This window comes from Taudactylus pleione, unplaced genomic scaffold (assembly GCF_031769625.1).
Source record: "Taudactylus pleione unplaced genomic scaffold, aTauple2 ptg000027l, whole genome shotgun sequence".
Classification (NCBI taxonomy): Eukaryota; Metazoa; Chordata; class Amphibia; order Anura; family Myobatrachidae; genus Taudactylus; species Taudactylus pleione.
The window spans coordinates 3,913,518-4,201,875 of record NW_028284429.1 but is presented as its reverse complement, the minus strand read 5'-3'; the positions used below and the strand labels follow the sequence as shown (position 1 = coordinate 4,201,875).

General features: G+C 48.2%; 4 protein-coding genes across 4 annotated transcripts; 3 read left to right on the top strand and 1 right to left on the bottom strand.

The window, feature by feature from the left end:
• Positions 1–64,415: 64,415 nt before the first annotated feature.
• LOC148539162 (1-aminocyclopropane-1-carboxylate synthase-like protein 1) lies at positions 64,416–124,108 on the top strand. The gene is made up of 15 exons (XM_088451810.1): positions 64,416–65,751; positions 68,928–69,454; positions 70,609–70,668; positions 73,082–73,152; positions 73,399–73,468; positions 74,419–74,485; positions 103,033–103,130; positions 108,258–108,335; positions 109,281–109,381; positions 111,195–111,284; positions 111,648–111,693; positions 115,749–115,890; positions 116,718–116,860; positions 121,180–121,333; positions 121,755–124,108. Exons 1-15 carry the CDS (start codon positions 65,112–65,114, stop codon positions 122,030–122,032), a joined length of 2,565 nt encoding a protein of 854 aa, XP_088307936.1. The 5' UTR covers positions 64,416–65,111; the 3' UTR covers positions 122,033–124,108.
• LOC148539161 (uncharacterized) lies at positions 123,752–126,617 on the top strand. The gene is made up of 2 exons (XM_088451811.1): positions 123,752–123,847; positions 123,989–126,617. Exons 1-2 carry the CDS (start codon positions 123,752–123,754, stop codon positions 124,835–124,837), a joined length of 945 nt encoding a protein of 314 aa, XP_088307937.1. The 3' UTR covers positions 124,838–126,617.
• Positions 126,618–135,561: 8,944 nt separating this feature from the next.
• Positions 135,562–218,747, top strand: SLC67A1 (solute carrier family 67 member 1). The gene is made up of 10 exons (XM_088451809.1): positions 135,562–135,848; positions 139,834–139,931; positions 160,862–161,007; positions 175,304–175,436; positions 192,711–192,826; positions 192,946–193,056; positions 196,700–196,800; positions 204,028–204,129; positions 206,611–206,731; positions 216,210–218,747. The coding sequence occupies exons 1-10, from the start codon at positions 135,738–135,740 to the stop codon at positions 216,395–216,397; spliced, it is 1,227 nt and encodes a 408-aa protein (XP_088307935.1). The 5' UTR covers positions 135,562–135,737; the 3' UTR covers positions 216,398–218,747.
• Positions 218,748–229,692: 10,945 nt separating this feature from the next.
• On the bottom strand, positions 229,693–232,128 carry PHLDA2 (pleckstrin homology like domain family A member 2). Its single transcript, XM_088451765.1, has 2 exons — positions 231,410–232,128; positions 229,693–230,096 (listed from the first exon to the last, which is right to left on the bottom strand). Exon 1 carries the CDS (start codon positions 231,812–231,814, stop codon positions 231,434–231,436), a length of 381 nt encoding a protein of 126 aa, XP_088307891.1. The 5' UTR covers positions 231,815–232,128; the 3' UTR covers positions 229,693–230,096; positions 231,410–231,433.
• Positions 232,129–288,358: the final 56,230 nt, after the last annotated feature.

Genomic DNA, 288,358 nt, shown 5'->3' with positions numbered 1-288,358 from the left:
CACTCACAGCGACTATTTACCCTCAGTGTGACTGACAGTCAAGGAGCGTTTGGGGCAGATAACGGTGGAGTGGTGGGAAAAATGCAGGCGCGTCGCAATCATTTTGGGGGCGTGTCGAAGCCTGCATCTGTGATTCCATATGCCATAAAAATGACACCGATGTCTCTGTATACCAGGATATTCTGCGCGACCACAGCGTTATTCAAAAGACTGATTATCGGATGATGCTGCATCTTTGTACGTATTGATCACTAGTGTTACTTACTTGCATTTGGGAGGCGATTGGCGGACACTTTATTGGCTTTAATATGTTTTGCATTGATCATATTTGGGCATATTTATTAATTAATGGGTCCTAAACACAATAATTATAAATTTTTATTGCTGCTATTTGCAACAAGAATAAATTAATCATCGCCGGGATGTGTTAAGATCTCCTGCTCCAGGTACTTTTTGTGGAAAGTAGCCAATAGGCTTCAATGGCTAATGCCATCATAGGGCCATATTTAATATGGGGCGAAAAGTCCGTTATCGGCGATAATTTATCACCGATGACGTCATTTTCGCCTGTTTCACTTATCCCCATATGCAATTACAAAGACTTTTCGCAGGTGCAAAGTCTTTGTAAAAAAACTGTGATAAGTTTTCACCACTGAATAGCTGGTGAAAAAAAGTGCAGAATTGGGGTTTTGGGGTGCAGACTTTAAAAAAGTAGCCTGCACTCCTTGGAATGTCCCCCAAAGGTATTCTGTCTCAAGAAAATGCCCTCTGAACACCCCCAAAAAAAGGTACTTTCTTTTTGGGGGCGATAAAGAAAAAATGGGGTACAAACTTCTACACTAGCGAAATTGATTCTGGAGGGGTTCCCAAGTATGCGGAAGGTGTTTTCTAGAATGCGGATGGTTGCGGCAGGTGGATTTTTGAAGAATTTATAAAAAATTATTTTAGGGACTTAAAAATATGCTTGCACCCATTTTCATGTACCCAAAATTTGATGGGACTAGATATCCACCCCCCCCCCCCAAAAAAAAAGAAGATAAATGCCATTCTTCACCACTTCTTCATAGGCGCATTTATGCACCTGCCATGGCTATTTAAAAACCCTGATTGCCTTCAGCAGACCAAATCGGGGGTACCCATAGTGATCCCCCATGTCAGACCATAATCTAGGGGCTGACAGGCTGATTTCCCCAAAAGTGACAGGACTTTTTGATACTTACCTTTCCGCTGGGTCCTGTTTTCGCTGATTCCTAATTGAATACGGGGATAAGCGGGCACGCGCCCGATACTTTATCCCTGCAAAAAACGGCGATGATGGCGAAAGGTCCGTCCTCTGACTTTTCGCCTCAAATTGAATATGCCACTAAGTGTTAGTTTCAAGGCAAATTCGGCTAAAAATCAACCCCCATAGAAACCTATAGGGTTTGCTTTTACGAGCAAAAAATTGGGGACTGCAGCAGATATCTCCGATAACTGATGTGGTCCCTGTACATACATTCATGGGATAATTAATAATTGTGGATACCTCCGGGAAAAGGAATGTCTTCAGAGGATATCCCACAAATATTAATAAATAGGCCCAGTGCCGGACTGGGACTAAATATAGGCCCTGGCATTTAAAGCACACAGGCCCACCGAGCATCAGCATCTGAGCTCAACAAATCAGAGCCATAACTACACAGTTTGGTGCCCTATGTACATGAAGAGCATTGGTGCCACCATCAACAAATGCAGTGAGGATAGTATGCACCGAAGGTGTGGTCTCATTGGGAAGGGGCCACACAACAGTACCTTCAATTTAAATGATGCCACCCAGTAATGCCCCTTCCTCACATCACATCACACAGTAGTGTCCATTATTCACATTACATCACACAGTAGTGTCCCTTATTCACATTACACCAAACAGTAATGCCCCTTCCTCACATTATACCGCACAGTAGTGTCCCTTATTCACATTACACCACACAGTAGTGTCCCTTATTCACATTACACCACACATGTCATGCCACAGTTGTACTCCTTATAAACATTATGCCACACAGTTGTTGTGCCCCTTATAACACATTATGCCACACAGTATTAGTACCCTTATATATTATGCCCCACAGAAATAGTGCCCCTTATACATTAAGCACCACAGTAATGCCCCTTATAACACATTATGCCCCACAATAATGCCACACACAGTATTGCCACTTACATAGGCTATTATGCCCCCCCCCCTCCCTGTGTCCCTCTTGTAACCTCTCACCTCCCCTGTGTCCATCCACCAGCCTCCATTCTTCAGCTGTGTGCCCTGGTGAATTTGGTGCCGGGCCGCCAGCACCTGCATGCCGGCGCAGTCATGGGGAAACAGCGCCAATGTCATTTCTAATCAGGCGCTGGTTGCGAGCCAATCAGAATTTGCAGACTAGCAGCCAATCAGCAGCGGCTGCCGGTCCACGAGTTCCTATTGGCCTGTGACCGGCGACTGATTAAAAATGACATCGGTGCTAGTCCTCAAGAGCTGCCATGGCTGCATGCAGGTGCTGGCAGCCCGGCACCAAATCAGTGCCGCCGAGGGGGGCATCAGGCCGGACCAGCCCATCTGGCCATCGACCCTGCTATCATTTACCAGAACTGCCAGATGGGCAGTCCAGCCCTGAATAAGCCCCACTGAAAGGAGCACGAAGCGTTCAGAAATTCATGGCGCTAGAGTTGGAAATAATGCATTAGACTGGCATTCCCACTTACAGGTACTATGCTAGCATTGAAAATGCCAATGACATGTACTGTCAGCGGATACAAGGGCTTAGATCAGTAGTGGGTAACTGGGCAGAGGCTGAGAGGGATTTGTGCTAAGCCTCAGCTTTTCGAAGCTGACGCTTGTTGGCGGTTCTGGCCGCAGGATTTTATAATGCAACAATATTAAACGCAAGACTCTCCTGGTGTTGTATTTTATATTATTGCCCTTTTCAATCCCATGGGGAAAACTGCTGGCAAGTGGCAGCTTTGAAAACAATGAGTAAATATACCCCAAATAGCCCAAAATATACACGTGTGTATACTTTATATACATATACAGGGGATAAAACACACATACATACTACACACACATACATCATAAATATACCAGTTACAATATTTTGACAAAACAATGAAACTTGTGTGTTACAGATTTTGACTCAGAGGGACTTTTGGAAATCCAGATTTCCCAACATTCCCCTTCCAAGCCCATCACACCTCCTCGTATCCCCCTTACATATATCCCTGGGCCTGAGGGCCTGATTCAGAGCCGGAAGCAATCAGCTGTTCGCCCGCAGTAGGTACGACCTACTGCGGGCAAACCCCTCTCCCCAACTCCCACCATCTCCCCAACCCCTCTCCCCAACTCCCACTCCTCTCCCCAACTCCCACCATCTCCTCCCCTGCCCACTCCTCCCATCCAAATGTCAAACCAAGCGCTCACACGTGTGTTTGCTCGTAGCGAGTCTTCTGCCCCATATTTCCACAACCCCTCCTCTAGCTAACGAGCGTCCGAAATAACGAGCGCACTACTCGTTTTTTGATGAAGTGTTCACTCGCACAAGTACGACCGGAAGTAGGCCTGTCATTTGTCGATTGCCTTGTTTCTCCTTCGTCAAACATCCGTGAATCGATTGGTGCCAATCATTACCTTAATTTACTTAATTGTTGGTCGAATGTTTTCAATCTTGTTTCTTTTTTGAATGTCAATAAACTTTATTGTTTGTTTTGTGTTCATTTTGGTCCGTAGAATCCGTATGCTTTTGACGGCAAACTTGTTTTTTTTCAATCCAAAGGCTGTTTGTTTGGTTTTTTAATAGTTTTTATTTTGGTTTATAATTTAGAAATTGTTTTATTTCCGGCTTGTTGCTAACGCATCCAAATGCAGCAAGCCAATCCTAAGTCACAATATATTTTTAGGAGTTGTTCACATGACTCACACATTAACCAATAGAATTCTTTATGTTATTTCTGAAAGTACATTAGCCAATCAAAATTTAGGGGTCCCTGTAATAAAACTGATTTGTGTAAAAAAAAACCATTGCCATCATGAGAGCCAGTGCTTTTAAACGGCGTGAGCTGCTGGTGCTCACTGAAGTGCTGGATCGGCGAATAACTGACATGCCCCCGCCCGTCACCAACCAACGCAAGCAACGGGCATACGCGGAGGTGTGGTGCAGGCTGCGGGCATTGGGCTTTCGGAGGACCATCGGCCAATTAGAGCGCTGGTGGTCGGATTTACGCCGTCGGACCCCACACCTGCTTGCGCATCTTCGGATGAGGATCCGTCGGCGTAAGTGCATATATCTATGACAATCTGTTGTTGCTTTTTGTCTTTGCTAATGTAAATTTGCATTAATGCGTGTGCATGTGTGCAGTATGCGATTGTTTCGGCCTAAATGAGACCTTGTTAATGTTGTTGATTTTTAATTTTTATTTTCTTTTGGGTTAATGTTTTACATTTTAAATGTTTTTTGATATACATATTTGCTAATATTACAAACTATACATCATTTAGGTCAGGAGCCTGTCCATAAATGGAGTCGGAGGCCTGCCCAACCCCTCTCCCCAACTCCCACCATCTCCTCCCCTGCCCACTCCTCCCAAATTTCTCCACCCTCCCCTGACCTGGACATCCCTATTTCCCCTCCCTCTCCTGCTCCCCAAATCCAAATAACCCCTCCCTCCGCTGTCCTACCCATCCACATTCCCACACCCTCCCCTGATGCACCCACTCCTGATTCCACTCCCTCCCCTTTATCCCCACCGGACATTTCCCCACCTTCTTTGGCCATCCACTGGCCCACTTCTTCCAAGGAAGAGGATCTGGGCCAACCTGGCCCTGAACCTGCAGGTATTTTGTATTTTCATGTTTGCAATTATTTTGTTAAAATGTGCCCCATATGCATACACTGTGGTATCCCTGCTTACAATCTAAGGGCAGTCCAATGTTTTTGTTTTGTTTTTATTTTGGGTTAAAGCATCTTTTTTTTTCTTTTGGGTGTTAATTTTTGAAAAATTTGGTCCAAAATTTAAAGTTTAAATATTTTTTTTTTTGTTGGGTTTTTTTTTTGAGGCGATGAGGGGCCATTTGGTCCAGCTACTGGTCTCAATGGACCATTTAATAGTTTTTTTGCGCAATTAATTTATTTTTTTATTTGATTTTGTTAATAAAAGGTGTTTATTTAAACAAATCTCATTTATTGACTCAAACATTAGCTCACAAGGTCAATCGATGTTTTTTTTATTTTTTTTTAACATTTAGGTTTTTGGAATTTGCATATGAAAATGCAAACAATGTGCCAGACTAAATTTTTTGAGTAATTATTCTTTAAAAATTTTAATTTAAAAAACAGAGTGGTTTCCAAGAATTTACAGACATATTTTGTCATTCATCTAATTGGGACAATTGACATTAACTCCATAATGTTTTGCTAAAATACCCTTATGTAATTATTTAATTTATTATAAATTATCCATGCAACTCCCAAAATAGGAAAAAAAAGAGGAAAATAGGTAGGGCAAACTATGCAAACATGTTGTTAATTGTTATTTTGTTTAAAAAATGAAATAAAAAAAACAAAAAAAAAAACCACTTGGAAATTAAGTTAAAAGGTACTGTCCATTTGCTGGTTTTTCATGTAAAAAAAATGATTAAATATAAAATTTGTTTATTACACATTATCTCACAATACAAACAAAATACACACAAATATTTGAAAAAAAAAATCAAGAACTGGTATATTAATAAAATGATGGAGGTGCTTAAAGAGTGCATCCATTACCGCCCTCAGGATCCTTGAAAAGGAGGATTGGGAAATGCCAGCAATGATCCCAACTGTGGTCTGGAAGGATCCTGAGGTGCAAAAATGTAACACCGACATTAACTGCGTAAGTGGTGGTATTGCTGTTGGATTGTTAATTTGCCTTTCCAGATCACTCTCTATTAATGAAAGAGTGTCTAGGATGATTTGGGGTGGTAGGCGATAACGCCGTAAAACCACATCATCAGGCATTCCAAAAAGGGTGACACGTGTTCTAAATATCTGGGGCCTTGCACGCCTACGATGCCTATGCCTAGGAGGATGTTCAGGTTGGTCGGGGTCGTGGACCATAGCCACTATAATTTGCCCAACATCAATCTGAAATGTTAGACAATGTAGTTATTTTTACAACATTTAAAAATGAGAAAATATACTTATCTTTTTTACACATTAAGAAGAATCTTACAGGGTTAGGCAGTGACATCTTGAAGTAAACCTATGAATTAGATTTACCATAAAAATAATGTAAAAATTAACACAAAATAAAGACAGGCTAAGGCCAAAATATAAAGAATGCATGCACTACACAGATGATGTTGTTATTCTAGGATTTTCATCGAAAATTAAAATGTACGCTAAAGCCACAGACAGGAGATGTGCAAAATATACGCAATAGAGGTTACAAAATAACGCTAAATGGTACGCTAAAGCCACAGACAGGAGATGTGCAAAATATACGCAATAGAGGTTACAAAATAATGCTAAATGGTACGCTAAAGCCACAGACAGGAGATGTGCAAAATATACGAAGTAGAGGTTACAAAATAACGCTAAATGGTACGCTAAAGCCACAGACAGGAGATGTGCAAAATATACGCAATACATTTCGCATTTTTGATGGCCAAAAAATCATTTTGCAAAAAATTTAAAAAAAAATAAAAAATTCTACATAGTGTGACCCCTTAAAAAAACGTGATAAATTATTAAAAATAACAGGGTCTAATGTAGGTCAAGAAACACTTACCGCACAAAGACTATCACAAAAAATAAAGCCAATCCACAACACGAAAGTAAAAAAAAAATACTAAAATAAAAAAAGGAAACACGTATTAACATTTAACATTAAAAAAATTGAAAAAAAATTGCAAGTTTAATTTGACCCAAAAATCCACCCACAAAACTTACCTCAACACAAAAAAAAGTCCTAGAAAAAAAACAGAAAAATGTGAAAGAAAATTAAAAAAAATAGAAAACTCGCACCAAATCCAAACAACTACTTAATCAACCACTATTCTGCAACAATCACAAGCTCCAACCACTTCAATCAACCCACCCCAAAACAAGGCCACAAAATAGACCGAACTTTCCCGCTCAAATCAATGACGCACAGAAGATGCGCCCGTATAATGCACACGCATCTATAAAAACGTCACGAGAGCCCACAATGGGTCTGCTGAATTCAAGGGTTTAATCATGTCCACTGAACAGCAGCAAAGCCAAAATCCAGGACCTCACAGTAAGTAGCTCCAAAATTAAAGTTACCACACAAAAAAAAAAAAAAAAAAAAAATTTATATTTATTTTTGTGTAAGTTGTTGAGACTGACAATGAGAAGGCTGCGGGGCCTAGTACCCAGGCCAGGGCCAAACGAAAAAGGCAGCCGCAATTCACAAGAAAGGAGATGGAGGCTTTGGTGCAAAAGTGCATAGATAACCTGGCACAGGCACCCCGAAATATGGGTGCAACCCAGAGATGGAAACTGTGGGAGGAAATAGCCAGTGCTGTCAATGGGGTTGGTGATTTTGTCCGTTCAACCAAAGAGGTCAAACACCGGTACGTAAATGCTGTAACCTATTTCCAAATTTCGAATAACTTAGTAAAAAAACTAACAATACATTTTTAAACAACAGATGGAGCGACTTCAAATATCGGCTCAAACAAAAACTGGCTGATAGGGCTAGGCATGCAGGGGGGACAGGTGGTGGGCCAACCCCTGTGTCATTGGAGCTCACAGATTTGGTGGAGCTGGCACAGGGGTGTGTGCAGGAAGAGGAGGTGTTTGGTGTGTCCAACATGGACACAGACATGCCAGACTTTGCGGCTCCACATGTTGCAGCAGGTAATTTAGTTATAACTGATTGAAAACCTTGTTTTTAAAAATATACAAATGTACTAATATTTGTATGATCTCTCTTTTTCACACAGGCACAGAAGAGGACGAGTCTGCTCCAGAACTGAGGTTTGGCCGCAGTAGATCTGCTGGCTCCGAAGGGGAGGAAGCAGTATTTCCAGCTGGGGACCCTGTGGCGGACAGTCCAGGGCCTTCCCCCTCACCCTGGAGGCAAACGCTGCAGCCAATGTCAGAATAGCTAATGCCCTGGAGCAGCTCGTCCGCCTGCGCATGTTGGAGCTGGCCTCCCTTCCTGCTGGAACATCTGGGCCCTCCACCTCTGGCACAACATCGGCCATCCCTTTGAATGTGCCTAGCCCTATGCCTAGCCCAGAGGAAACACCAGCTACCTCTGCCCAGGCACGCCGTACAACCAGACAGACAAAGTCATGCTCCCTCCAACATCAAGCCAAGTGGGGGAGAAGGCGTTGACAGCACTGGCTAATTTCCCCAAATTCCATCTCTGTGTTTGCCCCATATTTTTGCTACACCAAACCTCCCTCTCCTTTCTTGTGAATTGTTTTTTTTTAACATTACTTTATTTTTGGGATGTAAAAGAAAACAATATTTGGCTGAAAAAAAGCCACATTTGTAACAAAATGTGAACATTTAATTTTTGCAAAATAAAAATCCCTTAAAAAAAAATGTGTGTCAAATTCACTAGCAAATGGCTAAAAGGGGCTGGAACAAACATACTTAAATACATAACAAAGGTCATATACTTTAAAAAATGTTTAAATCCAAAACACATAAGGTAACAGGTAGGTAAACAATAACATAAGCAAAGCAATTAGTAGCTGATTGTCTTTCTGTATTGTAACCCAAATGATAAAAAAAATTAGACATTAAAAAAAAATGTGCTGGGCTTTTTAAAAACCAAATAAATCTGACAACAACATGCGTACGGAATATATAAAAAAAATCAAGCATTTTTACCTTTATTTAAACATTTATTTTGTGATTGCTGTGATTACAAAACACAAACAATAGGAACACAACAAGCATTCCAAATTTAGCTAATAAATCATGGCCATTGAAAATCAGCTTCTCGCAAGTGATCCAATTATTAGGCGATTGGTCTTGTGCCTTGTAAAGGAGAATAGCAAAACATCGATTCGCTAAGGGAGCTACGAAGAGACCATCGTCTTTGCGAGATCCAATACCCTACCACAAACAATAGGAACACAACAAGCGTTCCAAATTTAGCTAATAAATCATGGCCATTGAAAATCACCTTCTCGCAAGTGATCCAATTATTAGGCGATTGGTCTTGTGCCTTGTAAAGGAGAATAGCAAAACATCGATTCGCTAAGGGAGCTACGAAGAGACCATCGTCTTTGCGAGATCCAATACCCTACCACAAGCTTAACGAGCAGTCATAATGGAAAGTGGATCACACAGTGACGTATCCAATAGACCTTCCAAATTGGACGTTCGCACAAGATAATACATGTACGCCCAAAAAACGGCTTGCCACGCCTGCGTTTTCTCATCTCCACCCCCGTTACCACCCATAAACGGAACATTCTGTCAATCAAATTACATAGGTCACTTCCTGTTCGCTGTGTATACGAGCGAACGAAAAATGACCGCAATGATCCGGCCGCACATGCGCAATGAGAACCGGACGCATGCGTGGTTTAAAACAATCGAATGCGTACGAGCGAACGGCTGATTGTGTCCGGCTCTGAATCAGGCCCTGAGTCAGCAGGAAACGCAGGGCCTGATTCAGACCCGGTCGCTCTGACCATCGCGACCATCGGGCTTGCGACGAGACCCTTGTGGTAGGGTCTCGTTCATCGCAAGCCCCAGAGAGACTTCGTCTCTAACAGGCCGCCCCCAAATGGCAGGCATTCTCATGGGAACGCCTCCGTTTGGGCAGCCACCCCCCTGGCCCGCCCACCAAAGGGGGCGAGCTGTCACTCAACATCGACAGCTCGCACCCTTTGGTGCGAGACCCGGAGCGACGGCTTGCCCGTCGCTAGCCGGGTCTTGCGCATGCGCACGACGGAGCCGGCTCTGTCGTGTGCATGCGCTGTGGGCCACCATCGACCAGGTTGTGAGCGCTCGGCGCTCGCAACCGGGTCTGAATCAGGCCCACAGTTGCTAATACGCACTCAATTCGCACTGTGCATGCATCGCAGTGCGCGTGCGAAAGCTAGACACTGCGATCGGGAAAGCGATGGCAGAGGATATGCAGACCAACGGCAAAGTGATTGACACGATGTGATGTTTGTGGGTGGTGACAGGTGGGGGTCGAGCGAACGCAGGCGTGCTAGTGCGTTACAACGGCGTTGCAGGGGCGTGCATAAATTATCCACTGCGATATCAGATGCAGCCTGAGGCCTCATAGCGTGCGCTGAAATGAGCAATTCCTGAGTGAGGTCTGACCTTCCTTAACTGTGTGTATGGGTCCGATGTTACTCGATGTTACTGATTGTTTCACTATGTTGCCAAAGTATACGGATGTGAGGAAGGGAAGTGGGCGTCAGGCTGCGATCACAATGCGAATTGAAGCATTTACATGTCACCGCTGATATTAGCAATTGCGTTGCATACATATAAGCAGAATAGCAATCCATGCTGAATCAGGCCCTCTGACTGCCCCACTTGACCATCAGGCCTCCTCACATGCTCCTCTGACCTAACAACATTCCCCTCAGACCTCCAACATGCCATCAGACCTCCCCCAAGCCCCAAAGACTACCCCGAAAGCCCATTTGTGTGCTCCTCACTCCTCCTTATATGCCTCTTACATGTCTCTTTTGATCACCCCACATGATCATCAGGCCTCCCCACGTGCCTCTTAATCCTACCCACATGCCCTACTGACCTCCCCAAATGCCCTTTGCATCCTTCTCAGATCTCCCAACATGCACCTATCATGCCATTCCCCACATACCCCTTAGACTTCTCCAAATGAGCCATACATATTCCTCAGACCTCCCAAAAGCCATAAACCATCCCCACATGCCCCAAAGACGTCCACCATATACACCTTACCTGCCCCTCACACCTCCTCATATGCCCCTTATATACCTCTCTAACCTTCCCCCATGCCATTAGCCCTCCACACATGCCTCTAAGACCTCCCTGCATGCCCCTTACATGCTCCTTAGACCTCCCTTCAATACTATCAGACTTTCACATGCTCATCAGACCCCACCCATTGTCTCTTTCACCTCCCCCACTTACACCTATACCTGGAGCATGCAGAGGAAGGAAGGGGTCAGGGAGCACTCCCTCCTACATCTGTATGGTGAGTGACTGTGATGTGGAAGCCGGGTGCTCCTGGTCAGTCTTTGGGGCCTATTCATCATCACTTAATTTACAAAAAAGCAGGTGAAAATGTTCATTTTCACCTGCTTTTTTGTAAATTAAGTGATGATGAAGTTATAAAGTCATTCATCAAGAAGGTAAAGCAGGAGATATCACAGATATACACCCCATACACTAGTATCACAGATATCTCCACTTACCTTCCTCTCCCGGAATGGCCCGCTGTCCCCATACACTAGTATCACCTTCCTCTCCCGGAATGGCCCGCTGTCCCCTTACACTAGTATCACAGATATCTCCTGCTTACCTTTCTCTCCCGGAATGGCCGCTGTCCCCTTACACTAGTATCACAGATATCTCCTGCTTACCTTTCTCTCCTGGAATGGCCGCTGTCCACATACACTAGTATCACAGATATCTCCTGCTTACCTTTCTCTCCCGGAATGGGCCGCTGTCTCCATACACTAGTATCACAGATATCTCCTGCTTACCTTTCTCTCCCGGAATGGCCGCTGTCCACATACACTAGTATCACAGATATCCCCTGCTTACCTTTCTCTCCCGGAATGGCCGCTGTCCTCATACACTAGTATCACAGATATCTCCTGCTTACCTACCTCTCCCGGAATGGCCCGCTGTCCCCATACACTAGTATCACAGTTATCTCCTGCTTACCTTCCTCTCCCGGAATGGCCCGCTGTCCCCATACACTAGTATCACAGATATCTCCTACTTACCTTTCTGTCCCGGAATGGCCGCTGTCCCCATACACTAGTATCACAGATATCTCCTGCTTACCTTCCTCTGCCGGAATGGCCGCTGTCCCCATACACTAGTATCACAGATATCTCCTGCCTACCTTCCTCTCCCGGAATGGCCGTTGTCCCCATACACTAGTATCACAGATATCTCCTACTTACCTTTCTCTCCCGGAATGGCCCGCTGTCCCCATACACTAGTATCACAGATATCTCCTGCTTACCTTTCTCTCCCGGAATGGCCGCTGTCCCCATACACTAGTATCACAGATATCTCCTGCTTACCTTCCTCTGCCGGAATGGCCGCTGTCCCCATACACTAGTATCACAGATATCTCCTACTTACCTTTCTGTCCCGGAATGGCCGCTGTCCCCATACACTAGTATCACAGATATCTCCTGCTTACCTTCCTCTGCCGGAATGGCCGCTGTCCCCATACACTAGTATCACAGATATCTCCTGCCTACCTTCCTCTCCCGGAATGGCCGCTGTCCCCATACACTAGTATCACAGATATCTCCTGCATACCTTTCTCTCCCGGAATGGCCGCTGTCCACATACACTAGTATCACAGATATCTCCTGCTTACCTTTCTCTCCCGGAATGGGCCGCTGTCTCCATACACTAGTATCACAGATATCTCCTGCTTACCTTTCTCTCCCGGAATGGCCGCTGTCCACATACACTAGTATCACAGATATCCCCTGCTTACCTTTCTCTCCCGGAATGGCCGCTGTCCTCATACACTAGTATCACAGATATCTCCTGCTTACCTACCTCTCCCGGAATGGCCCGCTGTCCCCATACACTAGTATCACAGATATCTCCTGCTTACCTTCCTCTCCCGGAATGGCCGCTGTCCCCATACACTAGTATCACAGATATCCCCTGCTTACCTTTCTCTCCTGGAATGGCCTGCTGTCCCCATACACTAGTATCACAGATATCTCCTGCTTACCTTCCTCTCCCGGAATGGCCGCTGTCCCCATACACTAGTATCACAGATATCCCCTGCTTACCTTTCTCTCCCGGAATGGCCGCTGTCCTCATACACTAGTATCACAGATATCTCCTGCTTACCTTTCTCTCCCGGAATGGCCTCTGTCCTCATACACTAGTATCACAGATATCCCCTGCTTACCTTTCTCTCCTGGAATGGCCTGCTGTCCCCATACACTAGTATCACAGATATCTCCTGCTTACCTTCCTCTGCCGGAATGGCCGCTGTCCCCATACACTAGTATCACAGATATCTCCTACTTACCTTTCTGTCCCGGAATGGCCGCTGTCCCCATACACTAGTATCACAGATATCTCCTGCTTACCTTCCTCTGCCGGAATGGCCGCTGTCCCCATACACTAGTATCACAGATATCTCCTGCCTACCTTCCTCTCCCGGAATGGCCGCTGTCCCCATACACTAGTATCACAGATATCTCCTGCTTACCTTTCTCTCCCGGAATGGCCGCTGTCCACATACACTAGTATCACAGATATCTCCTGCTTACCTTTCTCTCCCGGAATGGGCCGCTGTCTCCATACACTAGTATCACAGATATCTCCTGCTTACCTTTCTCTCCCGGAATGGCCGCTGTCCACATACACTAGTATCACAGATATCCCCTGCTTACCTTTCTCTCCCGGAATGGCCGCTGTCCTCATACACTAGTATCACAGATATCTCCTGCTTACCTACCTCTCCCGGAATGGCCCGCTGTCCCCATACACTAGTATCACAGATATCTCCTGCTTACCTTCCTCTCCCGGAATGGCCGCTGTCCCCATACACTAGTATCACAGATATCCCCTGCTTACCTTTCTCTCCTGGAATGGCCTGCTGTCCCCATACACTAGTATCACAGATATCTCCTGCTTACCTTCCTCTCCCAGAATGGCCGCTGTCCCCATACACTAGTATCACAGATATCCCCTGCTTACCTTTCTCTCCCGGAATGGCCGCTGTCCTCATACACTAGTATCACAGATATCTCCTGCTTACCTTTCTCTCCCGGAATGGCCTCTGTCCTCATACACTAGTATCACAGATATCCCCTGCTTACCTTTCTCTCCTGGAATGGCCTGCTGTCCCCATACACTAGTATCACAGATATCTCCTGCTTACCTTCCTCTCCCGGAATGGCCGCTGTCCCCATACACTAGTATCACAGATATCCCCTGCTTACCTTTCTCTCCCGGAATGGCCGCTGTCCCCATACACTAGTATCACAGATATCTCCTGCTTACACTAGTATGGGGACAGAATTCATCAAGCTCCGAAAAAATATTTTTTTCGGAGCTTGACTGCGGGAGCATTCACCATCTTCAGATGGCTAATGCTCCTGCTCCAGGATCGCAACCCGCTCTTAACAATTTCTAGTGTGTTGGTAAGATGTTTACCAGATCTTACTGCATGTACGTAAGATCTGAGGACACGACAAATGACCTGCGGGACCGCGCATCGGGATCTGTATCATGCGTGGACACTACATGTTTTGCGCGATTTGTCGTTCTGATGCGTCAGAATCGTCTATATCGTACAAAGAATCATCTAGTGTGTAGGGGCCGTCACTATGGGCCTGATTCAGAGCCGCTTGTAAGCGGCTGCTCGTTCGTTCCGAGCGATGTTAGCCCAACTGCGCATGCGTACGGATTTAATACGCATGCGCGAACCAGTCAGCGCGGCCGAAAATTGTTTGTTCACTAAATAGCGAATGCCTGCTATTTTGAGTGACAGGAGGAGGCGTATGTGGGTGGTAACAGGGGAAGGTGCTTGAAAACGGGGAGTGGAGATCTGAACGCAGGCGTGCTTAAAGGTCAAAACGGGCGTTTTATGGGTGTGCATAATTAATACAGCAGCGTCATTGACCACGTCACTGGGTTATTTTATAGCCAGAACTGCTCGCAAGATTGTGGTAGCAAAAACCAACCACAAGAATAGCGAGCAGTTCATACGCTGGTCGATGTACTCGATTAATCTAATAAATAGCGGACATGACTTAGGATGCGAGCGGCCAGGGGGCGTATTTAACCAAAAAACGACCGCAAGTTTTGTTCGCTCGTTCAGACCTAGAGGCGTGAACAGACCGCAAAGAGCGAATGGTTCATTTGAATAGCCACCCCTATTTTCTGGACGAGCGAGCGCTAATTGCGTCCGGCTCTGAATCAGGCCCATGATGTAGGATGCGAGCGGCCAGGGGGCGTAGCTATCCAAAATACGACCGCAAGTTTTGTTCGCTCGTTCAGACATGGAGGCGTCAACAGACCGCAAAGAGCAAACGGTTCATTTGAATAGCCACCCCCTTTCCTGAACGACCGTCCGCAAATAGCGTCCGGCTCTGAATCAGGCCCAATGTGTATAATCATCTAGTGCACTGGAGAAAAGAGAGATCAGACAGGAAAGTGCTCATCAACTGGCAACTGGAATTACAACAAAATAAAGGTACCCAATATGAGACTATAAACATTACTACATAACGTGCATTGCGCTTATTATAGCAGTTTATATGTATAGATATATTAGTCTGTGCAAGCATATATTGTGCAGACCTCATTGCAGCAATAGATTGTACACAACACATTGTCTCCTTACACAGATAAATGTGTAACTACATTGCACATATGCTATTGGCCATATGCCATCGACTACCACATTGCACACGGGAAGCCGATGGACGGAATTCCCGACTGTCTAATCCCAGCAAGGGGTTAAATGACAGGTGTCGATATCCCGACGCCTGTCATTTTACCTACGCCGGGAGCCCGACACCCGGCTTACCGATGGAAGGTAAGCCGGGCGCGGACAGACGCGCTTTTAGGTTTAGGTTCCCGGGTGGGACTTAGGGTTAGGCACCCCTGGGAGGTTAGGGTTAGGCTAGGTGAAGGGGGGGTTAGGGTTAAGCACCCCCGGGGGAGGTTAGGGTTAGGCACCCCCCGGGAGACTTAGGTTTAGGTGGCGGGGAAGGGGTGGTTATGTTTAGGCACTTAGAGGGGGGATTAGGGTTAGGCACTTGGGGGGAGGTTAGGGTTAGGCACCCCTAAGGGAGGGTTAGGGGGTAGAATTAGGTTAGTAAATACTTACCTTTGACGATCGGGATTTCCTCCTCTGCTGGGATGCCGCTGTCGGAATTACAACCGCCGGCCATGCGGTCGGCGGTAAATCGTATGTATTCCTTGCACACATGGCGTTGCCAATCACATATTACTGATCCGATCTTATCTAGCTGTGTAGGTTGTCACTGACACGGCTAGAGGAAAAGCTGCCATGTAGCTGGGCAGCGTTACAGGAAAGCTATCGGTAATGAGTGGAATCAGCATTCTGAATGGAATTGGAAGGAGGCTCTTGGACAGAACGAAGGACAGTCTGGATTTTGTCATTAAAATCTATTCTGACGGTTTTCACTGAGATGCCAGACAGTGGCTGCATTGTGTACAGAGTAACGATGAGCAAACCTCCGCTGTTGTGTCATGGTTACTCGTGTTTTACTGCACCTCTGCCGCAAGCACCAGGTTGTTCATGTTCAATGAGACTGTTTTAGAGTCTTACGCTAATGCCACCGCAGCTGCTAGGCGGAAATATGCAAATGACGCTGATGCCGGGAAATGCATTGAGCCGCCCTCTTGCACCATTGCAAACCAACGCTTCAGCATAAAATGTCGCAGTATCTGCGTACAAAGGTGCAGCGTCGGATGCAGATCATTCAATTATCGCAATCCTGGGTGAGCGTATGGTCCCACTCAATGGCCATGTGATTTGAGATGCCGGAGCCATATTTCTTGCGCACGGGATAGCAGACGCAGACATGCCCCCAAAACGGTTACGACATGAATGCGTTTTATGCTGTCGCTCCCCATTACCTCCCCCAAATGATCCCTGACTGTCAATCACACGGCGAGTAAAAAGTCGCTGCGAACGACTACGGTAATGGACCTTGACACATGCACAATAGACAAATGCGTGGTTTACTGATTACTGCTCAATTCTGTAAACATCGGAATAGCGTGCAACTCTGGATCAGGGCTGATGTCTGTGAGCTGTCTGGTGATGCCTAAGACTGAAAACTCAGAGGTGCAGCAGTGTCGCCTCTGCACAGTGAGTCACCAAATTTACAATAGCTATATTAAAATCTAGAAGGTTCTTAATAACTACCAATGACTTTTAAACACCTGATAATTGTTACCTTATCATCAGGCATTTATTAGCTGCTTCCTGTGAGCAACTCACAGCCAGCTTATTGAGTTTGACACTTGGAACCAGAGGCCCTGATTCAGAGCCGGACGCTCTGACAGATCGCTCGCTCTGAATCAGGGCTGTCCCTCCTCCTTTTTGGAGCGGCCTCCTGGCCGCACGCATAGCTGTGGGTGACCATCGGGCTTGCGACGAGACCCTTGCGGTAGGGTCTCGCTGCCGCAAGCCCTGGAGTGCTTTTGGCTCTATCAGAGCCAAAAGCACTCCCATTGACATCACTAGTGGTGTCAGTGGGGCCGGCCCCAGACGGTAGGCCTCCGTCTGGGCAGCCACGCCCCCGGCACACGCCCTCCAAAGGGGGCGTGCTGTCAATCACCATCGACAGCACGCCCCCTTTGGTGCGAGACCCATAACGACGGCTTGGCCGTCGTTATATGGGTCTCACGCATGCGCACGACGGAGCCTCCTCCATCGTGCGCATGCGCACTTCGGCAACATCGACCCGCTTGCGAGCGCTCGCGAGTGGGTCTGAATTAGGCCCAGAGTTCCTAATCCTGTACTGGCTTCAGACAGCAACCCTACAGGCCCCTAACCACAGTCTACCGGGTGGTCCACACTCTTGTACCACCTTTTAAACTACGCAATTGTCTGTGGCTTCACACTTCCAATCATTGTTAAAAGTTCAGTGCCTACCGAAATTATCTGAGACTTTTGTTACCCTCTAATGCCCTTATGCCAATAGCTGCCACAAAGATATCCAGGATCCAGCACCGATGTTCTGGCAAAACATAGCGTTCTGAGTTACTGTAGCTTTGCCAATGCTCTTCCCCACTGTATTTCTCAGTGTGCATTTCAGGGGTTGTAGGTCCTATGAATAGAGCTGGATGACGAGGGTCACTTAATTCTGCTGCTGCAGGAAGATACGGGACAGGTAGAATCACTAGGAACACTTCAGGGAGAATCCCACCAGCGAAATGTGCAGAATCCTGACACCATCCAATGCGCAGAATCCCACCAGCCAAATGTGCAGAATCCCCCCACCCAAATGCGCAGAATCCCACCAGCCAAATGTGCAGAATCCCACCAGCCAAATGTGCAGAATCCCACCACCCAAATGTGCAGAATCCCACCACCCAAATGTGCAGAATTCCACCAGCCAAATGTGCAGAATCCCACCAGCCAAATGCGCAGAATCCCACCACCCAAATGTGCAGAATCCCACCACCCAAATGCGCAGAATCCCACCACCCAAATGTGCAGAATCCCACCAGCCAAATGTGCAGAATCCTGCCACCCAAATGTGCAGAATCCCGCCACCCAAATGTGCAGAATCCCGCCACCCAAATGTGCAGAATCCCACCAGCCAAATGTGCAGAATCCCACCAGCCAAATGTGCAGAATCCCACCACCCAAATGTGCAGAATCCCACCACCCAAATGCGCAGAATCCCACCACCCAAATGTGCAGAATCCCGCTGGAGGATAAAGTGATTATTTTTCAGTTTTGACAATTGGGCTCATCTGCAGCTCAGGGAATAAAGTATCTGATTATAAGAAATTTGAAGTAGACTTTTTCGGCTGACCTTGTGTGCTGCCAGATCCCTGCGTTATGCAACCAGCTGTCCTGTTCTTTTATCTCGCTGGAAATGTTTTTCCACTCCGCTGGCTGATACATCTGGACGTCTGAACTAACAATGAAATTACATTTCTGCTACTGAGCTTTCTGTGCTACATCAGGGGTCTCACACTCCAGTAACCTCAAAGGGCCACAGAAGGAAACTGCATTTGTCCGAGGGCTGCATCATTTTTAAGCCAACCCACCCACCCATATATACTGTGTGTGTGTGTGTGTGTATGTATATATATATAATATATATATATATATATATATATATATATATATATATCTGATCTCGGCCCGATTTCCAATCTACACAGGCAATACGATGTACTGGCAGGATTGACAATTGCCCTGTTTGTGGTTGAAGAAGGAATCTGATGTGCACTGTGAATGAAGCCTCCTGTGAGCACATGAGAATTAAGGATGGTCATTGACCATCGATGGTGTATGGTTGTTGGGGCCTGATTCAGACCCACTCGCGAGCGGCTGTCCGCTCGCAAGAGGGTCGATGTTCTGGACTGAGCATGCGCACGACGGAGGGAGCTCCGTCGTGCGCATGCGCCTGACGCGACGAGCGAAGGAAAGTCCTTCGCTCGTTGTGTCCGATCAAAGGGGGCGTGCTGTCAATGTTGATTGACAGCACGCCCCCTTTGGTAGGCGTGCCGGGGGCGTGCCTCCCTGACGGGGGCGTTCCCACGGGAACGCCTCCCGTCAAAAGCCGGCCCACTGACATCACAGTGATGTCAGTGGGAGTGATTTTGGCTCTGATAGAGCCAAAATCACTCCGGAGCTTGCGGTTGAAAACCTCAACCGCAGGCTCCGGCTCGCAATTTCGATGGTCGCGATGGTCTCGACCATCGCGGCCATCAAAATGCACGCTCGTATAGCCTGTGGGTGGTGACCCACAGCTATACGAGCGTCCAGGAGGACGCTCCATTTTCATGGAGGCCGGCCCTCATTCAGAGCGTGCGCTCTGCTCAGAGCGTACGGCTCTGAATGAGGGCCTTGGTACAGTAGGTGGATTTTCCCATCGATGTTGTGGCACCGAAGCTACACAATCGATGCTGGCACCCGATGTATGGAAAATACAAACATTAAAACATTGGCGGTGCCGGTCCAATGGTGGAGGGCTGCGTATGTGCAGCACTCTGCCACCAATATGTATTTACCAATGGTTTTAAAACCATTGACCATCGACAGAACAGCCTTTGATGCAAGTCCTGCAGCAATTTTTAATCTTGCGTTAGTGGCCACTCACAAATACACAGAATGGCCGCCTACTGTAATTACTGTGGACAATAAGTGTTCACCTCATTCCACCTCAGTACAAAGGTTCAATGAGGTGTTCAAATTACTGACAATACAAATAAACCTGTGGTACTAAATAACGCACGCTATCAGTACCAGAGCTTATAATCACCAGAGTTAATATTACATTATACAGCGATTGTATCACTTCAACTTTCACACTGTAACTCTACTGCATCATTAATAATTATTATATAGTTCAGAATGGATTAAATCACACTAATTGTTTACTATTGAAACATTGTACTGTTTCAGGGGCTGATTCACTACTGTACGCAACTGCGTATACAATAGTGATAACACACACAGGCCCTGATTCAGAGCCAGACGCTCTGATAGAGCGTTCGCTCTGAATCAGGGCTGTACTTATTGATTTTTAGAGCGGCCTCCTGGCTGCTCGTATAGCTGTGGGTGACCACACACAGCTATAGCGAGCGGCCAGGAAGATGGTCACGATGGTCAAGACCATCGCGACCATCGGGCTTGCGATGAGACCCTTGTGGTAGGGTCTCGTTGCCGCATGACCTGGAGTGCTTTCGGATCAAACAGAGCCGAAAGCACTTCCACTGACATCACTTGTGATGTCAGTGGGGCGGGCCCCAGACTGTAGGCGTTCCCATGGGAACTCCTCCGTCTGGGCAGTCATGCCCCCAGCACACCCACCAAAGGGGGCGTGCTGTCACTCAACATCAACAGCACGCCCCCTTTGGTACGAGACCCGGAGCAACAGTTTGCCTGTTGCTATCCGGGTCTCGCGCATGCGCACGACAGAGTCGACTCCATCGTGCGCATGCGCACTGGGCCAACATCGACCCGCTTGCGAGTGCTCAGCACTCCCGAGCGGATCTAAATCAGGCCCACAGTTCAACTGCGATAGTATGCTAATACATTGCTAATACATTACGTATGCAATGTCCTCGCAGCACTGCAGAAGGACACCCACTTTACTCAGCACGCATTCATAATGTTTAGCAAGACTGCGAAACCATCGGTAAAATCGAGTACCATCGCAGCCTCATGCACACTTGCACAAGCTCTGACCTTACTCAGTAATTGCTCACTTCAGTGCACGCTGTGAGGCCTCGGGCTGTGAATGCTATTGCAGTGGATAATTGATGCACGACCCTGCAATGGTGTTCAAACGCACTGGCACGCCTTCGTTCGCCAAACCACGCCCCCATCCACAACCCACAAATGGCACTTCCTGTCAATCACTCTGAAAAGGGTCTGCGTAGCCTCTGCGTTCACAGTCCCGATCGCAATGGCTAGTTCGGGCATGCACACTGCGATACACATACCTCCCAACATGACCCGCTCCAGGAGGGACACAATGCTCTGGTCCTGGACTTCCCTGGTAAGAGGTGGGGCTGCAGCGCAGTTCAAAATTCAAATAGGGGAGTCACCAACTGTCATCTCACACACTGCCAACATCACTGGCTGGGACTCACTGGCAGTTGGTGTGACTCCACTATTTGAATGTTGGACTGTACAGCAGCCCCACCCCTGGAGCCACCACCAATCATAACTTACCAGGGAAGTCCAGGACCAGAGCACTGTGTCCCTCCTGGAGAGGGTCATGTTGGGAGGTATGGATTCATATGCATGTGCAGAATACAACAATCAGCTGTTTGCGTGCGTAATTGCAGTTGCATACAGTAGTGAATCAGGCCCTCAGTCCCTATGTTAAACCCATCCGCAGTGCTTATAATCTGTTGGAGAGGAGGAGATGAGTAACAGCAGTACTTATCATATCTCAAAGAGACAAGTTCTGAAGCTGAAATGTTCAGGCCTGGTAGAGAGCTGGGCCACGCCCTGGTACATATCGGGGGGGTGGCCTAATCACAGGCAGTGTGGGGCCTAATCACAGGCAGTGTGGGGACACACCCCTAGAAAAACACAGCTTTGCAGCACAGCGCCATGAACAGGGGGCGCTATGAATCCCTCAGCCAGGAGAAAATCCAGGGAGGACAGCGCGAAAAGTGGGATCGTTCCCCCCCCCCTCCCAGCCCAGGCAGAGGAGATTAGGGATGGCCATTGGTAGGTTAACAATCGATGGTCACCATCAATTGTACCATTTGGTAGCTAATCTAAGAAATGTTTGCTGGGGAACAATCAATGGTTTTGGCCACCGATGGTCATCCCTGCTCTCTGACTCAAGGGGCAGAGGACCAATCACAGTCGGGGACGGGGCTTTGCCAGTCACATCGGTTGGTGGAGCTACGCTCCATGTCCCGGCACCGGAGAGAAAAAAAACTCATCACCAGGCTCTGTGCAATCGATGGGGGAAAACAATTGGTTCTTCCCCATAGATGGCAAAACCATCAACTGTCGGTGGTTAACCAGAGATAGTTGTTAACTATCGATGGTCAATGGGCATCCCTAGAATAGATAGCTGCTGTTGAATCCCACTGAAGCCCAGCACACAGCAGCTATCGGCCCTACAGCCCATGATCCCTGCTTCTGGCTAGCAGGGTGCCTGAAATGGCCCACTGTAGCCTGAATCACTGCGGCAGTACCGCCTGTAGTGTCCTTTGGCACCTTGGCGTGTGTACAACTGTCCGGAGCATCTTGAAGACACTCTGGGCACTCCTGCACTTATGGGAGCTGGCGTCCCTGGCCCCTTTGATGGGGGCGCTGTGAAGTCCTGTAGTACATACAAGGGCAGACACAGATGCGGACCCATCTTTTGCCGCAGTCATGTCTCCATCTTTATGCTGGTACATAGGGAATCGGTATGATTTACCGCCGGATTCTTGTCCGGTGGTTGGAATCCCGACAGCGGCTGCCCGACATGGGTGAAAATCTTGATCTTCCCCAGGTAAGTATTCACTAACCTAACCACCCCCCCCTAACCCTCCTTAGGGGTGCCTAACCCTAACCTTCCCCCCAGTGCCTAAACCTAACCCCCCCTTCCCCGCCGCCTAGACCTGTCCCCCGGGGGGGTGCCTAATCCTAAGCCCCCCCCCGGGGGTGCCTAACCCTCCCTCCCCCTAGCCTAAACCTAACCTCCCGGGGGGGAGCCCTAAACCTATCCCTCCCCCCCCCGCGGCTGTCCACGCTCGGCGCCTGGCATCACTTCAATCGGGATGCCGGGCACCGGTCTCCTGGCATTGGTAAAATGACAGGCGTCTAGATTTAGACGCCTGTCATTTAACCCTCGCCGGGATAAAGCAGTCAGGAAGCCAGCTGTCGAGATTAAGTCCACCGGTTTCCCGACTGCATACCGGTACAAAGTCCTTACCTGGTGTATAGCCTGTGCGTCTGTATGTGCGAGGACTGAAACGCCCCCTGTCAGCATCCGTAAGCACTGAAATACCGCTGGGTGCGTCTTCACCTCCCAGTCACGTCCAGGAATGACCCGTACCTTTCTGCTAATGTGCGCCTAAATTATATCTGCAGCTCTGTACGAGCAGAATCAGAGTGCCTGTGCGGGGCGACTCAGACGCATGAGCAGAAGCAAAGATATTGGCCGTTTGTGAGAATATCGACATAGCGGGTGACTATAAATCAGGCCCACAGTGGTCTGTACAAATATTTATATGTCCAACCCAACAATTCGCCATAAACAAGTGACTTCACTGAGGTATGCAGTGCCTCATGCCTCACCGATATCCCTAGTGCAGTGTTATGCTGCTGTCCCAGGGAATTTACAAGATCCACTCCTGAAAGTATAAGGTCGTAGATTTAACAAATGGCAAGCCTTGTGGTCAGGTGACCCTGTGCAGCCAATAAGGAGCAGGAATAAGCAGCGGATATGAGATGGAGGCATTTGGGGGGGGATTCCCATTGCAGAGAAAGGGATTGTGGGACAGGAACCACATAGTTACCAATATTTGAAATGTAAAGGTTAAATGTTTTTGCAGTAATGAGAGCTGAGCCTGGCGTCATTGGTCCTACAGATCAGGCAGCAGCAGGACTTGCTCTGTGTTTGGCTTGGTAGGAAGAATAATCCCCTCAACCCAAGGATTAGTAGCGTATTGCATCTACGTATACTGATGGCAAGCTCTTTGGTTTACCCTGAGCTTCCTCACTGACTTGTCCCCCGCCTGGCTTGCAGCCTTGTTCGGATCACATGGAAAGAAGCCTCCTGGAAATATTTGGATCGAGGTTGCCATGGAAACACATCTTTTATCACTTTGTGTTTCCTAACTTATTTTCCTGGCTGGGAAACTGCTGTGAGGATTGTTCGTAACCCCCTCTGAGAGTCTGGGAATAAACAAATATGTGACTCAGACTGGAGCCTTCGGGGCCCAGAGTAACATGCAACCCCCCCCCACCCCCACCCGCGTCACCTGTATTACCGTTACTAGGGATAGTATGTGTAGCCAATGGCGTCTTCCTTGTACCTGGGACACAGTGATTACAGCCATGTACGTGTAACTCTCAATATGCCAGGTCAGCAGCCCAAAGCCATAATAGTTAGAATCTCCTTGTATATCATGGCATATTATCAGTGGCGTATCTATAATGGGTGCAGTGTGTGCGGGGCACATGGGCCACCGGGTCTAGGGGGCCCCCGCACCGCACACCCTGCACCCATATTATTTGAAACTCACGTGTCCGTGGTTCCGCGTCAGGTGTCAGCGCTGCTCAGAACACCAGAAAATGGCCGCCGCCGCCATTTTTCCGGTGTTCTGCGCATGCACAGTAGACTCCGGCCACACTCTAGTGCCTGGAGTCTACTAATGCTCCGGTGGCTGGTCAGTCGCGTCAGTCGGCTGCCGGCCACCGAGGAGAGAGGAGGGGGCCCCGCACGGGGAGTGCACACGGACCCCCTCCTCTCTTAAGACACCCCTGCATATTATTATCATGCTCTTCTACCCTGCATGTTGGCAACAGACAACCCAGGGCCGTAGGAGATGTATAAAGCCGTCTAAATAGTGGCGAAGTGAATGCGTGTCTGCATTGGTGTATCTACAGTATAATGAGTGCAGGGGGTATGCCTACCAGGAAGCCGACGGTCAACATGCCGACTGCCGGCTTCCTGACTGTGCAATCCCGACAGTGGACTAATGATAGGCGTAAAAATCCCAACGCATATCATTATCCCTACGCCGGGAGCCCGATGCCCGGCATACCGAACGAAGGTAAGCCGGGTGGCGGCCGCAGACAGCCGCATGGGGGGAGGGTTAGGTTAGGGGCTCCTGGGGGGGACTTAGGCTTAGGCACCCCCCAGGAGGGTTAGGGGAAGGGGGGGTTAGGGTTAGGAACCCCCGGGGGGGTAGGGTTAGGCACCCCCGGGGGGAGGTTAGGGTTAGGCACACCTAAGGGACGGTTAGGGGAGGGGAAGGGTTAGCAATAGTGTATTTACTTACCTGTGGGGATTTTCACTGCTGCCGGTCTTCTGGCGTCGGGATTTGAACCGACCCTGTGCAGGGGTGTGCGGTGCACATGGGGAATTGGGTCCAGGGGGCCCACACTGCACATTCTGGCTGCACCCATATAATACTTAGCACTCGGTGCCTGATTCAGACCCGCTCGCAAGCGCTATGCGCTCGCAAGCAGGTCGATGGTGGCCCAGTGCGCATGCGCACGACGGAACCGGCTCCGTCATGCGCATGCGCGAGACCCGGATAGCAACGGGCACTCCGTCGCTCCGGGTCTCGTACCAAAGGGGGTGTGCTGTCGATGAGTGACAGCACGCCCTCTTTGGTGGGCGGGACGGGGGCGTGGCTGCCCAGCTCTCTGGGGCTTGCGGCAACGAGACCCTACCACAAGGGTCTCGTCGCAAGCCCGATGGTCGCGATGGTCTTGACCATCGCGACCATCTTCCTGGCCGCTCGCTATAGCTGTGGGTGGTCACCCACAGCTATGCGAGCGGCCAGGAGGCCGCTCTAAAACAACAGAAGGCCGGCCCTGATTCAGAGCGAGCGCTCTGTCAGAGCGTCCGGCTCTGAATCAGGCCCTCGGTCAGCAGTGCAAAACAGCAGAAATCACTGGGAAATCGTTGCAGTGGCCATTTCCCAGGTGTATTGCACATCGCAATAGAGAAGTCCGGGAATGTGGCACGGGCGCAATGTTCCCAGAGAATGGTCATGCTCAGTAGTAAGCCAGTGAGTAGGGGGTCTGCAGGAAGCATGCAAACGATCCTCTCTTACACGGCCTCTGCGTGTCTGTATAACAGCATGTACTGTATGTTTGCTTCCTGAACATGTGTAAAGTAAATTGATGCGAGATAGTTTACACAGACAGACTCATTACTCAGACGCAATGTAACAACTTTATCCAAATAGCACCAAACGTTCTACTTTGCTGCTCAATGCCCCATTCCTGCAGCTCCCAATGGGTAACCAAGGAATCCCCGATAGCCCTGGCTGGCTTATTAGCTCTTTATCTTGGCTTCCTACAAGAGCCTTTACCTTGAATGTGAAAATCGCTGTCAATATCCTGAAGAGCATTTAAAATGTACCTGCTTCACGCTGCCATATGCCTGTGAGAGACTGGCACATATCCCTAGCCAGTTCATTTCATTAATAAAGTCAAACTCCAGAGCAAGTCATAGAAATCACTTTTACGTCAGTTAGTCAGTTAGTCCAGCGCTGCATCATGTGTACAGTTCCTCTGTTCAGATTGACATTTAGGTTTGCAGTCACTACATACAGCTAATGACCTGAGAAGCTTGTGTACATATAGGGCCTGCTCCAGCATTGCACGCAAAGGTTCCGTTCTGCGTATGTACATGATCGCACGTAGACCCTTCTAGCCTCTGCCCGATTGACAGGCATTTAAGGGGCAGTGCGGGGTCGGGAACGGCCGGCGTTCATGTAAACGGGGGCAGTTTCCGGGAGTGGCAAGCCCCGGGGACCGTGTCTACGGACGCAGTTTCCTGGCCTCGCAAGCCGGCCAGCCTGAGTAAGCTTCAGCTGGCCAGCGGCCCAGCACCATCCACAGTTGCGATGGTGATCCTAGCCTGCGACCTCGGTGGCAATGCTGGGATCACACATGCAGCAGAGGGTGTCATACAGGGGGTGTTATACAGGGGGTGTCATACAGGGGGTGACATACACCTCCTGCTGCATTTGCCTATTAACAAGGACAGAATTGCAAAGCTGCCTGTGAGCAGCTTTGCATTTTCTGTCCGAAGCTGGGTCACCCCCACAAGCTGCATCTAACCTCAGGGCCGCCAAGAGCCAAGGCGGGCCCTGGTAATAGGGGGCGTGGCCTAATCTCGGGAGACGTGGCCACGCCCCCTTGCCAGAAAAAAAATAAGTAAAAAAGATTTGCAGCGACGCGAAGCGGTGCTGTATGCCGGGGGAGAGGGGCGCTCTGAGCCCCCTCAGCCCGTCGCAAAGCCAGGGGGGGCGCGATCAGTGTGATCGCTCCCCCGCACAGGCATAGGAGACTGCTGTGGCTGCCGCTCAGCAACCACGAGCAGACTCCAACTGCATCTCAGCACACGCTGTGTGCTGGGCTGCTGTGAGGGAGAAGGGGTTGGCGTCGGCCCGGGCCCCCGCCGGGCCCCTCAGGAAGCCCGGGCCCGGGTAATCTGTACCCGCTCCCCCCCCTCTCGGCGCCCCTGTCTAACCTAACCATCCTGAGGATAGGTCATACGTCTTTCGCCCACTGTAAATGGGGACTAATAAATGATGGACATGGTCGTTGATTAGTACGTTAGCGGCTTGGTAGAGTGGGTGCTTAGACTATAGTCAGGCGGCTCTACTTCAGGGCATGGTCTACGTCAACTTTACTCCAATATTTCCTTTAAATGGCTGCATGTAAGCTGCAAGACTGATGACCCACGGCCATTGGTGCTGTCCTGGACATTATTGTGCCTTAAATTGTGTCTTTTGTGTTCATTCCTCTGACCTAAAATGGTTTGAAAAACTAGATTATAAGTCCCAAGTAAGGGAAATGGATCTAATGATTGGTCAGCTACCCCAAAAACATTACTACACCTGCATGTGCCAATTATTTCCCTCTGTGACACCCACATGGCATAAAGCTGGCAGGGCAGCCCATTAGAGCCAGTGCATGGTTTCACTGTGGCCAAATGCACTAAAACTGTAATAAGAACTGAGTATCTCTGGCCATTTTATTCCACATGTCTGAAGTTTGTAACAAAGTTAAACAGTGTAAGATTAAGTCACAAGTTTCCACAGCAAAAACCGTGACTGCCCTGGAACAACTGGAAACACAGAAACTGAGATATTGCACATAAATTACTTATTCAACGAGATTATGAGTTTCATTGAGATTAATATTCTAATTTACATCTAACTATCAAACTTTCTTCTTTTTACTGCAACCAGATTACAGCAAACTTATAACAAATGAAGAACGTCTAATTACATTACCCTAAAATATTTATATTCTCAGAGTTATCAACATTTAAATACAATGGGGCTTATTCAGAGTCGCGCGCAAGCCTTCTCTGTGGACAGATCTACAGTAGCTATTCCTCTCGCTGTGCATGGCCTGTAACTGAGCATAAGTAATTTAGTGCAACGATCATGTGCCTCTCTACCTGCGGCTGAGTGTATGTAACGAGAGGCGCAGAGAGGGGGGTGCGAGTACTAATTATCCGGGCTCCTTGCTGGAGGGGCCCAGCGAGGGCCTGCGTCTGCCTCCACCACCCCCCTTCCTGCTACCTGTGAGCGGCCCAGCACATGCTGCCTTGTGCTGGGCTGCAAGCAGCAGTCTCCTCTGCCTGTGGGGGGAGCGATCACACTGGATTTGCGTCGGGCTGAGGTGCTCACAGATCCCCCCCCCCTCCGCGGCACACAGTTTTTTTGTTCTAAGGGGGCGTGTCATGCTTAGTGCAATTAGGCCACGCCCACGCTTTCTACAGCCCTGGATGTAACTGTGCTGTGTCAAGGCCGTGTGGAGGAAATTGCGTGCGATTCAGAAGTGATCTCTTGCATCAAGAGTAGAGCTGGTACACGTGCGCACTGCTAGCGAATGTTACAACCTTGACAAACTAATGTATTAGGGCCGTGTGTCCGCATAGATGAACACAGGTGGAGAGGCGCGTTTTTTTTCCGAGCACGCAATGCGGTCACATCTGGCAGACTTGCTTGCAGCTCTGAATCAGCCTGAATTTATTATCCTTATGGCAAAGCTCTATTACCGTTGTATCGATGTGAAGGATGGCCTCCATAGGCTATTCTTCCAGCTGCTTTTTGCGCAGTCTTCTCATTCTCTAAGTGTCTCGGGCTAAACGTTTTTAAGAACATTTTTCCTTTAAAAAGCTGTGCATGATCTCACAGGGGTATACTCTTATAACTGGTCCCATTTAAAGATGATCCCGTGCTTTCCCATAATACGCCTCATATTTTGTTATGAAGAATTATACCAAGTAAATATTTATTTAGACTGAAGTTGAGGAATTCTGTTATCCCTATAGAGCAACAAATTATAGATGTCAAAAAGCCATTTTAAAACTTATTTAAACTGTTTTACAAAAGCTATTTTGGGTACCCACGTTCCTCTAAACTAATTTTATAAACCATTCATTTTCCTTGAAATAACTACAGTTCCATTTAATTTGGGTAAACTTAGAATAGGGAATTTAACTTTTCCGCTGCTTAACTGACAGCTGATAACTGTTGAAATGCTCATTGGGGTTTTTTTTCTATAAAGTATTAACCAACTGCAATTAATTAAATTTACTTTTATCCAAAATTATATCTGACTCATTTTTGTGCTCATCAAAGTTATGGTTCTAGTAATTTCTATTAAGTAAGGACACAAAAGCCTTGAATTCTTGTTCCTAGACTATAAGTGTTTTATCTGTAATACACTTATTTAGCATTATATACATTCTATAAGAGTTATTATACTAGAGCTGGGTTTGTTCTCAGTTTATCCATAAAAAGATTAGCATAGATGGGGCAAAGTTTGTACCCATTGCAGCACCACATAATTGCAGATAATATAGATTTGGAAAAATAAAAGCTTTGTGCTCCAACACAAAATGTCCACGATCTAAGCCAAGTGCCCATCTGGGACCTTCATACATCAACATCCTTTCATGATACTCCTGTTAGTACATCTAGCTCTCCCATGTTGGATAAAGGTACAGAAGGATTGAACATCCATGGGTAACACACCGCAAGCAACTCAGAGCTGTCAGCAGAAGCAATGAGAGGTAATTATTCACAATTAGCTGGCATCTGACAAAGAAGAAGAAAGTCTGTAATTGGTGCACTAACAAAACAAAGTCACTTTTAATAAATACTTTAAAATATTAAGATAATTGGATCCTGTAATTTAAAAACAAGCAGCGAAATATTGGTTAAAAGTAGAGTAATAAGTGTAAGGAAACAAAATAGTGAAAGAAATTGTTATTAAATGTTTTGCACTGATGCGGCTTCAATTGAAACAATTGAAGTACTGGTGTAATAGTAGTGTTGTATCAGTTATTTAGATACTTATATTATGTACAGTACATATATTTCTAGTAGTAAGATATTGAGGGGCCTAATCATGATGTTAATTATCAGGGTCCCCGATAATTAACATTCTAACTCGCCGCAGATACTGGAGCAAAATGTTACTTTTCAGCTGCTTTTGTAAAAATTAAGTGATGATGAATAGGCCCCAATTTAAAATATTTTGCATTCATTTAAAATAAAGACGGCGCACAGAGACCCAGGGGCTTTATGCAGAGATGTATGCTCACCCGATGGTTAACGTGCATCTCCGATGTTTAGGGGTTGTGCGCATGTGCAGAACGGATCCCGTGATCTTGCTCACAGTCCCCTCTTCACCCCAGCACGATTGACATGCTGGGGCGTTTGGGGGGGCGTAGAAGGGGCGTTCCTGGGCAGCATTCCCGGAAATGGGAGCGTGTTGCCCCTGTTTTCCGAGCGGGACGAAGCCAGGGTCTGCGTCGGTGGACACAGGTTTCCTGGCCTCGTATGTGACCAGGCACCAGCCAGGCTGAGGTAAGCTTCAGCATACGCAGTCTGGCCAAAGGGGCAACCATCGCGACATTCAGTCGTCATGGTTGTCATGATGATCCGAGACATGGGTCTATGGACGCTGCCCTCGGATCGCAAATGCAGCAAAGAGGTGTCTATTACATGCAGACACCACCTGCTGCATTTACATTTTGTTGGACGGTATTACACAGCTGCTTTTGTATGCCTCTGCAATACTGTCCATCTCCGGATCAGGACCACAATCCGTATGAATTGTTTTCACTATGGGCTTTGTCTTACACTTATTACTCTACTTTTAAACAATATTATTTCTTCTTTGTTCTGAATTGAGGGGTATGAACACCAGTATTATATGCGGTAGGTAGTAGGGGTATGTAGTATTATACACAGTAGGTAGCAGGGGCATGTAGTATTATACACAGTAGGTAGCAGGGGTATGTGGTATTATTCACAGTAGTTAGCAGGGGTATGTAGGATTATACACTGTAGGTTGCAGGGGTATGTAGTATTATTCACAGTAGTTAGCAGGGGTATGTAGTATTATTCACAGTAGTTAGCAGGGGTATGTAGTATTATACACAGTAGTTAGCAGGGGTATGTAGTATTATTCACAGTAGTTAGCAGGGGTATGTAGTATTATACACAGTAGTTAGCAGGGGTATGTAGTATTATTCACAGTAGTTAGCAGGGGTATGTAGTATTATTCACAGTAGTTAGCAGGGGTATGTAGTATTATACACAGTAGTTAGCAGGGGTATGTAGTATTATTCACAGTAGTTAGCAGGGGTATGTAGTATTATACACAGTAGGTAGCAGGAGTATGTAGTATTTTATATGCAGTAGTTAGCAGGGGTATGTAGAATTATACAAAGTAGGTAGCAGGGGTATGTAGTATCTTATATGCAGTAGTTAGCAGGGGTATGTAGAATTATACAAAGTAGGTAGCAGGGGTATGTAGTATTATACACAGTAGGTAGCAGGGGTATGTAGTATTATACACAGTACTGTAGGTAGCAGGGGTATGTACAGTAGTATTATATGCGGTAGTCAGCAGGGGTATAGAGGGGTTAGTAAATCATGCAGGTAATAGGGTAACGTATTCATACAGTGTTTGGGAGAGGAGTGATGTAAGTTTCCAAGGACAGCAAGTTTTGCATTCCCAGTACACACGGCTTCTCTGTGGGAGCGTCAGGGCAGTGAGAGCTGGATTTATACTGAAGGACGGAGCACTAGATTGTACTGATAATTAGGTGTGAATAGCTGTCTTACTGGAAAGGGAATTTGTTACCACAACTCCATGGGCGTTAAGTTATTATTAAATATGTTCAGCACTTAGCTTTAATCTAACCTTATACTAGTCTATCTTAAATGTACATTTATTTATGTAGTGAAACACACTTTAGTGGTAACTTCAAAATATTACACAAACCCATAGCTCTGGCTGTATTGTGCAATATTAAACAGATTTGTCTATGATGTTAACACTAACCTGTACTAACATCGTGTGCTCGGACACTGGACTACTAACATTGTGTACTCAGACACTGGACTACTAACATCGTGTACTCGGACACTGGACTACTAACATTGTGTACTCAGACACTGGACTACTAACATTGTGTGCTCGGACACTGGACTACTAACATTGTGTACTCAGACACTGGACTACTAACATCGTGTACTCGGACACTGGACTACTAACATTGTGTACTCGGACACTGGACTACTAACCTCGTGTACTCAGACACTGGACTACTAACATCGTGTACTCGGACACTGGACTACTAACATCGTATACTCAGACACTGGACTACTAACATCGTGTACTCGGACACTGGACTACTAACATCGTATACTCAGACACTGGACTACTAACCTCGTGTACTCAGACACTGGACTACTAACATCGTGTACTCGGACACTGGACTACTAACCTCGTATACTCAGACACTGGACTACTAACATCGTGTACTCGGACACTGGACTACTAACATCGTATACTCAGACACTGGACTACTAACATCGTGTACTCGGACACTGGACTACTAACATCGTGTACTCAGACACTGGACTACTAACATCGTGTACTCAGACACTGGACTACCAACATAATGTACTCGGTGACTGGACTACTAACATCGTGTACTCAGACACTGGACTACTAACATCGTGTACTCAGACACTGGACTACTAACATCGTGTACTCGGACACTGGACTACTAACATTGTGTACTCGGACACTGGACTACTAACCTCGTGTACTCAGACACTGGACTACTAACATCGTGTACTCGGACACTGGACTACTAACATCGTATACTCAGACACTGGACTACTAACATCGTGTACTCGGACACTGGACTACTAACATCGTGTACTCGGACACTGGACTACTAACCTCGTGTACTCAGACACTGGACTACTAACATCGTGTACTCGGACACTGGACTACTAACCTCGTATACTCAGACACTGGACTACTAACATCGTGTACTCGGACACTGGACTACTAACATCGTATACTCAGACACTGGACTACTAACATCGTGTACTCGGACACTGGACTACTAACATCGTGTACTCAGACACTGGACTACTAACATCGTGTACTCAGACACTGGACTACCAACATAATGTACTCGGTGACTGGACTACTAACATCGTGTACTCAGACACTGGACTACTAACATCGTGACTCAGACACTGGACTACCAACATAATGTACTCGGTGACTGGACTACTAACATCGTGTACTCAGACACTGGACTACCAACATCGTGTACTCAGTGACTGGACTACCAACATTGTGTACTCTGTGACTGGACTACTAACATCGTGTACCCAGTCACTGGACTACTAACATCATGTACTCGGTCGCTGGACTACTAACATCGTGTACTCGGTGACTGGACTACTAACATCGTGTACTCAGACACTGGACTACTAACATCGTGTACCCGGACACTGGACTACCAACATCGTGTACTCGGTGACTGGACTACCAACATTGTGTACTCTGTGACTGGACTACTAACATCGTGTACTCGGTCACTGGACTACTAACATCATGTACTCGGTCGCTGGACTACTAACATCATGTACTCGGTCGCTGGACTACTAACATCGTGTACTCAGTCACTGGACTACTAACATCATGTACTCGGTCGCTGGACTACTAACATCGTGTACTCGGTGACTGGACTACTAACATTGTGTACTCAGACACTGAACTACTAACATCGTGTACCCGGACACTGGACTACCAACATCGTGTACTCGGTGACTGGACTACCAACATTGTGTACTCTGTGACTGGACTACTAACATCGTGTACTCGGTCACTGGACTACTAACATCATGTACTCGGTCGCTGGACTACTAACTTAGTGTACTCGGTCACTGGACTACTAACATTGTGTACTCGGTCACTGGACCACTAACATCGTGTAGGGCCGGCGGGCGATGTCGCTAACAATCGGCGAGAGTATGCAAGTCATGGTTACACACTAGACGATGTACCCTCTAGATTGGCTGTTGATGTAGATGTGGACCTAGAAACTGAAGCAGGTGTAAGAAAACACATTGTTGGATTTTATTGAAGGATATTAGGAACAGCATAATGGGGAAAGTGGGGACTTTCATCCGTAAAGGGGTAGGAGTCCTTAGGGAGGGATTCAATTCTCCACAATGGCTGCACACATTACTGCTTATTACGCTAAGCAAATGAGCAAAAATACATCGCCGCGGGGCGCCTTCATGAGCATTGTGGGGAGACTCTGCGGCACATTGCGGGGAAATGAATCGCCCCTTTACACTGCATTGTAGTTATAAGCAGCCTGTTCAGGACATATTGCTGTAGGAATATTCCTGACTTAGCAGGGTACAGTAACGGCACATTCCAGCTGTTTGTCCTCTTCTACCTAATTAGCTTGTATGCATTTTATCAACATTTTGGCTGCAGCTGCCACACTAAGCTGAGTATTGATGGCTGCGTTACGTGCGCGCTGGCAGAACAAATGGCTCATTGTAGGCCTCCCTGCATTTTGTGAATATGCTTTTGCAACAAGAACTACTTTGTATTTCTCACTATCTCACTAGGTCCAGCAGCAGACATACCGGCACCTGTCTACTAGCCTAGAAAAACAGCGTATAGTGTGGTTTCCACGCATTCAGCCAGTGCTGTCCCATGGTACTACATATAGCTAATGGCAGCTTCTGCTGAGGGCGAGTAGCTGAACCGCCAGCCAGGAGCGATGTCAGATCATCCAGGACTCGTACAACAAAAAAACCCCAGTAAATTACATTTTTACAACTGACTTCCAAAGGAATATTAACTCATTTAGGAGGAAAGGGTTCCGTATATTTTGTCGACATGTTGGCGTGCAGCATTTCGACATTGAGTGTTCATCATGTCGACACTGATGAAATATCAACATGATTAGGATGTCGGCAAAATATTCCTGGTGGTTCAGAGTTGACTAACCTTGTTTGGTGGGTACAGCAGCTCCAGGAGTCGTCCAGGACTGGTGGTCAGCTGGTGATGACTTCTGCCATGTCTGGTTAGCTGGAAGAACTGATGATGGGCCCATGGAGAAGGAGAAGGAGGTACTGAAGAGAGAGACAGACTAGCAAATTGAGGGGTAAATTTACTAAAGTGAGAGTTTTTAGAAGTGAGTTTTAGAAGAGATGTTACCCATAGCAACCAATCAGATTCTACTTAACATTTAACTAGCACCTTTTAGAAGATAATAGCTAGAATCTGATTGGTTGTTATGGGCGGTATACTTTCAGGCAGCCGGCAGACGGAATGCCGACCGGCGGCTTCCAGACATTGTTATCCCGACTAGGGACGAATGACAGGCGTCTAAATCTAGACGCCTGTCATTTGACCGACGTCGGGAGACCGGCGCCCAGCATCCCAATCGAGCGGATCCCGGGCGCCTCAGCGGACAGCCGCGGGGGGGAGGGGGAGGATTAGGGGTCCCGGGGGGGACTTAGGGTTAGGCACCCCCTGGGAGGTTAGGGTTAGGCTAGAGGGAGGGAGGGTTAGGCACCCCCGTGGGGAGGTTAGGGTTAGGCACCCCCCCCGGGGGACTTAGGTTTAGGCGGCGGGGAAGGGAGGGTTAGGTTTAGGCACTTAGAGGGGGGATTAGGGTTTGGCACAGGGGGGGAAGGTTAGGGTTAGGGGGTAGATTAGGTTAGTGAATACTTACCTAGGGACGATCGGGATTTCTTCCTCTGTCGGCCAGGCGCTGTCGGGGTTTGAACCGCCGGCCAAGGGTCCAGCGGTAATTCATACCGATTCCGCTATGGGCAATGGTCCTCATTCAGACCCGCTCGTGAGCGCTGAGCACTCGCAAGCGGGTTCGATGTTGGGCCAGTGCGCATGTGCGCGATGGACATCGGATAGCGATGGGCAAGCCGTCGCTATGGGTCTCGCTACAAAGGGGGCGTGCTGTCGATGGTGAGTGACAGCACGCCCCCTTTGGTGGGCGTGCCGGGGGTGTGGCTGGCCAGACGGAGGTGTTCCCATGGGAACGCCTACCGTCTGGGGCCAGCCCCACTGACATCACAAGTGATGTCAGTGGGAGTGCTTTCGGCTCTGATAGAGCCAAAAGCACTCCAGGGCTTGCGGCAGACGAGACCCTACCACAAGGGTCTCGTCGCAAGCCCGATGGTCGCGATGGTCTTGACCATCGCAACCATCTTTTCGGCCGCTGTCTATAGCCAGGAGGCGGCTCTAAAAAAAAGAGAGGGAGGGCACTGATTCAGAGCGAGCACTCTGAAAGAGCGTCCGGCTCTGAATCAGGCCCAATAACTCTTCTAAAACTCACTTCTATAAATTCTCATTTTAGTAAATTTACTCCTGAGAGAGGGGAAAAGAAACAGACAATCGGTTGCTTTGTAAAAACAATGTTTAGTTAATATACCCCCTAGAACTCATAGGGCCTGATTCTGAGGTGGGACTAAAGCAAACTAGAATAGGGACGTACATCAGAAGCTGATGGTTAGCAACCATCGATGTTTGTGATTCAATAGAAGTACTTTTTCCATTGAACAGCGGGAATTTGATGGTTGCCAGCCATCTGATGCAGCTTTCCGATGCCCAGGGCCGGCTCCAGGAGGAGCTATGCCTTGTGCAGCCAGGGACAGAAATGCCCCAAACCTTGTGCGCGGCAAAGACCAAAAAGGGTGTGTGACCTAATTGCCATATACCACGCCCCCTAAATTACGCTATTTGGGGGCATGCCCGTATGGAACTCCTCCCATTTAATGTCAGGCTGGGGGTGAGCCCAGCACTACATCAGTAGCTGGGCTGCCCCCAACTCTCTCCTAGCACTCAATGGATGCAGCGCGCATTCTTCTTCTCCGGGACCGGCACCGCCACACAGCTACGGCGGTGGAGGTGCCCAGTCTCCTACACATCCAAAGGGACGCTTCGTCGCACGGGTGGAACAGCGGGGCAGTGCCCGAAAAACAGGACTGTCCCGCTGAAATCGGGAATGGCTAAGAGGGGTGCATCCTCTTGGCGTGGCGCCCCTGTTCAACCGCACTGGTCGAACATACCTCGAGCCGGCCCTTTTGATGCCCATCCGGAAAGGCTGAGGCCATCCACGGCTGGCTGAGGGTGGGAGCACACACCCCTGCTCTGCATAGAGCCCACATTTTCGGGGTTCGACCGCATTTCACTTTTTGCTGCATCCCGCCCAGGGGGAGATGTACTAAGCCTTGGATAGAAATACAGTACCAACCAATCAGCTCCTAACTGTCATGTTACAGGCTGTGTTTAAAAAATCACAGGAGCTGATTGGTTGGTACTTTATCTCCATACATTTTATCTCTCCCCAAGGTTTAGTACATTGGGCCTGATTCAGAGCTGAACGCTCTGACCAGAGCGCTCGCTCTGAATCAGGGCCCTCCTACCTTTTTTTGGAGTGTCCTCATGGACGCTCGCATAGCTGTGGGTTACCACCCACAACTATAGTGAGCGTCCATGATGATGGTCGCGATGGTCTTGACCATCGCGACCATCGGGCTTGCGACAGAGACCCTGCGGTAGGGTCTCGCTGCCGCAAGCCCTGGAGTGATTTTGGCTCTATCAGAGCCAAAATCACTCCCACTGACATCACTAGTGATGTCAGTGGGGCCGGCTTGAGACGGTAGGCGTTCCCAGGGGAACGCCTCCGTCTGGCAGGCACGCCAACCAAAGGGGGCGTGCTGTCAATCAACATTGACAGCACGCCCCATTTGGTGCGAGACCCGGAGCGACAGCTTGGCTGTCGCAGTCCGGGTCTCGCGCATGCGCACGACGGAGCTCCCTTCGTCGTGCGCATGCGCAGTGGGGCAACATCGACACGTTTGCGAGCGTCCTTTGCTCGCGAACGGGTCTGAATAACCCCCATAGACCCCACAATGATCTAGCGGAAGTTCGTGCACCAAACTTGATTTTGAATTTCCAAAAATGTTTATTTTTAAAAACAATGAATGTTTCCCCCCCACCACCACCACCACCTAGTGTTATTAGTAACCATCTGACATTCTGACACCTGTGGACTCAGTGTTGGTGTGTAACGATCCATGATGTCCCCGCTATAAAAAGACGGACACCTGTTGCGTAATCTGACATGTTAAGGTTAGAAGTTGCCCTCATTATCCGACTTAATCTGGAAATTCTCTTCTGGGGCCTGGCAGATCCCCAGGATGCTGTCCTGTGAAGGGTTAAGCGGAGCCTCTGGAAGATGAGGTACAGTGAGTGCTGGCCGGGATATGTAAACATGTTCTTGGCAGGATAAGAGTCGGTTTTGAAATTGGCAGCCCGGCCGTGCTTCAGACGCACACATACACATCCATCTTCTGCTGTCTGCAAATCCAATTACCAAATACAGCTAGCCGGCACGCACTACTCTGCCGCTACTGATGAGACGGGGCTCAGCCTTCCGTGCGCAACGCCGACTCTGCTTTCATCTCACAGTGGGGTTTGTGTACACCTCTGATGGCATGAGATCTGTGCATGTGCTGATATCGTTCTGCGAGATCGCTTGCAGTGCCCCCTAAGCCGCAGCAAGACTAACAAGTCGCGGCTATTTGGAGGCGGGGACTGGGCGTTCTTAAATACAGGGGCGTCTTGGACCTGTTTTCAAGGAGTGCCGAGGCCAGTGTCTGTGTCTTCCGACGTAGCGTGAAAACACCGGCCATCCTCAGTAACCTGAGGGATATTCAGATGACCGATGTTGACTCTGAATCAAGCCAATTACACCCATCCATCCTCACACCCACTACACACAATTCTATTCTCCCTACAATCCTAATAACTTAGAACTCTGGGGCCTATTTATCAAAGTGCAAATCGCCCTACTGCCAGCGAATACCAGCGTTAACACGGCTATTGCCGGAGCCATGATTTGCCCTTGCATGGTGAAGCCTTTTTAACAATTATCACCGCACTTGAAAACAACGCAAGCATCTTCTGTTATTTAAATAAAAATATGTGAAATAACCATATAAAAAATAAATAAATACAATATTAAGGAATCTAAATGTATATATTTTTTATTTAATCAATATTTTTACACATTTTTTTCCTCATTAGTGGAAGAGAGGTTCATGTGTGCTTCTAGGTTGGTGGAATACAGGAGTCATGACAATCTATTGTCTATTGGTTTAATTCCCTTTCCACAAATGATTCCAAATTAAATAGTTGTTTTAAACATTATGCAACTAGCTCTGGGCAAAATCTAATATGGCAGCAGTAGCTCCAAAGTGACCGTGCCCTATAATACTCGGGAGGGAACCCTATCTGATATCTTCCCTTTCGAACACTTGGCTCTGCATTGTATAACGTACAGCGTCACATGTGACTGATGAGGCAATAGCCGGGGAACTCCTCTTTTACACAGTTCTCTCGCTAACGGAAATAAAGATGTAAATAAATTAGCAGTACCAGGTCCAAGTGAGGTTAATGTCCCTGCATTACAAGTAGCAGTGGAACAGGATGAAACCGAGACATCCCTGAGGGTAATTTGGGAGAAAAACAGGTTAGTGACTTCTCCCTACAAAGTGTCTACAGGACAATCGTAGCGGTAAGGAGGACGGAGTGCATTTCTTATGCATGGAGGTAATTAAACACCCGAGCCTGTGAGTGTCGGCCTCTGGATAAGAAGGGGCTAGTTGTTTAGTGAGGTAGTCGTGTGGGGTGGGGTTAGATTTGGTTAGCCTATAGGATTGGCAGGGGGTGAGGTTAGGTTTGGTTAGCCTATAGGAATGGGCAGGGGGGCGGGGTTAGGTTTGGTTAGCCTATAGGATTGGGCAGGGGGTGGGGTTAGGTTTGGATAGCCTATAGGATTGGGCAAGGGGTGGGTTTTTCAGTGCTATTTCAGAGTTGCTGCTTGTCAGCCATTTAATAGAAATTTCTCTGGTCGACTGTTTCCCGCCCTCCCTCCCTTATTCATTGAGTTGTTTGGTGTCGGCTTTTCTTGTGTCGGGAAAGAACGGTTGCAGTCGCCATCTGTCTTTGGAGCTTGAGGTGCTCTCCCTTCCAATACATGACTTAGGCTGATTCTACCCTACTGGGGTCAGCGGCTACCACCTAACCAGGTGGGCCTCACGTCGTGTCATTGGGGTGGGAGGTGGATACCTTGGGCGTGGTAATGGGCTGGCTGCTCGCCTCCCATTTAGAAGATGGGTGTGAGTATGCAGTTGGTGATCTTGCATTGTGGGGCAGTTCTTTCTGCGCCACAATACTTTGTCTGTCTTTCTTTCTTATTCTATTAGTTAGTTCAGTTATAAATTAAATAGTTTAATTAGTTAGGAGGGAACACTCATCAGGCGATGGGGAGTTTAATGTCTTCCATAGTGATGGGGAGATCTAAGGTTATGTATTCTCACTTCATTTCCGGGAACGACGGTCTGCATATGGCGTAAGGACAAGCACTAGAGCACAATGCTGGGAGGATGGTATGGAAGCTAACGCAGGCTCACTTGCTTGGTTGAAATTTAGGAGCAGGGAACACTCAGAATAATTTACTGGGCAGGATTATCCAGAGAGGTAAAGAGGTTTTGATCTTCTCTAACAGCCTCGCTAATTCCCATAGGAGATATGCTAGATACATCTAACAAGGAATAGGAGAAGTGCCAGCGGAAAGTGTGGACCATTATTACCTTCTTTGCAGAAGGTCGGGACTGAGTTGTACAGGTAACACCCTGACAGACATTGGGGCAGATGTACTAATCTCTGGGAAGTGATGAAGTGGAGAGTGATAAACGACCAACCAATCCGCTCCCAACTGGCATGTTACAGGCTGTGTTTGAAAAATGACAGTTGGGAGCTGATCGGTTGGTTGTTTATCACTCTGCACTTTATCGCTTCCCAGAGCTTCATACATCTGCCCCAATACCTCTAAAGGGCAGATAGAAGCTAGAGGGTTATAGCCAGTTGGCAGTGTTGGTATCAGTTTATACAGCTGAGAGCAAGCTCCATTCTCAGAGACAAGAAACACTGGGTCCTATTTATCAAAGCATATTTACGGTACACCTGTTTCCAGGGCTGAACATTAATGAACCCCTGACTGTATGTGCGCTGGGCGTCAGCGGCTATTGGAGATATCTGCTGCGATCCACCCATTTGCGTTCACAAACGCAGCCCACATAGGTTTCTAGCGCTGCTTAATTGCCAAGCTTGATCTCGGTAGCTAATGAGATCTTCAGGGGTCATTAGCCATTGTGGCCCATATTAATTATTTGACAGTCAGCATGGGGCCTTACTAAATCGGCCCCATACTGTACATTGGCTGAGCCAACAAAGACGGAAGCTGTCATTATATAATGAAGTCTTCATTCGGCAAAGCCCAGCATCTTCTATGGTGGAGCGGTCATTTTCTTTCTGAAAATTAAATGAACGAGCACGAGCCATTTCTCATGGTGACAGCTTAAACCATTTGTTGATTGTATAATCTCCAGGCTGACATCACATGTCCCACTGGTTAAACTTTTACATATACACATGCGTCATTGGGACTCTGGGAGCAAACAGATAATTCATTGATAGGAGGGAGATTCTAGGCAGGATTGCGCCCTCTACTGGAAAAACTTTGGAATAGTAAAGAGTTCCTGTTATGTTTGCTCATAGAGCCTGATTGCTATTGCGATCGCTGCTGCATAAATATGCTAATGTTTGCAATCGCAAAGCCATCGCACGGCCAGCATAGAGACGCCCACTTCCTCTATCTCACATCCGTTACACCTTGCAGTCCTGCATAATGCGTATACACCGGGAACATTGAGTAACATCGGCCCTCACGCACAATTACAGCAGGTCAGTGCTTACTTAGAAATTTCTAACCTCGTTGCACGCAGTAAGTACACAAGCTGCGTATGCCATCACAGTGGCTAATTTATGCACGCCCATGCAACCGCTTTCAAACGGGCAGGCACGCCTGGTTTCTCCTACCACTCCCATGTAACCACCCCCAAATGCTGACCTCCCGTCACTCACTCTGCGATGGCTTTCTACGAGCTGCGTGATCGCCGCGCGATCGCAAATCTGTGGCTGTGCGCGCGCACTGCGATGCCTACGTATCCACTGTATGCAATGATCATCCCTCTGCGTACGAAGTGAATCGGGCCCATAGGTCACCATAAAATTTGTCATAAGTTTATCTAATGCTTTAGAGAATTAGTGGTTAAAGCTCGGCCAGCGAGGCCTTTTTCTGTGGGACACAGGACACTGGCTGTGGCGGTGGAGGCTCTTACCAGCCCCTCCCCACTTTCTCCGCAGCTGCAGTGTGACCCGGTCATTCAGTGAGGTCAGACAGACCAACAGCTCATCAGAATTTATCTGCTGTAGTGCGCTCTGATTCATTGATACACTGTCACTGTACTGTGCAGCTTAGTGGTAGATGTACTAAGCCTTGGAGCGAGATAAAGTACCAACCAATCAGCTCCTATCAGTTTACAGATAAATGTCTAAAAAATAATAGGAGCTGATTGGTTGGTACTTTATTTCTCTCCACTTTATCGCTCTCCAAGGCTAAGTGCATCCACCCATTAGTCTCGCAAGTGAGAGACAATTAAAGTCTGATTTAATTGGCATAAGAGGATGCACCTTATTTTCCCCCCAGACAGGTAAGTAAAGTGCAGGAGATAAAGGACCTCATTCAGACCCGCTTGCGAGCGCTGTGCGCTCGCAAGCGGCCCGATGGTTTGCGAACGCGCATGCGCACGCTTCGTTTTGCGCATGTGCAAACTACTCTGTGCGATCGCAGCCAGCTCGCTCACCCAACAAAGACAGCCCAGTGAAATGAGTGACAGGAGAGGCCGTTTGTGGGTGGTAACAGGGGCAGGACTCTAATAACGGGGGTGTGGAGGTGTGAACGCAGGCGTGCCTCGGTGTTTCAATGACGTTTTTAAGGCATGCATAATTAACAGGCAGCGTCATAGTACATGTCACATGGCTGTTTTTTACACTGAATTCCTCGCAGTGCTTGCGGTAGGGTAAGGCAACCACAAGCGCTGCGTTAGCTTCCAATGGTCATCGATGTACCAATGTTTTAAATTAATACACTTCCTGGAGATGACGTGCGCTAGTGGGCGTCTCAACATACGCTTATGGGTGTCTGCATACACAGAGTGGTGGCTCGCACAGCCAAAGTGGGTGTGCTTATGCCTTGGCGAGCGATCGATTCCCATGCCGTCACTTTAACAAATTTGCATACGCTGGATGTGAGCGATCGCATCTAGCGAGTGGGTCTGAATGAGGTCCATATTCCACAGATGAGTGGTGCAGTCTATTTGACAGAGCTAGATAGTCTACTTGCAGAATTCTACATTAGGTAGAGTTGCCATTGTTGGTCTACTCTTTCCCAAAATCCACCCAAGTGCGATAATCTTCTTTCACCTAAACATGTTTTGGCTTCAGACTTTTCTTTCACCACGTCCCAGCTATATAAATTAAATGTATTCCGCTAGTAATTGGAAATTATCATGACACCTCTATCTTGGCAGAAATGCACGCCCCAACATGGCCGCTCTCTCTCGCCCCGAGCGGAAGTGCCGATAAATTATTAAAGAATATAAAAGAAATGTTATATTGATGATGCTACTATTCTGCCAGTGTCCTGTGAAATCAAAAGTTGTGGTGCAAAACGGACACAATAGTAATATTGGTTGTGTGATGTTACTGTTTTTACCAGAAAACTTCTCTCTCCGGGCTGTATTGGAGGGTACAGATTGCCAGAGGTATGATAATGATGTCCCTGAGTGGTCATAAAGGAATGTAAATCATTTTGAAGCAGAAGAATACGTTAGAGACAGCTGATCTGTCCATCGAGCCCCGAGGTATTCCTGACATGAGGCACCGTGCGCATGTTACCTCAGGTTACAGTCTAAGGGGACGTCATCAAGAGGGTTCTATGTTTATTAAACAATAAAATGTCCCCAGCCGCTCTCCTGGGATCACCTGATATGTTCATGTCCGCAAGGACGGGACACAACCAGGATATTTGTTTTGGGTGTTTAAATACGTACAGACAGACGCGAAGGAGCCTAACGCATAATTTAACTTTAAAAATTATCTGTAATAAAACTTGACTAAGAAATGTGTTTCTATTTTATTTATTATTATAACTTTCAGATGCACCTTTTTTCGGGCCTCATGTGAATACTGCCACTGGTAGTAGTTTTCTAGCTTTATCGTATCAGAATTCAGTTGTGATGGTTGAAGGGAATCTTGCATTGGTATCACGTCCTGTGTTCTACAATTGTGGTGATAAGCTACAGCCAGGGGCGGCTTGGGAACTTACAGTGGCTCTGAAAAAAATTCTGAAAGCTGCCATCACGTAGGCGAGACCAAACAAAGTGTAGGTGGGTCCCTTCACAAACGTAGGCAGGGGTTGGCAAACCATTAACTCTTGCCACAATACGGTGAGCATCCACATGATATATATATATATATATATATATATATATCTCTACTTTTGAAAGAGCTTTTCAGGGAGATTGTGAAAGCAACACTTATGAGCACGGCGGTAAAGTGGGCGTGTACTGCTACATCTGAGAAGCGTGTCATACATGTGATAGGCGTGTACTGCTACATCTGAGAAGCATGTCATACATGTGATAGGCGTGTACTGCTTAATTTGAGAGGCGTGTCATACATGTGATGGGCGTGTACTGCTACATCTGAGAGGCGTGTCATACATGTGATAGGCGTGTACTGCTACATCTGAGAGATGTGTCATACATGTGATGAACGTGTACTGCTACATCTGAGAGGCGTGTCATACATGTGATAGGCATGTACTGCTACATATGAGAGGCGTGTCATACATGTGATAGGCGTGTACTGCTACATATGAGAGGCGTGTCATACATGTGATGAGTGTGTACTGCTACATCTGAGAGGCGTGTCATCAAATTGATTTACATCCAAATGTAAATGAGCCCCAAAGCAGTCAGTAAGATCTATTTGTTGATAAAAAACACACAATGCATGTAGCCATAGGGATCATTGTGCCTTATACCTAATGCAGGGAAATTATACTAATGATCCCATATGTATATATCTCTGTTTTTTTTTATATATATATAACAGCTACATAATGGGGGTAAGGTGCAATCAGGGAGATTACTAGACTCTCTCAGGGAGTCAGGGAGATTGGTACTATTTCAGGGATCCTCCTTGACAATGAGGGAGAGTTGGAAAGTATGGTATATATATAAATAAATAAATAAATAAATATATATATATATATATATATATATATATATATATATATGCTCCAATATAGCCTGGCACTGCGGACAACTTATACATCAGCTAGGTGCCTTCCTAAAAGCAAATACACTCTCCAGAGTTCCCCAACAGAAAGAACGAGGCGGCACTCCAATCGACAATATAACAAAAAGGAGTATTCATATCATCAGCGTGGTATTTGAATTCACCTTTTTGTTATATTATCGATTGGAGTGCCACCTCGTTCTTTCTTTTGGGGAACTCTGGAGAGTATATATATACAGTGCTCGAAGTTTGTCGGTATGTAACGGTATGGCATACCGGCACTTCCAGCAATAAACTTTTTTTTTTTCTTAGTTGGAAGGACAGAGGGCTAAGCGGCCCAAGCTACATGCTCAGCCCGTTACAGTCAGTGACTGACACTGCCCACAGGCTGTCAGTCACTAGAGCAGAGTCCCTAAAGCCAGTCGTATTGTGTGTTTATGCTGCCTGCCCAATCCTGAGTGTGCACTGGGAGTCGTCCCCGTCCCCACCGGTGGTCCAGACTCCAGCATGATTGTGCCTTCTAACACCCACCCGTCCGCGTGTTCCTGTCCTGAACATCTCTGCAGCAGATCCATTACATGCTGCAGAGACATTGTGCCCCCGCTGCTCCCCTGTCCCTCGCTGGATTCAGTGACAGCGCATGGCTGGCTCAGTGTGCCACTGACGGCCAAATCGCGAGTGTGTACCAGCACTCAGGAGCTGTACCCCGCCAATGCCGGAAGGTCTCTGCAGCGTCAAAGCTGCAGAGTCCAGCATTGTGCCTCCGAACCCCCGCCCGTGTGTGCCAGATGTCCATCTGCCACCCACCCCCTCCCCGTGCCGGGCAGATATGCCATGAGGGGGTCTGCAGCACATCACTGATCCCACCTCCGAACTGCTAGTAGCACTGGATTAGCGTTCACCGGACCCCCACTCATAACAGGGTGGCAGTGGCTTCATTCAGGATTAAGGCCTGGCAGTCTCAGCTGTTAGCTCCTCCTATTCCCCGCCCCCAACTCTGCTCCCCCAGATTTTCCTCCTCATACCTGCTTAGTTCTCCTCCATTGCTCCCTGCCATACTGCTGCCAGGAGTGCCTCTGCCCAGCCCATAGGAGTGCCTCTACCAAGGTCCCTTCCCACTGCCCCCACCTCCAAAAGTCTACCTCTGAACCCCTTCCAAAATGGTGCCTCCAATGGTGTGCCTCTGCCCCCCTCTACCCAAAAGTGCCTCTGCCCCCTCCCTAAGTGTGCCTCTGACCAGGGCCAGACTGGGACTAAACATAGGCCCTGGCAATTAAAGAGTACACATCTCCACCTTGCGTCAGCATCTGGCTCCTCCCCTTACTATTCCTGACCCCTCCCACTTCTTAGTCAATGCTCTTACATATATAATTAATATTAGAACAACAGACAAGTATATTAAAATGCATACAACAGAGCACATCCTGATGGGAGTCAAACATTTGGTATTGTGTTGGTTCTGTTAAGCTGTGTACACACCTATAGATATATTTGTCCAATTCGTATGGTGGGACAGAAAATCTGGGCATGTATGGGAGCAAATAACCAGGGCCGTAGCTAGGGGGCGCTGTTTGGGCCTGTCAAATTTCTGATTATTATCATTCTTGCTTGTAGCTTCCTCTTATTTCATCCCCAGCATCTCTTGGCCTCTCCTATCTCTTCCCTGGCCCTTCCCCATGAGGCCATGGCCCTCTCTCAGGTGCACTATATTATGTCCCTATTTATCCCCAGCATCTCCTGGCCTCTCCTATCTCTTCCCTGGCCCTTCCCCATGAGGCCATGGCCCTCTCTCAGGTGCACTATATTATGTCCCTATTTATCCCCAGCATCTCCTGGCCTCCCCTATCTCTTCCCTGGCCCTTCCCCATGAAGCCATGGCCCTTTTTTGGGTGCATTATGTCCCTTTGAAAAATGAGGGGGGCGCCAATGCTCTTTCTGGCACAGGGCACCAATAAGTCTAGCTACGGTTCTGCAAATAACAATAGAAATTTGCTCCCAGATGCTGGAAAATGGACCAGATTTTCTTTCCCACCAGACAGATTGGACAGATATCTATAGATAAAGCTGGCACTTCACTGGTGTAGGTCATACACAAAGAAAGGGTAAGGCATTTTCTCCAGCCCTAGTTTAGCAGTTGTAGAAGATTAGGGGTCTAGTTACTAAGCAGTGTTATGAGATAGGGTGAAAAGTGTTAAGAATGTGATAAGGTGCCAGCCAATTAGCTCCCAACTGTCAATTTTCAAACACAGCCTGTGAGATGACAGTTGGGAGCTGATTGGCTGGCACCTTATCACTTTTCACTCTGTCTCCTAACACTGCTTAGTAAATAGACCCCTATGTAGTGTCACTGTAGGACTTTTTTAGGGCAGGGGTGCTGAACGCAGAGGACACATCTGTGCACACCAAAGCAGAACCGGAACTACACATTTTGACAAAAGAGCGTTTCTGACAACATCTATAGGCTAAGCAAAAAGAGCGCGTGCCGAAGGCACACCCAAAAAAATTCAGGTGTGGTCTTGCTGAGAGGAGGTGTAGCCACCTGATTTTTCACGTTACGTCACACAGTAGTCTCTTTTTCACGTTATGTCACACAGTAGTGACTCTTTTTCACGTTACGTCAGACAGTAGTGTCTTTTTTTCACATTACGTCACACAGTAGTTTCTCTTTTTCATATTACTTCACACAGTAGTGTCTCTTTTTCATGTTACGTCACACAGTAGTATCTCTTTTTCATATTACGTCACACAGTAGTGCCTCTTTTTCACGTTACGTCACACAGTAGTTTCTCTTTTTCATATTACGTCACACAGTAGTGTCTCTTTTTCACGTTACGTCACACAGTAGTGTCTCTTTTTCACGTTACGTCACACAGTAGTGTCTATTTTTCACATTACGTCACACAATAGTATCTCTTTTTCACGTTACGTCACACAGTAGTATCTCTTTTTCACATTACGTCACACAATAGTGTCTCTTTTTCACATTACGTCACACAGTAGTCTCTTTTTCACGTTACGTCACACAGTAGTGTCTCTTTTTCACGTTACGTCACACAGTAGTGTCTCTTTTTCACGTTACGTCACACAGTAGTGTCTCTTTTTCACATTACGTCACACAGTAGTGTATCTTTTTCACGTTACGTCATACAGTAGTCTCTTTTTCACATTACATCACACAGTAGTGTCTCTTTTTCACGTTACGTCACACAGTAGTGTCTCTTTTTCACGTTACGTCACACAGTAGTGTCTCTTTTTCACGTTACGTCACACAGTAGTGTCTCTTTTTCACGTTACGTCACACAGTAGTGTCTCTTTTTCACGTTACGTCATACAGTAGTCTCTTTTTCACGTTACGTCACACAGTAGTGTCTCTTTTTCACGTTACGTCACACAGTAGTGTCTCTTTTTCACGTTACGTCACACAGTAGTGTCTCTTTTTCACGTTACGTCACACAGTAGTGTATCTTTTTCACGTTACGTCATACAGTAGTCTCTTTTTCACGTTACGTCACACAGTAGTGTCTCTTTTTCACATTACGTCACACAGTAGTGTCTCTTTTTCACATTACGTCACACAGTAGTGTCTCTTTTTCACGTTACGTCACACAGTAGTGTATCTTTTTCACGTTACGTCATACAGTAGTCTCTTTTTCACATTACATCACACAGTAGTGTCTCTTTTTCACGTTACGTCACACAGAAGAGTGTCTTTTTCACATTACGTCACACAGCAGTGTCTCTTTTTCACGTTACGTCACACAGCAGTGTCTCTTTTTCACGTTACGTCACACAGTAGTGTCTCTTTTTCACATTACGTCACACAGTAGTGTCTCTTTTTCACATTACGTCACACAGTAGTGTCTCTTTTTCACATTACGTCACACAGTAGTGTCTTTTTCACATTACGTCACGCAGTAGAGTCTCTTTTTCACATTACGTCACACAGTAGTGTCTCTTTTTCACATTTCATCACACGTCAGTGTCCCTTTTTCACGTTACGTCACACAGTAGTGTCTTTTTCACATTACGTCACACAGCAGTTTCTCTTTTTCACATTACGTCACACAGTAGTGTCTTTTTCACATTACGACACACAGCAGTTTCTCTTTTTCACATTACTTCACACAGTAGTTTCTCTTTTTCACATTTCATCACACGTCAGTGTCCCTTTTTCACGTTCTCGAACAATAGTGTCCCTTATTCACATACACAAACATGAATATTTGCACATAATTATTATACAATAGAAATATTATAAACAATATATTGTATACAATTAATATTAATACTACATGGATCTACAGGTTTGAAAAAGCAACAAACTAAAAGGAATATAGGGAGACAGGAAAAGAGGAGGAAAGGGGGGAGCCAGGAGAAAAAGAGAGGAGGAATTTGGGCAGCTGGGGAGAGAGAAGGTTTGAGGGGACCCAAGATAGGAGAATTAGAGAGAGCCAGGAGAGAGAGAGGAGGAATAGGAGGAACTGGGGTAGAGAGATAGAGAGAATATAGGGAGCCAGGAGAGACATAGGAGAAATATGGGGAGTGGGAAGAGAAAGAGAGAAGAAATAGGGAGAGCCAGGAGAGAAAGAGAAGGTATAGATTAGCCCGAGAGAGAGCAGAAATAGGGAGAGCCACGAGAAACAGTGAAGGAACAGGTTGAGCCGAGAGAAAGAGAGGATGAATTGGGGAAGCTAGAGAGACATAGGATGAGCTGGGAGAGAAAGAAGGAATAGGGGAAGTCGGGAGAGAGAGAAGGAATTGGGGAGGCCGGGAAAGACATAGAAGGGAGCTGGGAGAGATTAGGAAGGAATAGGGAAAGACGAGAGAGAGAGGAGGAATAGGGGAAGCCAGGATAGACATAGAAGAAATAGGGGGAGCTGGGAGAGAGAGAGAAGGAATAGGGGAATCCGGGAGAGACATAGGAGATAAAGGGAAACCTGGGAGAGAGAAGAGGATTACAGGGAGATGGGAGAGACATAGGAGAAAGAGGGGAACCTGGGAGAGAGAAGGAATAGGGGAAGCCGGGAGAGACATAGAAGAAATAGGGGGAGCTGGAGAGAGAGAGAGAGAGAGAGAGAGAGAGAGAGAGAGAGAGAGAGAGAGAGAAAGAGAAGGAATAGGGGAATCCGGGAGAGACATAGGAGATAAAGGGAAACCTGGGAGAGAGAAGAGGAATACAGGGAGATGGGAGAGACATAGGAGAAAGAGGGGAACCTGGGAGAGAGAAGGAATAGGGGAAGCCGGGAGAGACATAGAAGAAATAGGGGGATCTGGGAGAGAGAGAGAGAGAGAGAAAGAGAAGGAATAGGGGAATCCGGGAGAGACATAGGAGATAAAGGGGAACCTGGGAGAGAGAAGAGGAATACGGGGAGATGGGAGAGACAGGAGAAAGAGGGGAAGCTGGGAGATAGAGGGTAGGAATAGGGGGAGATGGGAGAGACATTGGAGAAATAGGGGGAGCTGGGAGAGAGAGAGAAGGAATAGGGGAAGCCAGGAAATACATAGGAGATAAAAGGGGAACCTGGGAGAGAGAAGAGGAATATGGGGAGATGAGAGAGACATAGGAGAGAGGGGAAGCTGGGAGAGAGAGGGTAGGAATAGGGGGACAGGAGAGACATAGGAGAAATAGGGGGAGCTCGGAGAGAGAGAGAAGGAATAGGGGAAGCCAGGAAATACATAGGAGATAAAAGGGGAACCTGGGAGAGAGAAGATCAATAGGGGGAGATGGGAGAGACATAGGAGAAAGAGGGGAAGCTGGGAGAGAGAGGGTAGGAATAGGGGGAGACAGGAGAGACATAGGAGATAAAGGGGAACCTGGGAGAGAGAAGAGGAATACAGGGAGATGGGAGAGACATAGGAGAAAGAGGGGAACCTGGGAGAGAGAAGGAATAGGGGAAGTCGAGAGAGACATAGAAGAAATAGGGGGAGCTGGGAGAGAGAGAGAGAAGGAAAATGGGGAATCTGGGAGAGACATAGGAGATAAAGGGGAACCTGGGAGAGAGAAGAGGAATACGGGGAGATGGGAGAGACATAGGAGAAAGAGGGGAACCTGGGAGAGAGAAGGAATAGTGGAAGCCGAGAGAGACATAGAAGAAATAGGGGGAGCTGGGAGAGAGAGAGAGAAGGAATAGGGGAATCCGGGAGAGACATAGGAGATAAAAGGGAACCTGGGAGAGAGAAGAGGAATACGGGGAGATGGGAGAGACATAGGAGAAAGAGGGGAACCTGGGAGAGAGAAGGAATAGGGGAAGCCGGGAGAGACATAGAAGAAATAGGGGGAGCTGGGAGAGAGAGAGAAAGAGAAGGAATAGGGGAATCCGGGAGAGACATAGGAGATAAAGGGGAACCTGGGAGAGAGAAGAGGAATACGGGGAGATGGGAGAGACATAGGAGAAAGAGGGGAAGCTGGGAGATAGAGGGTAGGAATAGGGGGAGATGGGAGAGACATAGGAGAAATAGGGGGAGCTGGGAGAGAGAGAGAAGGAATAGGGGAAGCCAGGAAATACATAGGAGATAAAAGGGGAACCTGGGAGAGAGAAGAGGAATATGGGGAGACGGGAGAGACATAGGAGAGAGGGGAAGCTGGGAGAGAGAGGGTAGGAATAGGGGGAGATGGGAGAGACATAGGAGAAATAGGGGGAGCTGGGAGAGAGAGGAGGAATAGGGGGAGACAGGAGAAACATAGGAGATAAAGGGGAACCTGGGAGAGAGAAGAGGAATATGGGGAGACAGGAGAGACATAGGAGAAATAGGGGGAGCTCGGAGAGAGAGAGAAGGAATAGGGGAAGCCAGGAAATACATAGAAGATAAAAGGGGAGCCTGGGAGAGAGAAGATCAATATGGGGATATGGGAGAGACATAGGAGAAAGAGGGGAAGCTGGGAGAGAGAGGGTAGGAATAGGGGGAGACAGGAGAGACATAGGAGATAAAGGGGAACCTGGGAGAGAGAAGATGAATACGGGGAGACAGGAGAGACATAGGAGAAAGAGGGGAACCTGGGAGAGAGAGGAGGAATAGGGGGAGATGGGAGAGACATAGGAGAAAGAGGGGAAGCTGGGAGAGAGAGGAGGAATAGGGGGAGACGGTAGAAACAGGAGAAAGAGGAGAAGCTATGAGAGAGAGGGTAGGAATAGGGGGAGACAGGAGAGACAGAGAAGAAATTGGGGAAGCCGGGAAACACATAGGAGAAAGAGGGGAAGCTGGGAGAGAGAGGAGGAATAGGGGGAGACGGGAGAGACATAGAAGATAAAGGGGAACCTGGGAGAGAGAAGATGAATAGGGGGAGATGGGAAACACATAGGAGAAAGAGTGGAAGCTAGGAGAGAGAGGAGGAATAGGGGGAGACGGGAGAGACATAGGAGATAAAGGGGAACCTGGGAGAGAGAAGATGAATAGGGGGAGACAGGAGAGACATAGGAGAAAGAGGGGAAGCGGGTTTGAATATAAAACTAGGTTTTTTAATACGTGCTTGAGTAAACATAAAATATGGCAGTAAATAAAAGTCCAGGTATATATAAACGTGCACTAGAATTCTGTGGTGAGAGTAATGGGTTAATGTCCAAGTAGAAACAATTAGAACAGTCCAGGGGTGCAGGTAGTGAGACTGGAATAATCAACCTGGTATGCAGGTAGTGATGCAGGAAAATAACAGCCAGGTATGCAGGTAGTGAACTAAGGCAAATGAGCAGGATGTCTGCAGGCTCAGGCACTCAGGTATGGGCAAGGGTGGTGGAGGAAGCGGGGTAGTCCAGCGGAAGCTAGGAGCTGACAGGCAGACTGGCAGACAGCGAAGTTCACAGGAACAGGATAAGCACAGAGAACTCCCTCTCAGGTAGGCTGAGATACACGTTGCACTGGCCAAGAAGGAAGGCACTGAGCCTTCCTAAATACCCCATGCCATGCTGTTATTGGCCAGAGGGAACATGTGACTCACCAGGATTGGCCAGCTGCATCACATGGCCAGAAGGCAAAATGATGGCGCCCATGCCAAATGGAATGGAGACGCCGCCAGGCCTTACCAGCGCAGAGTGACAACAGGCCTGCACAACAACGCGCGCAGCCAAAGCCCTCCGCCAGACACCAGCTCTGCCACCAGACAGCCCGCGCCACGACATCACAGGTAACACCCGCCCAGCGCCATGCTGAAATACCCTGGCCGTGACAGTACTCCCCCCCTTTTGGGGTGGCCTCAGGACACTTACCAGGCTTCTCTGGATGGGAAGAATGAAATCTCCTGATGAGCGTGGGAGCGTGGACATCACGAGCATCAGTCCAGCAACGTTCCTCTGGACCGTAACCTTTCCAGTCTAGCAAATACTGTAGATGACCTCTGCGTAAACGAGAGTCCAAGACCTAGGCGACCTCAAACTCAATTCCTCTCTCCGTCTAGACTCGAGGAGAAGCAGGTAGAGCACTGTGGAACCTATTCAGAACTAGGGGCTTTAATAAGGAAACATGGAAGGAATTAGGGATTTTTAGGTATGGGGGTAACTGTAGACGATAGGCCACTGGATTAATGACTTCTGTTATGGTGAAGGGCCCAAAAAGCGTGGTGCAAATTTCATTGAAGGAACTCTCAGATGAAGATTCCGGGTGGACAACCAGACCTGGCTTCCAACTTGCATGCGTGGAACTATTCTACGCTTCCTATCGGCCTGGGTCCTATAACGAGAGGATGCCTTCAGCAAATCAGACCGTACTTGAGTCCAGATAGCAGCAAAATTCTGCACCCTGTCCTCCACGGCCGGAACATCAAAAACAGGCAAGCTTCGGAATTCGGGAACACGAGGATGAAGGCCATAAACAACCTGAAATGGCGTTTGGTTAGTTGACGAGTGGTAGGAAGCATTATGTGCAAACTCGGCCCATGGCAGCAAGGCAGCCCAATTGTCCTGGGAAGATGTCATAAAAATTTTTAAGAAAGTCTTTAGATCTTGATTAACTCTCTCGGTGGAGCCGTTGCTTTGCGGATGGTAGGTCGTGGAAAAGTTTAACTTCACTTGAAGAACAGAACACAAAGCCCTCCAGAATTTTGCAGTAAACTGCACACCACGGTCAGAGACAATTTCAGCAGGAAGGCCATGAAGACGAAATATGTGTTGGACAAACAACTGTGCGAGGAGCAGAAGGTAACTTCTATATGTCCTACCCTCCAATATGACCCTTTCCATCTGATACAAAATGCTCTGCTCCTGGACTTCCTTCATAATTTAAGATTGCAGACACCTGTGTTGAACTAGTTAATAGATGAAACAGGCGTTTCACCACAGGTTTCTGCAATCATCAATTAAGAAGGATGTCCAGCAGAGCATTTTGTACCGGATGGAAGGGGTCACGTTGGAGGGTCTGTATTACATATTTATGCAATTACACATGTGATATAATAAAGTTTGGTGACATGCTTCCCCATATATTACAGCACGGGCTGTCAGTACCATATATATAATATATAATAAAGTTTGGTGTCACGATTCCCTGTGTATTACAGTGCGGGCTGTCAGTACCATATATAATATATAATAAAGTTTGGTGTCACATGCTTCCCCATGTATTACAGTGCGGGCTGTCAGTAACATATATAATAAAGTTTGGTGTCACGCCTCCCCATGTATTACAGCGCGGGCAATCAGTAACATATATATACTATATTATAAAGTTTGGTGTCACACTTCCCCATGTATTACAGCGCGGGCTGTCAGTACCATATATATAATAAAGTTTGGTGTCACGCTTCCCCATGTATTACAGCGCGGGCTGTCAGTACCATATATATAATAAAGTTTGGTGTCACGCTTCCCCATGTATTACAGCGCAGGCTGTCAGTACCATATATATAATAAAGTTTGGTGTCACACTTCCCCATGTATTACAGCGCGGGCTGTCAGTACCATATATATAATATATAATAAAGTTTGGTGTCATGCTTCCCCATGTATTACAGCGCGGGCTGTCAGTACCATATATATGATATATGATAAAGTTTGGTGTCACGCTTCCCCATGTATTACAGCGCGGGCTGTCAGTGCCATATATATAATATATAATAAAGTCTGGTGCCACGCTTCCCCATGTATTACAGCGAGGGCTGTCAGTACCATATATATGATATATAATAAAGTTTGGTGTCACGCTTCCCCATGTATTACAGCGCAGGCTGTCAGTACCATATATAATATATAATAAAGTTTGGTGTCCTGCTTCCCCATATATTACAGCGCGGGCTGTCAGTACCATATATATAATATATAATAAAGTTTGGTGTCATGCTTCCCCATGTATTACAGCGCGGGCTGTCAGTACCATATATATGATATATAATAAAGTTTGGTGTCACGCTTCCCCATGTATTACAGCGCGGGCTGTCAGTACCATATATAATATATAATAAAGTATGGTGTCATGCTTCCCCATGTATTACAGCGCGGGCTGTCAGTACCATATATATAATATATAATAAAGTTTGGTGTGATGCTTCCCCATGTATTACAGCGCGGGCTGTCAGTACCATATATATGATTTATAATAAAGTTTGGTGTCATGCTTCCCCATGTATTACAGCGCGGGCTGTCAGTACCATATATATAATATATAATAAAGTTTGGTGTCACGCTTCCCCATGTATTACAGCGTGGGCTATCAGTACCATATATATAATATATAATATAGTTTGGTGTCACGCTTCCCCATGTATTACAGCGTAGGCTCTCAGTACCATATATATAATATATAATATAGTTTGGTGTCACGCTTCCCCATGTATTACAGCGCCGGCTGTCAGTACCATCTATATGATATATAATAAAGTTTGGTGTCACGCTTCCCCATGTATTACAGAGCGGGCTGTCAGTACCATATATATAATAAAGTGAGGTGTCATGCTTCCCCATGTATTACAGCGCAGGCTGTCAGTACCATATATAATATATAATAAAGTATGGTGTCATGCTTCCCCATGTATTACAGCGCGGGCTGTCAGTACCATATATAATATATAATAAAGTATGGTGTCATGCTTCCCCATGTATTACAGCGCGGGCTGTCAGTACCATATATATAATATATAATAAAATTTGGTGTCACACTTTCCCATGTATTACAGCACGGGCTGTAAGTACCATATATATAATATATAATAAAGTTTGGTGTCACGCTTCCCCATGTATTACAGCGCGAGCTGTCAGTACCATATATATGATATATAATAAAGTTTGGTGTCACGCTTCCCCATGTATTACAGCGCAGGCTGTCAGTACCATATATATAATATATTATAAAGTTTGGTGACACGCTTCCCCATATACTACAGCGCGGGCTGTCAGTACCATATATATAATATATTACAAAGTTTGGTGTGATGCTTCCCCATGTATTACAGTGCGGACTGTCAGTACCATATATATAATATATAATAAAGTTTGGTGTCACGATTCCCCATGTATTACAGCGCGGGCTGTCAGTACCATATATATAATATATAATAAACTTTGGTGTCATGCTTCCCCATGTATTACAGCGCAGGCTGTCAGTATCATATATATAATAAAGTTTGGTGTTATGCTTCCCCATGTATTATAGCACGGGCTGTCAGTACCATATATATGACATATAATAAAGTTTGGTGTCACGCTTCCCCATGTATTACAGCGCAGGCTGTCAGTACCATATATATAATATATAATAAAGTTTGGTGTCACGCTTCCCCATGTATTACAGCGCGGGCTGTCAGTACCATCTATATGATATATAATAAAGTTTGGTGTCACGCTTCCCCATGTATTACAGCGCAGGCTGTCAGTACCATATATAATATATAATAAAGTTTGGTGTCATGCTTCCCCATGTATTACAGCGCGGGCTGTCAGTACCATATATATAATATATAATAAAATTTGGTGTCACACTTCGCCATGTATTACAGCGCGGGCTGTCAGTACCATATATATAATATATAATAAAGTTTGGTGTCACGCTTCCCCATGTATTACAGCGCGGGCTGTAAGTACCATATATATAATATATAATAAAGTTTGGTGTCACGCTTCCCCATGTATTACAGCGCGAGCTGTCAGTACCATATATATGATATATAATAAAGTTTGGTGTCACGCTTCCCCATGTATTACAGCGCAGGCTGTCAGTACCATATATAATATATAATAAAGTTTAGTGTCATGCTTCCCCAAGTATTACAGCGCGAGCTGTCAGTACCATATATATAATATATAATAAAATTTGGTGTCACACTTCGCCATGTATTACAGCGCGGGCTGTCAGTACCATATATATAATATATAATAAAGTTTGGTGTCACGCTTCCCCATGTATTACAGCGCGGGCTGTAAGTACCATATATATAATATATAATAAAGTTTGGTGTCACGCTTCCCCATGTATTACAGCGCGAGCTGTCAGTACCATATATATGATATATAATAAAGTTTGGTGTCACGCTTCCCCATGTATTACAGCGCAGGCTGTCAGTACCATATATAATATATAATAAAGTTTGGTGTTATGCTTCCCCAAGTATTACAGCGCGAGCTGTCAGTACCATATATATGATATATAATAAAGTTTGGTGTCATGCTTCCCCATATATTACAGCGCAGGCTGTCAGTACCATATATATAATAAAGTTTGGTGTGATGCTTCCCCATGTATTATAGCGCGGGCTGTCAGTACCATTATATATGACATATAATAAAGTTTGGTGTCATGCTTCCCCATGTATTACAGTGCGGGCTGTCAGTACCATATATATAATATATAATAAAGTTTGGTGTCACGCTTCCCCATGTATTACAGCGCAGGCTGTCAGTACCATATATATAATATATAATAAAGTTTGGTGTCACGCTTCCCCATATACTACAGCGCGGGCTGTCAGTACCATATATATAATATATTATAAAGTTTTGTGTCACGCTTCCCCATATACTACAGCGCGGGCTGTCAGTACCATATATATAATATATAATATAGTTTGGTGTCACGCTTCCCCATGTATTACAGCGCGGGCTGTCAGTACCATATACATAATATATTAAAAAGTTTGGTGTCACGCTTCCCCATGTATTACAGCGCGGGCTGTCAGTACCATATATATAGTATATAATAAAGTTTGGTGTCATGCTTCCCCATGTATTACAGCGCGGGCTGTCAGTACCATATATATAATATATAATAAAGTTTGGTGTCATGCTTCCCCATGTATTACAGCGCGGGCTGTCAGTACCATATATATAATATATAATAAAGTTTGGTGTCATGCTTCCCCATGTATTACAGCGCCGGCTGTCAGTACCATATATATAATATATAATAAAGTTTGGTGTCATGCTTCCCCATGTATTACAGCGCGGGCTGTCAGTACCATATACTGTATATAATATATAATAAAGTTTGGTGTCATGCTTCCCCATGTATTACAGCGCGGGCTGTCAGTACCATATACTGTATATAATATATAATAAAGTTTGGTGTCATGCTTCCCCATGTATTACAGCGCGGGCTGTCAGTACCATATACTGTATATAATATATAATAAAGTTTGGTGTCACGCTTCCCCATGTATTACAGTGCGGGCTGTCAGTACCATATATATGATTTATAATAAAGTTTGGTGTCACGCTTCCCCATGTATTACAGCGCGGGCTGTCAGTACCATATATATAATATATAATAAAGTTTGGTGTCATGCTTCCCCATGTATTACAGCGCGGGCTGTCAGTACCATATATATAATATATAATAAAGTTTGGTGTCACGCTTCCCCATGTATTACAGCGCAGGCTGTCAGTACCATATATATGATATATAATAAAGTTTGGTGACATGTTTCCCCATGTATTACAGCACGGGCTGTCAGTACCATTATATATGATATATAATAAAGTTTGGTGACATGTTTCCCCATGTATTACAGCGCGGGCTGTCAGTACCATATATATAATATATAATAAAGTTTGGTGTCATGCTTCCCCATGTATTACAGCGCGGGCTGTCAGTACCATTATATATGATATATAATAAAGTTTGGTGACACGCTTCCCCATGTATTACAGCGCGGGCTGTCAGTACCATTATATATGATATATAATAAAGTTTGGTGACATGTTTCCCCATGTATTACAGCACGGGCTGTCAGTACCATTATATATGATATATAATAAAGTTTGGTGACATGTTTCCCCATGTATTACAGCGCGGGCTGTCAGTACCATATATATAATAAAGTTTGGTGTCATGCTTCCCCATGTATTACAGCGCGGGCTGTCAGTACCATATATATGACATATAATAAAGTTTGGTGTCATGCTTCCCCATGTATTACAGCGCGGGCTGTCAGTACCATTATATATGATATATAATAAAGTTTGGTGACACGCTTCCCCATGTATTACAGCACGGGCTGTCAGTACCATCTATATGATATATAATAAAGTTTGGTGTCATGCTTCCCCATGTATTACAGCGCGGGCTGTCAGTACCATATATATAATATATAATAAAGTTTGGTGTCACGCTTCCCCATGTATTACAGTGCGGGCTGTCAGTACCATATATATGATTTATAATAAAGTTTGGTGTCACGCTTCCCCATGTATTACAGCGCGGGCTGTCAGTACCATATATATAATATATAATAAAGTTTGGTGTCATGCTTCCCCATGTATTACAGCGCGGGCTGTCAGTACCATATATATAATATATAATAAAGTTTGGTGTCACGCTTCCCCATGTATTACAGCGCAGGCTGTCAGTACCATATATATGATATATAATAAAGTTTGGTGACATGTTTCCCCATGTATTACAGCACGGGCTGTCAGTACCATTATATATGATATATAATAAAGTTTGGTGACATGTTTCCCCATGTATTACAGCGCGGGCTGTCAGTACCATATATATAATATATAATAAAGTTTGGTGTCATGCTTCCCCATGTATTACAGCGCGGGCTGTCAGTACCATTATATATGATATATAATAAAGTTTGGTGACACGCTTCCCCATGTATTACAGCGCGGGCTGTCAGTACCATTATATATGATATATAATAAAGTTTGGTGACATGTTTCCCCATGTATTACAGCACGGGCTGTCAGTACCATTATATATGATATATAATAAAGTTTGGTGACATGTTTCCCCATGTATTACAGCGCGGGCTGTCAGTACCATATATATAATAAAGTTTGGTGTCATGCTTCCCCATGTATTACAGCGCGGGCTGTCAGTACCATATATATGACATATAATAAAGTTTGGTGTCATGCTTCCCCATGTATTACAGCGCGGGCTGTCAGTACCATTATATATGATATATAATAAAGTTTGGTGACACGCTTCCCCATGTATTACAGCACGGGCTGTCAGTACCATCTATATGATATATAATAAAGTTTGGTGTCATGCTTCCCCATGTATTACAGCGCGGGCTGTCAGTACCATATATATGATATATAATAAAGTTTGGTGTCATGCTTCCCCATGTATTACAGCGCAGGCTGTCAGTACCATATATATAATATATAATAAAGTTTGGTGTCACGCTTCCCCATATACTACAGCGCGGGCTGTAAGTACCATATATATAATATATAATAAAGTTTGGTGTCACGCTTCCCCATATATTACAGCGCGGGCTGTCAGTACCATATATATAATATATAATAAAGTTTGGTGTCATGCTTCCCCATGTATTACAGCGCAGGCTGTAAGTACCATATATATAATATATAATAAAGTTTGGTGTCCTGCTTCCCCATGTATTACAGCGCGGGCTGTCAGTACCATATATATGATTTATAATAAAGTTTGGTGTCATGCTTCCCCATGTATTACAGCGCAGGCTGTCAGTACCATATATATAATATATAATAAAGTTTGGTGTCATGCTTCCCCATGTATTACAGCGCAGGCTGCCAGTACCATATATATAATATATAATAAAGTTTGGTGTCATGCTTCCCCATGTATTACAGCACGGGCTGTAAGTACCATATATATAATATATAATAAAGTTTGGTGTCATGCTTCCCCATATATTACAGCGCGGGCTGTCAGTACCATATATATAATATATAATAAAGTTTGGTGTCATGCTTCCCCATATATTACAGCGCGGGCTGTCAGTACCATATATATGATTTATAATAAAGTTTGGTGTCACGCTTCCCCATGTATTACAGCACGGGCTGTCAGTACCATTATATATGATATATAATAAAGTTTGGTGACATGTTTCCCCATGTATTACAGCGCGGGCTGTCAGTACCATATATATAATATATAATAAAGTTTGGTGTCATGCTTCCCCATGTATTACAGCGCGGGCTGTCAGTACCATTATATATGATATATAATAAAGTTTGGTGACACGCTTCCCCATGTATTACAGCGCGGGCTGTAAGTACCATATATATAATATATAATAAAGTTTGGTGTCATGCTTCCCCATGTATTACAGCACGGGCTGTAAGTACCATATATATAATATATAATAAAGTTTGGTGTCATGCTTCCCCATATATTACAGCGCAGGCTGCCAGTACCATATATATAATATATAATAAAGTTTGGTGTCATGCTTCCCCATATATTACAGCGCGGGCTGTCAGTACCATATATATGATTTATAATAAAGTTTGGTGTCATGCTTCCCCATGTATTACAGCGCCGGCTGTCAGTACCATATACTGTATATAATATATAATAAAGTTTAGTGTTATGCTTCCCCATGTATTACAGTGCGGGCTGTCAGTACCATATATATAATATATAATAAAGTTTGGTGTCATGCTTCCCCATATATTACAGCGCGGGCTGTCAGTACCATATATATGATTTATAATAAAGTTTGGTGTCACGCTTCCCCATGTATTACAGCACGGGCTGTCAGTACCATTATATATGATATATAATAAAGTTTGGTGACATGTTTCCCCATGTATTACAGCGCGGGCTGTCAGTACCATATATATAATATATAATAAAGTTTGGTGTCATGCTTCCCCATGTATTACAGCGCGGGCTGTCAGTACCATTATATATGATATATAATAAAGTTTGGTGACACGCTTCCCCATGTATTACAGCGCGGGCTGTAAGTACCATATATATAATATATAATAAAGTTTGGTGTCATGCTTCCCCATGTATTACAGCGCAGGCTGTCAGTACCATATATATAATATATAATAAAGTTTGGTGACATGTTTCCCCATATATTACAGCGCAGGCTGTCAGTACCATATATATAATATATAATAAAGTTTGGTGTCATGTTTCCCCATATATTACAGCGCGGGCTGTCAGTACCATATATATAATATATAATAAAGTTTGGTGTCATGTTTCCCCATATATTACAGCGCAGGCTGTCAGTACCATATATATAATATATAATAAAGTTTGGTGTCATGTTTCCCCATATATTACAGCGCGGGCTGTCAGTACCATATATATAATATATAATAAAGTTTGGTGTCACGCTTCCCCATATATTACAGCGCGGGCTGTCAGTACCATATATATAATATATAATAAAGTTTGGTGTCATGTTTCCCCATATATTACAGCGCAGGCTGTCAGTACCATATATATAATATATAATAAAGTTTGGTGTCACGCTTCCCCATGTATTACAGCGCGGGCTGTCAGTACCATATATATAATATATAATAAAGTTTGGTGTCATGCTTCCCCATGTATTACAGCGCAGGCTGTCAGTACCATATACTGTATATAATATATAATAAAGTTTGGTGTCCTGCTTCCCCATGTATTACAGCGCGGGCTGTCAGTACCATCTATATGATATATAATAAAGTTTGGTGTCATGCTTCCCCATGTATTACAGCGCGGGCTGTCAGTACCATATATATAATATATAATAAAGTTTGGTGACATGTTTCCCCATATATTACAGCGCGGGCTGTCAGTACCATATATATAATATATAATAAAGTTTGGTGTCACGCTTCCCCATGTATTACAGCGCGGGCTGTCAGTACCATATATATAATATATAATAAAGTTTGGTGTCACGCTTCCCCATATATTACAGCGCGGGCTGTCAGTACCATATATATAATATATAATAAAGTTTGGTGTCATGCTTCCCCATGTATTACAGAGCGGGCTGTCAGTACCATATATATAATAAAGTTTGGTGTCCTGCTTCCCCATGTATTACAGCGTAGGCTCTCAGTACCATATATATAATATATAATAAAGTATGGTGTCATGCTTCCCCATGTATTACAGCGCGGGCTGTCAGTACCATCTATATGATATATAATAAAGTTTGGTGTCATGCTTCCCCATGTATTACAGCGCGGGCTGTCAGTACCATATATATAATATATAATAAAGTTTGGTGTCATGTTTCCCCATATATTACAGCGCGGGCTGTCAGTACCATATATATAATATATAATAAAGTTTGGTGTCACGCTTCCCCATGTATTACAGCGCGGGCTGTAAGTACCATATATATAATATATAATAAAGTTTGGTGTCACGCTTCCCCATGTTTTACACTGCGGGCTGCAGTAGCCGCGGTGGCCGCACGGTGGCGCCCGTGTCTCTGGAAGGGGGGGGGGGGGGGGAGGCTCGGTCATGACTGACACGGACTAAAGTTATCCCGGAATAAGGACAGCACGCATGTGCACGGACCCGGATGTGAAAGGCTCGGCCAGGATCCGTCTCGCATTGCAGCCGGGCCGGGCTGTGCCGAACCAGGCGAGACCGGACCGTGCCGGGCGCAAGCGGGCCAGATCGGCGCGAAGACGCGGGAAAGCCGCCCTAACCGGGCCACGCCCGTTCCAGCATCAGTCAGTCAGGGAAATACACCCGGCTCTCATCACCCGACCCAAGCCCCCCTAGACTTGTATATGTATTCTAATAAGAGTGCTGATAATAATAAATTCCATTTATAACCCTGCTCCCTGCATCCTACATATAACCAGACAGGTCCATTATATAGGGGATATGGGTTCTGGAGCCCCCTGATCCCCATAGCTGGGTTATCCTGATGTATATCAGTGCTGGAAAGTCTATACGTTCTAGATGTCCGCCATATAAACCCATGCCCACGCCCTCCGCTGGCGGCTCAGGTGCCGATGAGCAGACATAGGGAGAAATTCGGTGCATTTCTATTGGCCAGATGAATAATATGAGTCCGTTAGTGAGCGTCAGCCTTTGAGGTCTAGGAGTCTTCCAGAAGTCGGGATAATGTTCCCCGGCGGCGTGGCGCCACCAGGTTATACCGTTTAGAATAACCCCCTTCTGTGCCATAGTCCCTCCCTGGGCGCGTTATCCAGCTCCTCTGGTTTTCGTCCCATCTGCCGAGAGCGATGGATTTCCGCGGGAAGAAATACGAGCGAGGCAGCAACTGGTCCGACCCGGAGGTGGTGGAGCTCCTCCAGCTCTGGGGCAATGAGTCTGTGCAGATGGAACTGGAGAGCTGCCTGCGGAACCAGCACGTCTTCAACCGGATCGCGGACGTGCTGAGGGAAAAGGGGATCCACCGGACGGGGGACCAGTGCCGGGAGAAGATCAAGAAAATGAAGTTGGAGTACCGGCGGCTGAAGGACAACAGCAAGACGCTGCGCGGCGGTAGGGCCTGGAAGTTTTACGAAGTGATGGACAGAGTGTTGACCCACCGCCCAACCCTCTCCTATGGAGCCATGGGTCCCAGCGGTGTGCTGGGGCAGCCCGTCTTGCAGAATCCCATATCTGACGGGTTCCACGCTCATTTCCCGCAGTACAGCCACGCTCAGCACCCGGAGCTGATGGAGATCAAGTGTGAGGAGGTGCAGTCCGATGAACAGTGTCTGACCCCCGAGCCGCCCTCTATGACATACATACATGATTCCAGTGCGGACCAAGAAGAGGAGGAGGAGGAGGAACAGCAAAGTATGATGGACAGAGGAGCCCCAGACTCTCCTATTTCCAGGGTGGAGGTTACCGGTGATGTCAGCGGGTCTCCCTCAGGTAGGAAGCTATTGTGAGAACATGACCTCTTACAGGGTAACTCTCTACCCCAATCTATTTATTAAATATTGTGTCAATAAATGTAACTGAGTACCAGCCACCAGTTTTCCCATCGGTTCTGATGGTCCCACCTTACCGACTTCACTGGCCAAGTGGGTGTTGCTCTTGCCCCCTCCATGAGATGCATCAACTGGCCGATTGAAAAAGGTTGGGCCGTACGGCTGGAGAGGAGCGGACTGTGGGTCTGTTAGAACCATTGGGAACCGCGGCAGATCTGACAAATGCCGCCCCGAAACTGAATTCTTGTTTGGAGCAGAGTTCTCTAACCCATAGCTGCAAATTGGACGTTTCCGCTCATTGCTAAAGTTATGCCAAGTTAATTAGAGCTAATTACCCAGTGGTTTCTATATGTAAATAACTGGACATTCCCAATTTGTACATACCCCCCAATTGTTTAAATAGAATTACAGTCTGTTATCAAGGTCATTGTAGAGAGAGAAGTTTGCCCTGGCTGAGGGGATACGGCAGGTGCTTAATACCTCTTTTCCACCAAAAACCCAGGTCCGACCTGGGTTTTTGGACATGGTTCCAACCCTGGTCAGACCCATTTACACTGCACCTTTGATCTGGGTTACTCCCAGGTCAGCCCTGTTCACACTGAACTCAGGTCTGCCCTGCTAAACCTGTGAGGTCATAAAAAGTGGGAGGTGAATGCTCCACAACCACCAATCCGCTCATTTTAGGCATGATCCAGGTCAGATAACCCGGGTTGCACCGTTTACACTGCACCATTTCCTGGGTCCAACCCTGGTAGCTACCTGGGTTGGATTGCAGGGTCACTTGACCCAGGTTATTTTTCAGGGACCCTTTTACACTGAGCTGCGACCCAGGTAGACCCAGCAAAAACCCAGGTTTTTGCTCTGGTGTAAAAGGGGTATAATTCTGCAGAGCAGTTTAAAACCATCGTCTCATTCTGTGGAGTAAGGTTATTGAAATGAGGTAGAGAGGACAGGACACAATTTTTGCATTTTTTGTGTCCTGTCCAACATTAACATTTGTTTATATAGTACCAGCATGTTCTGCAGCGCTTTACAATTGATAACTACTAAAATGAGACTGGGTTACAACAGGTAAACTCAGGTAAGAGGGCTCTGCTGCTATCAAGCTTACGCTCAGTATGGCTGTAGGAGTGTGGCTACATATTGCAGAGGTTCTTAGTGAGCTGTATGATCCAGTCACAGCAGTCTTGGCTGGGGTCAGCTTTTGAAAGTGATGAAAGAGAACACATGTAAATTTTGTGTGAACTGTGTAAAGAGGAGGAAAAATGGTAGAATAGAGGGGAGATAATTGGGTAGACAATTAAGGTGATGTGGCTCTGTGATTTAATAAGCTGCCTGAAGAGGTGAGTGTTCAGGGAACGCTTGAAGGTTTGGAGCCTAGAGGAAAGCCTTATTGTGTGTGGGGGAGGGCATTCCACAGGGTGGGTGCAGCCCAAAAATAGTCCTGTAACCGTGAATGGGAACAGGTAATTGGTGTGGACCAGCGACGCATACCTTGCGCGGAGTGGAGGGGTTCAGCTGGGAGATATTTGACGATAAGAGAAGAGATGTATGTTGGTGTAGTTTGGCTGATAACTTTAGGTGTAAGCAGAAGTATTTTATACTGGATTTGGTAAAATCCAGGCAACCAGTGTAGCAATGGAAGAACGTTCTGCGAGGACGATCAGCATTCAGAATAGACTGTAGGGGTGACACTCTGGTTAGGGAAAGGCCATTAAGGAGACTATTGCTATAAGCAGTGCGGGAAACATTGAGTCTTTGTATTGTGTACAATACAGGCGTATTCTGATAACTGTCTCCTGCTAACATTATGAACTATGCTTTCGTAAGATTGAGGTGCCTTAAAGGTAGTTGCCTAGCGGCTATATGGCCGTAATCTCTTTGGAGCCAGCAGATTGCTGGCTGTTACATTTGTTCCTAGATTGCTGTCCTTGGTATGTAGTCTTTGTGTAACAGTCCAGCTTGGTACAATGTATCATAGTAAATGTATAACCTTCTGCAGTTATTCGGGACGTCATACAGTCACTAAGCTGGCACTGGGAGAGCACAGTAGTACAGGCATCTGTGTATTATCAGGTGCTATAGTACGGATCGCGGTTCTATCCTGGGGAGACAGCGATTCCGGCCAAGAGTGGAAACACAACGGGGTCAGTCTCTTATATCGCGCAGTAGAAATGGAACAAAATTGCCTTTAAATGTGAAGTGACAGCAGTGTGCGACGTGTTTAACATATCTGAGCTTGGTGGGGATTTATATCTATATACCAGCGACTTTAAGGATTAGTGAAGATTGTTATAACTTCCTTCAGAGGTAATTTTAGTAAATGTCTTTTTTTTCGTGTGTGTTTAATATATCTAGGGTTTATAAGGGAAAAAGAAACAATTGTTGGCTTACAAATAAGCGATGGTCTATGTGGACTATAATCCCCAACACGTCTGTCTGGCAATAATTTAGAGTAATAATGAAATACAGACTTAAAGATTATTTTTTTTTATTTTTTTTTAGAGGATATAGCTACACAATTCTCATAACCCTAGCTGCCACTTTGTATATTATACCGATAGAGAACAGTGCTCAGCGTTGAATAAACTTGTGTCTGATATATGAGCGTCTTCTGCATCCACTGTAATTTCGCTTTATGTGATGCACGCGTTGGCCTGGTTACTGTTAATCTATTTATGGCGCCTTCTTGTAATCTCACAAGAGTAATTTCATAAAACGTGCATCATTCACAACTTGATCACAGTCTTTTTAATGTTTCATATAGTGGAGTGCAGTACTGCCATGTAGCCTAAAGGGGGCACTGCTGCTATGCGTAACATGTTCAGTCTGTTGCGTTTTTGAACAATAACACTATAGACCTCAATGAAAGAAAAGTTCATTAAACTGAAAATAATGAACATCGTATCAAATAATAATTGTACGGCGTGTCTGGTACTCGGAGAGATTTAACAAGCCGCGTGTCTCATGTCTATATGCATGAAATCACTGTAGGCAATGCGCTACAGCGGCAGGTCATTCTAGTACCTGTAGTTCCTCAGCACAAAATTAGTTCTCCGCCTGTTAACTTTTATCATGCACGAGGTCTCACAGTATTTCCTGTCTATCCCCTCCCAGGCTTTAGCGAATCCAACATTGCTGGTTCCTCGGGACAGGGTGGACGCCAGAGGTTTTGGAGGAAGAGGAAGGTGCGTGAGCCGCTGGACGAGCTGGTCGCCAAGATACTGGTGGCTCAGCGGTCCACCGAGGAACGTTTCCTTCAGATGGAGGAGCGTAGGATGGAACAGGAGCAGGAGGCGGAGGAGCGGAGGCTGCGCTTGGAGGAGCGGAGGCTGCAGCTCGACCGCCAGCATGAACTACGCATGTTTACGGTTTTCGCCCAGATGCTGGGCATGATACGCCACGGGGCAGGAGAGCCCGCGCCCTCGTCTGACGGGAGTTTTCCGCAAGAAGGGGACGTCTTGGGCAGAGGAAGGGCGGGCAAAGTGGCAGAGCCGGAGCTGGGAGAGGTGTATAATTGCAGCCAGTACTACAGCCCGTATCTCTCCACCCGCGGGAACATACTGTGCGGCTTCCGCGGCTCCTCGGAGGAGGGGTATCGGGCTTATCACGAGGACAAGTACGACGAGGACAAGAACCCCAACGTGAGTTTTATCCCCCAGCCCCTTCGCTCGTGCGGGTTATCCAGCTGCTGCTCATCCTCTTTTATTTTTAATGTGGTTTTCAAGTTCTGACTACAGAAAAGTGAAATTAGCAGCGGATCGGTGTGAATGACGGGTACGAGCACCTCAGCTTTACCCAATCGTCATTATGCAATCATTCTAATAGCAGATAACTGTACAATAAGTCATTGCGCACAGTGGAGGTTATATAAAGTTATAGGCCTCAATCCTCAGTGACTTTCTCCCAGGATCCCCTGCAGCAGCTGCCCAATCAGCTGCCGCTAGCACCCAGTAGTGACTGACATTTATCAGTGTTCTCCCCAGGCTGTTTTCTGCGGGCACATTGCCCGGCACTTTTCCCCGCTGTGGAACGCTGGCCTCTGAGGTGACCGGAGGCTGAAGAAGCCTCCGATCGCTTCAGAGGCCAGCGTTCCCTAGTGATGCACTGCGCGGGTGACGTCTTGACGTGAGGAGCCTGCCCTGCGCGCCTGCTGGATCTAGTTAGATCCAGTCAGCGCGAGGCAGTGGCGAGCAAGTAAAGGTAAGTGCTGGGCTGGGTCCTGGACCAGTCTGGGGGCACTGCATAAGGGGCCAGCCTGGGGGCACTGCATAAGGGACACTATTAAACCTTGGGGCACTGCATAAGGGGCCAGCCTGGGGGCACTGCATAAGGGGCCAGTCTGGGGGCGCTACTTCAGCGAGGGGGCAGTGCATAAGGGCAAAGCTAAACTACAGGGAGCAATGCATAAAGGGGAAACTACAGGGGGCACCGTATAATGGGCACTTTTGACTGAGAGCCAGTGGGGGAGCAGCCGGAGACCTGTCGGGCTGTATTGGTAAGGGAGAGACCCCTTTTCCCGGCGCACGCACAATTGCGAAGGCCCCCACCCGGCTACTTTTTGATGCCACCCGGCTGGAAAAAACTTCTGGGGAGAAAACTGATTTATAGGGTTCATTCTAGCACCCTGCACCTTGTCACAGCCCGTGCAGGTCCTCTCTCCTGCCGGGGGGGGGGGGGTGGCATTTCTCATAGAAACCCCACAATGCCAGTGTTTGTCTTTAGTAAACTTTACAGTATTATGTTATCGTCCCTTATCTAATTGTCTTCTCATGGTGCCGTGTGCTTTCATCTCCAGGGCATCATCAATTTTGGCACCAGTGAAAATAAACTTTGCTTTGACCTGATGTCCAAGCGGGTAAGTTGTGGTGTAGCAGTTCCCACGGGGAGGGGGGGTAAGTGATTTGTCATTCATTGGGCTGATGATAGACGTATTAATACTGAACGTTTATCCAATTTAATATAGTGACACAATACAATAGAAAGTTGTCCCATATAGTCTCTCAGCCAGTTTAAGGCCCGTATTCAATTAGAGGCGTAAAGTCGGAGAAGTTTTGCCTGTCCGACTTTCCGCCTCCTTCGCCTATTTCAGAGGCGGAAACTTTACGCACGCGTCCCCGCTTTTCTCCCTATTCAATTCCTAAACAGGCGAAAACGGAAATAGGCGAATGCGGAACAGGCGGAAAGTACTGTCAGAAGTGGGGAAATCAGTCTGTACCCCAAAAAAAGATGCAGTAACATAGGGAATGAATGTAGATGTGTACTAATAGCCCTAATAAAAGTGTTTGGGGTACGTAAGTTGTTTAAATTGCTTGTTATTAGCGTCTTTGCAAAAGTGGTGAAGAATGGCATAAAGCAGTATTTTGGGGTGACAATAAGTAGTCCAGTCCAATTTGGGGTACTTGTAAATGGGTGCTAGCATATTTTTATGTCTCTAAAGTGAACTTTTAAAAAAACGTGAAAAACCACCCTCATACATACACCTGCAATCCCAATAACACTTGGCCCCTCCTTACAGCACCCCAAGAAGTCTATTTCGCTAGGTTATATAGTTGTACCCCACTTTTTACTTTTTCGCCCCCAAAACGTAAGTACTTTTCTGGGGTGTTCTGAGGTAATTTTTTTGGTTGATTTGTCCTTTGGGGGGGCTGTCCCGAGGGTTCTGAGTTGTTTCCCCACGTTTGCACCCCAAAATAAAGATTTTGCACTTTTTTTCACCTGCTATTCATAGGAGATACTTTTCCGCCTATTACAGTGCATTGAGTTTCCGCTTAGGCGAAATCGTCCTGGAATTGAATATGGAGATACTTTGAAAACAGGCGGAAAGTCCGAATCCGCGGAGACTTATCTCCAAACGGCACTTTTCGCCTCTAATTGAATCCGGCCCTGAATGTCATTGTACAACTGACCCCAAAAATTTGCGGGGACACGAACTGTATAATAACTGCATACAGATAACACCCTGGTAACTGCACAAAAAGGTGCTTTAATCCTTGGCAGTGACTAAGATACAGGTGGGCAGCACAGATGGTGTAATGGTTAGCATTACTGCCTCACAGCCCTGAGGTCTTGGATTCGATTCCCACCATGGCCCTAACTGTGTGGAGTTTGTATATTCTCCCTGTGCTTGCGTGGGTTTCCTCCGGGTACTTCGGTTTCCTCCCACACTCCGAATATATACTGGTAGGTTAATTGGCTCCCAACCAAATTAACCCTAGTGTGTAAGTGTGTGTGCATGTGATAGGGAATATAGGGCCTCATTCAGAGGCGGTCGGAGGATGCAAGCGGTCGCTCAGAAACTGGGCGGCCACTTGCATCCTGACCGCCCGCCTCTGTTGCGGTCGTTAGGCTGCGGGTTAACACCCACAGCTCTAACGACCGCTCCGGTGATGGTCGCGATGGTCAGACACCATCGGGGCTTACGACGAGACCCTAGGGCAGGGTCTCCCTTGTCGTAAGCCCCGGAGAGCTTCTGGCTCTGTCTGAGCCGGAAGCTCTCCACTGACATCACTAGTGATGTCAGTGGGGCCTCCCCCAAACGGTAGGCGTTCCCATGGGAACGTCCCCCTGGCCCGCCTTCCAAACGGGGCGAGCTGTCAATCAACATCGCTGTCGGTCGTAGCGGGTCTCACGCATGCGCACACCGGCGCCGTCGTGCGCATGCTCTGTGCCATCGACCCGGTCCGAGCGCATCGGCGCTAACCACCGGGTCTGAATGACCCCCATAGATTGTAAGCTCCACTGGGGCAGGGACTGATGTGAGTGGCCAAATATTCTCTGTAAAGCGCTACGGAATATGTGTGCGCTATATAAATAACTGGTAATAAATAAGATGTGTCCGTAAACATTTATCCTCCGTGTGCTACAAGTCACGTTCCACAACGCTTGAGCGTATTTTCGTATGACCTTGTACCTTCAAATGCGTCTTATTTGCACAAGAAGACGTTCGACGGTAACGAGTGGCGACGCGGCATGGCACGACTAGAAGGGCTGTTTAACGTGCAAGGAGGCTAATTGTATAAAGACCGTTTTTTAACCGTACTAGAAAGTAGTACGGCTAACGGCAAAGAAAATAAATGTAAAAATGGGCACAGAATATTTTATTGACTTATCGTCTTCCCCCGCCCGCGTTACCTGGGCACACGTTTTCATGAATTCGCCAGTTATGTTTCTAAATTAAAATTCAAAATGTTTGATGTGGGGAAAAAAACTTTTCTCTAAAGTTAAATATGGAAGAGCTGTGTAATAATCTCCGCCTCTTACGCTTGCAGCTTACGCAGAGTGACATGAATATAATTGAGCCTCCGCTGCTTCAGTACCCGGACTGGAAAGGGCACAGCTTGTGAGTATTACACCGATTCCTCATCGATTAGTTGTTGGGTTCCTTGTTGGTTCTCTGCGAAGTTTATCGTCTCCTCCTAATCAGTCTCCAGCTGGATCCAGGCTTCTGCTGCCTCAGTGGGGCCACGTCCCTATAGTACCACAGTATTCCATTCTTTACATTCAGTAAATACTTGGGTAGAGTACGTTACATTGAGGCCAAGCCCGTAGTGATTGGATAAATCTTAAACTCTTCTTTTTATTTCAGTTTAAGAGAAGAAGTTGCCCGATTCTTGACTTATTACTGTAAGGCATCGACACCTTTACATCCAGAAAACGTAAGTAGTACTTGCACTTTTGGTGGGTTATCAGGGTATACAATCGGAATCTCGATTCCCGGCTTCCCGACTGCTTTATCCCGCCGTGGGATAAATGACCGGCGTCTATATCTAGACGCCGCTCATTTTCCCGATCGAGCGGATGCCGGGCACCGCAAGCGGACTGCCGCGGGGGGGGGGGGGTTAGGTTTAGGGCACCCGGGGGGGGACTTAGGGTCAGGCACCCTCCCGGGAGGGTTAGGGTTAGGCTAGGGGGAGGGAGGGTTAGGCACCCCCGGGGAGGACTTAGGGTTAGGCACACCCCGGGGGACTTACGTTTAGGCAGCGGGGAAGGGGGGGAGGTTAGGGTTAGGCACTTAGAGGGGGGATTAGGGTTAGGCACAGGGGGGGAGGTTAGGGTTAGGCACCCCTAAGGAGGGTTAGGGGGGTTAGGTTAGATTAGTAGATACTTACCTTACCACGATCGGGATTTCCAGCGCTGTCGGGCTTCCGCTGCCGGGCTCTGCTGGTTTGTCGGGCTGCCGCTGCTGGGATTCGAACTCCCGGCCATGCGGCAGCCGGGATATCATACCGATTCCTGTATCAGGGACGTCTCTTCTTGTGTCTCAGCGGGGATGTTCATGTATTATCCACAAGTCAGTTGTATAAAAGGTCTTACATTCATTTCTTATTGACTTGAACTTTATGTAATAATGCAGGATTCATCCACCCCACCTTTTTCACTAGAGGGGAGCATATAATGTACTAACCCATTTCCAAGGCCGGCTTCTACTGTACGTCACAGCTGTCCTCTCCTCGCAGAGGTACCCCTGTGTCTCTCTGTGTTTTACCCATATTACATAGGTAAATAAGAATCCAGTGTAGATCCAGGTTCTCTCTGAATGACTCTCTTCCTGCTTCTCGCTCTGATACAATGTAACGGTCCATTGTGATTTTTATTTCCCCCCCAGGTGGTTATATTAAATGGCTGCGGCTCCCTGTTCTCCAGTTTGGCTGCGGTCCTGTGTGATCAAGGAGGTAAGACCGTTTCCTGCGCCAGGTGATGACGCTGCTAATACGGTTGCACATTGAGAGCTCATTTTGGTCTTTGTCTTCTTGCTCTAGTTTTTTTTATTATTATTATCAGTTATTCTTATTTGGCTAAAGAGCTGACACATTACGCAGCACTGTACAATGCGGGATCATGACACATACAGATTACATACAATGATGTGGAACGTGATAAAGATGGGCGTGCACCTACGCTCTTGTAGTCTAAGAGGTGTGGAGGTTGCACGTTATGTAGCAGAATAATAAATGTCGCCTCCATTGGTAGCTGGCGTTTCTGTGCAGCGGCTAGTGATGTGGTTGGATTAGGAAGAGATGGGGACTATTCAATATAGAAGCCTTAAGACAGCTGCTGACAGCCATAACTGTCTTTTACCATGGATGTTACCGGAACCTCCTTCCCGGTCTGGAGAAAGCTGTCGCTTTTGTGCTGAACGAGCCCTCTTGTGGTTATTCGTGGTGGGCTCATAGACTGCCCGGCATTTATCTTCACTATCTTACTCGCTGCAGGAAATAGACACAGGGCTCTTGTTCCCCATGGTCGGTGGTAGCTGCTGTCGCCAAAGAGTCAGCAGAAACAGAGATGCAATGACAGCTGAACTCACTGGGTCCTGCAGCTGACTAGTGATGGGAGCAGCAGTGACAGCTGATCTGACTGGGTCCTGCAGCTGACTAGTGATGGGAGCAGCAGTGACAGCTGATCTGACTGGGTCCTGCAGCTGACTAGTGATGGGAGCAGCAGTGACAGCTGATCTCACTGGTTCCTGCAGCTGACTAGTGATGGGAGCAGCAATGACAGCTGATCTCACTGGGTCCTGCAGCTGACTAGTGATGGGAGCAGCAGTGACAGCTGAACTCGCTGGGTCCTGCAGCTGACTAGTGATGGGAGCAGCAGTGACAGCTGAACTCGCTGGGTCCTGCAGCTGACTAGTGATGGGAGCAGCAGTGACAGCTGATCTGACTGGGTCCTGCAGCTGACTAGTGATGGGAGCAGCAGTGACAGCTGATCTGACTGGGTCCTGCAGCTGACTAGTGATGGGAGCAGCAGTGACAGCTGATCTGACTGGGTCCTGCAGCTGACTAGTGATGGGAGCAGCAGTGACAGCTGATCTCACTGGTTCCTGCAGCTGACTAGTGATGGGAGCAGCAATGACAGCTGATCTCACTGGGTCCTGCAGCTGACTAGTGGTGGGAGCAGCAATGACAGCTGATCTCACTGGGTCCTCCAGCTGACTAGTGATGGGAGCAGTAGTGACAGCTGATCTCACTGGGTCCTGCAGCTGACTAGTGATGGGAGTAGCAATAACAGCTGATCTCACTGAGTCCTGCAGCTGACTAGTGATGGGAGCAGCAATGACAGCTGATCTGACTGGGTCCTGCAGCTGACTAGTGATGGGAGCAGCAATGACAGCTGATCTGACTGGGTCCTGCAACTGACTAGTGATGGGAGCAGCAGTGACAGCTGATGTCACTGGGTCCTGCAGCTGACTAGTGATGGGAGCAGCAGTGACAGCTGAACTCGCTGGGTCCTGCAGCTGACAAGTGATGGGAGCAGCAGTGACAGCTGAACTCGCTGGGTCCAGCAAGCAACTGACCAGAGATGGCAGCAGCAATGACAGCTGATCTCACTGGTTCCTGCAGCTGACCAGAGATGGCAGCAACAGTGAAAGCTGATCTCACTGGGTCCTGCAGAGATGTCAGCAGCAGTGACAGCTGATCTCACTGGGTCCTGCAGCTGACTAGTGATGGGAGCAGCAGTGACAGCTGATCTCACTGGGTCCTGTAGCTGACTAGTGATGGGAGCAGTAGTGACAGCTGATCTCACTGGGTCCTGCAGCTGACTAGTGATGGGAGCAGCAGTGACAGCTGATCTCACTGGGTCCTGCAGCTGACTAGTGATGGGAGCAGCAGTGACAGCTGATCTCACTGGGTCCTGCAGCTGACTAGTGATGGGAGCTGCAATGACAGCTGATCTCACTGGGTCCTGCAGCTGACTAGTGATGGGAGCAGCAATGACAGCTGATCTCACTGGGTCCTGCAGCTGACTAGTGATGGGAGCAGCAATGATAGCTGATCTCACTGGGTCCTGCAGCTGACTAGTGATGGGAGCAGCAGTGACAGCTGATCTCACTGGGTCCTGCAGCTGACTAGTGATGGGAGCTGCAATGACAGCTGATCTCACTGAGTCCTGCAGCTGACTAGTGATGGGAGTAGCAATGACAGCTGATCTCACTGGGTCCTGCAGCTGACTAGTGATGGGAGCAGCAGTGACAGCTGATCTCACTGGGTCCTGCAGCTGACTAGTGATGGGAGCAGCAGTGACAGCTGAACTCGCTGGGTCCAGCAAGCAACTGACCAGAGATGGCAGCAATGACAGCTGATCTCACTGGTTCCTGCAGCTGACCAGAGATGACAGCAACAGTGAAAGCTGATCTCACTAGGTCCTGCAGAGATGTCCGCAGCAGTGACAGCTGATCTCACTGGGTCCTGCAGCTAACTAGTGATGGGAGCAGCAATGACAGCTGATGTCACTGGGTCCTGCAGCTGACTAGTGATGGGAGCAGCAGTGACAGCTGAACTCGCTGGGTCCTGCAGCTGACAAGTGATGGGAGCAGCAGTGACAGCTGAACTCGCTGGGTCCAGCAAGCAACTGACCAGAGATGGCAGCAGCAATGACAGCTGATCTCACTGGTTCCTGCAGCTGACCAGAGATGGCAGCAACAGTGAAAGCTGATCTCACTGGGTCCTGCAGAGATGTCAGCAGCAGTGACAGCTGATCTCACTGGGTCCTGCAGCTGACTAGTGATGGGAGCAGCAGTGACAGCTGATCTCACTGGGTCCTGTAGCTGACTAGTGATGGGAGCAGTAGTGACAGCTGATCTCACTGGGTCCTGCAGCTGACTAGTGATGGGAGCAGCAGTGACAGCTGATCTCACTGGGTCCTGCAGCTGACTAGTGATGGGAGCAGCAGTGACAGCTGATCTCACTGGGTCCTGCAGCTGACTAGTGATGGGAGCTGCAATGACAGCTGATCTCACTGGGTCCTGCAGCTGACTAGTGATGGGAGCAGCAATGACAGCTGATCTCACTGGGTCCTGCAGCTGACTAGTGATGGGAGCAGCAATGATAGCTGATCTCACTGGGTCCTGCAGCTGACTAGTGATGGGAGCAGCAGTGACAGCTGATCTCACTGGGTCCTGCAGCTGACTAGTGATGGGAGCTGCAATGACAGCTGATCTCACTGAGTCCTGCAGCTGACTAGTGATGGGAGTAGCAATGACAGCTGATCTCACTGGGTCCTGCAGCTGACTAGTGATGGGAGCAGCAGTGACAGCTGATCTCACTGGGTCCTGCAGCTGACTAGTGATGGGAGCAGCAGTGACAGCTGAACTCGCTGGGTCCAGCAAGCAACTGACCAGAGATGGCAGCAATGACAGCTGATCTCACTGGTTCCTGCAGCTGACCAGAGATGACAGCAACAGTGAAAGCTGATCTCACTAGGTCCTGCAGAGATGTCCGCAGCAGTGACAGCTGATCTCACTGGGTCCTGCAGCTAACTAGTGATGGGAGCAGCAGTGACAGCTGATCTCACTGGGTCCTGCAGCTGACTAGTGATGGGAGCAGTAGTGACAGCTGATCTCACTGGGTCCTGCAGCTGACTAGTGATGGGAGCAGCAATGACAGCTGATCTCACTGGGTCCTGCAGCTGACTAGTGATGGGAGCTGCAATGACAGCTGATTTCACTGAGTCCTGCAGCTGACTAGTGATGGGAGCAGCAATGACAGCTGATCTCACTGGGTCCTGCAGCTGACTAGTAATGGGAGCAGCAATGACAGCTGATCTCACTGGGTCCTGCAGCTGACTAGTGATGGGAGCACCAGTGACAGGTGATCTCACTGGGTCCTGCAGCTGACTAGTGATGGGAGCAGCAATGACAGCTGATCTCACTGGGTCCTGCAGCTGACTAGTGATGGGAGCAGCAGTGACAGCTGATCTCACTGGGTCCTGCAGCTGACTAGTGATGGGAGCAGCAGTGACAGCTGATCTCACTGGGTCCTGCAGCTGACTAGTGATGGGAGCTGCAATGACAGCTGATCTCACTGGGTCCTGCAGCTGACTAGTGATGGGAGCAGCAATGACAGCTGATCTCACTGGGTCCTGCAGCTGACTAGTGATGGGAGCAGCAGTGACAGCTGATCTCACTGGGTTCTGCAGCTGTCTAGTGATGGGAGCAGCAGTGACAGCTGATCTCACTGGGTCCTGCAGCTGACTAGTGATGGGAGCACCAATGACAGCTGATCTCACTGGGTCCTCCAGCTGACTAGTGATGGAAGAAGCAGTGACAGCTGATCTCACTGGGTCCTGCAGCTGACTAGTGATGGGAGTAGCAATGACAGCTGATCTCACTGGGTCCTGCAGCTGACTAGTGGTGGGAGCAGCAGTGACAGCTGATCTCACTGGGTCCTCCTGCTGACTAGTGATGGAAGAAGCAGTGACAGCTGATCTCACTGTCCTGCAGCTGACTAGTGATGTGAGCAGCAATGACAGCTGATCTCACTGGGTCCTGCAGCTGACTAGTGATGGGAGCAGCAATGACAGCTGATCTCACTGGGTCCTGCAGCTGACTAGTGATGGGAGCAGCAGTGACAGCTGATCTCACTGGGTCCTGCAGCTGACTAGTGATGGGAGCTGCAATGACAGCTGATCTCACTGGGTCCTGCAGCTGACTAGTGATTGGAGCAGCAGTGACAGCTGAACTTGCTGGGTCCAGCAATCAACTGACCAGAGATGGCAGCAGCAATGACAGCTGATCTCACTGGGTCCTGCAGCTGACTAGTGATGGGAGCAGCAGTGACAGCTGATCTCACTGAGTCCTGCAGCTGACTAGTGATGGGAGCAGCAATGACAGCTGATCTCACTGGGTCCTGCAGCTGACTAGTGATGTGGGAGGAGCAGTGACAGCTGATCTCACTGGGTCCTGCAGTTGACTAGTGATGGGAGCAGCAGTGACAGCTGATCTCACTGGGTCCTGCAGCTGACTAGTGATGGGAGCAGCAGTGACAGCTGATCTCACTGGGTCCTGCAGCTGACTAGTGATGGGAGCAGCAGTGACAGCTGATCTCACTGGGTCCTGCAGCTGACTAGTGATCTGAGCAGCAGTAACACCTGATCTCACTGGTTCCTGCAGCTGACTAGTGGTGGGAGCAGCAGTTGCAGCTGATCTCACTGGGTCCTGCAGCTGACTAGTGATGGGAGCACCAATGACAGCTGATCTCACTGGGTCCTGCAGCTGACTAATGATGTGGGAGCAGCAATGACAGCTGATCTCACTGGGTCCTGCAGCTGATAAGTGATGTGGGAGCAGCAATGACAGCTGATCTCACTGGGTCCTGCAGCTGACTAGTGATGGGAGCAGTAGTGACAGCTGATCTCACTGGGTCCTGCAGCTGACTAGTGATGGGAGCAGCAGTGACAGTTGATCTCACTGGGTCCTGCAGCTGACTAGTGATGGGAGCAGCAATGACAGCTGATCTCACTGGGTCCTGCAGCTGACTAGTGATGGGAGCAGTAGTGACAGCTGATCTCACTGTGTCCTGCAGCTGACTAGTGATGGGAGCAGCAGTGACAGCTGATCTCACTGGGTCCTGCAGCTGACTAGTGATGGGAGCAGCAATGACAGCTGATCTCACTGGGTCCTGCAGCTGACTAGTGATGGGAGCAGCAGTGACAGCTGATCTCACTTGGTCCTGCAGCTGACTAGTGATGGGAGCAGCAGTGACAGCTGATCTCACTGGGTCCTGCAGCTGACTAGTGATGGGAGCTGCAATGACAGCTGATCTCACTGGGTCCTGCAGCTGACTAGTGATGGGAGCAGTAGTGACAGCTGATCTCACTGTGTCCTGCAGCTGACTAGTGATGGGAGCACAAATGACAGCTGATCTCACTGGGTCCTCCAGCTGACTAGTGATGGAAGAAACAGTGACAGCTGATCTCACTGGGTCCTGCAGCTGACTAGTGATGGGAGTAGCAATGACAGCTGATCTCACTGGGTCCTGCAGCTGACTAGTGATGGGAGCAGCAGTGACAGCTGATCTCACTGGGTCCTCCAGCTGACTAGTGATGGAAGAAGCAGTGACAGCTGATCTCACTGTCCTGCAGCTGACTAGTGATGTGAGCAGCAATGACAGCTGATCTCACTGGGTCCTGCAGCTGACTAGTGATGGGAGCAGCAATGACAGCTGATCTCACTGGGTCCTGCAGCTGACTAGTGATGGGAGCAGCAGTGACAGCTGATCTCACTGGGTCCTGCAGCTGACTAGTGATGAGAGCTGCAATGACAGCTGATCTCACTGGGTCCTGCAGCTGACTAGTGATGGGAGCAGCAGTGACAGCTGAACTTGTTGGGTCCAGCAATCAACTGACCAGAGATGGCAGCAGCAATGACAGCTGATCTCACTGGGTCCTGCAGCTGACTAGTGATGGAAGAAGCAGTGACAGCTGATCTCACTGGGTCCTGCAGCTGACTAGTGATGGAGCAGCAGTGACAGCTGATCTCACTGGGTCCTGCAGCTGACTAGTGATGGGAGCAGCAATGACAGCTGATCTCACTGGGTCCTGCAGCTGACTAGTGATGGGAGCAGCAGTGACAGCTGATCTCACTGGGTCCTGCAGCTGACTAGTGATGGGAGCAGCAGTGACAGCTGATCTCACTTGGTCCTGCAGCTGACTAGTGATGGGAGCAGCAGTGACAGCTGATCTCACTGGGTCCTGCAGCTGACTAGTGATAGGAGCTGCAATGACAGCTGATCTCACTGGGTCCTGCAGCTGACTAGTGATGGGAGCAGCAATGACAGCTGATCTCACTGGGTCCTGCAGCTGACTAGTGATGGGAGCAGCAGTGACAGCTGATCTCACTGGGTCCTGCAACTGACTAGTGATGGGAGCAGCAGTGACAGCTGATCTCACTGGGTTCTGCAGCTGTCTAGTGATGGGAGCTGCAGTGACAGCTGATCTCACTGGGTCCTGCAGCTGACTAGTGATGGGAGCACAAATGACAGCTGATCTCACTGGGTCCTCCAGCTGACTAGTGATGGAAGAAGCAGTGACAGCTGATCTCACTGGGTCCTGCAGCTGACTAGTGATGGGAGTAGCAATGACAGCTGATCTCACTGGGTCCTGCAGCTGACTAGTGATGGGAGCAGCAATGACAGCTGATCTCACTGGGTCCTGCAGCTGACTAGTGATGGGAGCAGCAGTGACAGCTGATCTCACTGGGTCCTGCAGCTGACTAGTGATGGGAGCAGCAGTGACAGCTGATCTCACTGGGTTCTGCAGCTGTCTAGTGATGGGAGCTGCAGTGACAGCTGATCTCACTGGGTCCTGCAGCTGACTAGTGATGGGAGCAGCAATGACAGCTGATCTCACTGGGTCCTGCAGCTGACTAGTGATGGGAGCAGCAGTGACAGCTGATCTCACTGGGTCCTGCAGCTGACTAGTGATGAGAGCTGCAATGACAGCTGATCTCACTGGGTCCTGCAGCTGACTAGTGATGGGAGCAGCAGTGACAGCTGAACTTGTTGGGTCCAGCAATCAACTGACCAGAGATGGCAGCAGCAATGACAGCTGATCTCACTGGGTCCTGCAGCTGACTAGTGATGGAAGAAGCAGTGACAGCTGATCTCACTGGCTCCTGCAGCTGACTAGTGATGGAGCAGCAGTGACAGCTGATCTCACTGGGTCCTGCAGCTGACTAGTGATGGGAGCAGCAGTGACAGCTGATCTCACTGGGTCCTGCAGCTGACTAGTGATCTGAGCAGCAGTGACAGCTGATCTCACTGGTTCCTGCAGCTGACTAGTGGTGGGAGCAGCAGTTGCAGCTGATCTCACTGGGTCCTGCAGCTGACTAGTGATGGGAGCACCAATGACAGCTGATCTCACTGGGTCCTGCAGCTGACTAGTGATGTGGGAGCAGCAATGACAGCTGATCTCACTGGGTCCTGCAGCTGACTAGTGATGGGAGCAGCAGTGACAGCTGATCTCACTGGGTCCTGCAGCTGATAAGTGATGCGAGCACCAATGACAGCTGATCTCACTGGGTCCTGCAGCTGACTAGTGATGTGGGAGCAGCAATGACAGCTGATCTCACTGGGTCCTGCAGCTGACTAGTGATGTGGGAGCAGCAATGACAGCTGATCTCACTGGGTCCTGCAGCTGACAAGTGATGTCGGAGCAGCAATGACAGCTGATCTCACTGGGTCCTGCAGCTGACTAGTGATGGGAGCAGCAATGACAGCTGATCTCACTGGGTCCTGCAGCTGACTAGTGATGTGGGAGCAGCAATGACAGCTGATCTCACTGGGTCCTGCAGCTGACAAGTGATGTGGGAGCAGCAATGACAGCTGATCTCACTGGGTCCTGCAGCTGACTAGTGATGGGAGCAGCAGTGACAGCTGATCTCACTGGGTCCTGCAGCTGATAAGTGATGCGAGCACCAATGACAGCTGATCTCACTGGGTCCTGCAGCTGAATAGTGATGTGGGAGCAGCAATGACAGCTGATCTCACTGGGTCCTGCAGCTGACTAGTGATGTGGGAGCAGCAATGACAGCTGATCTCACTGGGTCCTGCAGCTGACAAGTGATGTCGGAGCAGCAATGACAGCTGATCTCACTGGGTCCTGCAGCTGACTAGTGATGGGAGCAGCAATGACAGCTGATCTCACTGGGTCCTGCAGCTGACTAGTGATGGGAGCTGCAATGACAGCTGATCTCACTGAGTCCTGCAGCTGACTAGTGATGGGAGTAGCAATGACAGCTGATCTCACTGGGTCCTGCAGCTGACTAGTGATGGGAGCAGCAGTGACAGCTGATCTCACTGTGTCCTGCAGCTGACTAGTGATGGGAGCAGCAGTGACAGCTGAACTCGCTGGGTCCAGCAAGCAACTGACCAGAGATGGCAGCAATGACAGCTGATCTCACTGGTTCCTGCAGCTGACCAGAGATGACAGCAACAGTGAAAGCTGATCTCACTGGGTCCTGCAGCTAACTAGTGATGGGAGCTGCAGTGACAGCTGATCTCACTGGGTCCTGCAGCTGACTAGTGATGGGAGCAGTAGTGACAGCTGATCTCACTGGGTCCTGCAGCTGACTAGTGATGGGAGCAGCAATGACAGCTGATCTCACTGGTTCCTGCAGCTGTCTAGTGATGGGAGCTGCAATGACAGCTGATTTCACTGAGTCCTGCAGCTGACTAGTGATGGGAGCAGCAATGACAGCTGATCTCACTGGGTCCTGCAGCTGACTAGTAATGGGAGCAGCAATGACAGCTGATCTCACTGTGTCCTGCAGCTGACTAGTGATGGGAGCACCAGTGACAGGTGATCTCACTGGGTCCTGCAGCTGACTAGTGATGGGAGCAGCAATGACAGCTGATCTCACTGGGTCCTGCAGCTGACTAGTGATGGGAGCAGCAGTGACAGCTGATCTCACTGGGTCCTGCAGCTGACTAGTGATGGGAGCAGCAGTGACAGCTGATCTCACTGGGTCCTGCAGCTGACTAGTGATGGGAGCTGCAATGACAGCTGATCTCACTGGGTCCTGCAGCTGACTAGTGATGGGAGCAGCAATGACAGCTGATCTCACTGGGTCCTGCAGCTGACTAGTGATGGGAGCAGCAGTGACAGCTGATCTCACTGGGTTCTGCAGCTGTCTAGTGATGGGAGCAGCAGTGACAGCTGATCTCACTGGGTCCTGCAGCTGACTAGTGATGGGAGCACCAATGACAGCTGATCTCACTGGGTCCTCCTGCTGACTAGTGATGGAAGAAGCAGTGACAGCTGATCTCACTGGGTCCTGCAGCTGACTAGTGATGGGAGTAGCAATGACAGCTGATCTCACTGGGTCCTGCAGCTGACTAGTGATGGGAGCAGCAGTGACAGCTGATCTCACTGGGTCCTCCAGCTGACTAGTGATGGAAGAAGCAGTGACAGCTGATCTCACTGTCCTGCAGCTGACTAGTGATGTGAGCAGCAATGACAGCTGATCTCACTGGGTCCTGCAGCTGACTAGTGATGGGAGCAGCAATGACAGCTGATCTCACTGGGTCCTGCAGCTGACTAGTGATCTGAGCAGCAGTGACAGCTGATTTCACTGGGTCCTGCAGCTGACTAGTGATGGGAGCTGCAATGACAGCTGATCTCACTGGGTCCTGCAGCTGACTAGTGATGGGAGCAGCAGTGACAGCTGAACTTGCTGGGTCCAGCAATCAACTGACCAGAGATGGCAGCAGCAATGACAGCTGATCTCACTGGGTCCTGCAGCTGACTAGTGATGGGAGCAGCAGTGACAGCTGATCTCACTGAGTCCTGCAGCTGACTAGTGATGGGAGCAGCAATGACAGCTGATCTCACTGGGTCCTGCAGCTGACTAGTGATGTGGGAGGAGCAGTGACAGCTTATCTCACTGGGTCCTGCAGTTGACTAGTGATGGCAGCAGCAGTGACAGCTGATCTCACTGGGTCCTGCAGCTGACTAGTGATGGGAGCAGCAGTGACAGCTGATCTCACTGGGTCCTGCAGCTGACTAGTGATGGGAGCAGCAGTGACAGCTGATCTCACTGGGTCCTGCAGCTGACTAGTGATGGGAGCAGCAGTGACAGCTGATCTCACTGGGTCCTGCAGCTGACTAGTGATGGGAGCAGCAGTGACAGCTGAACTCGCTGGGTCCAGCAAGCAACTGACCAGAGATGGCAGCAATGACAGCTGATCTCACTGGGTCCTGCAGCTGACTAGTGATCTGAGCAGCAGTGACAGCTGATCTCACTGGTTCCCGCAGCTGACTAGTGGTGGGAGCAGCAGTTGCAGCTGATCTCACTGGGTCCTGCAGCTGACAAGTGATGCGAGCACCAATGACAGCTGATCTCACTGGGTCCTGCAGCTGACTAGTGATGTGGGAGCAGCAATGAGAGCTGATCTCACTGGGTCCTGCAGCTGACTAGTGCTGTGGGAGCAGCAATGACAGCTGATCTCACTGGGTCCTGCAGCTGACAAGTGATGTGGGAGCAGCAATGACAGCTGATCTCACTGGGTCCTGCAGCTGACTAGTGATGGGAGCAGCAATGACAGCTGATCTCACTGGGTCCTGCAGCTGACTAGTGATGGGAGCTGCAATGACAGCTGATCTCACTGAGTCCTGCAGCTGACTAGTGATGGGAGTAGCAATGACAGCTGATCTCACTGGGTCCTGCAGCTGACTAGTGATGGGAGCAGCAGTGACAGCTGATCTCACTGGGTCCTGCAGCTGACTAGTGATGGGAGCAGCAGTGACAGCTGAACTCGCTGGGTCCAGCAAGCAACTGACCAGAGATGGCAGCAATGACAGCTGATCTCACTGGTTCCTGCAGCTGACCAGAGATGACAGCAACAGTGAAAGCTGATCTCACTAGGTCCTGCAGAGATGTCAGCAGCAGTGACAGCTGATCTCACTGGGTCCTGCAGCTAACTAGTGATGGGAGCTGCAGTGACAACTGATCTCACTGGGTCCTGCAGCTGACTAGTGATGGGAGCAGTAGTGACAGCTGATCTCACTGGGTCCTGCAGCTGACTAGTGATGGGAGCAGCAATGACAGCTGATCTCACTGGTTCCTGCAGCTGTCTAGTGATGGGAGCTGCAATGACAGCTGATTTCACTGAGTCCTGCAGTTGACTAGTGATGGGAGCACCAGTGACAGGTGATCTCACTGGGTCCTGCAGCTGACTAGTGATGGGAGCAGCAGTGACAGCTGATCTCACTGGGTCCTGCAGCTGACTAGTGATGGGAGCAGCAGTGAAAGCTGATCTCACTGGGTCCTGCAGCTGACTAGTGATGGGAGCTGCAATGACAGCTGATCTCACTGGGTCCTGCAGCTGACTAGTGATGGGAGCAGCCATGACAGCTGATCTCACTGGGTCCTGCAGCTGACTAGTGATGGGAGCAGCAGTGACAGCTGATCTCACTGGGTTCTGCAGCTGTCTAGTGATGGGAGCAGCAGTGACAGCTGATCTCACTGGGTCCTGCAGCTGGCTAGTGATGGGAGCACCAATGACAGCTGATCTCACTTGGTCCTCCAGCTGACTAGTGATGGAAGAAGCAGTGACAGCTGATCTCACTGGGTCCTGCAGCTGACTAGTGATGGGAGTAGCAATGACAGCTGATCTCACTGGGTCCTGCAGCTGACTAGTGATGGGAGCAGCAGTGACAGCTGATCTCACTGGGTCCTCCAGCTGACTAGTGATGGAAGAAGCAGTGACAGCTGATCTCACTGTCCTGCAGCTGACTAGTGATGTGAGCAGCAATGACAGCTGATCTCACTGGGTCCTGCAGCTGACTAGTGATGGGAGCAGCAATGACAGCTGATCTCACTGGGTCCTGCAGCTGACTAGTGATCTGAGCAGCAGTGACAGCTGATCTCACTTGGTTCTGCAGCTGACTAGTGATGGGAGCTGCAATGACAGCTGATCTCACTGGGTCCTGCAGCTGACTAGTGATGGGAGCAGCAGTGACAGCTGAACTTGCTGGGTCCAGCAATCAACTGACCAGAGATGGCAGCAGCAATGACAGCTGATCTCACTGGGTCCTGCAGCTGACTAGTGATGGGAGCAGCAGTGACAGCTGATCTCACTGAGTCCTGCAGCTGACTAGTGATGGGAGCAGCAATGACAGCTGACCTCACTGGGTCCTGCAGCTGACTAGTGATGTGGGAGGAGCAGTGACAGCTTATCTCACTGGGTCCTGCAGCTGACTAGTGATGGCAGCAGCAGTGACAGCTGATCTCACTGGGTCCTGCAGCTGACTAGTGATGGGAGCAGCAGTGACAGCTGATCTCACTGGGTCCTGCAGCTGACTAGTGATGGGAGCAGCAGTGACAGCTGATCTCACTGGGTCCTGCAGCTGACTAGTGATGGGAGCAGCAGTGACAGCTGATCTCACTGGGTCCTGCAGCTGACTAGTGATGGGAGCAGCAGTGACAGCTGAACTCGCTGGGTCCAGCAAGCAACTGACCAGAGATGGCAGCAATGACAGCTGATCTCACTGGGTCCTGCAGCTGACTAGTGATCTGAGCAGCAGTGACAGCTGATCTCACTGGTTCCCGCAGCTGACTAGTGGTGGGAGCAGCAGTTGCAGCTGATCTCACTGGGTCCTGCAGCTGACAAGTGATGCGAGCACCAATGACAGCTGATCTCACTGGGTCCTGCAGCTGACTAGTGATGTGGGAGCAGCAATGACAGCTGATCTCACTGGGTCCTGCAGCTGACTAGTGCTGTGGGAGCAGCAATGACAGCTGATCTCACTGGGTCCTGCAGCTGACAAGTGATGTGGGAGCAGCAATGACAGCTGATCTCACTGGGTCCTGCAGCTGACTAGTGATGGGAGCAGCAATGACAGCTGATCTCACTGGGTCCTGCAGCTGACTAGTGATGGGAGCTGCAATGACAGCTGATCTCACTGAGTCCTGCAGCTGACTAGTGATGGGAGTAGCAATGACAGCTGATCTCACTGGGTCCTGCAGCTGACTAGTGATGGGAGCAGCAGTGACAGCTGATCTCACTGGGTCCTGCAGCTGACTAGTGATGGGAGCAGCAGTGACAGCTGAACTCGCTGGGTCCAGCAAGCAACTGACCAGAGATGGCAGCAATGACAGCTGATCTCACTGGTTCCTGCAGCTGACCAGAGATGACAGCAACAGTGAAAGCTGATCTCACTAGGTCCTGCAGAGATGTCAGCAGCAGTGACAGCTGATCTCACTGGGTCCTGCAGCTAACTAGTGATGGGAGCTGCAGTGACAGCTGATCTCACTGGGTCCTGCAGCTGACTAGTGATGGGAGCAGTAGTGACAGCTGATCTCACTGGGTCCTGCAGCTGACTAGTGATGGGAGCAGCAATGACAGCTGATCTCACTGGTTCCTGCAGCTGTCTAGTGATGGGAGCTGCAATGACAGCTGATTTCACTGAGTCCTGCAGTTGACTAGTGATGGGAGCACCAGTGACAGGTGATCTCACTGGGTCCTGCAGCTGACTAGTGATGGGAGCAGCAATGACAGCTGATATCACTGGGTCCTGCAGCTGACAAGAGATGATGGGAGCAGCAGTGACAGCTGATCTCACTGGGTCCTGCAGCTGACTAGTGATGGGAGCAGCAGTGAAAGCTGATCTCACTGGCTCCTGCAGCTGACAAGTGATGCGAGCACCAATGACAGCTGATCTCACTGGGTCCTGCAGCTGACTAGTGATGTGGGAGCAGCAATGAGAGCTGATCTCACTGGGTCCTGCAGCTGACTAGTGCTGTGGGAGCAGCAATGACAGCTGATCTCACTGGGTCCTGCAGCTGACAAGTGATGTGGGAGCAGCAATGACAGCTGATCTCACTGGGTCCTGCAGCTGACTAGTGATGGGAGCAGCAATGACAGCTGATCTCACTGGGTCCTGCAGCTGACTAGTGATGGGAGCTGCAATGACAGCTGATCTCACTGAGTCCTGCAGCTGACTAGTGATGGGAGTAGCAATGACAGCTGATCTCACTGGGTCCTGCAGCTGACTAGTGATGGGAGCAGCAGTGACAGCTGATCTCACTGGGTCCTGCAGCTGACTAGTGATGGGAGCAGCAGTGACAGCTGAACTCGCTGGGTCCAGCAAGCAACTGACCAGAGATGGCAGCAATGACAGCTGATCTCACTGGTTCCTGCAGCTGACCAGAGATGACAGCAACAGTGAAAGCTGATCTCACTAGGTCCTGCAGAGATGTCAGCAGCAGTGACAGCTGATCTCACTGGGTCCTGCAGCTAACTAGTGATGGGAGCTGCAGTGACAGCTGATCTCACTGGGTCCTGCAGCTGACTAGTGATGGGAGCAGTAGTGACAGCTGATCTCACTGGGTCCTGCAGCTGACTAGTGATGGGAGCAGCAATGACAGCTGATCTCACTGGTTCCTGCAGCTGTCTAGTGATGGGAGCTGCAATGACAGCTGATTTCACTGAGTCCTGCAGTTGACTAGTGATGGGAGCACCAGTGACAGGTGATCTCACTGGGTCCTGCAGCTGACTAGTGATGGGAGCAGCAGTGACAGCTGATCTCACTGGGTCCTGCAGCTGACTAGTGATGGGAGCAGCAGTGAAAGCTGATCTCACTGGGTCCTGCAGCTGACTAGTGATGGGAGCTGCAATGACAGCTGATCTCACTGGGTCCTGCAGCTGACTAGTGATGGGAGCAGCCATGACAGCTGATCTCACTGGGTCCTGCAGCTGACTAGTGATGGGAGCAGCAGTGACAGCTGATCTCACTGGGTTCTGCAGCTGTCTAGTGATGGGAGCAGCAGTGACAGCTGATCTCACTGGGTCCTGCAGCTGGCTAGTGATGGGAGCACCAATGACAGCTGATCTCACTGGGTCCTCCAGCTGACTAGTGATGGAAGAAGCAGTGACAGCTGATCTCACTGGGTCCTGCAGCTGACTAGTGATGGGAGTAGCAATGACAGCTGATCTCACTGGGTCCTGCAGCTGACTAGTGATGGGAGCAGCAGTGACAGCTGATCTCACTGGGTCCTCCAGCTGACTAGTGATGGAAGAAGCAGTGACAGCTGATCTCACTGTCCTGCAGCTGACTAGTGATGTGAGCAGCAATGACAGCTGATCTCACTGGGTCCTGCAGCTGACTAGTGATGGGAGCAGCAATGACAGCTGATCTCACTGGGTCCTGCAGCTGACTAGTGATCTGAACAGCAGTGACAGCTGATCTCACTTGGTTCTGCAGCTGACTAGTGATGGGAGCTGCAATGACAGCTGATCTCACTGGGTCCTGCAGCTGACTAGTGATGGGAGCAGCAGTGACAGCTGAACTTGCTGGGTCCAGCAATCAACTGACCAGAGATGGCAGCAGCAATGACAGCTGATCTCACTGGGTCCTGCAGCTGACTAGTGATGGGAGCAGCAGTGACAGCTGATCTCACTGAGTCCTGCAGCTGACTAGTGATGGGAGCAGCAATGACAGCTGATCTCACTGGGTCCTGCAGCTGACTAGTGATGTGGGAGGAGCAGTGACAGCTTATCTCACTGGGTCCTGCAGCTGACTAGTGATGGCAGCAGCAGTGACAGCTGATCTCACTGGGTCCTGCAGCTGACTAGTGATGGGAGCAGCAGTGACAGCTGATCTCACTGGGTCCTGCAGCTGACTAGTGATGGGAGCAGCAGTGACAGCTGATCTCACTGGGTCCTGCAGCTGACTAGTGATGGGAGCAGCAGTGACAGCTGATCTCACTGGGTCCTGCAGCTGACTAGTGATGGGAGCAGCAGTGACAGCTGAACTCGCTGGGTCCAGCAAGCAACTGACCAGAGATGGCAGCAATGACAGCTGATCTCACTGGGTCCTGCAGCTGACTAGTGATCTGAGCAGCAGTGACAGCTGATCTCACTGGTTCCCGCAGCTGACTAGTGGTGGGAGCAGCAGTTGCAGCTGATCTCACTGGGTCCTGCAGCTGACAAGTGATGCGAGCACCAATGACAGCTGATCTCACTGGGTCCTGCAGCTGACTAGTGATGTGGGAGCAGCAATGACAGCTGATCTCACTGGGTCCTGCAGCTGACTAGTGCTGTGGGAGCAGCAATGACAGCTGATCTCACTGGGTCCTGCAGCTGACAAGTGATGTGGGAGCAGCAATGACAGCTGATCTCACTGGGTCCTGCAGCTGACTAGTGATGGGAGCAGCAATGACAGCTGATCTCACTGGGTCCTGCAGCTGACTAGTGATGGGAGCTGCAATGACAGCTGATCTCACTGAGTCCTGCAGCTGACTAGTGATGGGAGTAGCAATGACAGCTGATCTCACTGGGTCCTGCAGCTGACTAGTGATGGGAGCAGCAGTGACAGCTGATCTCACTGGGTCCTGCAGCTGACTAGTGATGGGAGCAGCAGTGACAGCTGAACTCGCTGGGTCCAGCAAGCAACTGACCAGAGATGGCAGCAATGACAGCTGATCTCACTGGTTCCTGCAGCTGACCAGAGATGACAGCAACAGTGAAAGCTGATCTCACTAGGTCCTGCAGAGATGTCAGCAGCAGTGACAGCTGATCTCACTGGGTCCTGCAGCTAACTAGTGATGGGAGCTGCAGTGACAGCTGATCTCACTGGGTCCTGCAGCTGACTAGTGATGGGAGCAGTAGTGACAGCTGATCTCACTGGGTCCTGCAGCTGACTAGTGATGGGAGCAGCAATGACAGCTGATCTCACTGGTTCCTGCAGCTGTCTAGTGATGGGAGCTGCAATGACAGCTGATTTCACTGAGTCCTGCAGTTGACTAGTGATGGGAGCACCAGTGACAGGTGATCTCACTGGGTCCTGCAGCTGACTAGTGATGGGAGCAGCAATGACAGCTGATATCACTGGGTCCTGCAGCTGACAAGAGATGATGGGAGCAGCAGTGACAGCTGATCTCACTGGGTCCTGCAGCTGACTAGTGATGGGAGCAGCAGTGAAAGCTGATCTCACTGGCTCCTGCAGCTGACTAGTGATGGGAGCTGCAATGACAGCTGATCTCACTGGGTCCTGCAGCTGACTAGTGATGGGAGCAGCAATGACAGCTGATCTCACTGGGTCCTGCAGCTGACTAGTGATGGGAGCAGCAGTGACAGCTGATCTCACTGGGTTCTGCAGCTGTCTAGTGATGGGAGCAGCAGTGACAGCTGATCTCACTGGGTCCTGCAGCTGGCTAGTGATGGGAGCACCAATGACAGCTGATCTCACTGGGTCCTCCAGCTGACTAGTGATGGAAGAAGCAGTGACAGCTGATCTCACTGGGTCCTGCAGCTGACTAGTGATGGGAGTAGCAATGACAGCTGATCTCACTGGGTCCTGCAGCTGACTAGTGATGGGAGCAGCAGTGACAGCTGATCTCACTGGGTCCTCCAGCTGACTAGTGATGGAAGAAGCAGTGACAGCTGATCTCACTGTCCTGCAGCTGACTAGTGATGTGAGCAGCAATGACAGCTGATCTCACTGGGTCCTGCAGCTGACTAGTGATGGGAGCAGCAATGACAGCTGATCTCACTGGGTCCTGCAGCTGACTAGTGATGGGAGCAGCAGTGACAGCTGATCTCACTGGGTCCTGCAGCTGACTAGTGATGGGAGCTGCAATGACAGCTGATCTCACTGGGTCCTGCAGCTGACTAGTGATGGGAGCAGCAGTGACAGCTGAACTTGCTGGGTCCAGCAATCAACTGACCAGAGATGGCAGCAGCAATGACAGCTGATCTCACTGGGTCCTGCAGCTGACTAGTGATGGGAGCAGCAGTGACAGCTGATCTCACTGAGTCCTGCAGCTGACTAGTGATGGGAGCAGCAATGACAGCTGATCTCACTGGGTCCTGCAGCTGACTAGTGATGTGGGAGGAGCAGTGACAGCTGATCTCACTGGGTCCTGCAGTTGACTAGTGATGGGAGCAGCAGTGACAGCTGATCTCACTGGGTCCTGCAGCTGACTAGTGATGGGAGCAGCAATGACAGCTGATCTCACTGGGTCCTGCAGCTGAATAGTGATGGGAGCAGCAGTGACAGCTGATCTCACTGGGTCCTGCAGCTGACTAGTGATGGGAGCAGCAGTGACAGCTGATCTCACTGGGTCCTGCAGCTGACTAGTGATGGGAGCTGCAATGACAGCTGATCTCACTGGGTCCTGCAGCTGACTAGTGATGGGAGCAGCAATGACAGCTCATCTCACTGGGTCCTGCAGCTGACTAGTGATGGGAGCAGCAGTGACAGCTGATCTCACTGGGTTCTGCAGCTGTCTAGTGATGGGAGCAGCAGTGACAGCTGATCTCACTGGGTCCTGCAGCTGGCTAGTGATGGGAGCACCAATGACAGCTGATCTCACTGGGTCCTCCAGCTGACTAGTGATGGAAGAAGCAGTGACAGCTGATCTCACTGGGTCCTGCAGCTGACTAGTGATGGGAGTAGCAATGACAGCTGATCTCACTGGGTCCTGCAGCTGACTAGTGATGGGAGCAGCAGTGACAGCTGATCTCACTGGGTCCTCCAGCTGACTAGTGATGGAAGAAGCAGTGACAGCTGATCTCACTGTCTTGCAGCTGACTAGTGATGTGAGCAGCAATGACAGCTGATCTCACTGGGTCCTGCAGCTGACTAGTGATGGGAGCAGCAATGACAGCTGATCTCACTGGGTCCTGCAGCTGACTAGTGATGGGAGCAGCAGTGACAGCTGATCTCACTGGGTCCTGCAGCTGACTAGTGATGGGAGCTGCAATGACAGCTGATCTCACTGGGTCCTGCAGCTGACTAGTGATGGGAGCAGCAGTGACAGCTGAACTTGCTGGGTCCAGCAATCAACTGACCAGAGATGGCAGCAGCAATGACAGCTGATCTCACTGGGTCCTGCAGCTGACTAGTGATGGGAGCAGCAGTGACAGCTGATCTCACTGAGTCCTGCAGCTGACTAGTGATGGGAGCAGCAATGACAGCTGATCTCACTGGGTCCTGCAGCTGACTAGTGATGTGGGAGGAGCAGTGACAGCTGATCTCACTGGGTCCTGCAGTTGACTAGTGATGGGAGCAGCAGTGACAGCTGATCTCACTGGGTCCTGCAGCTGACTAGTGATGGGAGCAGCAGTGACAGCTGATCTCACTGGGTCCTGCAGCTGACTAGTGATGGGAGCAGCAGTGACAGCTGATCTCACTGGGTCCTGCAGCTGACTAGTGATGTGGGAGCAGCAGTTGCAGCTGATCTCACTGGGTCCTGCAGCTGACTAGTGATGGGAGCACCTATGACAGCTGATCTCACTGGGTCCTGCAGCTGACTAATGATGTGGGAGCAGCAATGACAGCTGATCTCACTGGGTCCTGCAGCTGACAAGTGATGTGGGAGCAGCAATGACATCTGATCTCACTGGGTCCTGCAGCTGACTAGTGATGGGAGCAGTAGTGACAGCTGATCTCACTAGGTCCTGCAGCTGACTAGTGATGGGAGCTGCAATGACAGCTGATCTCACTGGGTCCTGCAGCTGACTAGTGATGGGAGCAGCAATGACAGCTGATCTCACTGGGTCCTGCAGCTGACTAGTGATGGGAGCAGCAGTGACAGCTGATCTCACTGGGTTCTGCAGCTGTCTAGTGATGGGAGCAGCAGTGACAGCTGATCTCACTGTGTCCTGCAGCTGACTAGTGATGGGAGCAGCAGTGACAGCTGATCTCACTGGGTCCTGCAGCTGACTAGAGATGGGAGCTGCAATGACAGCTGATCTCACTGGGTCCTGCAGCTGACTAGTGATGGGAGCAGCAATGACAGCTGATCTCACTGGGTCCTGCAGCTGACTAGTGATGGGAGCAGCAGTGACAGCTGATCTCACTTGGTCCTGCAGCTGACTAGTGATGGGAGCAGCAGTGACAGCTGATCTCACTGGGTTCTGCAGCTGTCTAGTGATGGGAGCAGCAGTGACAGCTGATCTCACTTGGTCCTGCAGCTGACTAGTGATGGGAGCACAAATGACAGCTGATCTCACTGGGTCCTCCAGCTGACTACTGATGGAAGAAGCAGTGACAGCTGATCTCACTGGGTCCTGCAGCTGACTAGTGATGGGAGTAGCAATGACAGCTGATCTCTCTGGCTCCTGCAGCTGACTAGTGATGGGAGCAGCAGTGACAGCAGATCTCACTGGGTCCTCCAGCTGACTAGTGATGGAAGAAGCAGTGACAGCTGATCTCACTGGGTCCTGCAGCTGACTAGTGATGTGAGCAGCAATGACAGCTGATCTCCCTGGGTCCTGCAGCTGACTAGTGATGGGAGCAGCAATTACAGCTGATCTCACTGGGTCCTGCAGCTGACTAGTGATGGGAGCAGCAGTGACAGCTGATCTCACTGGGTCCTGCAGCTGACTAGTGATGAGAGCTGCAATGACAGCTGATCTCACTGGGTCCTGCTGCTGACTAGTGATGGGAGCAGCAGTGACAGCTGAACTTGTTGGGTCCAGCAATCAACTGACCAGAGATGGCAGCAGCAATGACAGCTGATCTCACTGGGTCCTGCAGCTGACTAGTGATGGAAGAAGCAGTGACAGCTGATCTCACTGGGTCCTACAGCTGACTAGTGATGGAGCAGCAGTGACAGCTGATCTCACTTGGTCCTGCAGCTGACTAGTGATGGGAGCAGCAGTGACAGCTGATCTCACTGGGTCCTGCAGCTGACTAGTGATCTGAGCAGCAGTGACAGCTTATCTCACTGGTTCCTGCAGCTGACTAGTGGTGGGAGCAGCAGTTGCAGCTGATCTCACTGGGTCCTGCAGCTGACTAGTGATGGGAGCACCAATGACAGCTGATCTCACTGGGTCCTGCAGCTGACTAGTGATGTGGGAGCAGCAATGACAGCTGATCTCACTGGGTCCTGCAGCTGACAAGTGATGTGGGAGCAGCAATGACAGCTGATCTCACTGGGTCCTGCAGCTGACAAGTGATGTGGGAGCAGCAATGACAGCTGATCTCACTGGGTCCTGCAGCTGACTAGTGATGGGAGCAGCAGTGACAGCTGATCTCACTGGGTCCTGCAGCTGACTAGTGATGGGAGCAGCAGTGACAGTTGATCTCACTGTGTCCTGCAGCTGACTAGTGATGGGAGCAGCAATGACAGCTGATTTCACTGGGTCCTGCAGCTGACTAGTGATGGGAGCAGCAGTGACAGCTGATCTCACTGGGTCCTGCAGTTGTCTAGTGATGGGAGCAGCAGTGACAGCTGATCTCACCGGGTCCTGCAGCTGACTAGTGATGGGAGCAGCAGTGACAGCTGATCTCACTGGGTCCTGCAGCTGACTAGTGATGGGAGCAGCAATGACAGCTGATCTCACTGGGTCCTGCAGCTGACTAGTGATGTGGGAGCAGCAATGACAGTTGATCTCACTGTGTCCTGCAGCTGACTAGTGATGGGAGCAGCAATGACAGCTGATCTCTCTGTGTCCTGCATTTGACTAGTGATGGGAGCAGCAATGACAGCTGATCTCACTTGGTCCTGCAGCTGACTAGTGATGGGAGCAGCAATGACAGCTGATCTCACTGGGTCCTGCAGTGACCGGACATGGCATACCATAAGCCTTCAAAACAACTTGTCCTTGGTGTGATGACTCCCTGGCACCACATGTAATTACACCGCCTTCACAAATATATCATTTTTATATGTGATTATGTGGGAGGTTCAGCACAGAACTGTCCTAGAAATGCCACCTGCAGTACCACCAATCTCAGGGGTTTTATTTGCAATACTTGATACGACATGATAAAGTAGCCTTTATTATTATTATTATTATTATTATTAGTTTCTACTTCAGGGTCCATAGGGGGTCCACAGGGTTGACCTTGGGGTTATAGCTGGAACAGGATCCATGGGCACCACACAGTTAAGCTTTTAGCTCCCAGGATGCACTTGGGTCCTCCTCTATACCCCGCCCCCGAGCCACAGGCACCCCAGTGTAAGCTGGTGCCCGGCCGGAGTCGGTCACCGCGCAGGGGGGCTGCAGGAGCAGCCCCCAAAAGCTTTTATTTTAAGTTAAATTTTATTTATTTTTAATCTATTTTTACTACAGACGGCAGCGAAGGGCTGTCTGTACAGACGCCCACGCTGCCGCTCTGATCCCCGACTGGCGCCGCGACGCCAGTACTGATCTGGGGATCGCGGCGGGAGGGCAGAGTCCGTACTAGCCGGACTCTGTCTACCTCCCAGGACTGCTGCCGGAGTCGCCGGGGATTCAGGTAAGCCGCGCGTCGCTGGCTAGCGGCGGCGCGCGGAATGCCTTAAATGCAGTCCTTTAGCCTCCGGTCCGGGGGACAGACCGGAGGCTGCTGGCAGTGGCGGCGGGCCCCCCCCATAACCCGTGGGACCACTAGACCACCAGGGATAACCGGCAAGCGGGAAGCCAGCATCCCTGGGGTTAATGGCCAGCCAGGGGAGGAAGCCTTCCCTGTCAGCGGCTCCTCCCCTCAGCTCAGCGCGCCTTTCAGCACGCAGTCTGGCGTCGCTGAGCTGCAGATTCCTCGGCCACTCCTCCTCTGAGGTCTCCAGCGGCCATTTTCCCAGTGGCAGCGCAGATCTCAGGGAGCACGCGGACCGGTCCCCCTGTGTACCTCTCCCCTGATTAAGGACAGCGTACACAGCACTATAGCCCTCCCAGACACTGAATCTGGGCAGGTTGATTGTAGTGTAAAGGTGCAGTGAGTATATCTTCCTGCATGGTATGTGACTTTTTGCTAGTGCTGCCTGTCTGTGCTTATTTTCCGCTTACTGTCAGCTTATACCTATCCCTTTACTTCTCCTACAAGCCCTGCAGGTGTGTGGGGGAGGGGCGTTTCTACTGACCTCACTTATATAGATCACGTATTTGTGAGGTCCGTCACATACAGTTGTGTGCTACTCAGTGCCATATTGTGGGCTGTTGTTCAGCACACCGGTGAGTGCGTTTTACTTCTACCCTGGTGCCAGATATATAATATATTCTGTCATGTCAGACGAGGAGGTTGAGCGCTCGGTGGCTCCGGTGTTGGCCTCCTGCGGACGCTGTTCTGCAGGAGTAGATAGGGAGGATTTGTCACAGGATGGCCTGTGTAGTCGATGCCAGGTGGCTCCTGGCCCATCCAGACCTTCTCTGGCGCAGGAACCACCGTGGGCGATGTTTTCTCAAGTGCTGGTGTCTATTGCGGACCGTCTGTCGGTCCCGACTGCTCTCCCTACTAGGGCGGTGCCCCAGCCGACCATCCCCCATTCCCCGGGTGTCCCGCAGTTATTGCGGAGTCCTCCTGGGTCTCAATCAGTTGGTCCCTTTGGGGGGTTGCCTATGTATATACAGGCTTCCCCTGTGCCGCAGCAGCCTGTGGTACCTTTTCAGGCCCCTATGGCGACGCCTCCACCATGGGTGGATGTGCTCTCCAACTCCGTGCAAAATTTGGCGGCCGCTTCCTCGGCTTTTCAGTCAATGTTGCAGACTGACATGCCTTCTAGGATTTCTAAACGCCCACTCATGGCACGGGCTGCTCAGGTATCGGACTCAGAGGGTTCCTCAGATGATGGGGAGGTCCCTGATGACACTGACTCGGACGCCTCGGTCCAGGAAATGGATACCAAGTCGTCCATTAATGTGCGAGCACTAGTTAGGGCGGTGCGAGCTATTCTTCTTATAGAGGATGAGGCACCGGTTCCTAGGTCGAAGTTTCCTAGTTTCAAAAAAACTAAGGTGGCTTCTGCGGTGTTTCCCCTGTCTGATCAGTTGACGGATCATATGGCGGTAGCTTGGCAGGCGCCCAGTAAGAGATTCCTTCCTCAGAAGCGGTTGGCTTCTAATTACCCCTTCCCTGAGGCACATTGTAAAAAATGGGAAACTCCACCGGCGGTGGATTCCCATGTCACCCGTTTAACTCGGGGCGCCACCTTACCATTACCGTCGATATCCTCGCTGAAGGATCCCACGGACAGGAAAGTTGAGACTTGCTTAAAGTCTATTTACTCCCTCTCCGGGGCGGTGGCCCGACCGTCCATGGCCATTTCCTGGGTGGCCAAGGCCATTGAGGGGTGGGCCAATGCATTGGAAGATACCTTCCCGGACGACGCTCCGGATGTCCAGCGGGCGTTGTTGGGACAAATGAGGGACGCCGCTTCTTACATTGGAGAAGCTTCTTTAGATGCTAGTCTGCTGACCTCGCGGGTATCGGCTGCAGCGGTGTCTGCCCGCCGATCCTTATGGTTGCGGTCCTGGAGAGCGGACTCTGATTCAAAGAAAGGTCTGGAGGCCTTACCTTTCAATGGGGAATTACTATTTGGTCCGGACTTGGACAAAATAGTGGACACCCTGGCTAAATCCAAGTCGGCCTTCCTCCCTTCGGCGGCACTGCCTGCTAAGGTTCGGAGTTCGGCTTTTCGTTCCTTTCGGGTTCAGGGTAAGGCGAAAGGTCAGTCCTTCCCGAGACAGTCTGCGAGTAAGACGGCCTCTAAACCCAAGAAGCAAGCCTGGAGTGCTCGGCGCCCTTCTTCCAAGCAGGAAGATAAACCTGCGGCCTGATGGGACGGGCCTCCCTCTGGGGGACCTCAGAGTGGGAGGCCGACTTCTTCTATTTGCCCAGTGCTGGCACAATACCACCACGGATGCCTGGGTTCGAGAAGTGGTCTCCCAGGGGTACGCCCTGTCTTTTCGGCACAGACCACCCCACCAGTTTTTCTGCACAAGTCCTTCTCAGGACAAGACCAAGGCGTTACAGGTTCAGGAGGCTATAGAGTCCTTGCTGAAAGCAGGGGTCATTGTTCCCGTTCCTCTATCACAACGAGGGACGGGGTATTATTCGTCTCTGTTTCTGGTGCAGAAACCCAATGGTTCTCATCGCCCTATCCTCAACTTGAAGTCTCTGAACAAATTCCTCAGAGTTCCCAAGTTCAGGATGGAAACGTTACGTTCCATCATTCTGGCGATGGAACCGGGGGATTACATGGTGTCCCTGGACATCCAGGACGCCTACCTCCATGTTCCGATAGCATCTTCACACCAGCGGTATCTGAGGTTCGCTATCCTTCAACACCACTATCAGTTCCGGGCGCTACCCTTTGGTCTCTCCACGGCACCGAGGGTGTTCACGAAGATTATGGCGGTCATGGCCGCACATCTTCGGAACCAGAATGTACGGCTGCTGCCGTACCTGGACGACCTCCTGTTGCTGGCGAGCTCCCCGGAGGTACTGCTTCAACATCTCCACCTGACGATCGCTTGCCTGCAAGCACACGGGTGGTTGATAAATTGGAAAAAGTCCTCCCTGATTCCATCACAGCGGATGGTTCATTTGGGAGCCCTGCTGGATTCGCGTCAGCAAAGGATCTTCCTGACTCCGGAGAAGGTCGCCTCACTACAGCTGCGGATACGCAGTTGCCTGAGCCGTTGCCGCCTGTCGGTCCATTCGGCTATGAGAGTTCTGGGGTCCATGGTGTCGACATTCGACATGGTGGAATTTGCCCAGTTCCATTCCCGGCCCCTGCAGGGGCTGATTCTATCAGAATGGAACGGGTTACCTCACCGGATCCGCTCTCAGGTGCTGGTGTTGTCTCCGGACGTTCGGCTATCTTTGGCTTGGTGGCTTCAGACAGCTCATCTGGTCGAGGGGCGCCCATTTTGGGTCCCGGACTGGGTCCTGCTCACGACGGATGCCAGTCTCCGGGGTTGGGGGGCAGTGACCGGCTCTTTGTCGCTTCAGGGTCGTTGGTCAGCGGAAGAAGCACTTCTCCCCATCAACATCCTGGAACTGCGGGCAGTATACAAGGCCCTGCAGTCGTCCGGCCCCGCTCTTCACGGAAGGGCGGTACAGGTGCAGTCCGACAACGCCACCACGGTGGCGTATATCAATCACCAAGGCGGAACTCGCAGTCAGGCAGCGATGTCGGAGGTGTCTCGTATCCTGTCTTGGGCGGAGGGTCACATTCCAGTGATCTCGGCGGTCTTCATCCCCGGAGTCCTCAATTGGGAGGCGGACTTCCTCAGCCGTCACGACGTGCATCCCGGGGAATGGTCGCTTCACCCAGAGGTGTTTCAGCTACTCGTGGACAGGTGGGGACTGCCGGAGCTGGACTTGATGGCCTCCCGTCACAATCACAAGTTGCCCGTTTACGGGTCAAGGACAAGAGACGCAGGTGCAAGTCTGGTGGACGCGCTGTCGCTGACATGGACGTTTCACCTGGCGTATCTGTTTCCTCCGATATCCCTGCTTCCTCGGGTTCTGCGGAAATTCAAGCAGGACGGCGGCATGCTCGTGCTGGTAGCTCCGGCCTGGCCCAGACGTCCTTGGTACTCCGATCTGAGGAGCCTCTCCATCGACGTTCCGTACCTTCTTCCTCAACGTCGGGACCTGTTGTCTCAGGGGCCCTGCCTTTACCCGGATCTGGGTCGGCTGTCTTTGACGGCGTGGCTCTTGAGACAGCCGTCTTGAGGTCTCGGGGCTTCTCCAGTTCGGTTATTGGTACGATGCTCAGGGCACGCAAGCCTGCTTCAGCACGGATTTATCACAGAGTGTGGCACACTTACTTTCAGTGGTGTGAGTCCAGACTTTATGATCCTCAGGTGTTCCGAGTTTCTAGGATCTTGGAATTTCTTCAGTCAGGATTGGATCTCGGCTTACGCCTTGCATCTCTGAAGGTTCATGTGTCCGCCTTGTCCGTGTGGTTTCAACGGCGGATTGCAATACTACCAGACGTTCACACCTTTTTCCAAGGTGTTATCAGGATCCAGCCTCCCTTTGTGCCTCCGGTGGCTCCTTGGGACTTGGCGGTGGTGCTACGGGTCCTGCAGGGTCCTCCGTTTGAGCCTCTTGAGGCGGTGGAGCTCAAGTGGCTGACATTTAAGACGGTTTTTCTCCTGGCAATTGCTTCGGCCAGGAGGGTGTCTGAATTGGGGGCGCTTTCCTGTCGCCCTCCTTTCCTAATTTTTCACCAGGACAGAGCGGTGCTCCGCACTCGTCCTGAGTTTTTGCCCAAAGTGGTCTCGAAGTTCCATATTAATCAGGAACTTGTTGTGCCAGCTTTTCAGTCCCCTGATCTTTCAGCTGGTGAGACTTCCTTAGATGTGGTCCGGGCGCTTAGAATTTATGTAGACCGGACGGCTTCGGTTAGGAAGTCTGATTCCTTGTTTATCCTCTTTGGTTTTCACAAGAGGGGTTGGCCTGCCAACAAACAAACGTTAGCCCGTTGGCTTCGTTCCGTTATTTGTGAGGCTTATGCACAGGAGGGCTTACCTGTGCCAGCCTCTGTTAAGGCTCATTCCACTCGTTCTGTGGGTCCCTCTTGGGCTGCTAGACGTGGCGCTTCTGCTGTTCAGCTGTGTAGGGCGGCCACTTGGTCTTCAATTCAAACGTTTTTGAGGTTCTATGCGTTTGACACCTTTGCCTCTCAGGATGCATCCTTTGGGCGCCGGGTACTCCTTTCAGCACAGGAGCGTCCCCGCCCTTAGTTGTACTGCTTTGGGACATCCCCAAGGTCAACCCTGTGGACCCCCTATGGACCCTGAAGTAGAAAACAAGAGATATGGTAAGAACTTACCTTTGTTATCTCTGTTTCTACGAAGTCCATAGGGTCCACAGGGCGCCCGCCCTGACGCACCTGGCTTCAAATGGGCTGTGTGGCTGGTCACCGGTTTTCCGTCTCCTATTGCTGTGAGTATGGTTTCTTGTGTGTTCCAGTCTTCCTTCTCTCTGTTCCATATTCTCCTCCGGCCTAGGCTGCTTACCAACTGGGGTGCCTGTGGCTCGGGGGCGGGGTATAGAGGAGGACCCAAGTGCATCCTGGGAGCTAAAAGCTTAACTGTGTGGTGCCCATGGATCCTGTTCCAGCTATAACCCCAAGGTCAACCCTGTGGACCCTATGGACTTCGTAGAAACAGAGATAACAAAGGTAAGTTCTTACCATATCTCTTGTTTTTGCTAGTAATGTGTCCTGTCTCTTATACTATGCGGCCACCTGCTGCCTTTTTTTGCATTGCAGATGCCATTCTGATCGCCACCCCATTCTATGGAGGAATCACGCAGAGCATATTCCTGTACAGTGGCATTAAGTTGGTCTATGTGCACTTGGAGAGCAAGGTGAGGGGTGATGCTCTGTCATTATGGTGCAGGGAGCTGCTGTACGCTGGGTGTGTAAGGTGGGACAGTACAGGGATCTGCTGTACGCTGGGTGTGTAAGGTGGGACAGCGCAGTAATCTGCTGTATGCTGGGTGTGTAAGGTGGGACGGCACAGGGTTCTGCTGTACGCTGGGTGTGTAAGGTGAGACGGCACAGGGTTCTGCTGTACGCTGGGTGTGTAAGGTGGGACGGCACAGGGTTCTGCTGTACGCTGGGTGTGTAAGGTGAGACGGCACAGGGATCTGCTGAATGCTGGGTGTGTAAGGTGGGACTGCACAGGGATCTGTTGTACGCTGGGTGTGTAAGGTGGGACGGTACAGGGATCTGCTGTACACTGGGTGTGTAAGGTGGGACGGTACAGGGATCTGCTGTACACTGGGTGTGTAAGGTGGGACGGTACAGGGATCTGCTGTACGCTGGGTGTGTAAGGTGGGATGGTACAGGGATCTGCTGTACGCTGGGTGTGTAAGGTGGGACAGCACAGGGATCTGCTGTACGCTGGGTGTGTAAGGTCGGACGGCACAGGGATCTGCTGAATGCTGGGTGTGTAAGGTGGGACGGCACAGGGATCTGTTGTACACTGGGTGTGTAAGGTGGGACGGTACAGGGATGTGCTGTACGCTGGGTGTGTAAGGTGAGACGGCACAGGGATGTGTTGTACGCTGGGTGTGTAAGGTGGGACGGTACAGGGATCTGCTGTACGCTGGGTGTGTAAGGTGGGATGGCACAGGGATGTGCTGTACGCTGGGTGTGTAAGGTGGGACGGTACAGGGATCTGCTGTACGCTGGGTGTGTAAGGTGGGACGGCACAGGGATCTGCTGTACGCTGGGTGTGTAAGGTGGGACGGCACAGGGATCTGCTGTACGCTGGGTGTGTAAGGTGGGACGGCACAGGGATCTGCTGAATGCTGGGTGTGTAAGGTGGGACGGCACAGGGTTCTGCTGTACCCTGGGTGTGTAAGGTGGGACGGCACAGGGATCTGCTGTACGCTGGGTGTGTAAGGTGAGACGGCACAGGGATCTGCTGTACGCTGGGTGTCTATGGTGGGACGGCACAGGGATCTGCTGTACGCTGGGTGTCTATGGTGGGACGGCTCAGGAATCTGCTGCACGCTGGGTGTGTAAGGTGAGACGGCACAGGGATCTGCTGTACGTTGGGTGTGTAAGGTGGAACGCACAGGCATATGCTGTACGCTGGGTGTGTAAGGTGGGACGGCACAGGGATCTGCTGTACGCTGGGTGTGTAAGGTGGGACGCACAGGGATCTGCTGTACGCTGGGTGTGTAAGGTGGACGGTACAGGGATCTGCTGTACGCTGGGTGTGTAAGGTGGGACGCACAGGGATCTGCTGTACGCTGGGTGTGTAAGGTGGGACGCACAGGGATCTGCTGTACGCTGGGTGTGTAAGGTGGACGGCACAGGGATCTGCTGTACGCTGGGTGTGTAAGGTGGGACGGCACAGGGATCTGCTGTACGCTGGGTGTGTAAGGTGGGATGCACAGGGATCTGATGTACGCTGGGTGTGTAAGGTGGGAGGGCACAGGTATCTGCTGTACGCTGGGTGTGTAAGGTGGGACGCACAGGGATCTGCTGTACGCTGGGTGTGTAATGTGGGACGGTACAGGGATCTGCTGTACGCTGGGTGTGTAAGGTGGGACGGCACAGGGATCTGCTGTACGCTGGGTGTGTAAGGTGGGACGGCACAGGGATCTGCTGTACGCTGGGTGTGTAAGGTGGGACGCACAGGGATCTGCTGTACGCTGGGTGTGTAAGGTGGGACGCACAGGGATTTGCTGTACGCTGGGTGTCTATGGTGGGACGGCACAGGGATCTGCTGTACGCTGGGTGTGTAAGGTGGGACGCACAGGGATCTGCTGTACGCTGGGTGTGTAAGGTGGACGGTACAGGGATCTGCTGTACGCTGGGTGTGTAAGGTGGGAGGGCACAGGGATCTGCTGTACGCTGGGTGTGTAAGGTGGACGGTACAGGGATCTGCTGTACGCTGGGTGTGTAAGGTGGGACGGCACAGGGATCTGCTGTACGCTGGGTGTGTAAGGTGGGATGCACAGGGATCTGATGTACGCTGGGTGTGTAAGGTGGGAGGGCACAGGTATCTGCTGTACGCTGGGTGTGTAAGGTGGGACGCACAGGGATCTGCTGTACGCTGGGTGTGTAATGTGGGACGATACAGGGATCTGCTGTACGCTGGGTGTGTAAGGTGGGACGGCACAGGGATCTGCTGTACGCTGGGTGTGTAAGGTGGGACGGCACAGGGATCTGCTGTACGCTGGGTGTGTAAGGTGGGACGCACAGGGATCTGCTGTACGCTGGGTGTGTAAGGTGGGACGCACAGGGATTTGCTGTACGCTGGGTGTCTATGGTGGGACGGCACAGGGATCTGCTGTACGCTGGGTGTGTAAGGTGGGACGCACAGGGATCTGCTGTACGCTGGGTGTGTAAGGTGGACGGTACAGGGATCTGCTGTACGCTGGGTGTGTAAGGTGGGAGGGCACAGGGATCTGCTGTACGCTGGGTGTGTAAGGTGGGACGGCACAGGGATCTGCTGTACGCTGGGTGTGTAAGGTGGGACGGCACAGGGATATGCTGTACGCTGGGTGTGTAAGGTGGGACGGCACAGGGATCTGCTGTACGCTGGGTGTGTAAGGTGGGACGGCACAGGGATCTGCTGTACGCTGGGTGTGTAAGGTGGACGGTACAGGGATCTGCTGTACGCTGGGTGTGTAAGGTGGGGACGGCACAGGTATCTGCTGTACACTGAGTGTGTAAGGTGAGACAGAGCAGTGTACTACTAGTACCAGCAAGCCCTGGTTGTCCAAAACCACCAAATCTCCCTCTCCCTAAAAATTACGAGCATTTGTTCTGCAAGAAACTGCAACGCTGATATCAGGCCGGGCGTCCCAGTGTGAGGTCGGCTAATGTTAGGCCGGGCGTCCCAGTGTGAGGTCGGCTAATGTTAGGCCGGGCGTCCCAGTGTGAGGTCGGCTAATGTCAGGCCGGGCGTCCCATTGTGAGGTCGGCTAATGTCAGGCCGGGCGTCCCAGTGTGAGGGCGGCTAATGTCAGGCCGGGTTTCCCAGTGTGAGGGCGGCTAATGTCAGGCCGGGCGCCCCAATGTGAGGGCGGCTAATGTCAGGCCGGGCGTCCCAGTGTGAGGTCGGCTAATGTCAGGCCGGGCGTCTCAGTGTGAGGTCCGATAATGTCAGGCCGGGCGTCCAGGTGTGAGGTCGGCTAATGTCAGGCCCGGCGTCCCAGTGTGAGGTCCGATAATGTCAGGCCGGGCGTCCCTATGTGTGAGGTTTGCTAATGTCAGCCCGGGCGTCCCAGTGTGAAGTCGGCTAATGTCAGGCCGGGCGTCCCAGTGTGAGGGCGGCTAATGTCAGGCCGGTGTCTCAGTGTGAGGTCGGCTAATGTCAGGCCTGGTGTCTCAGTGTGAGGTCGGCTAATGTCTGGCCGGGCGTCCAGGTGTGAGGTCGGCTAATGTCAGGCCCAGCGTCCCAGTGTGAGGTCTTCTAATGCCACGCCGGGCGTCCCTATGTGTGAGGTTTGCTAATGTCAGCCCGGGCGTCCCAGTGTGAAGTCGGCTAATGTCAGGCCGGGTGTCTCAGTGTGAGGTCGGCTAATGTCAGGCCTGGTGTCTCAGTGTGAGGTCGGCTAATGTCAGGCCGGGCGTCCCAGTGTGAGGGCGGCTAATGTCAGGCCGGGCGTCTCAGTGTGAGGTCGGCTAATGTCAGGCCGGGTGTCTCAGTGTGAGGTCGGCTAATGTCAGGCCGGGTGTCTCAGTGTGAGGTCGGCTAATGTCAGGCCGGGCGTCCCAGTGTGAGGGCGGCTAATGTCAGGCCGGGCGTCCCAGTGTGAGGTCGGCTAATGTCAGGCCGGGCGTGCCAGTGTGAGGTCCGATAATGTCAGGCCGGGCGTCCCAGTATGAGGTCCGATAATGTCAGGCCGGGCGTCCCTATGTTTGAGCTTTGCTAATGTCAGGCCGGGCGTCCCAGTGTGAGGTCCGATAATGTCAGGCCGGGCGTCCCAGTGTGAGGTCCGATAATGTCAGGCCGGGCGTCCCTATGTTTGAGGTTTGCTAAAGTCAGGCCGGGCGTCCCAGTGTGAGGTCCGCTAATGTCAGGCCGGGCGTCCCAGTGTGAGGTCCGGTAATGTCAGGCCGGGCGTCCCAGTGTGAGGTCCGGTAATGTCAGGCCGGGCGTCTCAGTGTGAGGTCCGATAATGTCAGGTCGGGCGTCTCAGTGTGAGGTCCGATAATGTAAGACCGGGCGTCCCAGTGTGAGGTCCGATAATGTCAGGCCGGGCGTCCCTATGTTTGAGGTTTGCTAATGTCAGGCCGGGCGTCTCAGTGTGAGGTTGGCTAATGTCTGGCCGGGAGTCCCAGGGTGAGGTCGGCTAATGTCAGGCCGGGCGCCTCAGTGTGAGGTCGACTAATGTCAGACCAGGCGCCTCAGTGTGAGGTCCGCTAATGTCAGGCCGGGCGCCTCAGTGTGAGGTCGGCTAATGTCAGGCCGGGCGCCTCAGTGTGAGGTCGGCTAATGTCAGGCCGGGCGCCTCAGTGTGAGGTCGGCTAATGTCAGGCCGGGCGTCCCAGTGTGAGGTCGGCTAATGTCAGGCCGGGAGCCTCAGTGTGAGGGCGGCTAATGTCAGGCCGGGCGTCTCAGTGTGAGGGCGGCTAATGTCAGGCCGGGCGTCCCAGTGTGAGATCCGGTAATGTCAGGCCGGGCGTCTCAGTGTGAGGTCGGCTAATGTCAGGCCGGGCGTCCCAGTGTGAGGTCGGCTAATGTCAGGCCGGGCGTCCCAGTGTGAGGTCGGCTAATGTCAGGCCGGGTTTCCCAGTGTGAGGTCCGGTAATGTCAGGCCGGGCGTCCCAGTGTGAGGGTCCAGCTGTAGTGAGCACCGTTACTGATATGTATTTGCCATTTAGATTTGTGCCCATAAGTTACACCTTGTGCTCTCTGTCTATGTAGGCTGTAATGTATCAGGGTATAGAGGTAGAGGTTCCCCCTGCTGTAGGGGACAGTGATGGTAGTGAGGATAAAATGTGTCTCTTCTTCTCATGGTTCTTAGATATTTCCTCCAGGAACTCGTCCTTTCCAACTAACTGTACCCAAGATGGAGTCAGCCCTACAGACAGCAAAGGAGGAGGTGAGTCTGGTTGATGTTCCCAACACCCGCTGTAGTCTACGTTTCTCTCTCATCCCATTGGGGGACACTGGGGTATAGAGTGCGGTACGGGAACTTGGACACTTACAAATTATACTCCAAAATCTGGAGCTGTTCCCCGTCTGTACTTCTATCCCCTTCACACCCATACAGCTGGCACCGCACTGACCTTAGCGTTCCACAGGTCAGTCTAATACCCACCCAGGGGAGTGTTTACCTCGGGCTGTTATCTGACAGGAGGGAGCTCTTGGCAGAAGACCAGATGGTTTCGTTACAGAGACTAGTAAAGTTTCTATTGGTTTTTAGATGGATATATCTGTTTGGCAGTTTGTACGGTTCATTTTGAGGTGTTCTAGATAAGAGTCCACAGCAAAATGGGACACGTCTCGCTATCACATAACCATCCCGCTCATCAGACTGTCTCCAGGATGCATCAGTCTCTCCGCTCCTGACTGACAACGCGAATGCACATCCTACCCGATCACTGAGCACCTCCTGGCTGGAACAGCACGGTGCTTAGGTCGAGCAGCTGCGTCAGGCAGCCACGTCTTCCTCGGTCCTTACGTTTATTAAACGTAAACATTCTGAGGTGCCAGTTTTGGTTGGAATGAATGTGCACCTCCACCTCTGACCTTCCCCACCCGTAAGGGCGGCTTTGGATGTCCCTCAAAGTGAAATAGAAAACAGGGTGTTTATCCTTGTGTTAAATCCCTTTCTCAAGTGTTCTGTGGAGCTTGATTATAAAGATAACTGGAGGGAATGTAGAAGGTTTATAGTGCCCAAACTCCTTACTAAGCCTCTATACCCAAGGTTTCAATGTCCCCAATGGATTCAGAGAAGAGGACTTGGCGGAAGTGTAAAAATCCCATTAGCGCACTCTGTAGTGCCCTCTACTGGTGGGATTGCATATTGTCTTGTTTCTTCCAGGGTACCAATGTAAAGGCTCTTATCCTGATTAATCCCCACAACCCGCTGGGAGACATATACTCCGCTTCTGAAATGGTGGAATTCCTGGAGTTTGCCAAACGGTAAATTGCAGTTTGCCTATCCTGGGGTGACCGGGGTGGGGGTTAATCATATTGTGTAGATAGGCGTTAGGACTGTGTACTAGTCATGCATTTGCTTCATGTCCACCATTCATGTTTGTGTTGTATACATGTGTTCCGTGTAAACGGTTCAGCAATTGCTATTCCTCACATTACCAAGTGCTCAGTATGTTTTAGTCACAGGGGGGGTGGGGGAGTGGGAGACAGAGAGTAGTTCAGGCGGGAGATAATTGCTGCATGAATAGGAGATTTGGTGGTCTCGCCGGGGAGGAAGGGTCACATTCTAGTGATGCTGCAGTGGTGGAAGTGGCAGGATTGTACATAGCATTAATGTGGGGGGTAAGGAAGAGGAAGTGGTAACAGAAAGAGATGGAGGGATAGAAAAGGGTCCTTGAGGGTGGAAGGCAATGCGCTCAGTCATAGGCATGTTGAGTTTAGGAAGAGATGGGAGAGGGGGCGGAGGGGGTGAGGTCTTCGGAGGAGAGATACGTTTGAGTATAATCCGCATAGAGGTGGTTTTGTAGGCTGAAGGAGCTGATGAGATCTCCGAGCGAGTAGGTGTCAAGAGAGAGGAGAAGGGAGCCAAGGACAGGGTATTAGGGAAGAGGGAGAGAGGCGGAGGTAGGGTTGGAAGTACAGACATAAGGAGCGGTTAGAAAGGTAAGGGGACAGACATGTGAGGTCAGCGTCATGGAGCCCAAGAGACTGGAGGCTTTGTAGGAGGAGAGGGTCATACCAGCCGACAGGCCAAAGAGAACATAGATATACGTTTTTCCAAGAGTTTGGAGACAAAGGGGACGAGAGATGGGGCTGTATATAAAGGGAGAGTGGATAGAGAGAGGGTGTTATTGCACGAGGAGGGGGCAGAGAAGTTAAAGAGGTGAGCGAGGCAGGAGCAAGCATTGAGAGTGAGGGTGCGGAGGAGGGGGCAGGGAATGCCGTGGAGTGGGAGGAGCATTAGAGCTGATATCGAAAGAGGGAAGGGCGGGGTGGCCAGCATTAAATGGAGGAAGAATAGGGGTGTCCGAGTGGGAAATCCAAGTCTCAGTGATGGAGGGTAATGGGTTATCTGTGGATCTAGGAAGGTGATTTACAGAAGCCAGTTTGTTACACACTGTAACACCTAGAAGACACAGGAGGGGAAGACAGTGAAGCTGGGGAATGGGGATGAGGTTGGCCACTCGTTTGTCCTTTCCTGTGTACAGGTTGCTCCTCTGCGTACAAGTTAGTGAGTTTATTGGTGTTCAGCCTAAGCAGTGATCTGGAAATAAGTGTTCTGAGAGCGCCACCTAGTGACTATAATGAGAATTGTGTTTACAGTTAAAGGCGGATGTGTGCTTTTAACTCTCTCTCTCTCCCTGTTGTTCTGTTATATTGTTATATATTATTTTGATATTATATTGTCAATGTTTCCTCTATTGTGTCATTATCTGCCCTTTCTCCTCCTTTCTTCCCAGTTATACTGTACCCGGCAAGCGGTCGCGTGCAGGGCCCTCCGCATACTTCTTCTCTAATTGAACTATCCCTGTCTCCAGTACCCTCCCACTCACATACCACGTCTGTTCTCCTTTCTGTCCGCCCTTCCCGGGGCACAGGGGGTCATTGAGCTGTTTTGTCTCTCATATTGTTGTCTAAATAATTCACTGTTTGATGTGTTCCCCTTGTACTGTTTGTACCTTTATTATATGGAATTGTTTGTGTTTCTCTGTCCTTTTTCCCTGATCTGTGCTATGGGCACTTGGTGGTTCCAGATAAATAAGAGCTAATAATAATACGTTGAGCTTCTGTCTTTCAGGCATTCCTTGCACGTCATAGTAGATGAGATTTATATGCTGTCTGTATTCGATGAATCGGCGACGTTCAGCAGCGTCCTGAGCCTGGATAAGTAAGTTACCCTCTGTGCCACAGACAGCTCAGCCGCCTAGCCCAGTCTGTATAGATCTGCCAGGCCCAGGCTGGCAGGGAGAATGTAAAAGCCGGAAACATGGGCACTAACAGTGCATGTGTCACTGGTCTAAGATACAGTCTCCGCTTCCATACACCGATTTCTACATCTTCAAAATGGTCCCAGCTCTCTTCTGCCCCCCTGAGCAATCTGTACTGGACTTTCATATTCTCTCTCTCTCTCTCTCTCTCTCTCTCTCTCTCTCTCTCTCTCTCTCTCTCTCTCTCTCTCTCTCACTGTATGTTTATTATAGGGCAATATTGTTTTTCAGATGAAATTAATCTTTTCAATTAATGTTCTTAGGCTTCCTGACCCCCAGAGGACCCACATCATGTGGGGAACTAGTAAGGTGAGTAATTGGAGCTGGACCAGCCATGCATGAGAGACGGGGAATTGGTGACCTGACACAGACGCACTATGGATGAATCGCTCAGTCTATCAATCCACCAATGACGAATTAAATGGATGAATGCCTCAGTGATGTCACTGGTTCCTGACGTATTGATTGGTAGCCCCCCCTATGGATGATTGTTCAGCTGATAAAGTGTATCCCTTTTATCCGTGCCATTTGGAACGTGTGTAGGAGGGGGCACGGACACTGTGTATTCATATGATAAGACCACATTTTGTTAGAGGGATACAGGTTCTGTGTGGGGGATACAGACTGTATAGTAGGGATACAGGTTCTGTGTGGGGGATACAGGTTTTGTGTGGGGGATACAGGTTCTGTGTGGGGGATACAGGCTGTATAGTAGGGATACAGGTTCTGTGTGAGGGATACAGGCTGTATAGTAGGGATACAGGTTTTGTGTGGGGGATACAGACTGTATAGTAGGGATACAGGTTTTGTGTGGGGGATACAGACTGTATAGTAGGGATACAGGTTCTGTGTGGGGGATACAGACTGTATAGTAGGGATACAGGTTCTGTGTGGGGGATACAGACTGTATAGTAGGGATATAGGTTCTGTGTGGGGGATACAGGCTGTATAGTAGGGATACAGGTTCTGTGTGAGGGATACAGGCTGTATAGTAGGGATACAGGTTCTGTGTGGGGGATACAGACTGTATAGTAGGGATATAGGTTCTCTGTGAGGGATACAGACTGTATAGTAGGGATACAGGTTCTGTGTGAGGGATACAGACTGTATAGTAGGGATACAGGTTCTGTGTGGGGGATACAGGCTGTATAGTAGGGATACAGGTTCTGTGTGGGGGATACAGGCTGTATAGTAGGGATACAGGTTCTGTGTGGGGGATACAGGCTGTATAGTAGGGATACAGGTTCTGTGTGGGGGATACAGACTGTATAGTAGAGATACAGGTTCTGTGTGGGGGATACAGACTGTATAGTAGGGATACAGGTTCTGTGTGGGGGATACAGACTGTATAGTAGGGATACAGGTTCTGTGTGAGGGATACAGGCTGTAAAGTAGGGATATAGGTTCTGTGAGAGGGATACAGACTGTATAGTAGGGATATAGGTTCTGTGTGGGGGATACAGACTGTATAGTAGGGATATAGGTTCTGTGTGGGGGATACAGACTGTATAGTAGGGATACAGGTTCTGTGTGAGGGATACAGGTTTTGTGTGGGGGATACAGACTGTATAGTAGGGATACAGGTTCTGTGTGAGGGATACAGGCTGTATAGTAGGGATACGGGTTTTGTGTGGGGGATACAGACTGTATAGTAGGGATACAGGTTCTGTGTGAGGGATACAGGTTCTGTGTGGGGGATACAGACTGTATAGTAGGGATACAGGTTCTGTGTGGGGGATACAGACTGTATAGTAGGGATACAGGTTCTGTGTGAGGGATACAGACTGTATAGTAGGGATACAGGTTCTGTGTGGGGGATACAGGCTGTATAGTAGGGATACAGGTTCTGTATGGGGGATACAGGCTGTATAGTAGGGATACAGGTTCTGTGTGGGGGATACAGGCTGTATAGTAGGGATACAGGTTCTGTGTGGGGGATACAGGCTGTATAGTAGGGATACAGGTTCTGTGTGGGGGATACAGACTGTATAGTAGGGATACAGGTTCTGTGTGGGGGATACAGACTGTATAGTAGGGATACAGGTTCTGTGTGGGGGATACAGACTGTATAGTAGGGATATAGGTTCTCTGTGAGGGATACAGACTGTATAGTAGGGATACAGGTTCTGTGTGAGGGATACAGACTGTATAGTAGGGATACAGGTTCTGTGTGGGGGATACAGGCTGTATAGTAGGGATACAGGTTCTGTATGGGGGATACAGGCTGTATAGTAGGGATACAGGTTCTGTGTGGGGGATACAGGCTGTATAGTAGGGATACAGGTTCTGTGTGGGGGATACAGGCTGTATAGTAGGGATACAGGTTCTGTGTGGGGGATACAGACTGTATAGTAGGGATACAGGTTCTGTGTGGGGGATACAGACTGTATAGTAGGGATACAGGTTCTGTGTGGGGGATACAGACTGTATAGTAGGGATACAGGTTCTGTGAGAGGGATACAGGCTGTATAGTAGGGATATAGGTTCTGTGAGAGGGATACAGACTGTATAGTAGGGATACAGGTTCTGTGTGGGGGATATAGGTTCTGTGAGAGGGATACAGACTGTATAGTAGGGATATAGGTTCTGTGAGAGGGATACAGACTGTATAGTAGGGATATAGGTTCTGTGTGGGGGATACACACTGTATAGTAGGGATACAGTTCCGTGTGGGGGATACAGACTGTATAGTAGGGATACAGGTTCTGTGTGGGGGATACAAACTGTATAGTAGGGATACAGTTTCTGTGTGGGGGATACAGACTGTATAGTAGGGATACAGGTTCTGTGTGGGGGATACAGACTGTATAGTAGGGATACAGGTTCTGTGTGGGGGATATAGGTTCTGTGAGGGATACAGACTGTATATTAGGGATACGGGTTCTGTGTGGGGGATACAGACTGTATAGTAGGGATACAGGTTCTGTGAGAGGGATACAGGCTGTATAGTAGGGATACAGGTTCTGTGTGGGGGATACAGACTGTATAGTAGGGATACAGGTTCTGTGTGGGGGATACAGACTGTATAGTAGGGATATAGGTTCTGTGAGAGGGATACAGGCTGTATAGTAGGAATATAGGTTCTGTGTGAGAGATACAGGCTGTATAGTAGGGATACAGGTTCTGTGTGGGGGATACAGACTGTATAGTAGGGATACAGGTTCTGTGTGGGGGATACAGACTGTATAGTAGGGATACAGGTTCTGTGTGGGGGATATAGGTTCTGTGAGAGGGATTCAGGCTGTATAGTAGGGATACAGGTTCTGTGTGGGGGATACAGACTGTATAGTAGGGATACAGGTTCTGTGTGGGGGATACAGGCTGTATAGTAGGGATACAGGTTCTGTGTGGGGGATATAGGTTCTGTGAGAGGGATACAGACTGTATAGTTGGGATATAGGTTCTGTGAGAGGGATACAGACTGTATAGTAGGGATACAGGTTCTGTGTGGGGGATATAGGTTCTGTGAGAGGGATACAGACTGTATAGTAGGGATATAGGTTCTGTGAGAGGGATACAGACTGTATAGTAGGGATATAGGTTCTGTGTGGGGGATACACACTGTATAGTAGGGATACAGGTTCCGTGTGGGGGATACAGACTGTATAGTAGAGATACAGGTTCTGTGTGGGGGATACAGACTGTATAGTAGGGATACAGGTTCTGTGTGGGGGATACAGACTGTATAGTAGGGATACAGGTTCTGTGTGGGGGATACAGGCTGTATAGTAGGGATACAGGTTCTGTGTGGGGGATACAGACTGTATAGTAGGCATACAGGTTCTGTGTGGGGGATACAGGCTGTATAGTAGGGATACAGGTTCTGTGTGGGGGATACAGACTGTATAGTAGGGATACAGGTTCTGTGTGGGGGATACAGACTGTATAGTAGGGATACAGGTTCTGTGTGGGGGATAGAGACTGTATAGTAGGGATACAGGTTCTGTGTGGGGGATACAGACTGTATAGTAGGGATACAGGTTCTGTGTGGGAGATATAGGTTCAATTTGTCATATAAATCTTGTAGCTCCCGTGGGTTCATATTTGTTGCCGCTGGGTCTGATTTTCATAGCACTCAGTAGGTTTTACACACGGGGCGCCCGAAGATTCTCTCACAGGGGTGTCCTGAGTTTTGTTTCCAAAAATCAAGCGTCCTCCTTGAGGCCCCCTAACACAGCAGATGCGCATATATACGGGAGATTAGAGCAAGACGGGGTCCTGTGGTAACCTTGTTAGTGCGAGGTGGATTGGACCCTGTTATATGCACTTTCCACTACCTGTTGAGGCACGAGGCACCCATACATTTTCCACTGTGTCAGATAATACATCTCAGGTTCTCATGGCACAATTCTCTTACCTTGCAGGACTTTGCAGCCTCGGGAATTCGCTTTGGGACCCTGTACTCTCAGAATCAGGATGTCTGTAATGGCGTGGCCTCCCTCTGCTACTTCCACGGGGTCTGTGGTCCTGTTCAGTACAAGATTGCTCAGCTGCTGCGTGACCGGGGTGAGACACCCGTAACGAGATGGGAGGGGGATCCTAGGATTTAGGAAGACTCTTGGACACCTGTTCTTTTTACTTTTATTGTTATGTAATAGCAACAAGACAAGCAAATAGTAAGAGAGATTAGTGTGAGCGTATTGTATCTTGAGTTACACCTGGCCGAGGAATCTCTGCACAATAATAATGGTAATAATAATAACACATGTATACAGATCCCAGTCATTGAGTTTTCCTCCATGGCCGTTGGCCAAAATAAGCAGGATGATGGCTTTCACTCCATTAATAACTACAACTATTCCGTAAGGTATAGCCCGACTAGGAAGACCAAGGCCACCCTTGTGTCATTTTAAACTGCGGACCTCCGGTAGACCCATCGTAACTTTGGCCTGGGTCACTAAGACAGCTGAGAGACGGATGAAACCACTGGAGGAGGCCTTGCCTTATGGTAGGGCCAGATCGGATTAGATCATTTAGTTGGAGCACATCCGCGAGGCATCTGAACGCCTGGGAATGCCGATATGGATGTGGGTCTTGTTGGGGCTCGCTTTTCAGCCTCCGCAACCTCCACATAACATGCATTCTGGCTGATCTGGGAGGTGGACATGTAGCCCATGAACGCTGGAGCCACATAGCTTTCTCCGGGCTGTATGGCGTGTCTTATTCGCTCCTGGATTGATTTCGATGACCTCCCTGGCTGCAGAGGGAGAGGGTTCCTTGTACGGTTTTCCAGTCTCGTGAATGATAGGATTCTGCCCTTTTGCGTTTGTTTACCTGTATACGGGATTTTCCATATTGCAGAGGGTCTGACTTTTTCTCCCCTTACGGTCTAGACTGGATTAACCAGGTGTACTTGCGGGTGAATCACTCTCGCCTGCGGGCAGCTCATGCGTACGTGGCGGGCGAGCTCCGCTCCCTGGGGGTGTCTTTCCTCAACTGCAGCGCAGGATTCTTCATCTGGATCGACTTCCGTAAGGTGAGAAGATAAAAGTAGCTTCTGTTATATATAACTATACGCGGTATATGTGTTATTCCATAAACAAGTACCTGCCGCATTGGGTGTACACAGGTTACCGTGTATGGTGCCACAAGTACCAGACTATGCCAACGCCAGACAGCCAGTGCGTCTATACTAGTGATGGTGCCTAACTTCCGAGAGTCATTCTTAGAGAATTGGCTACTTTAACATAGCCTTCTGGTCTTTAAGGAAATCCTTATGATGTAGCGCTAGATAATCCGCCTGATCCCACCGCCCATCTTACTAATTATACTTTACACCTTCATTTTTCTACTATTGTCCTTCAGTAGAAGTCATTCCCGACTGACTGAGGCTTATCGGTAACGTTGCTCAGAGCCGTAACTAGAGTTTTTGGTGCCCCGTGCCCTGTGGCATTGGGGACATAATATAGTGCACCTGAGAGAGGACCATGGCCTCACGGGGAAGGGCCAGGGAAGAGGTAGAGGAGGCCAGGAGATGCTGGGGATATATAGGGACATAATATAGTGCACCTGAGAGAGGGCCATGGCCTCATGGGGAAGGGCCAGGGAAGAGATAGGGGAGGCCAGGAGATGCTGGGGATAAATAGGGACATAATATAGTGCACCTGAGAGAGGGCCATGGCCTCATGGGGAAGGGCCAGGGAAGAGATAGGGGAGGCCAGGAGATGCTGGGGATAAATAGGGACATAATATAGTGCACCTGAGAGAGGGCCATGGCCTCATGGAGAAAGGCCAGGGAAGAGATAGGGGAGGCCAGGAGATGCTGGGGATAAATAGGGACATAATATAGTGCACCTGAGAGAGGGCCATGGCCTCATGGGGAAGGGCCAGGGAAGAGATAGGAGAGGCCAGGAGATGCTGGGGATAAATAGGGACATATTATAGTGCACCTGAGAGAGGGCCATGGCCTCATGGGGAAGGGCCAGGGAAGAGATAGGGGAGGCCATGAGATGCTGGGGATAAATAGGGACATAATATAGTGCACCTGAGAGAGGACCATGGCCTCATGGGGAAGGGCCAGGGAAGAGATAGGGGAGGCCAGGAGATGCTGGGGATATATTTAGGGACATAATATAGTGCACCTGATAGAGGGCCATGGCCTCATGGGGAAAGGCCAGGGAAGAGATAGGGGAGGCCAGGAGATGCTGGGGATAAACAGGGACATAATATAGTGCACCTGAGAGAGGGCCATGGCCTCATGGGGAAGGGCCAGGGAAGAGATAGGAGAGGCCAGGAGATGCTGGGGATAAATAGGGACATAATATAGTGCACCTGACAGAGGGCCATGGCCTCATGGGGAAGGGCAAGGGAAGAGATAGGGGAGGCCAGGAGATGCTGGGGATAAATAGGGACATAATATAGTGCACCTGAGAGAGGGCCATGGCCTCATGGGGAAGGGCCAGGGAAGAGATAGGGGAGGCCAGGAGATGCCGGGGATAAATAGGGACATAATATAGTGCACCTGACAGAGGACCATGGCCTCATGGGGAAGGGCCAGGGAAGAGATAGGGTAGGCCAGGAGATGCTGGGGATAAATAGGGACATAATATAGTGCACCTGAGAGAGGGCCATGGCCTCATGGGGAAGGGCCAGGTAAGAGATAGGAGAGACCAGGAGATGCTGGGGATAAATAGGGACATAATATATATTATATAGTGCACCTGAGAGAGGGCCATGGCCTCATGGGGAAGGGCCGGGGAAGAGATAGGGGAGGCCAGGAGATGCTGGGGATAAATAGGGACATAATATAGTGCACCTGAGAGAGGGCCATGGCCTCATGGGGAAGGGCCAGGGAAGAGATAGGGGAGGCCAGGAGATGCTGGGGATAAATAGGGACATAACATAGTGCACCTGAGAGAGGGCCATGGCCTCATGGGGAAGGGCCAGGGAAGAGATAGGAGAGGCCAGGAAATGCTGGGGATAAATAGGGACATAATATACTGCACCTGAGAGAGGGCCATGGCCTCATGGGGAAGGGCCAGGGAAGAGATAGGGGAGGCCAGGAGATGCCGGGGATAAATAGGGACATAATATAGTGCACCTGAGAGTGGGCCATGGCCTCATGGGGAAGGGCCAGGGAAGAGATAGGGGAGGCCAGGAGATGCTGGGGATAAATAGGGACATAATATAGTGCACCTGAGAGAGGGCCATGGCCTCATGGGGAAGGGCCAGGGAAGAGATAGGGGAGGCCAGGAGATGCTGGGGATAAATAGGGACATAATATAGTGCACCTGAGAGAGGACCATGGCCTCATGGGGAAGGGCCAGGGAAGAGATAGGGGAGGCCAGGAGATGCTGGGGATATATAGGGACATAATATAGTGCACCTGAGAGAGGGCCATGGCCTCATGGGGAAGGGCCGGGGAAGAGATAGGGGAGGCCAGGAGATGCTGGGGATAAACAGGGACATAATATAGTGCACCTGAGAGAGGGACATGGACTCATGGGGAAGGGCCGGGGAAGAGATAGAGGAGGCCAGGAGATGCTGGGCATAAATATGGACATAATATAGTGCACCTGAGAGAGGGCCATGGCCTCATGGGGAAGGGCCAGGGAAGAGATAGGGGAGGCCAGGAGATGCTGGGGATAAATAGGGACATAATATAGTGCACCTGAGAGAGGGCCATGGCCTCATGGGGAAGGGCCAGGGAAGAGATAGGAGAGGCCAGGAGATGCTGGGGATAAATAGGGACATAATATAGTGCACCTGAGAGAGGGCCATGGCCTCATGGGGAAGGGCCGGGGAAGAGATAGGGGAGGCCAGGAGATGCTGGGGATAAAAGAAGAGGAAGCTTCAAGTGAGAATGATACTAAACAGCGCCCCCTGCCCTGCGGTGCCCTGTGCCATGGCACTGGTTGCACCACCCTATTTACGGCCCTGACGTTACTTTAGCCCAGGGGTTCTCCACTCCAGTCCTCAAGTACAGGTCATGGTTTTTGGATCTCTTTAATCATGCACAGGTGGATTAATCTACGTTCCTGGGTCAGTAATTGCCCCACCTGCTGCCACAGACCGGAATCCACAAAACATGACCTGTTGGGAAAACTTGAGGGTTAACGCTGAGAACCACTGGTCTAGGAGAGAGGGTGTAATTGCGATAAGAAATGTGCTAGGAAATTAGATGTTGATAATTGATTATAAATCTTCAGGTAAAGTGGCAATATGCGGTTTTGTTGCCGAATAGTTTCTTTTTTTTCTAATTGTTTTTATTTTCAAAAGGATTAACAAACTATTTGCCCCCTGCATTGCAGAATACAAAGGTAAATACGTAATAATATGAACCTGCAAGTAGTAGTATTGGCTGGAGTTCAGTGATTTAAAATAAAACATGACCTCATATCTCCCTTGTACGTATGTCATCATGATCCGCCTGTCATCCCAGCTGACGAGCCGCCTTCTCTAAAAGCCCCGCGGTCTTCACCGCCGCTCTCCGAACCAATTCGTAGCGTTTGAGCACCAAAATGAATCACTTTTCAGTCTTCAGATGTTGGACAGTAGCCGCTGAATGACAGGTTACTTCCAGCTCTGACTACTCACATACAGAACGGTGCTTCCTGTGTGTACATCCACCGGGAGCAGCAATATAGTACCCAAACACATTACACATCCCTATGGCAAGAATTGGAAGCTCAAGGGCCTGACAGCACGCTCTGAATGAGGGCCGGCCTCCATGAAAACGGAGCGTCCTCCTGGACGCTCGTATAGCTGTGGGTCACCACCCACAGCCTATACGAGCGTGCATTTTGATGGCCGCGATGGTCGTGACCATCGCGACCATCGAAACTGCGAGCCGGAGCCTGCGGTTGAGGTTTTCAACCGCAAGCTCCGGAGTGATTTTGGCTCTATCAGAGCCAAAATCACTCCCACTGACATCACTGACTGAACGCCCCCGTCAGGGTGGCACGCCCCCGGCATGCCTACCAAAGGGGGCGTGCTGTCAATCAACATCGACAGCACGCCCCCTTTGATCAGACACAACGAGCGAAGGACTTTCCTTCGCATCTGGTGCATGCGCACGACGGAGCTCCCTCCGTCGTGCGCATGCTCAGTCCATAACATCGACCCACTTGCGAGCGGACAGCCGCTCGCGAGTGGGTCTGAATCAGGCCCTTAATTAGTACCTCAGTCAATTTGATGTAACGACCTGTGCTCAACAATAGATATCTCTAAAACCTGAAGTGTTGGGGAACCTGAAGTGTTGGGGAGCCTCTGGCCTATATTTTTTAGTTTTTCCCATGCCGTATTCATGCCGCGCCTGCTGCCGCGGCTTATCACGATAAATGTTGTTTCCCGCAGTACCTGAGGGCTCCCACCTTCAAGGAGGAAATTACCCTCTGGAGACACTTCCTGGATAACAAGGTTCTCCTGTCCTGCGGGAAAGCCTTCGAGTGCGCCGAGCCTGGCTGGTTCCGAGTCATCTTCTCTGACAAGACGCACCGCTTGCAGCTAGGTGAGTGTGTAGCTGTGTCTCCGCTGTGCATCCTTCCTGTCTCTACTCCTTCCTAGCACAGTCTTCAGGTGACCATGCGGAAGAAAGTTGGTGGTGTGTGAGATCCTACCTTATCTCCGCATCATAATGTAACCATGATAAATACTAACAGTATATACAGGATTTAACACAGGATAAAGTAATCTGCAATAAAATACCATTAACAAAACTGATACAGATATGTCCCCATACCACCTAGCGTCTATACGCCATACGTCGCAACGATTCTGTGTAGAATAACTGGTGGGAAACACTTCTGGAGAATATCTCTAATGACTAACTTGGGGTTCACCTTACGGATTTGGGGGGCTGGGATTCACTAGAGAGCATGAGACATGCGGCCCTCATTTACCAATCCCCAATCGTTGTTTTGTCCTCTCAGGAATGCAGCGGATCCGCAAGGTGCTGGAACAGAGGGAGAAGGAGATGCAGGTGGAGCGTAACCACGTAGAGGAAGACGGCAAAGCGGACAGCACAGATGAGGTAATCTACGTGTCCAGCCACCACGAGCCCTCCAGCTCCAACCTCGGTGATCTCATAGTTCAACTCCAGAACCAGATGCGGTCATCGGATTGGCTGCAGCGGAACACAGCGGAGAACTTTGCCCAGCAGAACCCCGAGGTCTATCAAGTCTACAGCAAGTATTTGGGGAAGCAGTGAGCAGAACTGGGGCTCCCGGCCTGGATTTCTGTATCCTACCATTGAGCACAAGGTCCCACTCAGCATAGGGGGCAATGCAGCTCCTGCTCCCACGTCCCTCCTTACACCGATGTACTGGTGGGCTGGACCCCACTGATAATGAATGAATGTACATTGAAGTTGCAGGGTTCTCCTGCTGCCCAGTATAAGGTCTTCAGGATCTGTGCTGCCCGGTGACACACTGTGATTGGAGCAATGTCCCGACACTACAGTGGGAAGCCCTGATGGCTGGGTAGTGATGCCACCAGCGGATCAGGGCGCCTGCCGTGTTGCCATTTTTTTTTTATGATGTCCGATAACTGGAATTATAACAAACAGATTTAAGTACAGTTTTGGAAGAAGACCGTTAGTGAAATGGATTCAGGAATTGGGGAGTATTTATACTGTGATGGATCTCGGGGGGTCTTCAGTGGCTGCACCTTTCACTAGACACGTGCGTGTTCCTTTATTCCTCAGATTGGGGTGGAACTTGCGATTGTCTGGTTCCTTCTCCCCTCTGGTTAGCAAAGAGGGTGATTCCCAAATGGCTGACTTCATTTTGGTGGGGAGGAGAGGGGGGATTCACAGCTGCTAGGTAACGTCACAGGTGTACTCGAACCATCCAAACCTATGTGTATTAGAAAATTCTCATTATTACATATTATCATGATCTCTCATAGCTAGAGCTGAGTAGGACACTTGGCACCTTTGCCCTAACATCCTAGCTGGTAAATACAATGTTTATATATCCAGCCAGGGTGATGGGGTCATACTATTACTTACTCACGGTCACTATTCATTTATTTAAAGGCCTCCCCACATTTTCTCACTGCACTTATTCTTGTCTTTTTCATTTGGAATGATGGCTGAGGGCATTGATAATGGGTCTCCTCCTCTTAGGAGGAGTATCTGAATCGTCCGCACCCCCCTATGCTTTGTGTGTACGGCGCTGTACGCTGTGCCTGACGGCTCTGTACGCTGAGGCTGACGGCACTGTACGCTGAGCCTGAGAGCAGCTCGTGTCCGCTCTGCTCGTTTGCTTTATACCGGACAGATCTTAGGGATATTCCTGTTTGAGCACAAAGACTGCACTGATTAATTTTTGTATATCTGTATGCAACTGAGTCTATCTGTGCGCAGAGGTTGCGGCTGTTTTCCACATGGCCATCTCGCACCAGGCGTCTTGCACCACATTTGCGTATTGAGGCTGGGCGTCTGAGGACACATCTGTACATCTTTTTCTTAGTGATCCTTCATAGTTGATGTAAAACTCTGTGTATAGGAATCTTTTTTTTTTTTAGTTAATCCAAATATAAATCAGTACAGCAGGCTTGTGTCTAGCACTCCAGAGCTACTAAATACTTTGTACAATAGTGGTAATGTCCATGTAGATATCTGCATCCCTTATAATATATATATCATGTTTCATTTCTAGAACTACCTTTGGTGTTACTGAGAGTGTAGTTTCCTGAACCTGATACACAGGTTTTTCCACTTACACGGCCAGATACAGAATAAATACGATATTGTGGTATAATATTAGACAATAATACATATATATTACTGTGCTCAATACCATTATAAAGGGTGAGTTATGATGTCAGAGCTCACACGTTATAATCCTATTCTGCAATGTACATGTGCAGACTCTCATGTCGGGGAATTTATCTGAGATCAGATGAATCATGAGATAAATGCATCATGTATAAAAGCTTTACTTCACAAAGAACAACTTTTATCAGCAATATTCTGTCATCCGCCCCCCTTACCTCCAGAGTCCATTATCCGCTCTCTTACCTCGACAGTCCATTATCTGTTCTCTTACCCATTACAGTCCATCATCCGCTCTCTTACCTCCACAGTCTCTCATCCGCTCTCTTACCTCCACAGTCCATCATCCGCTCTCTTACCTCCACAGTCTCTCATCCGCTCTCTTACCCCCACAGTCTCTCATCCGCTCTCTTACCCCCACAGTCTCTCATCCGCTCTCTTACCTCCACAGTCCGTCATCCACCCCCTTACCTCCACAGTCCGTCATCCGCTCTCTTACCTTCACAGTCTCTCATCCGCTCTCTTACCCCCACAATCTGTCATCCGCTCTCTTACCCCCACAGTCCGTCATCCACCCCCTTACCTCCACAGTCCGTCATCCGCTCTCTTACCTTCACAGTCTCTCATCCGCTCTCTTACCCCCACAATCTGTCATCCGCTCTCTTACCCCCACAGTCCGTCATCCACCCCCTTACCTCCACAGTCCGTCATCCGCTCTCTTACCTCCACAGTCTGTCATCCGCTCTCTTACCTCCACAGTCTGTCATCCGCTCTCTTACCTCCACAGTCTGTCATCCGCTCTCTTACCCCCACAGTCTGTCATCCGATCTTTTACCCCCACAATCTGTCATCCGCTCTCTTACTTCCACAGTCTCTCATCCTCTCTCTTACCTCCACAGTCCATCATTCGCTCTCTTACCTCCACAGTCCATCATCCTCCCCCTTACCTCCACAGTCTGTCATCCGTTCTCTTACCTCCACAGTCCGTCATCCGCTCTCTTACCTCCACAGTCCGTCATCCGCTCCCTCATCTTTGCAGTCGTCATCCGTCCCCTTATCTCTGCGGTCCGTCATGAGCTCCCTCATCTCCGCTGTTCTGCTGTAGCTTCACAAGATTCCCCCCCGACTGACATTGCCAGAGATGTGAGAAGTAAGTGCCCCCCTGTGGATGAAGCAGGGAGAAGAGCTGTTAGGTTCTCCACAGCCCCTGATATGAGGCTCCTGCCTTTCTGCTAGTTGCGTGGAAGGGGCTGGTAATTGACAATTTACTTTTTGGGTTACATATCTCTTAATTTTATAAAATGCTTTAATTTTCCATCCTTTTCTTCCTCATACTACTTTGTTGTAAGTCCCATTTTCATATTATTTTTAAACAACCTTATTCCAGCAATATATTTGCTTTATTTTAAAGAAAAAAAACCCTACAATTTAGCATTTTATGGGTTATCATCACCATCTAGGGCAGGCCCGGGGGCCATATAAGACCGGCGGAATCATTTGGTCTGGCCCTCTGAGCTTTTTTTCTGCTAGCCTCATCTGGATAGCACTGTAGCTAGGATGGCACCGTGCAGCCAGAATCTATGCAGCAGTGCCGCCTGGAGAGTCCTTAGGACACTTCAGACGGTCACACCGCTGCCCTTACAGCTCCCCGGAGCATCCTCAGGATGCTCCGGGCATTGCTGTAATCACTGGCAATTGTGGCCCCGCCCCCAGGTGACATCACACATAGAGGGCATGGCCTGCACCGACCTCGCGAATAATGTTATATATATCAAAATGGCTCTCGGCAGAAAAAAGGTTCCCCACCCCTGATCTAGTGGCATATTCAGGAAGAAGACACCGCTGCAGAAGGTGAGTAATTAGGCACTAATTACACTAATTGGAAACTTCCAATTGTCTTTAGGAGAGGTGCCACTGGGGTCTCAGAGCAAGTCCCTACCATTTTCCCTAAAAATATAGTTTTTAGGAAAAGTTGGCCATGCTCTCAAAAAAGAAACCACCAGGCGCTCAAAAACTAAAAAACCCTGTTTCTAACTGTATAGCAACAATTCCGGAGCTGCAGGAATAACCCCACAGGTGCAGGATTGGTACTATTCTCACACCTAATTGAATATGCCCCATAATGTTTAAAATATATGGATGATAGAAGTCTGCTCACATGTGATCATGGGTCTTCTCCTATCCTCAGGCTATAGTACATTATACCTTTAATATAACTGGGCTATATATGATGTGATATATATGATAGTGAGCTAGAATTACGGGCTTGATCACCGAACCCAAACCTTGCTTAATTTGCATTTTATAATGGCTCATTGCTAGCAGGAATATACTATAATCAATGCCCACCTCACTAGTTTGCCTTGTAAGCAGCCCTTGTTCCTGTATATATCTGGAAACACTACACCTAGCTCCTTCAAACAAAACAACTTGCCTTCGAGGTTGACCTCATATAAAAATGGTATTTTATAACTTTTATGCATGTACATGTCTCATACCATGAAAACATTAATAAGTCATATCTTAGCTAGCTTAAATGTAACAACCTTCTGCAAAAATAAATGTGTGACAGATTGCACACAGGAAGCCAGGGATGCATAGGAGAAAAACAAAGAATTCCTCCTCCAAAACACATCTTCAGGATGAAGCAAGGGGGCCCAAAAGTTTCAGTAAATGAAAGTTGCCTGGAGGCGAGGAAGATGTGGACGGCTGTATCTTAATATGCACATTATATGACTGTAAAAATGGCCACAAATGCCTTTGGCTTCATTTTTTACTCCTATTCATTCTCAGTCCCAAAAATCAGAAATAAAGATGATTTGCCCAATCTGTGTTGTATCGTTTCAATAGGACCTAGCTCTATACGCTGCATGATGGCTCAGTGCTGGTAGATCGTCTCTACCCTCCCCGATCTCCTCCTTTCTCCCTCATCTCTGATTGGCTGCTTTTCCCTCCTCTTTGATTGGCTGTTTTTCCCCCTCTCTCTTTCTCCTCTCATTCTGATGTATTGAATAAATGTGACAATGACAGTCCTAAACTATATGTGACTTTAATTCTTCATTTACTTGCTCAAAAAAAGTGCTACCATATAAAATGCTCACAAAATACACAACTGATCTCTATTAAAGTATTTGCAGAAGACAAATACACGTTTTAGTAGCCTTCAAGGTACACTGGGGCGTAGATGGTAGTGGTCATGGTAAATCCGCTATAATAACATTATTTCAAACATGGCAGTCAGTAGTGTCCTCTGTATTGTATGGCAGTCACCAAAATGTCTGTATAGTGGCCACCATAATTCCTATGTATTGTATGGTGGTCACTAGGATGCAGATGTATGGCGGTCACTAGGATTGCCTATGTATTACACATCGGACACTAGGATGGCCTGTGTATTGTATGCCGGTCACTAGGATGGCCTAAGTATTGTATGTTAGTCTCTAAGATACTATATGCATTGTATGGTGGTCACTGGATGCTCTATGTATTGTATGATGGACACTAGAATGCCCTATGTATTGTATGGTTGTCACTAGGATGGCCTGTGAATTTTATGGTGGTCATTAGGATGGACTATGTATTGGATGGCGGTCATTAGAATGGACTATGTATTGGATGGCGGTCACTAGGATGGACTATTAATTGTATGGCAGTCACTACGATGTCCTATGTATTGTATGGCGTTCACTATAATGCCCTTTGTATTGTATGGCAGTCACTTAGATTTACATCACCAGGGGCGGTTACTGTTGCCCCCACCAAATGTATGTGTATTTGTGTGTGTGGAGGGAAGGGGGAGGTGGCGCAATGTGTGTTGTTTCCAGCCCAGGGCTTAATATATCTTGTTACAGATCTGTTTGACCAATGGATCAGCATTGTGTAATATTCCACAGTATGTATATACACATCTTTCTGCTCGTATAAAAAACAGTTACCTACTGTACTGTATTTATAAAGAATACAGGAATCAAAACAACCCCAGTCTATAAGTCGTCTAAAGGTGGGAAACCCCTGTAAGCAGCCCCCCGGCACACAGTCATGTACAGTAAGTAGACATGTGCAGAGAATACAGTAACATTAGTAAATGTAACATTACTAGAAAGGTTTATGGGGAATGTTGAGCATTTATGAGATGCAGAATATCCGCAGAGATAACGCACAAAGGTCACATGTAACTCTGCCCATATTGCGGACATAGGAGCTGATTCAGACCCTCTCGCTAGGATACGTTCGCGTGTAGCTGCCGATGGTTCGCATTGTGCGTATGCATCACAGTGTGCGAGCGCGAACCAGTGCGAGAGATCGGGAAGCGTACGCTCGCCCAGCATAGACAGCCCAGCAGAGTGAGTGATAGGAGAGGCCGTTTGTGGGTGGTGACAGGGGCAGACCACTAGAAATGGGGGAGTGGAGGTGCGAACGCAGGCGTGTCTGAGCGTCTCAACGCCGTTTCATTTGCGTGCATAATTAAGAGGTAGCGTCATAGTACACGTCGTCGCCTGGTTGAATTTTACACTGAAGTGCTTGTGGTAGGGTATAGTCAACCTCAAGCGCTGAGAATGCATCCGATGGTGCACAATGTACCGATGGTTGCATACACTTCCTGGAGATGAATTGCGCAAGTGGGCGTCTTAAGACAGGCTGGTGGGCGTCTGCATACACAGGGCGATCGCACGCCAAGACCTAGTGAGCGTGCTTAGGCCTTGCCGTGCGATCGCCTGCCTTGCCGTCACTTAGTATACGCATCGAGCGAGTGTACGCATCTAGCGAGAGCGTCTGAATAAGCTCAATAAGTCTGTACGCCCAGCTGACACTCATTGATGCTCATTTGGCGGATGGAGAGAAACGCCCAAGATGTGTCCGAGTCATGTGCGGTCTTTTGCCAGGCGGGTCAGAGAGTCTGCGGGGTAATTCAGGACCCTAAGACCATCTGCAAATATGCGGTGGATTTATAAGGCAGATTAGGAACGTGTATTGTGCAGCATATACAATAATGCATTCATAGAAATATCACTTTGCTGCTGTGCTGTCAATCACCCGAGAATCGTGGGCGTGCAGCTGCAGCGCGGTCTGCCCATTGGCACACAATGAGCTTGTGTCTAGCGCATGTCAGGGGGTGAGAGGCAGCTTTTTCCCGGAACAGATGTCAGACGTTTCTACTTCTACAAAGATGGACTGAGGGAAGTATCAACAGATATCACAGGGAACAGTGCAGCCTGGTATGGGACTTACAAAGTCTTGTGGGAATGGCTACGTTTAGGACCAATGTTCCCCCCTAGAGTTGGGACATTTGACATGCGTCCTCTTCCAGGTGCAGTGGAACTACACATCCCAGCATGCCTTGTCACAGTTTTACTATTAAACTGAGCAAAAAGAAGGAAACTAATGAAGACTCCCAACAGAATGGCTGTATTCACAATCCCTCAGAATTTAGCAAATTTCCTTTTAACACTAATCTCCAGATGCTTCATCTTAGAAGGAACATTAAGAGTCATGTGCGTACAGGCTCCCATGCAGTAAATCCGGGTCTGGCTGTAGTACTTAGGGGCTCTTACCGAGTGGGGTTGCATCACATGCTAGTGACCATGTTAAGTGGGTTCCCATGTGGTGGTTAATGAGTCCTGGTCTTGCTGTCCGGGGGGCTCAGTAGAGGACACTTAGGGGGTCATTCAGACCCACTCGCGAGCGGCAGTACGCTCGCAAGTGGGTCGATGTTCCCCACTGCGCATGACGGAGGGAGCTCCGTCGTGCGCATGCGCGAGACCCGGCGAGCGAAGGACTTTCCTTCGCTCGGAGTGTCTCATCAAAGGGGGCGTGCTGTCGATGGTGACTGACAGCACGCCCCCTTTGGTGGGCGTGCCTGCCAGACGGAGGCGTTCCCAAGGGAACGTCTACCGTCTGAAGCCGGCCCCACTGACATCACCGCAGGCTTCCACTCGCAGTTCCAATGGTCGCGATGGTCAAGACCATCGCGACCATCTTTTTGCACGCTCGTATATGCAGGAGGACGCTCCATTTTAATGGAGGTGGGCCCTGATTCAGAGAGAGCGCTCTGGTCAGAGCGTCCGGCTCTGAATCAGGGCCTTAATTTCCTCTAATGTGTTCTCTGTGGTTAAATGTAACAAAATGGAACCAGCTAGTATGGGTCTCACGCCCCTGTATATGCTTTCAATAGTGCTAAATAGCATTTACAGTATTGGGTTATTTAAGAGACACTGAAGGAACCCAGCCATATACTAGTCCAGGCCATGCTGAGCTCTGCTGCTGGGTAATATGGCTGTTTGGTTGATGCCTCCAGTGTCTGGCAATGTGTCACTTTACAATAGTTCTTTATCAGCAAACCACTGAGATGTGAGAGCTGAAACCATCAGGGCTGATGTACCCAATAATCCCAGCACCCCTTCTAGTATATGAGCCTCTGACAGTCTCCAACAGCTGCCGGACATAGTCACACCTCTTACGTCGCAGGGGCCAGACCACCCGACGCTATGCATGCAGAAGGGAACCTGTGTCCTGGAGACTGTACATCTCTGTGGAAGCATCAATTGGATGATAACCAGGTGATACTAATCCACACACCCAGTAAATGAAGCAAACAGAGGAAAGTCCCTTCAAGTCCTGTGCAAATGGGAGTTCCAGTTACTGGGAGTAATACAGTACTCCTTACAATCTACATCCCTTCTGTCTGGGAATTCCAGGTCCTCTTCTTGTAAATTGGTTACACAGAGGAAATCTGCCAAAAAGCAACAAAACAAAACTGAAAGCTCTAAATGTGAGCCGAGCTGGGTATATAACATGTATGTTCTGGATGATACCAGCAGTGTCACGTTAGCTACACATTCTCCACTCCGACCTGCAGAGTGCACGCAACCAGCGCAGGAAGTGCAGCCTGATGTACGTATGACCCAGCGACTAAGTAACGGCAGCATTCTGCCCAGTATTACAGGAGACATGTTTTTTTTTTTAGACTTAATGATATAGGTGATCATAAAACACTGCTTACTATATATATGCCTATTCCCATCTTGCCCACCTCAATCTCTCCCTCATCTGGCACTGTCCCTTCTGCATTCAAACATGCCCTTGTCTCCCCCATTCTTAAAAACCTACTCTTGATCCTAACACTCTCGCCAACTACCGTCCCATCTCTCTCCTCCCTTTTGCATCCAAACTCCTTGAGCGTGTTGTTTACAACCGCCCAGCACCTTTCTTTCCTCCCACTCCCTCCTTGACCCTTTTCAGTCTGGCTTCCGTTTTCTCCACTCCACTGAAACTGCCCTCACAAAAGTCAGCAACAATCTCCTTGCTGCCAACTCCAAGGGCCACTACTCGCTGCTCATTCTCCTTGACCTTTCTGCTGCTTTTGACACTGTGGACCACCCTCTCCTGCTGCAAATCCTTCACTACCTTGGTCTACATGACACTGCCTTCTCCTGGCTATCCACCTACCTCTCTGATCGATCCTTCTCCGTCTCCTCTCATGGCTTATCTTCCCCCCCACATCCTCTCACAGTAGGTGTTCCCCAAGGTTCTGTTTTTGGACCTCTCCTATTCTCTCTCTATACATCCTCTCTAGGTGAACTCATCAGCTCTTTTAACCTCCAATATCATCTCTATGCTGACGACACTCAGATCTACCTTTCCTCCCCTGACATCTCTCCCTCTCTCCTCACTCGTATCTCCAACTGTCTCTCTGCTAACTCTTCCTGGATGTCCCAGCGATTTCTTAAACTTAATATGTCTAAGACAGAGCTGATCGTCTTCCCACCCTCCCACATAACCTCACCTCCCACTATTTCTTTATCAATTGATGGCACAACTATCTCCTCTAGCCCCAAAGTGCGCTGTCTTGGAGTTATCCTGGACTACTCCCTCTCCTTTAAACCACATATCCAGAACCTTTCACAGTCCTGTCATTTCCATCTTAAAAATATTTCCAGGATCAGACCCTTTCTCTCCCAGGATGCTACTAAGACCTTAATACACTCACTGGTCATCTCAAGATTGGATTACTGTAACCTCCTATCTGGCCTCCCCAAATCCCATCTCTCTCCTCTCCAGTCTGTCCTCAATGCTGCTGCACGGCTTATTTTCCTCTCCAAACGCTCTACATCCTCCTCACCTCTCCTACAAGCCCTCCACTGGCTCCCCTTCCCCTTCAGAACCCAATTCAAGGTTCTCACACTCACTTACAAAGCCCTCACCCATTCCTCTCCCATTTACATCTCTGGTCTCATCTCCCTTCACTTTCCTGTCCGCCCTCTTCGATCAACAAATGCACACCGCCTCTCATGCCAACTGATTACTTCCTCCCACTCCCGCCTCCAAGACTTTGCCCGTGCTGCTCCCCACCTCTGGAACTCTCTCCCTCTCCCCATCAGACTCTCCACCTCTCTACAATCCTTCAAACGGGCTCTCAAGACCCACTACTTCATCACAGCCTTACAGCTCTCATCCTAACTTGCTACTACATGCTCCTTCCTCCCTGTCTTCCCCATTTGTATCATGCCCGTCTGTCTGCCCCTCCCCTTCAGAATGTAAGCTCTTGCGAGCAGGGCCCTCTACCCTCTTGTGCTTCTTCATCTACTTCTTACTCACAACTAGGACACTTAACACTTGGTGCCTATGCTTTGTTGCTTATGTGGGTGTTATGGCCACCTATGTATCAATGTATATTATCCATGTCCTTGTCCTTCATTGTATTGTATTTTACTGTAAGTCACTTTTTGGTTATGTACCTTGTAAGGCGCTGCGGAACACTTGTGGTGCCATATAAATAAACGATGATAATAATAATACACAGATAGAAACAATATGCAGTAATAACGAGAAGCATCTGTATATAGCCCCATCTGTCTGTCTGTAAGGGGGGGGGTCTGAGTTCACAGACTCAGACACTTACCCAGGGCTAGCATTAGAAATCTTGAAGCCCGATACTCATTTTTGGGCCCCCCCATCCGTTCCTGGTAGGAACAGGTGAGTCGGCTGTCAGATCATCGGCCCCGTGTCCCTTCAGCCTTATCCCTCCTAGTCTCTCCAGCCCTTTCCTGGTGTCTTGTGCACCACCCCCCCCTCATCCTGCAGGTCTCATTGCTCACACTGTCTCTGCCGCCTCGTCCCCCCTCTCTGTCTCCATATCCAGCAGACAATAATATATTTATGTTAATATTTAGTATTTTGGGGGGCTCTTAATTGTATTAATTAGAGGCAAATTAGTACAGATATTTAATGTGGCTCTTTATTATGTTCTGCCCGGACAGAAAGTTAAAACTCCTTGTCGCCTGCTCAGTCTCACCAGCCAGAGCCATTTTCTGCCGAGTTTCCAGCTCGTGTCTTTCACATTCGTCCTTTCAAGCTTGAAACATACCACCTGTTCCTGGGTGTTTTTAAATAGCAAGGAGTCCTTGCACTCCAAGACTGCACATCTAATGAGGCACACTGAGGGTAAGACCTATTATATATATGCTGTGTCAGTTTTGGGACTGGTATTGGGGTGCGGGGCTCTCTGGGCTGGTGTGGCTGGACTGCTTCATGGCATCATAGTGTCCACTTTTTCACTTCTTTAGTTTGTTTTGATATGTAGGACTTTATACACTTTTTATTATAACCTCCTACTTATGTAGGATTTAACACATAGGCTTTCTTCTTTATTATTCTTTAACCCTCACTTTAAATCTCACACTAGTGTGATGCCATGGGGCGGTTCTGCTGGGTTGGTCTGGGGGGTCCCGTTCCCTGTATTTGTTCCATAGGAGTGTTAGGGACCTGCCTGATAGAGGTCACCTGGATGCGGTGGGTAGGCCCATAATTATGGCCATTACTATGCAAAGAACCTCTTTGATGCAATTTAGCAGTTATATTATTAGGTTCAGCATGGTTACAGTGTGCACTTGCATTTGTCTCTTTATGCCTGCAGCACTACAAGTCTCAGCAGGTAGCACCTCACATTGTGCTTAGGGTGTGCAATCTAGGGCCCCTCCCCCTATGTATAACATATCACCGGAACAGACTGGCGAGTTTGCCAGGTAAATGCAAAGTCACCGGTATTAAATCTGACAACTTTGAGTCCAAACTCGACTGTTAGTTCACCTCTAATTGGTGGAGTCTTAAACCCACAACCTATTAGTTTCTGGCCTCAGTATAAAGAAAGATGAGTATGTAGCTTTTACAGACATCGTAGCATGGTACTAGTTTATAAATTGATGGGTGCCAGACTATCTCTCTGATGAATTAATCTTAGTTGCATAATCACCGTAACATCACACAATATTATTTGTCCCCAGAGCTGACAGTCTCACTGATTGTTTTTATTCAGCCTTTGTTCTATCAGGGTCTCTCTTTGCCCTGATCTAACCTCACTACATGGTATGTGTCCCCATTTAGCTGTCCTATATACTGCCCCACCCGATGGTCACGGTGCTGTGCCTCTGATCTCCTACCACTGCTCGGAGAAGTATTACAGGCTCATGTTTAAGCAAGTTCGCTCAGGATGTCTTCCAGTGCGTAAAACTGCACTGATCTGAAGGCACAGGCTGGTATGTACCAGTCGGGGGCAGGCAGAGCTCCAACAGAAGAGCAGTGAGTCAGATGATCAACTGTCACACTGCACCTGCACTAACAGTTACTAATTTCCTCCAACTGTCACACTGCACCTGCACTGACAGTTACTATTTCCTTCAAACACATTCTTATATGCCATGGTCTCCAATGCTGGTCTGCAGAGATTTCTGCTCGCCAATGATTTCTGTTCTGCACTGATTTCTTTTAGCTATCTGATTTCTGTCCTGTAACTTATGTAAGTCACTGCTCCTGATATACCCCATTGCAAACAGTGTGAGAATAAGCCTGCCTGCATTGTCATTTACTCCTAAATTGCATAGTTATCCAAATGTGAATGACATCTATGTTCCTTGTCAAAGCTTTCCCCTTTTAGTATATCACATTCAAACGAAGTTTAGTTCTTTTCACATCTCAGCCTTTAAAAGTGTGTTAAAGCATGACCAAAGCAATTAGTCACGAGGTGCTTTCTGCCATTGCCACTGCGTTCTCCCTCTCTTCCTTAGGGTAAGATAGGGAGAGTAACCTGCATTATTGCATCAGAAAAGGAGGCATCGCTTACCCCTATAAAAGGTTATAAACATCGCTTTGGGGTTATAATCTAAACTTCTGTAAAAGTATATTTCAGGGAAATTAATACGAGTTATAAAATAGTGAAAACATGGCTTAATACATAAGATCTACGCACACTTTTTTAGATGGATCTTTCTTGCACCAGGGTACGTGACCTTGCAGCAGAGGAGCGTGGCCTCAAAGGAAATGCCCCCCTGTTTTCACCATGCTAGGGGCATGGGCAGCGCTCTGGGAGCTGTGGTGCATGTCACTCTCACGAGATGCATCTGTGCCGTGTGTGGCTGCAGGGTTGCCATCCAGAAATACCAATTTCACAGAAGGAGAGAAGAAGCCACACATGGAGCAACCTGTCCACCTCCGCCAGGGTGCGGCTGCTAATCTCGGGATGTGCCCATTTTCGGACTGGTGTCTGACTACTAATCAGGCCCTACATGTACATAATAGGTCAGGGTGGTTGTGTGTCTGATGTACTAAGAGAGAAAGTACCAACCAATCAGCTCCTGTCAGTTTACAGGCTGTGCTTGAACAATGACAGGAGCTGATTGGTTGGTACCTTATCACTCTCCACTTTCTCTCTCCAAGGCTTAGTACATATCCCACTATGGCTATGTGTGTATTTAGAGGCCTATGTACAGTATCAAAGCTGGGAGAGAGCTAAAATTGTGAGAGATAAAGTACTAACCAATCAGCTTCCAATTTACATTTTGCAGGCTGTGTTTTATAAAATGATAGCTAGGAGCTGATTGGTTGGTGATTTATTTGTTACAGTTTTCTCTCTCTCCCAGCTTTGATACATAGGCCCCTTAGTGTGGATCCGGCTAATACGTAACGAGCAGCAGCATGGCCCTGAGGAGTCCTGGAATGGTTAATGCACAGAACGGAGTCTCACAGTCATACTGGGGGCGGTATCTCCTCTGAACTTTGCACATAATAAACAGGAACAGCTTCAACCTTAAAACTCTAATTAATCCCATGCTCAGTACACAGAGGCTGTGATCCACTTACCACCATGGCTGCAGATCCAGGGAGCCCCAGAGCCAAACAGCAGGTTATCAGGATAACCTACCTGCTGGCGGCTGTGGATATCTCCTGTCTGTTCATGCAGTTTGCAGTCACTCCGGTAAGTAGTGATCTGTGTTATGTGAGACATCCGTGCCTGGTGCCCCGGAGAGCTCAGGGTATCCGTACCCTGCAGGCTGTACGGACTGTCACATAGCAGGACATTCATTATAAGTTACACACATGGACTGTCACATAGAAGGACATTCATTATAAGTTACACACACATGGACTGTCACACAGCAGGACATTCATTATAAATTACACACACATGGACTGTCACACAGCAGGACATTCATTATAAGTTACACACACATGGACTGTCACACAGCAGGACATTCATTATAAGTTACACACACATGGACTGTCACACAGCAGGACATTCATTATAAGTTACACACACATGGACTATCACACAGCAGGACATTCATTATAAGTTACACACACGGACTGTCACATAGAAGGACATTCATTATAAGTTACACACACATGGACTGTCACACAGCAGGACATTCATTATAAGTTACACACATGGACTGTCACACAGCAGGATATTTATTATAAGTTACACACACGGACTGTCACATAGAAGGACATTCATTATAAGTTACACACATGGACTATCACACAGCAGGATATTTATTATAAGTTACACACACGGACTGTCACACAGCAGGACATTCATTATAAGTTACACACATGGACTGTCACACAGCAGGACATTCATTAAAGTTACACACGGACTGTCACACAGCAGGACATTTATTATAAGTTACACACACATGGACTGTCACACAGCAGGATGATTTATTATAAGTTACACACACAGACTGTCACACAGCAGGACATTCATTCTAAGTTACACACACATGAACTGTCACACAGCAGGACATTTATTATAAGTTACACCCTCGGACTGCCACACAGCAGGACATTTATTATAAATTACACACACATGGACTGTCACACAGCAGGACACTCATTCTAAGTTACACACACAGACTGTCACACGGCAGGACATTCATTATAAGTTACACATACAGACTGTCACACAGCAGGACATTTATTATAAGTTACACATACGGACTGTCACACAGCAGGACATTTATAAGTTACACACGCGGACTGTCACATAGCAGGACATTTTTTATAAGTTACACACACAGACTGTCACACAGCTGGACATTTCATGATATGTTACACGGACTGTCACACAGCAGGACATTCATTATAAGATACACACAAACTGTCACACAGCAGGACATTCATTATAAGTTACACACATGGACTGTCACACAGCAGGATATTTATTATAAGTTACACACGGACTGTCACACAGCAGGACATTCATTATAAGTTACACGGTCGGTCACACAGCAGGACATTCATTATAAGTAGCACACACGGATTGTCATACAGCAGGACATTCATTATAAGTTACACATACACGGACGGTCACACAGCAGGACATTCATTATAAGTTACACACACGGACGGTCACACAGCAGGACATTCATTATAAGTTACACACACACGGATGGTCACACAGCAGGACATTCATTATAAATTACACACACTGACTGTCACACAGCAGGACAATCATTATACTGTAAGTTATACACACGGACTGTCACACAGCAGGACATTCATTATAAGTTACACATGGACTGTCACATAACAGGACATTCATTATAAGTTACACACGTGGACTGTCACACAGCAGGACATTCATTATAAATTACACACATGGACTGTCACACAGCAGGACATTCATTATAAGTTACAAACATGGACTGTCACACAGCAGGACATTCATTATAAGTTACACACATGGACTGTCACACAGCAGGACATTCATTATAAGTTACAAACATGGACTGTCACACAGCAGGACATTCATTATAAGTTACAAACATGGACTGTCACACAGCAGGACATTCATTATAAGTTACACACACGGACTGTCACACAGCAGGACATTCATTATAATTTACACACAAGGACTGTCACACAGCATGACATTCATAACTTTTACAGGGGGATATGTATCAAACCTTCTACAGAGGACAAGTGCAGGTGTTTCCCATAGCAACTAATCAGTTTAGAACTATAATTTATCTAGTACAGCCTATAACAATGATCGGTAAACGCTGATTGTTGCTATGGGCAGCACCACCAATGATAAATAGACCCTAAGGGACTGATTCTGAGAGTCATGGTGAGACTTGAACCTAACATGCAGAATAATGTTATTGTGCATAATACTAACAATGGTTCTGGTAATTGGAAATAGTTGGCAGCTTTGTACAAAATAAAAAAACATACTACATTATTTTACTCCCTGAAAACCAAGCCTCCTAACATTGACCATCAGGGCTTGGTCAAAATGTCAGCATTCTAACCAATGGGACAGTCTAAGCAATGGGGCATTCTAACGAATGAGCATTCTAACCAGTAGGGCAGAACTCATCTTGTAAAGTCCCCATCACGAGTTACAAGTATTTTTTGTGTTGTCAAGCAGGAATTCGCTTTCAGCAAAGGTTTGTGCAAATAAAGGATGTTTTATTGATGTATTACACATACGTACACAACCGAAGCCTACAGAGAAGTGGAACGCTGGAGTCGGGATCTGGTCAGAATGTTGACACCACAATGTCGACAGGTTCTGAATCTCAATATGAACCAATAGTATATATATATACCCAAGGGAGCGCTCTTCTGAGGAAACCGTTGTATGCTTCAATAACGGAGAAACGCGCTAAGTTTGTGGATCTAATACTGGTTGTTTTACTAGTGGACCCGCTCAACATTGTGGTACTATGGATGAAAAATCTCCGCTTTATATATTAGAGCCGTGACATCTCTCCATATCTGGGCGTCGATGTGTTGCTCCCATTGCCGCTGACGTCACTGCACTGGCAAGCGGTGTCTCTGATCATCAGATGAGGAACGTAATTCACAGCATTGCCCTACCACCTGTACTATCTGGGGACTTTGCCTTTGCTCAGGATTTCCCTAAGGTGGTGAGACTACGGTATATGGACACAAATGATGCTGGTACATTGGCTCTGCTAACCAAATACCTATACCACTAGTGGATTCCCACAGGATCTTCTGATTGACATTTTCAAGCGATCATAATTCACCAGTCACCAGTGATATATCTCTATGAGAATATGTTGATATAGTATATTACCTACACTGTATCTTTTATCTGAATCCCATTGATGTTTTTATATGTAATGTTATATATGCATTAAATTTAAAACTAATTAATTCAGCGCTCCCTTGGGTATATATATATACAGTCTTTGTTCATGTTGTTTTAATTGGGTAGTGTTTCCATCACTACCATTGGGAGCTGCTATATAGCTAACAATTGTTCATTATTGTATTCTATTGGTTGTGCCTAATATATATACATAGGTATTTTTTGTTTTCTGAATCTCAATAGTCAGAATGAGATGTAATTATGATCCCGGCACTCCTACCGCTGACCTCCCAACAGAAAGTATTGGGGTTAGTGGGAGCGTTAGCACCCGATACTTACCTTCGGGATGCTGGCAGTCGGGATTCTGGTCCCGGGAACCGGACGCTGACGGGATTTCGGTGGCGGTATTTCGACCGTCGGCATTCCGCACGTTGGGTGCTAACGACATCCCATTTAATCCATGGGTTAGGACTTCAAGGGTTCCCATGTGATTCTAGAAATACACCGATTCCGCTCAACCTTCTGCCCACAGCTCTGCATTTCTTTTCCAGACCCATCTGCCTGGAGAATGTTGCTGGTATCCGGGACTTAGCCAGGGTGTTAATTCTAGCTGTATATTAATCTGCAGTTGCCCTTGGTCAAGGCACTGTGAGGCGGTGATACCTTCTTATCCAGAGATTAGTCCTTACAGTCACTGCTAGCTGGCCTCTCTGGCTACGGGACACACTTACCTCTACTGAGAAATACAGTCCTAATATTACGCATCATAGTCACTGTATGCTATGCTATCCATTCATATGAACTACCCAGTCCTCATTCATTTCCCATGTTACAGTATCTGGCAAGGAATCTCGGTCTGGACACTGTGGGGTTTGGCTACTTACAGACGGTTTTCGGGATTCTTCAGCTTCTGGGTGGCCCCATATTCGGCAGGTAAGTCGGGCAATATTGTACTGTCATTTTCTCCCCATCCAGGAACTTCTAATTAAGGTCTGCTTTGTCAATCAGATACTATGGATGCTCAAAGCAGCACAGAGTATTTTATGAGATGAGTCAGCCGATCTTGTGGGTGGCAGGGACTTGTTCACTGCTGTGATTAGTGAGAAGACAAGTCACAAATTCCCTCACACTCATAATTCATTTAGTACAGTGGTTCCCAAGCTTTAATGAATCATGGCGCCCTGGAGTACCATCGTTATTTCACGGCACCGCTTGGCAAAAAGTTTCTTGTTGAGAAATTCAGCAAAAACGATTAAATTAAGTAAATTGTGCTTATATGTCATCTTAGGCCAGTTATGTGGTGGTAGACGGGGTTGCGCTTCTCTGTCCAAATATTTGAAGATTGGCAGTAACCAGAACTGGTTTTGCCTATTACATAAATAATTTGAGTTAGTCCTGAACCACCAACCTGTGGAAAGCCTGCAAGTATCCTGCGGTACACATTTCTTGGGCAAGGATTAGTTTTGTTACAGGACATATGCGGTGTATATAATGACACAGAGGTGGCAGCCATTTTGAACAATGAACCTGTATTCATGAAACTGCAGCCAATCAGCTTCCTAGAAGTGAGTGACCTCACTGAGGCACTTCATGTCTGACATTCACATCCACAGCACACTTGGAATGTCCGTGAAACTCCAGAATTTCAGAGAGTTCTCCAGGACTTTTCCCAGATCCTGCATCTCCTTCTTGTGAGGTGGACAGAGCAGTGGCAGTGCCTGATGGGAAACTTTGTCTCACCAGTCCCTGCATCAGTCCCATCATCAGTCTCTGCTTTCATAGCATGAGAACATTGGGTGGGATCTGATCATGTGAATTGTGTTATTGCACAGCGGATGGCAGGACAGTGATAATTAGGAATGTGCAAGCTCGGATTAGTTCCTGCCAAATTCGGATTTTTCCCGCCAAAAATCGGGTCTCAGAAAGAGGCAAAACGTCATCTTTCATGGACAAACATCATCAATCCTGGACATAAGTCCATGAAAGATGATGTTTGTCCATGAAAGATAACGTTTTGCCGCTTTCTGAGACCCGATTTTTGGCGGGAAAAATCTGAATTTGGCGGAAGGAACATGGGAACCGTATCGGGGGCCTAACTGCACCTCCTGTAGACGGCCTTTGTCTGGGTGCTTTGTTCCCACTCCCGTTCCCCTCAGCAAGCCTGCACCTATGGCCCTCAGGTGTGTGCTCTTCACACAGAGTATTTACATTAGAGCTGATTGCTGAGATGTTTCTTTACATGAGGATGATTTTATCAGGTCAGTCACCTCCGTACTACAGTGTTATGTGTAAGGTGTCACTGAACTTATCTTATTCCAGGGACCTGTTAATCATTTATAATTACAATATTGCTTATGGAAATCCTTGAACTTGTGGGCTGTATCTCAAATCCCAGTTTTAAAAAACCGAGCCGTACCTCACCTTCTGTTGTGACAGGGCCTGATTCAGCAAGCCATTGCTATTGCGATTAAGCACGCAGACGGGCGATTGTTGCGTACTGAAAACGCGTATTCATCGCACTGCGCGAAGGCTCCACTGCGTTCACACTGCAACCACGCAGACCCATCGCAGAGTGATTGCCAGGAAGTGACCATTTGGGGTTGTTAATGGGGGGGGGTGGCGAAACGCAGACAGGCCAGTGTGGTTGATCCCCGTTACAGGGGCATGCATAAATTAGCCATTGCGACGGAATCCGCAGTTTGAGTACTTACTGCGTGCAACGAGGTTAGCAATTATTAAGTAAGGTCAGGGCTGCTGTAATTCTGTGTGTGGGACCGATGGTACTCGATGTTACCGATGTTTGTGAAGGATTTAAAAGTATTACGGACGTGAGATAGCGGTAGTAGGAGACAATGGGCGTTTCTGTGCTGGCCATGTGACGGCATTGCGATTGCAATCATTGGCATATTTTCGCAGCACATCTGAGTGCGATTACGGAGCTGCGATCGCAATAATTGGATGCACAGACGGTGTAATGGTTAGCGTTACTGCCTCACAGCACTGAGGTCATGGGTTCGATTCCCACCACGGCCCTACCTGTGTGGAGTTTGTATATTCTCCCTGTGCTTGCGTGGGTTTCCTTCGGGTGCTCCGGTTTCCTCCCACACTCCAAAAATATACTGGTAGGTTAATTCGCTCCCAACACAAATTAACCCTAGTGTGTATGTGTGTGCGCATGTGATAGGGAACATAGGCCCTCATTCAGAGCCACTCGCTAGCGGCAGTACGCTCGTTCCGAGCGATGTTCGCACATCTGCGCATGCGTACGGATCGTTATACGCATGCGCGAACCAGTCAGTGTCGCCGAAATTCATGTGCTCGCAAAATAGCGAATGCCTGATAATTTGAGTGACAGGATGAGGCGTATGTGGGTGGTAACAGGGGAAGGTGCTTGTAAACGGGGAGTGGAAATCAGAACGCAGGCGTGCTTAAAGGTCAAAACGGGCGTTTTATGGGTGTGCATATTTAAAACAGCAGCGTCATTGACCACGTCACTGGGTTTTTTTTAAGCCAGAACTGTTCGCAAGATTGTGGTAGCAAAAACCAACCACAAGAATAGCGAGCAGTTCATACGCTGGTCGATGTACTCGATTAATCTAATAAATAGCGGACATGACGTATGGTGCGAGCGGCCAGGGGGCGTTTTTAACAAATAAACGAGCGTATGTTTTGCTCGCTCGTTCAGACTTAGAGGTGTGAACAGACTGCAATTTGCGAACGGATCATTTGAATAGCCACCCCTTGTTTTTGAACGAACGACCGCAAATAGCGAACGGCTCTGAATCAGGCCCATAGATTGTAAGCTCCACTGGGGCAGGGACTGATGTGAATGGGCAAATACTCGCTGTAAAGCGCTACGGAATAAGTGTGCGCTATATAAATAACTGGTAATAATAAATAAATAAATATCGATCCTTGCTGAATCAGACCCACTGTTACATCTAAATAATTTCTAGTATAAACACAATTTATAAAATTCTAGTTTTAAAATGTCAGTATTGATTGGGGACCCTACAAGAGCCTTGCACATCAGTCAGTCTCACCGGGTGCCTTGTCCTGTTCTGTTCCTCTAACAAATGGGAACGGGGGAGAGGGAAAAGAAATCTCTTGTAGGTGATGTAGAAAATATATGTTCTAATACGTAACTTTAATAATGAATTAAAATAAAAAATGTTTTAATCCTATCCAATATAAGGCATATGAGAAGCGAGCGAAATCATCATAAATAAAAAGTGTGCAAAAAAATAAAGATGTGATTTAAAAACTGTTAGCCGGTGTCTAATTATTTATGATAATAAATAATTACGTCATTGATAATGCTCCGTTATTTTGTTAAGGGGATATCAATCCACTTTGAACATAAGAAGGAACAGGAATCTATATGATTCATAAGTGTCCAGTTGATTCTGGGATACGTTTAAGAAGCGTATCTCAAGCGTATCTTTCCCGAATCCTCTATCCCGCCTAGGGTTAAATGACAGGCGTCTAAAATCTAGACGCCTGTCATTTTCCCGACGCCGGTAGACAGGCACCCGGCATCCCGATCGAAGGGAAGCCGGACGCCGCGAGCGGACAGCCACGGGGGGGGGGGGGGGGGAGGGTTAGGTTTAGGGCACCCAGGGGGGGTAGGGAGGGTTAGGGTTAGGCACCTCCCCCGGGGGACTTAGGGTTAGGCAGCGGGGAAGGGGGGGTTATGGTTAGGCACTTAGAGGGGGGAGGTTAGGATTAGGCACCTGGGGGGGAGGTTAGGGTTAGGCACCCCTAAGGAGGGTTATGGTTAGGGGGGTTGGTTAGGTTAGTTTATACTTACCTTAGGGACGATGGGGATTTCCAACGCTGTCGGGCTTCCGCTGTCGAGCTTCCGCTGCCGGGCTCTGCTGTTTTGTCGGGCTGCCGCAGCCGGGAATCGAACTGCTGGTCATGCGGCAGCCGGGATCCCATACCGAATGCTTTGATTCTATGTTATATATTAGCTACATAAGTAACTCTCAAGTTAACCACAACAATATAAAAGGGATACAAATGGTTTGTAACGTAATACACTGTACATCCCTTATTGAGGTTACTATCTTATAACTGTTCAATCCTAAAACAAAAAATGGCAGCTGCTCAATCAATCTGGCAGTACACTTCAGGTGCATGAAAGGGAGGGGTCATACCAAGTAGAAAAAAGGGGGGGTTAACCCCCTATTGTTCCTCGGCACACTGAATTATACCTGCAGCACTATATGGTAATAGAATTTCAGAGATATTGGTTACATGCATTCAGGGCCGGTTCTAGACATTGTGGAGCTCAGGGCAAAAGTTCCCAGTTGTGCCCCCCCCCGCCCTCCCCCCCAAAAACAAAAAAATACAAAAATACTTTTTTAGATGACGTTCCTCTGCATGTGCTGAAAGCGCGAGCGCTTCCGGAAAGGGCACAAGTCCTTGCGGAACACCCCCAATTCATCACACTGTGGGGCGTGCCCAGCACTTACGAAGGTGCTGGGCTTCCCCCAAGCTCTCCCCTGGTGGCGAATAATTGCCATGTGCAGTAATGCCCTGTATAACACATTATGCCACACGCAGTAATGCCCTGTATAACACATTATGTCACATGTAGTAATGCCCTGTATAACACATTATGTCACACGCAGTAATGTCCTGTATAACACAATATACCACACGCAGTAATGCCCTGTATAACACATTATACCACACGCAGTAATGCCCTGTATAACACATTATGCCACACGCAGTAATGCCCTGTATAACACATTATGACACATGTAGTAATGCCCTGTATAACACATTATGACACACGCAGTAATGCCCTGTATAACACATTATACCACACGCAGTAATGCCCTTTATAACACATTATGCCAAACGCAGTAATGCCCTGTATAACACATTATGACACATGTAGTAATGCCCTGTATAACACAATATACCACACGCAGTAATGTCCTGTATAACACATTGTGCCACACGCAGTAATGCCCTGTATAACACATTATACCACATGCAGTAATGCCCTGTATAACACATTATGCCACACGCAGTAATGCCCTGTATAACACATTATGCCACACACAGTAATGGCCTTTATAACACATTATGCCACACACAGTAATGGCCTTTATAACACATTATGCCACACGCAGTAATGCCCTGTATAACACAATATGCCACATGCAGTAATGCCCTGTATAACATATTATGCCACACGCAGTAATGCCCTGTATAACACATTATACCACACGCAGTAATGCCCTGTATAATACATTGTGCCACACGCAGTAATGCCCTGTATAACACATTGTGCCACACGCAGTAATGCCCTGTATAACACATAATGTCACACGCAGTAATGCCCTGTATAACACATTATGTCACACGCAGTAATGCCCTGTATAACACATTGTGCCACACGCAGTAATGCCCTGTATAACACATTATGCCACACGCAGTAATGCCCTGTATAACACATTATGCCACACGCAGTAATGCCCTGTATAACACATTATGCCACACGCAGTAATGGCCTTTATAACACATTATGCCACACGCAGTAATGCCCTGTATAACACAATATGCCACACGCAGTAATGCCCTGTATAACACATTATGCCACACGCAGTAATGCCCTGTATAACACATTATGCCACACGCAGTAATGGCCTTTATAACACATTATGCCACACGCAGTAATGCCCTGTATAACACAATATGCCACACGCAGTAATGCCCTGTATAACACATTATACCACACGCAGTAATGCCCTTTATAACACATTATGCCACACGCAGTAATGACCTGTATAACACATTATGCCACACGCAGTAATGCCCTGTATAACACATTATGCCACACGCAGTAATGCCCTGTATAACACATTATGTCACACGCAGTAATGCCCTGTATAACACATTATGCCACACGCAGTAATGCCCTGTATAACACATTATGCCACACGCAGTAATGCCCTGTATAACACATTATGCCACACGCAGTAATGCCCTGTATAACACATTATGTCACACGCAGTAATGCCCTGTATAACACATTATGTCACACGCAGTAATGCCCTGTATAACACATTATGTCACACGCAGTAATGCCCTGTATAACACATTATGCCACACGCAGTAATGCCCTGTATAACACATTATGCCACACGCAGTAATGCCCTTTATAACACATTATGCCACACGCAGTAATGTCCTGTATAACACATTGTGCCACACGCAGTAATGCCCTGTATAACACATTATGCCACACGCAGTAATGCCCTGTATAACACATTATGCCACACGCAGTAATGCCCTGTATAACACATTATGCCACACGCAGTAATGCCCTGTATAACACAATATGCCACACGCAGTAATGCCCTGTATAACATATTATGCCACACGCAGTAATGCCCTGTATAACACATTATGCCACACGCAGTAATGCCCTGTATAACACATTATGCCACACGCAGTAATGCCCTGTATAACACATTATGCCACATGCAGTAATGCCCTTTATAACACATTATGCCACACGCAGTAATGCCCTGTATAACACATTATGCCACACGCAGTAATGCCCTTTATAACACATTATACCACACGCAGTAATGCCCTTTATAACACATTATGCCACACGCAGTAATGCCCTTTATAACACATTATGCCACACGCAGTAATGCACCTTACACAGTATGTCTTACACAGTAATGGCCTTTATAACACATTATGCCACATGCAGTAATGCCCTGTATAACACATTATGCCACATGCAGTAATGCCCTGTATAACACATTATACCACACGCAGTAATGCCCTTTATAACACATTATACCACACGCAGTAATGCCCTTTATAACACATTATGCCACACGCAGTAATGCCCTTTATAACACATTATCCCACAAGCAGTAATGCGCCTTACACAGTATGTCTTACACAGTAATGGCCTGTATAACACATTATGTCACACGCAGTAATGCCCTGTATAACACATTATGCCACACGCAGTAATGCCCAATATAACACATTATACCACACGCAGTAATGACCTGTATAATACATTATGTCACACGCAGTAATGCCCTGTATAACACATTATACCACACGCAGTAATGCCCTGTATAACACATTATGCCACACGCAGTAATGCCCTGTATAACACATTATGCCACACGCAGTAATGCCCTGTATAACACATTATGCCACTAGCAGTAATGCCCTGTATAACACATTATGCCACACGCAATAATGCCCTGTATAACACATTGTCACACGCAGTAATGCCCTGTATAACACATTATACCACACGCAGTAATGCCCTGTATAACACATTATGCCACACGCAGTAATGCCCTGTATAACACATTATGCCACACGCAGTAATGCCCTGTATAACACATTATGCCACACTCAGTAATGCCCTGTATAACACATTATGCCACACGCAGTAATGCCCTTTATAACACATTATGTCACACGCAGTAATGCCCTGTATAACACATTATGCCACACGCAGTAATGCCCTGTATAACACATTATGCCACACGCAGTAATGCCCTTTATAACACATTATGTCACACGCAGTAATGCCCTGTATAACACATTATGCCACACGCAGTAATGCCCTTTATAACACAATGTGCCACACGCAGTAATAGCCTTTATAACACATTGTGCCACACGCAGTAATGGCCTTTATAACACATTATGCCACACGCAGTAATGCCCTGTATAACACATTATGCCACACGCAGTAATGTCCTGTATAACACATTGTGCCACACGCAGTAATGCCCTTTATAACACAATGTGCCACACGCAGTAATGGCCTTTATAACACATTGTGCCACACGCAGTAATGGCCATTATAACACATTATACCACACGCAGTAATGCCCTGTATAATACATTGTGCCACACGCAGTAATGCCCTGTATAACACATTATACCACACGCAGTAATGCCCTGTATAACACATTATGCCACACGCAGTAATGCCCTGTATAACACATTATGCCACACGCAGTAATGGCCTTTACAACACTTTATGCCACACGCAGTAATGCCCTGTATAACACATTATGCCACACGCAGTAATGCCCTGTATAACACATTATACCACACGCAGTAATGCCCTTTATAACACATTATGCCACACGCAGTAATGCCCTTTATAACACATTATGCCACGCGCAGTAATGCACCTTACACAGTATGTCTTACACAGTAATGGCCTTTATAACACATTATGTCACACGCAGTAATGCCCTGTATAACACATTATACCACACGCAGTAATGCACTTTATAACACATTATGCCACACGCAGTAATGCCCTGTATAACACATTATGCCACACGCAGTAATGCCCTGTATAACACATTATGCCACACGCAGTAATGCCCTGTATAACACATTATACCACACGCAGTAATGCCCTTTATAACACATTATACCACACGCAGTAATACCCTGTATAACACATTATGCCACACGCAGTAATACCCTTTATAACACATTATGTCACACGCAGTAATGCCCTGTATTACACATTATACCACACGCAGTAATGTCCTGTATAACACATTATGCCACACACAGTAATACCCTGTATAACACATTATACCACATGCAGTAATGCCCTGTATAACACATTATACCACACGCAGTAATGCCCTGTATAACACATTATACCACTCGCAGTAATGCCCTGTATAACACATTATGCCACATGCAGTAATGCCCTGTATAACACATTATGCCACACGCAGTAATGGCCTTTATAACACATTATGCCACACGCAGTAATAACCTGTATAACACATTATGCCACACGCAGTAATGCCCTGTATAACACATTATGCCACACGCAGTAATAACCTGTATAACACATTATGCCACACGCATTAATGCCCTGTATAATACATTGTGCCACACACAGTAATTCCCTTTATGATACATTATCCGCTATTTGAATTATGCCACACAGAAGTCCCTTATTCATGTTATGACACACAGTGGTGCCCCTTTTACACAATGCCCAAATTAGTGCCCCTTATACACAAGGCCCACAGTAGTAGTGCCCCTAATACAATGCCCACAGTAGTAGTGCCCCTTACACAATGACCCCAGTAGTGGTGCCCCCCATGCAGTGCCCTCATTAGTAGTGCCCGCAGTGGTAATGCACACAGTGTTAATACCCCCATTGGTAATGTCCCCTATAGTAGTGCCCCCCCTATAGATGTGCCTCCAGTAGTAATGCCCCCAGTAATAATATCCCCCTATAGCCATGCCCCCATTAGTAATGCCCCCTATAGCCATGCCCCTTGTAGCCATGCCCCCAGTGCTGGTGCTTCTGAATAATTATAAAAAAACAATTAAAATACAAACACAATACTTACCTTAAGCCCTGCTCCTGCGTCCGCTGCTGTCCGGTCCGACCGCTGCTCCACCACGTATTTATAGTGCTCTCTGCCGGAAGCCGGAGCTCAAGAGTGAGCTCTGGCTTTCGGCTGCCATTGCAGGGAGGGAGCTGGGTGTCTGCTGATAACAAATATCAGTGGGCGCCCGGCAAATGCAGCCTCCCCGTGGTGGTGGCTAGCGGGAGGGAAAGCGGCACTGGGGTTTTTTTTCAAAGATTTTTTTTTTTGCCACTCTCCTGGGGACTCAGTGGCGCCCTCTAGGGACCCGGCGCTCCGGGCGACGGCCCTGTTAGCTCGCCGCTAGAACCTCCACTGCATGCATTTGCAAATACATGGGAGGCATATAGATGACAATATGATGTTGTAGCACTGTTACAGATAATTTCTTTGTTAATACATTATAGGCACCGGCAAAACTGCAGACGCGCGTTTCGCTACCTCGTAGCTTTCTCACAGGCTAACCCGACTGATCACAGAACGCGCCTTTTTGTACTATGCTGTTATCGGCCGCACCAATGAGCATCTATCTAGTTAAATTCAAATACCTCTGTCTGTTTGTTGCTCATCGATGCAGACGGTGTCATGATGTGGTTACATAGCCTCCGGAGTGTATACAGCATGCGGAGTGCCCACGGCATCGGCATCATGATATGATTATACACCCTTCAGAGCCCATTCAATCCATTATTCTGCAATCATCCAGTCCCACTCTCATAAATAGCGTACATAGATGCCATCAATCACCAGTCCAATAGAAGGATTAAGGACCTCATTCAGAGTCGGTCGTCGCGGCCGCACGGTCGTAAGGGAAAAGGGGCCGGATATGCAATGATGCACTTGCAAGTTGCGTCGTTAAGATCGGATCGTTAGCTGGACGACCAAGGGGAGGATGCGGCCGTAAGACAAAAAATACGCCCCCTTCTCGTTCGCATTACACGCCATCTCCGGGCATATAAGGATTAATCGAGACCATCGGGAACCATCGGAACTGGTCGTAGAGCTTAAGGCTGACCATACTCTCTCTTAAGCTCTACGATCAAGTCAGTGTAAAACCTCCCATGTCACATGTGCCATGACACTACTTTGTTAATTATGCACTCCCATTAAACGCCGTTTGCATAGTCAGGCACGCCTGCGTTCGGATCTCCACTCCCCCGTTCACAAGCACCTTCCCCTGTTACCACCCACAAACGCCTCATCCTGTCACTCAAACTAACGACCTGGCCAAGTTCAAGGAGAGAGATATTTCCGATCGTAAATGCTAGTTTGCGCACGCGCATTGCGAATTTTATGCATGCGCAGTTTAGTGAACATCGGTGGCGTACGACCGTGTGGCCGCAACGACCGTCTCTGAATGAGGTCCTAAATCCTTTTCATGACCATAAATAGATGGCATTCTTATGAATTACATTTACATTAGAGACGTATCTAGATAAATTGATACATTCTGTATATATTTTGTTTATTGTGTTCTAACTTAATAAATAATAGTTATTCTTTATTGCTTTTACCTTTATTAATTATCCTAAATTATTTATTACACATAAAATTCAATGATATATGTAATAAAGATCAACACACCATTGTGAGTATGTGCATCAAAATAACAATTTAATATGTGCCCTACGTTAATATATATATTATTATAAGTGTACAAATTACATATGTGCATAAAAATTACCTGTGTATCATAAATCACTAAACATATATAGATAACTAGTGTGAAAATATATTATTATTAGTGTCCCTTATATAATATAAACCAAAGTCATTTCCTGTGAAAATCGATCTCTAAAAAGGATTATATGTGAATATATCATGTCTGTGAAAATATGTGAGAAAATATTATGGGGTCTAGTTACTAAGCAGTCTTAGGAGACAGAGTGAAAAGTGATAAGAAAGTGATAAGGTGCCAGCCAATCAGCTCCCAACTGTCATCTCACAGGCTGTGTTTGAAAAATGACAGTTGGGAGCTGATTGGCTGGCACCTTATCACTTTCTTATCACTTTTCACTCTGTCTCCTAACACTGCTTAGTAAATAGACCCCTATGTCTTAAATAAAAGCCAAACAACTTAATTTAGTGGTGTGTCAAAATCAACAACTTGTGACATGTATAACCTATTTCTGTATCTATCAGAATAGGCTATAGTGTGATGTGTATAATCTCTTCATGTAAAAAACCTAAGTTAGAATGGTTGTACTAGAATTCAGTTATTCAAAATGGAAGGAAATGGAAGGAAACAAGAAGAAATATATCTCCCATATTACATTCAAAAACTCTCTACTTTGAACAAAAAAGTATGGTGGTCGCTCACATCAGCTTAATGACATTGCACGGGTGCTTGTAAAGGGCGGGGTTTACTCTCTACTTTGTCTTATGTCAACCAATGGAAAGGAGAGACGATCATCAAAGTGCATGGTACCCAAACAGCTCCCCCTCATTGGTCAATGAGTGAGGAACTTCTACATTATACATACATATGTCACTATGTTCATTGATATTTCTACCAATCCTACATATATTATGTACGTCATGAGAGCACAAGGAGATCCAAATCTTCTTAGATTTTTGTAGAAGCATAAATAAAAACCAGACATTATTGAGACATCAATACTGACCCTTATTGTTGATATTTCTCAACTAATTGCCAATCCCAGTGTGAACTAATATAAGAACATATCATTCTATACTTCTTCTTATAAATTGTTCCACCTAAAATATAAAAGGATGGAACGTTCTAACCTCATTCTTCCACAACTGATATTGAATAACCAATTTAATTACTAGTCATTTACATATAGGTATCTCCAGATAGATTTATATAGGGACTTAAAATCCCTCTTATTTTCTTGAGGATATGTCTAGATATACATATATATTTTCATATCTTTTCTCCTATATTCCTGCTTGTTAAAATGTCCATCATTCCATCATGATCATGCGGTTATCTTTATCATGACTAGCTTATCTACAATTGTGGGTAAAGTTGTTATACTCGGAGTGTTGGCATAACAACATTATAAGAAAACCAAAAAATTATTTCCTTCATTCAGGCCTTTTGAGGATAGACTATCCATCAAGAATATCATTTGTGTTTCTTTTTTCAAAAGTTCTTTGTTTAAGTCTCTTCCCCTTATGCCTAGGTTGCCCTGAATCAATCCTGATGCTTGCAGACCCCTTGGGTTACAGTCATGACATTTCCAAAAATGTCTGGCTATGGGTGTTAGATTTTTTAAAATGGCTTCATCTCGTTTCGCATTCCTGATTGTGCCTATGTGTTCTAATACTCTCTTCTTCAGAGGTCTGCCTATGTAGATTTTCTCACATGGGCACTTAAGCTGACACACAATACCAATGGAATTGCAATTAATGAATTCCCTTATCTGCCATTCCTTTCCAAATTTATCACAATAGCTCTATTGGTATAATGTACTGACAGGCTTTACTTGATCCACATTTAAAGGAACCATGTTTATTATATGTAGTCTTTCATTTACTTTGTAGATGACTCTAAACCAATTTATCCTTAAGATTATGTGATTTTCTCCAGTTCACCTGCACCTGTTTTGGCAGAGTTTGGGATAGATCTTTATCTGTATGCAGAATATCCCAATGTTTCTGAAGCATGCTTTTGACCTGACGCCATTCCTTACAAAAAGTTCCAATGAATCTTATGTTATCTTGGATTCCTTTGTCTTTCGGCTTCTTGGGAGCAAGAAGGGATGTTCTTGATCGATGTTCGGTTTCCTTAATTGTTCTTTTTGAAGAGTCTTTTGCTATATCCTCTATGTACAAGTCTTTCTCCCAGTTGTTTCTGTCTCACTTTGTACATATCAGGATCCGAACAATTCCTCTTTATTCTTAAAAGCTCCCCTTCTGGTACTCTTTTAATTGTAGCTGGTAAATGGGAACTGGTGGCATGGAGTATACTGTTTGTAGCAGTATCCTTATGAAAAAGATCTGTAGATAAAGAACCATCTTGTTCTATTTTGATGGTAATAACCCAAAAATGTATACTGATTTGGTTGGTGTCAAGAGGGAGTTTTAAATTCAGATTATTGGAATTTAGTTTCACAATAAATTCTTCCAGATGATGTTTCTCTCCTTCCCACAGGATAAGGATACCATCTGTGTATCGGAGCCATAATAAAATGTGCTCTGTATACATTTGTTAGAATCAGAAAAACCCATTCCCGCTCCCACCATCCAAGGTAGAGGTTAGCGTACATGGGGGCACATGTGGTCCCCATTGCAGTACCTCGTACCTAGAGCTAGAGTATATCCTGACAAACGAAATAATTTTTAGTTAGTACAAGTTCAAGCAGTGCTATCAGAAATTTGTTAAAGTCCCCTCTTGCATCCATTGTGGTAAATATTCAATTGCTGCTACACCAGCATCATGATTGATGCTGGTGTAGAGACTTTCCACATCGCAAGTGGCTAGCCAAGTGTTGGAATTTACTGTACAGTTGTCCAATTTTGTCAACACATCCAAAGTGTCCCTTACATACGAGGGTAATATTGACACATATTTTCTCAAGTGTTGGTCCACAAAAATGCTCGCTCTTTCTGAAAGACTGCCAATACCGGAGACAATTTCTCTCCCCGGGGGTACCTTATCATCCTTATGCACCTTTGGAAGAAGATACATGGTCGGAATTATTGAGTTTTCTACTTTTAGAAACTCAAAATCCATTTTAGAAATTGTATTTGTTTGGAATGCTTCCAATATTAATTTGTTATAGTTGTTCCGAAAATTACTGGTTGGATTGAAAATTAACGGTTGGTAACAATTCCTATCATGCAGATGTCTATTCAATTCTTCTGTGTACATCGTTAGTGGCCATAACACTATGTTTCCACCATTGTCTGATGGTTTCACATTAGTGTCCTGCCATTGTCGGATTTCCTTGTAAGCTGTTTTCTCTTTCTTGTTAAGATTTCTTCAGACTGAAAACATCCTCTACCCTTATTCTTAAACAATCTATCCAGGTCTCCTGAGACTAGGTCCACATATATTTTGACTTGTGGAGATGTGGAGAAATCAGGGAAGAATGTTGATTTCTTTTTAAGTTTGGAGGGATTGGGGATATCTAGTCACGATTCCTAAGTCATCAGGTTGGAATTTTCCAATTCTTCAAGGCTTTGTATGGCCATTTGATCTTCTGCTGTAAAAAGGTTAATTTCATTTTCATTAGGTGTTTCTATGAAGTTACATTAGTACTCATTGGTCTTAGTTTTTCAAAAGTATCTTCTTGGCAGAAGATATATATCCTTTTCACAATCAAATCTATCAAATTCCCTTGTAGGTGAAAACGATAGCCCCTTATGAAGGACATTTTTCTGATCTTCTTTCAATGTCCTGTTAGTCAGGTTAATAATCCTTAAAGAGTCCTCCATATTCCCTATTTCCTGTATTGTTGTTGTTCCCGGGGTTCCTCCCTCTAACCTCTCATTTCTCTTTTTCTTCTCCTTTCTCTTACCCCTCCTAATTTTCCTATATCTAGACCTAATCCTTCCCTGAATTGTCTCGGGGTTTGGCCTAAAAAATCCTGTTTGAATTCTGTACGATTACCAGAGGCTATAGAATTTTCACCCTCATATCATTCAACATCTGATGTCGTGTAATTCAGGGAATGGTTGATATTAGATTTCCGTGGATAGGTCTTCCATCTAAAAACTTTTTCCTGGGAGTAATCGTTCCGATTCTTTGGAATTTGCGTCTCTTTTTTTTCAATAATTGTTCTTTCCAATAAATCAATTTTCATTTTTATATTTCTCATAACATTTCTGGAATGTCTCTAGATTTTCAAAGCTTTTCAATTTCTCACCCAAATCAGTTATCTCCTGTGTATATTTGGTCAATAATAACTCATCATGTTTGATGAGAATATTAATCAGTTCCTTGGAGCATGTAGTAAGAGCGTTGTCCCATTCTTTTTTTAAACTCTCATTAGCCAGTTCAAAAGCGGGATACATTTTTGGTCTGTGTTCTCTAGGGATCATGTTCTGATTAATATAGTTGTCAAAGGTAGTTCGGTTCCACCAGGTTTTAGTTTGTTTAATCAAGACTTGTTTAAGGCCCTCATTCAGAGCCGTAGGCTCTGAGCAGAGCGCACGCTCTGAATGAGGGCCGCCCTCCATAAAAATGGAGCGTCCTCCTGGACGCTCGTATAGCTGTGGGTCACCACAGTCTTGACCATCGCGACCATCGAAACTGCGAGCCGGAGCCTGCGGTTGAGGTTTTCAACCGCAAGCACCGGAGTGATTTTGGCTCTATCAGAGCCAAAATCACTCCCACTGACATCACTAGTGATGTCAGTGGGCCGGCTTCTGACGGGAGGCGTTCCCGTGGGAACGCCCCCGTCTGGGAGGCACGCCCACCAAAGGGGGCGTGCTGTCAATCAACATCGACAGCACGCCCCCTTTGATCAGACACAACGAGCGAAGGAAAGTCCTTCGCTCGTCGCGTCTGGCGCATGCGCACGACGGAGCTCCTGCCGTCATGCGCAGAGCACAACATCGACCCACTTGCGAGCGGACAACTGCTTGCGAGTGGGTCTGAATCAGGCTCCAAGTTTGGATTTCCATCCCTACCATTCAGACCCTCTCCAAAAAGGCTATCCACATCCATTACTAAGTTGTCTACCCTATTATTTAATTCTTGACAAATACTAAAAGTAGACATTCTGCCAATCTCTTTTCACACAGATCGATCTCAGTATACAAAAAGGGCATATACTGTAGATAATAACACACAGTCTAAAGTTAGATATCCAGTAATTTCAAATGAATAAGGTATTAGTTCATAAATGATATTGTAACACTGTGCCAGTAGACATAAAGAAAGTGCTGTTTCCAAAGAAAACATTTAAATAATACTCTGAGGTGTGTCTACGGTACAAGTGTATACGTGTAAATTGTACTGTAATTATTGCATTACCCTTCCCTTCCAAGGAAAGTTTATCATTTATATATTCTTGTTGATTTTTTATATTTAATTAATCCTGGGAAGAAGGGGGTGCTAACAGAGACAGGGCCTGATTCAGACCCGCTCGTGAGCGCTGAGCGCTCGCAAGCGTGTCGATGGTGGCCCAGTGCGTATGCACACGGCGGAGCCAGCTCCGTCATGCGCATGCGCCAGACCTGGATAGCGACGGGCAAACCGTCGCTCCGGGTTTCTTACCAAAGGGGGCATGCTGTCAATGTTGAGTGACAGCACGCCCCCTTTGGTGGGCATGCCGGGGGCGTGGCTGCCCAGACGGAGGCGTTTTCATGGGAACGCCTACCGTCTGGGGCCGGCCCCACTGACATCACAAGTGATATCAGTGGGAGTGCTTCTGGCTCTGTTTGAGCCGAAAGCACTCCAAGGCTTGCGGCTACGAGACCCTACCACAAGGGTCTCGTGTCAAGCCCGATGGTCGCGATGGTGTTGACCATCGCGACCATCTTCCTGGCCGCTCGCTATAGCTGTGGGTGGTAACCCACAGCTATACGAGGAGGCCACTCTTAAAATCAAGAAGGACGGCCCTGATTCAGAGCGAGCGCTCTGTTAAGGGGATATCAATCCACTTTGAGCATGAGAAGTAACAGGAATCTATATGATTCATATGTGTCCAGTTGATTCTATGTTATATATTAGCTACATAAGTGACTCTAGTTAACCACAACAATATAAAAGGAATACAAATGGTTTGTAAAGTAATACACTGTACATCCCTTATTGAGGTTACTATCTTATAACTGTTAAATCCTGACACAGTGTCACAATTACCTACAATAACTCCTAATCGCTAATAATCTCTGCAAAACTGAACTGACTCCTATTGATACCTTATACCGTATATCATTAAATCGTTGATGAAGCATAGAATGAAGAAGTATAGAATGATATGTTCTTATATTAGTTCACACTGGGATTGGAAATGAGTTGAGAAAAATCAACAATAAAGGGTCAGTATTGATGTCTTTGTGACAATAATGTCTGGCTTTTATTTATGTTTCTACAAAAATCTAAGAAGGTTTGGATCTCCTTGTGCTCTCATGACATAGACAATATATGTAGGAATGGTAGAATTATCAATGAACACAGTGATATATAATGTAGAAGTTCCTCACTCATTGACCAATGAGGGGGAGCTGTTTGGGTTCCATTCACAATGATGATTGCTTCTCCATAAGTTGACATAAGACAAAGTAGAGAGTTGTTTGAATGTAATATGGGAGATATATTTATATTTCTTCTTCTTTCCTTTTTTGAATAACTGAATTCTAGTACAACCATTGTAATTTAGGTTTTTTACATGAAGAGATTATACACATCACACTATAGCCTATTCTGATAGATACAGAAATTGGTCGTACATGTCACAAGTTGCTGATTTTGATTTTGACACATCACAAAATTAAGTCGTTTGGTTTTTATTCAAGACATAGGGCAGTATTCAATTTGGCAGCGAAAAGTCGGAATCGGCGATCATTTATCACCGATGATGTTATTTTTGCGTGTTTCAATTATCCCCCTATTCAATTACAAAGACTTTTCGCCAGTGCGAAAAGTCCTTGTCAAAAAACAGGGATAACTTTTCACCATGTTTTACATGGCGAAAAAAAATGCAGAATTGGGATTTAGGGGTGCAGGCTTTAAAAAAATAGCCTGCACCCCTGGGAATGACCAATAAAAAAGATCTGTGTAAATAATAAAAAAAAAAAATCGGGAGACCTCCAAAAAATTGTTTAATTTTGGGGTTTAAAAAAAAAAATAGGGAACGCAGTTCAAAAATAGCAAAATTGATTCCAGAGGGGTTCCCTTATATGTGGCAGGTGCATTTTTGCAGAATTTTTAAATATCATTTTAGGGACTTAAAAATATGCTTACCCCCATTTTCATGTACCTCAAATTTGATAGGAAGTTATTTTTACAAAAAATAAAAATTTAAGAGCTATTCTTCACCACTTCTTCATAGCCGCAAATATGCACCTGCCGCGGCTATTAGAAACCCCGACTTCCTTCAGCAGATAAAAATTGGGGTACCCATAATGATCCCCCATGTCTATACATCTTTAGGGGGGTCCCTGGAATATTCCCCAAAAAATCCCGTTTTTTGGCGATACCTTTCCACCGGCTACCGTTTTCGTTGATTTCTAATTCAATACGGGGATAAAGCGGGTACGTGCCCGATACTTTATCCCCGGAAAACCTCCAATGTGGAGTGAAAAGTCCAGCACGGACTTTTCGCTCCCATATTGAATATGCCCCATAATATTCTCTCACATATTTTACATAATTAAAAATAAGATATCAACAAGAATATATAAATGATAAACTTTCCTTGGAAGGGAAGGGTAATGCAATAATTACAGTACAATTTACACGTATACAATTGTGCCGTGGATTCACCTCAGAGTCCTGTTCTGTTCCTGCAATGAGGTTTCCGCATTTTATCTATATAACAGATGACACTATCAGAAAATGAGTGATGACAGATATTGTTTAACATTTGTTTCTGGCATTACACTGTAAAGAAGATAAATAATTAAAAAAAATCTAGAAATCTAAATTTACACATTTGCGCAAAAATGTATTTATTTATTCCTAGGGGGGTTTTGCACCATGTTGTTTATGTATAATTATTTTCCCCAAACATTACTGTATTCTGTGCTCTGTTTAGCAATGTGCCAGAGCCTATAACTGGGTATAGTTATAGCTTATAAAGTGGCGCCCTCTGCTGGTCAGCTGCTATAATGATCTGTAAGTAGTATGGGATCCAACACAGGACTGGCTCATCAGGGCCGCAACTAGGGGGGCTAGAGGTGCACGTGCACCAAGTGCCGGATTGCAGGGGGTGAAAAAAGCTGACTCGAGGTGGCTTGGGGGCTGCAGATTCAGAAAACGGCCATACAAAAATGGCTGCCTCCAAAGAGGAGACAAATGCTAGAGGTCCTTACTGGCCCTCTAGTGTCTGTCTCCTCCTTGGCGGCGGCCATTTTTGGATGGCCGTTTTCAGCAGATTCCATGTGGATTAGCCGTTCGCATGGACTCTGTTGAAAACGGTCATCCAAAAATGGCCGCCGCCTAGGAGGAGACAGATGCTACTGGACCTCTAGTGTCTGTTAGGCCAGCGCAATGCACACAGCGTTCCCGGCACTGGGAACGCTGGCGCTGACGGGAGAAGATGCTGAAAGCTGCATCTTCTCCCGTGAAATCCCCTGGCAACGAGCATAAACCCCCCTGGCAATGAGCATTAAACCCCCCTGGCAACGAGCATGAAACCCCCCTGGCAACGAGCATGAAACCCCCCTGGCAACGAGCATAAACCCCATGGCAACGAGCATGTAACCTCTGGCAACAAGAATAAACCCTCTGGCAACGAGCATAAACCCCCTGGCAACAAGCATAAAACCCCCTGGCAACAAGCATGAAATCCCATGACAATGAGCATAAACCCCCGGGCAACAAGCATGAGACCCCCTGGCAACAAGCATGAAACCCCCTGGCAACAAGCATGTAACCCCATGGCAACGAGCATGTAACCCCATGACAACGAGCATAAACCCCCTGGCAACAAGCATGTAACCCCATGGCAACGAGCATGTAACCCCATGGCCATGTGCATGTAACCCCATGGCAACGAGCATGTAACCCCTGACAATGAGCATGTAACCCCTCACAACGAGCAGGTAATACTAAAGTAATTAGAAGCCTTACTGTGGGGTATAAAATGGTGTCGGGCAAATATGTAAGTGGCACTTTGGTAATAGGCATTACAGTGTGTAGCATAATGTGTAATGGGCATTATGGTGTGTGGAATAATGTAAGTCACTATATCAGGGATGTCTGAGTAGTGCACTGCCTTATGGAGGAGCAAGGACAAAATCCAGGTACAGGAAGGGAGGGGGCGCAAAATTGCTGCCTTGCACCGGGTGACGGATATCCTAGTTTCGGCCCTGGGCTCATACACACTGTATGAGCTGTATGAACGATATTGGTGAAAGATTTCCCTTGAACTCTCCGTAGTGCAGGACAAACGATATTAGGAGTACACACTGACAGATACCTTTACAGATATCTTTCAGTGAAGTCATCCTGCCACATCTCTGAACAGTAAATTCTTGACGATATCGTCAGATTGACCTGCATGTACGGATGACAAAAGACATCGTTAACGACCCACGGGAGCGCGCATCGTTGGTCTATTACTGCATACAGACTGAACGATATATTGTTGAACGATATCGTTATAGTCCGTATCGTTCATAAAGATCGTCTAGTGTGTATGCGGCTTTAGGACTACACCCATCCAGTTAGAAGCATGATATGATTGCCAGTGTTGGATTTTCCATCAACATTACAGAGGATGACCAGCAGGGGTCGCTCCTGGGTGACAGCCTCTATAGGGTATCTCTATTTAACTCTGTGCTATTATTTCCCCGCAGGTTTTCCGATCAATATGGGACACGAGCCGCTCTCACGCTGTCCTTCTTGTCTGCTTCCATCTACTACCTGATCCTCGCATTTACCACCAACATCCCATTCTTGTTCCTGTCACGGCTTCCATCGTTCTTCATGCACGGCCTTCCAGGTACTGTACAGGACCACCTTGTCTGCTCAGCTCACTATGGGGCTAATTCCCAGATGGGAGCAAAGCAGGAAGAGCCAGTAACTTTGCAGCTTGGTAACCCCATGCTGCACTGCAGGGGGGGCAGATGTAATATGCGCAGAGCGATTTAGATTTGCAAATCTAAATTGCAGCGTAAAAATAAAGCTGCCCATCGTTTCTGGGCTACATGCAAAGGCAGACAGTATTTACCCTGCATGCAGAACATATAAATGAATTTACCCCCCTTGCAGTGCAGCATGGTGTGTCCGGGTGCAAAATAATAACTTGCTCTATTTGCTTTGCTCCCAACTTAGATTCAGGGACCTACATCAGAGAAAACATGCAGGGAGCCGTTTCCGTTCTACTCAGACTGGCGGAGCGGCCAAATCTGAGTCCCGACATTGCTTATTACTCAGTCACACACAGCCCAGGGGTGCCTGGAAGAATGGCACCGATTGTCAGCACAGGGCTGGTTGCTATTTACAGTAGATGGAGTGGGCACCTATATGTTTTTGGGGATTTTCTCACCCCTCTCTAGAGACGCAGCAGCCTCTCGCTGAGAAGACTGGAGACTGTTCTGAACTAAAATAGGAGAATATGTCCCATTCCATCAGGTACACACTGCTCTGCTCCTGGGCTTCCCACTTACACACTTTGCAACATGTCCCATTCCACCAGGTACACAATGCTCTGCTCCTGAGCTTCCCACTTACACACCCTCCAAGATGGCCCCTTCCACCAGGTACACAATGCCTGTGCTTCCTAATTTCACACCCTCCAACATGGACCCTTCCACCAGGTGCACAATGCTCTGCTCCTGGGCTTCCCATTCACACCCCCCCCAACATTGCACCTTCCACCAGGTACACAATGCTCTGCTCCTGGGCTTCCTAATTTCACACCCTCCAACATGGATCCTTCCACCAGGTACACAATGCTCTGTTCCTGGTCTTCCCACTTACACACCCTCCAAGATGGCCCCTTCCACCAGGTACACAATGCTCTGCTCCTGGGCTTCCTAATTTCACACTCTCCAACATGGACCCTTCCACCAGGTGCACAATGCTCTGCTCCTGGGCTTCCCATTCACACACCCCCAACATGGCACCTTCCACCAGGTACACAATGCTCTGCTCCTGGGCTTCCTGCTTACACACCCTCCAACATGTCCCCTTCCACCAGGTACACAATGCTCTGCTCCTGAGCTTCCCACTTACACACCCTCCAGCATGACTCCTCCCACCAGGTACACAATGCTCTGCTCCTGAGCTTCCCACTTACACACCCTCCAACATGGCCCCTTCCACCAGGTACACAGTGCTCTGCTCCTGGTCTTCCCACTTACACACCATCTAACATGTCCCGTTCAACCAGGTACACAATGCTCTGCTCCTGGGCTTCCTACTTACACATCCTCCAACATGTCCCCTTCCATCAGTACACAATGTTCTGCTCCTGAGCTTCCCACTTACACACCCTCCAACATGACCCCTCCCACCAGGTACACAATGCTCTGCTCCTGGGCTTCCCACTTACACACCTTCTAACATGTCCCCTTCCACCAAGTACACAATGCTCTGCTCCTGGGCTTCCCACTTACCATCCAACATGACCCCTGCCATCGGGTACACACTGCTCTGCTCCTGAGCTTCCACTTACACACCCTCCAACATGTCCCTTTCCATCAGGTACACACTGCTCTGCTCCTGGGCTTCCCACTAACACACTTTGCAACATGTCCCATTCCACCAGGTACACAATGCTCTGTTCCTGGTCTTCCCACTTACACACCCTCCAAGATGGCCCCTTCCACCAGGAACACAATGCCTGTGCTTCCTAATTTCACACCCTCCAACATGGACCCTTCCACCAGGTGCACAATGCTCTGCTCCTGGGCTTCCCATTCACACACCCCCCCAACATTGCACCTTCCACCAGGTACACAATGCTCTGCTCCTGAGCTTCCCACTTACACACCCTCCAACATGGCCCCTTCCACCAGGTACACAGTGCTCTGCTCCTGGTCTTCCCACTAACACACCTTCTAACATGTCCCGTTCAACCAGGTACACAATACTCTGCTCCTGGGCTTCCTACTTACACATCCTCCAACATGTCCCCTTCCATCAGTACACAATGTTCTGCTCCTGAGCTTCCCACTTACACACCCTCCAACATGACCCCTCCCACCAGGTACACAATGCTCTGCTCCTGGGCTTCCCACTTACACACCTTCTAACATGTCCCCTTCCACCAAGTACACAATGCTCTGCTCCTGGGCTTCCCACTTACCATCCAACATGACCCCTGCCATCGGGTACACACTGCTCTGCTCCTGAGCTTCCACTTACACACCCTCCAACATGTCCCTTTCCATCAGGTACACACTGCTCTGCTCCTGGGCTTCCCACTAACACACTTTGCAACATGTCCCATTCCACCAGGTACACAATGCTCTGTTCCTGGTCTTCCCACTTACACACCCTCCAAGATGGCCCCTTCCACCAGGAAACAATGACTGTGCTTCCTAATTTCACACCCTCCAACATGGACCCTTCCACCAGGTGCACAATGCTCTGCTCCTGGGCTTCCCATTCACACACCCCCCCAACATTGCACCTTCCACCAGGTACACAATGCTCTGCTCCTGGGCTTCCTGCTTACACACCCTCCAACATGTCCCCTTCCACCAGGTACACAATGCTCTGCTCCTGAGCTTCCCACTTACACACCCTCCAGCATAACTCCTCCCACCAGGTACACAATGTTCTGCTCCTGGGCTTCCCACTTACACACCCTCCAACATGGCCCCTTCCACCAGGTACACAATGCTCTACTCCTGGGCTTCCCACTTACATACCCTCCAACATGACCCCTTCCACCAGGTACACAATGCTCTGCTCCTGGTCTTCCCACTTACACACCTTCTAACATGTCCCCTTCAACCAGGTACACAATGCTCTGCTCCTGGGCTTCCTACTTACACATCCTCCAACATGTCCCCTTCCATCAGTACACAATGTTCTGCTCCTGGGCTTCCCACTTACACACCTTCTAACATGTCCCCTTCCACCAGGTACACAATGCTCTGCTCCTGGGCTTCCCACTTACCATCCAACATGACCCCTGCCATCGGGTACACACTGCTCTGCTCCTGAGCTTCCACTTACACACCCTCCAACATGTCCCTTTCCATCAGGTACACAATGCTCTGCTCCTGGTCTTCCCACTTACACACCTTCTAACATGTCCCTTTCAACCAGGTACACAATGCTCTGCTCCTGGGTTTCCCAATTACACACCCTCCAACATGTCCCCTTCCATCAGTACACAATGTTCTGCTCCTGGGCTTCCCACTTACCATCCAACATGACCCCTTCCATCGGGTACATACTGCTCTGCTCCTCAGCTTCCCACTTACACACCCTCCAACATGTCCCCTTCCATTGGGTACACAGTGTTCTGCTCCTGGGCTTCCCACTTATACACCTTCTAACATGTCCCCTTCCACCAGGTACACAATGCTCTGCTCTTGGGCTTCCCACTTACACACCCACCAACATGTCCCCTTCCACCAGGTACACACTGCTCTGCTCCTGGGCTTCCCACTTATACACCTTCTAACATGTCCCCTTCCACCAGGTACACACTGCTCTGCTCCTGGGCTTCCCACATACCATCCAACACGTCCCCTTCCATCGGGTACACACTGCTCTGCTACTGAGCTTCCCACTTACACACCCTCCAACATGTCCCTTTCCATTGGGTACACAGTGCTCTGCTCCTGGGCTTCCCACTTACACACCCACCAACATGTCCCCTTCCACCAGGTACACAATGCTCTGCTCCTGAGCTTTCCACTTACACACCCTCCAACATGCCCCTTTCCATCAGGTACACAATGCTCTGTCCTGGGCTTCCCACTTACACACCTTCTAACATGTCCCCTTCCACCAGGTACACAATTCTCTGCTCCTGGGCTTCCCACTTACCATCCAACATGACCCCTTCCATTGGGTACACACTGCTCTGCTCCTGAGCTTCCCACTTACACACCCTCCAACATGTCCCTTTCCATTGGGTACACAGTGCTCTGCTCCTGGGCTTCCCACTTACACACCTTGCAACATGTCCCCTGCCACCAGGTACACAGTGCTCTGCTCCTGGGCTTCCCACTTACACACCCTCCTACATGTCCCCTTCCACCAGGTACACAATACTTTGGGCTCCCCACTTACACACCCTCCAACATGTCCCTTTCCATTGGGTACAGAGTGCTCTGCTCCTGGGCTTCCCACTTACACACCTTGCAACATGTCCACTTCCACCAGGTACATAGTGCTCTGCTCCTGAGCTTCCCACTTACACACCCTCCAACATGTCCCCTTCCATTGGGTACACAGTGCTCTGCTCCTGGTCTTCCCACTTGCACACCCTCCAAGATGACCCCTTCCATCTGGTACACAATGCTCTGCTCCTGGGCTTCCCACTTAAGACACCCTCCAAGATGGCCCCTTCCACCAGGTACACAATGTTCTGCTCCTGGGCTTCTCACTCACACACCCTCCAACATGGCCCCTTCCACCAGATACACAGTGTTCTGCTCCTGGGCTTCCTGCTTACACACCCTCCAACATGGCCCCTTCCACCAGGTACACAATGCTCTGCTCCTGGGCTTCCCACTTACACACCCTCCAACATGGCCCCTTCCACCAGGTACACAATGCTCTACTCCTGGGCTTCCCACTTACACACCCTCCAACTTGACACCTCCCACTAGGTACACAGTGCTCTGCTCCTGGGCTTCCCACTTACACTCCCTCCTACATGTCTTCTTCCACCAGGTACACAGTACTCTGCTCCTGGGCTTCTCACTTACATACCCTCCAACATGACCCCTCCCACCAGGTACACAATGCTCTGCTCCTGGGCTTCCCACTTACACACCACTTACACACCTTCTAACATGTCCCCTTCCATCGGGTACACACTGCTCTGCTCCTGAGCTTCCTACTTACACACCCTCCAACATGTCCCTTTCCATCCAGTACACAATGCTCTGCTCCTGGTCTTCCCACTTACAGACCCTCCAACATGTCCCCTTCCACCAGGTACACAGTGCTCTGCTCCTGGTCTTCCCACTTACAGACCCTCCAACATGTCCCCTTCCACCAGGTACACAATGCTCTGCTCCTGGGCTTCCCACTTACACGCCCTCCAACATGACCCCTTCCACCAGGTACACAGTGCTCTGCTCCTGGGCTTCCCACTTACACACCCTCCAACATGTCCCCTTCCACCAGGTACACAATGCTCTGCTCCTGGGCTTCCCACTTACACGCCCTCCAACATGACCCCTTCCACCAGGTACACAGTGCTCTGCTCCTGGGCTTCCCACTTACACACTCTCCAGCATGACTCCTCCCACCAGGTACACAATGCTCTGCTCCTGGGCTTCCCACTTACACACCCTCCAGCATGACTCCTCCCACCAGGTACACAGTGCTCTGCTCCTGAAGCACGGGCCTCTTTCAGCTGCTTCTTGTTTTGTGTATATTTGAAATAAGTTACTCCCAAGCATAAATTATGATGACCTCGGGATAATGACCGCAGAATAATGACCACAGGATGATGACCTCGGGATAATGACCACAGAATAATGACCACAGGATGATGACCTCGGGATAATGACCACAGAATAATGACCACAGGATAATGACTCCACGATAATGACTCCAGGATAATGACTCCAGGATAATGACTGCAGGATAATGACTGCAGGATAATGACCGCAGATCATTATAGCAGGATAATTACTCCAGGATAATGACTGCAGGATAATGACCGCAGATAATTATAGCAGGATAATGACCGCAGATAATGATAGCAGGATAATGACCACAGATAAAGATAGCAGGATGGTGACCGCAGGATGATGACCGCAGATAATTATAGCAGGATAATGACCGCAGAATAATGACCGCAGGACAATTAGCGCAGGATGATGACCCCCAGGGTAATGACTGCAAGATAATGACCCCAGGATAATGACCCCAGGGTAATGACTCCAGGATAATGACACCAGGGTAATGACTGCAGGGTAATGACTTCAGGATAATGACTGCAGGATAATGACCCCAGGGTAATGACTGCAGGATAATAATCCCAGGGTATTGAGTCCAGGGTAATGACTCCAGGGCAATGACTCCAGGGTAATGACTGCAGGATAATAACTCCAGGATAATGACTCCAGGATAATGACTGCAGGATAATGACTCCAGGATAATGACTGCAGGATAATGACTCCAGGTAAATGACTCCAGGTAAATGACTCCAGGATAATGACTCCAGGTAAATGACTCCAGGATAATGACTCCAGGTAAATGACTCCAGGTAAATGACTCCAGGATAATGACTCCAGGTAAATGACTCCAGGTAAATGACTCCAGGATAATGAGTGCAGGATAATGACCCCAGGATAATGACCCCAGGATAATGACCGCAGGATATTGACCGCAGGATAATTGACCCCAGGATAATGACTGCTGGATAATGACCCCAGGATAATGACCCCAGGATAATGACCGCAGGATAATGACTGCAGGATAATGACCTCAGGATAATGACCGCAGGATAATGACCGCAGGATAATGACTGCAGGATAATGACTCCAGGATAATGACTCCAGGATAATGAATCCAGGATAATGACTGCGGGATAATAACTCCAGATTAATGACTCCAGGTAAATGACTCCAGGATAATGAGTGCAGGATAATGACTCCAGGATAATGACTCCAGGATAATGAGTGCAGGATAATGACTCCAGGATAATGACTCCAGGATAATGACCCCAGGATAATGACCTCAGGATAATGACCGCAGGATAATGACCGCAGGATAATGACCCCAGGATAATGACTGCAGGATAATGACTGCAGGATAATGACCCCAGGATAATGACTGCAGGATAATGACCTCAGGATAATGACCTCAGGATAATGACTGCTGGGTAATGACTCCAGGGTAATGACTCCAGGATAATGAGCCCAGAATAATGACCACAGGGTAATGACCTCAGGATAACGACTGCAGGGTAATGACTCCAGGATAATGACCGCAGGGTAATGACCCCAGGGTAATGAACCCAGGGTAATGACCGCATGGTATTGACCCCAGGATAATGACCCCAGGATAATGACCTCAGGATAATGACCTCAGGATAATGACCCCAGGATAATGACCCCAGGATAATGACCTCAGGATAATGACCCCAGGGTAATGACTGCAGGATAATGACTCCAGGATAATGACTGCAGGATAATGACTCCAGGATAATGACTGCAGGATAATGACGCCAGGATAATGACCCCAGGATAATGACTGCATTATAATGACTACAGAATAATGACTCCAGGATAATGACTCCAGGGCAATGACCCCAGGATAATGACCCCAGGATAATGACCGCAGGATAATTACTCCAGGATAATCACTGCAGGATAATGACCCCAGGGTAACGACTGCAGGATAATGACTCCAGGATAATGACCCCAGGGTAATGACCGCAGGATAATGACTGCAGGATGATGACCCCAGGATAATGACTGCAGGATAATGACCACAGGGTAATGACTCCAGGATAATGACCGCAGGGTAATGACTCTAGGATAATGACCCCAGGATAATGACTCCAGGGTAATGACTCCAGGATAATGACTGCAGGATAATAACCGCAGGATAATGACTCCAGGATAATGACCCCAGGATAATGACCGCAGGATAATGACTCCAGGATAATGACTGCAGTATGATGCTGTATATTGGGTAAGGGTCTATGGGGTCTATTTACTAAGCAGTGTTAGGGGATAAAGTGAACGGTGATAAGGTACAAGCCAATCATTTACTAACTGCCATTTTTCAAACACAGCCTGTGAGATGACAGTTTGGAGCTGATTGGCTGGTACCTTATCACCGTTCACTTTATCTCCTAACACAGCTTAGTAAATAGACCCCTATATATGCTAGATTTAAGGTTTCACATATGTAGCTCAAATTACAGACAAGGAAATGTACAGGGGCCCATACATCAGGGATCACAGAAATACAGTCACAGATTCTGATTTTGTTTTTGTCCCCAATTTTAAGATTCCCCAATCCACCAATCTGCGCCCATACATTACAGATATATGTCAGCGATTTGCAGATCGTTTTCAGGAAAGACAATTGTGAGAGGCTCATAATTATACCAGTAACCGTCTGCAAATCAGCTGATTGTAACCATACGCTAGCAATCTACAGCCTCAATTGTTCTGTGAAATCCAACATGTTGGACAACCTGATTCATCCCAATCACTTTCTGGTTGGAATCTGAGATTGTGCACCCCCATACATTGCAGAGTTTTGTATACAATCACCTGCAAATGCAGAATTGCCCCAACTGATTGCTGATGTATGGGGGGCCTTAAGTGTGCAGGCACATAACATTCTGCTAGCAGTCAGCCCCGATAGTGTGTAATACCAGTAGCATCCACTAGTGGGAGGCATTGTACCACTGTTTGCCTATCCCATTTCAATATGGTATTCATCATGGGCTTGTCACATTGCAAAACAATAATAGTATTATATGGGACCCTAAGTACCCAGTGCTCAGTGCATATGATGCCAGCAAGTGATGCTTTGCCCGGATGTGCTATAGATGTGGAGTCACAGTTCAGTCCTACATGGAAGCCTCAGATCCTGTTTGGCCTTTGGAATACTGTGAGGTTAAAGCTCCTGTGCTTGCCGAGTAATATTATGTGTTTATATGGCATCTGCAAATAAGAGAGAATATCACATACGTACTTAGTGTTTCTATTCGATGTTATGATGTTAAGTACATAGACTCTCCCCACTCTTTCTCCTCTTTTTCCTTTCAATGCAATTCTTAAATAAACCCGACCATAAATGTGCCCGTTTCATATTGTGTAAATGTAAAACTAATGCAATCACAATGGCCGGGAATTGCCTTCTGGCGCCAGATGATGGATTTGCATTGTGCTGTGTGGTAGGTGCCCAGATGATGGATTTGCATTGTGCTGTGTGGTAGGTGCCCAGATGATGGATTTGCATTGTGCTATGTGCTAGGTGCCCAGATGATGGATGTGCATTGTGCTGTGTGGTAGGTGCCCAGATGATGGATGTGCATTGTGCTGTGTGGTAGGTGCCCAGATGATGGATGCGCATTGTGCTATATGCTAGGTGCCCAGATGATGGATTTGCATTGTGCTGCGTGGTAGGTGCCCAGATGATGGATTTGCATTGTGCTGCTTGGTAGGTGACCAGATGATGGATGTGCATTGTGCTGTGTGGTAGGTGCCCAGATGATGGATTTGCATTGTGCTGCATGGTAGGTGCCCAGATGATGGATTTGCATTGTGCTGCATGGTAGGTGCCCAGATGATGGATGTGCATTGTGCTGTGTGGTAGGTGCCCAGATGATGGATGTGCATTGTGCTGTGTGGTAGGTGCCCAGATGATGGATGTGCATTGTGCTATGTGCTAGGTGCCCAGATGATGGATGTGCATTGTGCTGTGTGGTAGGTGGCCAGATGATGGATTTGCATTGTGCTGCGTGGTAGGTGCCCAGATGATTGATTTGCATTGTGCTGTGTGGTAGGTGCCCAGATGATGGATTTGCATTGTGCTGTGTGGTAGGTGCCCAGATGATGGATGTGCATTGTGCTGCGTGGTAGGTGCCCAGATGATGGATTTGCATTGTGCTGTGTGGTAGGTGCCCAGATGATGGATGTGCATTGTGCTGTGTGCTAGGTGCCCAGATGATGGATGTGCATTGTGCTATGTGCTAGGTGCCCCGATGATGGATTTGCATTGTGCTGTGTGCTAGGTGACCAGATGATGGATGTGCATTGTGCTGCGTGGTAGCTGCCCAGATGATGGATTTGCATTGTGCTGTGTGGAGGTGCCCAGATGATGGATTTGCATTGTGCTGCGTGGTAGGTGACCAGATGATGGATGTGCATTGTGCTGGGTGGTAGGTGCCCAGATGATGGATTTGCATTGTGCTCTGTGCTAGGTGCCCAGATGATGGATTTGCATTGTGCTATGTGGTAGGTGCCCAGATGATGGATTTGCATTGTGCTGCGTGGTAGGTGCCCAGATGATGGATTTGAATTGTGCTGCGTGGTAGGTGCCCAGATGATGGATGTGCATTGTGCTGTGTGGTAGGTGCCCAGATGATGGATGTGCATTGTGCTGTGTGGTAGGTGCCCAGATGATGGATTTGCATTGTGCTGTGTGGTAGGTGCCCAGGTGATGGATTTGCATTGTGCTGTGTGGTAGGTGCCCAGATGATGGATTTGCATTGTGCTGTGTGGTAGGTGCCCAGATGATGGATGTGCATTGTGCTGCGTGGTAGGTGCCCAGATGATGGATGTGCATTGTGCTGCGTGGTAGGTGCCCAGATGATGGATGTGCATTGTGCTGTGTGGTAGGTGCCCAGATGATGGATTTGCATTGTGCTGTGTGGTAGGTGCCCAGATGATGGATTTGCATTGTGCTGTGTGGTAGGTGCCCAGATGATGGATTTGCATTGTGCTGTGTGGTAGGTGCCCAGATGATGGATTTGCATTGTGCTGTGTGCTAGGTGCCCAGATGATGGATTTGCATTGTGCTGTGTGCTAGGTGCCCAGATGATGGATGTGCATTGTGCTGTGTGGTAGGTGCCCAGATGATGGATTTGCATTGTGCTATGTGCTTGGTGCCCAGATGATGGATTTGCATTGTGCTGTGTGCTAGGTGCCCAGATGATGGATTTGCATTGTGCTGTGTGCTAGGTGCCCAGATGATGGATGTGCATTGTGCTGTGTGGTAGGTGCCCAGATGATGGATTTGCATTGTGCTATGTGCTTGGTGCCCAGATGATGGATTTGCATTGTGCTGTGTGCTAGGTGCCCAGATGATGGATTTGCATTGTGCTGTGTGGTAGGTCCCCAGATGATGGATTTGCATTGTGCTGTGTGGTAGGTGCCCAGATGATGGATTTGCATTGTGCTGTGTGGTAGGTGCCCAGATGATGGATTTGCATTGTGCTGTGTGGTAGGTCCCCAGATGATGGATGTGCATTGTGCTGTGTGGTAGGTGCCCAGATGATGGATGTGCATTGTGCTGCGTGGTAGGTGCCCAGATGATGGATTTGCATTGTGCTGCGTGGTAGGTGCCCAGATGATGGATGTGCATTGTGCTGCATGGTAGGTGCCCAGATGATGGATGTGCATTGTGCTGCGTGGTAGGTGCCCAGATGATGGATGTGCATTGTGCTGCATGGTAGGTGCCCAGATGATGGATGTGCATTGTGCTGCGTGGTAGGTGCCAAGATGATGGATTTGCATTGTGCTGTGTGGTAGGTGCCCAGATGATGGATGTGCATTGTGCTGCGTGGTAGGTGCCCAGATGATGGATTTGCATTGTGCTGCGTGGTAGGTGCCCAGATGATGGATGTGCATTGTGCTGTGTGGTCGGTGCCCAGATGATGGATGTGCATTGTGCTGGGTGGTAGGTGCCCAGATGATGGATTTGCATTGTGCTGTGTGGTAGGTGCCAAGATGATGGATTTGCATTGTGCTGTGTGGTAGGTGCCCAGATGATGGATTTGCATTGTGCTGTGTGGTAGGTGCCCAGATGATGGATGTGCATTGTGCTGTGTGGTAGGTGCCCAGATGATGGATTTGCATTGTGCTGTGTGCTAGGTGCCCAGATGATGGATTTGCATTGTGCTGTGTGGTAGGTGCCCAGATGATGGATTTGCATTGTGCTGTGTGGTAGGTGCCCAGATGATGGATGTGCATTGTGCTGTGTGGTAGGTGCCCAGATGATGTATTTGCATTGTGCTATGTGCTAGGTGCCCAGATGATGGATTTGCATTGTGCTGTGTGGTAGGTGCCCAGATGATGTATTTGCATTGTGCTGTGTGCTAGGTGCCCAGATGATGGATGTGCATTGTGCTATGTGCTAGGTGCCCAGATGATGGATGTGCATTGTGCTGTGTGGTAGGTGCCCAGATGATGGATGTGCATTGTGCTGTGTGCTAGGTGCCCAGATGATGGATTTGCATTGTGCTGCATGGTAGGTACTCAGATGATGGATTTGCATTGTGCTAGGTGCCCAGATGATGGATTTGCATTGTGCTGTGTGCTAGGTGCCCAGATGATGGATGTGCATTGTGCTATGTGCTAGGTGCCCAGATGATGGATGTGCATTGTGCTATGTGCTAGGTGCCCAGATGATGGATTTGCATTGTGCTGTGTGGTAGGTGCCAAGATGATAGATTTGCATTGTGCTGTGTGCTAAGTGCCCAGATGATGGATGTACATTGTGCTGTGTGGTAGGTGCCCAGATGATGGATGTGCATTGTGCTGTGTGCTAGGTGCCCAGATGATGGATGTGCATTGTGCTGTGTGCTAGGTGCCCAGATGATGGATGTACATTGTGCTGTGTGCTAGGTGCACAGATGATGGATGTGCATTGTGCTGCGTGGTAGGTGCCCAGATGATGGATTTGCATTGTGCTGCGTGGTAGGTGCCCAGATGATGGATGTGCATTGTGCTGCGTAGTAGGTGCCCAGATGATGGATTTGCATTGTGCTGTGTGCTAGGTGCCCAGATGATGGATTTGCATTGTGCTGTGTGCTAGGTGCCCAGATGATGGATTTGCATTGTGCTGTGTGGTAGGTGCCCAGATGATGGATTTGCATTGTGCTGTGTGGTAGGTGCCCAGATGATGGATTTGCATTGTGCTGTGTGCTAGGTGCCCAGATGATGGATTTGCATTGTGCTGTGTGCTAGGTGCCCAGATGATGGATGTGCATTGTGCTGTGTGCTAGGTGCCCAGATTATGGATGTGCATTGTGCTGTGTGGTAGGTGCCCAGATGATGGATTTGCATTGTGCTCTGTGCTAGGTGCCCAGATGATGGATTTGCATTGTGCTGCGTGGTAGGTACTCAGATGATGGATTTGCATTGTGCTAGGTGCCCAGATGATGGATTTGCATTGTGCTGTGTGCTAGGTGCCCAGATGATGGATGTGCATTGTGCTGTGTGCTAGGTGCCCAGATGATGGATGTGCATTGTGCTATGTGCTAGGTGCCCAGATGATGGATTTGCATTGTGCTGTGTGGTAGGTGCCAAGATGATGGATTTGCATTGTGCTGTGTGGTAAGTGCCCAGATGATGGATGTACATTGTGCTGTGTGGTAGGTTCCCAGATGATGGATGTGCATTGTGCTGTGTGCTAGGTGCCCAGATGATGGATGTGCATTGTGCTGTGTGCTAGGTGCCCAGATGATGGATGTGCATTGTGCTGTGTGCTAGGTGCCCAGATGATAGATGTGCATTGTGCTGTGTGCTAGGTGCCCAGATGATAGATGTGCATTGTGCTATGTGCTAGGTGCCCAGATGATGGATTTGCATTGTGCTGTGTGGTAGGTGCCCAGATGATGGATGTGCATTGTGCTGTGTGGTAGGTGCCCAGATGATGGATTTGCATTGTGCTATGTGCTAGGTGCCCAGATGATGGATTTGCATTGTGCTGTGTGGTAGGTGCCCAGATGATGGATTTGCATTGTGCTGTGTGGTAGGTGCCCAGATGATGGATGTGCATTGTGCTGTGTGCTAGGTGACCAGATGATGGATGTGCATTGTGCTGCGTGGTAGGTGCCCAGATGATGAATTTGCATTGTGCTGTGTGGTAGGTGCCCAGATGATGGATGTGCATTGTGCTGTGTGGTAGGTGCCCAGATGATGGATTTGCATTGTGCTGTGTGCTAGGTGACCAGATGATGGATTTGCATTGTGCTGCTTGGTAGGTGCCCAGATGATGGATTTGCATTGTGCTGTGTGCTAGGTGCCCAGATGATGGATGTGCATTGTGCTGCGTTGTAGGTGCCCAGATGATGGACTTGCATTGTGCTGTGTGGTAGGTGCCCAGATGATGGATGTGCATTGTGCTGTGTGGTAGGTGCCCAGATGATGGATTTGCATTGTGCTGTGTGCTAGGTGCCCAGATGATGGATTTGCATTGTGCTATGTGCTAGGTGCCCCGATGATGGTTGTGCATTGTGCTGTGTTCTAGGTGCCCAGATGATAGATGTGCATTGTGCTGTGTGCTAGGTGCCCAGATGATAGATGTGCATTGTGCTGTGTGCTAGGTGCCCAGATGATAGATGTGCATTGTGCTATGTGCTAGGTGCCCAGATGATGGATTTGCATTGTGCTGTGTGCTAGGTGCCCAGATGATTGTGACTGACCTGACAACGGCCCAGGAACGTGCAGGCTCTCTGGGAAAACTCGGCCTCTGCTTCGGATTGGGGATGATCATCGGATCTTCACTCGGAGGATTTCTTGCTACGAAATTCGGGTGAGTCGCCCTTAGATATGATGTAAGTAAATTGCAGTGCTGAGGAGAGCTGCTATCACCAGATCTGGGCGCCAGGAATGTTATAACCGTTATTAATGGTGCACAGCAATATCCATGTTACAGCTATGTACATGCAGCAATGACATATGGGACCACATTATACATATATATATAGTATATACATATAATGTATGTACATTACACTAGGTGGTGTAACTGCATTAGTATCCACTAGGAATGGTGAAGCGATTACATCAATAGCCATAAGTGATGTCACCACTGAATAAATTCTCTCCTCCCTATTTTACCCTTCTGTGTCACGCCTGTCTGTCTGCCCCTCCCCTTCTGTGTCACGCCTGTCTGTCTGCCCCTCCCCTTCTGTGTCACGCCTGTCTGTCTACCCCTCCCCTTCTGTGTCACGCCTGTCTGTCTGCCCCTCCCCTTCTGTGTCACGCCTGTCTGTCTGCCCCTCCCCTTCTGTGTCACGCCTGTCTGTCTACCCCTCCCCTTCTGTGTCACGCCTTTCTGTCTGCCCCTCCCCTTAGAATGTAAGCTCTGACGAGCAGGGCCCTCTTCCCTCATGTGCTTCTCCTTACACTTTCTTCTACGCCTTACTCCCCATTAGGGCACCTAACACCTGACTGCCAACTCCCGGCAGCTTACTGTAAGTGCTTTAATCACTATTGCAGCAATGTATATAATGTCCTTCAATGTACTGTAAATTATTATTATTATTTTTTACTTATTAGTTTATGTACTATGTAAGGCGCTGCGGAACACTTGTGGTGCCATATAAATAAAGGATAATAAGAATAATTATATACTATACTGCACTGATATACTGCAGACATGCACAGTAATGTGATATGTTACTATACATGAGGCGCCGATTCTGAGTTGGGAGTAAGGAGTAACTGTGCCCCTTAGTAACACCGCGCTGCGCTGCGCTGGGGGGTTTGATGTAAGATGTGCAGCGAGATTTCGATTTGGGAGCAGCGTGTCCTAAACGGGATCTAAATTGCAGTGTAAAGCTAGGTACACACTATACAAAGTGTGTACCCAGCGACGGCACGACGCGATGGGATAATATATCGCATGCGCCGTACACACTCCACAATCAAGTGTACGACCGCGCAATATATTGTTACATGCTGCATTTAGCAGCATGGCGTCCTTCATTGCATCGTCACACAGCAGACGGGTCAATGCCACGAATGACTGCCATGTATGCGCAATAGAGTGTACACAATATACGATCCGCGCGATATATGGGTCGGAACAATATATCTAATAAGGGCCCATTTATCATTCTATATTTGTGGCTATATCCCAGAAAACACCCGCATTCAGGGTTTAATCGCAAGTTTTAAGTTACACCCGGATGTATGAAGGAGAGACCGCAGCAAGAACCTCCGATACCTGCTGTGATCCCTCCAAACCTGCAGACAGCCGCATCCCCCATATAGGTTTCTATGGGGGGATGCGATGCTGCCAGATTTAACAACATTCAATGCATTCCGGGGATTGGCCCCCCAGCTAACGCCATCTGAAGATGGCGTTAGTCGCTGTAGCCTATACGCTACACTTCACATAATTAGCCGGGAGAGGGTTTCCCCCGGGACTCTCCACCAGCAATGGCGGCCATGCGTGTGCAGTCAGCGGGATTGTGCATGCGCGGCAGCCCCCCAGCAGCTCTCTGGGACCATCGCAGGGACGGGAGCCCATGTCCCTTCATGTGCTGGATGAGACATCCCGGTGTAATGCAATCCAATCATTAATAAATGGGGGCCACAGTGTGTATCCGGCTTAAGAATAAAGTTGTCCAGCATTTGTGGGCTACAGGCACAAGCAGCCCTTATTTACCCTGCATGCAAATATAATAAATGTATAGGGTCTATGGGACGATAGAGCTATAGGGTATGATAGCGTGAGAGAAGCAAAATCACCTTTTGGTGCTCATCAGGTTTTGAAGTGGAGCTTTGGCCATTTCGCAAAGGTGCAACTTTTTGGTGACACCCTCTTCAGCGTTTCATTTTGGTTCACCACCCCGCACTGTGGGCCTGATTCAGAGCCGCTCGTAAGCGGCCGCTCGTTCGTTCCGAGCGATGTTTGCCCAACTGCGCATGCGTACGGATCGTAATACGCATGCGCGAACCAGTCAGTGCGGCCGAAAATCGTTTGTTCGCTAAATAGCGAATGCCTGCTATTTTGAGTGACAGGAGGAGGCGTATGTGGGTGGTAACAGGGGAAGGTGCTTGCAAACGGGGAGTGGAGATCAGAACGCAGGCGTGCTTAAAGGTCAAAACGGGCGTTTTATGGGTGTGCATAATTAATACAGCAGCGTCACTGACCACGTCACTGGGTTATTTTATAGTCAGAACTGCTCGCAAGATTGCGGTAGGAAAAACCAACCACAAGAATAGCGAGCAGTTCATACGCTGGTCGATGTACTCGATTAATCTAATAAATAGCGGACATGACGTAGGATGCGAGCGGCCAGGGGGCGTGGTTATCCAAAAAACGACCGCAAGTTTTGTTCGCTCGTTCAGACATAGAGGCGTGAACAGACCGCAAAGAGCGAACGGTTCATTTGAATAGCCACCCCTATTTTCTGAACGAACGACCACAAATAGCGTCCGGCTCTGAATGAGGTCCTATGTTTGTAATTTTGCTAATTTACTGGAACTGGAGAGACAAAGGTCAATTCATTCTACTGTATGGAGAGGTTTGGGAACGGTTAAGAGCAGATTCCAAATGGCACTACGCACTATGCATTGACGTTTTCCGCAACCAGTGGAATATTTTGCAGCACAGTGTTGAACAATGTTCTCATCCTTAGCGACAGCCACTTTGGTGTCATTTGGAAGGGGGCGATTGAATTCTGTGCAATGTGTGCAGAGTTTCTACAGAACAGTCAGGGGAAAGTACTCAGAGACCAATAACTTTGCTTATTTAGGGCTCTATTTACTACAATCCGCATTTGTAATGCAGATTGTAGTGTGATATTATTGACTGAATTCGCATTGCGAATCCCCTCCGCACTCTAGTCACGATATTTTCGCAAAAAAATACCTTAACTAGTGCCAACCAGCCGACGCTGCTACCTCCCCGGTGCTAAGCCCCACCCCCACCTCCCTTAATAGCACTTACCTGCAGTCATCGGTGCTCCGGTGATGTCTTCCATGCCTCCGGTCAGCTGATCTCCCATACTGCACTGGGACCCGATCACCTGATGACCGGGCCGCAGTGCACCATGGGAGACCAGCTGACCCGGAGGGAGAACATCACCGGAGCCCCGATCACCGGTCCCTGGAGTCAGGTAAGTGAATTTTTTTTTTTACTTTTTTTTTTTAGCAGAGATCAGCTTGCGGTCTGTTTAGGCCACACAGCTGATCACTGGGACCGGCTCCTGGCTCAGTTCTGCCTTTTAGAGCAGAGCAGGAGTCCGGTAACCGGGGGAGACCCTGGATAACGCCACCTCCAGGTGGCGTTATTATCACAGGGCATTCCCCGGTATTTTTTTACAATTTATTTTTAGTAACTGTGGTCGGATCACATTTCACATTACAATTATGGGAAATGCGATCTGCTTACTAAAAATAAGTGATACTTAGGGGTTGGAGTAGAATTTTACGAATTCTACTCCAATTGCCCTGTAATAACTATAGGTGATACTAAAATAATGTGAAAAGGGTGTGAAAACACAAAACCCTTTTTCACTTTATTTTAGTAAAAATAATCTTAATAAATAGAGCCCATAGTCTTGCACCCCATAGCAGTGCACAGAAAAATAGGGGCGGTTAGGCTACTGTAATAAGCGGCAATGTCGATCGCAGTGATCTGGCACATTACGCTGCATTGAGTTGCCCAGTTAGTGCCCTGGAGCATCCCCTGGTGGTCAGATTGTTAATTGCAATAAGACAATTTCTTACTAGCTCTTATGAACACAGGTTACCCCTTCGTGGATTGTACAATTTTCCTGCACCCTCTTTAAAACAAAGGAGTAAGTAGTGATACGGCCGTGACGGCTTTGAGAAAGCAGCAGTAAAAGTTGTGTGATGCTGGGGGAAAAGGAGGCGCCAGCTGGAACAGACTTTCTTACACACTCCATAAAAGTGACACGACATATACACCAGCATTATTGGTGGTTACGGGAAGGGAAGCGATCATAAAGCCACAGTTACGCTGCGCACGTCACATCATGCTACACATTGCACATTAATCCATTTATGTCTCCTTAATGTGGGAACTGCTGTAATTACAGACGAGTCACAATCTCCGCCTCTAATGAAAGTGGTTATGATGGTAATTAGAGATGAGTGAATGTCTCGCATCTGGTTCTCTAATCGGCTCCAGCCATCGTCGCAGTATTTCACTTATCCGCACATCACTCACATAAGTCTCCGGATGAGAACTGTGAACCAATTAGGTGACGTGATTCCATGTTTCACCCTCTGTGCAGGTTCAGGAATATACATCTGTGCCAAAGAGGCAAATAGGGTTTAGCTATACTTTGTCACCAATCATCATGTCGACATGGCAGTAATTTTGGCATGTCTATAATGACCACGTTGATTTTCATCATGACGACACTGATTAGAATTTCGGCAAAACGTTCCTGGTGGCCCAGTGATAACTTGCCTGGTACAGCAGTTCCGGTATCGCCGGAGATGTCCTCTGAGTATTGCTAAAGCTATTCCTGCAGCCTAACCCTAACCCTCCCCTCCTACAGCCTAGCCCTAACCCTCCCCTCCTGCAACCTTACCCTAACCCTCCCCTCCTGCAGCCTAACCCACCCCTCCTGCAGCCTAACCCTCCCCTCCTGCAGCCTAACCCTCCCCTCCTGCAGCCTTACCCTAACCCTCCCCTCCTGCAGCCTAACCCTCCCCTCCTGCAGCCTAACCCTAACCCTCCCCTCCTTCAGCCTAACCCTAACCCTCCCCTCCTTCAGCCTAACCCTAACCCTCCCCTCCTGCAACCTTACCCTAACCCTCCCCTCCTGCAGCCTAACCCACCCCTCCTGCAGCCTAACCCTCCCCTCCTGCAGCCTAACCCTCCCCTCCTGCAGCCTTACCCTAACCCTCCCCTCCTGCAGCCTAACCCTCCCCTCCTGCAGCCCAACCCTAACCCTCCCCTCCTGCAGCCTAACCCTAACCCTCCCCTCCTGCAGCCTTACCCTAACCCTCCCCTCCTGCAGCCCAACCCTAACCCTCCCCTCCTGCAGTCTTACCCTAACCCTTCCCTCCTGCAACCTAACCCTACCCCTTCCCTCCTGCAGCCTAACCCTAACCCTCCCCTCCTGCAGTCTTACCCTAACCCTTCCCTCCTGCAGCCCAACCCTAACCCTCCCCTCCTGCAGTCTTACCCTAACCCTTCCCTCCTGCAACCTAACCCTACCCCTTCCCTCCTGCAGCCTAACCCTAACCCTCCCCTCCTGCAGTCTTACCCTAACCCTTCCCTCCTGCAACCTAACCCTACCCCTTCCCTCCTGCAGCCTAACCCTCCCATCCTGCAGCCTTACCCTAACCCTCCCCTCCTGCAGCCTTACCCTAACCCTCTCCTCCTGCAGCCTTACCCTCCCCTCCTGCAGCCTAACCCTAACCCTCCCCTCCTGCAACCTTACCCTCCCCTCCTGCAGCCTAACCCTAACCCTCCCCTCCTGCAACCTTACACTCCCCTCCCCTCCTGCAGCCTTACCCTAACCCTTCCCTCCTGCAGCCTAACCCTAACCTTCTGCTCCTGCAGCCTTACTCTAACCCTCTCCTCCTGCTGCCTAACATTAACCCTCCCTCCTGCAGCCTTACCCTAACCCTCCCCTCCTGCAGCCTAACTCTAATCCTCCCCTCCTGCATCCTAACCCTAATTCTACCCTCCTGCACCCTAACCCTGACCCTCCCCTCCTGCACCCTAACCCTAACCCTCCCCTCCTGCAGCCTCACCCTCTCCTCCTGCAGCCTAACTCTAATCCTCCCCTCCTGCACCCTAACCCTAACCCTCCCCTCCTGCAGCCTAACCCTAACCCTCCCCTCCTGCACCCTAACCCTAACCCTCCCCTCCTGCAGCCTAACCCTCCCCTCCTGCAGCCTAACCCTAACCCTCCCCTCCTGCAGCCTAACCCTCCCCTCCTGCAGCCTAACCCTAACCCTCCCCTCCTGCACCCTAACCCTCCCCTCCTGCAGCCTAACCCTCCCCTCCTGCAGCCTAACCCTAACCCTCCCCTCCTGCAGCCTAACCCTCCCCTCCTGCAGCCTAACCCTAACCCTCCCCTCCTGCACCCTAACCCTAACCCTCCCCTCCTGCAGCCTAACCCTCCCCTCCTGCAGCCTAACCCTAACCCTCCCCTCCTGCACCCTAACCCTAACCCTCCCCTCCTGCACCCTAACCCTCCCCTCCTGCACTCTAACCCTGACCCTCCCCTCCTGCAGCCTAACCCTAACCCTCCTCTCCTGCACCCTAACCCTCCCCTCCTGCAGCCTAACCCTAACCCTCCCCTCCTGCACCCTAACCCTCCCCTCCTGCACTCTAACCCTGACCCTCCCCTCCTGCACCCTAACCCTGACCCTCCCCTCCTGCAGCCTAACCCTCAGTGGAGTATCTATCTTGCTGTGTGGCATTACCACTCTGCAAAGGGACATTTCTGCACAAAAACGCAGAGATGCCCCTTCCTAGGTGCACATGAGGGTAAAGCTAACAGTATGGTAAGAGATCTGCCCCCCACACCGCTCACTCTGCACCCATATAATTATACTCACTTCTCCGGAGTCCCCTGTCAGTGCTGCAGCAGCAGCAGAAATCACCAGGAAAATGGCGCAGCGGCCATCTTCTCAGGGATTTGCACATGTGCAGTAGAGGAGTCACGGAAAGGAAACATGGCGCATGGGCAGTAGACGCTGGCACAATGCCATAGTCTACAGCACCATGAAGACTACGGCCCTCTCCTCTCTTATACCGCCCATCTATCAACGCTAAAATTGCATCCAATCAGATTGTATCTATTATTTATCTAGTACACCCAATAAAATGATAGCTAAAATCGTGTTAGTTCCTACGGGGATCTTCTTCGCTTGGTACAGTTTAATTGAATGAAAAGATTGGTTGGTCTTTAATGTCTTCAGACTTTTCCATCTCCCAGCAATCCGTGGGACAGCGTTCATTTGGATAGGCGTCTCCTGAGAGGACAGAGTAGGTGGGTGTACGCCCCATATCGTGCACGTTACACCATGTAGGTGCTTTACTGCAAATCTGATCCGGTAGAGACTGAAAACTCCTGGACTAAACCATTGTTCTTCTGCAGCCTATCAATTCTCAGCGCGCTTACATGCGATGCCCAAAAACATGGCCGCCTCCGCTGTGTGCTGCAGATGAGGCACACTAGTAATAGGAAATTGTCAGCAGAAGGAACACTGGCCCTCATTCAGAGCCGTTCGCTATTTGCGGTCGTTCGTTTAAAAACAAGGGGTGGCTATTCAAATGATCCGTACGCACATTGTAGTCTGTTCACACCTCTAAGTCTGAACGAGCGAGCAAAACATACGCTCGTTTATTTGTTAAAAACGCCCCCTGGCCGCTCGCATCCTACGTCATGTCCGCTATTTATTAGATTAATCGAGTACATCGACCAGCGTATGAACTGCTCGCTATTCTTGTGGTTGGTGTTTGCTACCACAAATTTGCGAGCAGTTCTGGCTCTAAAATAACCCAGTGACGTGGTCAATGACGCTGCTGTTTTAAATATACACACCCATAAAACGCCCGTTTTGACCTTTAAGCACGCCTGCGTTCGGATCTCCACTCCCCATTTTCAAGCACCATCCCCTGTTACCACCCACATACGCCTCATTCTGTCACTCAAAATAGCAGGCACTCGCTATATAGCGTACAAACGATTTTCGGCCGCACTGACTTGTTCGCGCATGCGTACTAAAAACCGTACGCATGCGCAGATGTGCAAACATCGCTCGGAACGAGCGTACTGCCGCTAACGAGCGGCTCTGAATGAGGGCCACAGTTTGCAGAGCAATAGTCTGATGGGAAAGGCGTCAGCACCAGGCGCAGTCTGTCCCCGCTCTCCTGTGTTAATTGGCGCACTTTATGCGGTGGATTATAACCCTCAGCAGACAGCCCAGTATATCTGGTGAGGGTTATAATTCACCAATGGAGCTGGGAGATGGCATTTATGCAGCTGCCAACAGTACAGTATTTTCTTCTCTTCTGCGAAGAATAGAAAACTGTTGTTTCCTTATGTCATGAGAGAAAAATGTCATTCCACGTCTCTGCCCACGCTGTATCATTGTGCTGTGACTGGTGGCTGGCTCATATTGTTTACTAAAACTGGGTTTTAAACCTCTGTTGTTTAAAGTGTTGCCATATCGGTCACTTAATAAGGAATTGCGTGCGCGTGTGTGTATTGATGCAATGCAAATAGACTGCATCAATTTTACACCTGCCCAATTGGTTTCCCCCATGTTATCGCCACCTGTGTGATCCAGGCTTTAGGACTGCAACGTGCGACTGTCTACAGTCGCACGTTGGAAAAATCCAAGATGACATGTGATTGGTCATTAGATGTTGGCGTTTTTCTCACTTAAAATTCTGTATTTCAAAATATTGATGCTCCTAAAATGCTCCTAAAATGCCAGAGGCATCTGATATAGGGTAATTTAATCATTTACTGCCCTTGCTCCACCCCGGGTGCCTTTTATGGGCTGATCAAATTTTGGGCTGAATGTGCAAATGACGCTTTTTACTTTGTTTTTGGACGTTATATTATAAAATTACTATTTTTAAGAAATCAACAAAAACTTTATTTGTGAATTTGTTTTTTTTTTATAAATTTGATGACAAAAACGGCTTCTGCTGCGCATATTAAACGCTTTCACAACACCGATCAAGATGCTAAATTTCTGTGGGGTCTATTTACTAAGCCTTGAATGGAGATAAAGTCGACGGCGATAAGGTGCCAGCCAATCAGCTCCTAACTGTCATTTTTCAAACACAGCCTGTAAGATGACAGTTAGGAGCTGATTGGCTGGTACCTTGCCTCCATTCATTTTATCTCCACCCAAGGCTTAGTAAATAGGCCCCTGTTTTTCTTGTGTGGCTGCAGCACATGTCCAAATTTGCATACATCCCTATGGCACAGCAATTGGGAGTAGAGTTCATAATCTTTTTATTAGCATAACAGAATAAGCGGTGACATCATTACGGGGGACTTCCTTATACACGAGGGGGGGGCCTTTGGAGAAATGAGACACTATCTCGCTTGGTGCGGGTGCTGGCCTGACCCTGTAACCCCTTCATGAGGGTTTTTTTGTTCTTGAAGTGATTTCCTTGCGCGCTGCTTGTGTTTTGATGTGCGTTGTAGGAAGCCGCATTCTACCCTGCAACAGACATTATAAATACAGGGATGTGGTTGGGCCAAGATGCGACTCCCCGATTCTATCACCCTCCCACCCGGCTACAGCACAATACATACTGCAATGACTTGTCATGTGCACTGTGCTGGGCACTTTGTAGCCAAGAGACTCGCACACAGTGTAAGGTGATATTATTACATAGCTATAATCACCTAGTACAGGAATGCGGTGAGGTCAGTTACACTTTCCTTTGTGTCTCATATAGAACATTTAACACCTTACTGTACATGGACATCATTTTATTTTCTGTCTGTGTGTTGTCATAACTCCATAAAAACCAGTATAGGTCTGTCTTTTCCACCATTCTGCTGCAGTATTACCACACTGGGAATTGATGTCCCGGCTACTGGTGACAGCTACCTGTTCAAATGTCTCTGTCGGGCCATAGAAGTCTGGCTGCGGACTCTGTGTTGCGTGCTGGATGTGACCCTGGAAATGCTGCCTCTGCCTCGGCCGGTGTTGTGCGGTTCCGCTCGTGCTCGCTGTCCATAGGGTGGTTGGTGTTATATTGAGGATACAAGGATCCTTTATATACAACATTGACCACCATTATGACAGCGAGCACAGCGGTACCGCAGCCAGACTTCTACGGCTGGACAGACCCACTTGACCGTCTAGCTAATAGGAGATGCGTGGAATCGGTATGATTGGAATCCCGACAGCAGCTGCCCGACATGGGTGAAAATCCAGATCGTCCATAACCTCCCCCCCTAACCCTAAACCTCCTTAGGGGTGCCTAACATTAACCTTCCCCCCAGTGCCTAACCCTAATCCCCCCTCTAAGTGCCTAAACCTAACCCCCCTTCCCCGCCGCCTAAACCTAAGTCCCCCGGGGGGGGTGCCAAACCCTAACCTCCCCCCGGGGGTGCCTAACCCTAACCCTCCCTCCCCCTAGCCTAACCCTAACCTCCCGGGGGAGTGCCTAACCCTACGTCCCCCCCCGGGTGCCCTAAACCTAATTCTCCCCCAGCGGCTGTCCGCGCTCGGCGCCTGGCATCACTTCGATCGGGATGCCGGGCGCCGGTCTCCCGGCATCAGTAAACTGACCGGCGTCTAGATTTAGGCGCCTGTCATTTAACCCTTGCTGGGGTAAAGCAGTCGGGAAGCCGGCTGTCGGGATTAAGTCCGCCGACTTCCCAACTGCATACCAGATGCAGGACGCCGCTCTCCTGTAGGATGTTATTGGACCACTGCTATGTGGATTATTTGGCAACCATCGGTATACACTGTATAGCTATCTACTGTTGAACATTAATAACTGCATTGTCATTTGGTACCAGGGAAGATTCACTAGTACCTTACACACCGTTTCCCTTTAGAATATAACAATACTGACCACGCCGATATTACCTATACAGCCCGTCACCTCCGCAACCTTTGTATTAGAGCACTATTGTTCATTCCATCATTTTTAATACCAGGTTATGTAACTAATACTAGTAAAGTGATTTTGAAGCAGTTATTTCATGGTGGGAGCAAAATTCAATAAATCAACTCACTGGGAACTAGTGACATCACTGCGGCATCGGCGATGTCATCGATTCTTAGTAAATAGATAGGTTGTGCTATCATATAGTGGTACAGCTAAAGTCCCAGCTAGGGCCCGTATTCAATTACTTTTGCACCCGCGATACTTTTTCGCATGCCCTACTTTTCGCAGACATCGCGTATTTTAGCTGCGGAAACTTATCGTGTGCGCCCCCGCTATTCGCCGTATTCACAGGCGAAAAAGTGCTGACAGAATTGGGGAAATCAGCCTGACACCCCCTAAAAGATGGAAAAGGCAATATACTGCACTTACATACCCCAGTCAGGACATTCATTCAAACACACGTAAAAAAAAATCCCCAATTAGGGGTCTCTGGAGTAAAACACAAAATCACTATTTTATTCAGCTTATTTGCTCAATTGTGCACTGATGCATCAGACGGGATACATATTATACATAAGAAAAAATGAGTCTCATGTATCCAATGGAATTACTGCACTTTGTATCCAAAATGAAATCCTCACTTGCCGCCAGTGGTATGACAAGTATATGGCAGTCCCCCTCAGAGCATTCATATAATCATTCTCAATTTGATTTCAACATTAGGACATCTATGTCCCAGCACCCCAGCTGGAAATGTAGGTCTGGTGTATTATTGAGAGTTTTAGTACTTGCCGTCACCTCTCATCCGCAGCCTCAGGCGACGTTGGTAGAATGTAATACCCGCACTTGAAGGGAGTCCCGTACCTCAGTGGGATAACACTCCCTTATGCCGTCAGTCTCTGTAGCAGCGTGGGTCCCCAAATTAATAGATCAAAAGACAGCTTGGCGCTGGTAATAGGTAAATGCTGAGGGTACAAGTCCAAAAAATAAGGAGAGCAGCAACGCACGTCTTTGGCTATTGCAGAGGCCTTTTTCAAGCTGATATATCCCCCCTAAAAGATGCACTAAAATTGGGGATCAATGTACATGCCCCCGAATAGCCCTAATAAAGCTATTTGGGGTACGTAAGGTGTGTCAATTTCTTCTAATTAGCGTCTTTGCACAAGTGGTGAAGAAGAGCATTAAGCAGGTTTTTTGGTGAAAATAAGTACTCCTGTCATATTTGGGGTACTTGAAAATGGGTGCAAGCATGGTTTAAAGTCGCTTAAATAAAGTTTAAAAAACGCACCTGAAGCAAGCACCTGCAATCAAAAATACACCTCCCCCATACTTTCAGACCCCCCAAAAGTCTATTTCACAACTTTTTAAGTTTGTACCCCCACTTTGCACTTTTTTGCCCCCTTTTTCAAAGAGCTTTTTTGGGGTGTTTCTCAAATTTTGTTAGTTTTTTTTTTTAATGCAGTTATCCTTTGAGGGGCTGTCCTAAGGGTGCTGAATGGTCTCCCCACCTTTACACCCCACAATAGTGATTCTGCACTTTTTTTCTCCACCTATTCAGCAAATCTTTCTCGCCTATTACATTGCATTGCGTTTTTGCGTTCGCGAGTAGCGGACAGAATTGAATACGGCGATACTTTTCCAACAGGCGAAAAGTCGCAATCGGCGATACTTTTTCACAGATTCTGACTTTTCGCGGCTAATTGAATTCGGCTCTACGTCTGAGACGGGCCCCGGGGACACGCGGAAGCAGCAGAGAGGAGAGTTTACACCATTTTGGGGACTTTCTAATGAAGTAATCAGACGCCAAGTCCAAAAGTCCCAGCAGCTGCTAACCAGGCAATATCCGCAGTCACTAAGGGCTGGAGAGAATCAGGCAAGGCATCCTAACAGTCCAGGTTTTAAGGATATCCATGGTTGAGCTCAGATGGTTAAATTCAAAAGACTGTGGTACTAATTAAGTCACCTGTGCCGAAGCATGGTTATCCTTAAACCCTGGACTGTTAGAGTGCCTTGATGACTGAGTTTAGGAACATCTGCACTAGGGGTTAACAAGCACTGTTTAGACAGCATGGTGCTGTCACATGCCAACTGCGGCTGTACTGCGTATAACCACATGTCAAATGCATTTGCAGATTGCAGTTGCTTTTTTTTAATTCTAATGCAAGATCACAGGATATCTGTGGTGACTGTACCTGCTGTAACTATGATTCATGGGGACACAGGGCCTGATTCAGAGCCGGACACTATTTGCGCTCGCTCGTTCAGAAAAAGGGGCCGGATATTTAAATTGAGCGCTCGCTCTTTGCGGTCTGTTGACGCCTCTATGTCTGAGCGAGCGAACGAAACATGCGCTCGCTATTCTGTAAAGACGCCCCCTGGCCGCTCGCATCCTACGTCATCTCCGCTATTTATTAGATTAATCGAGTACATCGAAAGGCGTCTGAACTGCTCGCAGTGCTTGTGGTTGGATTTTCCTACCGCAATCATGCGAACAGTTCAGGCTAAGAAACAACCAAGTGACGTGGCCGATGACGCTGCTTTGTTAATTATGCACACCCATAAAACGCCCGTTTTGACCGTTTGGCATGCCTGCGTTCGGATCTCCACTCCCCGTTTTCAAGCACCTTCCCCTGTTACCACCCACAAACGCCTCATCCTGTCACTCAAATTAGCAGGCATTCGCTATTTTGCGAACACACGATTTTCGACCGCAATAACTGGTTGGCGCATGCGCATTACGACCCATATGCATGCGCAGATGTGCGAACAGCGCTCGGAGCGGACGAGCGGCCGCTTACGAGCGGCTCTGAATCAGGCCCACAATGTGCTGCCCCCGGCTGTCCTGTGTAACTTCTGCCAGTGTTCAAGTTGGAATTTGGGGCAAAGGTTGGTAACAGATTGGTGGAAATTGTTGGTGGCTGAGGACGTCAGTGGGAAAGGTTCTGCGCGCCAGGAGGGTGAGGTTGCACTACTCTGCCCTTACCATCTGTCCCACCGCCCCATCATCTGTGAGTGCTGCCCTCCCTATATACAGAGGTCTCGGCTCCTTTCATTACAAGTCATATAGTGTAAATATTGCCGCAGTGCTTTCTGAGTATGAGATTTCACAGACCCCCTGAGTTATATATTGCTCTCTCTTCCCTTTACAATACGAGGATTATTCATTCAGGAAGCGAAGCCCGGGGTGAACAAAGTCCTCATTCTGACTTCAATAATCAAAGCTTATGTATGTCTGTGGCAAATGCCTGCAACAAGTGCTCTTTGTCCCTCAGTGAATAGTTTGTGGGGTGAGGCTCCAGTCATTGCCAAGATAGGATCGGCTCACAGCGAGGATACTGCGGCTCCAGTAATGGGGAAAGCCCTACGCCGGATTCATTACCGGTACTCTAGCAATAATTGCAACACTGAAATAGATAACTTCCGTCATTGCAGCGAGAATGACCCGAGGCCGCCAGGATCCTGGGATGTGCTGACTGCGGAGGGATTATCAGTCGTGTGCTCTGCATAAGGGATGAGGGTATATGTAACCCTCTCCTTCCGGTCACCCCCTGCTCCTATGATCCTGATATTCATCTACGCCAATCCTGTCCAGTCCTCTCTCGTCGGTCATGCTGTACATTTGTATTGATCAGGAATCCACCAATTAAAAAATAATTTGTGGTTCCCAAAAAATACCAGAAAGTTGAACGTATAATGGTATTATTACTATTATTATTACTATTATTATTATTATTATTACTATTATTATTATTATTATTATTATTATTACTATTATTATTATTATTATTATTATTATTATTACTATTATTATTATTATTATTACTATTATTATTATTATTATTACTATTATTATTACTATTATTATTACTATTATTATTATTATTATTATTATTACTATTATTATTATTATTATTATTACTATTATTATTATTACTATTATTATTACTATTATTATTACTATTAATGCTTATTTACCAGAGAACCACAGAATTCTAATTCTCCAGCGCCAGACAGTGGGGAAACAGAGGGCCTGATTCAGACCCGCTCGCAAGCGGGTCGATGTTGGCCCTTTGGTGGGCGTGCCGGGGGCGTGGCTGCCCAGACGGAAGCGTTCCCATGGGAACGCCTACCGTCTGGGGCCGGCCCCACTGACATCACAAGTGATGTCAGTTGGAGTGCTCTTGGCTCTGATAGAGCCGAAAGCACTCCAGGGCTTGCGGCAACGAGACCCTACCACAAGGGTCTCGTCGAAAGCCCGATGGTCTTGACCATCGCGACCATCTTTTTGGCCGCTCGCTATAGCTGTGGGTGGTCACCCACAGCTATGCAAGCGGCCAGGAGGCCGCCGCTCTAAAATTAGGAAGGACGGCCCTGATTCAGAGCGAGCGCTCTGTCAGAGCGTCCGGCTCTGAATCAGGGCCAGAACGCTAAGCGTATGGGGTAGATGAGGTGTGAGAAAACAAGACAGAAGGGGAGGGAACTGCTTAAATTTTGTGGGGAGGGGTTGCTAGGGTAATACCAGTAAAGAGGTGATAAGACCCTCAGATCCGCATTGTGAGGTGTTCACCTATAGGAAACCACCTTTTACTTAGCGCTAGACACGCTTACCTATACTCTGATTCCAGGTAGCAAAGGTTTATCACCCCACGGTATTGGTTAAGGCTGGACAGGATAGCATACTAGACTATCAAATGTAAACTAGATGAGACAAGGACAAGACTCATTACTGGCAGATGGTAAAGGCTCAGACTGATTAAATGGGCAGGAACTACTAAGTAACTGAGCTGGCAATCTGAGTACAGTGCTGGCAGCAGACAAACTATTTTTGTGTTCAAGGTCAGGGCTGGTGGCCGATAGACTACAGGCTGACATCAGAAAAACTATATTAATTATACAGTCCAAGGTTAGGACTAGCCATGGATAAACTATTGTTGTACAATCTGTGATCGATACTGGCGACAGACAAACTATATTGGTTATGTAACTGGGTCAGGGATGGTAGCATGAAAACTATATTGATGATGCAAAACTGTGCCAGTGCTAGCAGAAGACACACTATATTGTGTATGCAATCTGGGGTCAGGGCTGGTGGTAATATAGGGGCTGCTGCCTCTATACTGTAAGGCCTGGACGTGAGGGGAGTCTGGCCATGCTGGGTCTCCAACCTGTGCATTTCCCCTGAGGACCCCCATTCTGTGCATGTTCTAGTATACACATGCACGGATGATGCCCAGCTCTACTCTATGAAGAGCAGAATGAGGGGCTCAGGAAGCAAAAACAGCATTGTCTGATCCCTACCCAAAATGATGTCTACATTTAGAAGCATACCTGCCGACAGAGGGGTCAGGCCTCATCCAAGGTTGGGTTTATATGGCACAATCAGGGTGTGGGTTGGGTGGCTCAGGCACGGACTCAATGGGATAATTAGCAAGAAGATAGGATCCACACAAACACTTTTGGGAGGTAATAAAGACATTTACCCATAGAGATATACACCACACTCCCCACACTGCCTCTCTGGGATCTACTGGAAGAGAGATCCAGAAATTATACGATTAGACTGGTCCACAGCTAGTTCTGCACATTAACAGTGCAAATAATTCACTGTTAACTCCATGCAGAACCCACAAAAACAGGGGATTATGGGCCTGGTTCAGAGCCGGACGCAATTAGCGCTCGCTCGTTCAGAAAAAGGGGGTGGCTATTCAAATGAACCGTTCGCTCTTTGTAGTCTGTTGCCGCCTCTATATCTGAACGAGCGAACAAAACATGCGGACGTTTATTTGAAAAATACGCCCCCTGGCCGCTCGCATCTTACGTCATGTCCGCTATTTATTAGATTAATCGAGTACATCGAACAGCGTATGAACTGCTCGCTATTCTCGTGGTTGGTTTTTGCTACCACTATGCTGCGAGCAGTTCTGACTATAAAACAACCAGGTGACGTGGTCAATGACGCTGCTGTATTAATTATGCACACCCATAAAACGCCCGTTTTGACCTTTAAGCACGCCTGCGTTCTGATCTCCACTCCCCGTTTTCAAGCACCTTCCCCTGTTACCACCCACATACGCCTCATTCTGTCACTCAAAATAGCAGGCATTCGCTATTTAGCGAACAAACGATTTTCGGCCGCACTGACTGGTTCGCGCATGCGTATTAAAAACCGTACGCATGCGCAGATGGGTGAACATCGCTCGGAACGAGCATACTGCCGCTTACGAGCGGCTCTGAATCAGGCCCTATGTCCAAGTCTCCCATATGGTGATGTTACGTGCAGAGATTACTGGGCCCTCGGGATGACCATTGCTGTATAAATCACATATAGATTAGTGATGGGATGGTGAACTCTTTCCTGTCCATGTAATCTGTCTTCTGTGCTGTGTTGTTTGGACTAAATGTGCTAAACGTTAAATGATGAGCTAGTTATTATTATTATTAATAACATTGTGACTTCTTGCTGATGCTCGTTTCTCCTGTTTGCAGACTTTACACGCCCACGCTAATTGCGCTGTCTGCCAGTCTCATTAGCTGTGTCGCTGTGATGATCTACATACCAGCACAAACCAAAATAAAGCTAGACGAACCGGCCGGTGAACGCGGTAAGGCTGGGTTTCTACATGATAATAGCTGCAGGCCTGAATATTTAATGCTGGGAATTACAGCCAATGCCAAATGTAAATGTCCCAACATGACGGAATAAAACGACTTTATTTTGCAGATAAACCGCCGTCCCGCAGCATGTTCAACTTCAAGGAAATCATCCGGCTGCTAAACTTTCCAGGCGTGACGGCGATTTTCACCATCAAAGTTCTCTCAGGATTTCCGATCGGTAATGATAATATTAGGGACACTTAATTAAGTCTCAGACCCACTGTTTGACATATACTTTTTATGACCGAAAGATTGAGCGCTATTATGTGTCAATTAAAATAAATAAAAAATAAAAAAAGCAGGTTTTAATAAAAGAGAAAACATTTTTTTAAGATGGGTTTGGGATAGAATTAGGGTTGGGATATATAGGATTATACAGTTAGACATATACTGTATATATATATATAAATGTGCGTTTTACTGAGCTGAATAATATACCTGACATAACTGGAGTGTTTATGCCATTGCTTATTTTATCACCCCCATCGTTAGCAAATACTGCCGCAACTGCGAATATATACGCTGTGGCCGTGCTAAAATATGCAAGTGTCACAGCCGCCGGGATTTGCATTGAAACGCCCACCAAGCAAATCCAAGCGACCGAGGGCCTGATTCAGCAAGCAACGCAATGCTGTGTCGCACGCACTCTACCGCTGCGGGTATATGCTAATCAGTGCAATCGCTGCACAAGATATAAACACCCACCAAAACACAATGCCGGCCACCTCCCTCTATGTACAGCCTGAGTAATCCGCACGATAGCGGTAACATCGCGAACCATCGGAACCATACGCACAATAGTGGTTGACCTGACCCTCCCGCAGACTTAGCTACATCTCCTGCAAGCAGCGACAGCTCAGGCTGCGTAGGGTCTCGCAGTGCCTAATTTATGCACGCCTCCGCCACGGAGTTGAAACGCACCGACATGCCTGCGTTCGCACGACCACACCCCGTCAGCGCCCACAAACGGTTCTTCCTGTCAGTCACTGGATGTTAGGTCAGCCTGCTGTCTGCGATCGCATTCCCCTTCGCAGCACCTACTTCGCGCACGCGCACTGCGTCTTATACACTTGCGCAGGTTGCAAACCGGCTGGCTGCATGCGAACGCATTACACAAATTGTAGAATGAAAAATATAAGTCGCCTGTTGGGGCTATTTTTTATTGAGCAACGGTTTGGACCGCAAAATTTATAGTGGTATTAATATTACTTGCAAAGCGCGGCGCATTCGGCATTTAGTATTAGTGCCGCTGAAGATCTAACCCGCTGAGAAGTAGCGTCTTGCAGAGACCATCGGTCGCTAAGGGCCTGATTCGTAGGTGGATGCAGGGCCGGAGGCACATGCAAACAGACAATATTTTAAGTTTGCGCAAATGTCTGAGTCGCACTGCACATACGTCCCGATTGCGCTCAGAAGAGAAGCAGCACAGAATCAGACGCGTGGTCTGGGATTTGTAGTAGGCCTTGCTGGGAGGTAGCGGGGGTATCGAAGAGGGCGCTGGCGTGTCACTGACAGCGGCTGCATTCAAAGACGCACAGCCGCTCGCACAGGAGGCTGTACTCAGGCGGAGGAGCTGCCCCTGTCATAGGGCCGGTGCAAATTCGATGCTGGCTTAAGACGCTACAAGTGGACGTCTCAGTTCTTTACAGATCGGAGGCAGCATTGGCATAAAGATGCAGAATCAACTGCGACAAAAAAAGTCAGCCGCCGCCTCTGCGCCCACCTCGGATCCTGGCCCTAGGTCTTTTATGATACTTAAATGTTAGTCTAGTAGTTACAATGTATCCAGAAATGTGATATGTGTATTTATAATTGGGGTTTCTGCTCACATTTCACCTCCTATTTACTATATAAGCAGATGGTATAGCATTGCTCCTGAGCACTGCATTAGCCTTTACAGCCACTGTCTGGCACTGAGTGCTGCATTAGCCTTTACAGCCGCTGTCTGGCACTGATCGCTGCATTGGCCTTTACAGCCGCTGTCTGGCACTGAGCGCTGCATTTGCCTTTACAGCCGCTGTCTGGCACTGAGCGCTGCATTGGACTTTACAGCCGTTGTCTGGCACTAAAAGCTGCATTAGCCTTTACAGCCGCTGTCTGACACTGAGCACTGCATTGGCCTTTACAGCCGCTGTCTGGCACTAAAAGCTGCATTAGCCTTTACAGCCGCTGTCTGGCACTGAGCGCTGCATTAGCCTTTACAGCCGCTGTCTGGCACTGAGCACTGCATTGGCCTTTACAGCCGCTGTCTGGCACTGAGCACTGCATTGGCCTTTACAGCAGCTGCCTGGCACTGAGCACTGCATTAGCCTTTACAGCAGCTGTCTGGCACTGAGTACTGCATTAGCCTTTACAGCCGCTGTCTGTCACTGAGCGCTACACTGGCATTTACAGCAGCTGTCTGACACTGAGCACAGCATTGGCCTTTACAGCAGCTGCCTGGCACTGAGCACTGCATTAGCCTTTACAGCCGCTGTCTGGCACTGAGCACTGCATTAGCCTTTACAGCCGCTGTCTGGCACTGAGCGCTACACTGGCCTTTACAGCAGCTGCCTGGCACTGAGCACTGCATTAGCCTTTACAGCAGCTGTCTGACACTGAGCACAGCATTGGACCTTACAGCAGCTGTCTGGCACTGAGCGCTGCATTGGCCTTTACAGCCGCTGTCTGGCACTGAGCACTGCATTAGCCTTTACAGCCGCTGTCTGGCACTGATCGCTGCATTGGCCTTTACAGCAGCTGTCTGGCACTGAGCGCTGCATTACCCTTTACAGCCACTGTCTGGCACTGAGCGCTACATTGGCCTTTACAGCAGCTGTCTGGCACTGAGCGCTACACTGGCCTTTACAGCCGCTGTCTGACACTGATCGCTGCATTGGCCTTTACAGCAGCTGCCTGGCACTGAGCACTGCATTAGCCTTTACAGCAGCTGTCTGACACTGAGCACAGCATTGGACCTTACAGCAGCTGTCTGGCACTGAGCGCTGCATTGGCCTTTACAGCCGCTGTCTGGCACTGAGCACTGCATTAGCCTTTACAGCCGCTGTCTGGCACTGATCGCTGCATTGGCCTTTACAGCAGCTGTCTGGCACTGAGCGCTGCATTACCCTTTACAGCCACTGTCTGGCACTGAGCGCTACACTGGCCTTTACAGCAGCTGTCTGGCACTGAGCGCTACACTGGCCTTTACAGCCGCTGTCTGACACTGATCGCTGCATTGGCCTTTACAGCCGCTGTCTGGCACTGATCACTGCATTAGCCTTTACAGCCGCTGTCTGGCACTGAGCGCTACACTGGCCTTTGCAGCCGCTGTCTGGCACTGAGCGCTGCATTGGCCTTTACAGCCGCTGTCTGACACTGAGTGCTACATTGGCCTTTACAGCCGCTGTTTGGCACTGAGCGCTGCATTGGCCTTTACAGCAGCTGTCTGGCACTGATCACTGCATTAGCCTTTACAGCCGCTGTCTGGCACTGAGCGCTGCATTAGTCTTTACAGCCGCTGTCTGGCTCTGAGCGTTGCATTAGCCTTTACAGCCGCTGTCTGGCTCTGAGCGCTGCATTAGCCTTTACAGCCGCTGTCTGGCACTAAACACTACGCGCAGAGTGTGGGTGAGGCAGGATCACTCCATGGGTTGTATGAGATGTAGTTATTAGACCTACAATAGGGATGCCGGCTGTTAAAATCCCGGCGCCAGAATCCCGATCTGGGACAGATCACCAGTTCAGAAGCTGATGCCAGGATCCCGACAGCTGGCATACTGATCATAGGTATAGCAGGACCTAAATGATGTGTAACCAGCACTGTCCATTGCGTCTTTCAGGCCTCTTCATGCTCCTGTTTCCCGTCATTTCTGTTGACTTTTTTGGACTAAACGCAGCGACGGCTGGATACCTCATGTCCTATATCGGGATTCTGCAATTCGTAAGTAGGAAAAGCTGCAGAGATCTCAGTGTGTGTCAGAGCTACAGCTTCCGGCCTGGAAACATTTCTGGGTCCTGGGCGTCTGTCCCGTCTGTTTATGTTATTGCCGCAGAAATAATGAATGGAAAAAATATCTGTGTATACTTTAAACTGTGCTGTGTTTACATCCATAACACAGAGCCCTGTGAAGAGCGGAAGTATTACACCTGGCGCTCTCCTGCCACCACGCAACAGCAGATGTGTCTGGAGATAAAAACGTTCAGCAAGTTATATATTACAGTCAGTTATACATTACAGTCAAATGTGATTTCTCTATATCCAAAACATGTTTTGAGACTCTACAAAAGCGCCAGGTACCTCTGGCTGCCGGCAGCTAGAAGTGGCGCCTACTGTCAATGGGGCTTATTTACTAAAGTGCCGCAAATGTGCAGTTGCCTGGAGCCGCCAATCTGACGTTTGCTTTCATTGTCTCAATTGTGCTTGGTCATTCAAAGCCAATGGCTAATTGGTCGCTGTGGGTTGCTCTACATTTGTGCTCTGTTAGTAAATTGGCGCCATCGCACATGCAGAAAATACGATGCAATGATATTTGGAAAATCAGATATGTACTGATGCGCTGAGCCACCTGCATTACTTGACGCTTTAATGACTGCCCGCTGCTTTTTTTGTGTCTGACGGACACGGGTTTTAAACCACTGCGTCTTGTTTTTACGTTGGTCTGGACAATTGGGCGCACACTGCTAGACGGCCCCAGAGAGACAGGCCGGAAATGCTATGTAGTAACTATTTCTGGTGACGCTCTCATTTCTGCACAGTACTGAGCAGCATATTTCATTGCGCTTTACAGAGCGTCTGATTCAGGGGTGATCGCAAGAGGGATCGGTGCTATGTCTTTAATCGCAGCGGATGTGAGAAGTTACGCAAATGCAGCAGGAGCCTTGTGTCGGCTTCTGAGACCCGCTGCCTGCGTCCGAAAATGCAGCATAGGCCAGACATCGCAAACTTCCCAAATTTGTTGCTCATAACGCGGCCTGTAACTAAGCTGCCGAGGACAGTGACTCAACGTCCGAGGAAGCAATTGCTAGCGTCAAACCTTCGATTTTTAAAAAACACCCCCTCCCCGCCCCCAAACGCCTGCAGGCTGTCCATCAAAGTTCCAGTAACAATGCAGCGCGGCCGGAGTCGCGACACCATTGCGGCACATTCGCACTGCAGCTTCGGAAAGGAAACACTGCGGCTGAATCAAAACAGCGTTCACCTCCTACGTAAAAAGGAGTGGGATACAGGAGAATAAAATGTTCTGGTTGAATTATTAAATATTCCTCTTCAATAATGAATAAATCCGCAAGCTTACAGTATAGGAATATAATTGTCTGCCATATACAGAATGAGTATAAGGAGAAAAGGAAGTGCCATATGCCGACTTCTGTAAATCCAAAGGCAGTATCTGTTCTGTCCACGCCAAACTGAGCGTGTCCTGAAACTGGGCCCCACTGTGGACTCAGCCACGAGGCCCTGGTAATGTGATGTGGGTGTCCTGTGGGTCTCGGACTCCTTTGCGGAATTTCTGAAAGGATGATCTGTGCTCACAGTTATTTGTGCCCCTGGCATGTACACACAGATATGGGTGGCTGTTGGCTCACGTGAAAGCCGTTTCCTTCCTCCTTTGTTTATAACAGATTCTTTCCTTTGTTCCGATCTTCAAAGACTCTCAGACTGACAGAGTTCAACGAGCGGAGGACAGAGCTCGCTGAGTCCTTGTGATCTCATGTGTCAGTGGCTGGAGGCCTATAGGCGATGGATCACTTTTCTTACAGTCCATATTGATGTTTCCCCCTCAGAGAATATATATACAGTATATCCTAGTGAGAGCTGAGCGTTACTGCCTGATCTATCTATAAACGTTACCTTATGTGAATTACTGTAACACGGAGACGCAATTCCCCTAAATACGCTCTGCCCGCCGCAGTGCGTTCATATAACTAGAGCAACATTCCGCTGTGTTGGATGGGAATTTATGACACAGTTGCACCTTTCCCTCGCCACGTCCTCAGAGGGTGTTCTATAAACATTCTGCCGATACACATGTGTGTATTGTATGTATACATGTTCTATACCCTCATGCCCAGTATACTCTATAGCCCCATGTCCAGCAAACGCATCTCATCATATTGTATCCCCTCATGTCTAGTATACTCTATTTCCCCATATCCAACATACACATCTTATCATATTCTATACCCTCATGCCCAATATTCTCTATAGCCCCATGTCCAGCATACGCTTCTTATAATATTCTATACCTTCATGCCCAGTATACTCTATAGCCCCATGTCCAGCATGCGCATCTTGTCATATGCTATACCCTCATGTCTAGTATACTCTATAGCCCCATGTCCAGCATACGCATCTAGTCATATTCTATACCCTCATGTCCAGTATACTCTATAGTCCCATGTCCAGCATACGCATCTTGTCATATTCTATACCCTCATGTCCAGTATACTCTATAGCCCCATGTCCAGCATACGCATCTTGTCATATTCTATACCCTCATGTCCAGTATACTCTATAGCCCCATGTCCAGCATACGCATCAAGTCATATTCTATACCCTCATGCCCAGTATACTCTATAGCCACATGTCCAGCATACACGTTATCATACTCTATACCCTCATGCCCATATACTCTATTTCCCCATATCCAACATATGCATCTTGTCATATTCTATACCCTCATGTCTAGTATACTCTATAGCCCCATGTCCAACATACGCATCTTGTCATATTCTATACCCTCATGCCCAGTATACTCTATTTCCCCATGTCCAACATACGCATCTTATCGTATTCTATACCCTCATGTCTAGTATACTCTATAGCCCCATGTCCAGCATATGCATATTATCATACTCTATAACCTCATGCCCAGTGTACTCTGTAGCCCCATGTCCAACATACGCATCTTATTATATTCTATATCCTCATTCCCAGTATACTCTATAGCCCCATGTCCAGCATACGCATCTTATCATATTCTATACCCTCATGTCTAGTATGCACTATAACCCCATGTCCAGCATATGCATGTTATCATACTCTATAACCTCATGCCCAGTGTACTCTGTAGCCCCATGTCCAACATACGCATCTTATTATATTCTATATCCTCATTCCCAGTATACTCTATAGCCCCATGTCTAGCATACGCATCTTATCATATTCTATACCCTCATGTCTAGTATGCACTATAACCCCATGTCCAGCATATGCATTTATCATATTCTATAACCTCATGCTCAGCCTACTCTAGAGCCCCATGTCCAGCATACGCATCTTATCATATTCTATACCCTCATGCCCAGCATACTCTATAGCCCCATGTACAGCATACACGTTATCATATTCTATACCCTCATGCCCAGTATACTCCATAGCTGTATGTTCAGCATACGCATTTTATCATATGCTATACACTCATACCTTATACTTTATAGCCCCATGTCCAGCATACACATGTTATCATATTCTATACCCTAATGCCCAGTATACTCTGTAGCCCCATGTCCAGCATACGCATCTTATCATATTCTATACGCTCATACCTTATACTCTATAGCTCCATGTCCAGCATACGCATCTTATCATATGCTATACCCTCATGTCCAGTATATTCTATAGCCCCATGTCCAGCATAAACATGTTATCATACTCTATAACCTCATGCCCAGTGTACTCTGTAGCCACATGTCCAACATACGCATCTTATTATATTCTATACCCTCATTCGCAGTATACTCTATAGCCCCATGTCTAGCATACGCATCTTATCATATTCTATACCCTCATGTCTAGTATGCACTATAACCCCATGTCCAGCATATGCATTTATCATATTCTATAACCTCATGCTCAGCCTACTCTATAGCCCCATGTCCAGCATACGCATCTTATCATATTCTATACCCTCATGCCCAGCATACTCTATAGCCCCATGTCCAGCATACACGTTATCATATTCTATACCCTCATGCCCTCATAGCTCTATGTTCAGCATACGCATCTTATCATATGCTATACACTCATACCTTATACTTTATAGCCCCATGTCCAGCATACACATGTTATCATATTCTATACCCTAATGCCCAGTATACTCTATAGCTCCATGTCCAGCATACGCATCTTATCATATGCTATACACTCATACCTTATACTTTATAGCCCCATGTCCAGCATACGCATGTTATCATATTCTATACCCTAATGCCCAGAATAGATGTGACCACATACATCTAGCCTCCATGCGCGTTAAACAGCCCTTTTAGTCGCGCTATGCCGTGGCGCGGCTTGGTAGCGCTGAGCATCCTTTTCCCTTAAAATGCGTCTTATTCGCAAAGCGATGCGAATAGGACGCACAAGCGTTGTCAGTGACACTGTAACGTAGCATTTTGCATGCAGATACAGCCGCAGTCGCACATAGAACATAGGCATGCAGATACACCCGCAGTCGCACATAGAACATAGGCATGCAGATACACCCGCAGTCGCACATAGAACATAGGCATGCAGATACACCCGCAGTCACACATAGAACATAGGCATGCAGATACAGCCGCAGTCGCACATAGAACATAGGCATGCAGATACACCCGCAGTCGCACAAAGAACATAGGCACGCCGCATTTAATTGTAATCAGCAGAAGCTGCTTGTGTGTCCAATTCACATCACTTTGCGAATAAGACGCATCGTAAGGGAAAAAGTGACAGGAAAAGACGCTCAGCGCTACTGAGTCGCATGGCGCTCACGCGTTATGTGTAATGCGACCTGTAGCGCACGGAGGATAGACGTATCTGGGCACATGTGTATATGTGGGATTTATCCCCAGACAGACATTTTTTATCAATTTTCATCGATTTTAAATTGATCAACATCGATTAAAATCGACCCTTAATAAATATACCCCAAACTAGTATCTGGCACAATAATACAGAGAAGGTGCATAATGACTGAGGAGTATTTTAATGAGAACCGTAACCTGCGCGGCCGCCTTGTGTGCAGTCCCCTGTGTGTGACGGTATTTCATGCCACAGAAATCTGACCAGGAATGCGGTCCTGCATTGCGTGCTTCATTCCTGGCCTCATTGCCTTTGTACTGCTCGGGGCTTCCTCCCGGGGCCTTGTCTGACAGGAGCGGCCCTTTGTCAGCTAGCACGAGTGTCGTTAGGCAGGTATAAGAATTCCCCGAGCTGGCGGCCTGGCTACTGTGCACCGCGCACCGTCATTATGTGTTTCTGCTGGTCGCTGAGGTAGGGTTACCCGGCTCAGTATCTCGCCCTTACATTGGGAGACCCTGGGAAACGGATAACATTTCAGGTGTTTTACAAAAGGGGGAACCTGATAGCTGCTATTACTCTACTAGCAGCTATTCCACTCAGGGTCGCACCTCAGGTGAGGAGAGTACATTCCGTGAGCCTGGATGATGTATTTACAGCAAAGGACTCAGAAAGGACCGAGATCAACTTTCCTTCTGAAATATCACATCTTTATGGACGTTCACATTATACAAATGTAATATTCAGTGGTTTATCCAAAGATGTAAAATGCAAGGCGGATGCAACAGCGCTCGCTCAGCTCGTACAGAACTAAAGGCGGAGATTCGCAGTCGCACGCATCTATGGGACCACCCTATGAGACCACCCCGGTCCTTCCCCGCATGCGTGGTTCCATAACCGTCATCAGTAAGGACGTGCTCCAGCCCTATACCTGCTGCTAGGTATCCGTCGTCTGACAACTGACGCACTTGGCACATACGGTAGCGGAACAACAATTGTAGCCGGTGGTGGGGGCGGCGTGTGTGGCTGCGGTAACTCGCTATCATTATTATTACCGCTTAGCCTGTACATTTCTGCTCATATTATGGCCAGTTCTATTTAAAATAGAAATAGATACCCAATATAGCCTTAAAGGGGTTCAGTATATTAGGTATAGTTGATCGCCATGTCGACACTGATGAAATGTTGAAATGGTCATAATGTCAACAATGCATTGCTAAGGTAACCAGGCCTAACCCCCGTTACCCTAATGGTAATGCCGACATGTCATATGTCGCCAGTTTAACCGTATCCACTATGAGGATATTTGTGATGAGACCAATTACCACTCGATGGCACAGTGAAAGTATATCCCAGTGTCCTAAAAAATGTACTTGATGATACTGTTTTTTTATACTGGGAGTTGGGAAAGTCCCTCCGCAGTAGATAACCACGAAAGTCCCTCTGCAGTGAGTCCGGGCATGATTCACTACGGATCCCTATTGCGATCGTAACTGCGATTACGCACGTAGGTCTGCTGCGAAAAAATATGCTAATGACTGCAATCACGAATCTAGTATAGAGACGCCCAAAGCCAGCATAGAGGCGCCCACTACCGCTATCTCACGTCCGTAATACCTCGCAGTGCTGCGTATACATCGGGAACATCGAGTAACATCAGCCCCTCACTCACAATTACAACAGGTCTGACCTTACTCAGAAATTGCTTACCTCGTCGCACGCAGCGAGTACACAAGCCGCGTATGCCGTCGCAGTGGCTAATTTATGCACGCCCATGCACACTCTACAGGTCACGCATGCGCTCAGGAGCCCCCGACGTCCGGCAGAAGGCGAAGGTTTCTCCGACCACTCCCCTGTCACCACCCCCAAACAGGGAGAAGGAGGGGTGTACACGGTGCTTAGCAGGGGAACAGAAATGGGCCTCAGTATTTCAAACCCATGAGATTTGGGACCTAAAGAAGCCGGGAGGCAGCTCGGTGGAACAGACATGATACTTTTATTAACGTGTCATACTTTTTGTTATACAAATCTTTAAAAACAATACAGGTTTGTACTACAGTTTCAATAACTGATGATACGTGGTAGATGAGCGTGATAGTAGGGGGAGCATATTTATTTGTGCGCACTGCGCTTTCTGTTTGTAGAATCTGTAGAATAATATCTTCATATATGACCAACTTGTATCTAAATAAACTAATAAATGATGAGGTATATTGGGTGTTACAGTACAGTATTGTCCCTGATAGGATGAATCTGTTACCAATGAAATTTGGGAGAGATAATTAATTACTTTTTTTATTTTTTTTAAGTATTTAGCTTTTAAAACTTTATTGATTGTCCTTGTGTTTATTATTACTCTTCATATGCAATTTGTATCCCGTCATGTAATAGGTTGTCCAGGGCTTCATGCTAGGTCAGCTGACCAGCCGCTATTCAGACGATACGTTGCTGTTATTAAGCATGGCGGTTTCTGTGGCGCTCGGACTGGGCCTGGTAAGAATATATGACCTTTTCCAGTCTCCTGAGTGCCCTGATAGAGTGATATCTCAGTGCAGTCAGCCTCATACTAGACACATTTACCAATACTAGGAGCATCAGACTCCTATCTTCTGTGCACAGGGTAAAAATATATCTGTACTGTATACTTCTAGAGTATTGCATAAGTATATTAAGGTAGACAGCATAGATTTACAAATAATCCACAAACGTCTCATAGCAACCAATTAGTAATTAGTTTTCACTGATCTTGTGCAAATTGCACAATAAGGCCAATATGTGATTGGTTGCCCCTGGTTACTGTGCAATTATTATATATTGTTTATAAAACTCCAGCCTATAGCGCAGTAATGTCCATTGAGGGGATCATCATGCAAAGGGATTACATATGATATATTGATAAATAGCGACCTTAAACTCCTATTGATCCCTAATTAATAGGACAAGTGTAGATAGCTTCCTGTAGCTGGTTTAACTTATTTGGTACAAAAAAAGAATTATATGGTGGATATTATAGGTCACCCTAACTTTAAGACCCATACCCATCCCAGTTTATCACTTCAGACTTTTAGGGGTAAATTTACTAAAGTGACAATTTATAGAAGTGAGTTTTAAAAGAGATGTTGCCCATAGCAACCAACCAGATTCTACTTAACATTTATCTAGCACCTTCTAGAACAGTGTTGGCTAACCTTGACACTCCAGCTGTTGTGGAACTATATATCCCAGCATGCCCTGCCACAGTTTTAGCATGCCCTAATAGCAAAACTGTAGCAGTGCATGCTGGGTTATGTAGTTCCATAACAGCTGGAGTGTCAAGGTTAGCCAACACTGGGGGTCATTCAGACGGCAGTACGCTCGCAAGTGGGTCGATGTTCCCCACTGCGCATGCGCACGATGGAGGGAGCTCCGTCGTGCGCATGCGCGAGACCCGGCGAGCGACGGGCTTTCCATCGCTCGGGGTCTCGCACCAAAGGGGGCGTGCTGTCGATGTTGATTGACAGCACGCCCCCTTTGGTGGGCGTGCCTGCCAGACGTAGGCATTCCCATGGGAACGCCTACCGTCTGAAGCCGGCCCCACTGACATCACTAGTGATGTCAGTGGGAGTGATTTTGGCTCTGATAGAGCCAAAATCACTCCAGGGCTTGTGGCTGGGAAACCCGACCGCAGGGTTTCCCTCGCAAGTCCGATGGTCGCGATGGTCAAGACCATCGCGACAAACTTTTTGGACGCTCGTATATGCTGTGGGTGGTGACCCACAGCTATACGAGCGTCCAGGAGGACGCTCCATTTTAATGGAGGAGGGCCCTGATTCAGAGCGAGCGCTCTGGTCAGAGCGTCCGGCTCTGAATCAGGCCCACTGTTCTAGAAGATAATAGCTATAATCTGATTGGTTGCTATGGGCAACATCACTTTTAAAACTCACTTCTAAAAACTCTCACTTTAGTAAATTTACCCCTTACACTTTGTTTATTGTTTATTAGTCACTAAAGTGTCTAGAATATAACTTCTTAGCAGTTGCGCAAACTGTGTTCGAGAGCCTGGACAGGACAGCGCCTGTTAACCGGTGCAGAGAGTGTTGCAATGTTTAGTAAATCATATACCGTAAGCCGAAAAATATTATACAAATCAACAGACTTTCTACCCGAACATAAACGCGCCTTATGATGTACACACAGAAAATAGTTTTGGCCTGACGGAGAAAGGCTTGCTTTATTTGTATATCAGAGGCCTAGTTCTAGATGTTACTAATTATACCACAATAACAAACCAGAGAAATACTATTCTTCACCGCCACTTCGCCGCATCAGAAATAACATCCTGCGCTGTCGCTGGGAGTCCGAAGAGGAGGAATCCGATTGATGTAACTCGCTTTAGCGGTCAAATAGCGTAACTGTGATAACAAGACACAGCCTTAAAGGAGATCTGTCGCTTGTACTTCAGACAGAACAAATAAAGTATTTTGTTAACCTTTTCCCAATGCTTTTGTACTAGTAAGTGTTGTGTTATTATTTTTGGATGAATGTTCTTATATACACAGTGCATTACAATTCAGCAACAATACACCAACATGCCCTGACAAATAACTAGCCGTATACCTCGCAGACGCAATGTGCTAAGAATTACTGGTTAACAAGATGTTCCAGCGAAATATGATCCGTATTTAGAAAAACAATATAGAAGATGTTTAGCCGCGCATCCGATAAGCTGTATTCAAAACTTACAAAACACTAGATGGGGAGAATTCTCTGCAGGTTGACACGAATGGTCTTGGCCCAATATTATTACATATCGGTACGGTCATGTGTAAATACTTATATAAATGTATTTCTTTATAGTCATTTAGAATTACCATATGGGAAAGTTTTAGCAAAACTTGCAGGTAGCGCTTCTTAGTAGAAAAGCGACTTTGTTTCCCATGTATTTACAGTCACTGTCTTAGAATAACACAACATTCTGTGTGTTTTCCTACACAGGTATTTATGACGAATGTCCTTCACTTTTGCATTCTCGCGGTTCCTATGATGTTCTCCCTGTGCATCGCAGGAGTTATTACTGACAGCATTCTGACTAAAGCCGTTCCTCCCTCTGAAACCGGTACGTAGTGCGTCACATTTATTTTAACATGTGTATGGAGGGTATCAACTGTGCAGTTTCTCAAAGGGGTTTTTAATCCCTTTGCTGTTTGCTGCTAAGGATAAGTGGGACTAGTCCTAACCACTGGAACCCGAGTTCAAATTGGGGGGAAGATTGAGGTTTACTTAGAAGTCGTCACCTTATAGATGCTGTGCCTGTGCAGATATTACTATGACAGCCTAGGTCCAGGATCCGGCCTGTGCAGATATTACTATGACAGCCTAGGTCCAGGATCCGGCCTGTGCAGATATTACTATGACAGCCTAGGTCCAGGATCCGGCCTGTGCAGATATTACTGTGACAGCCTAGATCCAGGATCCGGCCTGTGCAGATATTACTGTGACATCCTAGGTCCAGGATCCGGCCTGTGCAGATATTACTATGACAGCCTAGGTCCAGGATCCGGCCTGTGCAGATATTACTATGACAGCCTAGGTCCAGGATCCGGCCTGTGCAGATATTACTATGACAGCCTAGGTCCAGCATCCGGCCTGTGCAGATATTACTGTGACATCCTAGGTCCAGGATCCGACCTGTGCAGATATTACTATGACAGCCTAGGTCCAGGATCCGGCCTGTGCAGATATTACTATGACAGCCTAGGTCCAGGATCCGGCCTGTGCAGATATTACTGTGACAGCCTAGGTCCAGGATCCGGCCTGTGCAGATATTACTGTGACAGCCTAGATCCAGGATCCGGCCTGTGCAGATATTACTGTGACAGCCTAGGTCCAGGATCCGGCCTGTGCAGATATTACTGAGCCAGCCTAGGTCCAGCTTCCGGCCTGTGCAGATATTACTATGACAGCCTAGGTCCAGGATCCGGCCTGTGCAGATATTACTGTGACAGCCTAGGTCCAGGATCCGGCCTGTGCAGATATTACTGTGACAGCCTAGGTCCAGGATCCGGCCTGTGCAGATATTACTGTGACATCCTAGATCCAGGATCCGGCCTGTGCAGATATTACTGTGACATCCTAGGTCCAGGATCCGGCCTGTGCAGATATTACTATGACAGCCTAGGTCCAGGATCCGGCCTGTGCAGATATTACTGTGACAGCCTAGGTCCAGCATCCGGCCTGTGCAGATATTACTATGACAGCCTAGGTCCAGGATCCGGCCTGTGCAGATATTACTGTGACAGCCTAGGTCCAGGATCCGGCCTGTGCAGATATTACTGTGACATCCTAGATCCAGGATCCGGCCTGTGCAGATATTACTGTGACATCCTAGGTCCAGGATCCGGCCTGTGCAGATATTACTATGACAGCCTAGGTCCAGGATCCGGCCTGTGCAGATATTACTGTGACAGCCTAGGTCCAGGATCCGGCCTGTGCAGATATTACTGTGACAGCCTAGATCCAGGATCCGGCCTGTGCAGATATTACTGTGACAGCCTAGGTCCAGGATCCGGCCTGTGCAGATATTACTGTGACATCCTAGATCCAGGATCCGGCCTGTGCAGATATTACTGTGACATCCTAGGTCCAGGATCCGGCCTGTGCAGATATTACTATGACAGCCTAGGTCCAGCATCCGGCCTGTGCAGATATTACTATGACAGCCTAGGTCCAGGATCCGGCCTGTGCAGATATTACTGTGACAGCCTAGGTCCAGGATCCGGCCTGTGCAGATATTACTGTGACAGCTTAGGTCCAGGATCCGGCCTGTGCAGATATTACTATGACATCCTAGATCCAGGATCCGGCCTGTGCAGATATTACTATGACAGCCTAGGTCCAGGATCCGGCCTGTGCAGATATTACTGTGACAGCCTAGGTCCAGGATCCGGCCTGTGCAGATATTACTGTGACATCCTAGATCCAGGATCCGGCCTGTGCAGATATTACTGTGACATCCTAGGTCCAGGATCCGGCCTGTGCAGATATTACTGTGACATCCTAGGTCCAGGATCCGGCCTGTGCAGATATTACTATGACAGCCTAGGTCCAGGATCCGGCCTGTGCAGATATTACTGTGACAGCCTAGATCCAGGATCCGGCCTGTGCAGATATTACTGTGACAGCCTAGGTCCAGGATCCGGCCTGTGCAGATATTACTGTGACATCCTAGGTCCAGGATCCGGCCTGTGCAGATATTACTGTGACAGCCTAGGTCCAGGATCCGGCCTGTGCAGATATTACTGTGACAGCCTAGATCCAGGATCCGGCCTGTGCAGATATTACTGTGACAGCCTAGGTCCAGGATCCGGCCTGTGCAGATATTACTGAGCCAGCCTAGGTCCAGCTTCCGGCCTGTGCAGATATTACTATGACAGCCTAGGTCCAGGATCCGGCCTGTGCAGATATTACTGTGACAGCCTAGGTCCAGGATCCGGCCTGTGCAGATATTACTGTGACAGCCTAGGTCCAGGATCCGGCCTGTGCAGATATTACTGTGACATCCTAGATCCAGGATCCGGCCTGTGCAGATATTACTGTGACATCCTAGGTCCAGGATCCGGCCTGTGCAGATATTACTATGACAGCCTAGGTCCAGGATCCGGCCTGTGCAGATATTACTGTGACAGCCTAGGTCCAGCATCCGGCCTGTGCAGATATTACTATGACAGCCTAGGTCCAGGATCCGGCCTGTGCAGATATTACTGTGACAGCCTAGGTCCAGGATCCGGCCTGTGCAGATATTACTGTGACATCCTAGATTCAGGATCCGGCCTGTGCAGATATTACTGTGACATCCTAGGTCCAGGATCCGGCCTGTGCAGATATTACTATGACAGCCTAGGTCCAGGATCCGGCCTGTGCAGATATTACTGTGACAGCCTAGGTCCAGGATCCGGCCTGTGCAGATATTACTGTGACAGCCTAGATCCAGGATCCGGCCTGTGCAGATATTACTGTGACAGCCTAGGTCCAGGATCCGGCCTGTGCAGATATTACTGTGACATCCTAGATCCAGGATCCGGCCTGTGCAGATATTACTGTGACATCCTAGGTCCAGGATCCGGCCTGTGCAGATATTACTATGACAGCCTAGGTCCAGCATCCGGCCTGTGCAGATATTACTATGACAGCCTAGGTCCAGGATCCGGCCTGTGCAGATATTACTGTGACAGCCTAGGTCCAGGATCCGGCCTGTGCAGATATTACTGTGACAGCTTAGGTCCAGGATCCGGCCTGTGCAGATATTACTATGACATCCTAGATCCAGGATCCGGCCTGTGCAGATATTACTATGACAGCCTAGGTCCAGGATCCGGCCTGTGCAGATATTACTGTGACAGCCTAGGTCCAGGATCCGGCCTGTGCAGATATTACTGTGACATCCTAGATCCAGGATCCGGCCTGTGCAGATATTACTGTGACATCCTAGGTCCAGGATCCGGCCTGTGCAGATATTACTGTGACATCCTAGGTCCAGGATCCGGCCTGTGCAGATATTACTATGACAGCCTAGGTCCAGGATCCGGCCTGTGCAGATATTACTGTGACAGCCTAGATCCAGGATCCGGCCTGTGCAGATATTACTGTGACAGCCTAGGTCCAGGATCCGGCCTGTGCAGATATTACTGTGACATCCTAGGTCCAGGATCCGGCCTGTGCAGATATTACTGTGACAGCCTAGGTCCAGGATCCGGCCTGTGCAGATATTACTGTGACAGCCTAGGTCCAGGATCCGGCCTGTGCAGATATTACTGTGACAGCCTAGATCCAGGATCCGGCCTGTGCAGATATTACTGTGACAGCCTAGGTCCAGGATCCGGCCTGTGCAGATATTACTGTGACATCCTAGATCCAGGATCCGGCCTGTGCAGATATTACTGTGACATCCTAGGTCCAGGATCCGGCCTGTGCAGATATTACTACGACAGCCTAGGTCCAGCATCCGGCCTGTGCAGATATTACTATGACAGCCTAGGTCCAGGATCCGGCCTGTGCAGATATTACTGTGACAGCCTAGGTCCAGGATCCGGCCTGTGCAGATATTACTGTGACAGCTTAGGTCCAGGATCCGGCCTGTGCAGATATTACTATGACATCCTAGATCCAGGATCCGGCCTGTGCAGATATTACTGTGACAGCCTAGATCCAGGATCCGGCCTGTGCAGATATTACTGTGACAGCCTAGATCCAGGATCCGGCCTGTGCAGATATTACTATGATATCCTAGGTCCAGGATCCAGCCTGTGCAGATATTACTATGACAGCCTAGGTCCAGGATCCGGCCTGTGCAGATATTACTGTGACAGCCTAGGTCCAGTATCCGGCCTGTGCAGATATTACTGTGACAGCCTAGGTCCAGGATCCGGCCTGTGCAGATATTACTGAGCCAGCCTAGGTTCAGGATCCGGCCTGTGCAGATATTACTGTGACAGCCTAGGTCCAGGATCCGGCCTGTGCAGATATTACTATGACAGCCTAGGTCCAGGATCCAGCCTGTGCAGATGACAGCCTAGGTTCAGGATCCAGCCTGTGCAGATATTACTATGACAGCCTAGATCCAGGATCCGGCCTGTGCAGATATTACTGTGACAGCCTAGGTCCAGGATCCGGCCTGTGCAGATATTACTATGACAGCCTAGGTCCAGGATCCGGCCTGTGCAGATATTACTATGACAGCCTAGATCCAGGATCCGGCCTGTGCAGATATTACTATGACAGCCTAGGTCCAGGATCCGGCCTGTGCAGATATTACTATGACATCCTAGATCCAGGATCCGGCCTGTGCAGATATTACTATGACAGCCTAGGTCCAGGATCCGGCCTGTGCAGATATTACTGTGACATCCTAGGTCCAGGATCCGGCCTGTGCAGATATTAATGTGACAGCCTAGGTCCAGCATCCGGCCTGTGCAGATATTACTGTGACAGCCTAGGTCCAGGATCCGGCCTGTGCAGATATTACTGTGACAGCCTAGGTCCAGGATCCGGCCTGTGCAGATATTACTGTGACAGCCTAGGTCCAGGATCCGGCCTGTGCAGATATTACTATGACAGCCTAGGTCCAGGATCCGGCCTGTGCAGATATTACTGTGACAGCCTAGGTCCAGGATCCAGGCTGTGCAGATATTACTGTGACAGCCTAGGTCCAGCATCCGGCCTGTGCAGATATTACTGTGACAGCCTAGATCCAGGATCCGGCCTGTGCAGATATTACTATGACATCCTAGGTCCAGCATCCGGCCTGTGCAGATATTACTATGACATCCTAGGTCCAGCATCCGGCCTGTGCAGATATTACTTTGACAGCCTAGGTCCAGCATCCGGCCTGTGCAGATATTACTATGACAGCCTAGGTCCAGCATCCGGCCTGTGCAGATATTACTATGACATCCTAGATCCAGGATCCGGCCTGTGCAGATATTACTATGACAGCCTAGGTCCAGCATCCGGCCTGTGCAGATATTACTATGACATCCTAGATCCAGGATCCGGCCTGTGCAGATATTACTATGACAGCCTAGGTCCAGGATCCAGCCTGTGCAGATGACAGCCTAGGTCCAGGATCCAGGCTGTGCAGATATTACTATGACAGCCTAGGTCCAGGATTCGGCCTGTGCAGATATTACTGTGACAGCCTAGGTCCAGGTTCCGGCCTGTGCAGATATTACTGTGACAGCCTAGGTCCAGGATCCGTCCTGTGCAGATATTACTGTGACATCCTAGATCCAGGATCCGGCCTGTGCAGATATTACTGTGACAGCCTAGATCCAGGATCCGGCCTGTGCAGATATTACTATGACAGCCTAGGTCCAGCTTCCGGCCTGTGCAGATATTACTATGACAGCCTAGATCCAGGATCCGGCCTGTGCAGATATTACTATGACAGCCTAGGTCCAGGATCCGGCCTGTGCAGATATTACTATGACAGCCTAGATCCAGGATCCGGCCTGTGCAGATATTACTGTGACAGCCTAGGTCCAGCATCCGGCCTGTGCAGATATTACTGTGACAGCCTAGGTCCAGGATCCGGCCTGTGCAGATATTACTGTGACAGCCTAGATCCAGGATCCGGCCTGTGCAGATATTACTGAGCCAGCCTAGGTCCAGCATCCGGCCTGTGCAGATATTACTGTGATATCCTAGGTCCAGGATCCGTCCTGTGCAGATACTACTGTGACAGCCTAGGTCCAGGATCCGGCCTGTGCAGATGTTACTGTGATATCCTAGGTCCAGGATCCGGCCTGTGCAGATATTACTATGACAGCCTAGGTCCAGCATCCGGCCTGTGCAGATATTACTGTGACAGCCTTGGTCCAGGATCCGGCCTGTGCAGATATTACTATGACATCCTAGATCCAGGATCCGGCCTGTGCAGATATTACTGTGACAGCCTAGGTCCAGGATCCGGCCTGTGCAGATATTAATGTGACAGCCTAGGTCCAGGATCCGGCCTGTGCAGATATTACTATGACAGCCTAGGTCCAGCATTCGGCCTGTGCAGATATTACTATGACATCCTAGATCCAGGATCCGGCCTGTGCAGATATTACTGTGACAGCCTAGGTCCAGGATCCGGCCTGTGCAGATATTACTGTGACATCCTAGATCCAGGATCCGGCCTGTGCAGATATTACTGTGACAGCCTAGGTCCAGGATCCGGCCTGTGCAGATATTAATGTGACAGCCTAGGTCCAGGATCCGGCCTGTGCAGATATTACTGTGACATCCTAGGTCCAGGATCCGGCCTGTGCAGATATTAATGTGACAGCCTAGGTCCAGCATCCGGCCTGTGCAGATATTACTGTGACAGCCTAGGTCCAGGATCCGGCCTGTGCAGATATTACTGTGACATCCTAGATCCAGGATCCGGCCTGTGCAGATATTACTGTGACAGCCTAGGTCCAGGATCCGGCCTGTGCAGATATTAATGTGACAGCCTAGGTCCAGGATCCGGCCTGTGCAGATATTACTATGACAGCCTAGGTCCAGCATTCGGCCTGTGCAGATATTACTATGACATCCTAGATCCAGGATCCGGCCTGTGCAGATATTACTGTGACAGCCTAGGTCCAGGATCCGGCCTGTGCAGATATTACTGTGACATCCTAGATCCAGGATCCGGCCTGTGCAGATATTACTGTGACAGCCTAGGTCCAGGATCCGGCCTGTGCAGATATTAATGTGACAGCCTAGGTCCAGGATCCGGCCTGTGCAGATGTTACTGTGACAGCCTAGGTCCAGCATCCGGCCTGTGCAGATATTACTGTGATATCCTAGGTCCAGGATCCGTCCTGTGCAGATACTACTGTGACAGCCTAGGTCCAGGATCCGGCCTGTGCAGATATTACTGTGACAGCCTAGGTCCAGGATCCGGCCTGTGAAGATGTTACTGTGATATCCTAGGTCCAGGATCCGGCCTGTGCAGATATTACTATGACAGCCTAGGTCCAGCATCCGGCCTGTGCAGATATTACTGTGACAGCCTAGGTCCAGGATCCGGCCTGTGCAGATATTACTATGACATCCTAGATCCAGGATCCGGCCTGTGCAGATATTACTGTGACAGCCTAGGTCCAGGATCCGGCCTGTGCAGATATTAATGTGACAGCCTAGGTCCAGGATCCGGCCTGTGCAGATATTACTATGACAGCCTAGGTCCAGGATCCGGCCTGTGCAGATATTACTGTGACAGCCTTGGTCCAGGATCCGGCCTGTGCAGATATTACTATGACATCCTAGATCCAGGATCCGGCCTGTGCAGATATTACTATGACATCCTAGATCCAGGATCCGGCCTGTGCAGATATTACTGTGACAGCCTAGGTCCAGGATCCGGCCTGTGCAGATATTAATGTGACAGCCTAGATCCAGGATCCGGCCTGTGCAGATATTACTATGACAGCCTAGGTCCAGCATTCGGCCTGTGCAGATATTACTATGACATCCTAGATCCAGGATCCGGCCTGTGCAGATATTACTGTGACAGCCTAGGTCCAGGATCCGGCCTGTGCAGATGTTACTGTGACAGCCTAGGTCCAGCATCCGGCCTGTGCAGATATTACTGTGATATCCTAGGTCCAGGATCCGTCCTGTGCAGATACTACTGTGACAGCTTAGGTCCAGGATCCGGCCTGTGCAGATATTACTGTGACAGCCTAGGTCCAGGATCCGGCCTGTGCAGATGTTACTGTGATATCCTAGGTCCAGGATCCGGCCTGTGCAGATATTACTATGACAGCCTAGGTCCAGCATCCGGCCTGTGCAGATATTACTGTGACAGCCTAGGTCCAGGATCCGGCCTGTGCAGATATTACTATGACATCCTAGATCCAGGATCCGGCCTGTGCAGATATTACTGTGACAGCCTAGGTCCATGATCCGGCCTGTGCAGATATTATCATGACATCGTAGATCCAGGATCCGGCCTGTGCAGATATTACTGTGACAGCCTAGGTCCAGGATCCGGCCTGTGCAGATATTACTATGACAGCCTAGGTCCAGGATCCGGCCTGTGCAGATATTACTGTGACAGCCTAGGTCCAGGATCCGGCATTTTGCTGGTTGGGAAAGGAGGATTAATGCCGAAGCAGGAACCACAAAGGTTTTCCTGTTGGCGGTTAGAAGATTTTATACACACGTTTGCTTTTAGTTCATTTTATTTTAATTAAAAAAAAATAATAATCTTTTTTTTTGGCCATTTCGGTTATATTGTCTCTGCCGTGTCAGGGGAAATAAGCAAATATGATGATATTTTCTGAGAGATAAAAAAAACAAGGTATAATATGTTCTGCAGAAATTGTCCCCGATATTGTGACCAGCCCAAAAAGTTCCAGAAAACTTATAAAATGAGTCGCAGGGATGAGGTGATCCTGGATCCCATGAAAGTGAGTGTACACAGGGGAGCCAAGGTGCAAAGTACCTGGACCCGGCCTTCCCTTGGTCACCCACTGGTGGGTCTTGATGGAACATCTGACCAATATGGCTCCATCATCATTCACCTGGTCATGGCCCCATCAGGTTACAGGTGAGGAAAGTGACTGTATGGATCAATAACTCCCTAATAGTCACATATGGGGGAATGTATCAGACCTCATGTGGAGCCCATAGCAACCAATCAGCTTCTACCAATCAGCTTCTAGCTAGCATTATATAGACTCTATTTGACAAATGCTTGCTAGGAGCTGATTGGTTATCATGGGTAACTTCTCTACTTGTCCACATCTCCACTCTTCAGGAGGCTTGATACATCTCCCAAACGGTAACACATTCCCTTGCCAGTGCTTTTGTCATAAACCACTTTGGGGGAAGATATTTCCCTATGCATAGCAGACTTCCTGCTAGTTATCCCGGAAGGACTCTGCAGTCAGTTTCTTGGCGTCCCCTGACGGCAGAGGATAACAGCGTGGTCTCAGCTGTGCAGCAGATGTAAAGAGAATATTTCATCTTCTGTCTAGGTAAAATATCAGGGGCCCTAACAGAACACAGGGGCCCCTAATTCTGCTGCTACCCTGATTACTGTGCATTTTATCTTCCAGGTGCAATGCTGGGGATCTGCGCATCTGTTCAGCCTCTCACGCGGACCATTGGCCCGACCATCGCAGGATATTTGTATAAACATTATGGGGTCCCTTCATTTGGTCTCCTAACCATTATAGTTAGTGTGTTATTATTAATCTACCTGGTAAATAATCGAACAAGTCGGCAAGTGGAGAAGAATAAATAGGGAAAAAAAACAATGTGAATGTGAATAAACTTTTACCTTTTTAATAATGATTTGAAATGAAGAAAATTATGCCAGACCAGGAGTGGCGAACGGCACAGTGGTTAGCATTGCTGCCTCATAGCACTGGCGCCCTGAGCCCCCACTCCAACTCATTCTGCATGGAATTGTATATTATCCCAAAGTCTGAGTGCGGCTGAGAGTTTCACCAATCAACCACATTACACCGAGGGCTGAATCAGCTGCCAAATCCCCGCAATTTGTGCAAAGCTACAGTATAATATTTATATTTGTTGCAGTCATTGGAGGTCGTTTGCTAAGCTTAAAACGGCCGCTCCTCTGTGTAAGAGAAGCCTTGGACCGCAGGAACCAGATTGCATTATGCATCGTGAGATTATCGCAATAAGATGAAGGAGAACGCAATCGCAGGGTTCTCCTTGCTGTGTAAATATCCGTTCTGCACGATAACTTCGCACCAGTTCAGAGCTGGAGCAGAATGATTCTCGTATTCTTCTCCCACCTGTTTGGTTCCTCTTTTTGCACATTTTGTAGTTGCGCTCTGAGCAATGTAATAAAAAGCTTTGCACACACTAAGCTGCCATCTGTAACGTGCAGTCACCGCAATCTCATGGTTACTATAAACCATGAATCAGGCTGAACTGAGCTGTTTGAGGAGAATGCTGTGAGGAAAAGAGAATTCTATGAAGGAGCAGGCGCTAAAGTGGTAGGAGGGTGCACACAAGCGGACGATGTTTTCAGTCTGCACATGTGTCTGAGTCCCGATGGTTACCGCACAAATGCGATTGCGGTGGGCGGTAACAGGGGCTTGACTAGCCAGACACGGGCATCTCATGGCCAGCGACTTTGTCCAAAGACGCAGTTACATGGCCCCTGGCGGCCATGTTCACACAGAGAAATTCCACCTTCCGTAGGATAGCTGCAATCTCTGATGGAGCTATGGACCTCATTCAGAGAAGCGATCGCTCTCTCTGAATGAGGGCGCGCGCTTCTTTTTTTTTGGTGTGGCCTCCTGGTCGCTAGCTAAGCTGAGGGTGATCACCATCGCGACCATCGGGGCTTGCGACCAGACCCTAAGGTTGGATCTGGGCACTCGCAAGCCCCAGGGAGCTTCCTGCTCTGATGGAGCAGGAAGCTCCCCACTGACATCACTGATGATGTCAGTTCGGCCGCCCACAAAACGGTAGGTGTTCCTTAAGGAACGCCTCCGTTTTGGAAACCACCCCCCTGGCCCGCCTACAAAAAGGGGCGAGCTGTCGATCAACATCGACAGCCGCCCCTTTTGTAGCGAGCTCCGGAGCGAGAGAGTTTCTCTCTCGCTCCGGGGCTTGCGCACGCGCAGTGCGGCTGCTGCGTGTGCGCAGGGCTACCCATCGACCCAGTTGCGAGCACATCGGTACTTGCGACTGGTCTGAATGACCCCCAATGTCTTTATACGCACAGCGCCGGCTTAGCACCACGGCTGGTGGGCAACTCAGTAAGGAGCCCATCGGCTGTGGCCTTATAAGGACGCAGCTGTGTAAAAAGGCTCTAGCAGCTGCAAAAGCGTCCACCTATGTCTCCACCTCCGTGGCGCAGTGAGGCGCACATATACAGTGTGGAGGCTGCTTCTGTGCGCGGTAACATTAGTGACGTGCGCTGGACAACTGAGCCACAGTTGTGTAAACCCGACGTCCTGTATCAGATGTGCTTGTAAATGGCCTCTATTGTGTGTAACTTTCTTATTCACATTTGTGTTTCATTCCTGATCATATACAAATGGAAGAAGATTGTCCCAGCTGCCCAGAGCTCTCTCTTATTACATAATGTGCCAGTAGACGTATGATATCTCATTGCTGGTGATTGGTGGAGAACGCGACCTCGCTGAGAGATCCAGAATACAGCTACAGGGCTCTCTCTATATGAAGCCAGCTTAAAGTAAGAAGAGGGTGATAAGCTTGTAACCAGTGCACATAGAGGGGGTACAGTGGTTGTGGAGACCTGAGATGAGGTGGACCCGGCAAATAATGCCACTCCACCTGCGGCCTAGGCTCCTGTTCTGCTCTTCTGCGCAGTGACGTCCTGTTTGGGCTTTCAGTTCTCAGCATGGTCCCCTGGTGGATGGGCCGGCAATGGCATCGCCATGGCGTGTCACTCCTTCCTACCAGCTACATATCTAATCACCCCACCAACTCCAATAGTCACAGTATAGCGTCTATCTCTAGACTGTAAGCTCTGACGAGCAGGATTCTCTCTGTACTCTGTCTGACGTCTGCACCTCGTCTGTCCTTGTTCTTATATTTTGTATATTTGTTACTTTGAAGCATTTTACAAATAAAAGATGACATTGATGATTTTACACCTGTCCGTTCTTCAATCCCAAGTTTGCACAATCTGATGATGGATCACGGGGGAATTGGCGTGGGCGCCATATTCACAGGTATCAGCGCATGCGCTGTAGATTCTGGCACAGTGCCGGCGAGAGAGGGGTCGTCCGTATGGAGGATGAACACAGGCCCCCTGCTCTGTTGAATGTTGCACCTAAGGGCGAAGTCTGCACCCGGACAAACCACGCTGGTAGTAACTTATATCTGGGAAAAGAATGGTTTATTTATGTCTCCAATCCTCCGTATTACACTCAGGCCCCCATGTATTAGTTAACGCTATTGCAATGCGATCTGGGCATGTCAATGCCGCCCATGACCGCATTGCAATATGAGATCATAGCAGCCAGATGTATCATCAGGGACATGGGCTATGGAAGGAACCCGTCCCTGCGATATGCCCGGAGAGCTGCCGGCCAGTCACGCTGACTGCACATGCATGGCCGCCATTGCTGGGGAGTGTTCCAGATGAACCCTCTCCTGGGTAAGTATACGCAGTATAACCAATAGGCTACAGCAGCTAATGCTTCAGATGGCGTCAGGGGTGTATCTAGTGATCCAAGCGCCCCTGGCAATGTAATGGACTGGTGCCCCCCCCAATGCAGTGCCCCCAATAGTAAACCCCCCCATGCTGCATTGCCCCCAGTAGTAGCCCCCCTATACAGTGCCCCCAATAGTAATCCCCCTATGCTGCATTGCCCCCAGTAGTAGCCCCCCCCATACTGTTCCCCCCAGTGGTATACCCCAGAATTAGTCCCCCCCTATACAGTGCCCCCAGTAGCGGCCACCCCCATAAATTGCCCCCAGTAGTGGCCACACCTATACAGTGCCCCCCAGTAATGGGTACCCCCCATAAAGTGCCCCTGGTAGCTGCCACCCCCTATTGCAGTGCCCCCCTGTAGTCCCAGGCTTACACACACAAACACACACACAAAGAACAAAAAAAAAATTCAACTTACCTGATCCCTGCTCCTGACGCGACCGCCGCTGTCTGCTCTGAGTCCCGGGCGCTCTTCTCCTGCATGGGAGAGACGTCATGACGTATGACATCTCTCCCGTCACATGCTGCGGGGGGGAGCTGGCACACGGAGCTCATTAGTTGACCTCCAGCCGGATCCCTCCTCGGACAACGCAGCAGCTAATGAGAGTCTGTCTGACTCTCATTGGCTGGCTGCTATTACACACACACAGTCGCCGCTGGCAGCTGTGTGTTTGTAAACGGTGTAGGGCAGACCGCTCTCACTGCGCTCTGCCCTACACTTGTGGGGCCGGGGGACTTGTCCACCCCTTGGCTACTGGTGGCACTGCCAGATGGCGCCCCCCCCCCTTTGGTCGGCGCCCCTGGCGAGTGCCATCCTGGCCAATAGGTAAATACGCCCCTGGATGGGGTTAGCTGCGGGGGCCAATATCGGGAATACATCGCATTGCGGATATTGGTAAATATGGCAGCATCGTATCCCCCATAGAAATCTATGGGGGAAGCTGCTGCCTGTGGGAGTGGAAGGATCACATATCGGAGATACCTGCTGCTGTCCCTCCTTCATATATCCGGGTGTAACTTAATATTTAAAGTTACCCCCTGAAAACGTGTGTGTTCGGGGATTACACCTCAAATATACAATGATAAATGGGCCCCCTGGAATTCTAACATGACTCTCTCCTCTTTGATATCATTAATCAGACATCCTTCCGTAGCTGTCACTGGTAAGGGATCTTTATGAGCTTATACACTTTTTATTAGATTGTAAAACCTGCTAACTGCTCGTCCCCAATAAAACCACCGTCCCGTCCGCTCCTAAGTCGGCAAACACGGCACAAACTGTAATAGAAATATATTCAGGGCCATCTCTTCCATTGGGCTTGTTGGGCAGTTGCCCAAGGGCCCGAAGCTTGTAGGGGCCCACCAACCCACCCCCATGCAGCCGCGGCCAGTTGGTAAATCTGTGATATTTTTATAAGCCGGACGCCGGTGCACTGTATTCCGATCTAACCTCCCCCAACCCCCATCCGTCCCCCCAGTGATGAGTACTCACCTCAGTCCCAGTTTCACTTCATCTGCCGGCTTCAGACCAGTCAGAGTCTCCCTGCATGTGTGGGAGGTCTGATGGGCATGCAGGAGGGTTTCATTTTATTGACCATTTACATTTTTTTCCCGTGAACGGGTGGGTAGGGGCCTCAGTGCATTGCTTTGCCCAGGGCCCACATTGCTGTTAAGGCAACCCTGAATATATTATCTGAAAGTTATGCCATCGCCGGCTATAACGTATGTCAGTCAGATCACCTAGAATGTATTTGTGGGGATTACATGGGCAATAGTTACCCTCTCCGTGCACTAGGTGCTAGAGGCATCACCGATGGGTATACTTCATGGTAACATGTTAGACTATGGAAAATCATATAGCTGTGAGACTACAAATATTTTTCACAGTTCCCTCTGGGGATCTCAGAAGTGACGTCCAGGAAGGAGGCGCGGGGGCGTAGCATGGCAGGTCACATCATTAGGGTCCACCCATGCTGTACAATGCCCACTTCACAGGGTAACGGGTGAGGGATCATGGAGGCTGGCTCGGGAGAACTTTTGGACTTTTGTGAGCCTTCCAGACATTCCGGGAGACAACCGAGTATGGATTAAATCCAATTAATGGCAGATATTTGCTAATACATGTAGTCATAGCAGATTATCTGGGCAGCACAACTTGTATACAAATGACTGCCTTATCTGAATGAGCCCCAGGTTCCGGCACTGGGCAGAGAAGGCAGCTTTGCTGGGAAGATATCTCTCTGTGCTGCTAATACAGAAATAAGAGCAGGTTCATGTAGGGACTCCCTCTCTGTACTGTTAGTGTGCTTAGCCATGTGTACGCCTGGGTGACTTTGCTCCACCCAAGCATAAGCAAACCTGAACTTATTGTCACAGTATTTACTGTGTATTTATGTACATTTCGCAATGTCCCAGTGCCAGCTATTGTTCCATTTCCGAGACGAGGGACCAGCTGTCTATGCCCTTCAGTAGACTTGGGGACAGGAAGTTTGTTGTGCCCAAGAACGAATCTTCCTAACAATCGCTACAACTAAAGTTCCTTACATTAGGGTGAGCTCCTGTAACTGTTACATATGTTTGTGAATGGTGTTATTTAGCTACGTTACACAAGGTAACTGATACCTTAAGTCTAGCGATCCTTTATACAAGGAGCTTACATTACATTAGGTAGGCCCCATATTAAAGTGTTTTTGTCTGCATTAGCTGTATAGAAGACTTGGCCTGATTCAGACCCGGTCGCAAGCGCTGAGCGCTCTCAACCGGGTCGATGGTGGCCAAGAGCGTATGCGCACGACGGAGCCGGCTCCGTCATGCGCATGCGCGAGACCAGGATAGCGACGGGAACTCCGTCGCTCCGGGTCTCGCACCAAAGGGGGTGTGCTGTCGATGTTGAGTGACTGTACGCCCCCTTTGGTGGGCGGGCCGGGGGGATGGCTGTCAAACGGAGTCGTTCCCAAGAGAACGCCTACCGTTTGAGGCCGGCCCCACTGACATCACAAGTGATGTCAGTGGAGAGATTCCGGCTCTGTTAGAGCCGAAATCTCTCTGGGGCTTGCGGCCACGAGACCCTACCACAAGGGTCTCGTCGCAAGCCCGATGGTCGCGATGGTCTTGATCATCGCGACCATCATCATGGCCGCTCGCTATAGCTGTGGGTGGTCAACAATAATTCCCACTCACTGAAGCTCACTTTGGTTATAACAATCTGAGGAGTTTATTTACTAAGCAGTGTTAGGAGACAGTGAAAAGTGATAAGAAGTGATAAGGTACCAGCCAATCAGCTCCCTACTGTCATCTCACAGGCTGTGTTTGAAAAATGACAGTTGGGAGCTGATTGGCTGGTACCTTATCACTTTCTTTTCACTTTTCACTCTGTCTCCTAACACTGCTTAGTAAATAGACCCCTGAGAGCTTGTAATGATCTTTTGGGTCGATTTGGAGTTATTACTGGCAAATCGATACACCACGAAAAAAATCATGGGAGGTTGGGAGGGAGTTGTCAATCTTATGTGGAATAATTTGCTCATTTGCACAATAGATCCTGTTCACTGAAAGAATGCAGGACAACTCTTTAAAGTGGAAGCAATTATTGATCTGATTACATTGATTGGAAATCAGACCAAGATTGGAACGTGAATATATTATCAATATTTTGAATATATTGGTATACAATGTTCATCCCTATTTCATTTAGATACTAAAACCCCGAACAGAGCTTTGGGCATGTTCAAAGAAGCAGAGCACCCTCTTTCACCTCTGACCCCATAACCCATACACCCCCTGTGAAGACTGTAGTTAGTTCCGGCCAATAGATGGAGCTGTGACAGATCATTGCTGAGCCTATTATACATTTTTGTGCCTGTTACATTATATCACACTTCTCCTACCTCCTTCCCGGGGGACGTTGAGGCAAGGTAGAAAACAATCGGTGGGAGGGGCTTTAATTACTCATTTGCATCATATTCATGAAGTCCCACCCACCTCAGCATTGCCACCATTAGAAATGTCAGGTCCCATCACAAAGTGGGGTGTGGCCACGTAGTGTGGGCATGGATGTGCCGTGCTGGGGCTTTTAGGCCCCCATCTACAGATAGGAATGAGACATACTGTAGAAAGAAAATGTTGGCCACTAAACATTGTTTCCGAAACATCAATGGTTCTCGATGTTTTCCAATTTTTCTACACAACTCACTGCTCCAGTTGCTAATAATACTGGGCTGGCTGCTGCTCTGCTGTTTGCTCAACATCGATCACAGTGATCACACGCTAGTGAAGGCCATCGAACATCATCAATGGTTAACTGTTGATGGCCGATGGTTTTGGCATCAATAGCAGAAAGCCAATGGTTCTCCTCCATCTATGGATGAGTGTGAACTGATAGCTTTTTTTTTCTTGATGGGACCGAGCTTAGTCCCACTCCCCAGTGGCCGCTACGCCCTGTCCCTGTTTTTGATTGGCCCACGGCCCGCTATGCCCCCAGCAACAAAAACCACCATACATTACATGGTTTTTGTGCAATCGATGGTAATCACTGATGTACCCATCAATGTACACCCCACTGATGGCCATCCCTATCACACACTGCTCCACTCCTCGTGCTGCACCCGTTACAAGTAACCACCCACCTGATCATCCAGATGCTCTGAGCTTACTCAATCAGCAGTGCACACAGTCATCACCAGGCAGTGCCTTGGAGGTCTATGTCAGGTCCGTAACTAGGGTGGTGCGACCTGTGCCATGGCACAGTGCACCGCAGGTCAGGGGGCGCTGTTTAGGCCTGTCCGTTTTTTATTTTTTAGCATTCTCACCTGTAGCTTCCTCTTATTGTATCCCCAGCATCTCCTGGCCTCCCCTATCTCTTTCCTGGCCCTTCCCCATGAGGCCATGGACCTTTTTCGGGTGTGTTATGTCCCTAATTGAAATATAGGGGGGGCGCCAATGCTCTTTCTGGCACAGGGCACCAAAAAGTCTAGTTACAGCTCTGGTCTATGTACTAAGCCTTGGAGAGAGATAAAGTGGACGGAGGTAAAGTACCAACCAATCAGCTCCTAGCTGTCATTTTTCAAACACAGCCTGTAACGTGACAGGAGCTGATTGGTTGGTACTTTATCTCCGTTCACTTTATCTCTCTCCAAGGTTTAGGGCCTGATTCAGAGCCGGACGCTATTTGCGGACGCACGTTCAGAAAAAGGGGCCGGATATTTAAATAGAGCGCTCGCTCTTTGCGGTCTGTTGATGCCTCTATGTCTGACCGAGCGAACGAAACATGCGCTCACTATTTTGTAAAAAAACGCCCCCTAGCCGCTCGCATCCTACGTCATCTCCGCTATTTATTTGATTAATCGAGTACATCGAAAGGCGTATGAACTGCTCGCAGTGCTTGTGGTTGGATTTTCCTACCGCAATCATGCAAGCAGTTCAGGCTAAAACACAACCAAGTGACTTGGTCGATGACGCTGCTTTGTTAATTATGCACACCCATAAAACGCCCGTTTTGACCGTTTGGCACGCCTGCGTTCGGATCTCCACTCCCCGTTTTCAAGCACCTTCCCCTGTTACCATCCACAAACGCCTCATTCTGTCACTCAAATTAGTAGGCATTCGCTATTTTGTGAGCACACGATTTCCGACCGCACTGACTGGTTCGCGCATGCGTACTAAAACCCATACGCATGCGCAGATGTGCGAACATCGCTCGGAGTGAACGAGCGGCCACTTACGAGCGGCTCTGAATCAGGCAGTTAGTACATAGACCCCTTGATGTCAAAGACACAGTTACAGACTCAGAGGAGCAACAGTCCGCCTGCTCCTGCGCAGCGAGCCCAGCTGAAGACTGCAGTAGGCGGGCGGAAGGCCGACCATGGGATATAATCACAGTTACTATTGGTGGTGGGGAAACAATGAGCCTGATTCAGAGCTAATGGCATCGCAGCTGCGTCAGTGTACTATGCAAAGACACCAAAATGTTGCAGCTGCCGGGAGATGTACTGAGACGCCCCCGTGCAGCTTTGGCAATCCAACAATCTGCGTAAAAAGTCGCGGTATCTGCGTCCACAGACGCAGCATCGGTCACAGATCATTCCACTGTTGCAGCTCTAAGTATATGATCCCGCAGAATGGCCGCGTGTCACACCCCGATAACGGTTGCGACACATCTCAGTTCTGGCCACCGCTCCGTTACCTACCCCAAACGCTGCAAACCTGTCAGTAACATAGCGAGTAAAAGTTGCAGCCAGTGACTATGGTAAAGTACTTTGATGCCTGCGCAGTGTGACTTAGACCCGCGCAGTTTACAGATAATCGCTCAGCTGCGAAAACATCGGCATAATGTACTTCTCTGAGACAGGCCCATTGGATAAACCATCGAACATCGGAACCAAACCATCGATAGATCCAATGAATCAGCATTCGATTCTCATCCACAGAAGCTGTGCCATCGCCGCTGACACCATGTTGGGGGCGTGGCATTGCCTCTTCGGCATACCCGTGGCCCCAGTACTTTGCAGCCATTTACATTGCCGCTTAATACGTATCTTTTGTGAAAAGCTCGCTAAAATAAACGGAATGGAATCAGTAAGAATGACCGCCGGACGTCACCCCAGGAGTTCAAATCCCGGCGCTGGCAGCCCAATAGGTGAAAATCCCGACAGCGCAGGTAAGTATACTATCCCCACCCTTCTCCCTCCCTAACCCTCCTTTAGGGGCACCTAACTCTAACCTCCCCCCATAGTGCTTAATTCTAACCTTCCCCCGTTAGTGCCTAAAGCTAACCCCCCCTCCCCGCACCCTAAACCTAACCCTCCCGGGGGGGTGCCTAAGCCTAATCCCCCCCCAGTGCCTAAACCTAACCCCCCCTTCCCCTAGCCTAACCCTAACCTTCCCCGGGGGGGTGCCTATCCCTAAATCCCCCCTGGTTCCCTAAACCTAACCCCCCCATCCCCAACTACGTGTATACTCACCCGGCAGAGGACGATCGGTCCGGCGTCCTCTCTGTGTTCCGGCGTCGGGATTATCATAGGCATCTGTATTTCGACGCCTATGTTAAATCCCTTGCCGGGATTACAGTGTCAGGATTGAGACCGGTGGTCTCATAACCACATCCCACAATGAACATTACCCAAACTGTACAGTAGGTGCTAGAGTAGAAGATAGTATATCAGCCAGTATACACTACCCAGCTAAACCATAGGCGGCTGCATGTCTGTGCTTGTCCGTCATATGCCGTGTTCTGTGATAGCACCTGCTGCCTGGCCCTGTGATAAGGGAAGATTCATGCCCCAGGTGAAGCCTGTAACCACCTTCTGTTAGGTTCATAAAGTGTCTCCATGAAACTTGTAAGGGTGGAATAGGTGCTATATGTCATACATGCCCCTATAAGGATGAATCCAGAGCTTTAGTACCTAACTGGAGCATAGTCTACATGAAATGTAGACTTTATACCCTGTGCTATTCATGAGCAAATGAAGTGTATAATTATAGCATTACTGCTTCCAGCGCACAATGCAATGAAGGAATTTCCCTGCCTGCAACCTTTGTGACAAGCCTTGCACGGTGACGTCACGCCCGATTCTTATCTCTTCTTGTAAATCCCAGCCTATATACACATTTATACACGCCCGGCACCCTGTGTCGTGACACGCGAGCACCGTCTCTGCCATTTATCGTACCCCCACACCTTGGAACGATTTCCCTTGCTGATCATAAACCAATCCTTTGGAATCCTTTGGGGACCTGTTGACTGGAATTTTGCTCCAACATACTATAATGAACCTCTGGTTGTCTTGGTCTCATCAGGAACAACAGATAAAACTTTATTTTGTTCCTCATCAGGTCGTAGTCCCGATTTTCTGACGGACTCTTTTCTACATGGAGCGTGAAAGCTCACTACTCTGTTATTTTGGAAATCCCAAGAGCTGACATTTCTGTGAACCAGAATTAGATACAGGCTGGTCTTCTGTGGTAGTCATCGTGATTGGTTTGGGATAATGGGGGCAGTAGTATGACAACTTTGCAGATGTCCTAGACTGCAGCCATTTTTTTATTTTTCTCTTTACCATATATACAACATTGCATAGAATTGTTCTGTCTAGATATTCCTCCCTAACACAATCTGTAATTAGGTATCATTAAAGTGGCATATACTAAAATGTGACCATTTACTACCTCTCGAGTTTAGCAAAACTGTGGCATGATGTGCTGGGATTTGTAGTCCTACATTAGCTGGGCAGACACTTATTGCCCACCCCTGGTTTATGGTGTGCTAAAAACAGTGAATGGATGATATAATGTCCCTACGTTGCCTCATCACTGTAGACCAGACATGGAGCGGCAACTTCCTACCCATCCCTGCTCACTGGCTGTTGTGGGACTACAAGTGCCATCATGTCTTACCAGCTGAAGCCAAATGTACCCTACCCCTGGCTTGGAGAGCAGGATGAATGAGGGATAGGAAGTAGATATCATATTATAAAAGTGCACCAGAAAGGTGCAGGTCAGAGGTCACATTGTGGACAAGTATAAGGAAGCATTAAATCACTGGAGTAGTGGATTCCTGGAGAGGCCTCCCAGCTGGGGGCCCGCAGTGCAGAGGAATCAGCCAAACTAAGCAGAATGCAGAACATCCCATGTCAAACATAAGCATCTTACAAGGCTGGCATTATACTATCCTTGGGCTCCATCCTCCCACATAATTCATTTCCCTTAGCGTGGCCCTGTATAATGACAGCATTTTGCTAGTAATCCCAGTAAGTACACAAAACGTTAATTCTCAATAGATTTAGCAACAGTCTAGATAAAAATGCTGCCACTTAAAGCGGAATTGAAAACTTAAAAACAGTTTAAAACCCCATGTAAAAATAAAATTAAGCCATAGAGCCAAGAATTGAAACGATTTGTGATTTACTTTGCAATTAATAGATCATTGTATTACTGCCATTGACTAGGAATGTAAAATATGGCAGCATGTACTGAATAACTTCGGAATAATTATTTAAGTAAGAAATATCACTTTTTTTTGGACTAATGCCACTTTAGTAAGTAGTGTATATATATATATATATATAATATTAATACATTTTATCTAGCTGAAAAAATCTATATATATATTTCCAGCTTTTGTGCTTAAGGGGTCTATTCATTATGTTAATTATCGGGGTCTGAATGGACCCCTATAATTAACATACTATCTCGCCGCAAGGGCCGGAACACTTCATCTGTGCTCTGGCGTGGAGACAGTTGATCCGAAAATCTTGTCACTGCTTCTATTGGGGCAGTGAGACAAGTGCGAATGCATGACCTACACGTCACGTATGCGCACAAGAGCCCCGACGTCCGGCGGAAGGAGACGGACAGGGGCGGAAGGATCTGAAAGGATCCCTCTCCGCTACCCAGGTCTCTTTCCCATAGGGAAGGAGCAGGTTGCGGGAGCAAACGCCATCTGACGATTGGCAAATGCTCCTGCAGTCAATCTCCAAAAATATTGTATTTTTGGAGCTTGATGAATTCTGTCCCCATAGAGAGATATCATGAATGGCCCGATAACTTAATTTCTACAATTGCAGGTGAAAATTTTCATTTTTGTAGAAATTAAGTGATGATGAATAGACCCCTTAATATATTAAACTGAAGCAAACCTGTTCTATGCTTAACAAAACACAAAATAACCAACGACACGGTCTTATAAAGCAAAAGTAAGGAAAACTCCTTTGATGACCTTTCGATCAATGGCCCTCATTCAGAGCCGCTCGTTAGCGGCAGTACGCTCGTTCCGAGCGATGTTTGCACATCTGCGCATGCGTACGGTTTTTAGTACGCATGCGCGAAAATCGTTGGTACGCAATATAGCGAGTGCCTGCTATTTTGAATGACAGAATGAGGCGTATGTGGGTGGTAACAGGGGAAGGTGCTTGAAAACGGGGAGTGGAGATCCGAACGCAGGCGTGCTTAAAGGTCAAAACGGGCGTTTTATGGGTGTGTATATTTAAAACAGCAGCGTCATTGTTCACGTCACTGGGTTATTTTATAGCCAGAACTGCTCGCAAATTTGTGGTAGCAAACACCAACCACAAGAATAGCGAGCAGTTCATACGCTGGTCGATGTACTCGATTAATCTAATAAATAGCGGACATGACGTAGGATGCGAGCGGCCAGGGGGCGTTTTTAACAAATAAACGAGCGTATGTTTTGCTCGCTCGTTCAGACTTAGAGGTGTGAACAGACTACAATGTGCGTACGGATCATTTGAATAGCCACCCCTTGTTTTTAAACGAACGACCGCAAATAGCGAATGGCTCTGAATGAGGGCCAATGTACTTTAACAAACCTCAATATAGTTGTCTAGGTCTCATCAGGTGCAAACAAGAAATATTTATATATATATATAAAAAAAAACGTTTTAATACAATAAGTTAGCATTTCAAATTACATTTATTCAGAAATTACTGGTCTTGAAATGAACATAATAAAAATATATATATATATATTAAAAGAGAAAGCTGTTGAAATAAATAGAAATATATAGACAAGTACTATATAATAAATTATCCGGTTGCATCCGGTTGATATTGCGTAAGGCTTTTCCGCGGATAAATAAATAACACTAGGCAAATAGTGAGGATCTTCCATCATCGTCGATCAATCGTCAGCTCCTCTGGTTAGGCTCCAGCCAACGAAGCTCAAACAAATCTTATTTAACTTGCTTTGTCCTTGTTAGGGAGAGCTCCCACATCTCCTGAGCCACCACCTGCCAGCTCCTTCCATTTGGTCCATAATTCATGGTTACTGCAAGAAAACAGTGCAATGTAATTAATATATATAATCCGGTTACTTCTTCCCAGGGTTGTACATAGAAAGGCTTCATTCTATACAGACATACAATCTGCTTCCTGCTACATGTGTCATTATCCGGTAACAGCAGGATAATGGTGCCATTAGGACACTCACACACTGCCCTAGGACTATAGGGTACATGGAACTATTTGCTGCTCATGCAGACAGTAATTCATTCCCAGGAGCTGCAGTGTCTGATGGTCTCAATTAGCGAGAACAATTCATTGGAGGATTTATCCACGGTGTCACTGTGGAATATATTATATAATGCACATTTCTCGTGCTATATAATGTATCAATTTGATGCGATGTATAGTGAAATGTAACACCCGCCACAATGCAATCTGTATGACTAGACCCCCATAGTCAGTTATTACATTTATTGTATCAATATAATTTTCCCTCATAATATTATTACATCTCAGATAATTGCCTTAAAAAGAACTAATGTAGTCAGCAGCATTATTACCGGTGTGATTGTGATCTACATCCTATAGCAATATTATTGTTTATCGGTATAATTCTATCTACATCCCATAGGAAAAGAGGCAGATTTGTAATTAAATGCTTTACATAAAAAAAATAAATTCATGAATGCAAAGTAAATAGGAGAACAGATTAGCAGGGGCTGTTGTACATGTTACCCCATACATGTCATTACTACAAATCATCCTAGCTATTTATGCACAATAGAATAATAATTATTATTATTAATAAAGTTTATTATTATTATTATTATTATTATTATTAATAAATAAAGGCGGAGCACAGGACTGCAATTCTGCACGACTTCCTGACCTAACTTCCAGCGACTCGCCATCGGAGACAACCACATGGCGGAACCACCGACCAGTCACATTCTCCATTCTCAATTTTTCAACAAGTAAAATGATTTCCTCAGACCTCATGTGTAAGGAGAAGACGCGCACGTGAGAGCTGCCGCACTGTAGCTAATTATCCGCACACTGGCACATTATACCCAATGCTATATAAAACTGGCAGCAAACAGAATTTGTGCTTATAATTGGAAGTTAGTGGCTCTTTACCAGGTACCCATGAGGTGGGCAGCTACATATTACAATACATAGACTCTGAGAGATGGGAGTTTGTGTGGAACTACAAATGCCAGCATGCCATACTGTGCCAGCTGTCACATAGGTGCCCTATGCCCCCCCCCCTAGCTGCTTTGAAACTACAAGTCCCAACATACTCTGCCAGGCTTTAGCTGTGCCCAGCTGGTAAGTGTGAGGGTCACCTGTGCTCACCTGTGCTGCGGCTGGGGCTGGGGGTCACACACATGGGGCCACCCTCCTCTCACTGTTCTGGCGGGTCCTGAAGTGTTGGATGGCAGTCCTGTTCTGGTAGTCTATCAGGGCCATGGTGATGGCCGCATTCCAGCAGCTGTTATCTGGGCAGCGGAAATCTATCTCCTTGTTGTCTGTGGTGACAATAGTGAAGTAGATGTATTTGCCTGTCCTCTCCACACAGTCCAGCTTCTTGATGGACTGGAACTTCAGCTCCTTCCTCTTGGTCTTCCTCTGGCCATCAGCAAACATGCTCAGGCTGTCCTTGGTCAGCACACAGAGCTTCTTCCTCCAGAACTGCAGCAGGTTGTCACTTCTCTTCTCCAGCTCACCTTCCATGATCACCTCTGAGACCTGCATCTTCATCCTCTGCTGGGGGGCCACAGATCCTGGCTGCTGGGCCACTGCTGGTGGGGACAGAGGGACTAGGTGCTGTGGCTGGGCCACTAGTGGTGGGAGCTGGGCCACTGGGGATAGTCCTGGTAGGACAGGCGTTGGGTGCTGGTGGGCCACTGAGAATAGTCCTGGGAGCAGCGGAACTTGGTGCTGTGGCTGCTGGTGGGTCACCAGTGGTGAGAGCTGGGCTACTGGAGGTAGTCCTGGGAGCAGCGGAGCTTGGTGCTGTGCCTGTGGCCTCTCCTAGGTGTGTGCCTGTGAATGAGAAGAATGGGGAGATATGTTAGAATTTATGTCACTGCTCACCACTCCCTCTCACCCCTCCAGTGACGGGTACTGGAATGCAGATCCGCCCAGTGCTTAGTCACTGGTCTGTTCCAGTGTCTGGTATTGAACTCAGGCACACCCTCAGGCTGCTAACCATTAGCTTCAGCTTCATTCATAAGAACTGCACTCAGCAAGGCAGAAAGGATCCTCTCACACAGCCCATAATCACGCTGATGTAGCCTGTGGCTCCCCCAGTTGTGGAACCACAAGCTGCAGGCTGACAGGGCATGTTGGGACTTGTAGTTCTACAACAGCTGGACATGGATTGCCAAAGGCTGGCAGAGCATGCTGGGACTGCTTCCGCAACCGTTGGAAGGGCTTCCAAAGCTTAGCAGGGCATGCTGGTACCTGTAGTTCTCCAGCAGCTGGAGAGCCATGAACTGCCGAAGGCTGGCAGGGCTTGCCTGGGCTAGCCCTACAGTAGCTGGAGGGCTGACAGTGCATGCTGAGATTTGTGGTACTAAATCCACCTGTGAGCCACAGGTTACCAGAGGATAGTGGGCCCTGCTGGGGCTTGTAGTTCCACAACAGCTAGAATATGATATAAAGGTAAACTCTATCTTTCAAGAGGTTCTGCAGCAGTCACGTTCTTCTCTGCACTGGGCCATAATGACAGATGTGTGATACCATTTCCTACTCTCCGACACCCCGCTGGCTCCTGCTGGGCGATAGCTGGATTTGTACAGTCTCAGCTGGTTCATCCGGATTTTTTTTCACCAGGTAGCAGGGAATAGTGTATTCTTTGCTGAATGCCGGTAACATGAAGAGAATGGATGTTAGTGTGTAGATAATAACAGTCTGATATCACTTGTATCGATGTGTCGCTGTTAGCGATTCTAATTGTGCCCAGCCCAGTATACAGTATATATAGCAGCACAAGGAGGAACTATCCATATATACCACCCAGAACCTCAGTGCCTTTATATACTAGTAATGTAGAGTCAGAAACTGCAAACTCAGGGCCTGATTCAGACCCGGACGCTATGCTGTGTTTGCTCACATTGAGCGATTTTCCGCAATCTGCGAATGCGTATGATTCGCAATGCGCGTGCGCGAACCAGTCATTGCGATGGGAAAGTGCTCGCCCGTAGCCCGCAGTCGGGCCGCTATTTTGAGTGACAGATAGTGCCGTTTGTGGGTGGTAACAGGGGAAGGTGCTTGTAAACGGGTATGTGGATGTGCGAACGCAGGCGTGCCCGACCGTTAGAACGGCATTTAATGGGTGTGTATAATTAGCAAAGTAGCGTCATTACACACGTGACTGGGTTGTATTTTAGCCAGAACTGCTCACAATGTTGTGGTGGGAAAAGGCTACCACAAGCGCTGCGAGCAGCTCCGATGGCTCTCGATGTTCCCGATTAATCCTACAACTGCCGGAGATGATGTGTGTTGCGAGTGGCAAAGGGGCGTCTTTATACAGGTGCGAGCGCATAGTGCGGCCTCTCGCTATTACTTAGCGGGCGGCTTTACGCGACGCAGTGCGAGAGCATGATTTAAATAGCCGGACCCTTTTAGCCAGTGAGCGGCCGCAAATAGCGTCCGGGTCTGAATCAGACCCTCACTTCGCTATAATTCTGCATCTCTCTCGCTTTTACAAAATGTTTAACTGGAGTTAGATACGAGAGCAAAGAGCGTAACCAGCTCCTGACGCCAACACAGCGATCTTCATAAATAAAACACAGATTTCACGAGAGATATGATCTTAGCGTTGTAACTGCAGTACAGTGAGCTATGGCAGTAAGTATGGCAAAGGGAACCCGTCGCTGTGATGTGCCCGGAGTGCTGCATATGCGCGGCCGCCATTGCCGGGGAGGGGGCTAATTATGCGAATTGTAGCCCGTAGGCTACAACAGGCTAACGCCATCTTCAAGCGGCGGCGTTAGATGCATTCCGGAAGTTGGTAAATTTGGCAGCATCGCATCCCCCATAGAAACCCACGGGGCAGGGGCGTTTCTACAGAGGAGGGGGCCCGTGTGCAGTCTCTGACACGGGCACCCTCCTCCCCGCCCGGCTGCCGGCAGCGCACTGAGCTGTGCACGGCCAGCGCCGGCGTTATAGACTCTGGGCACTAGAGTGCGCCCAGAGTCTAGAGTGTATGCACAGGTCACCAGGAAAATGGCCACGGTGGCCATTTTCCCTGTACTGCGCATGCACAAACGACGGGAAAATGGCCGCCTCGGCCATTTTTCAGTTATTTTATAATGCCGGACACCTGCGCCGACGTGAGACTCCGGAGAGATAAGTAAGATTATGGGTGCAGGGTGTGCGGTGCGGGGCCCCCCTGGACCCAGGGGCCCATGTTTTCCATACACCGTGCACCCATTATAGATACGTTCCTGCCACGGGGGCTGCGGCTGCCAGCGGAATTGAAGGGATCGCAGCAGGTATCGGAAATATCTGCTGTGGTCTCTCCTTCATACGTGGGGGTGATGCTAAATATTTGCGGTTACCCCCGAAATCGGGCGTTTTTGGGGAATAAGTCGCAAATATTTAATGATAAATGGGCCCTTATATCTTCATGTTTGTGTGGGTGACGATAACAGTATTTGGAATGGCGGTAGGTGCATCTATCATGCGCCAGTTGGGTAGCTGTCAGCCGGACCAGTATTGTACAACGTGCTCCTCAGCCAAACAGGGGTCTTGAAAAATAAATATAATATCAGAAATTGAAAAAAAGTAACAGTCAGGTCAGTCTATGGTCCCCAGTCTATGGTGCCTGGTCTATGGTCCCCAGTCTATGGTCCCTGGTCTATGGTCCCCGGTGTATGGTCCCCAGTCTATGGTCCCTGGTCTATGGTCCCCGGTCTATGATCCCTGGTGTATGGTCCCCGGTCTATGGTCCTCTGTCTATGGTCCCCGGTCTATGGCCCCCGGTGTATGGTCCCTCCTCTATGGTCCCCGGTCTATGGTCCCCGATCTATGGTCCCTGGTCTATGGTCCCTGATCTATGGTCCCCACTGGAGGACATGTGACATAGAAGCAGGATTGTGTCCGCTTTGTAAGTGTAGCCATGTGCCCTGTTACCCCGACACCTGTGCCCTACAGCGACCGCATGGGTCCAATATATCTGACATCTAGTTACCAGGAATTTGCAGGACAAGGTTGCAGCCATTACTCACAGACTGAGCGCCAATTACCGTTTTCTCCTTAGCGCAGGTAGAGTCCTTCCATCTTCCTGTCTGATTATATCTAACTCCCCGAGGGCTCTGCATAATTACTAGTTATAAGTGTGCACTACAAGTCTCTACCCTCCCAACTGACTAGTACACATGTGATCAGCTCCATATTTCATTCCACTTGGTTTTATTTGGTGTAACTGGTAAAGTAATGGGTTACATGCCAGGAACTTTCATTCTCTACTGTGGTCTCTTTATTATCCTAACTCGTACGTGCCAACTCTCCCTGATTGTCGGGGAGACTCCCTGATATAGTAGCAATCTCCCTGACTCCCCGAAGAGTCTAGTAATCTCCCTGATTGCACCTTACCCCCATTATGTAGCTGTTATATTAAAAAAAATCCAGAGATCTATATATTCAAATGGGATCATTAGTATAATTTTCCTGCATTAGGTATAAGGCACAATGATCCCTATGGCTACAAAAAGTATCAGTGTGTTTTCATCAAAACGTAGATCTTACTAACTGCTTTGGGGTTTATTTGCAGTTGTCTGTAAGTCATTTTATGACACGCCCATCACATGTATGACACACCTCTCAGATGTAGCAGTACACGCCTATCACATGTATGACGCCTCTCAGATGCAGCAGTACATGCCCATCACATGTATGACATGCCTCTCAGATGTAGCAGTACACGCCCATCACATGTATGACACGCCTCTGAGATGTAGCAGTACACGCCTATCACATGTATGACACACCTCCCAGATGTAGCAGTACACGCCCATCACATGTATGACACACCTCTCAGATGTAGCAGTACACGCCCATCACATGTATGACACACCTCTCAGATGTAGCAGTACACGCCTATCACATGTATGACACACCTCTCAGATGTAGCAGTACACGCCCATCACATGTATGACACACCTCTCAGATGTAGCTAGCAGTACACGCCCATCACATGTATGACACGCCTCTGAGATGTAGCAGTACACACCTATCACATGTATGACACACCTCTCAGATGTAGCAGTACACGCCCATCACATGTATGACACGCCTCTCAGATGTAGCAGTACACGCCTATCACATGTATGACACGCCTCTCAGATGTAGCAGTACACGCCCACTTTACCACTGCGCTCATAGGTGCTGCTTTCACAATCTCCCTGAAATGCTTGTTCAACTTCAAAGTATGATCTAATCCCATTTTCTGTAGTTTTCTGCAGGACTAGAAGTTATCATTGCTTCGGTGAAGCTGGTTTACCATTGAGATATCTCTGATTTCTCCCGCAGTTCCAGCAATGTTATATAGCGATGTATCCCTATAGCCTGGTATAGGGACTGTGACATATTGTCGATTTATGAGGCAGATTACAGGTAAGTTGTTTGCTGGGCATGTGCGGCCTTATCGGCTCCCATTAGACCCCTTAAGCCGTGAGAGATTTTCCAGCCACCATGCAAACTGTAGAACAATGCAAAATTATTATTTTTCAGGGCGCACAAAAGTTTAGAGAACATTTACTTTTATACTTTGACAATAAAATTATTACACTGTGTATATTGCATTAAAAAAATTCTATACATTCAGCTCAACTGAAAGCATGCAAAGACTTATGGGAAAGCTACCCAAATGCAAGGGGTTTCCCATCAGGGGGATACATAACATTACATCAGTGTGGGAGCCACGGAATTTGCACAATGCAGCCGTCTCCCACAGTCACTATAATTGGGGACCTGGGTGGCCAACATTTGTTTACTGGCACATTCATTCAGAAGTATGTGACAGAAGGTAATGGTCTGGCTGGCACACGTGTGACTGACGTTTTACTATCAGTGGGGAACGCTGCCAGGACGCTGCAGGTGTGCCGCCTGAAAGCGTCAGGGCCAGCTGTACTGACAGACATGACTGCTGGCTCTTGGTTGGATAGTCACAACACTCGTCCTATCAGGAATCTGCGCCACTCGTCCTATCAGGAGCCTGCGCACTGGATCTTTTCCCATCCTATAGCGCTTATTCGACTACCAGCAGAGACCTCCAGCACTAGGGATGGCCATCGGTGGGGTGTACATTGATAGTTACTATCGATGATTCCATATGTGGTTACCAATCGGTGGCACGCAACCCATCTATGGTGAACCATCGATGGTTTGAACCCTGCCATGGTCACCGCTGCAGGGGAGAACTGCAGGCCACGGGCCAATAAAAACACAGGGGTGGGGCTTAACTGCTCCAAGGGTGGAGCTAAGGTCTCCCGTCCCATCCGGAAAAACAAACCAAAACAAAACATCGGCTCCCACTCATTCATCGATGGCTAAGAAGTTGAACCATTGGTTCTTAGCCATCGATGGTATAAAAAATAAATACATATATAACCAACATCGGACATAAACCATCGGTGATTTTGAATCACGAGCGGGTCGATGTTTGGCCCCTGCGCATGTGCCGCCTCCGGCGTACGCATGCTCGAGCCCCAGCGAGCGACGGCAGCTCCGTCGCTTCGGGGCACACTACAAGACGGGGCGGCTGTCGATGTTGATTGACAGCTCGTCTCGTTTTGTAGGCGGGGAGGGGGGGTGGCTGCACAAACACAGGCGGATTCTCCGGCTTTCCCATACATTCCAAAAACATACCGTACAGTTAATCAACATCTGACAAAAAATAGCCCTAGTGTGTATGTGTACATGTGGTAGGGAATATTGGGCCTGATTCAGAGCCACTCGTAAGCGGCCGCCTGTTCGCTCCGAGCGATGTTCGCACATCTGCGCATGCGTATGGGTCGTAATGTGCATGCGCCAACCAGTTATTGCGGTCGGAAATCGTGTGTTCGCAAAATAACAAGTGCCTGCTAATTTGAGTGACAGGATGAGGCGTTTGTGGGTGGTAACAGGGGAAGGTGCTTGAAAACGGGGAGTGGAGATCCGAACGCAGGCGTGCCAAATGGTCAAAGCGGGCGTTTAATGGGTGTGCATAATTAACAAAGCAGCGTCATCGGCCACGTCACTTGGTTGTTTCTTAGCCTGAACTGTTCGCATGATTGCGGTAGGAAAATCCAACCACAAGCACTGCGAGCAGTTCAGACGCCTTTCGATGTACTCGATTAATCTAATAAATAGCGGAGATGACGTATGATACGAACGGCCAGGGGGCGTCTTTACAACATAGCGAGCGCATATTTTGTTCGCTCGTTCAGACATAGAGGCATCAACAGACCGCAAAGAGCGAGCGCTCTATTTAAATATCCGGCCCCTTTTTCTGACCGAGCGAGCGCAAATAGCGTCCGGCTCCGAATCAGGCCCATAGATTGTAAGCTCCACTAGTGCAGGGACTGGTTTGAGTAACTGAGGTATTCTCTGTAAAGAGCTGTGTAATATGTATTATATACATTACTCTCAATAAATAATAAATATCCTGGGGCATAGATCCCCCAAGTCACATAACCCTCCCCCCCAAAAAAAAACAAAAAGGATAAAAGGGCACAGCGTCTTGTTCCTATAATAAGTGCAATGGATCAAAAAATACAGTATAACGATAACGGGTGACATTTTCCAAAGACTTTATGGTATATAATATATATATACACAACATAAATACAGAGGACACATTTACTACTAGTGATATTTAGCCAGATTCCTTCTCTTTTGTATAAAATGACTTTAATACATGTCCAATGACATCGTCTCTTATGTCTCTTTCCAAGTCATGTCTGCGACATTTTGCAAACTTATCCTAAATGTGCCCAGACTGTTAGACAATAGAGGCCTGTGACGCTCCTGCTATAGGGATACAGGGCCCTGCACATGTATGGACTTGTCCCAGCGCTGGAATTCGCTTCTCTTCTGTAAATAAATGTTACTCCCACGCTTTGCTCTGCTCCCAGATGAAATCTGATCTCTGCTGTAAACCTAAAAGACTCCCTGCAGATTTCATTCTCAATATTCTGGGCGTTGACAGAAAAAAAGAGAAAAAAGAAAAAATCATTGACTCAGGGCCAGCAGTCCTCCCACACCCTTTATCTCCCTCTCACTTTAAACCAGGGATCGCAGATAAAAAGGTGGCGAAACAATGATTTTTGTCCTTATAAAAATTATCTGCGGGAGTAAAGCTCCAGCTCCCGACGCGGGACGGTGGTGACAGAGGGGTCTATTTACTAAGCAGTGTTAGGAGACAGAGTGAAAAGTGATAAGGTGCCAGCCAATCAGCTCCCAACTGTAAATTTTCAAACACAGATTGGGCGGGATGTACTAAGGTTGCGATGACCATTCCGCCAGTCACCACAACCTTACTAATTGCATATGTACTAACATATGTGATTAGTATCGCAAAGGACAGCTCTTGCGATAAGAGCTGCCCTTTGCGAAATAGCCGACGCCGGGTAACGGGGTCTCCGTGGGACCCCGCCCCCTCCGAGACCCGGGAGCTTCCTGCTGGTCACATGTGCAGGAAGCCCCGGGCTCCTCCTCCTCCTCCCTGCACCTGGAAGAAGATTAGGAGGAGGCGGATGACCCAGGAGGAGCGTGGGCCGGTGACAATGGAGTGTAGGTGTGTGGGGGCTAGCGTTGGGCGACGGCAGGGCGGCGGCGAACCGTCGGGAGCGGGGTGCGGTAAGACACCCATAGGCTTCTATAGGGTAACGCCAGTTTTTTCTGGCGTTACCCTCCGTGCCGAAAAAATGGTGGCTAGGGCTTAGTACATATGGAAATGCGGTAAAAACCTTGAACAGAGGGTTTTTACCGTATTTTTCCTTTAGTACATCCTGCCCCCTGTGAGATGACAGTTAGGAGCTGATTGGCTGGAACCTTATCACTTTTCACTCTGTCTCCTAACACTGCTTAGTAAATAGACCCCCAGAGACTGAAAGTCATATTATTTTTTGTGATGCCAATAATTGTAGTGTCATTATTACTTAAGCTATATTACATTGGCCACGGAGTCACCAGGCTATGCCAATGCTTTGCAGCCACTTTGCAGATCGGTCTTACCCTAACATGCAGTGTAACAGCAAGATGATTGGCAGCCTAACTCAAGATGCCAACCAGACCCATTCCTCTAGGTCTACACTTATACGGATGGTGCAAACATGCCGCTGCGGTGTTATTGTTCTGTCTGCCCTGTGCTTTATCAGAATCTATCACATAAATGTAGAGAATCCCACTTGGCGTTGGTCGGCCGGGCTTCACATTGGAGACACTGAAAGTGCAGCCCTGTAGCCAAAGGGGGTCATTCAGACCCGCTCGCGAGAGGCAGTACGCTTGCAAGCGGGTCGATGTTCCCCACTGCGCATGCGCACGACAGAGGGAGCTCCGTCGTGCGCATGCACGAGTCCCGGCGAGCGACGGGCTCACCATCGCTCGGGTCTCGCACCAAAGGGGGCGTGCTGTCGATGTTGATTGACAGCACGCCCCCTTTGGTGGGCGTGCCGGGGGCGTGCCTGCCAGACGGAGGCGTTCCCATGGGAACGCCTACCGTCTGAGGCCGGCCCCACTGACATCACTAGTGATGTCAGTGGGAGTGATTTTGGCTCTGACAGAGCCAAAATCACTCCAGGGCTTGTGGCAGGGAGACCCTACCGCAGGGTCTCCGTCGTAAGTCCGATGGTCGCGATGGTCAAGACCATCGCGACCATCTTTTTGGCCGCTCGCATATGCTGTGGGTGGTCACCCACAGCTATGCGAGCGGCCAGGAGGACGCTCCATTTTCTGGGAGGAGGGCCCTGATTCAGAGCGAGCGCTCTGGTCAGAGCGTTCAGCTCTGAATCAGGCCCAAAATTCACTCTTGTGTCGCTGTGGGAATAAACCTGGTTTTACACTGATGCGCATGATTTGTAGGCCAAGGTCGCAGCGTACAGCGAGTTCGGCGGTGGGTGGGGGGGATTTTGCACTATTGGTGTCTGTGGGACATTCCTTAGGGGGAGATGTATAAAGAGGACAGGTGACGTTGCCCATAGCAACTAATCAGTATCTATCGATCAATTTAAAGAATGTACAAGATAATGATAGTTGCGATCTGATTGGTTGCTATGGGCAACTTCTCTACTAGTCCTCGTCAGTAGTGGACAACATGCGGCCCTGCGAGCCTTCACTTGCTGCGCCAAGCTCCTCCCTGCTTTGTTCTCATATTTGTGTGTTATAGATCGCTAGCACTTGTGTCACCGGCCTGATTCAGGAACGATCGCTATTCTGCCTATACGCACGTTACTGCATTACTAATATCAGCGGGGATATGAACGCAGCCTGACATAAGGATGCTCACTTCCCCTTACACACATCCGTATACTTGGGCAACATAGCGAAACAATCGGTAACATCGAGTAGCATCGGACCCAGACGCACAGTTAAGGCAGGTCAGACCTCATTCAGGAATTGCTAACTACTGCGCACGCTACGAGACTTCAGGAGGCGTCTGGTATCGCAGTACATTTCAACGCCGTTGCACGCCCATGCAACGGCATTGAAACGCACTGGCACACCTGCGTTTGCCCAACCACCCCCCCGTCACCGCCCACAAATGGCACTTCCTGTCAATCACTCTGTTCTGGGTCTGCGCAGCCTCTGCATATGCAGTTCCCATCGCAATTGCTAGTTTGCGCACGTGCACTGCGATGCATACGCATGCGCAGTGCGAATTAATCGACCGATTGCGTTCTTTGCTGAATCAACCCACGGGCCTGATGATGATGTTATTACAGACAAGCGTCTCTTTCATCGATTAACTGTAATTATTTAACTTACTACTGAGTTTAGGAGTAATATGTGGCTGCTGTAAAGATCAGGGGCCACCCACTGTGGCCGCCAAAGGTTATCAGGTTGCCTATCATTGTTTTAGGGTGTTTCATACTTTTCCACCATAGTGAGCAGGGCTGTAGTGAGACGTCCCGGGTCACAGTGCTATTAAGGGGACGTGGCCTAATCGCAGGAGGCATGGCCACGACCCCTTAGAAAAAAAAACATATTTGCAGCCCTGCTGTGCTCTGGGCTTCTGACAGAGGAGGGGGAGGACCCGGGCCCCTCCGGGCTCCTCCAAACAGGTAATTAGTACCAGCTCCCCTTCCCCTCTCAGTGCCCATGAGGATAGTGAGTGCAGATTATGCCCACGGGTGTCAGGTCTTACAGCTGCACTTCTGCAGAGAGGCGCATTCCTGGGCCCACTTTCACCAGTCACCTTCACAGCACAAAGTGTCACATACCCTGTTGATAAATGAGGCTAAACAGGCCAGGATGTAAGGAGTAGAGTGTAAAGTAAAGGGGGCAATCCTAAAGTGTTTGTAGACTGATATTTTTCACACTTTCCCCCCAGTATGTTTTCAGTTGTGCCCGTCAGCCCGAAGAGCCAGACAGACGGTTTTTGCGGTCACCCCTACAAGAACTGGGGCTCTTGTCCGCACCATGAAATCAGCTACGCAGACACTTAGGGGAACAAAAATAATTAGCGCTGGTCCACTATTATGCATTTCATAAATGACCCCTAAAGTTCTGATGATAAGAAGCGGATATATTCAGTGCTAGAAGAATGCCCTCAAGTCTTGCTGCAGCGAAGGTCGTTCCAGTACCGTCCCCTTGCCCAACCTTCAAGAGTCAATTCCATTTTTCCACCTATTTTAAGATCCCAAAATCCAAGAAAATGATTTTTTTTTTTAACGGCAATTACAGCCATTGGTTAAAACAACCTCAAATAGCTTTAACTTTTTGAGCTTTGGGTTAAAATAATGTCATACTGAGAAAAATAATCATGTATAGAAGTAAGTTTGCGTAATGTATCTAACCTAAGGTTTCACTTCTCTATGCAAAGCATTATTGGGCCCTACCCAGAAAGAGTTACAGTTTCCTTTCTATCTCTGGATGTGGTAATATCTGAGAAACGTCTGTTTGATGTGCGTAGTAAACATACAAAAGACCTGTAACCAATAACCATCCCCATACGCAGGTGAGCCACCTTAGCTCTGGTAGAGAAGTTAGTGACTCATGGCTGAATGGGCCCTAGATAAGGACGGGAATGTTCTCTGTAGCTGGCCTTGGTAAAATCTAGGAAATATACTATATATATATATATATTTTTTTTTTAAGTTTTTATTGAAGCAATTAACACCGTACATCAAAATAATAAAGACAATAAATAAAAGAAAAAAAGTTTCCAGATCAAATTCAAGAAAATAGTATATGTGGCGTCTTAACAAATATGCTATATTTAAAATTCTATGTAAGCTTTAAGCTGCATACACACACAACGATTTTTTTAATGATTATCGTTAAACGATATCGTTTAACGATAATTGATGGCAAAAATCGTTCACTTTCTGAGTCAAACGATGAACGATTATTGTTCATGCGCGTTCACGTTTGTAGTTTGTCGTTTGTAGTTTGTCGTTCAGTCAGACTTGTCAACTCAATGATTTTCATTAAGGGAATATGCAAAAATCGTTTGTAGTTCATAAAAATCGTTCATGACATTTAGTAAACGATTTTAGTACATTTTTTCAAGGGAAAAAATCGTTTACTCAAATCGTTCATTAAAAAAATCGTTGTGTGTGTATGCAGCTTATGTGTAGGAAGGTTATTTTTACCCGCTGTCATCTGCTAGAAGAAATGAGCCTACACCTGCGTTGAATGGTTTAGTAACATTTATATATCACAGCGTTTTATCTGCCAAGATTACAAATAAAAAAGTACAAAAAAAACAATATTTAAATATTTGTATATTAGTTAGATACACCACCCACAGAGTGAATCTAACTACTCGTCTTCTCTCTCAAGCTACAATGCTTTCAATTGGGAACCATCAAACTGAGCCGCTCAAACCGAATCACTCTGGAAATCCAGAGAGCGAGTACCTATTGCGTCCACACTGGGGGGGAGGGGGGAGGGGGGCTGATGCAGAGTTTAACATACAGTCCATGGCAAACGCAGGATTTCTAGAGGGGGGTTTCCAAATGATTGATTTTAGAGAGTGTGTGGCCAGTCCATGAAGAGGGCATAATTAGCACTTATCCATCTTTAATATGTTACATACAAAGTATATTGTGTGTCATAATTCCAGCATATACAGGACCAGCGATCACAGTAATGCTGGGCATACACTGCCAGGTAAAATGTCTGTCAGACCGACAGACATTTTATCTGGCTGCCTGCCAGCCGCAGATGTCGCGGGCATACACTGTGAGAGAAATCTCACAGTGTATAGCCCGACATCCGCGCTCCGCCCCCGGGGGAGGAGACATTTCCCTGTTCCTTCCGTAGGAAGGAACACAGGAAATGTCTGTCTGTCGGCCGCGCTGGGTATACACTGCCCGATACGGCCGACAGTTTCCCGGGTAAATATCGCATCGGACAGGCATGCTGGGCAATCCAGCATGCCCGACCGAGCAATATTTAACCCTCGGTCGCCCGCATACACGCTGCAATTATCGCGGCGATCCGCCGATATCGGGCGGATCGTCCCGATAATTGCAGAGTGTATGGCCAGCATTAGCCATTAGATGTGGCAGTAGGGCCATCCTGTCTGAGCTGAATGTTTTTATTTTAGATGTGGGCACCATTCCAGAGCATGGGAGCAAGTCCGGGAGTCTGGGAGCAGCAGCAGAACATAGCACTACCCTGGACATATATGTAAATATTGGGCTCTGTAGCAGAGCATCCCTAACAGTGCATGTTTTCCAGACCTCCTAGTTGGTGCACAGGTTATTTATTACTGACTGATACATGTTAAAAGATCCACAGGTGGTGCCTATTATTTTATTTGTGATACTGAGAAGAACATGCAGCACTAGTAACATTCTATTATATTACTATTTCTATTGTGGTCATGGTGTGGGCTGGGGACGGGAGTTTCCAGGCAGATGGAAACCCCCCCCCTGCGTTTGCCGATGCCCCTGACTAGTGCAGCACTAACGCCGGCTGTGCAGAGTTGGAAATAAGCGCGAAAAGAGCCATTGAGTGCTCTGACGGGCCCTGGTACGGGGGAAGGGCCAACTTCAGGAGGCGTCGCCACACCACCTCCCAGAAGTCCCGTAACTAAATAGTAAGCGTGGCACCGCACGCACGGCATAGGGGCGGCTCCAGGGGGGAGGGGTGACCCACCTGTAACCATTCTTCTCTCTGCCCACTGCCGCTGTGGCCTTATCTGTATACCAGCGCAACCCGAGCCTCACATCGGGCATCGAAAGAGAGGAGACTGCTTCTGCTCAGCGGCAGCTGTCTCCTCTCTCTCACTACCCAATGTAGTGAGAGAGAGGTCAGACCTACATATCGCAAAATCTTGTGGGAGAACCCTCAATCCAGAACATTCCCATTCCCCCAAATTCATCGCAGTGGGCGAGCATTGAGGTCGCTGAGCAGACGCGTCAGCTGACGCCGGAGTAAAGGGAAATCATAGAACTATTTCCACAGTTTTTTTCATCTATAGATAAGTTTTTAGAATATAATATACAATTAAATTTTTAGAACATTGCAGTCATGCTCGTAGTATGTACAAGTTAGACGAGTTCATCACATCAACTTCACACCATTTGGAAACCAGCCACAACCTGTATTTATAGCCATCAAATAATGTCACTTTTGTCACATTAACCAGTCTTGTTTTATTACTATTTTGTTCCCAATTGTCAATATAGGGCTATATAAATAAATGTTAACAATAATACCTATAACTATTTCCCCGTAGCGCCTCTGAGCTGATCAAAATAAAGCCGCAATAAAGCAACAAAAGGGCCTTAATCATCTGTGATGGATCGGGGCAGTTTCACCGTTTTGCGGATGATTGGAGAAAAAAAATTGTCAGATTCCAACCAAAAACTGATAGGAATTGTTACATCAGGTTGACCAACATTTTGTATTTCAGCGACTAATCGGGGCTGTAGATTGCTAGTGTATGATAACGATCAGCCGACGTACCAACCGCTGCTAGTACAATGATTGGCAGATCTGTTCTGAGCTCTGGAAATTATTTGCAAATTACTGAAAACTATCGGTAATGTACGGGCGCAGATTGGTGGATTGGGGAATCGTTAAATCAGGGAGGGGGGGGATTGCAAAATCGGGGAATACTTTTTTTTAAGGTTGCTGATGTATAGGCCCTATTAGAGGAGTGACTGGATGTACTTTACAGCGCCACCTAAAGGTGAAAAGACAAACACATTCAAAATGCTCTAGTATAGCCATGCAGCATGAATATTTATGATATTGGTTTTTCCAAAGGTGAAGTTCCACTGAAGCAAAAGTGTGGTCATTAGGTAATAAGTAAAGCAATCAGGACCTCATTCAGAGTCGGTCGTTGCGGCCGCTCGGTCGTAGGGGAAAGGGGCCGGATATGCAAATGAAGCGATAACAAGTTGCGGTCCTAAGACGAGATCGTTGGCTGAATGACCGAGGGAAGCGGTCCTAAGACTAAATCATGCCCCCTTCTCGATCACAACACACGTCATCTCCTGGGATATAAGGATTAATCGCGACCATTGGGAACCATCGGAGCTGGTCGTAGAGCTTAAGGTTGACCATACCCACTCTTAAGCACTACGATCAAGTCAGTGTACAAACCTCCCATGTCACATGTGCCATGACACTACTATGTTAATTATGCACTCCCATTAAACGCCGTTCGCATAGTCAGGCACGCCTGCGTTCGGATCTCCACTCCCCTGTTTTCAAGCACCTTCCCCTGTTACCACCCACAAACGCCTCAATCTGTCACTCAAACTACCGACCTGGCTGTGTTCAAGGAGAGAGAAATTTCTGATCGTAACACCTAGTTTGCGCACGCGCATTGCGAACTTTATGCATGCGCAGTTTAGCGAACATCGGTGGCGTACGACCGTGCGGCCACAACGACCGACTCTGAATGAGGTCCTCAGTGTGTACACTGGCTGTGGACCTGCTACGTAAACATTAATAAACCTGTAAGTTGTTTTATTTGACAATTTCCCAGGAGCAGCCTATCCCAGTAAAGGCTCGGTCATCTCCAGTGTCTCAGTTCTTGAGGTTCCCACACAAGAATAAGTCTGGGTGGATTTGCGCAGGATCCTCCCTACTTTAATAATGCTGTTAGAAGCAAATAAAGGTTAAGTTGTGTTCTGCATTGTTTTGCGTAATCATGTTCAATTAAATTGTAAGTAGGGCTGTTAGGAGTAATATTGAAGCATACAGAAGCACTTTTTTAATTTTACTAAGGAAATCAGTTTCGGGGGTTACTTGGTGGTGGCTGCCATATTTCTACAAAAACAACATCGCACAAGACAAGTCAATGACTTGGAGGAGTAAACACATAGGGCTTGAATCAGAATTGTACGTTGTGAGCATCGCAGATGCGTTTTTTGGACGCAGCAGCATTGCTAACATTTGCTAATGCCGCAGGAGGCGTCGTATAAATAGACTCCTCCCGCTGGCTTCTGTGATCCGCTGCTGCATCTGAGGTCATTCAGAATGGCCACTGGAACTCCGCTGCCGGGGCCAGGAGATCTGCATCGGAAAACACAGACTCTAGTCACGGCATGCCCAGAAAACGGGGACTACGCACGCCATATCCGGCCACTCCCCGCCCCCAAACACCAGCAACCTGTCAGTCAGGCTGCAGCCTCTCCGACACTGCGGCCGGAGTTGCACATGCGCATTGCGGATCTGGGGATCCGGCGCATGACCAGTCAACTCACAATCAGGATCGCGTGCGACTGTGAATGTAGCCTGTAGTTCTGCTAGCAGCAATGTGTAACTCAGTAACCTCTGTTACATGAATGGCATATTAGAAAAGAGCCGGTATACAGTGCATCCCGAAAGTATTCACAGCGCTTCACTTTTTCCACATTTTGTCATGTTACAGCCTTACTCCAAAATGGAATAAATTCATTTTTGTCCTCAAAATTCTACACACAATACCCCATAATGACAACGTGTAAAAAGTTTTTTTGAGATTTTTGCAAATTTAATAAAAACAAAACACTAAGAAATCACATGTGCATAAGTATTCACAGACTTTGCCACGAAGCTCAAAATTGAACACAGGTGCATCCTATTTCCACTGATCATCCTTGAGCTGTTCCTACAGCTTAAATGGAGTCCACCTGTGGTAAATTCAGTTGATCAGACATGATTTTGAAAGGCATACACCTGTCTATATAAGGTCCCACACTTGACAGTGCATGTCAGAGCACAAACCAAGCATGAAGTCCAAGGAATTGTCTGTAGACCTCCGAGACAGGATTGTCTCGAGGCACAAATCTGGGGAAGGGTACAGAAAACTATCTGCTGCTTTGAAGGTCCCAATGAGCACAGTGGCCTCCATCATCCATAAATGGAAGAAGTTCGGAACCACCAGGATTCTTCCTAGAGTTGGCCGGCCGTCTAAATTGAGCTATCGGGGGAGCAGGGCAATAGTCAAGGAGGTGACCAAGAACCTGATGGTCACTGTCAGAGTTCCAGCATTCCTCTGTGGAGAGAGGAGAACCTTCGAGAAGGACAACCATCTCTGCAGCAATCCACCAATCAGGCCTGTATGGTAGAGTGGCCAGACGGAAGCCACTCCTTAATAAAAAGCACATGGCAGCCCGCCTGGAGTTTGCCAAAATGCACCTGAAGGACTCTCAGACCATGAGAGACAAAGATTGAACTCTATGGCATGAATACCATGCGTTATGTTTGGAGGAAACCAGGCACCGCTCATCACCAGGCCAATACCATCCCTACAGTGAAGCATGGTGGTGGCAGCATCATGCTGTGGGGATGTTTTTCAGCGGCAGGAGCTGGGAGACTAGTCAGGATAGAGGGAAAGATGAATGCAGCAGTGTACAGAGACATCCTGGATGAAAATCTGCTCCAGAGCGCTCTTGACCTCAGACTGGGGCGAAGGTTCATCTTTCAGCAGGACAACGACCCTAAGCACACAGCCAAGATATCAAAGGAGTGGCTTCAGTACAACTCTGTGAATGTCCTTGAGTGGCCCAGCCAGAGCCCAGACTTGAATCCGATTGAACATCTCTGGAGAGATCTGAAAATGGCCGTGCACCGATGGCCAGGCTTGCCTACCCTCCCGATTTGGCCGGGAGCCTCCCGATTTTCGGGTGCCGCTCCCGGCCCCCCGGAAAGGCAGGCAAGCCTCCCGGTTGTCTCACACCCTCCCCACCTCCCCCCTGAAAAAAATAAATCCCCGCAGCGGGGGGCCCGGTGACGCGATTCGCGCACAATCGTGTCATCGTGGCTCTGCCCCCCGCTTCACAATGCCGAAAATCACGGCATTGTGAAGAGGGGGCGGAGTCACGATGACGCGATCGTGCGGCTCCGCCCCCAGTGTGACCCAAAATGGCCGCGCCGCCCCGGCTCCGCCCCCAATGGCCGCCCCCGCCCCCCGCTATTAGCCGACAATCATCTCCCTCCCGGAAGCCTGGAGCTGATTGTCGGCAAGTATGCCGATGGCCGCTTCCCATCCAAACTGATGGAGCTTGAGAGGTGCTGCAAAGAGGAATGGGCGAAACTGCCCAAAGATAGGTGTGCCAAGCTTGTGGCATCATATTCAAAAAGACTTCAGGCTGTAATCGCTGCCAAAGGTGCATCAACAAAGTATTGAGCAAAGGCTGTGATACTTATGTACGTGTGATTTCTTAGTTTTTTTTTTTTTTTTATTAAATTAGCAAAAACCACAAAAAAACTTTTTACACGTTGTCATTATGGGGTATTGTGTGTAGAATTTTGAGGACAAAAATGAATTTATTCCATTTTGGAATAAGGCTGTAACATAACAAAATGTGGAAAAAGTGAAGCGCTGTGAATACTTTCTGGATGCACTATATGGGCCTGTCTGTGGCTATGCAGCTGGCTTGTTCTGTGTGTACTTCCATAGCACAGCTTGCCTGTCTCTGACTTAATGTAATCATCCGCAGACATCGCCCACGTCACCGACGCATCGTAATGTTACATCAGAGGAGATCTGGGGGATTTTAAATGACGCCACTCTCCTAAATAGTAATAAATATAGAGCATCGCTGTCAATACTCCACTCATTACCTTTTGGGGTTTTATGTTTTTTACCCCTAGATAGCTGAGTGACTCACTTTCCCTGCACAAATAGTTTTATGTCTATAAACGTCTTTTACACGTCAACATCCTATAATCCCGCACAGTGAGAGCAACGCTGCCGGCTGTAACAATAACAGTTATGTGTGACGTTTAGGACTAACTATCATTCATTACACAAACGCATCATTTCCACCAACTCTGCTGCTGAGCACGTGCGCCGCCGTCTAGCGGAGTCTGGTGCACTGCAATCCCCATCATGATGTGGTTATTATAACCTATTATATGTCTTATTGTCATTTTAAATAAAACCTCTTCAACACCTTATCTTAGGAAGCCCAGGGCATGGGCACAGAGAGCAAAGCTGGGTACACACTGACATTTATCTGCTGGCCATCGGGCAGTGTGTACCCGCAATATGTCGGTGAACGTTGGCATTCACCGATATATCGCAGTGGCTGTGCTGCACAGCCGATGGACAGATATGTCTGCAGACATATCTGTCCATCAGCAGGTGTGTAACGGCGGTCGGCAGACCGCCCGTACACACAGAGTGGCAGCTGCGAGGAGGGGGGCGGGACACCCCCCCCCTTCTGCCGGGACACGCCCCCTGGACACCGGGAACTGTGGGCAGACACAGATGATGGTTTATAGTGTGTACCCACCTAAAGAATTGCATATACAGAACTGGAGGAATTGGTCTGGGCAATTGTTCAGTCTGGAAAGTTTTACTAGGGATAAATATGATTAGGGATAAACCACTATATCCCGGCCCAATTATATATTCCTGTGTCTGCGCCAGACATGAGAACTTCTGACACACAGATTTGGTACATGATGAAATGCAGGTTTAGTGCCACAATGAAATGCACTTTGTAATCAAAGGCAGGGATCAGCACACAGTGTGGCCCTATGCTCACAGATACAATTCTAATACACTGTATACAGACATACTGTAGGACACTACATACCCAACATGACCTGACCACTGTACATGACCATAATACACATCTATTACACCCTATACAGACATAGGACACTACACCCCCAACATGTCCTGACCACTGTACATGATCATACTACACATCTATTACACTGTATACAGACATAGGACACTACACCCCCAACATGTCCTGACCGCTGTACATGACCATAATACACATCTATTACACACTATACTATACAGACATAGGACACTACACCCCCAACATGTCCTGACCGCTGTACATGACCATAATACACATCTATTACACCCTATACAGACATAGGACACTATACCCCTAACATGACCTGACCACTGTACATGACCATAATACACATCTATTACGCCCTATACAGACATAGGACACTACACCCCCAACATGTCCTGACCGCTGTACATGATCATAATACACATCTATTACACACTATACTATACAGACATAGGACACTACACCCCCAACATGTCCTGACCGCTGTACATGACCATAATACACATCTATTACACCCTATACAGACATAGGACACTATACCCCTAACATGACCTGACCACTGTACATGACCATAATACACATCTATTACGCCCTATACAGACATAGGACACTATACCCCCAACATGACCTGACCACTGTACATGACCATAATACACATCTATTACACCCTATACAGACATAGGACACTACACCCCCAACATGACCTGACCTCTGTACATGATCATAATATACATCTATTACACCGTATTAAGACATAGGACACTACACCCACAACATGTCCTGACCACTGTACATGACCATAATACACATCTATTACACTGTATACAAACATAGGACACTACACCCCAACATGACCTGACCACTGTACATGACCATAATACACATTTATTACACTCTATACAGACATAGGACATTACACCCCCAACATGACCTGACCACTGTACATGATCATAATACACATCTATTACACTCTATACAGACATAGGGCATTACACCCCCAACATGACCTGACCACTGTACATGATCATAATATACATCTATTACACTGTATACAGACATAGGACACTACACCCCCAACATGTCCTGACCACTGTACATGACCATATTACACATCTATTACACTGTATACAAACATAGGACACTACACCCCAACATGACCTGACCACTGTACATGACCATAATACACATCTATTACACTCTATACAGACATAGGACATTACACCCCCAACATGACCGGTCAGGTCATGTTGGGGGTGTAATGTCCTATGTCTGTATATATGTATATATATATATTAGGGGTGAGCGGGTTCGGATTTCTGAAATCCGAACCCCCCCGAGCCCCCCCGATCCGAGTCCGATCCGAGTCAGGCTCGACTTTTCCCGCCTGACTCGGATCTGAAATCGAGGCAAAACGTCATCATCCCGCCTTCCGAGTCTCGCGGGTTTTGGATCCTATATAAGGTACCCGCGTCGGCGCCATTTTCTCACTCGGCTGTGGACAGTGAAGAGGGAGGGTGGGAGTTAGGGCTGTGTAGTGTAGTGTAGTGTAGTGCTGCTGTTGTCCACTACTTCAAAGTCCATAGGGGCTGGCTGTGTTGTGCTGTGCTGCTGTTGTTAATAGGGGCTGTGTCCACTACTTCAAAGTCCATAGGGGCTGGCTGGACTGTGTTGTGCAGTCAGTTCTCCATAGGGGCTGTGTCCACTCCAAAGTCCTGTGCAGTGTCCCAGTCCTAAAGGAGAGCTGTAGTGTTGTCCAGGGGGTGCTCTGTCCATCAGGGGCGCTCCCCCCAAGTGCTAAAAAAATAATATATTTTCTGTGTTTGTGAATTGTGTGCGCAGTAGCCGCACGTGCATCAACAAAGTAGTGCCAAGCGTGCGCCTGTGTCATAAGTAAAGGGCCGGCTGGCTTGACCGTTAAAGGGTGCTGTAACCCCCGAAAGTACACTCCAGTCCAAACCAAAAAAAAAATTATTTTCTGTGTTTGTGAATTGTGTGCGCAGTAGCCGCACGTGCATCAACAAAGTAGTGCCAAGCGTGCGCCTGTGTCATAAGTAAAGGGCCGGCTGGCTTGACCGTTAAGGGTGCTGTAACCCCCGAAAGTACACTCCAGTCCAAACCAAAAAAAAAATTATTTTCTGTGTTTGTGAATTGTGTGCGCAGTAGCCGCACGTGCATCAACAAAGTAGTGCCAAGCGTGCACCTGTGTCATAAGTAAAGGGCCGGCTGGCTTGACCGTTAAGGGTGCTGTAACCCCCGAAAGTACACTCCAGTCCAAACCAAAAAAAAAATTATTTTCTGTGTTTGTGAATTGTGTGCGCAGTAGCCGCACGTGCATCAACAAAGTAGAGCCAAGCGTGCGCCTGTGTCATAAGTAAAGGGCCGGATGGCTTGACCGTTAAAGGGTGCTGTAACCCCCGAAAGTACACTCCAGTCCAAACCAAAAAAAAATTATTTTCTGTGTTTGTGAATTGTGTGCGCAGTAGCCGCACGTGCATCAACAAAGTAGTGCCAAGCGTGCGCCTGTGTCATAAGTAAAGGGCCGGCTGGCTTGACCGTTAAGGGTGCTGTAACCCCCGAAAGTACACTCCAGTCCAAACCAAAAAAAAATTATTTTCTGTGTTTGTGAATTGTGTGCGCAGTAGCCGCACGTGCATCAACAAAGTAGTGCCAAGCGTGCGCCTGTGTCATAAGTAAAGGGCCGGCTGGCTTGACCGTTAAAGGGTGCTGTAACCCCCGAAAGTACACTCCAGTCCAAACCAAAAAAAAATTATTTTCTGTGTTTGTGAATTGTGTGCGCAGTAGCCGCACGTGCATCAACAAAGTAGTGCCAAGCGTGCGCCTGTGTCATAAGTAAAGGGCCGGCTGGCTTGACCGTTAAAGGGTGCTGTAACCCCCAAAGTACACTCCAGTCCAAACCAAAAAAAATATTATTTTCTGTGTTTGTGAATTGTGTGCGCAGTAGCCGCACGTGCATCAACAAAGTAGTGCCAAGCGTGCGCCTGTGTCATAAGTAAAGGGCCGGCTGGCTTGACCGTTAAAGGGTGCTGTAACCCCCGAAAGTACACTCCAGTCCAAACCAAAAAAAAATTATTTTCTGTGTTTGTGAATTGTGTGCGCAGTAGCCGCACGTGCATCAACAAAGTAGTGCCAAGCGTGCGCCTGTGTCATAAGTAAAGGGCCGGATGGCTTGACCGTTAAAGGGTGCTGTAACCCCCGAAAGTACACTCCAGTCCAAACCAAAAAAAAATTATTTTCTGTGTTTGTGAATTGTGTGCGCAGTAGCCGCACGTGCATCAACAAAGTAGTGCCAAGCGTGCGCCTGTGTCATAAGTAAAGGGCCGGCTGGCTTGACCGTTAAGGGTGCTGTAACCTCCGAAAGTACACTCCAGTCCAAACCAAAAAAAAATTATTTTCTGTGTTTGTGAATTGTGTGCGCAGTAGCCGCACGTGCATCAACAAAGTAGTGCCAAGAGTGCGCCTGTGTCATAAGTAAAGGGCCGGCCAGCTTGACCGTTAAAGGGTGCTGTAACCCACAAAGTACACTCCAGTCCAAACCAAAAAAAAAATTATTTTCTGTGTTTAGCCGCACGTATATATCAAATCGATATAACATAAATGGAGGACCAAACTTTCTCCGATAAAAATAAAATAGAGAAAGATCAAGAACCACTTCCTCCTAGTGCTGAAGCTGCTGCCACTAGTCATGACATAGACGATAACATGCCATCAACGTCGTCTGCCAAGGCCGATGCCCAATGTCATAGTAGAGGGCACATACAATCCCAAATGGCAAAGTTCAGGAAAATGACCTTGAAAAAGACATTTAAATCAGCTGAAGAGAAACGTAAACTTGCCAATATGCCATTTACGACACGGAGTGGCAAGGAACGGCTAAGGTCGATCCCTAGTATGTTCATGACTAGTGGTTCAGCTTCACATGACGATGGAAGCCCTCCTCCCACTAAAAAAATCAAAAGAGTTAAGCTGGCAAAAGCACAGCGAAGAACTGTGCTTTCTAAGAAGATATCACAAATCCCCAAGGAGAGTCCAAGTGTGGTGGTGGTTGCGATGCCTGACCTTCCCAGCACTGGACGTGAAGAGGTGGCTCTTTCCACCATTTGCACGCCCCCTGCAAGTGCTGAAAGGAGCACCCACAGTCCACTTGCTGATATGCAAATTGAAGATGTCACTGTTGAAGTACAACAGGATGAGGATACTGGTGTAGCTGGCGCTGAGGAGGAAGTTGGCGAGGAGGATTCTGATGGTGATGTGGTTTGTTTAAATCAGGCTCCGGGGGAGACAGTTGTTGTCCGTGGGATGAAAAAGCCCATCACGGTCATGCCTGGGCAGAAGACCAAACATTCCACCTCTTTGGTCTGGCAATATTTCTATCCAAATCCGGACAACAACTGTCTTGCCATATGTACCATATGTAAAGGTGAAATAAGTAGGGGTAGGGACGTCAACCACCTAGGAACATCCTCCCTTATACGGCACCTGCAGCGCGTTCATAAAAAGTTACTGTCAAGTTCAGAAACTTTGGCTAAGACCGTAAGCAGTCCAGGGACACCTAAATCCCGTTGTCCTGTTGTATCCAAGCGCCTGCAAACCACACCGTCAACTCCCTCCTCGTCAATTTCCTCCTTAGTCAGGATCGGAAGTAGTCCTGCAGGCCATGTCACTGGCATGACTGACTCTCCTATCCGGGATTCCTCTGGAGGATCCTGCATTGCTACGCCTACTGCTGCCGCTGCTGCTGTTGCTGCTGCTGGGAGTCGTTCATCATCCCAGAGAGGAAGTAGGAACACCACTACTTTTACTAAACAATTGACCCTCCAACAGTCCTTAGCGAGGAGGATGAAGTACGACAGCAGTCATCCTGAAGCAAAACGTATAACTGAGGCCTTGACTGCTATGTTGGTGTTAGACGTGCGTCCGGTATCCGCCATTAGTGCAGTGGGATTTAGACAATTGATGGAGGTAGTGTGTCCCCGGTTCCAAATCCCGTCTAGATTCCACTTCACTAGGCAGGCGATACCGAGACTGTACAGAAACGTCAGAAAAAGTGTCCTCAGTGTCCTGAAAAATGCCGTTGTACACAATGTCCACTTAACCACGGACATGTGGACAAGTGGAACAGGGCAGACTAAGGACTATATGACTGTGACAGCCCACTGGGTAGATGTATCACCTTACGCAGCAACAGCAGCAGCGTCACCAGTAGCAGCATCTCAGAAACGCCAGCTCGTTACAAGGCAGGCTACGCTGTGTATCACCGGTTTCAGTAAGAGGCACACCGCCGACAACCTCTTAGAGAAACTGAGGGAAATCATCGCCCAGTGGCTTACCCCACTTAGACTCTCCTGGGGATTTGTGATATCTGACAACGCCACCAATATTGTGCGGGCATTACATCTGGGCAAATTCCAGCACGTCCCATGTTTTGCTCACACAATAAACTTGGTGGTGCAGAATTTTCTGAAAAGCGACAGGGGCGTGCAGGAGACGCTTTGGGTGGCCCGAAAAATTTCTGGCCACTTTCGCCATTCAGCGACTGCGTGCCGAAGACTGGAGCGCCAGCAAACACTCTTGAACCTGCCCCGCCATCACCTGAAGCAAGAGGTTGTGACGCGGTGGAACTCAACCCTCTATATGCTTCAGAGGATGGAGGAGCAGCAAAAGGCCATACAAGCCTATACATCCACCTATGACATAGGCAAAGGAGGGGGTATGCACCTGACTCAAGCGCAGTGGAGAATGATTTCCGTGTTGTGCAAGGTTCTCCAGCCCTTCGAACTTGCCACACGTGAAGTCAGTTCAGACACAGCCAGCTTGAGTCAGGTCATTCCCCTCATCAGGCTTTTGCAGAAGCAGCTGGAGAAAGTGAAGGAGGAGCTAAGACGGAGCGATTCCGCTCGGCATGTGGGACTTGTGGATGAAGCCCTTCATTCGCTTTGCCAGGATTCCAGGGTGGTCAATCTGTTGAAATCAGACCACTACATTTTGGCCACCGTGCTTGATCCTAGGTTTAAAGCCTATGTGGTGTCTCTCTTTCCGGCCGACACAAGCCTGCAGAGGTGCAAAGACCTGCTGGTGAACACACTGTCAGCTGAAGCGGAACGTGACACGTCAACGGCTCCTTCTTCATTTTCTCCCGCAACTGGGGCTGCCAGGAAAAAACTTAGGTATCCTAAGCAACCCGCTGGCGGTGATGCAGGGCAGGCAGGACCAAGTTTGGACATCTGGTCCGGACTGAAGGACCTGGCAACAATTTCTGACATGTCTACTGTCACTGCATATGATACTGTCACCATTGACAGAATGGTGGAGGATTACATCGGTGACAGCATCCAAGTAGGCATGTCAGACAGTCCATACCTGTACTGGCAGGAAAAAGAGGCAATTTGGAGGCCCCTGTACAAGCTGGCTCTATTTTACCTGAGTTGCCCCCCCTCCAGTGTGTACTCCGAAAGAGTGTTTAGTGCAGCCGGGAACCTTGTCAGCGAAAGGCGTAGGAGGTTGCTTCCACAGAATGTGGAGAAGATGATGTTCATCAAAATGAATTATCAGCTCTTCCAGGCAGACCAGCCTCCAGAAGGTACAGAGGGACCTGTGGTGGTGGATTCAAGTGGGGACGAGTTAATACTTTGTGAGGATGAGGATGTACACACTGAAGAGGGTGAGGAATCGGTGGATGAGGAGGATGAGGATGACATCTTGCCTCCGTAGAGCCAGTTTGTGCAGGGACACATTAATTGCCAGCTTGTTTTGTGGGGGCCCAAACGAACCAATCATTTCAGCCACAGTTGTGTGGCAGACCCTGGCGCTGAAATGATTGATTTGTTAAAGTGTGCATGTCCTGTTTATACAACATAAGGGTGGGTGGGAGGGCCCAAGGACAATTCCATCTTGCACTTCTTTTTTTTCTTTGCATTATGTACAGTTTGGGGCCTAGTTTTTCTAACTGCCATCCTGTCTGCCACTGCAGTGTCACTCCTAGATGGGTCACGTGTTTGTGCCGCCCACTCGTGTCGCTTAGCATAGTCATCCAGCTACCTCGGTGCAACCTTTTGGACATGAAAACACTATTGTGAGGTGTTCAGAATAGACTGGAAATGAGTGGAAATTAAGGTTATTGAGGTTAATAATAGCATAGGAGCAGAGAAACCAACAAATTCTGTGATTTTAGCTGTTTTTATGCTTTTTTTAAAAAAAATACAGATCCAAAACACAAAACCCAGAACCCAAAACACGGAAGGGTGGTTTTGGCAAAACCAATCCAGATCCAAAACACGAAGAAAGATCCAGATCCAAAACCAAAACACAAAACACGAAAAGTGGCCGGTGCACACCCCTAATATATATGTATATATATGTATATATGTATATATGTATATATGTATAGTGGTCAACTGTACATGATCATAATACACATCTATTACACTCTATACAGACATAGGACATTACACCCCCAACATGACCTGACCACTGTACATGATCATAATACACATCTATTACACTCTATACAGACATAGGACACTACACCCCCAACATGACCTGACTACTGTACATGACCATAATACACATCTATTACACCGTATACAGACATAGGACACTACACCCCCAACATGTCCTGACCGCCATACATGATCATAATACACATCTATTACACCGTATACAGACATAGGACACTACACCCCCAACATGTCCTGACTGCCGTACATGATCATAATACACATCTATTACACCGTATACAGACATAGGACACTACACCCCCAACATGTCCTGACCGCCGTACATGACCATAATACACATCTATTACACCGTATACAGACATAGGACACTACACCCCCAACATGACCTGACCGCCATACATGATCATAATACACATCTATTACACCGTATACAGACATAGGACACTACACCTCCAACATGACCTGACCGCCGTACATGATCATAATACACATCTATTACACTGTATTCAGACATAGGACACTACACCCCCAACATGACCTGACCGCTGTACATGACCATAATACACATCTATTACACTGTATACAGACATAGGACACTACACCCCCAACATGTCCTGACCGCTGTACATGATCATAATACACATATATTACACCCTATACAGACAGAGGACACTACACCCCCAACATGACCTGACCACTGTACATGACCATAATACACATCTATTACACTGTATACAGACATAGGACACTACACCCCCAACATGTCCTGACCGCTGTACATGATCATAATACACATATATTACACCCTATACAGACAGAGGACACTACACCCCCAACATGACCTGACCGCTGTACATGACCATAATACACATCTATTACACTGTATACAGACATAGGACACTACACCCCCAACATGTCCTGACCGCTGTACATGATCATAATACACATATATTACACCCTATACAGACAGAGGACACTACACCCCCAACATGACCTGACCGCTGTACATGACCATAATACACATCTATTACACTGTATACAGACATAGGACACTACACCCCCAACATGTCCTGACCGCTGTACATGATCATAATACACATATATTACACCCTATACAGACAGAGGACACTACACCCCCAACATGACCTGACCACTGTACATGATCATAATACACATATATTACACCCTATACAGACAGAGGACACTACACCCCCAACATGACCTGACCGCTGTACATGATCATAATACACATATATTACACCCTATACAGACAGAGGACACTACACCCCCAACATGTCCTGACCGCTGTACATGATCATAATACACATATATTACACCCTATACAGACAGAGGACACTACACCCCCAACATGTCCTGACCGCTGTACATGACCATAATACACATCTATTACACTGTATACAGACATAGGACACTACACCCCCAACATGACCTGACCGCTGTACATGACCATAATACACATCTATTACACTGTATACAGACATAGGACACGACACCCCCAACATGTCCTGACCACTGTACATGACCATAATACACATCTATTACACTGTATTCAGACATAGGACACTACACCCCCAACATGTCCTGACCACTGTACATGACCATAATACACATATATTACACCCTATACAGACATAGGACACTACACCCCCAACATGACCTGACCGCTGTACATGACCATAATACACATCTATTACACTGTATACAGTACAGACATAGGACACTACACCCCCAACATGACCTGACCGCTGTACATGACCATAATACACATATATTACACCCTATACAGACAGAGGACACTACACCCCCAACATGACCTGACCGCTGTACATGACCATAATACACATCTATTACACTGTATACAGACATAGGACACTACACCCCCAACATGTCCTGACCACTGTACATGATCATAATACACATATATTACACCCTATACAGACAGAGGACACTACACCCCCAACATGACCTGACCGCTGTACATGACCATAATACACATCTATTACACTGTATACAGACATAGGACACTACACCCCCAACATGTCCTCCTGACCGCTGTACATGATCATAATACACATATATTACACCCTATACAGACAGAGGACACTACACCCCCAACATGACCTGACCGCTGTACATGACCATAATACACATCTATTACACTGTATACAGACATAGGACACTACACCCCCAACATGTCCTGACCGCTGTACATGATCATAATACACATATATTACACCCTATACAGATAGAGGACACTACACCCCCAACATGACCTGACCACTGTACATGACCATAATACACATCTATTACACTGTATACAGACATAGGACACTACACGCCCCAAAATGTCCTGACCGCTGTATATGATCATAATACACATATATTACACCCTATACAGACAGAGGACACTACACCCCCAACATGACCTGACCACTGTACATGATCATAATACACATATATTACACCCTATACAGACAGAGGACACTACACCCCCAACATGACCTGACCGCTGTACATGACCATAATACACATATATTACACCCTATACAGACAGAGGACACTACACCCCCAACATGACCTGACCGCTGTACATGACCATAATACACATCTATTACACTGTATACAGACATAGGACACTACACCCCCAACATGTCCTGACCGCTGTACATGATCATAATACACATATATTACACCCTATACAGACAGAGGACACTACACCCCCAACATGACCTGACCGCTGTACATGACCATAATACACATCTATTACACTGTATACAGACATAGGACACTACACCCCCAACATGTCCTGACCGCTGTACATGATCATAATACACATATATTACACCCTATACAGACAGAGGACACTACACCCCCAACATGACCTGACCACTGTACATGATCATAATAAACATATATTACACCCTATACAGACAGAGGACACTACACACCCAACATGTCCTGACCGCTGTACATGACCATAATACACATCTATTACACTGTATACAGACATAGGACACTACACCCCCAACATGTCCTGACCACTGTACATGACCATAATACACATATATTACACCCTATACAGACATAGGACACTACACCCCCAACATGACCTGACCGCTGTACATGACCATAATACACATCTATTACACTGTATACAGACATAGGACACTACACCCCCAACATGTCCTGACCACTGTACATGACCATAATACACATCTATTACACTGTATTCAGACATAGGACACTACACCCCCAACATGTCCTGACCACTGTACATGACCATAATACACATATATTACACCCTATACAGACATAGGACACTACACCCCCAACATGACCTGACCGCTGTACATGACCATAATACACATCTATTACACTGTATACAGACATAGGACACTACACCCCCAACATGACCTGACCGCTGTACATGACCATAATACACATATATTACACCCTATACAGACAGAGGACACTACACCCCCAACATGACCTGACCGCTGTACATGACCATAATACACATCTATTACACTGTATACAGACATAGGACACTACACCCCCAACAAGTCCTGACCGCTGTACATGATCATAATACACATATATTACACCCTATACAGACAGAGGACACTATACCCCCAACATGACCTGACCGCTGTACATGACCATAATACACATCTATTACACCGTATACAGACATAGGATACTACACCCCCAACATGTCCTGACCACTGTACATGATCATAATACACATATATTACACCCTATACAGACAGAGGACACTACACCCCCAACATGTCCTGACCGCTGTACATGATCATAATACACATATATTACACCCTATACAGACAGAGGACACTACACCCCAAACATGACCTGACCGCTGTACATGACCATAATACACATCTATTACACTGTATACAGACATAGGACACTACACCCCCAACATGACCTGACCGCTGTACATGACCATAATACACATCTATTACACTGTATACAGACATAGGACACTACACCCCCAACATGTCCTGACCGCTGTACATTCCCATAATACACATCTATTACACTGTATTCAGACATAGGACACTACACCCCCAACATGTCCTGACCACTGTACATGACCATAATACACATATATTACACCCTATACAGACATAGGACACTACACCCCCAACATGACCTGACCGCTGTACATGACCATAATACACATCTATTACACTGTATACAGACATAGGACACTACACCCCCAACATGACCTGACCGCTGTACATGACCATAATACACATATATTACACTGTATACAGACATAGGACACTACACCCCCAACATGTCCTGACCGCTGTACATGACCATAATACACATCTATTACACCCTATACAGACATAGGACACTACACCCCCAACATGTCCTGACCGCTGTACATGATCATAATACACATATATTACACCCTATACAGACAGAGGACACTACACCCCCAACATGACCTGACCAATGTACATGATCATAATACACATATATTACACCCTATACAGACAGAGGACACTACACCCCCAACATGACCTGACCGCTGTACATGACCATAATACACATCTATTACACTGTATACAGACATAGGACACTACACCCCCAACATGTCCTGACCGCTGTACATGATCATAATACACATATATTACACCCTATACAGACAGAGGACACTACACCCCCAACATGACCTGACCGCTGTACATGACCATAATACACATCTATTACACTGTATACAGACATAGGACACTACACCCCCAACATGTCCTGACCGCTGTACATGATCATAATACACATATATTACACCCTATACAGACAGAGGACACTACACCCCCAACATGACCTGACCGCTGTACATGACCATAATACACATCTATTACACTGTATACAGACATAGGACACTACACCCCCAACATGTCCTGACCGCTGTACATGACCATAATACACATCTATTACACCCTATACAGACATAGGACACTACACCCCCAACATGTCCTGACCGCTGTACATGATCATAATACACATATATTACACCCTATACAGACTGAGGACACTACACCCCCAACATGACCTGACCACTGTACATGACCATAATACACATCTATTACACTGTATACAGACATAGGACACTACACCCCCAACATGTCCTGACCGCTGTACATGATCATAATACACATATATTACACCCTATACAGACAGAGGACACTACACCCCCAACATGACCTGACCGCTGTACATGACCATAATACACATCTATTACACTGTATACAGACATAGGACACTACACCCCCAACATGTCCTGACCGCTGTACATGATCATAATACACATATATTACACCCTATACAGACAGAGGACACTACACCCCCAACATGACCTGACCACTGTACATGATCATAATACACATATATTACACCCTATACAGACAGAGGACACTACACCCCCAACATGACCTGACCGCTGTACATGACCATAATACACATCTATTACACTGTATACAGACATAGGACACTACACCCCCAACATGTCCTGACCACTGTACATGATCATAATACACATATATTACACCCTATACAGACAGAGGACACTACACCCCCAACATGACCTGACCGCTGTACATGACCATAATACACATCTATTACACTGTATACAGACATAGGACACTACACCCCCAACATGTCCTGACCGCTGTACATGATCATAATACACATATATTACACCCTATACAGACAGAGGACACTACACCCCCAACATGACCTGACCACTGTACATGACCATAATACACATATATTACACCCTATACAGACAGAGGACACTACACCCCCAACATGACCTGACCGCTGTACATGACCATAATACACATCTATTACACTGTATACAGACATAGGACACTACACCCCCAACATGACCTGACCGCTGTACATGACCATAATACACATCTATTACACTGTATACAGACATAGGACACTACACCCCCAACATGTCCTGACCACTGTACATGATCATAATACACATATATTACACCCTATACAGACAGAGGACACTACACCCCCAACATGACCTGACCGCTGTACATGACCATAATACACATCTATTACACTGTATACAGACATAGGACACTACACCCCCAACATGTCCTGACCGCTGTACATGATCATAATACACATATATTACACCCTATACAGACATTGGCCCTCATTCAGAGCCGTTCGCTATTTGCGTTCGTTCGTTCAAAAACAAGGGGTGGCTATGCAAATGATCCGTTCGCACATTGCAGTCTGTTCACACCTCTAAGTCTGAACGAGCGAGCAAAACACGCTCGTTTATTTCTTAAAAACGCCCCCTGGCCGCTCGCACCATACGTCATGTCCGCTATTTATTAGATTAATCGAGTACATCGAACAGGATATGAACTGCTCGCTATTCTTGTGGTTGGTTTTTTCAACCACTATTTTGCGAGCAGTTCGGAGTTTAAAAAAACGAAGTGACGTGGTCATTGACACTGCTATGTTAATTATGCACACCCATAAAACGCCCGTTTTGACCTTTAAGCACGCCTGTGATCGGATCTCCACTCCCCGTTTTCAAGCACCTTCCCCTGTTACCACCCACATACGCCTCATTCTGTCACTCAAAATAGCAGGCACTCGCTATATTGCGTACAAATGATTTTCGGCCGCACTGACTGGTTCGCGCATGCGTACTAAAAACCGTACGCATGCGCAGATGTGCGAACATCGCTCGGAACGAGCGTACTGCCGCTAGCGAGTGGCTCTGAATGAGGGCCATAGGACACTATACCTAACTTGCTCTGGCAATAATACAGTTTTATTGAATTTAAGTACATTTCTTACATTATACATACGGGTAAGAAGAGATTACTTTGAACTACTTTTAGCACCTAAAATATAGTAGAGGGAGATCTTGGAATTAGAAAGAGCAGTCAGTGTGGGCTACACCATTTTTAGTAAATGGGGCATTAAGTCACTTTCCAGCGATAGGAGCCCTCGGTAGCTCTCAGTTCATTTTCTAAATATGATAAAAAGAACAATATAAAATATGATATAAATAATAACCAGCACCTGAGTGGTACACAGAGCCCATTAATGTTATGAATGTAATCTTTGCTACCGTGGAGCGGAAGTAAAATATCAATGTACCCCGCTTAGATTATATTAAAGGTTAAGATAACATTATGTAGTCTTGTAAATCAAATGAAACGTCTCGTTATCTCAAGGTGCTCGCTTCAAGTTGTTTATACAGAAATGTTTAGATGTCTAATATTACCGGTCTGCTCAGCGCTTATCTGGGATCCATTCATGCGTTTGTATTTGCTTTGCCATTTGGAAACAATATAATTTTCAATGGATAAGTTACTGGCTGTATTATAAATGGTGTATTTACACTTCAGTAATAAAACTACATGCGTGCATTAATGACAGATAAGCAATTACTTTGTCACACTAGGAAGCAATCAGCCCAGGGGAGTTTTATCAGCCTGGCCAAAGCCACATCTGAGCGTTAGCTGTGCTACTGGTAACAGTCTGTTCTATGGGTCAGCAGTGCTGTGCTACTGGTAACAGTCACTTCTGTGGGATAGCTGTGCTGTGCTACTGGTAACAGTCACTTCTGTGGGATAGCTGTGCTGTGCTACTGGTAACAGTCACTTCTGTGGGTCAGCTGTGCTGTGCTACTGGTAACTGTCTGTTCTATGGGTCGCCTGTGCTGTGCTACTGGTAACAGTCACTTCTGTAGGACACCTGTGCTGTGCTACTGGTAACAGTCTGTTCTATGGGTCAGCTGTGCTGTGCTACTGGTAACAGTCACTTCTGTAGGACACCTGTGCTGTGCTACTGGTAACAGTCTGTTCTGTGGGGTAGCTGTGCTGTGCTACTGGTAACAGTCTGTTCTAAGGGTCGTCTGTGCTGTGCTACTGGTAACAGTCACTTCTGTGGATCAGCTGTGCTGTGCTACTGGTAACAGTCACTTCTGTGGGTTAGCTGTGCTGTGCTACTGGTAACAGTCACTTCTGTGGGATAGCTGTGTTGTGCTACTGGTAACAGTCACTTCTGTGGGATAGCTGTGCTGTGCTACTGGTAACAGTCACTTCTGTGGGATAGCTGTGCTGTGCTACTGGTAACAGTCACTTCTGTGGACCAGCTGTGCTGTGCTACTGGTAACAGTCACTTCTGTGGGTCAGCTGTGCTGTGCTACTGGTAACAGTCACTTCTGTGGGATAGCTGTGCTGTGCTACTGGTAACAGTCTGTTCTATGGGTCAGCTGTGCTGTGCTACTGGTAACAGTCTGTTCTATGGGTCGCCTGTGCTGTGCTACTGGTAACAGTCACTTCTGTAGGACACCTGTGCTGTGCTACTGGTAACAGTCTGTTCTATGGGTCAGCTGTGCTGTGCTACTGGTAACAGTCTGTTCTATGGGTCGTCTGTGCTGTGCTACTGGTAACAGTCACTTCTGTAGGACACCTGTGCTGTGCTACTGGTAACAGTCTGTTCTGTGGGGTAGCTGTGCTGTGCTACTGGTAACAGTCACTTCTGTGGATCAGCTGTGCTGTGCTACTGGTAACAGTCTGTTCTGTGGGTCAGCTGTGTTGTGCTACTGGTAACAGTATGTTCTGTGGGATAGCTGTGCTGTGCTACTGGTAACAGTCACTTCTGTGGGATAGCTGTGCTGTGCTACTGGTAACAGTCACTTCTGTGGGATAGCTGTGCTGTGCTACTGGTAACAGTCACTTCTGTGGACCAGCTGTGCTGTGCTACTGGTAACAGTCACTTCTGTGGACCAGCTGTGCTGTGCTACTGGTAACAGTCACTTCTGTGGGATAGCTGTGCTGTGCTACTGGTAACAGTCACTTCTGTGGGATAGCTGTGCTGTGCTACTGGTAACAGTCACTTCTGTGGACCAGCTGTGCTGTGCTACTGGTAACAGTCACTTCTGTGGGTCAGCTGTGCTGTGCTACTGGTAACAGTCACTTCTGTGGACCAGCTGTGCTGTGCTACTGGTAACAGTCTGTGGGATAGCTGTGCTGTGCTACTGGTAACAGTCACTTCTGTGGGGTAGCTGTGCTGTGCTACTGGTAACAGTCACTTTTGTGGGGTAGCTGTGCTGTGCTACTGGTAACAGTCACTTCTGTGGGATAGCTGTGCTGTGCTACTGGTAACAGTCACTTCTGTGGGATAGCTGTGCTGTGCTACTGGTAACAGTCACTTCTGTGGACCAGCTGTGCTGTGCTACTGGTAACAGTCACTTCTGTGGGATAGCTGTGCTGTGCTACTGGTAACAGTCACTTCTGTGGGGTAGCTGTGCTGTGCTACTGGTAACAGTCACTTTTGTGGGGTAGCTGTGCTGTGCTACTGGTAACAGTCACTTCTGTGGGATAGCTGTGCTGTGCTACTGGTAACAGTCACTTCTGTGGGATAGCTGTGCTGTGCTACTGGTAACAGTCACTTCTGTGGGTCAGCTGTGCTGTGCTACTGGTAACAGTCTGTTCTATGGGGTAGCTGTGCTGTGCTACTGGTAACAGTCACTTCTGTGGGTCAGCTGTGCTCAGGCTTGCCTACCCTCCCGATTTGGCCGGGAGCCTCCCGATTTTCGGGTGCCGCTCCCGGCCCCCCGGAAAGGCAGGCAAGCCTCCCGGAAGCTTTTCACCCTCCCAACCTCCCCCCTGAAACAAACGGAAACCCCCGCAGCGGGGGTCCCGGTGACGCGATTCGTGCAGAATCGCGTCATTGTGGCCCCGCCCCCTGCTTCGCAATGCTGAAAATAAAAGCATTGTGAAGAGGGGGCGGAGTCACGATGACGCGATCGTGCGTCCCCGTCCCCGCCCCCAGTGTGCCACCAAATGGCCGCCCCCACCCCCGGCTCCGCCCCCAAAGGCCGGCCCCGCCCCCTGCTATTAGCCGACAATCAGCTCCCTCCCGGAAGGCTGGAGCTGATTGTCGGGAAGGATGGCTGTGCTATGCTACTGGTAACAGTCAGTTCTGTGGGTCAGCTGTGCTGTGCTACTGGTAACAGTCTGTTCTATGGGTCAGCTGTGCTGTGCTACTGGTAACAGTCTGTTCTATGGGTCAGCTGTGTTGTGCTACTGGTAACAGTATGTTCTGTGGGATAGCTGTGCTATGCTACTGGTAACAGTCACTTCTGTGGGTCAGCTGTGCTGTGCTACTGGTAACAGTCACTTCTGTGGGTCAGCTGTGCTGTGCTACTGGTAACAGTCTGTTCTATGGGTCAGCTGTGTTGTGCTACTGGTAACAATATGTTCTGTGGGATAGCTGTGCTGTGCTACTGGTAACAGTCACTTCTGTGGGTCAGCTGTGCTATGCTACTGGTAACAGTCACTTCTGTGGGATAGCTGTGCTGTGCTACTGGTAACAGTCACTTCTGTGGGATAGCTGTGCTGTGCTACTGGTAACAGTCACTTCTGAGCGTTAGCTGTGCTGTGCTACTGGTAACAGTCAGTTCTATGGGTCAGCTGTGCTGTGCTACTAGTAACAGTCAGTTCGGTGGGATAGCTGTGCTGTGCTACTGGTAACAGTCACTTCTGTGGGTCAGCTGGGCTGTGCTACTGGTAACAGTCAGTTCTATGGGTCAGCTGTGCTGTGCTACTGGTAACAGTCTGTGGGGTAGCTGTGCTGTGCTACTGGTAACAGTCACTTCTGTGGGTCAGCTGTGCTGTGCTACTGGTAACAGTCTGTGGGATAGCTGTGCTGTGCTACTGGTAACAGTCACTTCTGTGGGGTAGCTGTGCTGTGCTACTGGTAACAGTCACTTTTGTGGGGTAGCTGTGCTGTGCTACTGGTAACAGTCACTTTTGTGGGATAGCTGTGCTATGCTACTGGTAACAGTCAGTTCTGTGGGTCAGCTGTGCTGTGCTTCTGGTAACAGTCACTTCTGTGGGTCAGCTGTGCTGTGCTACTGGTAACAGTCTGTTCTATGGGTCAGCTGTGCTGTGCTACTGGTAACAGTCTGTTCTATGGGTCAGCTGTGCTGTGCTACTGGTAACAGTATGTTCTGTGGGATAGCTGTGCTGTGCTACTGGTAACAGTCACTTCTGTGGGATAGCTGTGCTGTGCTACTGGTAACAGTCACTTCTGTGGGTCAGCTGTGCTGTGCTACTGGTAACAGTCACTTCTGTGGGTCAGCTGTGCTGTGCTACTGGTAACAGTCACTTCTGTGGGTCAGCTGTGCTGTGCTACTGGTAACAGTCTGTTCTATGGGTCAGCTGTGTTGTGCTACTGGTAACAATATGTTCTGTGGGATAGCTGTGCTGTGCTACTGGTAACAGTCACTTCTGTGGGTCAGCTGTGCTATGCTACTGGTAACAGTCACTTCTGTGGGATAGCTGTGCTGTGCTACTGGTAACAGTCTGTTCTATGGGTCAGCTGTGCTGTGCTACTGGTAACAGTCTGTTCTATGGGTCAGCTGTGTTGTGCTACTGGTAACAGTATGTTCTGTGGGATAGCTGTGCTGTGCTACTGGTAACAGTCACTTCTGTGGGATAGCTGTGCTGTGCTACTGGTAACAGTCACTTCTGTGGGTCAGCTGTGCTATGCTACTGGTAACAGTCAGTTCTGTGGGTCAGCTGTGCTGTGCTACTGGTAACAGTCTGTTCTATGGGTCAGCTGTGCTGTGCTACTGGTAACAGTCTGTTCTATGGGTCAGCTGTGTTGTGCTACTGGTAACAGTATGTTCTGTGGGATAGCTGTGCTGTGCTACTGGTAACAGTCACTTCTGTGGGATAGCTGTGCTGTGCTACTGGTAACAGTCACTTCTGTGGGTCAGCTGTGCTGTGCTACTGGTAACAGTCACTTCTGTGGGTCAGCTGTGCTGTGCTACTGGTAACAGTCACTTCTGTGGGTCAGCTGTGCTGTGCTACTGGTAACAGTCTGTTCTATGGGTCAGCTGTGTTGTGCTACTGGTAACAATATGTTCTGTGGGATAGCTGTGCTGTGCTACTGGTAACAGTCACTTCTGTGGGATAGCTGTGCTATGCTACTGGTAACAGTCACTTCTGTGGGATAGCTGTGCTGTGCTACTGGTAACAGTCACTTCTGTGGGATAGCTGTGCTGTGCTACTGGTAACAGTCACTTCTGAGCGTTAGCTGTGCTGTGCTACTGGTAACAGTCAGTTCTATGGGTCAGCTGTGCTGTGCTACTAGTAACAGTCAGTTCGGTGGGATAGCTGTGCTGTGCTACTGGTAACAGTCACTTCTGTGGGTCAGCTGGGCTGTGCTACTGGTAACAGTCAGTTCTATGGGTCAGCTGTGCTGTGCTACTGGTAACAGTCTGTGGGGTAGCTGTGCTGTGCTACTGGTAACAGTCACTTCTGTGGGTCAGCTGTGCTGTGCTACTGGTAACAGTCTGTGGGATAGCTGTGCTGTGCTACTGGTAACAGTCACTTCTGTGGGGTAGCTGTGCTGTGCTACTGGTAACAGTCACTTTTGTGGGGTAGCTGTGCTGTGCTACTGGTAACAGTCACTTTTGTGGGGTAGCTGTGCTGTGCTACTGGTAACAGTCACTTTTGTGGGGTAGCTGTGCTGTGCTACTGGTAACAGTCACTTTTGTGGGATAGCTGTGCTATGCTTCTGGTAACAGTCACTTCTGTGGGTCAGCTGTGCTGTGCTACTGGTAACAGTCTGTTCTATGGGTCAGCTGTGCTGTGCTACTGGTAACAGTCTGTTCTATGGGTCAGCTGTGTTGTGCTACTGGTAACAGTATGTTCTGTGGGATAGCTGTGCTGTGCTACTGGTAACAGTCACTTCTGTGGGGTAGCTGTGCTGTGCTACTGGTAACAGTCACTTCTGTGGGTCAGCTGTGCTGTGCTACTGGTAACAGTCACTTCTGTGGGTCAGCTGTGCTGTGCTACTGGTAACAGTCACTTCTGTGGGTCAGCTGTGCTGTGCTACTGGTAACAGTCACTTCTGTGGGTCAGCTGTGCTGTGCTACTGGAAACAGTCTGTTCTATGGGTCAGCTGTGTTGTGCTACTGGTAACAATATGTTCTGTGGGATAGCTGTGCTGTGCTACTGGTAACAGTCACTTCTGTGGGTCAGCTGTGCTATGCTACTGGTAACAGTCACTTCTGTGGGATAGCTGTGCTGTGCTACTGGTAACAGTCACTTCTGTGGGATAGCTGTGCTGTGCTACTGGTAACAGTCACTTCTGTGGGATAGCTGTGCTGTGCTACTGGTAACAGTCAGTTCTATGGGTCAGCTGTGCTGTGCTACTAGTAACAGTCAGTTCGGTGGGATAGCTGTGCTGTGCTACTGGTAACAGTCACTTCTGTGGGTCAGCTGGGCTGTGCTACTGGTAACAGTCAGTTCTATGGGTCAGCTGTGCTGTGCTACTGGTAACAGTCTGTGGGGTAGCTGTGCTGTGCTACTGGTAACAGTCACTTCTGTGGGTCAGCTGTGCTGTGCTACTGGTAACAGTCTGTGGGATAGCTGTGCTGTGCTACTGGTAACAGTCACTTCTGTGGGGTAGCTGTGCTGTGCTACTGGTAACAGTCACTTTTGTGGGGTAGCTGTGCTGTGCTACTGGTAACAGTCACTTTTGTGGGGTAGCTGTGCTGTGCTACTGGTAACAGTCACTTTTGTGGGATAGCTGTGCTATGCTACTGGTAACAGTCAGTTCTGTGGGTCAGCTGTGCTGTGCTTCTGGTAACAGTCACTTCTGTGGGTCAGCTGTGCTGTGCTACTGGTAACAGTCTGTTCTATGGGTCAGCTGTGCTGTGCTACTGGTAACAGTCTGTTCTATGGGTCAGCTGTGCTGTGCTACTGGTAACAGTCACTTCTGTGGGTCAGCTGTGCTGTGCTACTGGTAACAGTCACTTCTGTGGGTCAGCTGTGCTGTGCTACTGGTAACAGTCTGTTCTATGGGTCAGCTGTGCTGTGCTACTGGTAACAGTCACTTCTGTGGGATAGCTGTGCTGTGCTACTGGTAACAGTCACTTCTGTGGGATAGCTGTGCTGTGCTACTGGTAACAGTCACTTCTGTGGGATAGCTGTGCTGTGCTACTGGTAACAGTCACTTCTGAGCGTTAGCTGTGCTGTGCTACTGGTAACAGTCAGTTCTATGGGTCAGCTGTGCTGTGCTACTGGTAAAAGTCTGTTCTATGGGTCAGCTGTGCTGTGCTACTGGTAACAGTCAGTTCGGTGGGATAGCTGTGCTGTGCTACTGGTAACAGTCACTTCTGTGGGTCAGCTGGGCTGTGCTACTGGTAACAGTCAGTTCTATGGGTCAGCTGTGCTGTGCTACTGGTAACAGTCTGTGGGGTAGCTGTGCTGTGCTACTGGTAACAGTCACTTCTGTGGGTCAGCTGTGCTGTGCTACTGGTAACAGTCTGTGGGGTAGCTGTGCTGTGCTACTGGTAACAGTCACTTCTGTGGGGTAGCTGTGCTGTGCTTCTGGTAACAGTCACTTCTGTGGGTCAGCTGTGCTGTGCTACTGGTAACAGTCACTTTAGTGGGTCAGCTGTGCTGTGCTACTGGTAACAGTCACTTTTGTGGTGTAGCGGTGCTGTGCTACTGGTAACAGTCACTTTAGTGGGGTAGCTGTGCTGTGCTACTGGTAACAGTCACTTTTGTGGGGTAGCTGTGCTGTGCTACTGGTAACAGTCACTTTAGTGGGATAGCTGTGCTGTGCTACTGGTAACAGTCACTTTTGTGCGTCAGCTGTGCTGTGCTACTGGTAACAGTCACTTCTGTGGGTCAGCTGTGCTGTGCTACTGGTAACAGTCACTTTAGTGGGGTAGCTGTGCTATGCTACTGGTAACAGTCACTTCAGGGGGATAGCTGTGCTGTGCTACTGGTAACATTCACTTCTGTGGGATAGCTGTGCTGTGCTACTGGTAACAGTCACTTCTGTGGGATAGCTGTGCTGTGCTACTGGTAACAGTCACTTCTGTGGGATAGCTGTGCTGTGCTACTGGTAACAGTCACTTCTGTGGGGTAGCTGTTCTGTGCTACTGGTAACAGTCACTTCTGTGGGGTAGCTGTGCTGTGTACTGGTAACAGTCACTTCTGTGGGATAGCTGTGGTGTGCTACTGGTAACAGTCACTTCTGTGGGATAGCTGTGTTGTGCTACTGGTAACAGTATGTTCTGTGGGATAGCTGTGCTGTGCTACTGGTAACAGTCACTTCTGTGGGATAGCTGTGCTGTGCTACTGGTAACAGTCACTTCTGTGGGTCAGCTGTGCTGTGCTACTGGTAACAGTCTGTTCTATGGGTCAGCTGTGCTGTGCTACTGGTAACAGTCACTTCTGTGGGATAGCTGTGCTGTGCTACTGGTAACAGTCACTTCTGTGGGATAGCTGTGCTGTGCTACTGGTAACAGTCACTTCTGTGGGATAGCTGTGCTGTGCTACTGGTAACAGTCACTTCTGTGGGATAGCTGTGCTGTGCTACTGGTAACAGTCACTTCTGTGGGATAGCTGTGCTGTGCTACTGGTAACAGTCACTTCTGAGCGTTAGCTGTGCTGTGCTACTGGTAACAGTCAGTTCTATGGGTCAGCTGTGCTGTGCTACTGGTAAAAGTCTGTTCTATGGGTCAGCTGTGCTGTGCTACTGGTAACAGTCAGTTCGGTGGGATAGCTGTGCTGTGCTACTGGTAACAGTCACTTCTGTGGGTCAGCTGGGCTGTGCTACTGGTAACAGTCAGTTCTATGGGTCAGCTGTGCTGTGCTACTGGTAACAGTCTGTGGGGTAGCTGTGCTGTGCTACTGGTAACAGTCACTTCTGTGGGTCAGCTGTGCTGTGCTACTGGTAACAGTCACTTCTGTGGGTCAGCTGTGCTGTGCTACTGGTAACAGTCACTTCTGTGGGTCAGCTGTGCTGTGCTACTGGTAAAAGTCTGTTCTATGGGTCAGCTGTGCTGTGCTACTGGTAACAGTCACTTCTGTGGGTCAGCTGTGCTGTGCTACTGGTAACAGTCAGTTCGGTGGGATAGCTGTGCTGTGCTACTGGTAACAGTCACTTCTGTGGGTCAGCTGGGCTGTGCTACTGGTAACAGTCAGTTCTATGGGTCAGCTGTGCTGTGCTACTGGTAACAGTCTGTGGGGTAGCTGTGCTGTGCTACTGGTAACAGTCACTTCTGTGGGGTAGCTGTGCTGTGCTTCTGGTAACAGTCACTTCTGTGGGTCAGCTGTGCTGTGCTACTGGTAACAGTCACTTTAGTGGGTCAGCTGTGCTGTGCTACTGGTAACAGTCACTTTTGTGGTGTAGCTGTGCTGTGCTACTGGTAACAGTCACTTTTGTGGGGTAGCTGTGCTGTGCTACTGGTAACAGTCACTTTAGTGGGATAGCTGTGCTGTGCTACTGGTAACAGTCACTTTTGTGCGTCAGCTGTGCTGTGCTACTGGTAACAGTCACTTCTGTGGGTCAGCTGTGCTATTCTACTGGTAACAGTCACTTCAGGGGGATAGCTGTGCTGTGCTACTGGTAACAGTCACTTCTGTGGGGTAGCTGTGCTGTGCTACTGGTAACAGTCACTTTTGTGGGTCAGCTGTGCTGTGCTACTGGTAACAGTCACTTCTGTGGGTTAGCTGTGCTGTGCTACTGGTACCAGTCACTTCTGTGGGGTAGCTGTGCTGTGCTACTGGTAACAGTCACTTCTGTGGGTCAGCTGTGCTGTGCTACTGGTAACAGTCACTTTAGTGGGGTAGCTGTGCTGTGCTACTGTTAACAGTAACTTCTGGGGGATAGCTGTGCTGTGCTACTGGTAACAGTCACTTCTGTGGGGTAGCTGTGCTGTGCTACTGGTAACAGTCACTTCGGTGGGATAGCTGTGCTGTGGTACTGGTAACAGTCACTTCTGTGGGGTAGCTGTGCTGTGCTACTGGTAACAGTCACTTCTGTGGGGTAGCTGTTCTGTGCTACTGGTAACAGTCACTTCTGTGGGGTAGCTGTGCTGTGCTACTGGTAACAGTCACTTCTGTGGGATAGCTGTGCTGTGCTACTGGTAACAGTCACTTTTGTGGGTCAGCTGTGCTGTGCTACTGGTAACAGTCACTTCTGTGGGATAGCTGTGCTGTGCTACTGGTAACAGTCACTTCTGTGGGATAGCTGTGTTGTGCTACTGGTAACAGTCACTTCTGTGGGATAGCTGTGCTGTGCTACTGGTAACAGTCACTTCTGTGGGCCAGCTGTGCTGTGCTACTGGTAACAGTCACTTCTGTGGGTCAGCTGTGCTGTGCTACTGGTAACAGTCACTTCTGTGGGATAGCTGTGCTGTGCTACTGGTAACAGTCACTTCTGTGGGCCAGCTGTGTTTTGCTACTGGTAACAGTCACTTCTGTGGGATAGCTGTGCTGTGCTACTGGTAACAGTCACTTCTGTGGCGTAGCTGTGCTGTGCTACTGGTAACAGTCACTTCTGTGGGATAGCTGTGCTGTGCTACTGGTAACAGTCACTTCTGTGGGATAGCTGTGCTGTGCTACTGGTAACAGCCTGTGGGATAGCTGTGCTGTGCTACTGGTAACAGCCTGTGGGGTAGCTGTGCTATGCTACTGGTAACAGCCTGTGGGGTAGGTGTGCTGTGCTTCTGGTAACAGTCTGTGGGGTAGCTGTGCTATGCTACTGGTAACAGCCATGTCTGTGGGGTATCTGTGCTATGCTACTGGTAACAGCCTGTGGGGTAGCTGTGCTATGCTACTGGTAACAGTCTGTGGGGTAGCTGTGCTATGCTACTGGTTACAGTCTGTGGGGTAGCTGTGCTATGCTACTGGTTACAGTCTGTGGGGTAGCTGTGCTATGCTACTGGTAACAGCCATGTCTGTGGGGTATCTGTGCTATGCTACTGGTAACAGCCTGTGGGGTAGCTGTGCTATGCTACTGGTAACAGCCTGTGGGGTAGCTGTGCTATGCTACTGGTAACAGCCTGTGGGGTAGCTGTGCTATGCTTCTGATAACAGTCTGTGGGGTAGCTGTGCTATGCTACTGGTAACAGCCTGTGGGGTAGCTGTGCTATGCTTCTGGTAACAGTCTGTGGGGTAGCTGTGCTATGCTACTGGTAACAGCCATGTCTGTGGGGTATCTGTGCTATGCTACTGGTAACAGCCTGTGGGGTAGCTGTGCTATGCTACTGGTAACAGCCTGTGGGGTAGCTGTGCTATGCTACTGGTAACAGTCTGTGGGGTATCTGTGCTATGCTACTATTTTGTGAGGTTTCCAGAGCTAGACGTATACATAGGTAGTATATGCGCTAGTTTTATGTCAGGAGAGAACAGTAGTATATGTGCCTGGGTTACACCAGGAGAGAACAGTAGTATATGTGCCTGGGTTACACCAGGAGAGAACAGTAATATATGTGCCTGGGTTACACCAGGAGAGAACAGTAGTGTATGTGCCTGGGTTACACCAGGAGAGAACAGTAGTATATGTGCCTGGGTTACACCAGGAGAGAACAGTAGTATATGCGCCTGGGTTACACCAGGAGAGAACAGTAGTATATGCGCCTGGGTTACACCAGGAGAGAGAACAGTAGTATATGCGCCTGGGTTACACCAGGAGAGAACAGTAGTATATGCGCCTGGGTTACACCAGGAGAGAACAGTAGTATATGCGCCTGGGTTACACCAGGAGAGAACAGTAGTATATGCGCCTGGGTTACACCAGGAGAGAACAGTAGTATATGCGCCTGGGTTACACCAGGAGAGAACAGTAGTATATGCGCCTGGGTTACACCAGGAGAGAACAGTAGTATATGCGCCTGGGTTACAGCAGGAGAGAACAGTAGTATATGCGCCTGGGTTACACCAGGAGAAAACAGTAGTATATGCGCCTGGGTTACACCAGGAGAGAACAGTAGTATTTGCGCCTGGGTTACACCAGGAGAGAACAGTAGTTTATGCGCCTGGGTTACACCAGGAGAGAACAGTAGTATATGCGCCTGGGTTACACCAGGAGAGAGAACAGTAGTATATGTGCCTGGGTTACACCAGGAGAGAACATTAGTTTATGTGCCTGGGTTACACCAGGAGAGAACAGTAGTATATGTGCCTGGGTTACACCAGGAGAGAACATTAGTTTATGTGCCTGGGTTACACCAGGAGAGAACAGTAGTATATGCGCCTGGGTTACACCAGGAGAGAACAGTAGTATATGCGCCTGGGTTACACCAGGAGAGAACAGTAGTATATGCGCCTGGGTTACACCAGGAGAGAACAGTAGTATATGCGCCTGGGTTACACCAGGAGAGAACAGTAATATATGCGCCTGGGTTACACCAGGAGTGAACAGTAGTATATGCGCCTGGGTTACACCAGGAGAGAACAGTAGTATATGCGCCTGGGTTACACCAGGAGAGAACAGTAGTATATGCGCCTGGGTTACACCAGGAGAGAACAGTAGTATATGCGCCTGGGTTACACCAGGAGTGAACAGTAGTATATGCGCCTGGGTTACACCAGGAGAGAACAGTAGTATATGCGCCTGGGTTACACCAGGAGAGAACAGTAGTATATGCGCCTGGGTTACACCAGGAGAGAACAGTAGTATATGCGCCTGGGTTACACCAGGAGAGAACAGTAGTATATGCGCCTGGGTTACACCGGGAGAGAACATGTAGTATATGCGCCTGGGTCACACCGGGAGAGAACAGTAGTATATGTGCCTGGGGCACACCGGGAGAGAACAGTAGTATATGTGCCTGGGTTACACCGGGAGAGAACAGTAGTATAAGTGCCTGGGTTACACCGGGAGAGAACAGTAGTGTATGTACCTGGGTTACACCATGAGAGAACAGTAGTATATGTGCCTGGGTTACACCAGGAGAGAACAGTAGTATATGTGGCTGGGTTACACCAGGAGAGAACAGTAGTATATGTGCCTGGGTTACACCAGGAGAGAACAGTAGTATATGTGGCTGGGTTACACCAGGAGAGAACAGTAGTATATGTGGCTGGGTTACACCAGGAGAGAACAGTAGTATAAGTGCCTGGGTTACACCAGGAGAGAACAGTAGTATAAGTGCCTGGGTTACACCAGGAGAGAACAGTAGTATAAGTGCCTGGGTTACACCAGGAGAGAACAGTAGTATATGCGCCTGGGTTACACCAGGAGAGAACAGTAGTATATGCGCCTTGGTTACACCAGGAGAGAACAGTAGTATATGAGCCTGGGTTACACCAGGAGAGAACAGTAGTATATTATGCCTGGGTTACACCAGGAGAGAACAGTAGTATATGTGCCTGGGTTACACCAGGAGAGAACAGTAGTATATGCGCCTGGGTTACACCAGGAGAGAACAGTAGTATAACTGCCTGTGTTACACCAGGAGAGAACAGTAGTATATGTGCCTGGGTTACACCAGGAGAGAACAGTAGTATATGCGCCTGGGTTACACCAGGAGAGAACAGTAGTATATGTGCCTGGGTTACACCAGGAGAGAATATAAGTTTATACACATAGGGCCTGATTCTGAGTCAGGTGCAGTTCCTTAAACGGGCGCAAGTAACTAGTGTTATCATACTGCGCATGCACAGAAGCAATTTTTACTCATTTGTTGCGTTTCTCTAGGGCAGTTCTAATGGATCTTGGCTGGATCTCTCTGTGTGACACGGCTGTTTCTGGACAGTAACTGTGATCTCAGGAAATTGCTCCATCCCATGGGAGCGCCGTGGGCGTGTAGATAGAGCTCTGTGCGATTCTGCGCAGAGTGTATGTAGTATGGAAGTCTGTGTCACACGGATCTCTTGCAGCCAGCGTGGCGCTGGTGCACATGCCGATACTAGTGATGCTGGTATTGCCCGTGGATGGCGCGGCTTCCTGCTTGGAGCCCCATGGATCCTCTAATTAGTGCTGCGGAAACTCGTATTTGCATAAGGTAGAAAATGTGGCTTCCGCAGCATCATACAAAAACTTCCACTGTGCGCAGGGGCGGTTTAACACAAAAGGGGGCCCGTGTGCAGCTTCCGTGCAGGCCCCCTCCTCTCCGCCAGCGCAGCAGACTCTGGCTTTGTCTCAGAGTCTACTGCGCATGATAAGGTCTCCGGGAACATGGAGCCCGTGATAAGTTTCTGGAGACATCTCAACTGGGCATGCACAAATCACTGGGAAAATGGCCACCACGCAGTCTGCAGCATCAGCCAACGCGAGACTCCGGTGAGGTGAGTATAATATTCATATGGGTACAGGGTGTGTGGTGTGGCCCTGCACCCATTATAGATACGCCAAAGACTCTGCGCCAGACTTAGAATAAGCCCCATAGTACACCACTGGTCTCACCTTCATACAGAGATGAATACTGCACATTATTCTTGTTACAATAACTTATGTATCCGTATACTTGGCCTGAGTCACTACAGATCGCTATTGCGCTCGCGGCTGCGATTACGCACACATTTCTGCTGCGAAAACATGCTAACGAATGCAATCGCAAAGCCGTCGCACAGTGGTATGGTTGATTGCAGTGCAGTCGCAGTGCTGCCGCCGTGCACGTGCAGTGCGGTGCCTACGCATGCGCATTACGCAACAATCGTCCGTCTGCGTACGCTACCGCAATAGCGATCCATGCTGAATCTGGCCCAATGCCCAACAGATACAGTAAATCCTGTGCAGTCATTGTGCTGCTGAATCATGTGTAATAAACAGATAAGGGCCGGTATCTCCCTGACTGTAATTTATCTCTGAATAAGGTGCGGCCTGAGCCGTAACCACAAGTTAAATAAATTTCTCTGCGGTCAAACATCACAGTAAAACTCCCTACAAGTGACCATTTCATCAGTAATAATATATCTGGATATTGTAGTCAAAGTTGTCAGATTGACATTTCACAGTGACATAAATGTGAATTAAGGGCCTGATACAGAACCGGATGCTCTGAACGAGCGCCCGCTCTGAACCAGGGCGTGTTTTTTTTTTTTGCGAAGCGGCCTCGTGGACGCTCGCATAGCTGTGGGTTACCACCCACAGCTTATGCGAGCGTCCATGATGATGGTCGCAATGGTCAAGACCATCGCGACCATCGGGCTTGCGACGAGACCCTTGCGGTAGGGTCTCGTCGGCTGCAAACAATGGAGTGATTTTGGCTCTATCAGAGCCAAAATCACTCCCACTGACATCACTAGTGATGTCAGTGGGGCCGGACCCAGACGGTAGGCGTTCCCATGGGAACGCCTCCGTCTGGGCAGCCACTCCCCTGGCACGCCCACCAAAGGGAGCGTGCTGTCACTCACCATCGACAGCAAGCCCCCTTTGGTGCGAGACCCATAACGAAGGCTACCCCATCGTTATTCGGGTCTCGCACATGCGCACGACGGAGGCGCCTCCGTCATGCGCATGCGCATTTGGGCAATATCGACCCGCTTGCGAGCGCTCAGCGCTCCAGAGCGGGTCTGAATGAGACCCTAATTCCTTTATCAGTCTCACTATGGGGGGTGACTTGTGCCGGAGCAGGTTCCGTACGTCTCATATTTGCAGGGAGACCTACTGACCTTCATTCAGGGTAATGAGCCAGTGTGTTGCCCAATTGGGTCTGGAAGAAGGTAACTGAAGCTACTGTAAGTACACACGTGACAGATTATCAAAACAATCGAAAGTTTTGTTTACTAAGGGCCCATTTATCATTAATTGCATTTACAATGGGATCTGGGCACGATATTAGCGCCCATGATCCCATTGCACAGTGCAATGACATCATCAGGATGTATTATAGACATAGGCCCTCATTCAGAGCCACTCGCTAGCGGCAGTATGCTCGTCCCGAGCGATGTTCGCACATCTGCGCATGCGTACGGTTTTTAGTACGCATGCGCGAACCAGTCAGTGTGGCCAAAAATCATTTGTACGCAATATAGCGAGTGCCTGCTATTTTTAGTGACAGAATGAGGCGTGTGTGGGTGGTAACAGGGGAAGGTGCTTGAAAACGGGGAGTGGAGATCCGTTCGCAGGCGTGCTTAAAGGTCAAAACGGGCGTTTTATGGGTGTGCATAATTAATACAGCAGCGTCAATGACCACGTCACTTGTTTTTTTTTAACTCAGAACTGCTCGCAAAATAGCGGTTGAAAAAACCAACCACAAGAATAGCGAGCAGTTCATATCCTGTTCGATGTACTCGATTAATCTAATAAATAGCGGACATGACGTATGGTGCGAGCGGCCAGGGGGCGTTTTTAAGAAATAAAAGAGCGTATGTTTTGCTCGCTCGTTCAGACTTAGAGGTGTGAACAGACTGCAATGTGCGAACGGATCATTTGCATAGCCACCCCTTGTTTTTGAACGAACGAACGCAAATAGCGAACGGCTCTGAATGAGGGCCATAGTTGCTGACATTCAGCTCCCACCTTCCGGGAGGGAGTTGAATGCCTGAACACAGCGGGGGGCGTGGCCGGGCACTGATGCCTAAAGGGGGCGGGACCAGGGGCGTGTCTACATGATTGCGTCATCGTGGCCCCGCCCCCTCTTTACAATGCCGAAAATAAAGGTATTCTGAAGCAGGGGGCGGAGCCACGATGACGCGATTTTGCGCTAATCGCATCATCGGGACCCCCGCTGCGGGGGGTTTCTACTTGTAGTCAGGGGGTCAGGCAGCAGCCGGGAGGCTTGCCTGCCTTTCCGGGGGGTCAGGAGCGGCACCCGATATTCGGGAGGCAAGCCTGATTATAGTGCACCCGCAGGGACAGGGGCTCCGAAGAGAGTCTGTCCCTGCGATGCGCTCCGTCTGCTGCTAGGGTTACTGCTCACGAGTGACCCCGCTGGCCGCACATACACAGCGCTCATTTCCAGGGATGGTTCTAGGCGCAACCCGGCTGAATCCACGATGTGAAGCCCATAGGCTACAATGGGTTACAGCCATCTTCAGAGGGCGTTAGCTCCGGGGGCCAGTCTCTGGGTTGCTTCGCATTCCGGAAGTTGGTAAGTCTGGCAGCATCGCATCCACCACAGAAATCTATGAGGGAGGCGCCTGCCGGCGGGATAGGAGGGATCGCAGCGAGTATCAGAGATATCTGCCGCATCCCTCTGTGATACATCTGGGGGAAACTTAGTATTTGCGGTTACCCCCAAATAAACAGGTGTTTTCAGGGAGTAAGACGCAAATGTACAGTGATAAATGGGCCCCTCTCTGAGAGCTGACGCAATCCTATGAACATCCGATTTCCAGTGTACACTCTACTCAATTATCATAACTAAAGATCGTTAAGGTTTTTTTGTAAATGCACTTTATCACGTATACACAACATTTCCAGCACAAACACGGGTCATCCGGACCGATGAATGTTGTGCAGCACTAATAATATCGGGAGCAGATACAAAGGGTTTTGGAACAACCGTCGGCCCTGGGTGCTGTCTACACACTGTACAATCAGGGGCGTTTCTAGAGAGGAGGGGGCCCATGTGCAGTCTCCGTCACGGGCCCCCTCCTCTCCGTCCGGCAGCGCACTGAGCGGTGCGCGGCCAGCGTCACACTTATAGACTCTGGGCACTAGAGTGCGCCCAGAGTCTATAACACATGCGCAGGTCACCGGGAAAATGTCCAGGGCGGCCATTTTCCTTCTACTGCGCATGCGCAAATGACAGGAAAATGGGCGCGGCGGCCATTTTCCAGCCTTTTTTTTTACAGAGCAGACAACTGCTTCGACGTGGGACTCTGGAGAGGTAAGTATAATATGGGTGCAGGGTGTGCAGGGCGGGCCCCCCCTGGACCCAGGGGCCCGTGTGCCCTTTATAAATACGCCCCATGTGTGCAATACTTGTGCCTGGCAGATGAGAATTGCTTGTTCGGACCGATTATTGTATTGTGTGCACCCAGCTTAAGATCAACCGGTGCCCTTTCCTCTGCCAATGCCGTGTTCAGTTACAAACCCTGGAAACTTAAACCATTATTGTCATGAAATCACTCAGACAGATTATGCCAAACACCCACTTACTCCTTCTGGAGGGAGAGTAGCAGGAGAAGCTCTCACTGACTACAGGGTCATACTTTTCATGTCTCTTCTCTGTGACAGTTTCCTGCTTTCAATTAACTCAATGCATTTAAATCAGTTACATTGTTACATAACTTCCCTAACACTGCCAGACTAGTACACCACTGTCCGCCCCTTGCCGTGCCTTGGACCCCTGCTGGGAAGATCTTGGAAAGTACTAGATACATAACATGGGTTGAAATATAAAGGAGGCCCATGATTGGTTGGGATTGTGGTCTGTCGAGACAATGCCCGCCTCTCCTGTCAATCATCCACTACACTGGATTGCAGAAAGCTGATCGGGGGTCCCTGACTGGCTAAAAACACCCTTTCACCTTAATGTCACAATGGCCCTAATGCAGAGATGGACGCTTTTAGCAGAGATATTGCAGGAGGCGTCTAATGACAAAAGACGCCTTCAGCCAGTATCCGAAGATAGAGCATTGGATCTCTATTGCAACCATCGGTCATCGCCCATCTGAGTGAGATTAAAGTTGGAAAAGAGAGGGGGGTTTAACCCCCTATTGTTCTTCAGCACACTGAATTATACTTGCAACAATATATGAAGACTATATATGGTAATAGAGATTCAGAGATTTTGGTTGCATGCATTTGCAAATACATGGGAAGCTGCTAGGCCTCGTCACGGCTTCTCTGTCACTAGCAGTCACTAACACTAAGGGGTTCAGCTGCCATTTTTCTGTTTGTGGTCATAAGACTAAAGTTACTCAGAATGGGCAATGGAACTGCTCAGCCTGGGCCAGGAAAACTGCGTCGGAAGATGCAGACCCTGTCCCTGGTGCGCCTACAAAACAGGTGCGGAAAGCCCCCATTTTGTAAAACGGCCCCTGTCGCCGCCCCCGAATGGCCGCAGGTTTGGGGCACTGCGAGCGTTGTCGCAGGACCTGTTCTGAACAAGTGTACTAACGGGTCCTGCACATGCCCGGTCCCCCTCTCGCCATTGCAAATGTACGTAAACCATCGGGATTGTGCACATCTCTGAAGCCGGGCCTATAAGCGTAGCTCAATGTCTAATGATATTACAAATGTACTAGGCAGGTCACACACAACAGCCACAGGCAAAAGTTACGTCATAAGGTCTACCCAGTAGTAGCTCCAAGTCCTAAGGATTTTGGTGTAAACAACCAAACCTTTGGTCCCCTGACTGCAAATTTGTTCAAGCAGGAAAGCTGACCGGCCACTGGCCTCCAGGTGTTTTACTCAAATCATTTGCTCTATAATTGAATTTAATAGCCAGAAATTGTTAAACATCAAACAACAGTAGGAAAAACATTAACTGAGAACATTGCATCAGTTTACTTTCCCATTAAATCAAAGTCCATTTAGGAAATAACTGCAGTGCAGTCTGGGTGTTTATCTTTCACGTACATAAAACGAATCAGCTAAGGAAAAAACTCCGGCTTAATATTGTGCGCTGAAACCGTAAGCATGAGACGGCAGAAAAAGTGCCTCATGTCTCTGTGATGTCACCAGCTCCTAGTGAGGGCATAGACTACATTCTCAGTGATGTCACCGGCTGCTAGTGATTGGATAGGCTTTATTCTCTGTGATGTCACCAGCTCCTAGTGAGGGGATTTACTTCATACTCAGTGATGTCACCAGCTCCTAGTGAGGGCATAGACTACATTCTCAGTGATGTCACCGGCTGCTAGTGATTGGAAAGGCTTCATTCTCAGTGATGTCACCAGCTCCTAGTGAGGGCATAGGCTTCATTCTCAGGGTGAGATGCATCAACGCTAAAAATGTGGTCAAACCATTTTCAGGGGTTTGACCATATTTTCCATATGCAGCAAATGGCATTGCCTAATAGAAGCCTATGGGTTTATTTTTGGGAAACTTCCCTGAGAGGGATCCAGTAGGATCCCTACCAGGGTCCTTCACAGCTCGCACATTCTCTGGCCAAGGCCCGCATATGCGCAGAGGAACTCCCGGGTCATAAACCTGGAAGGCCCCACACCGCAAAGTACAGCTCTTATGGGTAGAGCTGTCCTTTGCTGTAATATATTCATGCATACGGCATTAATAAATGCCGCTATGCAAGCGATGATTGGCGGGATGCATAATCCTAGTGAGGGGATAGGCTGCATTCTCAATGATGTCACTGGCTCCTAGTGAGGGGGATAGGCTGCATTCTCAGTGATGTTGCTGGCTCCTAGTGACTAAATATGCTGATTCTCAGTGATGTCACTGACTCTTAGTGAAGGAAGGGGCTGCATTCTCAGTGATGTCACCTGCTCCTAGTGAATGGGTAGGCTGATTCTATATGATGTCACTGGCTCTTAGTGACTAGATAGGCTGGTTCTCGGTGAAGTCACCAGCTCCTAGTGAAGGCAGAGGCTCCATTCTCAGTGATGTCACATGGCTCTTAGTTAAGGGAGACTGCATTCTCAGGGATGTCACCAGCTGCTAGTGAGAGGATAGGCTACATTCTCAGGGATGTCACCGGCTCCTGTTGAGGGGATAGGCTACATTCTCAGTGATGTCACTGACCCTTAGTGAAGGGAGTAGTTGCGTTCTCAGTGATGTCACCAGCTCATAGTGAAGGGAAAAGTTGCATTCTGAGTGATGTCACCGGCTCCTAGTGAAGGCTGTATGTTTATTGCTTCTGTCCACAAGATGACTGCCTGCACTGTGTGAGAGGGACTGGCCACCACAGAAGAACTCCGCCCCGAAAATATTATATACAATGGCTAACGTGTGAGTTAAGCGCTACCACTTTTCATTGCTGCATTCTACAAGTGTGGATATGGCGGCTAAGAAATCACATGATCCCTGCACCCATCCTCTGGAATCCCACCCAATCTGTTCAGACACATGCCAGCAAAGCCACGCCCACTTTCTGACAGACTGCGCCCCTTTTTGATGTTACGCCAATAAAAGACAACTTGTTGCATATGATAAATGGTGCTCCAGCCAATCAGCTCCCAACTGTCATTTTTCAAACAGATGAAAGTTGGGAGCTGATTGGCTGGAGCACCATTATCATACGCAATGAGTTTTATCACTGGTTGCGTATGATAAAACTCTCTGATAAATGAGGCCCTATCCGTGAGTGAGAGCAGACTACATAATGACGATATGAGCTCCAGAGGGTGAATTGTTCTGCGGCATCGTCATACCACCACATAGTCAGGTGTCAGATAGCTATTCTGCCGCCTGGAGCCATTCTCACCCTCCTGATTACATACAGCATGAAATGTCATTTCAAGAGAAACGTCACCGACACATAAAGGGAAAATGGTTATTAGCGCCCTGTCCTGCCCGTTTCCCTTTTCTTTAAGGCATCACACCCGCACCGTGCACCTCTCTGATTTCCATTCTCTCCTTAGAGCGTAATGCTGGGTACACACTGACAGATATATTGGCCGATCATTTGATCGGCCAATATATCTGCTACACGTCGGCCAGTGTGTACCCGAGTTATGTCGGTGAACGTAGCCGTTCACCGACATCGCATTGGATGTGCTGCCCAGCCGATGGACAGATATGTCTGCAGATCGTACATACACAGCAGCAGCCCCCGACCCGCCCACCAGCCGCCGGGTCCCGCCCCCTGGCCGCCAGGACCCGAGGGTACAAGCAGATGATGGCCGTTCAGTGTGTGTGCCCACCTTAAGCTCTCATGAACAGGTTTTCATGAAGCTTTAGCCCCTACCGTACTTGAGCATACTTTAATACCTCTGCGCCATTTCAGTTTTTCCTATGGTGATCTTGTAACCGGACAAACCTGGGACAGAACCAACTTGGTCAGGATGAAACAGGGGGGGGGGGGGGGATTTAGGGATGTGGTTTAAATACCAGCGGCCGGGATGCCGGAGCTCAGAATACTACTCCACGGTTTTTATTATAAATATATCTTCTCTGTATTAGTCTAATCATTTTTATAGTCAAAACTTTGGAGTACAAAGTGTATGGGAGGTGAGGCGCTGCCTCCCCTGACTACCTCTTCCGCACATCCCTGATCAAAACTCACCAAATTCCATCACTATATACTGCTGCACCTTTGTATAATGCCCACATGGACCCTCGGGTTCATATATGTATATGTAAATCTGGCTCTGATACCTCACCACACGTCACTGGTTTAGGGGTAGAGATAGGGTTAGGATAATTATCGACAGGTGTCGGTATCCTAACCCTCTTGGGATGCCGGCATCAGGATTCTGTCCCCTGGATCCCAAGCTGAGAATTATATTTAAGAAGGCGAATAGAGAAAGTATCTTTTTATGACAAATACTTTATTGAGAAAGAGGCTGAAGCGACACCAGGTATGTAGGTAAGGAACGCCCGACTGAATCAATAACGACACAACTGTCAGTCGCAGACATTCCATTGCTTATAGCAACTTTCATATGAGCGCAGTTCTCTGACTAGTGACGTCACTGAGGCACAAAGTATAACAGGCCTCAGTCAGATGTTCCCTCCGCTGTGTGCAGGTCATACTTGCCTACTTTTGAATCTCACGGCATGCTTGCCGACATTTAGCTCCCTCCTTGCGGCCAAAGGGGGCGGGCCCGGCACATGACGCGGCATGGGGGCGTGACAGCACGATCACGTCATCGTGGCTCCGACCTCCTCTTCACAATGCCGTGATTAAAGGCATTGTGCAGCCGGGGGCAGAGCCACGGTGACGCGATTCAGCGCGAATCGCGTCA

Bases quoted from the DNA above. Each gene is read 5' to 3' on its own strand.
- LOC148539162 (XM_088451810.1), top strand. From the start codon at position 65,112: ATGGATTTCCGCGGGAAGAAATACGAGCGAGGCAGCAACTGGTCCGAC. The intron at 69,455-70,608 runs GTGAGTTTTATC...TTTCATCTCCAG, and splicing joins ACGAGGACAAGAACCCCAAC to GGCATCATCAATTTTGGCAC. The intron at 70,669-73,081 runs GTAAGTTGTGGT...TTACGCTTGCAG, and splicing joins TTGACCTGATGTCCAAGCGG to CTTACGCAGAGTGACATGAA.
- LOC148539161 (XM_088451811.1), top strand. From the start codon at position 123,752: ATGTATAAAAGCTTTACTTCACAAAGAACAACTTTTATCAGCAATATT. The intron at 123,848-123,988 runs CTCGACAGTCCA...CCGCTCTCTTAC, and splicing joins TCCATTATCCGCTCTCTTAC to CCCCACAGTCTCTCATCCGC.
- SLC67A1 (XM_088451809.1), top strand. From the start codon at position 135,738: ATGGCTGCAGATCCAGGGAGCCCCAGAGCCAAACAGCAGGTTATCAGG. The intron at 204,130-206,610 runs GTAAGAATATAT...TTTCCTACACAG, and splicing joins TGGCGCTCGGACTGGGCCTG to GTATTTATGACGAATGTCCT. The intron at 206,732-216,209 runs GTACGTAGTGCG...TTTATCTTCCAG, and splicing joins CGTTCCTCCCTCTGAAACCG to GTGCAATGCTGGGGATCTGC.
- PHLDA2 (XM_088451765.1), bottom strand. From the start codon at position 231,814: ATGAAGATGCAGGTCTCAGAGGTGATCATGGAAGGTGAGCTGGAGAAG.